Here is a 271031-nt window from a genome sequence, read left to right as displayed (position 1 = left end):
CCTCATTCACAGTAACTCTTTGAGGAGCTGAGAGAGCAGTGGCTGGTTGAGAAGTTGGCTGAGAAATATCAGAAATGTCTAAAGACAAAACGGGCTGGAACATGAAACAGTCACTTGAAGGAGCATCAGCTATAGAACACTCAGTCTCGGATGGTTTGTGCTCCACAGCATGCACTGCTATATCTAGAGCTGATGGTGGTGGTGGTGGTGTGTGGCTGAGCTCAGACTGAGAAACCTCAGAATGTACAGGCTGATTAAAACAGTTCTGCGGGGCTACAATGCTGGTAGCAGTATATAGGTGAGTCTGGTGTAGGATAACAGTCTTTGGTTCAGGTAACTCCACAGGTGAAACATTCATGCTGGCTAACTCAGAGGAAACACTGCGAGCATTGCAAGACTCTGATGGCTCAGGAACACAAAGATCACTGGTTAGGCCAGCCGGTGAATAACTTGGCACGGAGGTGTCACTCGGAATAACGTCTTTAGAGTCCAAACACAGAGTGGCGGAGTTATCCGAATCAGGCAACACAATGGCGGGCAAAACAGAGTTACTCACAGTGGTGGATAAGTCATGAAGTCCGGGATCAGAAAACTTGGGCTGAGTGAGTGACGCACAGTCACTCTCACCCACGGGTGAAGCCAGCTCAGCTGTACTGGGGCGACGGCGGCGTGAACGCGGAGGGATTGTGAGCTGCTGGGTCCATGTTGTGGTCGCGTTCTTCTGTCATGATTCGGCTGTGTGGCAGGCAGGCAGGAAGTGGACCCAAACGCAAGCTCACAGAGGCAGGAATGAACTCAAAACACAGCTTTATTGCTGGAGAGAAACGGTGAAACAAACTGATAAACTACACTGGGAAACAATACACTAGCACACAGAGAAACACACAGCCATGAATGAGGGAGAATGCGACACAGAACTGAGAGAGACGCAGACCTAAATACACAGAGGGTTAACGAGGGAAGTGGGAGCACACGGGGAGCACAGGTGACACATATAATCGTAACGAGACATGGCAGGAGAAACACGACACTGACGGGAGACTGTCAAAGTAACACAGGAAGTACAGAGGTGCAGACAGGAGGAGAGAGAGAGAGAGAGACAGGAGAGCACGGGCATAGCGGGCTGGGGAAACATGGCATAAAACACAAGGAGGGGAGACGAGGGTTCACAGATACAGAGGGGCACACAGAGGGTAACCAAAGGAACATCTTAACAGAATGACCTAGGAACCAATGCATAAAGAAAGACCAAAATACAAAACACACAAAACCTAAGAATACTGGGCCAACATGGCCCAGGACCATGACAGCGCTTTTTCCATCCTCCATGTTCGCTCGGCTGCAAACCATTCCAGTGCGAGCTGGAGGCCATTACCCGATGAAGCCAACAGAACCACATTATCTGCAAAAAGCAGAGGTGAGATTCTGAGACCACCCAAGTGAAAGCCTTGTGCAACTTGGGTGCGCCTAGAAATTCTGTCCATAAAAATTATGAACAGAATCAGTGACAAAGGCCAGCCTTGGCGGAGCCCATCAACCACCAGGAATGAGTCCAACTTTTGCTGGCTATGAGGACCAAGCTCTTGCAACGGTTGTATAGGGATCGAATGGCCCGTAGCAATGGGCCAAACACCCCATACCCCCAGAGCACCTCCCACAGGACACGCCAAGGAACATGGTCGAATGCCTTCTCAAAGTCCACAAAACACATGTAGACTAGTTGTCGAACTCATATACACCCTCAAGTATCCTTGAGAGGTTAAAGAGCTGGTACAGTGTTCCATGACCAGGACGAAAACCACATTGTTTCTCCTGTATCCGAGGTCCGACTAACGGACCAGCACCCTGGCATAGACTTTAGGAGTGTGATCCCCCCTAGTTGGAACCAATGTTCCCTCTAAGCTGCGCACGTGCGCAATTGCGCACTGATGGCACGGTCTCTGCGCACAGAAAATCTGCGTTGCGCACAAAAAAATCTAACCTGAATTGAAATTAAAATTAATACTTTAACAATTCTGTTTTGCAGTGTTAGTCATTAAGTGACTGGCTGCTCCCGTATGGGATTAGAACGATGCCACCTTATCCCATAGTCCAGCCAATAATGCGATTCACATTCGTATACGCAGCCAATCAACGTCGTTGACAGGGTATGACAGCGTCCTTATGTGCCGACACCGGAATTTTAGCTAGCAAAGCGGCGTGGCTGATATTTAGTGAAGCCACGTTAATGACAATGTGTACAACCATTGGAGATGTGAGCAGGACAGACGGAACAATTGACGGAAGAAGTGTGGACTTTATACCAGTTTTTAAATTGTGTTGATAGGCCACGTAAAACCAGAGTTGTGATAAAAAAAATATGGAATATGTTTGGTTTTCTTCCTGAATACTATCGTTGTTTATATTTACTGCGGGAAGAAACGGTAAAAACTGCGTTTTATAAGAAAAAAGGCTCGAAAGCACTCTCCGCCTGTGAGCAAAAACAAACCCCCACCCCCCTCTCTCTTTCCTATTCGTCCAAAAAAGTACCGTGTCGACCAATCAAAAAATGATATGGCAATGTGGCATCTGGTTGTTAAGAAACGGGAGGAAGTTTTAGGAGTGACGGCGGTGTACTGAGATGTGAGAGATTTGAGACATTTAGCACAAATCTTGTGTAGTTAGTGTGTAGTGTAGTCAATAGTTTTGTTGGTGTGTCAGAACAATGAGGCGACTGCTGAATGTTACAGGTGTTACAGGAGTGATACATCTCCTGTTGTCAGGCCTGCAGGTATCAGGCTGTTGTTCTCCTTTATTTCATAGTGGACGGAAATTATTTTTTGGAGTGGCACAAATAATTTGTGTGGCATCAGATTTGATGCAGAACAGCTGATTGTTCTGTAAATAGTTTGAAATGTTTATTTAAAAAAACACCTTGGCTGCATTTTTAGGTAAACAGCTACAAAAACTTTGTTGTTTTTGCAAAACTCAGTAACTTTTTTGAAGAAGTAACTATATAATTAATTGCCCAGCATTGGTCATTATATACTATATTTTGCAAACAGAGAGTTACAGGACTCTCTCGCAGACCACAGACTCATAATACAAGTCAGAGCTTTGTAAAAAAGAAAAAAGAAAAAAAGAAAGTTGTGTTTTCGAAATTGGAGTTCAAGTTATTTTTACTTCCAATAGTGTTAACATACTACACAGGCCAATGGCTAGATTTTTTTTTTACATTTTCATTGTAAATGGGCTGAAAAGTAGTCTAACATAAATGTAAATGCTGTGATTTGATTATTTTAATAAACCATGTAACTTGGATGGATTTGATGCTGGCGTGACCACAGTGCACACGTCTGATGTTGCTCACAGTGGTCCAAGGGACCGCTCAGGGAGTTTGTGTGTTCGCTCAGACACATGAAAAATTAGAGGGAACATTGGTTGGAACACACCCTCCGGTCCCCCTTCTTATAAATGGGAACCACCACCTTGGTCTGGCAATCCAGAGGTATCGCCCATGATCTCCACGCAACATTGTAGCGGCGTGTCAACTAGGACAGCCCTACAACATCCAGAGCCTTCAGGAACTCAGGGCAGACCTCATCCACACCAGGTGCTCTGCCACCAAGGAGTTGTTTAACTGCTTCAGTGACCTCATCCCTGGAGATTGGCGAGTCATTCCCCTCATCCCCAGACTCTGTTTCCTCCACGGAGGCCGTACCAATGGGATTAAGGAGGTCCCTGAAGTATTCCTTCCACCGCCCGACAATTTTGTCAATCGAAGTCAGGAGCACTCCACCCGAACTATACACAGTGCAGGTAGAGAACCACTTTCCCCTCCTGAGTCGCCTGACGGTTTGCCAGAATCTCTTCGAGGCAATCGGAAAGTCTTTTTCCATGGCCTCTCTGAAATCCTCACACACCCGAGTTTTTGCTTCAGCCACTGCCCGAGCCGCATTCCGCTTGGCCTGTCGGTACCTATCAGCTGTCTCCGAAGTCCCATAGGCTAACCAAACTTGATAGGACTCTTTCTTCAGCCTGGTGGCTCCTTTTACTTCTGTTGTCCACCAATTGATAAGGAGGTTACCACCACGACAGGTACCAACCACCTTGCTGCTGCAGCTCAGTGCAGTGGCTTTGGCAATGGAGGTGCTGAACATGGTCCATTCGGACTCAATGTCCCCAGTCTCCTTTGGAATGCTGTTGAAGCTCTGCAGTAGGTGTGAGTTGACGATCTCGCTGACTGGGGCCTCTGCCAGGCATTCCCAGTGCAACCTCACTATATGTTTAAGAGCGCTAGGTCTGTCCAGCGTCCCTGTCAGCCCCTCTTTACCCGAGTGTCCAGAACATATCGCCGCAGGTCTGGTGATAGGATTACAAAATCTATCATCGACCTGCGGCCTAGAGTTCCCTGGTGCCATGTACAGTTATGGACACTCTTATGTTCAAACATGGTGTTTGTTATGGCCAATCTGTGGTTTGCACAGAATTCAAACAACAAAACACCACTCGGGTTCAGATCCGGGAGGCCGTACTTTACACAATTGGAGTAAAGTGTATAAAGTGTGTAGTGAGGGGTTTTACAGCCTTAAAACATCTACAATAATTGTAAAAAAATAAAGCTGGCTACTTCGCGAATTTCACCTATGGCGGGTTATTTTTAAAGTAAAGTAAAATTTTATTTATATAGCACCTTTCAAGATAAAATCACAAAGTGCTTCACAGAAGCTAGACCATAAAATATAACATAAAACAACATCAACCAAAGGCAAGTTTAAAAAGATGGGTTTTTAACTGTTTTACTGACAGAGTCTACAGATCTCAAATTCACGTAACTCCTACGATAAACGAGGAACCATTGTATTTCAAATTCCCTCCTACACAAATGTTTCATTTTAAAGTAAAACTCCCACAAATACATCAGAAAGGCATCTGTAAAAATGAATCATTTCCTAGTCTTGAATCGTATTCATCCCTTTCAGTCCAATTTTGTCACTGTTCTCTTCACTGTTAACAATGCAATATCACTGTGATCTAGAAATATTCTGCCTTCTTGCATCTATCATAGCATAACTACTATTACTGGATGATATGACCTCAAATCAAAATTAATTAATTAATTTAACATTAATTGAACATTTTACCTCAATTTTGATTCATGAAAAAATACACACATGTGTGTAAAAAGAAAGTAATGCTTTAGAACTACAGTAAGTTGTCCATAGCCGAGGCCTTGGGAACTGCCAAGCACAAACTTCCAGCTTAGTCCAACCGCTTGAAGAGGTGTACCAGAAAGATTGAAGCCAGGAGAATAAACTAAATGTTCTCTACTGAACCATCCAAAGTGTACTCTCAGTGGCAGGGGAACAATATGAGACCAGTCACACCAAGGCTGGAGACAGAACGATACTGGAAAAAGGATGCAGCAGTGATCAGTGGCTAGTGGAGCTAAGAACAGACCATAGGAACCCTCCCTGAACAGAACCCACTTACCATTGCAGTGGCAGGCATCCAAGGAAGGGACTCATGCATGAAGAGTTGGAAAGAACCAGGCCCTGATATGACTTACAGCTACTGGCTAAAGAAGCTAACTGCTGTCCACTGCTGTAACAAAACACATTTCCCACGCATGGGACTAATAAAGGTTATCTTATCTTATCTTATCTTATCTTATCTTAACTGCACTTCATGAATGTCTGGCAGCACAAATGAACCAGCTGCTAATGAATGAGACACACCCAGAACGGCTAACTGAAGGCCAAATGGACCTGATCCCCAAGGATTCCACAGAAGGGACCTATCCCATCCAACTATCAACCAATAACCTCCCTCAGTACCACATGGACAATGCTGTCACGTCTGTACATGGATCAATACATGAATGCATGAGTGCCTTTTCCTTATCTACCCATAAGGAAAAGGCACAAACACCAGAGGGGCAAAACACCAGCTACAGGTAAAAAGATCAGTCGCTCGAGACTGTAAGACCAACTGAAAAACCCGTGCCCATGATTCAATGCCTCACACATGGATCCTGGAATGCCTAAAACTATATAAGATCAACAGGGATATGGTGAACAACACTGGGCAACTTCAAGCCTATAGCACAAGTCACCATGCAGGATTTACCAAGGAGATGCTTTGTCACCCCAAGTCCAACACCCTGAGACTGTACGCCAAGCTGGAGGAAGGAGCCTGAGGGGCTAGTGTATCTCAGATTCACTATTCAAGATGAACAACAAACAAAATCAGGAAGATGGCCATAACTAACAGTGTGCTTAATTAATACAGGCAGCAGAAGCCAGAGAAAGATGAGGAGCAAAGAGGGGAACCAGCATTGAAGGGCAGGCCCCTGCACGGCATGTACCACAGGCAGAGAGTCGAAGTGGCTGATACTGAGTAGTTCAGCTTTATGATAGTACTCCTAATAACACAAAACAGTAAATGCTTCTTCTCTTGTGCTGTGTTTGTAGTGTATACCAATTGAGGCTTGCACCTTTCTGTCTGTCCTCCCCTTCTCCCTTCTCTCTTTTTCTTTCTCGCTGATTGTAAAATAATAATGCATATATTCATTGTTATTGCATGCATTTATACTTTAAACTTGTGTTTTAATCCTGCAGCTTATTACACATTTGATTTCCATGTATGAAAACTGCAAGTGTCCAGAGTCAGGACAGACTGAGAAACACAGTGCTGCAGATCATCTGTGATCATCTCTGACGGAGAGCTGATGGGACGGAGGCTGTCCACCCCTGATAATACATCAGGAGAAACTCAGCAGTGTGTAAGGAAGAGGAGGAGTAAGTGCCAGCACTACCTGAGCGATGGAGATAATAGACAGACTGTTTACGTAGACTGAGAAGGCCTTTAAGGATGCATCCCCTGAATTGGGACACACTTATAGTGCCTTGACAGTTTTTTCCCCACAGTATGTCATGATCCGTGGGAGCAATCATGCGGGGAGTGTTTCGGGATCGCTCTTTGGCTACGCCCTCGGCCAGGGCCACCAGCGTCACACCTGAATTCCATCGACAGGCAATCACAGGAGGAATACTTCAGGCAGCATGGTCTGCTGCTCAACGCCAGTCTGTTCAGTCACTCTTAGTGGTAACTAAGACTTGCCTGTGCTCTGTACCCATTTTGGATTTTGGCTCGGGTTTAATTCTGCTCCCTTGTGCCCAGGTCTCCGTCCTGCTCGCTGGAAATGCTACCTGCCTGTTCACCTGCCTGTCCTCCTGCCTGCCCTGCATGCTGGATAACACTCTCTGTCACTTCATCCCTCTAGATTCTCCCACAGACATTTTTCGCCTCCGAGCTCCACGGCCTGGCACCAACAGCAAGCCCACAGGATTATTATGTTTTTTAGTCATCTAACTGCTGCTTCCCCGCAGTTAAGTAAATGTTTCCTCTTCTGTTGCAGTTTTCCACAGTCCCAATCATGGCTTCTCTCGGCACTGACCTCCATATTTGCTCTGTTTCCTCTGGCCTGAATTTAAATTTCACTTTCATAGTTTGCTATTGTTTTCTCATACAAGAAATAAACTTTGTATATAGTTTGCTGCTAAATTTGTTTTGAGTCTGTTTCTGGGTCCAGTAATTGTGAGAACGTCGGCTCATGACACAGTATCAGTCAAATAGGAGCTTCCTCTTTTTGAATAACTATTAATCACTGCACCAAGTCATTCTATTTACAGTCAACTCTAACATGATCAAATGCATCACTTCTGATCATAAGAGAGTAGGGTTGCTAAACAGGAAAAAAAAAAAGTAAAATAGCCATTATCTTGCATTTGTTCTGAGCAGAGGATTTTCTAACAATTTCACAGTGTTTTTACATACAGTAGTTCACCCATTTAAACTTATCGTTATATGGGTGCCTTACAAGGCATAGAAGAAAAAGACCTAATTGAAAATCTAAATCCAGGCAGTTTCACATCCTTACATGACCAACTATTTGCAGATAAAGAGATTCATATATCATATATCTTTTTGTACGTGTGTTTTATTATCATGCTTATTCAAGCCATTTTGATTGGGGTTTTTTTTTTTTTGCATTATGCGCTATCTCATTAGTCTAGACATCACATACAGTTGTGGATATTACAACAGAAAACCAGAGCTGTTTTGAAACTTCCTATGTGTGTCATCCTTTGTTGGCCTCTATACTTCTTAAGCATGTAGATTCAGGGAAACTTAGTAGGACTATATAGAAAAATATAGCTAGCTCAAAGGGTTTTCTATTATCAGACATTTAAAAATGTTGAAACAGTTTTATTGAGCAGGTATTTTGATAACTGCATTAAACATATAAGCCTTAACATCACCGATGCAGAACTTGGTGATCAGAGCTTGTGGCGAATTCACTGAAAAAACTAAGTACGAACACAAATTCTAGATTAAACAAACAAACAAACAAACATAATTTAGAGTGATATTTTTAAAAAAAATAATTTCATAATTTTCCACTGTAACAAATTCTGACCGTCAGGATAATGAAAGCTTAATTTCTGCAATTATTACCCTATGCTTGGAGTTACCAATCATAGCAGCTGTGGATTATGTTTAGTTGTGTTTAAATCACAATTTGAATCCCTGTATCCTTCTAACACAATTGGTAAATCACAGTGCTGAATTAAATCAAAGTGCTAAATCAAGGTCCTGAAGAGTCAGCTCAATGGGGAAAAACGAGGTCTGAGGATAAGCACAACTGGATCATAAGATGCACTTATGAGTGGAAATCCAAATCTTCTTGATTCCTTACTCTAGCATGGCAAAAATTAGCAGAGAAAAAAACAAAAAATACAAAACCAAAGGTTCACAGTCTGAGCAGTGGCTCATTCCTCTGGCACTAAATATGATCCATTTTAATCCACCTATATATGAATACTTTATTTTACTTCCCCCCTTAAAACTCTGTTTGCCAACAACAATTAACTTAATTCAACTTCTTTTTACAGGGATAATGTCTACAATTTCTTTTCTTTGGATAAGTTAGGAAATCAGGATACAAGTCAGTTAGGCAAAATTCACAGTAACCCTCCCCTCCTTTTTCTTGTGAAACATCACCCATCATGACGAGGCAAGACAGGATGATATAAAGAGTCATGGTCGACAATCATTCACACCCTGTGTTTTGGTCCTGTGCAAGTAGCTTATATGAAAATATAAGACACAGGAATGGGAATGCTAACAATGAGGATAACTTCTACAGTCTTTGTGCTTCTCATCCAAACATTTTTCTGTTTGGCTTCAGATGGTATGGAAATCCATCTATTTCTTTTTTTTTTTTTTTCCTTATGCTTTTAGAGAGAATCATGCATAATTAATGTCCTGCCTGTCTGTACTATATGTAAGATTGTTGTGTCCTCCATCGTTTCTTGCTGTATTTATGTATTTTTTTTTTACAATTCTACAATGAGTTATTTGTGATTTTATCATAAAAACTGTTCTTTAAGTAAACTTTCTGCAATTACAAATATAAAAATCAGTTGAAGCAAGTATGATAAATGGATGAAGATTTTCTTTGTTTTATACATCAGCAACAGTACCGTTTTTCAATATTTTTTCTCTACAGATCCCCAATTTCAACTAATTAACAGGGCCACTGGCTTTTGTTTGGTAAAATTAAATAACTTCTGTTTATCCATGCGCTGGACATCTGGGGATCGACTTTTGGTTCAGTATAAGAAGAAGTGCCTGGGTGTTCAGGGGAAAACTGTGGGCAGTGAAGTAAACTTCTATGATTGTGATGAAACCAGTGAGCTCCAAAAGTGGGAATGCAAGAATGAAACTGTGATCGCTCTCAAAGGCCAAGAACTTTACATTAACCTCACTGCTGATAACTCGGCCGTGCTCTCAAATAAAGTCGGACCCAGTAGCCACCTTACAATTTCTGGGACTTCCAGTGGTGCTTGCACAAGAACATATACAGGTAACTGAAATGAATAAAAATACATTGTAAAGTTATTCATGATAACTTTTATGGAAATAATAGTAGTGACGAGATAAATGTGTAGATTTTCATATTTAGTTCCAAAATAGTTGTAATGCAAAGATAGTGTGTCAAATGATTACAAGATGTTGATAAATGATAAAAGTATTGATTTGCTTAAGCTATTCAAGCTATTCTTTGTTCTTTTCTCATACGTTTTCCTTATTTTGGTCCTTCAGAACTTTACACCATTGAAGGAAATGCAGCTGGAAGGCCGTGCATGTTTCCTTTCTTCTACAAAAGCAATTGGTACTCGGCGTGCACTGCATTTGACTCTGCAGGGAACCGTAAATGGTGTGCAGTTGAAACAAAATATGATCATGAACTCTGGGGTTATTGCCCAACTAACTGTAAGTACACAATAAATTCTAATACAGGTTTACAGAATAATAATCTACTGTATAAGCAGACCACCCAAACTTTACATTTGTGTGAAATGTTGAGAAACACCATGTTAACATACAAGTTCAGTGCAATACTATAATACTTTGACTGTTTTTGTGTCACAGCCAAAGAAACCTGGAACAAAGACCCCACAACAGGAGCATCTTATCAGCTCAACACACAGTCAGCGCTGACCTGGGATCAGGCTGACGCCAGCTGCAAACAGCAGGGTGCCTCCCTGCTCAGTATCAGCAATCCTCACGAGCAAGCTTATGTTTCAGGTAAGGTAACAAATCTCCACAGTACACTGAATGTATTGAAAACCAAATGATTCATTTAAGCTGAGAGAGTTTAAAATAGCTAAAACTTGAAACATTCAAGTTGTTGTGGTCTGTAGACTGTAGACACAACTCCAGCTGATGATTATGTTTTGAGTATTACACTTGGTAACTTTTTGTTTTCTCTGTCTCTTTTCTCTGTTAAACTCTACTGACAGCACTATTAGGGGCAAATAGGGGACAGGAGTACAAGCTCTGGGTTGGTTTGATCTTCCAGGATTTAGATTATGTGTGGAAGTGGTCTAATGGGAATCCTTATGCATATCTGAATTGGGACTCAGGTAAGTTTTCTTTCAAGTTTCAGGAGCTTGTGTTACCATTCTGATGATAATTTATATTACTGTTGTTAAAAGATCTCAGCAGTTCATCTTGATCATGTTTGCCATCTGTTTTTATTTATATAAGAAATGTTATCTGTCAGCAAGTAAATAATTTTTTTCCCTATTTCTTATAAATTTCTTCCACATGGGCGTGCCAGCCACACTGCAGATGTAGCAATAATCAGAGAACTTGTTCTTGGTCAGCAATTTCAACAACTGCTAAATTATTGCGGTGGCGTTGTGTGTCACATAACCTTGTCACTCTTGGGTAGAAATCATAGGCTTCTACGTCATTTCCATTAAAACTAAAATGCTTATACATGATACACACTGTGCTTCTAAATAGCTGGAGAATCTTGTGAATGGAAAGTTGCCGAGTCTCATCTCATAAGTGACAAGTATCATTTACCATCACTGTACTTTAGGACATCCAGTTTCTAATCCAGGATATAAGTGTGGAATTATTGATGGCGCTGTTCAGTACTCTTGGCAAAGTTCAAAATGCAACAAGAAACTGGGATACATCTGCTACAGTGAAGGACCTTTGGCTGCACCTACTGAAGGTATAGAAAAAAATCCCTTCTTTTCTCTTCTCTTTAAAAAACTTGATTGACACCATTTCTTTGACCTTCTTCTTTTGTTCTTCTTATGCTTCATAGCTGCCGAGAGCGGATTCTGTACAGCACCCTGGATCCCCTACAATGGCCACTGCTTTTACCTTTATCGTAATGAAACAAAAAAATGGTCTGATGCTCAGAAAACTTGCCGTAAAGAAGGAGGAGACCTAGTAAGCATTCGTAATGTGGAGGACCAAAGCTTCATCATCTCTCAACTTGGATATGGTATGGCAATAAAACTTCTGAGCACCATTTGCATTCCTTTAACATAATCTTCACCCAACACTTTTCATATTTATCTTGTTGGTAATTTCCCGACATATCTGCAATTGCTGGTGAGTAACTCAAAATTTTTTGAGGCACGATCTAATATGATTGTGTTGGTGTGTTCCTGGATCAACAAAAGTAATGTTTGTCCAGGTTCAACATTGCAAGTTATCAATCACATTGCAGTGATGTCATACTGTTGTGATGTGGAAACACCATCACACCACACACCAAACCCTAACCCCACACCCCAAACCTTAACGAAGAGCACATACTAATGCTGAACCTCATATAGACTGTTGATCCTAGACAAACATTATTATGTTGGTCTAAGAAAAACACCAACAATTCAGTTTTATTTAATTTATATACCGCAAATCACAGCAACAGTTACCTCTCTGAACCATAGTCGAGGGGCTTGGAAGCTGAGTGATGTGTTTCCCATTCTAAGTTTAAGTTTACTGTAGGAGCCACAAGTAAACCAGCAGGCTGAGAGCGAAGTGCTCTAATAGGGTGATAAGGTCATTAAGACAAGATGGCGCCAGGTTATTCAAGACCTGGTACGTAATGAGAAGGATTTATAGTTCGATTCTGGATTTAACGTGATTATATCAGATAGTCCATTTCTGAGCACACATCTAACCTCATAAAACTAAAGTCAAGAGAAAAAAACAAGAAGTCAGGTGACTGAATATTGAACAAATTTATGCTCCTTTATACTTCAGCCCTAAATTCACTTCAATCCACTTTACTGAAAGATGTAAATTCCGCATAAATATGAAGTTAACTGTTAAAGTTCCAGGAAGTGTTCAGCTTGTAATTAAGTCATAAGAAGTTGTCTCTCCTTAATTTTTAAAATGTCTAATTTGAACATCACACTGAGAAGTTAAAACACACTCAAACACAGATATTAATGAATATCTTATTTTATAGCTACACACATAATAAAATTGTGAGCAATCTATTCTTGGAAATGTACAGCAGCCCACCACCTTCGGAAAATCCAGGGCTCTCACAGCTAACAGTCATTTCAGACCCACCATGCAGACTTCCTCTTTAGAATAATGACCGTTTATTAGTCAGTCATTCTGGGAATCTTACTATTTTGGACACAAACTACGTTTTTATTTTTGTCGCTTCATAAGCATTCAGTCGCTTTCTGTTGTCTGATCCCTGTATCGCTGCACATCGTCCAGCAATTCTGGCAGACAATTAGCAGCAGTCTAAAACTTAAGTGTAAAAGTAACATCTAAAGAGTAGCAAATGAGCAGAATGTATCAAGAAGATTATATAACAATTAATGTCATTTTCTGTCTGCAGCGTCCACTGATGAACTCTGGATTGGACTAAACGATAGGAACAGAGAGAGGCTGTTTGTCTGGAGTGATCATTCTCCTGTGAGTTACACTAGCTGGGACTCTAGGGAACCAACTGTCACCTCTGAACAAGAAGACTGTGTTCTCATCAGAGGGGAGGTAAGGTGCACAATGTGGGAGTGATTATTGATGATTATGACACGCCAGCTTTTTTCTGTAAAACTATGCGTCCAGTATAGGTCCATTATTATCCAGGAAAATTAGGTCTTTGTTTTATGATATGCACTGTAGCCTGCCTATCTCTTGTTAATTTCAGTTTCCACAGGAATTTTATTCTTTCCATTCTTGCAGAATGGAAACTGGGCTGACCGTGTGTGTGAAGAGAAACATGGCTTTATCTGCATGAAGACAAGTGACTCTGAACCCTCTGGAGATGAAGTGGAGCTGAATGCAGGCTGCAAAACTGTATGTGAACTTTTCAGATATTTTCCAAAGAATGTCTGCATCGGGTTGGCCTGAGTGCACACATTCTGTAATCTGTTTCTGTTTTGTAAAGGCTGTTGTATATTTCAATTGGCACGATGTCTAAATTTAATTTTGTGCCTATGGTCCATGAAATATCTAGGAAAGCAGCATACACATAAGGTATGATGCCTAATGAAACATTTTATTTGGGTGCTGTTTATAGTAAAAACAAACGAAAGCAGGCTGAATGTCCTGATTAAGAGAACATCTTATTTAGTCATTGCATTTTTAGGGAAAAAAAACATTCCAGTAAATTAAACAAGTAGTCACATTGATGCAGAGTGATTCTGCATTCTGGTGTTTTACTCCTTGCTATCACAGAAAGACACAAAGTCAGCATTTAACTTATAGTTAGAATAGTTCTCCAACTGTTGTGTTTCTGCAATGCAGGGTTGGAAAAGACATGGATCCTACTGCTACTTTGTAGGGACTGAGACAAAGACTTTTCATGAAGCCAACGATGACTGCAAGAGCTCAAAGTCTTACTTAGCTGATGTTTCAACTGGGTAAAAAAGTTTTCACAACTCCTGAAATGTTTAACATAAAAAAGCCTCAGGTGTAAAAAAAAATTGTATATGTAATTTGGCATCAGGCAGCCTCTAATCCGAGTTGTGTAAATATTTCCAGGGTGGATAATGCTTTCCTTGTAAGCTTGGTGGGACTGAGGCCAGAGAAACACTTCTGGATAGGTCTCTCAAACCTGAAAAACAGAGAATATTTTATGTGGACCAACAATGCCTATCCAAGATATACTCACTGGAACACTCATATGCCAGGTAATGAAAAATGTGAATCGATATGTAAACTATAGCTGAGAGATGTCTTCACAAATGACAGCTAATAATTTCTTTTATAACACAAGGTCACGTGCAGGGTTGTGTTGCTATGGCAACTGGGCATTCTGCTGGCCTTTGGGATGTGTTACCTTGTACCAATAAGGAAAAATACATCTGCAAACACCTGGCAGAGGGGGAAGCTTTAACCCCTGCTCCACCAACCACTGCCACACCTAACTGCACAGATGGATGGACTAAGATGCAATCCAGAGGCGTCTGTTATAAGGTACTGTGGCTGCTACAGTGGTACATGACTTAAGTATTCTGCAGTCTCTATTTTTCACAAGCCCTTTACAAACAGTAGCGTTACCAAGAGCAGCAGTATAGTAGCACTATAGACAAGTAAGTTTACCCTGAGCTCCTTCTGATTCAAGGCAGTAACAGAGGACCAATATTAACTGGTTTTGTTAAAAGAATAAATGGGTAAAGACATGTCCGATGTTATTTTACTCAGAAAAATTATTGAAACCAGATTGCGTTGTGCTGCTATAAGCCCCAAAAAACCAAAAGAAAAACCTCACAACCTTCTGATAGGTTTTATGTAGGAAAGATTTAATTGCAACCAAACTACACTTGCCATTTGCATCATTTGTGCAATAGAAAGTATGCACTGACACATGACAAGAGGCTTCTACTTGTGATAATGTCCCAGAATGTAAATATAGATGGTTTTCCTCTTAGCTTAGCTGTAATATCACCTTTTGGTTTGCAGAGCTAACTTCAAAACTCCCCCCCCCCCCAAAAAAACACCAAAAAAGTCTTGCTGAATAAGCAGAGGAAAAACATGTTAATTTTGTTTTGAGTGTGTGTCCCATCAGTTTCATAATATCTGTGACAGTTGTGACTTTTTCTAACAACTTGACTTTCCTTTTTATTAGTGATTCCTGATCATTTCTGCACAAGGGTTTCTGTCACTTCCCATCTCATAATCCTTTCTGTTGTAGAAGGATATGATTATTCTGTGATCTTATTCATAATAAGGATGACATAAAAACAGATGACTGCCCAAGTTTAGCATGTAGTTCTAAATGTACAAATATTACCAAAGCTTTAGATCACAATTCAGTTTCTTATCTTTTGTTTAAGATCTTTCCAGAGGCTTCAGAAAAGAGAAAGACCTGGTACGAGGCTAGAGATCACTGCAGAGCCATTGGAGGAGACCTAGTCAGCATTCACAGCAGTGCTGATTTACTACCGAGGCAATTTTCATGGTATGGTGTTATCTGGTCTACAATCAGAGCTACATAAGATAAAAATCTTTCGTAAAGTACACCTCCAGCCTAAGTCACACATTAGTGGCAGTCATAGATTCTTATCATTCTTAAGCAATGAGTTGTGTATAAGCATAATCACTGATAGAAAAAAAGAAACATGCTTTTACAAAATATTTATGCAAAATAACTAAATAAAAGGTCTTTGAGAAAGAAAAAGAAATTACACAAGTATAAAAATTTAGGACATACATTTGTCCATTATAGGCATAATGAATACTGGATTGGACTTAGTGCTCCCGACCCAGACACAGGTTATGTATGGAGTGATGGATCCCCGGTGAGTTTACAGTTTTTAACTCTCTACAATGGTTTATGTAGCCAAAATGATGATAACGATCAAGATGATGATTATTAATATTACTGATGTTACAGCTGCTATTACTGCTGCTACAAATACTACTACTACTATTCATAATTATCTTATCTTTGTATAAAGGTAAACTTTCAAGAGTGGAAAGATGGAGAACCAAACAATGAAAATAACGCTGAATCATGTGCTCAAATGGAACAGAATTATTGGGAGAAAACTTTGTTTTGGAGTGATGTGCACTGTGAGAAGTACAATAACTGGGTTTGTCAGATCCACGCAGGTACAGCATGGTCACAGTTATCAAATTCTTTTGTAACATTTTTTTTGGACCAGAAGATTATTGTTGTCTGGCTCATGTATTTTCACAATGTCAATCAAGGTGGTCACTAGTAACTCAGCACTACTCTGTTTTTATTCCTTCACAGGAGTCACCCCAAAGCCGGCTCCAGACCCTGTCACCCCTGGTAAGTGCACCAGTGCATTGAGGAATTTGACCACATTGCCAGACAGCATCTTTACATGACTGTTGACTTTCTATTGGGATTACCAGGCTGAGACCATTATGTATACCATGCTGACAGGGAAACTGATGTCTCATGGATGCTGGTTTTCTGCGAGGCAAATATTTGAAAATAGTATAATATAATTAATATAATAATAATAGGCTAAATAGTATTATTGTGTTTTGTTTTGTTTTTACCACTAAGCTGTTAAAGGCTGATGGCGTACTGCTGTAACTCCCACTGGGCAGGCAGATGGGATGGATGGGTGTCGTGTTTGTGAATGCGATAACTTAAGAAAACACTTATGTAGGATTTTGAAATTGATACCATAGCTGTGTCTGCTAGGACACATGTACAATGAATATATGAATGTATGAATGTTTATGAACTCATATGAAAGGCTTTTTTCATGTAATCCAACAACAAATCCAAAATATGACACAGAACCCAGACTTGCTCTTCTAAAATCTCAAAAGATAATGGGATAATGGTTTCAACAAAACAAAAACCTGTAAGAATATTAATAGTAAATAGAAAATCAGTTCTATGACTATGTGAAGCCCATTGAAAGGATTTAATGGCTGACCATCCTTTATTTTTCTCTGTATCTGACGGTTGCAGGATCAGTTGAATTAGACTGAACTGTTTTTTCATAGTTGAACTATTTATTTGTTTATCAATTCAATTTTATTTATACAGCACCAAATCACAACAACAGTTGCCTCAAGGTGCTTTATATGGTAAAGTAGACCCTACAATAATACATACAGAGAAGAACCCAACAATCATATGCCCCCCTATGAGCAAGCACTTTGGCGACAGTGGGAATGGAAAAACTCCCTTTTAACAGGAAGAAACCTCCGGCAGCACCAGGCTCAGGGAGGCGGGGCCATCTGCCACAACCGGATGTCATTCGTACAGTATGAGCAGAAAACTCACATTGAAGAAAGGAAGATTGGATTGTGTAGTTTGAGGAAAATATGAAAAACATGCAGTTGTTGTTGATAATTTTAAAGCCTCACTGTGAACAGCTGGAAAAATATGAGCTTTACATGAAAAAAATTATTTTTTTAAGACCTGCTTATCTAACACATTTACAGTGTTTAACGCCAAACACGTTTTTATAACGTTTTCTAAACATAAAAATCTTTGAAAAAGAGGGTAATATTATTTGCACACTTACTGAAATAGATTGCGCATTTCTTATCTATTCTCAGAGTATAACACGACCTCTGATGGGTGGCTAGAATGGAATGGGGCTCAGTATTACATTAACAAAAACTTGATGGCCATGGAGGACGCTCGTACCTTCTGCAGACAGAGGCATGGTGACCTGGTATCTATCAACAGTGAAGCAGAAAGGATATTTTTATGGAAACAGGTGAGTAATGGCATTTTTAAAACATTTACCAAGGCAATGGGTAATTAAGGTATAATTGCACAAAGTGAAAGTTTTACTATGTATCCATGTTTTTGTGCAGATTTCAACAGGTTACCGGAGTTCTTGGATTGGCCTATCTGTAGATCTTGATGGAACATTTCAGTGAGTATGAATTTAGTGACAAAAATGTAAATGCAACACAATTAACTTAAATTTATGTAACAGCAAGTTAAAAATAGAGAGTACTTAGTGCAAGGCAGCATGTCAGATAAGTATACCAGTTTTAATATCAGTCAATCATATCTTGAGTGTTTGATTTAAAATCGACTGTTCTGATACACAAAGGGGGGAATTAAATGTTTCATATTGTCCAAAATACTGCCGACTCTTGAGCCACGATCACCCCGTGTTAAGCTCTAACTGCAAATGCAGATCCATTTGCATTTCTATTTGCGAAGCTTTGTCCGTATTTGTAAAATTTTGGAGTTTCCTGTTTGTAATCTTTCCCATCAACTTAGGGCATGATAGCAATATAGATCATGACAGTAATGTTTTTTTACCAAAATATTAAAGGAACTGTCTGTGTGCCGTTTGTTACACAGTGTGTTGCTAGCTAAAGGTCCAGCTGCCGTGATGGATAAGAGTATCTTTAATGAACCCAGTATGCCACTGTCTTGGTAATATTGTCACAAATCTTTTACAGACATTTAAACAATTTTATTTTCTGTGTTACATTAAGGTGGATGGATGGTTCTCAGTTGTTGTTTCAAAGTTGGCAGGAAAATCAACCTGACTTCAAGAACTTTGATGAGAACTGTGCTTTCATGGCATATCACAATGGTGAGTGTACCGAAATATGATTCAGTTTCACAAGTAAAGACATTCTTTACTTTAGTAGAAGTACAAATACTACTATTAGAAAATACAAGTTGAATTGAAGTTATCGAGAGGAGAAATATTTTACTGCTATTATTTGCTGCTATTTCTATAATCATCATTAACATTTCATTATTGAGAGTGATGTTGCATTCAGATGCATTCAGATGTTCAAATATATTGGTATTATATTAGTCTTTATTACAGGTCCAAGAAGAACCACTTTAAACTGTGGAGTTGAATCTATAATTTAAAGGCTTTTGAATGTTTTTATATGCTTACACTGGAGTCTTCAGTGGGTGAGAAGACTGAGCTGCAGCGACAGTAAGAATATAGTGAGAGAGGTCACGACACGTACGCAGTACACAGCACGCACACGCCCCCGCACGTGCACGCACACACATATTAGATCGACTCATTTAGGTAAGAGTTTATAACTGCAAAGTTTGGGTGCGTACGTGGTAGTCTGTTCCAGGAAGTACACCAGATGTCCCAGAGATGAGCAACAGCGAGGATGGAGACAGGAAGCATCTGCCTTCGAGGCGAAGATGATGTTCTGTTTTAAACTATGTTAAAAGTCATTGTGGTTTTGGGGTGACGTATGCTTTGTTTAAGTCTGCCTGGTAACAGGAAGACTGCCAACCCTATAAAACCTTTGTCTAATTATTGTAAGTTTAGTTCGACGCTGAAATCTGCACAGCGTTCGGACTCACACATGTGTTCATTAAAATGCCGTCTAATTGCACACGCCCGGATCAGTGCTTATTTATGGATTCCTCCTCAACATTTTTGAACCTTAACAAAGTAATCATTCAACTTCTTTACTCAAGTAAAAGTAAAAAAAAGTCAGATGTAGTCACAGTCACACACTGTTTTTACTTTAAATCCATCACAGCAGCTGGACCTTTAGCTAGCAACACAATGTGTAACAAACGGCACACAGACAGTTTGTGTGTTTGCTGATGTTTGCTGAGCTGATAGAAACTTTAAATTTGAAATTACCTGCCACTAAAAAAAAAAAAAAGTCACTCCCATTATGCTCATTCCTCTTTTGTAGCACTAGCTAGATGCTGAAGTACCTAAACCGCAACATACGGACACCTGCAGTTGTTGCGGTGTTGTGACAAAAAAAAGAAAAACACCATCCCACCTTTAACCCCTGGCACATGTCATCTCTCTTTATGAGTCATCCTCTGGTGATAAATACACAAACAGGATTGCCTTCTGCTTAGGCTCGAATTGGTTTGATGTTTGGAGGCTCGCAGTGATGAAATAATAACTTGACCCTAATGCGTTAAAGCAATAGTAATGAGCCTGTTTTGAAAATGTAAGAAGTAGAATACAGATATTTGTTTAAAGATGTAGAGAGTGAAAGTAAAAAGTATGTAGAAAACAACTACTCAAGAGGCAAGTTACAAAAAATAAAATGAGTGAAAGCTAGCGTGTGTGATATCAAAATTGATTGAAGATTTTTTAAATTATTCATTCAAGTTGATCATGTTATTAATTTAATATACTGACCTGGCTTGCAGGATTCTGGCATGACTCCAGCTGTGGGCTTGAGTATGCATCCATTTGTAAGCGCAGCAGCTCAACACCTGCAAACACCACTGCTGCAGTGCCTACAGTGCCTCCCAAAGGTGGATGTCCACACCCCTGGAAAAAATTTAACTCTAAGGTCAGATGTCTTTTCATGTCTTTTAATCTTTCTATTATTTACTATGTTCTTAGTGCTTGAAACACTATATTGATCTTTTTCATCTTTCAATTTTAGTGTTACAGCATCATTGACAATCAGAATTTAACATGGCACGATGCAAGGGAAAAATGCAAACAAAAGGGTGGAAACTTGGTGTCTATTACTTCAAGAGACGTGGAAGGTTTGTTTCATTTTCATTTTACTCAAATAAGTATTTCGATTTTGTTACCTTCTCCTCTTTTGTGGTCCCTTTATGATACTACAGCTACAGCTCACAAAGCCAACAACTGTTTTAAACAAGCTATATTTTGCCATCCTTTGAAGATTCATCTATTCCCAATACCTAAAGTTACCACTGAATTTCTGTTGTTGTGCAGTTTTGGCTTAGCCACAAGTTAGAACTGATACCACGGTGCACTTTTATTTGCAAGAAAATATCTTAACCATAAATCTTTGTCTACATTTTCAGTGTTTTTACTGTCTCAAATGGCTGATGCACCTACTACAGACTTGTGGATTGGTTTATTTCAGTCACAGTGGAGAACTTACTGGACTGATGGACAACCAAAGTCATACATCAATTTGGGTGATGATGTAAGTGGGAAAATAATAATCTCAGTGAGTAAAAAAAAACAAAAACATCATGCTGGAAATCTGCAATGATATAGACTGGGTAATGTGTTAGGAATGAACAGATTTCACCTTGCTTGACGGAAATTAAAATGATCAACCTACAGAGTGGCCGAATTCAAAGATTCCCTGAAAATCAAAGTCAAAAAATGAGACAGCAGGCCAGTCCATTTTGTTGAACTTATACTGCAACAACTCGAAATGGTGCTCAATCAAATTAAATTAAATTTTATTTAAGTAGTGCCAAATCACAACAACAGTTGCCTCCAGTTATTTTATACTGTAAGGTAAAGACCCTACAATAATACAAAGAAAACAGAGAAAAGGATTCTAATGGAGTGATACAATACTATAGGTCATTAAGATAAGATGGGTGCTCATTAGACCTTGTATGTGAAGGGAAAGATTTTAAATTCAATTCTGGATTTAGAAGGGAGCCAGTGAAGAGAAGCACATGTAAAAGAAATATGCTTTCTCTTTGTAGTCCCTGTCAGTATGCATGCTTCAGGATTTTGGACCAACTGAAGGCTTTTCAGGAAGTTTTTAGGACATCCTGACAATAAAAAACTACAGTAGTCCAGACTAGGAATAATAAATGCATGAACTAGTTTTTCAGCATCACTCTGAGACAGGATGTTTCTAATTTTAGAGATATTGGGCAAACACAAGAAAGCAGTCCTACATATCTGTTTAATATCCTGGTCAAAACAACTCTAAGATTCCTCACAGTGTCTCTGGAGTCCAAGGTAATGTTATCCAGAGTAAGCATGTGGTTAGATACCATATTTCTAATATTTTTAGGGCAGAACACAATAATCTCAGTTTTATCTGAATTTAGAATCAGAAAATTAGGGGTCATCCAAGCCTTTGTGTCTTTAAGGCATACAGCATGATAGTTTAACTAGTTGGTGTGTGTGATCTGGCTTCATGGATAGATTACACTTGCCTAAGTGAGAAATGTAACAGAATCAGTAACAGAATCGGTTCTAGCATGGAACCCTGTGGAACACCATAATTAACCATAAGTGTGTAAGGACGACTCGGTGTACATGAACAAATTGGAGTCTTTTAGATAGATATGATTCAAACCACTGCAGTCCAGTATCTTTAATAGCTACAGCATGCTCTAATCACTTAATAAGCTATTATCACCAAGTATCAACCAGTATCACACTAAGATCTAGGAGGACAAGCACAGAGATGACTCAGTAGCTTGTATGGCCCCCGCATGTTTGTATACATGCTTGATGACATTGGGGCATGTTTCTAATGACACGACTGATAGTGTTTCTGGTGTCTCCTCCCAGATTTGGGACATCAGAACATTAAGTGAGTAAAAAACACCCTAAATGCATTTAGAATATATTTAGAACTACAAATTCAATTCTTTAACAATTATTGCTTTTTTTGTCACAATTCCAACCCACCTGCTTTATCCGGGCTTGGAACCGGCAAAAGTGACCCGAAATAGGCACTCTGGTGGAGTTACTTTGTGTGTGTGTATGTGTGTTTTTAAGTAGTGATCAACAAAAAGTAAGAGTAAAAGAACTGACTGCGTTACAGTCTGGGCTGGAGCAGCGGCTTCGCTCATGCGCGATTCATTTGCAATTTGGACGCGTAGGGGTTAACATCTCCTGCTCTGACACCAGCTGGGGGACACTGCTGCGTGAGGACGATCTGCCGCCTCGCACGGGCGAGCACCCGCTGCTTGTTGAGAGTAAAAGCGAAACATGCTTTCACGTCACAAAGTGGTCATAAGTCTTCCTAAAAACACCAGCAAAGATTTGTCGCTAGTTGCTTTTTAGAAAAGGGGGTCTGAAAACTCCCTAAATATATCATCAAAGTCGCCAAGTTGGCAACACTGGTGCCATTGCCAAACCTGTAAAAGTCTTTGCATCCTGCCATGGATATGCCTCCCCAGACTATCACTGAGCCACAACCAAACCAGTCATGCTGAACAATTTAACATTATGGTATTCTATGGCAAATACCAATCAAATTCAATGAAGTTGGACAGTGAGCACAGGCCACCCTACAGGATGTAGTGATCTCAGGCCACTCTTACGAATTCTGCTTCTGATTGTTTGGTCAGAAACATTTACACCAGCGGCCTGCTGGAGGTGACTTGCTGGGCTCTGACAGTGCTCATCCTGCTCCTCCTTGAACAAAGGAGCAGATACTGGTCCTGCTGATGAGTTAAGGACCTTCTACAGGCCTGTCCAGCTCTTTCACAGTAACTTCCTGTCTCCTGGAATCTCTTCTATGCTCTTGAGACTGGGCTGGGAGACACAGCAAACCTTCTGGCAATGGTACATATTGATGTGCCATCCTGGTCCAGGTATGGCCTCATGCTACCAGCAGTGACATTAATTCTAGCCAAAGTCCAAACTAGTGAAAAAACACTTGGAAAAGATGAGCAGGGAAAAATGTCAGTGTCCTCCACCTGTAAAACCATTCCTGTTTTGGAGGTTTTCTCACTGTTGCCCCTCTAGTGCACCTGTTGATAATTTCATTAACTCCAAAGCTGCTGACACTGATTAACAACCTTCTCTGCTAATTAAATGATCAGTATCCCAGAACTTCAGCTGACTCGATGCTATACTTTTGTTAAAAATGTTCCATTAATTTTTTGAGCAGTATACTTGCACCATGTAGATACAGTCTATATTACCTATTGTGAAGGGTCAGATGAATTGAAATAATCTATAATTGTATATTTTTGTATTTACAAATAATTAAAATCTTTGTGTTTACATTGCAGCATTGGTATTGGTATTATAATCAAAAGGTAAGCAGTTTTAAAGGTCCAAGAATGCCCTGTGTTCCCTGACACAGTTCCCTGTGTCATCAAGTATCATTATTCTCTGTTGACCCAACTCTGTTTCCACAGAAAAACTGTTTTGTGATCAATACCAAGCCTTTGGTTGGTATTGGGAAATGGATTCAAAAGTCATGCAATGACACCAATGGATTTATCTGTCATCGAAATCTTGGTGAGTCCATTTCTACCCCCTGGCCTGTTGCCACCCAACTTCAGCTGCAGCTCCATCAGACTCTCTCTAGCTATTCTAAAACAACAAAGAATTTGAGTTTTCATTCCTATAATTAATATCTACATGTATAAATACTATATAATAATAATATATATGATCAAGGCTATGATTCAGAATTGGAAATAGCTATAATAACTTTTTAAGAATGATTCACAGGTTTTTTTATGTAAAAAGAACAAAACTGTTTCTATTCTCATCCTAAACAGACACATCTCAACCAGATCCTCCAGAACCAACAATTTCTACTAACTACATCAAAATACTTCATGACTCCATTAAGGTTGTTCCTCGACAAATGAAATGGGATAAAGCTGCAGAGTACTGTAAAAATGACGATGCCCTCCTAGCTAGCCTGAGGAATGAGTGGACACAAGCTTATGTTGAGCTGCTGACGCTGAATCTCAAGGCTCCTCTTTGGTTTGGATTACACAAAGCGCAGGTAAACTTTTACAAATATATAAAAAGTACATAACTAATAGGGCCAACCAATTTGAAACTTCTGACTCTGGTAAAAATTCAATCCAAAACCGACTTATGGGTAAAATAAGTGCAAAGATTTTTTCTAACGAAATAATCTGTAATTATGAAAATAAAATCGTCGTTGATGGATAAATATACTGGTCGAGTTATTTATCCACTCATTCAGTTACTTATGAAATGAGATTATCATCCATCCATTTCAACTACATCTAGTTATCCCTTTTCATAATAAGTCTGCCAGCATCACACAAACACATTTGAAGGTGCTGTGTATTTACATTCTGTACTCTCAGTCGCTCCAGCAGGGGGATGCTCTGTGTGAGGAAGGCATGTTGAGCAGCAGCACCTCTTATGTAAACTCTTAAGCTGGCAGTAGTTAAACCGTTACTTAAAACTCCATCATTTTACCCAGCTCCGGCCTAATCACATGAGCCAAGCGGTGAAAACAGGTGTGGGTCACAATCAGCCAAGGTTTCAGGTGAACCCACTGTTAGATCTTGCACCACCCTATCATGTGAGTTACTCAGATCAAATGACCCAAGATGTGAGAGGGCGTTAAGGCGTGTGGGAAGGGATCTCAAAACTGGATTACAGATGAGATGGTTCCTATGGTTCTGCTAGTTGTCTTGATTGGTAACTGCTGTCTCATTAATCTTTTCTTTCAGATCAATGGTTCTTTCAGATATGTTGATGGATGGCATTTAACATTCAGTCGATGGGGTAAAAATGAACCAAGCAAGGACCGAAGTTGTGTATACATGGATGTGGATGGAAGATGGAAAACCGCTCACTGTAACGAGACACTAATGAGTGTTTGCATGAAATCTACAGGTACGACCAAACACTGGCTAATAGATAGCCTATAACCCTGTAGTGACTGGCATGTCTGTTTCATTTATACTTGAATCACTGTTGAGAAGCGTAAATTACAGATCACAGGTACTGATATCTGTAAAATTTTTCTCACACACACACACACACACACACGCACACACACACACACACACACACATTTGTTGTCAAAACAATACATTGCAAAGTTTTAAAAGATGTAATTCATTGATCTCATTGACATCATTGTCTCATTCACAGATGTGCTGCCAACAGAGTCGACTCTTTTTCCAGGAGTTTGCCCTCTAGACCCAGAGGCAACAATAGAAAACAAGAACTATATCTGGGTACCATTCAGGGGTTACTGTTATATTTTTATCACAGAGCAAAAACGCTGGCAAGAAGCATCTACCAGCTGTGTAGCACATGGTAGGCGACTTATCTGAAAGATATCTGTATGCAATAAATTGCTGTAGTTTTCATTAACAACTGATTTGTTCTGTTAAGGTGGAATGCTTGCCAGCATTGAAGATTCCTCTGAGCAAGAGTTTCTTGAAAGTAACCTGAGAACTTTTCAAGATAGTTACACATCTTTCTGGATTGGCCTGTTTAAAAATCATTTCAAAGGTGAGTCATTATTTATTATTTATGGCAAATAATAATAATTATAATAATAATAATAATAATAATAATAATAACATATTTTTTAATCATTTGTTTTTAACTAAATTTTCAGTTCAAAATAAATAATTTTTTTAAAATGATGTACACTGTTTTTTCTGTGTATTTGCCTGCAGAGGAATGGCTCTGGGTGGATAGATCAGTCATTAGTTACACTAACTGGGCTGAAGGTCAACCTGTTAATGGCAGCAGATTAATCCGCAGAGGAGAGATTAGTACATCAGATGGGACATGGAAGGATATTGAAATGTGGGGTCAAAGACCTTACATCTGCAAGACACAAAAAGGTTAAATAATCTTTATTTATAACAGTGTTTTCTCCTTTTCTTTTCTGTAATGATATGAATCTCTTGTAAGATGTTCACAACAGACATGACACAGTCATATGAATCCAAAAGGAATAACTCTTGTTAATATGTTACAAATGCAAATACCTGTTTACTCCACAGCAATTTACTTTTATTTTTAAATGAAGTAGAACTACTTTTTGATAAAGCGTCTTATTTGATTGTTCTTCTTTTCCTTTTGTAGTATTGCTACCAAAGCCATCGCCATCATCGAGTAAGTAACACCTCTTTTAACTCTTTATTTTACATATTTTATTTCAAATTGTTACAAATGTTTTTTAGCTGATTACCATCTACTTTTTCACTCTGTACAGAAACTGGATTACCTCATCATCAGCGTGTCTATATAACCACAGCAGTTGTGTTAGTCATTACTGGGATTGCAGTGGTGGCAGTCACTGCTGTCTTCTTCTTCAAGAAATTTGGTCATCAGTTACCCGCCCCTAACACCTTCGATAACCCGCTCTTCTTCAGCAGTAAGGTGTCACAGCCTGAACAAGCTGACACCAGTATTCTGGTAGAGAATGCAGCAGAAGAGAACACTGGAGATTGAATCAGTATGTAATTTAAATATTTTGGGCTCATTTGCATAGCCCATATGATTTCCTAGTATGTTATGAAAATTTGAGCTAAGGTGGCAGTAAATGGCTAAAAGCATATTTGAAACAACAAGGGAGAATCATGTTTAACCAAATATGTATGTTATGACTATGAAAATTGATTAAATTTGCTGTATTTTGTGAATGTAAATATTAAAAACATTTTTGTATATGGACGGTGGCACAGTTTCCTCACAGTATGAAGGTCCTGAGTTCCATCCTTTCTCCCATAGTCTGAAGACATGCAATTAGTGGGGTTAGGTTAATTGGTGAATCTAAATTGCCCATTGGTGTGAATGTGAGTTTGAATGGTTGTCTGTGTCTATAGAACCTGTTCTAATAGTACTTGCTTGGATCAAATTGCTACAACTTGATTCCGATCAACCAGTTTTCCATTACAATCCAGATAAGGTGTTACAATCCAGTACTACCTTATGTGTGTGGTTGTCGTCATAGCAATGCTGCTGAGTGACGTAATTAGTGCAACATGAACGCTACAACAAAGGTGTCAAGGTGACGATATACCTGGGGCTTGGTCCATGGCTTTTTGTCAGATTTGCGGGTCCGCGACATTGTTTTTTTTGCATTTCCCTCGTTGCCAAATTTCAAAAATGGCAGTTTTAATTATTGGGAATGACTCATTGAGTGACACCACTGACCAGGCAATTGTAACCCATATCAACTACTCCCTGTCACATGACCCACGTCAGCTGATTTGAGGTCCCTCTCCTGATTGGCTCCTTCCACGTCGCGGCAACTATGAAAACCGGCTGTGGAGGGATACTTGCGGGTTCGACTCCTGCTGTGGCTGTAAGCTTATTGCGTGTAGAACGGCGTTGGAAAACAAAGCGTTTTCTCCTCTAAATTCGTCTATAAAATTGTATCACCTCAGCGGTCAGGTTTTTTTCCCTCCTTTAAATTGATCTTCTTCATATTGAAGTGTCGAGCCGGTAGGACCATTCTTTGTTTTTTTCCCCTCTTTTCCCCCACTTTGCCGTCTTTGGATTACGGACATATTTTTCCCCATTGTATGAAGCTGGACCCTAAGGAGGAATGCCTTAAAAAAAGAAACTTTAACAAAGGACCAAAAAGGACTCTTAACAAAAGGACTCTTTCACAGAAAATCACAGCAATTGATTTATTATTTAATTGTGGGCATTTATTTATGTTGTGTGTTGTATTGATTATTTTGTTCCATTTCCCCTTTCCCCCATTTATTCAATATATTTTTGGTACAAGGTATTGCAGTCTTTGGTCTCGTCATTCACACCATCTAGGCTCCATAAAGAACTATTTCTTCTGCGCGTCAGTCAGTAAACTTACCCACTGCAATAAAACTAGCCCTTAAATAACTTTGCGTTACACAATCAGTGGCATGCAGTTTGACGACGTCACATTGTAGTACCTGCTCAGATCGCTTGGAACCCCGGCCAAGCAGGTGCTAAAAATGTACCTGGTACCATGTACTATGACGTGATGGTAAACTCTTAAAACCGTGGCGAAAAAACAAGAAAACATAAATCTTTTAGAAATCTGTACATTTGAACATTCATGGATAATAACAATATTAGATTTCATCATTAAAATATTTGAATAAAGAGCTTACACACACTGGTAGATTAAGCAATACATAAACATGAAAAACAATTCTGGTCATTCCAGTAATGTAGCTGTGGCATAAACCTTGCACTGGGTGGTGGTCTAATTTGTTAAACACGATATAAAAAAATGTTGTACCTTGTTTTTTGAGTTAGATTTTGGTACTATTTCATTCATCAGAAAAAAACATTAAAATAATTCTCACTGGTCATGTTTGTCTCTGTAACTGCAATACTGCAATAATACTTCTGTATACTAGTGTAATTAACCAGCAATAGCATTGAAATTGCACAAATGCTGGCTTTTGTTGCTTTAGTTATGGTTAGGATAAAAATCAGATTAAGCTGAAATTGATGCATGTGTGAGTCAGCAATCATATATGCATGCACAGAGCAAATTGGTGAGAGACTCACATCAGGTTATGACTTACCCTCTTTTGTTGTTAGCACTCACACCAAAACGGTCTTATTTCCATCACTGATCTCACCTGGAACTAGTGATAGGAATTGATACGAATTTGGCAATTCCGATTCCATTATCAATACTGCTTATCGATTCAGTTCCTTATCAATTCTCACTGCGTTCTAGTAGAACTCACAAACTACAATTTATGCTCCTGAGTGCAAATATGTAGCTAAAACAAATTCTGATATCACATCATATTATGCAATACTGTACTATAATAATATTATAATATAATAATATAGTATTGTGGCCCTGAGAGGTCAAATGTACTGCAACTGAAGAAAGTAGCAAGTAGAAAAAACAAAAAACAAAACTGGAGTTAAAAGAACTGGTGGTTTCGTCAGTGTTGTGAGGGAGAAAAAGATGTAAGGTAATGTGTGTTCTAAGCACATGACTGTTGCAAGACAAAAGCACTACACCTCTGTTTTGCATTTGTGCTTTAATCTCATTTTGGCTTACAGATACATCTGCACAGACTTTGGTTTTCATTATTTGATTGTTCACTCCTTGTATTTTGCCATGACACACACATTCACCCCTTGCAAATTACCAGTTATAATCACATGAGCGTGTATATTTTTAATTTTAGAAGGAAGTTACTTTGTCATTGATCAGTTACAATTTTCTAACTAATAAAAGTCTCCCAAAACAAAAAAGCTACTCAAACTCAACATTTAAAAACATTTTAAAAATATGACTTATCATCGTTCTTGGATTTATCTTTGGTTCCTACATTGGCCTCTACGTAACTGCATGCAAGGGTGAAATGGAAATCTGGAGAATGTGCAAACAAAATGGGGAAGTTACAAAAGGATAAAGTGTCAGGATAGAAAATTCAAAGCAATATGCTTTGGAAAAAGCATGAAACATGCTGTTATATATTTATGCTTGACAATGTTGTAGTTTTCATTTTGGATTTTATCTTTGCCTAGGTTATGTTTTCATTTTGATCTTGTTCTTGAGTTTTTCCTGTCCTCCTATTTTCCCCATTCCCCATGCCTAGTCTGCATTTTTGTGATATCTCTCTGTTTGATAGTCACTTGTCCTGTGTACATCATGTTCAGTTTTGGTTTCCCTGACTTGTCAGTTAGTCCAGCTATGATTCCCTCTCGTGTATGTATTGTGTTTCCCTCCATCCAGTGCTGTGCCTCCCTCCATCCATCCTCATCCGCTGGTTGTGTGTGCCATCTGGTTAGCGTTTTCCAGTTTTAGGTTTGTAGCCTGCAGATCAGCAATAAAAATGTATTTTGAGTTTGTTTTGGCTGTGAGTCTACATTTCGGGTCCCCAATCCTGCCTGCCTCACACAGTTTCATGACACGTGCTTTCAAGCTAGATGCATTTACATTCCTGGTTCAAAAACTCAACTCTGAAAACACAGAGCTCCTATAAGCAGAAAAAAATAAATATCAAGCAAAAATGAATAAATACAAATAATTTGGGCAATACTATATCAGAATCAGAATCAGAATACTTTATTGAGCCCTAGAGGAAATTATTTTTGGTTACAGTGCTCCAGTCAGGGGCGATTTTAGCCCATTTTGGGGGGTGCTTCAGCACCCCCAAAATGAATCAAAGCACCCCCAAAGATTTCTTACTTTTTTTGGACAATATTTGCTGTTTGTGTGACACACTACTAAAATATAAAAAGCATACAGTACTTGTTTGAGACGTAACATTTTAACAACAAAAGTATAGACAGCCCCCCCTCCTAAAATGGTTTGTTCCAGCTCGCCTCTCCCCTACTCTGGCTCTAGCTCAGTTGCTGCCAGAGCGATGGTGGCTGAGGCTACGTCCACACGTACATGGGTATTTTTGAAAACTGAGATTTTCCGTTTTCGTTTTAAAAAAATAATCCGGTCCACACGTAAACGCAGAAATGAAGGAAAACGCTGCTAGGAACATGCCAAAGCAACAGGTGGCATGTATTCCAACAGGTATTCCTAACCTTGTAGAAATGTTGGCCAATCAGAAGTCTAGAAGCCTCGGTGGGAAATAGTAAACAAAGATGGGGCATAGAAGCAGAACTGAGTCCTATGTGTGGAGGGACAGTAACTGTGTGTGTATATGTAAGCATTTAAACACCGCAGAGAGTACAATTAACGGTAACAGTATTGTAGAAATTAATTTCACCGAAACAATAACGTGGCGCACAGAGTGACGTCAAAAAGGCGCACACCTTTGACGCTGCGTTTTCTCCGTTTTTCTGGTCCACACCTAAATGCAAAAACGGAGTTTTCGAAAATATCCACCCTGGCAGGCGTTTTTAGAAATCGCCGTTTTCAGTGACCGAAAACGCCGTTTACGTGTGGACGAAAGGTGCAAACGCATAGAAAAATCTCCGTTGTCAAAAATACCCGCGGAGCGGAGGTGTAAGTGCCTGGCTTAAAACAGGACATATTAGCTGCATTTAACCTTCAGTTACTCTGTATATAGTTAGGTAGGAGTCAGACCATGTTTCTTTTTAGCTGAAAAACATTACACCAGGTGACCTGCAGTGTTGAAAACGTGTTTTCCGACGATGTTTGCTACCCCGCAATCTGTCCTACTCTGTAGTAAAATCAGCGACATTTGACCGCCCTGTTGCTCCCATTGAAATGTATACAGCCTATTTAAAATCTAAAACTTAAAATTGTCTGTAGCCTACTGTTGTTGCCACTGTCCTGTTTGAAATGGAATGAGAGAAGCTGGTTATTTTGTCATATGTGCCGATATTAAACCCAGGAGCAACATTCAGGTAAAAGTGTAAGAACAAATGATCCGTCAATCAAGAATGATGTTGGATCAGTGTTTCAATATTTATATCTTTTATTAGATGTTCATGTGGTTTGGTTATTTGCATTTGGTTGAAAGTACACTGAGAGAGGACTTTTTTTTATTAGTGATCTTAATAGTATTTGTTTTTTCATATTAATTAAATTTTTTCATCTAATTGAATACAATCTATTTGTGTATGATTGTCAGTCCCAAGAGGGAGAGAGGAAAGAGGGGAACGTGAGGAGAAAGTACAAGGTCAGGAAGAACCAGGTAAGGAAACAGACAGGAGACAGTGACAGGCAAAACAGAAACTGTTAAACTGCTTGAGAGAGTTGATCACCAAAAAGTGACAGACAGATTTGCCAACCTCAAGGTGAGGCACATAGGTTAAAATAAAAGAAAAATCTGCAGAGCCATAGTAGTATCTGCCGTAAAGATCTTTTCATACATTGTATACCATAGGCAAAGTTGCCTCCATTTTTATAATTTTTTTTTATCAATATTTTGTACATCTGTACATTTCAAGGACTTTACTTTTTGGAGTGTACTTTTATGTATCTGTATTGTATTATACATACACATTAAAAGTGAATCTCTGTCCCCAAAAAATGCACTCAGTTTACTTTTTACTCACCATGATCATCATTCATCATTTTCTCCCAGTAATTAAGGTAAGGATATGTTTTTTTTTTTATTCCAATCCATTCTTCATTTGCAGCATTTAAATACCCTTCATCTGATTTGATGGTTTTGTTACAGACTTTTTAAAAAAAGTGGTTTGCTTTTCTTTCACACATGTGGGGATTAAATTGTGTTAAAATGTACAAACCAGTGATGTCATGTTTTGTGTAGAGATGGCACGATACCACTTTTTTATGTCCGATACCGATACCGATATCATAAATTTGGATATCTGCCGATACCGATATGAATCCGATATAGTGTGTTTTTTAATCAATAAAACTGTTTTTTTAATATCTTGCTGCATTTTGTATAAGTTCATACTCAAGTTTAAATAAACAACAACACTAAAGCTATTCTGTTATACCTGTATGTAAAAAATACACTGCACCCAAAATATTTTATAGTTCAGCAACACTGATCAATCTAATAAACTTAAACCTACTCCATCCTCCCTATTCTGGTATTTTAAAGAGTACTTAGCAGAAATATTAAGCAACCTAACTAATAGGGTTGCAAACTCCCAGCAAAAGAAAATAGGGAACCACCCCCCACCCTCCACCTCATGATGCTTAATCGATGTAATCAACTTTAATTTGATGCAGGGTGAAACAAAATGCACAGAATTTAATTATTTTTCAAGAATAATTAAATAGATTCAACATCTTTCTTCAACAGAATTGCAGACTGCACAGATGGTACTTTCCCAAAGGAAAAAGTACTATAGCTTACTAGGGTATATTAGACTTAACAGTTACTATATACATGGACTTCTATACATTTACATCAGATTAAAACTTTGGGTGTAAGATTCAGATAATTATTTATTAAAAGCTAGACATTTTAAATGAGAATAAGAAAGAAAAGTATGTCTTTGTGCCCCCTTTTCCCTGTTCATGCCCTATCGGCCCCCCTGGCTAAACTTTGCTAGATCCGCCCCTGCACAGTTACCAGCCGTCAGCTACGTAGAAAAGGATCCTGGTGTAGAAAGTAATATTAAATAAATTCTGACAACAGCTTATCAAGGTTAAACGTGCTGCTGTTGTTCAGCCGCTGGTTTCCTCTTTCTGGTGCAAAGTGGACCAAAAACAAAGAAGAGAGAGGGACTCACGACAGAAAAGCCGATCAGCTGATCATTAAGCAGTTTCACGATTGAAGTAGCCGCAGGAAGGTGAGGGAGAGAGAGAGGCACTCGCTCCATATATCGGTTGTTAAGCTTAACATGGGAACGCTTTACAAACATTCAGAGATGAACTTACACACTTGCTTTACTTCTCTCTGGGATAACTTCCTCTGACATGAAATGCTGGTTTGGTAGCGAGGCTACAAATACACACAGCCGCTCTATCACATGAGGCATACTGCTGCAACGTGCTACGGTTATGAGCCGAGTTACGCTGTGTCGCAAGTTTTGTGAGGTGTATTTTTTTTTTATATTTAATGGATCGGATTATATTTTTAATTTCTCACCGATATCCGATCCAGTAATTTAGGTCAGTATCGGACCGATACCGATACGTAATATCGGATCGGTCCATCTCTAGTTTTGTGACAAGGACCCAGGCACAGAGAGACTTGATGAATTTAAGAATCTTATGATTTAATAAAGAAATTTGCAGACTTACACAGAGATGGTAAAATTATGATGACTGATAACGGAGACGAAGACAACAGACAACGAGGACAGGGAGGAACAGGGGTTTAAATGCACCAAGGAGACAGTCAGAGGGAACTTGGGACAACTGGAGACATTTAAGGATGCAGGGACTGACAGACACAGGGAAGACGTCTCATCGTGACGAGTAAAGTTTATCTTGCCTGGCTGGGCAGCTCTCTGGGTGCTCAGCACCCCCAAAGCTCTGATCCTAGAATCGCCCCTGACTTCAGTTAACCATTCAGACAGTTCTTTTGCAATGAAAAACATAAACACCCATGCTGCGTAATGTTTACATTATAGCTGCTTAATTACATACTACATTATAGATGCAGTAACCATGGTAACCACGGACTCTGAGTGGCTGGATCGACGGAGGTCAGTATGTATGATCTTAAAACAGGACACAGCCACTATACCTGCTGGCCTCATATCAAATGTGAACGCAGACTGAGTCTGTGTTTGACGTTTGCTTTATATCTAATCTTCCTCTCAAACATTTAAACAGCAGCGAGTCTGCAGCTGAGGGAATACAAACTCAAACTGTTGGAACAGGTTCGATTGTGGATTCATTTGGTGATTTATTAAATGTATAACTGTTATTCTAATCTGCTGCTGAGTCTCTTACACTGATGAAAATGCAGAAAACACAGATCACGAACACCTGTTCAACCAATCACTTTCATTCCACTTTGATCTGCGACAAACTCACGGTTCATCTCTGTTACAGTGTTGCGTTAGACTGCTATATTTTTGTGTTCTTTATGCTGTAGATTTTCACGTCTCTGGAATAGTTGGCAGTAATAAGGATGCTTTTCTGTAAAATCATATTGATATGACCTGTGACATATTCGTAGATGACAGTTAGATAGTCAGCTGGGTTAACTCAGAGAGCTGAAGATATCGTGGATATGCTGACCTCGCTCCGTGGTGTACAGGTCCGCTTACCCTCATGATTAATATTCACAATAAAAATATTAGCCGAACATCATGAAGTCTGTATGTGTTTCATAGTGTCAAACAACCTTTGTACAGTTAAAGCCAGCAGTTACCACATGACGGAAACACCAACTTTACCTCTTTTATGCATTTATACGCTGATTACTGAACAAAAACCCAAAGATCAGCTGTTAATCGAATCTATTTGCTCTCTCTCCTCCTTAAACATGTTTTTAATGTTAGTTATAATTCAGAATTGGCTGAAACACGTAGGACACATACGAACATCAGGAAATAAAACCCCGATAAATATAACCTCAGTAAAATAAGTCAGTCTCAGCGGGGGTTATTGCAGCTGTGTACCGGGGCCTGCGCTTTGTCGGCGGTAATAACAGCTCGATTGCTTGCGAGGCGAGCGGGTCTATCCCACGCTTTGCCATGAGACTGGGCAGACATCTCCGAAATCATCGAAGCACTTTTGCAAAGAGGCTGTATCTTGACAAACCGACCAGACATATGAAGATTAAACCACTACATTCTCGGCTAAAAATATTAAAACGGTATTTGGTGACATACAAACAGGGTTTTTCAAAGTTCAGTTCTGTTAGTTTCCACATGCCGGTAGTTGTGTGCTAAAAACAATGGCCACCAGGCCAAAGCAATGGTTTTGACTCGATCAGCGTTAACCCCGCCCCCTGAGTTTGATGGGTGAGGCTGACAGAAAATTAATTCATGATGAGAGCCATGCGCCAGGACTGCCAAAATGAAATAAATAAATATATCATTAAATAATTAATTAAATGTGTCAATAATTAATTAAAATGTGAAATACATAAATAATTAATTAAATGTGTCAATAATTACTTAATTACATGTGTCATAACTATTTATTTAATTAATTCCAATTTTAATTAATTAATTCCAGTTTTAATTAATTATTGCCACATTTAATTAATTATTTAATGGTGTATTTAATTAATTCATTATGGCAGTCCTGGCGTTCCATATCTGTCGGGTAGTCTTTTGAAATGAAATTTGCCTCCGATCAGTTCTAGCAACGCGCTTTCTTCTGATTCTTTGTAAAAGAAAAGTTCAGCTTTGCTTGGAATGCAAAATGCGATTAAATGCCTTATTTTTTTTTTTAACACGTTATGTTTTTCAAATTAATTAATCGCAATTTACGCGTTAAATTCCCACCAATCGATTATATCGTTTAGATATGAAGAAAGTCATTGTACTACCTTTTGTTTGACAGTAATGTCTAGAAAGTTTTTTTTCCCACAGTATCATTTTAAAATAGGAACTTCCCCTTTTTGAATAAGCATTAATGACTGGGCCAAGTCATTCTATTTACTGGCAACTTTGACATGTCTGAGGGCATAAGTACATCACTTATGATCAGAAGAGGGTAGAGTTGCTAAAGAGGGAAAAAAAGAAAAAAGTAAAATAGACATTATATTGCACATTATATTTGCTAATTTCATTAAAGTTACAAGCATCACTGATACAGCGTTTGCTGGAGTACAAATCACAGCTTGTGGTGATTTCCACTGTTGTTTGAAATCTGAAACTACAAATTCTAAACCCAATAAGGAAGTAATATGCAGATATAAATTGGGAAAGTTTTATACTGTTAACTGAGAATTTTATGTCCTTCCCTTTTCCTGACAATGTTCTGATTCACAACAGGAAGCTTTTCTGCTGGGCTGTGAGTTAGTTGTAGAAGACATTGGCAATTAACGTCATTTAGAGTTATAACTTTCTAAATAATTGCACAAGTTTGCATTGCAACAAAATGTGACGGTCAGCAAAATGAAAGCTTAATTTTTGCCATTATTACCCAAACATGGGTAATAATTCATGTTTGGCTGTGCTTAAATCACAATTTGAGTCCCTGTATCTTAACACAACTCATGAATCACTCCGATGATAAAAACCTATCCTAGATGAGCTGTTGCCTAGATTGATGTTGATATCTACCCTGATGACTACATGACAAACTATTCTGTATTTTTATTGTGTTTTTCAGGGAAAATACTGTACACCAGAACTTTATTTTGAGTTTGTATCTATCATGGTTAGAGAGCTCACTTACATTTATTTATAAATTGAAGTCCATCCATCCATCCATTTGCTTCTGCTTATCCTTTTCAGGGTTGCGGGGGGCGCTGGAGCCTATCCCAGTCTATCATGATTATGGAATAAAGAATTTCCGAATCATTCAAGTGGATGAATCTAATATTTTGAACTGGCAAGGGCTTATTGTTCCTGACTGTGCTCCATATGACAAAGGAGCATTTCGGATTGAGATATAAAGTGAAATTTTAACTTTAATTGATATTTTACTTTTACTATTTCAACCAAAAAGTTTCTACACTGTTTGCTCAGTTGTCCTCAGTTGTGCAAAATTCACAATAACTTTCCCCTCCCTTTTCTTGTGCAACATCACCCATCATGATGAGGCAAGACAGGATGATATAAAGAGTCATGGTCGACAATCATTCGCACCCTATGTTTCAGTCCTGTGTAAGTAGCTTATATGAAAATATAAGACATAGGAATGGGAATGCTAACAATGAGGATAACTTCTACAGCCTTTGTGCTTCTCATCCAAACATTTTTCTGTTTGGCTTCAAATGGTACGGTAATCCAACTATTAATTTTATTTTTTTTACTCTTTTACAGAGCATAATTAATGTCCTGCCTGTCTGTGCTATATGTAAGATTCTTATGCCCTCTATTTCTCTATCATCCTCTATAACCTATGCTTTGTTTTATACATCAGCAACAGTACTGTTTTTCAATATTTTTTCTCTACAGATCCCCAATTTCAACTAATTAACAGGGGCACTGGCTTTTGTTTGGTAAAATTAAATAACTTCTGTTTATCCATGCGCTGGACATCTGGGGATCGACTTTTGGTTCAGTATAAGAAGAAGTGCCTGGGTGTTCAAGGGAAAACTGTGGGCAGTGAAGTAAACCTCTATGATTGTGATGAAACCAGTGAGCTCCAAAAGTGGGAATGCAAGAATGAAACTGTGATCGCTCTCAAAGGCCAAGAACTTTACATTAACCTCACTGCTGATAACTCGGCCGTGCTCTCAAATAAAGTCGGACCCAGTAGCCACCTTACAATTTCTGGGACTTCCAGTGGTGCTTGCACAAGAACATATACAGGTAACTGAAATATTAATACAAAAAAACATTGTAAAGTAAATCATGATTACTTTTGTGGAAATAATAGTAGTGGCATAGTAAATTTGAAGATTTTCATATTTAGTTCCAAAATAGTTGTAATGCAAAGATAGTGTGTCAAATGATTACAAGATGATAAAAGTATCATTTTGCTTAAACTATTCAAGCTATTCTTTGTTCTTTTCTTAAACGTGTTCCTTATTTTGGTCCTTCAGAACTTTACACCATTGAAGGAAATGCAGCTGGAAGGCCGTGCATGTTTCCTTTCTTCTACAAAAGCAATTGGTACTCGGAGTGCACTGCATTTGACTCTGCAGGGAATCGTAAATGGTGTGCGGTTGAAACAAAATATGATCATGAACTCTGGGGTTATTGCCCAACTAACTGTAAGTACACAATAAATTCTAATACAAGTTTTCAGAGTAATAATCTACTGTATAAGCAGACCACCTGAATTTGTGTTTGGATGTGGACACCCAAATTAAAATGTTGAGAAACACCATCTTGCGGTACAAGTTCAGTGCAATGCTATAATACTTTGACTGTTTTTGTGTCACAGCCAAAGAAACCTGGAACAAAGACCCCACAACAGGAGCATCTTATCAGCTCAACACACAGTCAGCGCTGACCTGGGATCAGGCTGACGCCAGCTGCAAACAGCAGGGTGCCTCCCTGCTCAGTATCAGCAATCCTCACGAGCAAGCGTATGTTTCAGGTAAGGTAACAAATCTCCACAGTACACTGAATGTATTGAAAACCAAACGATTCATTTAAGCTGAGAGAGTTTAAAATAGCTAAAACTTGAAACATTCAAGTTGTTGTGGTCTGTAGACTGTAGACACAGCTCCAGCTGATGATTATGTTTTGAGTATTACACTTGGTAACTTTTTGTTTTCTCTGTCTCTTTTCTCTGTTAAACTCTACTGACAGCACTATTAGGGGCAAATAGGGGACAGGAGTACAAGCTCTGGGTTGGTTTGATCTTCCAGGATTTAGATTATGTGTGGAAGTGGTCTAATGGGAATCCTTATGCATATCTGAATTGGGACTCAGGTAAGTTTTCTTTCAAGTTTCAGGAGCTTGTGTTACCATTCTGATGATAATTTATATTACTATTGTTAAATTACCTCAGCAGTTCATCTTGATCATGTTTGCCATCTGTTTTTATTTATATAAGAAATGTTATCTGTAAGCAAGTAAATAATTTTTTTCCCTATTTCTCATAAATTTCTTCCACATGGGCGTGCCAGCCACACTGCAGATGTAGCAATAATCAGAGAACTTGTTATTGGTCAGCAATTTCAACAACTGCTAAATTATTGCGGTGGCGTTGTGTATCACATAACCTTGTCACTCTTGGGTAGAAATCATAGGCTTCTACGTCATTTCCATTAAAACTAAAATGCTTATACATGATACACACTGTGCTTCTAAATAGCTGGAGAATCTTGTGAATGGAAAGTTGCCGAGTCTCATCTCATAAGTGACAAGTATCATTTACCATCACTGTACTTTAGGACATCCAGTTTCTAATCCAGGATATAAGTGTGGAATTATTGATGGCGCTGTTCAGTACTCTTGGCAAAGTTCAAAATGCAACAAGAAACTGGGATACATCTGCTACAGTGAAGGACCTTTGGCTGCACCTACTGAAGGTATAGAAAAAAATCCCTTCTTTTCTCTTCTCTTTAAAAAACTTGATTGACACCATTTCTTTGACCTTCTTCTTTTGTTCTTCTTATGCTTCATAGCTGCTGAGACCGGATTCTGTACAGCACCCTGGATCCCCTACAATGGCCACTGCTTTTACCTTTATCGTAATGAAACTAAAAAATGGTCTGATGCTCAGAAAACTTGCCGTAAAGAAGGAGGAGACCTAGTAAGCATTCGTAATGTGGAGGACCAAAGCTTCATCATCTCTCAACTTGGATATGGTATGGCAATAAAAACTTCTGAGCACCATTTGCATTCCTTTAACATAATCTTCACCCAACACTTTTCATATTTATCTTGTTGGTAATTTCCCGACATATCTGCAATTGCTGGTGAGTAACTCAAAATTTTTTGAGGCACGATCTAATATGATTGTGTTGGTGTGTTCCTGGATCAACAAAAGTAATGTTTGTCCAGGTTCAACATTGCAAGTTATCAATCACATTGCAGTGATGTCATACTGTTGTGATGTGGAAACACCATCACACCACACACCAAACCCTAACCCCACACCCCAAACCTTAACGAAGAGCACATACTAATGCTGAACCTCATATAGACTGTTGATCCTAGACAAACATTATTATGTTGATCTAAGAAAAACACCAACAATTCAATTTTATTTAATTTATATACCGCAAATCACAGCAACAGTTACCTCTCTGAACCATAGTCGAGGGGCTTGGAAGCTGAGTGATGTGTTTCCCATTCTAAGTTTAAGTTTACTGTAGGAGCCACAAGTAAACCAGCAGGCTGAGAGCGAAGTGCTCTAATAGGGTGATAAGGTCATTAAGACAAGATGGCGCCAGGTTATTCAAGACCTGGTACGTAATGAGAAGGATTTATAGTTCGATTCTGGATTTAACGTGATTATATCAGATAGTCCATTTCTGAGCACACATCTAACCTCATAAAACTAAAGTCAAGAGAAAAAAAACAAGAAGTCAGGTGACTGAATATTGAACAAATTTATGCTCCTTTATACTTCAGCCCTAAATTCACTTCAATCCACTTTACTGAAAGATGTAAATTCCACATAAATATGAAGTTAACTGTTAAAGTTCCAGGAAGTGTTCAGCTTGTAATTAAGTCATAAGAAGTTGTCTCTCCTTAATTTTTAAAATGTCTAATTTGAACATCACACTGAGAAGTTAAAACACACTCAAACACAGATATTAATGAATATCTTATTTTATAGCTACACACATAATAAAAATTGTGAGCAATCTATTCTTGGAAATGTACAGCAGCCCACCACCTTCAGAAAATCCAGGGCTCTCACAGCTAACAGTCATTTCAGACCCACCATGCAGACTTTCTCTTTAGAATAATGACCGTTTATTAGTCAGTCATTCTGGGAATCTTGCTATTTTGGACACAAACTACGTTTTTATTTTTGTCGCTTCATAAGCATTCAGTCGCTTTCTGTTGTCTGATCCCTGTATCGCTGCACATCATCCAGCAATTCTGGCAGACAATTAGCAGCAGTCTAAAACTTAAGTGTAAAAGTAACATCTAAAGAGTAGCAAATGAGCAGAATGTATCAAGAAGATTATATAACAATTAATGTCATTTTCTGTCTGCAGCGTCCACTGATGAACTCTGGATTGGACTAAACGATAGGAACAGAGAGAGGCTGTTTGTCTGGAGTGATCATTCTCCTGTGAGTTACACTAGCTGGGACTCTAGGGAACCAACTGTCACCTCTGAACAAGAAGACTGTGTTCTCATCAGAGGGGAGGTAAGGTGCACAATGTGGGAGTGATTATTGATGATTATGACACGCCAGCTTTTTTCTGTAACTATGCGTCCACTATAGGTCCATTATTATCCAGGAAAATTAGGTCTTTGTTTTATGATATGCACTGTAGCCTGCCTATCTCTTGTTAATTTCAGTTTCCACATGAATTTTGTTTTTTCCATTCTTGCAGAATGGAAACTGGGCTGACCGTGTGTGTGAAGAGAAACATGGCTTTATCTGCATGAAGACAAGTGACTCTGAACCCTCTGGAGATGAAGTGGAGCTGAATGCAGGCTGCAAAACTGTATGTGAACTTTTCAGATATTTTCCAAAGAATGTCTTCATCGGGTTGGTCTGAATGATAAGATAAGATAAGATAAGATAAGATAAGATAAGATAATCGTATCTTATCTTATCTTGTTTATAGTAAAAACAAAAGAAAGCAGGCCGAATGTCCTGATTAAGAGAACGTCTTATTTAGTCATTGCAGTTTTAGGAAAAAAAAACAACATTCCAGTAGAGTAAACAATTAGTCACACTGATGCAGAGTGATTCTGCATTCTGGTGTTTTACTCCTTGCTATTACAAAAAGACAGAAAGACAACATTTAACAGGCTTGAATAGTTCTCCAACTGTTGTTTCTCTGCAATGCAGGGTTGGAAAAGACATGGATCCTACTGCTACTTTGTAGGGACTGAGACAAAGACGTTTCATGAAGCCAACGATGACTGCAAGAGCTCAAAGTCTTACTTAGCTGATGTTTCAACTGGGTAAAAAAGTTTTCACAACTCCTGAAATGTTTAACATAAAAAAGCCTCAGGTGTAAAAAAAAAATTGTATATGTAATTTGGCATCAGGCAGCCTCTAATCCGAGTTGTGTAAATATTTCCAGGGTGGATAATGCTTTCCTTGTAAGCTTGGTGGGACTGAGGCCAGAGAAACACTTCTGGATAGGTCTCTCAAACCTGAAAAACAGAGAATATTTTATGTGGACCAACAATGCCTATCCAAGATATACTCACTGGAACACTCATATGCCAGGTAATGAAAAATGTGAATCTATATGTAAACTATAGTTGAGAGATGTCTTCACAAATAACAGCTAACAGTTTCTTTTATAACACAAGGTCACGTGCAGGGCTGTGTTGCTATGGCAACTGGGCATTCTGCTGGCCTTTGGGATGTGTTGCCTTGTACCAATAAGGAAAAATACATCTGCAAACACCTGGCAGAGGGGGAAGCTTTAACCCCTGCTCCACCAACCACTGCCACACCTAACTGCACAGATGGATGGATTAAGATACGATCAAGACAAATCTGTTATAAGGTACTGTGGCTGCAACAGTGATCAGTGATCAGTTTCATGTAAGAATGTTTTCACTCCCACCAAACTACACTTGTCAGTTGGATCATTTGTGCAAAATAAAGTATGTATTGACACATGACAAGAGGCATCTGCTTGTGATAGCTTTCCAGGATGTAAATATAGATGGTATTCCTTTTAGCTGTAATATCACCTTTTGATTTGCAGAGCTAACTTCAAAACTGGCCCACAAAAAAAAAAACACCAAAAATGTCTAAATGGATAAGCAGAGGAAAAATATGTTAATTTTGTTTTCAGGTTGTGTCCCATCAATTTCATAATACAGTGGTCCCCAGTTGATCGCAGGAGTTACATTCCAAAAATAATCTGCAATAGGTGCAATCTGCAAAGTAGCCAACTTTATTTTTTACAATTATTATAGATGGGCAGCACGGTGGCACGGTGGTTAGCACTGTTGCCGCACAGCAAGAAGGTCCTGAGTTCAATTCCACCATCAGGCCGGGGTCTTTCTGTGTGGTGTTTGCGTGGGTACTCCGGCTTCCTCCCACCGTCCAAAGACATGCAGTTTGAGGGGATAGGTTAATTGGATAATCCAAATTGTCACTAGGTGTGAGTGAATGTGAGCGTGAATGGTTGTCTGTCCCTGTGTGTTGGCCCTGCGACAGACTGGCGACCTGTCCAGGGTGTACCCTGCCTTTCGCCCTATGACAGCTGGGATAGGCTCCAGCGCCCCCCGCCACCCTGGAAAGGAGAAGCGAATGGATGGATGGATATTATAGATGTTTTAAGGCTGTAAAACCCCTCACTACACACTTTACACACTTTTTTCAGACAGGCATGAACATTTTCACACTTTTGTCTCTTGTTTAAACTCTCAAAGCTCAAACCATCGTAGAAAAATAAGTGCAGTATTGTGGTCGCAAATTTTGAAGCCATCCTGATAACCTTCTTCCACCAACAATGTGGTGATCCAAATCCAATTAAAATCAAGACACTCAAAAAGATGCTCTGTAAAAGAGTAGAATTCTTGGAACAGAGTTTAATACACTGAATCATATGAACAGCAGGAAAAATACATACAGACATTTAGCAAGAAAATTACACAGCAGAAAACAAGCAAAGCAAAAACCCCGGGGTGTACAGCCTTAAGCACAGACAACAGAGCGACACAGAGACGGACAGGAAGCAGCAGCAGGAGGAAAAAGAGCTCTGGGGGTGTCCTCTGGTCCCCTAATATAGGGACCAGTATCCCCGCCCCCTGCTGCTGGGTAACTTTCCCACACGCCCAACACAGCTGCTGGGGTCAGGTAGCGGCCAAGGTCTTGGCCAAAGGCCAGTCAGGACTCTGAGTACCCCTTGCTCTGGCTTATCACAATAGGTCATGACACGGTCAAAGGTCACACATTAATCCTAATTATTAAATCTTATACAGCAAGTGGCACAATCTTATAACATATAATCTTATAACTACATAGGTTACATGCTTTCTCATATATAAAAACACTTCAGTTTGGGTTCAAAGTGTGTGTGTGTGTGTGTGTGTGTGTGTTTATTTTGTATGGTATTTTATCGTGATGTGTTCAGGATCTCTGTTACAATGTTACTGTTTTGGTTGTGCTGCATTAAAGACGTTAAATTAATTAATTAAGTAAATTATTCAAGAGAACTCTCCCCCTACATTAACTGCCCTGTTACAGTACCAACTTAATAAACCTCGGTGAAGCAAAATGTCTTGTGCTTAAGACTCCACATGAAAGTTAAAATATATATGTTCAGTGCGCATAGATATATAGTGTATATAGTTACATAGTTATACATATCAAACAAAAATCCACCACAGTATTATAGAATGAAACCAAAGGCACCCGCAGGTGCCTTTGATGGTGTAAAATGTTTCATTGACATCGTTGTGTTTGCTGGGGAGACAACTTATAAACATACAGTACAGCACTTCAGAGTCACACTGCTAGCGATCGAAGATTTATGTCAATTTGCTGAAAGCATTCTGTACTGTACAGGAGACACGGCACGAGATTGCTGACAATGGTCTACAGCCAATCAGGACGCAGAACACAATGCGCTGCAAAAAAAAAACCCAACAAAAAAACATGGAAAATTGCACAAAAAAAAATTCTGTGAAACAGTGAGGCCGCAAAAGGTGAACCGTGATATAGCGAGGGACCACTGTATCTGTGACAGTTGTGACTTTTTCTAACAACTTGACTTTCCTTTTTATTAGTGATTCCTGATCATTCTTCTGCACAAGGGTTTCTGTCACTTCCCATCTCATAATCCTTTCTGTTGTAGAAGGATATGATTATTCTGTGATCTTATTCATAATAAGGATGACATAAAAACAGAGATGACTGCCCAAGTTTAGCATGTAGTTCTAAATGTACAAATATTACCAAAGCTTTAGATCACAATTCAGTTTCTTATCTTTTGTTTAAGATCTTTCCAGAGGCTTCAGAAAAGAGAAAGACCTGGTACGAGGCTAGAGATCACTGCAGAGCCATTGGAGGAGACCTAGTCAGCATTCACAGCAGTGCTGATTTACTACCGAGGCAGTTTGAACGGTACAGTGTTATCTGGTCTACAATCAGAGCTACATAAGATAAAAATCTTTCGTAAAGTACACCTCCAGCCTAAGTCACACATTAGTGGCAGTCATAGATTCTTATCATTCTTAAGCAATGAGTTGTGTATAAGCATAATCACAGATAGAAAAAAAGAAACATGCTTTTACAAAATATTTATGCAAAATAACTAAATAAAAGGTCTTTGAGAAAGAAAAAGAAATTACACAAGTATAAAAATTTAGAACATACATTTGTCCATTATAGGCGTAATCAATACTGGATTGGACTTAGTGCTCCCGACCCAGGCACAGGTTATGTATGGAGTGATGGATCCCCGGTGAGTTTACAGTTTTTAACTCTCTACAATGGTTTATGTAGCCAAAATGATGATAACGATCAAGATGATGATTATTAATATTACTGATGTTACAGCTGCTATTACTGCTGCTACAAATACTACTACTACTATTCATAATTATCTTATCTTTGTATAAAGGTAAACTTTCAAGAGTGGGAAGATGGAGAACCAAACAATGAAAATAACGCTGAATCATGTGCTCAAATGAAACGCAATTTACGAGGAACAAATTTCTTTTGGAGTGATGTGCACTGTGAGAAGTACAATAGCTGGGTTTGTCAGATCCATGCAGGTAAAGCATGGTCACAGTTATACAATTGTTTAATAACATTTTTTTTAACTACACATTTATTGTTGTCTGGCTCATGTATTCTCACAATGTCAATCAAGGTGGTCACTAGTAACTCAGCACTACTCTGTTTTTATTCCTTCACAGGAGTCACCCCAAAGCCGGCTCCAGACCCTGTCACCCCTGGTAAGTGCACCAGTGTGTTGAGGAATTTGACCACATTGCCAGACAGCATCTTTACATGACTGTTTACTTTCTATTGGGATTACCAGGCTGAGACCATTATGTATACCATGCTGACAGGGAAACTGATGTCTCATGGATGCTGGTTTTCTGCGAGGCAAATATTTGAAAATAGTATAATATAATTAATATAATAATAATAGGCTAAATAGTATTATTGTGTTTTGTTTTGTTTTGACCACTAAGCTGTTAAAGGCTGATGGCGTACTGCTGTAACTCCCACTGGGCAGGCAGATGGGATGGATGGGTGTCGTGTTTGTGAATGCGATAACTTGAGAAAACACTTATGTGGGATTTATCTGTTTTTCAATTCAATTCAGTTTTATTTATACAGTGCCAAATCACAACAGCATTCGCCTCAAGGTGCTTTACATTTTAAGGTTGACCCTACAATAACACATATAGAGAAAAACCCAACAATCATCAAATCAAATCAAATCACTTTTATTGTCATTTGATTTGATGATTGTTGGGTTGGGTCATATGACCTCCTATAAGCAAGCACTTTGGTGACAGTGGGAAGGAAAAACTCAATTTTACCAGGAAGAAACCTCCGGCAGCACCAGGCTCAGGAGGGTGTCAATCTGATGCGACCGAATCTCATTCATACAGTATGAACATTGTGTAGTTTAAGGAAAAGATGAAAAACATGCAGTTGTTGTTGATAATTTTAAATTCTCACTGTGAACAGCTGGAAAAACATGAGGTTTTTTTTATACAAAAAAAAATACATTTACATTTATACATTTACAGTGATTTTATAAAACTTTTTTTAATGTTTTCTAAACATAAAAATAATTGAGAAAGAGGGTAATATTACTTGAACATTTACTGAAATAAATTGCACATTTCTTATCTTTTCTCAGAGTATAACAAGACCTCTGATGGGTGGCTAGAATGGAATGGGGCTCAGTATTACATTAATGAAAACTTGATGGCCATGGAGGACGCTCGTACCTTCTGCAGACAGAGGCATGGTGACCTGGTATCTATCAACAGTGAAGCAGAAAGGATATTTTTATGGAAACAGGTGAGCAATGGCATTTTTAAAACATTTACCAAGGCAATGGGTAATTAAGGTATAATTGTACAAAGTGAAAGTTTTACTATGTATCCATGTTTTTGTGCAGATTTCAACAGATTATCTGAGTTCTTGGATTGGCCTATCTGTAGATCTTGATGGAACATTTCAGTGAGTATGAATTTAGTGACAAAAATGTAAATGCAACACAATTAACTTAAATTTATGTAACAGCAAGTTAAAAATAGAGAGTACTTAGTGCAAGGCAGCATGTCAGATAAGTATACCAGTTTTAATTTCATTCAATTATATCTTGAGTGTTTGATTTAAAATAGACTGTTCTGATATACAAAGGGGAAATTAAATGTTTCATATTGTCCAAAATACTTTAATGGTAAATGGCCTGTATTTGTATAGCGCTTTACTTAGTCTCTAAGGACCCCAAAGCGCTTTACACTACATTCACACACACATTCACACACTGGTGATGGTAAGCTACATTGTAGCCACAGCTGCCCTGGGGCGCACTGACAGAGGCGAGGCTGCCGGACACTGGCGCCACCGGGCCCTCTGACCACCACCAGTAGGCAACGGGTGAAGTGACTTGCCCAAGGACACAACGACCGAGACTGTCGGAGCCAAGACGAACTGCCAACTCTTGAGCCACGATCACCCCGTGATAAGCTCTAATTGCAAATGAAGATCTATTTGCATTTCTATTTGCAAAGCTTTGTCGGTATTTGTAAAATTTTGGAGTTTCCTGTTTGTAATCTTTCCCATCAACTTTATTCAGTTATTACAGCTAAAAACAACAAAAGTGTGACCAAAAAGAAGACGGATAAGAGTATCTTTAATGAACCCAGTATGCCACTGTCTTGGTAATATTGTTACAAATCTTTTACAGATATATTTAAACAAATTTATTTTCTGTGTTACATTAAGGTGGATGGATGGTTCTCAGTTGTTGTTTCAAAGTTGGCAGGAAAATCAACCTGACTTCAAGAACTTTGATGAGAACTGTGCTTTCATGGCATATCACAATGGTGAGTGTACCGAAATATGATTCAGTTTCACTGAAATACATACACAGAACAAGTGGTATCACCCAGAGATAGCGCTCAGGCGAGCTCGTCACAACTAGCCCTTCAGTTTTAATGGCACCCTAGTTTTATGACAGTAATACATATCCTTCACACCCCATACACACATATAAAACAACAGCAAAAGTACAGACATTCTTTACTGAAGCAGAAGTAGAAATACTACTATTAGAAAATACAAGTTAAATTAATGTCATCATTAAAAAGTCACCGTAAAAAAAGTCAAATGTAGTCACAGTCACACACTGTTTTTACTTTAAATCCATCACAGTACAGCAAACTAACCTTTTTATCCTGCACTTTTAAATAACACACTTAGTTTACCTCAGTTTGATTTGCATTTTTCACATTATGAAAAACAACCTACAGTGTCACATATACAGACCCAATATCTTACTTAAAAACCTACTTAAACGTAAGGTTTAAATGAGCAGTACTAACTTTAAATCTAAGCTCTCTTCTTCCTCTCCTCTCCTGTCTTTGTCATCTTTGTCATCTTCTGAGTGAAGTTAGCTCTCTTTCTTTTCTCTCCCTGATAAATACAGCAGTTGGGCCTTCAGCTAGCAACACACTGTGAGACAAACTGCACACAAACAGTTTGTGTGTTTGCTCATGTTTGCTGAGCTGACAGAAACTTTAAATTTGAAATTGCCACTTAAAAAAAAGTCACTCTCAATATGCTAATTCCTCTTTTGTAGCACTAGCTAGATGCTAAAGTACCTAAACCGCAACGTACGGACCCCTGCAGTTGTTGCGGTGTTGTGACAAAAAAAAAAAGAAAAACACCATCCCACCTATAACCCCTGACTTTGGCATACATCATCTCTTTATAAGTCATCCTCTAGAGCAAACACATGAACAGGATTACCTTTCATGTGTTTCTGTCAGAGGTGGGACCAAGTCATTGTTTTGCAAGTCTCAAGTAAGTCCCAAGTCTTTATCCTCAAGTCACAAGTCAAGTCTCAAGTAAAGTCAAGCAAGTCAGAGTCAAGTCGCAAGTCAAGACAGACAACTTTCAAGTCAAGTCCCAAGTCCGAAACTTTGAATTTCAAGTCCTTTCAAGTCTTTTTTTAACCCTCTGGGGTCCCGGGTATAATTGGCGTTCTTGACTACTTTTGATTTTACTTCTATATTTCACTTTTAAAATATGTTTTTCTTGCCTTGTTTGGTATCATTATTTACAGCACAACCTCAAATATCTGAAATTTGAGTTATTTTTTCATTTTGGTATACTATATTAGCACAGTTGATCTAAATTCAGACAAAAATTCAGAATCCGAGTAGAAAAAAGTTATATTTTTTACATGTTTAACGAATCATTTTCATAACTTGAAATGCAAATAGAAATTGTACATTTCTAAAAATTATGCACAAGTTTTGCAAACAACAAAGTTATATGGTACTATTTACCTAAAAATGCAGCCAAGGCCTCAGGCGTTTTTATATAACCATTTAAATCTATTTACAGAACAATCAGGTGTGCTGCATCAAATAAGAAGGCACACAAATTATTTGTGCCAGTCCAAAAATGTAGTTTGTGTTCAGTATAAGACAGAGGAGAACACCACAGGCCTAAACCCTGCAGGTCTGACAACTGGAGGTGCAACACTCCAGTTTTCTATGTGGAGACAGCGTTTACACTGGGATCTGCCTTTGACAGCTTTTTTTTAGATCAAATATGAAATTCAGCAGTCTAACCGACACACAATACAAAACAATAACTACACAACAAACTAACTATAGCCTCCAAACACGCTAAACGTCTCTAATGTCTCACATATGAAAACTCTCTCTCTTTCTTCTTTCGCTCGCCCGCTTTCCGTTGCGGGTGTCACTCCTAAAACTTCCCTTCTCCTAAACAACCAAATGTCACATGTTGCCTTATCATTTTTTGATTGGCTGACATGGTAAACTCTAACACCAATAGGGAAGGGTGTTTTTTCTTTTTCTTTTTTCACTCGCAAGTGGAGAGCGTATGCTAGGCTGTCTGTAGAAAACGCCGTTTTTGTCTAGCATCCCTGTTGAGAATAACCTTTGCAAATAAACAACAGCTAATAATATAAGATCAAAGTATTTTATTTGATGTATTGACATAAATGACAGAAGAAAAAGGCCATGTATAGCAGGACTACTCAATTACACACTAAGGTGGGCCAGATTTTCTAACCAAAAAAACATTTTCCTGGCTCAGACATGCAAAAGTTAAACATGACCATACACTAATTGCAAATTAAACACAGTGATTTTGAATTGTGATGTGATGGTAAAATAAATATTTGTCAGTCTAAACTGGGTTAAATCTACGGGGTTAATGATGGGGAGAGACGGAGAGAGACTGAGTACAGCTACAGAACCCACTTTCTGAAACGGACCCTGCTCACCATTCACCGACAATTCTGAGCTAACAAGTTGCATGTTATTCTTGGATGCGCTTGCAGGACCGGATTTAAAATAGCATGACAAACATATCATACCTGTTAAAGCCAAACAGTATCATCAACGTAGCCCGAAGAACATTTGCTAATAAGATGAAGTTAGCTAAGTCAGCTACTTCATCGGAGCAAAAAAAAAAAAAGCACCACCTACCGTTCTTTATGCAACTTCAAATGTCGGACAAAGTTGGAAGTTGTTCCATCTCCGTCTGCGATTCTCTTCTTGCATGTTTTGCATATTGCATTTCGTTTTTGTTGACTACTTCAGTAGTTTATGTACCCGAAAGAAATTACTCTTGGAAGCATTTTTGGCTCGAGCGTTTTGTTCTTGTTTTTTCAAATCTGGTTAATTTGATTGGCTGTGCTACAGCCCACGCTCACATACATACGGAGTGTGGTAAGAATGAATGAATGAATAAAGTGAATTAATGGTCCGCACTTTTTGTATAATATGTATGTTAAATTTTAGATTTGGGTAAAATATCAAGTCTTTTCAAGTCCAATTCAAGTCCCAAGTCACTGGTGTAAAAGTCCAAGTCAAGTCACAAGTCTTACAACCTTTTTTCAAGTCAAGTCTAAAGTCATAAAATTAATGACTCGAGTCTGACTCGAGTACAAGTCATGTGACTCGAGTCCACACCTCTGGTTTCTGTTTAGGCTCAAATCAGTTTGATGTCTGGAGGCTCGTAGTGACGAAATAATAACTTGACCCATTTGCATTAAAGCAATAGTAACGAGCCTGTTTTGAAAATGTAAGAAGGAGAATACAGATATTTGTTTAAAAATGTAGAGAGTGAAAGTAAAAAAGTATGTAGAAAACAACTACCGTAGTTTTCGGGTCATAAGCCGCTACTTTTTTCCCACACTGTGAACACTGCGGCTTATACTGACATGCGGCTAATGCATATTTTTTTTCATGCGGCCAAAAACATTTTGCCTGGTAACAGAAGACCAATCAAAATGATCAGTAGTATATATACGGTATATATTTTTACCGGTTGTTAAGAGACGTTGTAATGTTGTTTGTGTACTGTTCTGTAAAAAAAACCATAAGCAACGTAATTTGTATGTTACCGATACGTACGTATACTCAAAGGTAGCCGTTTTACAGGCGCTGTTCGAGGAAAAAAGAGCATTTGCAGTATGTATTTTGGTATGTTACCATGTTTATCTTACCTTACGGATTAAATGAAATGTTAAAAATCCTCACGTGTAATATTTCTGTGTAAATATCTCATATTACAAGTGAAACGCATACGGCTTAAAATCCGGTGCGGCCTGTACAAGTACAAAATTGATTTTCTTTCTACAATTAGAGCATGCGGCTTTTAATCAGGTGCGCTGTGTAGTCCGGGATTTACGGTACTCAAGAGGCAAGTTACAAAAAATAAAATGAGTGAAAGCTAGCGTGTGTGATATCAAAATTGATTGAAGATTTTTTAAATTATTCATTCAAGTTGATCATGTTATTAATTTAATATACTGACCTGGCTTGCAGGATTCTGGCATGACTCCAGCTGTGGGCTTGAGTATGCGTCCATTTGTAAGCGCAGCAGCTCAACACCTGCAAACACCACTGCTGCAGTGCCTACAGTGCCTCCCAAAGGTGGATGTCCACATCCCTGGAAAAAATTTAACTCTAAGGTCAGATGTCTTTTCATGTCTTTTAATCTTTCTATTATTTACTATGTTCTTAGTGCTTGAAACACTATATTGATCTTTTTCATCTTTCAATTTTAGTGTTACAGCATCATTGACAATCAGAATTTAACATGGCACGATGCAAGGGAAAAATGCAAACAAAAGGGTGGAAACTTGGTGTCTATTACTTCAAGAGACGTGGAAGGTTTGTTTCATTTTCATTTTACTCAAATAAGTATTTCGATTTTGTTACCTTCTCCTCTTTTGTGGTCCGTTTATGATACTACAGCTACAGCTCACAAAGCCAACAACTGTTTTAAACAAGCTATATTTTGCCATCCTTTGAAGATTCATCTATTCCCAATACCTAAAGTTACCACTGAATTTCTGTTGTTGTGCAGTTTTGGCTTAGCCACAAGTTAGAACTGATACCACGGTGCACTTTTATTTGCAAGAAAATATCTTAACCATAAATCTTTGTCTACATTTTCAGTGTTTTTACTGTCTCAAATGGCTGATGCACCTACTACAGACTTGTGGATTGGTTTATTTCAGTCACAGTGGAGAACTTACTGGACTGATGGACAACGAAGGTCATACGTCAATTTGGGTAATGATGTAAGTGGGAAAATAGTAATCTGTTCTCAATGAGTAAAAAAAAAATCATGCTGAAAATAGTGATATAGACTGGGTAATGTGTTAGGAATGAACAGATTTCACCTTGCTTGATGGAAATTAAAATGATCAACCTACAGAGTGGCCGAATTCAAAGATTTGCTGAAAAACAAATTTGAAAAATGAGACAGCAGGCCAGTCCATTTTGTTGAACTTTTACTGCAACAACTCGAAATGGTGCTCAATTAAATGTTGTTTAATTGAGTACTGTTCCTCCTTGAACAAAGGAGCAGATACTGGTCCTGCTGTTGAGTTAAAGACCTTCTACAGGCCTGCCCAGCTCTTCCAGAGTAACCTCCTGTCTCCTGGAATCTGTTCTATGCTCTTCAGATTGTGCTGGGAGACACAGCAAACCTTCTGGCAATGGTACATATTGATGTGCCATCCTGGAGGAGCAGTGACATTAATTCTAGCCAAAGGCAAAACTAGTGAAAAACACTTGGAAAAGATGAGTAGGGAAAAATGTCAGTGTCCTCCACCTGTAAAACCATTCCTGTTTTGCAGGTTGTCTCACTGTTGCCCCTCTAGTGCACCTGTTGATAATTTCATTAACCCCAAAGCTGCTGACACTGATTAACAACCTTCTCTGCTAATTAAATGATCAGTATCCCAGAACTTTAACTGACTCAATGCTATACTTTGGTTAAAAATGTTCCATTCATTTTTTGAGCAGTGTACTTGCACCATGTAGATACAGTGTATATTACCTATTGTGAAGGGTCAGATGAATTGAAATAATCTATAATTGTATATTTTTATATTTTCAAATAATTAAATCTTTGTGTTTGTATTGCAGCATTGGTACTGGTATTATAATCAAAAGGTAAGCAGTTTTTAAAGGTCCAAGAATGCCCTGTGTTCCCTGACACAGTTCCCTGTGTCATCAAGTATCATTATTCTCTGTTGACCCAACTCTGTTTCCACAGAAAAACTGTTTTGTGATCAATACCAAGCCTTTGGTTGGTATTGGGAAATGGATTCAAAAGTCATGCAATGACACCAATGGATTTATCTGTCATCGAAATCTTGGTGAGTCCATTTCTACCCCCAGGCCTGTTGCCACCCAACTTCAGCTGCAGCTCCATCAGACTCTCTCTAGCTATTCTAAAACAACAAGGAATTTGACTTTTCATTCCTATAATTAATATCTATATGTATAAATAATATATAACAACAACAATAATAACAATAATAATAATAATATCTATGATCAAGGGTATGATTCAGCATTGGAAATAGCTATAATAACCTTTTAAGAATGATTGAGTAAAAAAATAAAATTGTTTCTGTTCTCATCCTAAACAGACACATCTCAACCAGATCCTCCAGAACCAACAATTTCTACTAACTACATCAAAATACTTAATGACTCCATTAAGGTTGTTCCTCAACAAATGAAATGGGATAAAGCTGCAGAGTACTGTCAAAATGACGATGCCCTCCTAGCTAGCCTAAGGAATGAGTGGACACAAGCTTATGTTGAGCTGCTGGCGCTGAATCTCAAGGCTCCTCTTTGGTTTGGATTACACAAAGCGCAGGTAAACTTTTACAAATATATAAAAAGTACATAACTAATAGGGCCAACCAATTTGAAACTTCTGACTCTGGTAAAAATTCAATCCAAAACCGACTTATGGGTAAAATAAGTGCAAAGATTTTTTCTAACGAAATAATCTGTAATTATGAAAATAAAATCGTCGTTGATGGATAAATATACTGGTCGAGTTATTTATCCACTCATTCAGTTACTTATGAAATGAGATTATCATCCATCCATTTCAACTACATCTAGTTATCCCTTTTCATAATAAGTCTGCCAGCATCACACAAAGCGCAGGTAAACTTTCGAAAACATAAAAAGTTCATAACTCAATAATAGGGCCAACCAATATGAAACTTCTGACTCTGTTAAAAATTAAATCCAAAACCTACGTATGGGTACAAAAAAATATTTCAACAAAGATTTTATCTAACAAAATAATCTGTAATTATGAAAATGAAATCGTCATTGATGGATAAATATACTGGTCGAGTTATTTATCTACTCATTCAGTTGTTTATGAACTGAGATTATCATCCATCCATCCATTTCAGCTAAATCTCGTTATCCCTTTTAAAAATAAGTCTCCCAGCATCACGCAAACACATTTGAAGTTGCTGTGTGTTTACATTCTGTACTCTCAATCATGGCTGACATGACTGACCTTTATAAAGCACTGGCTAACTTGACTACAAATGTACCAATAAATCTGATATAAAGTCAAAGTCAAAGTCAAAGTCAACTTTATTTGTCAATTCTGCCATATGTACAGGACATACAGAGAATAGAAATTTCGTTACTCTCAAACCCTAGATGAACATTTAAATATAAGAGAGTGATTAAAAATGCAAGTAAAATAATTAAAATAATTAAAAAAAAAAGTAAAATTTGAATAAATACAGTACAATTTTACATATACCAAAAAAAGCTATACAATATACCATATACAATATTCAGGTAACGGTAAATGGCATTGAGTGTAGACCAGGCAAGCAGTTGCACATTATGCTGTATTCCAGCAGGGAGATGCTCTGTGTGAGGAAGGCATGTTAAGCAGCAGCACCTCTTATGTAACACAGTGGACAACACATAGGTAGAGCCACAATCAAGACAACGAAGGTGGAGTGAAAACACAGTTTCTCTAAAGCTTCTAAATATTGCATTCTGCAAACACAATTCACTGGCTTTTTACCTACAAGCAATGTATAACTTGTTCAAAAAGATTAATCATCTAGAAAAGCAACTTTCTCACTTACAACCATTCACTGCAGATGTTTTAGAGAACAACAGTGTGTCTGTCATGATGATATGAACAGGCCGACGGCTTTTCCCTCTTTTGTTAGTAAAAACCAGTTACGCTGAACAAAATCACAGGGAACATTATGTTCTTGACAGCTTCTCCAGGTCCCTTCATGTTTGTCACATGTGGTCAGGTTGAACATGCTCTCATCTGTGAAAAGCACAGGGCGTTGGTGGTAGACCTGCCAATTCTGGTATTCTATGAAAAATGGCAATTGGGTTCCACGGTGCCAGGCAGTGAGCACAGAGACCAGACTGCTCAAAGAAGTCCTACCATTATAAATGCTTCAATCTTAATCAGCTATGTACCACAAGCCTTTAAGCTGGGAGTGGTTAAACTGTTACTTAAAAATCTTAAAAAGCTCCAGCTGTCTTAGCTAATTATAGGCTGATCTCAAACCTACCTTTTATCCTAAATCTCTTGAAAGAGTACTTATAAAACAGCTAACTGTTGGCTCGCTGTTAAATCAAGAGTTGAATTTAAAATGCTTCTCATCACATACGAGATCTTAAATAATCAGGCACTGGGGCTGCCACAAACAATTATTTTGATTGTTGACTAGTCAACCGATTATTTTTCTCGACTAATCAGATCATGCATTCATTGGACGTAAAACGTATAGCTTATTGAACCAGCATGCATCTGCTCTTATATAACTATCATTAGCTTACAGCTTGAAGTGTTAAAGGTATGTGCCAACTAAAAATAAGGACAAGCTGACAGTTTATTATTGCTCTTTACTCCCTAAAATATAACAGAACATTGGAGTAAATTCTCGACCATCTCACACTTCTGTTCAGTTAGTTTTCTGTTTGACATTTATTCAGCTGTGTAAAAAAAAAAAACTATAACTTTAATGTCAGTCAAACTGATTTACTGAGGAACAAATAAAACACTGAAAAAGGCCATGCAATAACATTTTTAAGTTATCTAAGTGACTCATTTAACCTGAGTAGCAAAAGATCGCGGGGATCTGAAAACTGTGCCGGGAGTTTGGTGTTCTTGTTGGCTCTAGTGAGCCTTGAACCCCGGCTAGCTATCGAGCTGGTGGGTAACAGACGTCATCTTGCAAATATGTGATGTCTTGATAAACCGAGCAGATATTTAAAGTTTACATAGCTACATTCTCACCTGAAAATATGTTAAAAGTTTATTTTGTGACCCAGGAAGAGTAATAAGAGTAATATTAAAACTAAGTAGCTACCGCAATTGTTGGAAACTCGAAGTGGCTGGGCCGTGCTATGAATCCTAGGATAGGTTGGGCCACGAAGGTTACACTCGACCCATCCTTCAAATCTGGGGAAATGAAGGACGCATTTGATGGCCGCATTTGGACAAGTCTTCAAATTTGGACAGCCTTCGTTGTGTCGTTGTAACGTAATCGGCCTACAAATACGGCCTCCGAAGGATGAGGCCCTTAAATTTGGACACAGCTAGAATACCGGAGACTGCTTCTTCCTCTTCTTTGGCATTTAACGGCAGCTGGCGTCCTTGTACATGCAATGCTGCCATCTTCTGTTTCAGTCAGTTATTACTCTTAAATCCTACTGCTTATTCCTGCGTCTTTCAAGGACTTACAAAGCTTCAAACGACATGTCGACTATTAAATTAGTCGTCGACAATTTTTGTAGTCGACGTAATCGTGACTAGTCGACTAATCTTGGCAGCCCTATCAGGCACCATCTTATCTTAATGATGCCATACCCACATAGCAAAATTGTATGGCCAGGATCTGGCCCACACAATGTGCTTACACATATATACCCCCACCAAAGGGCCGTCATTCCTTGCGGTATGTGGGCCATGTGTAAGTTGTGTGCAGCCACGGGCCAGTTGCAGACACACTGCTGGCCCTGTGCTGGCCCAGAACAATTTCAGCTGTGGCCCCAGATGTCAGTCTAATGTGTACCTTAATCAAGCCATGTAATGACAACATGTGCTGGAACATAATAGTGCAAAAGTAACATGACGAAACTCTGTTCAGACAGTGAATGGATTGACTCTTTCATAGCGCTTTTCTACTCTCCCAGATTTCTCAAAGTGCTCTATATAACATGCCATATTCACCCACTTTCACAAAACTGAGTGCTTCCTAACTACATTCATACACATTCACACCGTGCAGACTGGAGGAGCCAGGGATGGAACCACTGACCTTTGAATCAGTAATGTGACCTGCTCTACCGACTGAGCTACAGCCACCCAGTGGAAAGCCAGAGTAAATTGTCACTAGGTTTTGGATAAAGTGTACACTCACAAACCTGTGAAATCTGCATTTGAAACGTTGGCTACTATAGCAGTATAGTATAGTATGGCATTTGGGTCTTCTAACTAAAATAGGAAAGCAGGCCAGACCTGCTTGCTATGTGGGTATTACTGTAGCACCCCATTAGAACACTTGGCTCTCAGACTGTGTGGGCAAGCAAATAGGTAGGGCTGGATCAGGTGACCCTGAATAAGACCTTTCTTCTCTCATTTGAGAAGCTTCTTCAGCTCTAAGAGCAATTGGTGGAGAGTCACAAATTTTTAAGCCCTATTAGGAGTGTCCCTAATGCACTTTACAGGGAGGCCCAGAGTCGTCTCTATTTTCTGAGGCGGCTGAGGTCCTTCAACATCTGTAGGACAATGCTCAGGATTTTCTGAGTCTGTTGTGGCCAGTGCTATCCTATATGCTGTTGTATGCTGGGACAGCATGTTGAGGGTTGCTGATACCACAGTGGAGGTCCTAGCCTGTTTGGTGTTCTGGGTGAACACCCCCTCTGGCGCCCCCCACCCCCCACCCTCTACCCCACTCCCAATTTGAGCTAAGGATTGTACATACATAATATATTTTACTATAAAAACTGTTGTTGGAACCATTCTGAATTTAACCAGATAAACAAACACGCACACACACACACACACACACGCATACAGACACACACACATATATGTATATATATGTGTATATACATATATATATATATATATATATATATATATATATATGTATATATATATATATATATATATATATATATATATATATATGAAGAGAGAGAGAGCATGCATAGTATGCAAACGGCTTACAAACAGCCATTATAATTCATCAGACAATTAGAATAGGACAAATGAACAACTGACAATGACTAATTAATATTGTGCTGAACACAGTCCAAAAGATTCACTAAGCTACATCAGTGTCTACTGTTTACTATCATAGCCAAATGGCTAACAAACGTAAATGGACCTTTTCACTATCCCTACTAATTAGTGTTATCTTGTTGTATCTCTGTTGTGTTCAGTGCTATCCTCTATGCTGTTGCATGCTGGGGCAGCAAGTTGAGGGTCACAGATGCCAACAGACTAAATTAACTTATCCGCAAGGCCAGTAATTTTGTGGGTATGGAGCTGGACTCCCTTAAGGTGGTGTCAGAGAGGCCAACTTTTGTCCAAGATAAAGACAATGTTGGAAAATACCTCCCACCCACTCCCTGACATACTGGCTAGCCATAGGAGCACGTTCAGTTAGAGACTGACATTACCAAAAAGCACCACTGAATGACACAGGACATCATTCCTGCCTGTGGTCACCGCCCTGTACAACTCCTCCATCTAATACAATGTAAACACTACAATAGTTACATCCTTTTGCACACACTCTTTCATACTCTGTAATGTTTCTGTCAATTTCTTGATATTTATTTATAATCACCTCTGTCAACCCTGAATGTTTATTATTTGGTGACTTGTATATATTGTGCTATTCCTCATATCTTAACATATTGTATTGATAAATAGTCTAGTTTGTTTTTGTTAATGCTACTGTGAGCAACTGTAATCCACATAATTTCTTTAGGGATTAATAAAGTATTCTGAGTCTGATTCTGATTATTGATCCTCTGCCTAATCACATGAGCCAAGCGGTGAAAACAGGTGTGGGTCACAATCAGCCAAGGTTTCGGGTGAACCCATTGTTAGATCTTGCACCACCCTATCATGAGAGGGCGTTAAGACATGTGGGAAGGGATCTCAAAATTGGATTACAGATGAAACAGATGGTTCCTATGGTTCTGCTAGTTGTCTTGATTGGTAACTGCTGTCTCATTAATCTTTTCTTTCAGATCAATGGTTCTTTCAGATATGTTGATAGATGGCATTTAACATTCAGTCGATGGGGTAAAAATGAACCAAGCAAGCACCGAAGTTGTGTATACATGGATGTGGATGGAAGATGGAAAACCACTCACTGTAACGAGACACTAATGAGTGTTTGCATGAAATCTACAGGTACGACCAAACGCTGGCTAATAGATAGCCTATAACCCTGTAGTGACTGGCATGTCTGTTTCATTTATACTTGAATCACTGTTGAGAAGCGTAAATTACAGATCACAGGTACTGATATCCGTAAAATTTTTCTCACACACGCACACACACACACACACACACACACACACACACACACACACACACACACACACACACACACACACACACACACACACACACACACACGTTTGTTGTCAAAACAATACATTGCAAAGTTTTAAAAGATGTAATTCATTGATCTCATTGACATCATTGTCTCATTCACAGATGTGCTGCCAACAGAGTCGACTCTTTTTCCAGGGGTTTGCCCTCTAGACCCAGAGGCAACAATAGAAAACAAGAACTATATCTGGGTACCATTCAGGGGTTACTGTTATATTTTTATCACAGAGCAAAAACGCTGGCAAGAAGCATCTACCAGCTGTGTAGCACATGGTAGGCGACTTATCTGAAAGATATCTGTATGCAATAAATTGCTGTAGTTTTCATTAACAACTGATTTGTTCTGTTAAGGTGGAATGCTTGCCAGCATTGAAGATTCCTCTGAGCAAGAGTTTCTTGAAAGTAACCTGAGAACTTTTCAAGATAGTTACACATCTTTCTGGATTGGCCTGTTTAAAAATCATTTCAAAGGTGAGTCATTATTTATTATTTATGGCAAATAATAATAATTATAATAATAATAATAATAACATATTTTTTAATCATTTGTTTTTAACTAAATTTTCAGTTCAAAATAAATAAGTTTTTTAAAATGATGTACACTGTTTTTCTGTGTATTTGCCTGCAGAGGAATGGCTCTGGGTGGATAAAACAGTCATTAGTTACACTAACTGGGCTGAAGGTCAACCTGTTAATGGCAGCAGATTAATCCGCAGAGGAGAGATTAGTACATCAGATGGGACATGGAAGGATATTGAAATGTGGGGTCAAAGACCTTACATCTGCAAGACACAAAAAGGTTAAATAATCTTTATTTATAACAGTGTTTTCTCCTTTTCTTTTCTGTAATGATATGAATCTCTTGTAAGATGTTCACAACAGACATGACACAGTCATATGAATCCAAAAGGAATAACTCTTGTTAATATGTTACAAATGCAAATACCTGTTTACTCCACAGCAATTTACTTTTATTTTTAAATGAAGTAGAACTACTTTTTGATAAAGCGTCTTATTTGATCGTTCTTCTTTTCTTTTTGTAGTATTGCTACCAAAGCCATCGCCATCATCGAGTAAGTAACACCTCTTTTAACTCTTTATTTTACATATTTTATTTCAAATTGTTACAAATGTTTTTAGCTGATTACCATCTACTTTTTCACTCTGTACAGAAACTGGATTACCTCATCATCAGCGTGTCTATATAACCACAGCAGTTGTGTTAGTCATTACTGGGATTGCAGTGGTGGCAGTCACTGCTGTCTTCTTCTTCAAGAAATTTGGTCATCAGTTACCCGCCCCTAACACCTTCGATAACCCGCTCTTCTTCAGCAGTAAGGTGTCACAGCCTGAACAAGCTGACACCAATATTCTGGTAGAGAATGCAGCAGAAAAGAACACTGGAGATTGAATCAGTATGTAATTTAAATATTTTGGGCTCATTTGCATAGCCCATATGATTTCCTAGTATGTTATGAAAATTTGAGCTAAGGTGGCAGTAAATGGCTAAAAGCATATTTGAAACAACAAGGGAGAATCATGTTTAACCAAATATGTATGTTATGACTATGAAAATTGATTAAATTTGCTGTATTTTGTGAATGTAAATATTAAAAACATTTTTGTATATGGACGGTGGCACAGTTTCCTCACAGTATGAAGGTCCTGAGTTCCATCCTTTCTCCCATAGTCTGAAGACATGCAATTAGTGGGGTTAGGTTAATTGGTGAATCTAAATTGCCCATTGGTGTGAATGTGAGTTTGAATGGTTGTCTGTGTCTATAGAACCTGTTCTAATAGTACTTGCTTGGATCAAATCGCTACAACTTGATTCCGATCAACCAGTTTTCCATTACAATCCAGATAAGGTATTACAATCCAGTACTAACTTATGTGTGTGGTTGTCGTTATAGCAATGCTGCTGAGTGACGTAATTAGTGCGACACGAACGCTACAACAAAGGTGTATGTCGAGGTGACGATATACCTGGGGCTTGGTCTGTGGCTTTTCTTCAAATTCACAGGACCGCAACATTGTTTTTTTTGTATTTCCCTCGTTGCCAAATTTAAAAAATGGCAGTTTTAATTACTGGGAATGAGAGGCTCTAATGACTCATTGAGTGACTCCACTGACCAGGCAATCAGTGGCATGCAGTTTGATGACGACACATTGCATTACCTCACATCGCTTGGAACCCCGGCCAAGCAGGTGCTAAAAATGTACCTGGTACCATGTACTATGACCTGATGGTAAACTCTTAAAACCGTGGCGAACCGTGCAGAGTCGATCCAAGTAATAATAATAATAATAATGGACTGGATTTCATATAGCGCTTTTCAAGGCACCCAAAGCGCTTTACAATGCCACTATTCATTCACTCTCACATTCACACACTGGTGGAGGCAAGCTACTGTTGTAGCCACAGCTACCCTGGGGCAGACTGCCATATCACACCATCGGCCCCTCTGGCCAACACCAGTAGGCGGTAGGGTAAAGTGTCTTGCCCAAGGACACAACGACCAGGACAGAGAGCCCAGGGATCAAACCGGCGACCTTCCGGTTGCACATACGCTTCCCAACCCCCTGAGCCACAGTCGCCCCAGTAGGTAGGTAATGGAACTAATGGAAAAGGGGCTTAGGTGTTTGCCCTACAACAGACTGGGGTCCTGTCCAGGGTGTGCCCTGCCTCTTGCCCTATGGTAGCTGGGATAGGCTCCAGCCTCCCCGTGACCCAGAATTATATAAGCAGAACAGAATCAATGGATGGATGGGATGAATTTTGTATATATTAGTAGTGTTTACGTTTATAGCTGTTACATATTGTCCACAGTTACAGTGTATAGTAGGCTTATGATTGTACTGGGCTTAACAAGTTAATCAGACCACATAAAAACAAGAAAGCATAAATCTTTTAGAAATCTGTACATTTGAACATTCATGGATAATAACAATATTAGATTTCATCATTAAAATATTTGAATAAAGAGCTTGCACATACTGGTAGATTAAGCAATACATAAACATGAAAAACAATTCTGGTCATTCCAGTAATGTAGCTGTGGCATAAACCTTGCACTGGGTGGTGGTCTAATTTGTTAAACACGATATAAAAAAATGTTGTACCTTGTTTTTTGAGTTAGATTTTGGTACTATTTCATTCATCAGAAAAAACATTAAAATAATTCTCACTGGTCATGTTTGTCTCTGTAACTGCAATACTGCAATAATACTTCTGTATACTAGTGTAATTAACCAGCAATAGCATTGAAATTGCACAAATGCTGGCTTTTGTTGCTTTAGTTATGGTTAGGATAAAAGTCAGATTAAGCTGAAATTGATGCATGTGTGAGTCAGCAATCATATATGCATGCACAGAGCAAATTGGTGAGAGACTCACATCAGGTTATGACTTACCCTCTTTTGTTGTTAGCACTCACACCAAAACGATCTTATTTCCATCACTGATCTCACCTGGAACTAGTGATAGGAATTGATACGAATTCGGCAATTCCGATTCCGTTATCAATATTGCTTATCGATTCAATTCCTTATCAATTCTCACTGGGTTCAAGTAGAACTCACAAACTACAATTTATGCTCCTGAGTGCAAATATGTAGCTAAAACAAATTCTGCTACATGACACACACATTCACCCCTTGCAAATTACCAGTTATAATCACATGAGCGTGTATATTTTTAATTTTAGATGGAAGTTACTTTGTCATTGATCAGTTTCAATTTTCTAACTAATAAAAGTCTCCCAAAACAAAAAAGCTACTCAAACTCATTTAAAAATATCACTTATCATCTTTGTCCTTCATCTTTGGTTCCTACATTAGCCTCTACATAACTGCATGCATTGGTAAAATGGAAATCTGGAGAATGTGCAAACAAAATGGTGAAGTTACAAAAGGAAAAAGTAAAGTGTCAGGGCAGGAAATTCAAAGCAATATGCTTTGAAAATAGGAAAAAGCATGAAACATGCTGTTATATATTTGTGCTTGACATTGTAGTTTCAGATTGGATATTACCTTTGCCTAGGTTATGATTTCATTTCGATCTTTTAGTTATTGAGTTTTTCCTGTCCTCCTATTTTCCCCATGCCGAGTCTCGCAATAGTCCGTCTGAGAGATGATAAAGTAATGGATAACAGTTTTTAAGACCTTTAATAATATAAATTGCTTTAATTTAGCAAAGGTTCTCTGTTGGTAAAAACTGACCTTTACAATATTTTGCCATTCTCTTTATTTAAAGTTTTGATGTATGTTCCTAAACAATTAAGTTCTTTGGGGAGGATATTTGTGGAGCTTGGATTCCAAATAATGTGACTTCCGTTATGCTATTTGGATAGTACAGATTATTCGTTTGACAGTAGTGTCTTGAAAGTTTTTTTCCACAGTATCATTTTAAAATAGGAACTTCCCCTTTTTGAATAAGCATTAAAGACCGGGCCAAGTCATTCTATTTAATGGTAACTCTGACATGTCTGAGGGCATAAGTACATCACTTGTGATCAGAAGAGGGTAGTTGCTAAAGAGGGGGAGTAAAATAGCCTTTTCTTGCACACCATAGCATTTCAAACAATTTGGAAGTGTTTTTACATACAGTAGTTCACCCATCTAAACTTACAATGACACAAGTCACAGAAGACAAAGATCTAATTGAAAGTCTAAATCCAGAAAGTTTTCACTTACTTACACGTCAAACGCTATTTGTAGATAAAGAGTTTCATATGTCAAGTATCTATTTGTACATGTTTTATTTCAGTGCTCATTAAAACGAGTTTGAGTGCAAAACTTTTTTGAGTGTATTATCAGCCATCTTAATAGTCTTGACATGTATAGACAATTGTGTTTATTACAACAGAAAACCAGAGATGTTGTTTTGAAACTTGGGAGTAAAAATTACAGCTTGCTAAATATCCTGCTTATGTCACTATTGGAGCTCAATGGGACATGTCAACTTTAACCTCGCCACCTCTGATGCAGAGATTCGAGGAAACGTGGTGGGTCTACATGAGAACATAAAACTAGCTTAAAGTCTTTTTTTTTTATCAGACTGTTAACTGTTGAAACCGTTTTATTGAGCAAGCATTTGCTAAGTTTGTTAAACTTACAAGCATCACTGATACAGAGGTTGTTGGAGTACAAATCACAGCTTGTGGTGATCTGCACTGTTGTTTGAAATCTGAAACTACAAATTCTAAACCCAATAAGGAAGTAATATGCAGATACAAATTGAGAAAGTTTTATACTGTTTACTGAGAATTTTATGTCCTTCCCTTTTCCTGACAATGTTCTGATTCACAACAGGAAGCTTTTCTGCTGGGCTGTGAGTTAGTTGTAGAGGACACTGGCACTTACATTATTTAGAGTTATAACCTTTTAAATAATTGCACAATTTTTCATTGCAACATAATGTGATGGTCAGCAAAATTAAAGTTTAATTTTTTTCAATTATTACCCAATGCTTGCAGTTATCAGTCACTGCTGCAAATTATGTTTGGCTGTGCTTAAATCACAATTTGAGTTCCTGCATCTTTCTAACACAACTGATGAAGCACTCCGGGATTAATAAAGTATTTCTGATTCTGATGACAAAAAAAATCCTAGCTTCATGTTGATATCTACCCCGATGACTACTTGACAAACTATTCTGTATTTTTGTTGTTAGTGTTTTTTTTGGAAAATACTGTACACCACAACTTTATGTTGAGTTAAGATAAGATAACCTTTATTAGTCCCACACGTGGGAAAATTTGTTAGTGAGTTAGTGACTTAGTGAGTGAGTTTGTATCTATCATGGTTAGAGAGCTCACTTACATTTATTTATAAGTTTTAACTTTTTTTTTACTTTTACTATTTCATCCAAAGAGTTTCAAGGTTATTTATCTACACTGTTTGCTCAGTTGTCCTCAGTTGTGCAAAAATCACAATAACTTTCCCCTCCCTTTTCTTGTGCAACATCACCCATCATGATGAGGCAAGACAGGATGATATAAAGAGTCATGGTCGACAATCATTCGCACCCTATGTTTCAGTCCTGTGTAAGTAGCTTATATGAAAATATAAGACATAGGAATGGGAATACTAACAATGAGGATAACTTCTACAGCCTTTGTGCTTCTTATCCAAACATTTTTCTGTTTGGCTTCAAATGGTACGGTAATCCAACTATTAATTTTATTCTTTTACTCTTTTACAGAGCATAATTAACGTCCTGCCTGTCTGTGCTATATGTAAGATTCTTATGCCCTCTATTTCTCTATCACCCTCTATAACCTATGCTTTGTTTTATACATCACCACCAGTACTGTTTTTCAATATTTTTTCTCTACAGATCCCCAATTTCAACTAATTAACAGGGCCACTGGCTTTTGTTTGGTAAAATTAAATAACTTCTGTTTTTCCATGCGCTGGACATCTGGGGATCGACTTTTGGTTCAGTATAAGAAGAAGTGCCTGGGTGTTCAGGGGAAAACTGTGGGCAGTGAAGTAAACTTCTATGATTGTGATGAAACCAGTGAGCTCCAAAAGTGGGAATGCAAGAATGAAACTGTGATCGCTCTCAAAGGCCAAGAACTTTACATTAACCTCACTGCTGATAACTCGGCCGTGCTCTCAAATAAAGTCGGACCCAGTAGCCACCTTACAATTTCTGGGACTTCCAGTGGTGCTTGCACAAGAACATATACAGGTAACTGAAATATTAATACAAAAAAACATTGTAAAGTAAATCATGATTACTTTTGTGGAAATAATAGTAGTGGCATAGTAAATTTGAAGATTTTCATATTTAGTTCCAAAATAGTTGTAATGCAAAGATAGTGTGTCAAATGATTACAAGATGATAAAAGTATAATTTTGCTTAAACTATTCAAGCTATTCTTTGTTCTTTTCTTAAACGTGTTCCTTATTTTGGTCCTTCAGAACTTTACACCATTGAAGGAAATGCAGCTGGAAGGCCGTGCATGTTTCCTTTCTTCTACAAAAGCAATTGGTACTCGGAGTGCACTGCATTTGACTCTCCAGGGAACCGTAAATGGTGTGCGGTTGAAACAAAATATGATCATGAACTCTGGGGTTATTGCCCAACTAACTGTAAGTACACAATAAATTCTAATACAAGTTTTCAGAGTAATAATCTACTGTATAAGCAGACCACCTGAATTTGTGTTTGGATGTGGACACCCAAATAAAAATGTTGAGAAACACCATCTTGCGGTACAAGTTCAGTGCAATACTATAATACTTTGACTGTTTTTGTGTCACAGCCAAAGAAACCTGGAACAAAGACCCCACAACAGGAGCATCTTATCAGCTCAACACACAGTCAGCGCTGACCTGGGATCAGGCTGACGCCAGCTGCAAACAGCAGGGTGCCTCCCTGCTCAGTATCAGCAATCCTCACGAGCAAGCTTATGTTTCAGGTAAGGTAACAAATCTCCACAGTACACTGAATGTATTGAAAACCAAACGATTCATTTAAGCTGAGAGAGTTTAAAATAGCTAAAACTTGAAACATTCAAGTTGTTGTGGTCTGTAGACTGTAGACACAGCTCCAGCTGATGATTATGTTTTGAGTATTACACTTGGTAACTTTTTGTTTTCTCTGTCTCTTTTCTCTGTTAAACTCTACTGACAGCACTATTAGGGGCAAATAGGGGACAGGAGTACAAGCTCTGGGTTGGTTTGATCTTCCAGGATTTAGATTATGTGTGGAAGTGGTCTAATGGGAATCCTTATGCATATCTGAATTGGGACTCAGGTAAGTTTTCTTTCAAGTTTCAGGAGCTTGTGTTACCATTCTGATGATAATTTATATTACTATTGTTAAATTACCTCAGCAGTTCATCTTGATCATGTTTGGCATCTGTTTTCTTAATATAAGAAATGTTATCTGTCAGCAAGTAAAGAATTTTTTTCCCTATTTCTCATAAATTTCTTCCACATGGGCGTGCCAGCCACACTGCAGATGTAGCAATAATCAGAGAACTTGTTATTGGTCAGCAATTTCAACAACTGCTAAATTATTGCGGTGGCGTTGTGTGTCACATAACCTTGTCACTCTTGGGTAGAAATCATAGGCTTCTACATCATTTCCATTAAAACTAAAATGCTTATACACGATACACAGCGTGTTTCTAAATATCTGGAGAATCGTGTGAATGGAAAGTTGCCGAGTCTCATCTCATACGTGACAAGTATCATTTACCATCACTGTACTTTAGGACATCCAGTTTCTAATCCAGGATATAAGTGTGGAATTATTGATGGCGCTGTTCAGTACTCTTGGCAAAGTTCAAAATGCAACAAGAAACTGGGATACATCTGCTACAGTGAAGGACCTTTGGCTGCACCTACTGAAGGTATAGAAAAAATGTCTTCTTTTCTCTTCTCTTTAAAAAACTTGATGATTTTACCGACGCTATTCCTTTGATCTTCTTCTTTTGTTCTTCATATACTTCATAGCTGCTGAGACCGGATTCTGTACAGCACCCTGGATCCCCTACAATGGCGACTGCTTTTACCTTTATCGTAATGAAACTAAAAAATGGTCTGATGCTCAGAAAGCTTGCCGTAAAGAAGGAGGAGACCTAGTAAGCATTCGTAATGTGGAGGACCAAAGCTTCATCATCTCTCAACTTGGATATGGTATGGCAATAAAAACATTTGTATTCCTTTAACATAATCTTTTCTTGTTGGTAGTTTCCCCACATGTCTGCTCTTTCTGGTGACTAAATTAAATATTTTTGAAACATGATCTAATATGATTGTGTTGGTATGATCAAAAAAGAAATGTTTGTCCAGGTTCAACATTCCTTATTATCAATCACATTGCAGTGATGTCATAGTGTTGCGATGTGGAAACATCATCACACCACACACCAAATCCTAACCCTAACACCATAACTCAAACCATGATCACATACTGACCCCCAACTCTAATCCTAACCCCTCCCTTTTCTTTTGCAAGTTGCAAAGCTATGACATCATAACAATGTGATTGGTCAGTTGCAATTTCAGTCCTGGAACAATACTATTATGTTGATCCAGAAACAACACCAACACGAGGATATCAGAAGTTATTGCTAAAGTTCCAGGAAGTTTTCATCTTGTGTTTAAGTCACAAGTAGTTGTCTCTCCTTAATTTTGCAAATGTCTAAGTTGGGTTGAAAATCACACTCAAAAGTTAAAGACACACCAAACCCAGATATTAATGAACATCTTATAGCTACACACTTAATAAGAATGTGAGCCATCTTTTCCTGGAAAAGGGGTCTACTGCTGTAGTTTCAATGTACAACTGTCCTCCAACTTAAGAAAATCCAGTTCTCTGACAACAGGTAATAGTCATTTCTCAGCCAACAGGCAGACTTCCTCTTTATAATAATGACCGTTTGTCAGTTGTTAGTTTTTGGAATCGACTAATTTTGGCAGGTCATTATGTTTATCTCTTCATAAGCATTCAGTAACTTCCTGTTGTTTTCTGATCCCTGTTGCACATCTCACATATGATAATGTTTGTTTAGTCCAGCAATTCTGGCAGACAGCAATTAGCAACAGTCTAAAACTTACATGCAAAAGTAACATGTAAAGAGTAGCAAATGAGCAGAATGTATCAAGAAAATTATACAACAAATTAATGTTATTTTCTGTCTGTAGCATCCACTGATGAACTCTGGATTGGACTAAATGACAGGAAGAGAGAGAGGCTGTTTGTCTGGAGTGATCATTCTCCTGTGAGTTACACTAGCTGGGACTCTAGGGAACCAACTGTCACCTCTGAACAAGAAGACTGTGTTCTCATCAGAGGGAAGGTAAGGTGCACAATGTGGGAGCGATTATTGATGATTATGACACGTCAGTGCTACTGCTCAGCCTACTAGTAGATGAACCTACGGTATGAATTTGTGAGTCCTACGTTACTTCCTGTTTGAATTATCGCATTCACATGATTTTTCAAACAAACAAAACAAATACAGTAAAAAACTAAAAATAAAAACCCAGCCTGGTCATATGAAAGAGTATGAGACTTTTGTTTTATGATATGCACCACAGCCTGCCTATCTGTTGTTAATTTCAGTTTCCACATGAATTTTGTTCTTTCCATTCTTGCAGAATGGAAACTGGGCTGACCGTGTGTGTGAAGAGAAACATGGTTTTATCTGCATGAAGACAAGTGACTCTGAACCCTCTGGAGATGAAGTGGAGCTGAATGCAGGCTGCAAAACTGTATGTGAACAGTTCCTATATTTTCCAAAGAATGTCTGCATCTGGTTGGTCTGAATGCACACATTCTGTAATCTGTTTGTTTTATAAAGGCTGTTGTATATTTCAAATGGTACGTTGTCTAAAGCTACTTTGTGCCTATGGTCCAAGAAATAGCTGGGAAAACAGCATACCCATAAGATATGATGCCTCAAACACTGTATTTAGATGCTGTTTAGAAGAAAAAGAAAATAAAAAAAAAAAAACAGGCAGATTCTCCTGATTAAATTAGCATCTTATTTAGTCATTGCATTTTTAGGAAAAAAAATCTTGTGGAGTAAGCAATCTCATACAATACAAAGTATTATCAAACTGTAAATTGTAAATTTTAAATTGTTATTGATCCTTTTACCTTAGTCTTAAAGTGTACTCTTATATTTATTGTTTGTCTTTTGCACTGAATGTAACTGGAGCCTCGTCGTCTCGTCTCTCTATATACTGTACTGTATATAGCAGAGATGACAATAAAGTTCACTTTGACTTTGAAGTAGTCAAAGTGGGCATATGGGGTTTTTCTTCTTGCTGCCACAGAAAGATATGTACACAAAGACAGCATATAAAGCCAAGCTTAAATAACTTTCCAACTGTTGTTTCTCTGCAATGCAGGGTTGGAAAAGACATGGATCCTACTGCTACTTTGTAGGGACTGAGACAAAGACGTTTCATGAAGCCAATGATGACTGCAAGAGCTCAAAATCTTACTTAGCTGATATTGCAACTGGGTAAAAAGTTTTTATGATTCCTAAAATTTTTACCATTCAAAAAGGTAATATACAGTGGTGTAAAAAGTGTTTGCCCCCTTCTGAATTCTCATGTTACATCACAAATTAACTGTGGTTAACCACATTTTTTGCAAAGTTGTGTTCAGTTTCACTGATATTGATTACTGGCAGATCTGTTGAATCAAGAAATCACTTACATAGAACTTGTCAGACAAAGTGAAGCAGGCTAAAAGATCTCAAAAAGCAACACATCATGCTACAACCTAAAGAAACACCTGAGAAATAAAGTCACTGACATCTGTCAGTCTGGTAAAGCAAAAGGTTATAAAGCCATTTCTAAAGCTGTTGAACTCCACAGAACCACAGTGAGGGCCATTATTCAAAAATGACAAAAACACGGAACAGTGGTGAATCTTCCTAGAAGCCAACCAAATTATTCCAAAAGCACATCAGTGACTCATCCAGGAGGTTAAAAAAGAACCCAGAACAACATTAAAGGACTGCACTCCTCACTTGCCTCAGTTAGGTCAGTATTCATGATTAAACAATAAGTAAGAGGTTGGGCAAAAATGGCACCCATGGGAGAGTTCAAGGAGAAAACCACTACTGACCAAAACGATCCACAATACTTTTGGGAAAATACTAGACTGATGAAACAGAAGCTGAAGTTTTTGGAAGTTTTGATTCCCAGTACATCTGGAAGAAAACTAACAACATTTCAGAAAAGGAACATCATACAAACAGTAACATATGGTGATGGTAATGTAATGATCTGGGGCTGTTTTGTTGCCTCAGGATCTGGAAAACTGCTGGGGCAAATGTAACCATTAATTCTGCTCTCTACTAAAACATCCCGAAGGTGAATGTGACCTTAAGCTGAAGTGCACTTGTATTCTGCAGCAGGACAATGATCCAAAACACATCAGCAACTCCACCTCTGAATGGTTGAAGAAAAACAAAATAAAGACTTTGGAGTCCTGACCTCAATCCAATTCAGATGCTGTGGGATGATGTTAAAAAGGTGGTTCATGCTTGAAAACCCTCCAATGTGGCCGAATTAGACCAATTCTGCACAGAAGCATGAGCTGAGAAACACTCATTGCTAGTTATCGCAAAAGCTTGATTGCAGTTGTTGCTGCTAAAGGTGGCCCAACTAGTTATTAGGGGGCCACCACTTTTTCACACAGGGCCATGTAGGTTTGGACTTTTCCCCTTAATAATAAACACCTTCATTCAGAAACTGTATTTTGTGTTCACTTGTGGTATCTTTGCCAAATATGAAAATTTGTTTGATGATCTGAAACATTTAAGTGTGACAAAAATGTTAAAGAAATCAGGAAGGGGATAATCACTTTTTCACACCACTGTATCAAGTTGCAGGCAGTCTCTAATCTGAGTTGTGTAAACATTTCCAGGGTGGATAATGCTTTCCTTATAAACTTGGTGGGACTGAGGCCAGAGAAACACTTCTGGATAGGTCTTTCAAACCTGAAAAACAGAGAATATTTTATGTGGACCAACAATGCCTATGCAAGATATACTCACTGGAACACTAATATGCCAGGTAATGAAAATCTCAAAATCTATAGTTAAGAGATGCCTTCACAAATGACGGCTAACAGTTTCTTTTATAACACAAGGTCATGTGCAGGGTTGTGTTGCTATGGCAACTGGGCATTTTGCTGGCCTTTGGGATGTGTTACCTTGTACCAATAAGGAAAAATACATCTGCAAACACCTGGCAGAGGGGGAAGCTTTAACCCCTGCTCCACCAACCACTGCCACACCTAACTGCACAGATGGATGGATTAAGATGCCATCAAGACACGTCTGTTATAAGGTACAGTATCTGTCTGTCTCTCTGTCTCTCTCTCTGTCTCTCTCTCTCTCTCTCTATATATATATGTATATATATACCTAACCATAGATAGATAGATAGATAGATAGATAGATATATATATATATATATATCTATGCTAGCTGTGTGGTGATAAACAGCCATATATATATATATATATATATATATATATATATATATATATATATATATATATATATATATATATATACATATATATATATATATATGTATATGGCTGTTTATCACCACACAGCTAGCATAGATATATATATATATATGCTATATATCTATCTGTCTATCTATCTATGGTTAGTATATATATACATACATATATATATATATATATATATATATATATATATATATATATATATATATATATATATATATATATATATATATATATATATATATGTATGTATGTATGTATGTATGTATATATATATATATATATATATGTATGTATGTATGTATGTATATATATATATATATATATATATGTATGTATGTATGTATGTATATATATATATATATATATATATATATATATATATATATATATATATATATATATATATGTGGAATGCCGTTTAGGAAAATATTATATATATATTACAATCAAAGTCTGAATATATAGAACGAAACTTGAATATATAGAACGAAACTTGAATATATAGAACGAAACTTGAATATATAGAATGATCTTCTGATTATACATGCCAGATGCTTTGGTTATTAGCCAGACACTAAAAATTGTGAAATATCACAATATTGAAAAAGTTCCAAGGCTATTATTTAGGTAAAGGTTGATAAGACTGGTTTTATCTTCATATTCCTTTGTGCCATATAAATCATAAAAGTAGTCAAATAAAGTGTTTAAAATATACTTTTCTTTCATGACAAACCATACTTGTCACAGTAAAAAAATGTCACACTATATGTTACATATCATGGTATGATGTACTAATTTATCTGTTAATAAACACAAATTGTGATTCTTTTATTAAATAAAATATCTGTTATACATTTTTAACTATCAAACAGAGAAATGTTTTATTTAAACTCTTACAGGCTGATATTTGGAAAAAAAAATGACACATAAAAGGTAGGAACACAGAACACTTTGTGTATTTCCAGTACCCAGAGGAAGAAAAGAGTATTCTGTAGTAACAGGGCAACACTGACCTTAAAAAAACAAAGAAAAGAAAAGAAAAGAAAGGGAAAGGAAAAAAACAAACAAAATACAATTAGCCTGTCTAATCAAGTAAACAAATTCCTTAAACATTCCCTAAAGAATGTAAACCACGTTATGTTTAACAGTTATTATTATTATTATTATTATTATCATTATTATTATTATGAGTAGTATCATTATTTGATAAGAATGCAATGTCATATAGTGCGATGATGATATAATGTTCATATTTCAGCTATATATTATTATATATTTCATGTCTGTCACATTTATAGACAACTTGCTGGCAGTGTTGGAGATACTCAACAAAAACTATTATTTAAAGCTGTGAGTCAAGCTGGAAATCAAGTGAAAATTAATATGAATTTCAATGTAAAGCATAAATGTTCAAATGGGACACTGAAATAAAGCTTAACTCATCTCATTTGAAAATATAAAGAAAAGTTGCTCTGGGTGGCAGATCTTTCAATGACCACATCTAGCTATAGTATTTAAAAATAAACAAAGGTATCTGAAATCCAAAACATGGCTGATAAACCTGTATGTTATGACATTACCACTGACATTTTGCATTGTGTGGAATAGCTGGACACAGGAAGCATTTGAGAAAATTGAATTCTATGTAACAGTGAGGTTGTGGCATATTCTTTTGCTCCCTGCAGGCGTACTAAATAATCTAATGTTACTATGGGTCATGTCAGAGAACAGAGACAAAACATGCCATATAGGCAGGAAAACAGATAAACTACAATCCAAAAACAAAATATGCCTCATATGTATAAACTGAAACCAAATGCATCCATCCATTCTCTTCTGCTTATTTTTATCTGTGTTGCTAGCCTATTCCAGCTACCACAGGATGAGAGGCAGAGTACACCCTGGACAGGTTGATAATCTGATGTTGGGTTAACAATATTAACAAGAAACAAGAAAATTAAACATGCATATGCAAAATAGAAAGACAAAAACAAAATCCTCATCATTTCTACAATCCTTGAGAATACACATCATGCTCTTCCAAATCCTGGTGAATTCTGTATTGTAAAATCCATGTCTGATTTGAAAGTAGTGTACACTACATGAACTGGGATACGAAGGATATTTTCACAAGTATTGGTCACTGGAAATCTGCAGTTAGTGATGAACTCAAGGCTTGGCTTTGGAGAAAACCCAGGGCTGGAATGCTGTCACATCCAGTGCAGAAAACAAGAATATGTTCCAAAGAGACATCACTTTCAACTATAAGATAGAAAATGCAAAATCAAAATGAGATTCTAACTAGGACTATTGGTATACTGATACATTAAAATACCAAAAGATTAATGCAAAAGTAAAACATGCATATTTTGAAAATTAAGCTGTACTTTGGAAGTCACACATGAAGCTAATTAGCATTTAATCTATACAGTGAAACCATAATGTTGAAAAAAGAAGTTAGTGAAGACCACAACAATTTAAGCTTAGGTGGATGCAGAAATAGTCTATTATTTGTACTCAGTAAACAGGATTGGTAATAATGCATTTATCTACGCTTTTAATACACTGAAGTGAAACTGAAATCACATTTGGGTACAATGTTCCTTGTAAATTCAGCACTTGCATCGGTACTTGGTATTCTATACCTACTGCACAATCCACTTTGTATTGTCTCTGTCCTGTCTTTGTTTATTGTACAGTTAGTATTGTACAGCTATGATTATAGTATTGTATAGTTAGTAATTAGTACCTTTTTATCCCTTAATTTTACCCACATTTAGCATGTTATTTATTTGTAACTTCTAGTATTACATCTCTCTGAGATATATCTTTTATATACTTATAAATGCACCATGGTTTCCAGTTTATTTAGACCTACTTTTAGATAGGAATATTTACCACATTTGTCAGAATTCAACGTTTCTGTGAAATCCTGCCTGCTTGTATGGCTACTCAACAAAATGGCATAGTAAATATTAATATTATGTTTATGTATTATGTATTAAAACATAATACAAGTGACAATGTTTAAGGGAGGTTAAAATCCATCTTTGCCTTTCTCACTCTCATTTTATGAACATACATACATTTGCTGAAATGCTCAGGATTACTTACTGATTCATTGTTTTCACGTAAAAAAAAAAAAACCTTGTCAGGTCTGACATAAATTCACTTCTGATGACACAGTTTTTTCTTACAAGGTCTCCATTCAAAGTCTGTTTGGAAGTGAGTGATGGCTCAACTAGTTTGTTGTGGCATGCCAGCAAAATCTGTAGCCTAGGGGAGGAAGAAAACAGTGTATATGAAAGTTTTGTTAATGATAACAGACTACAATACAATACAGTACATTAAAAGGTTTAATTTTTGTTAACTCTAAAAGACATCAATCCAGTCCAATCTGATCAGTGCTCATAGATCCTTTTTGGAAATACCCAAAGTTGACCTTTAATAGCATAATAATCTAAGTAACAAAAAAAATATTTTTATGAAAAAGGATCTAAAGCTTACCTGCATCCTTCAACAACTTGCTGGAAGGCAGTCCTTATTGCCTGCATTACTTTGTCTGAGTCCCAATCACAGCTAAACTCCAGTGCAGATTTTATATGTCCATTTTCAAAAAGCCAAGATTTTTTGTTACGCCTTGGCACATGTGCAGTTAGATGGTCTGGCAAGAGAATTACTTCTTTGGTGAATGACTGAGCCACAGAATGTGACCTGCTTAGCTGTGCTGGAAAACTAATGGAGGATAAAGGCAAAGTAAACATTTCTGCATGTAATATATTCACACTTCTCTGATCAATGAAGTACATTTAATTTAAAAAAAAAAATACACCATGCTGTACACATGTCCAATTTGCATTAATAAACACCCTCTAGCCCAATGGTAGCTAGGATAGGCTCTTGGAATCCTGAATTGGATAAGTGGAAGAGAACGGATGGATGAATGGATGGATAGATGATGGAAGATAGTGGGATGGGTGGGTGGAGAAACTTAACAATCACATAAAATTTTCTTAAATTCACGAAGTACTTTTTGTTGCTTTAAAAAGTTTCATTAAATTATATACTGCCAAAAACTATGTATTGTAACAACTGAATTATGTGCTTTGCTTTTACACAAGGTTTGCAGATTAAGTTTACGGGCGTGAAATATTGTAGAAATCGCATGTTTCCACAATTAAACAAATTAACTGTTGTGCACAGTTTAGTCTCCACAGTCACACGCTGTGAGTCTATTGCACACTGTTTTATACTGTGATATTTTTGTTTACTTGGCTTAGTCTAGCAATTGAAACCTGCCAATTACTAACCTTACACTAGTAATTTCAGTGCATTTAGTTCCGTTCTTACCTCTTCTGCCTTGGGCCCTTTCGAGTGAAAGGTCTAAGATTGTAGATGGGACCCGTTGTGGGGCACTCCTGTGATGTGGAAGGCACGTTCTCCATAACGTTAGCTGGATAACCAGGGGCTATCTGACCGGGGAGGTTCACTGCATTTGGTCTTCCACGTTGAAACAGTGAATAAATTTCTTCATCAGTAGTACGATGCGGTACACTGGTACTAATATTAGGTTGGCCAGAACATGCATTTACCAGGGTGTTTATTAGCTCCCATTACTTAGAATTTGAGCCACAAGATTCCGTGCAGACTGGCTCATAGTGCCATTCCTCGCAGGTACAAACAAGGAAAACACTAGATGGCGCAAGCGCCTCCGTGACGCCAAGTTTCATTCTATATATTCAGAAGATCATTCTATATATTCAAGTTTCATTTTATATATTCAGAAGATCATTCTATATATTCAAGTTTCATTCTATATATTCAAGTTTCATTTTATATATTCAGAAAATCATTCTATATATATAATAATTTCCTAAACAGCATTCCATAATATATATCTATATATATATCTATATATATATATATCTATATATATATATATATATATATATATATATATATATATATATATATATATATATATATATATATATATATATATATATGACAGTGAAGTTACCAAGAACAACAGTCTAGTAACACTACGAACAAACAAACTAGGTTTACCCTGAGCTCCTCCTGGTGGCAGGGGACCTATATAAACTGGTTTAGGACATGTCCAATGTTATTTTACTCAGAAAGATCATCACAACCCAAATGTTTTGTGCTGCTCAAAGAACAAAAAACCCAAACGGACAAAGAAAAAACTCACAACCTTGTGAGCCGTTTAATGTAGGACTGACTGCCCAAGTTTAGCATGTAGTTCTAAATGTGCAAATATTACCAAAGCTTTAGATCACAATTCAATTTCTTGTGTTTTATTTATAGATCTTTCCAGAGGATTCAGAAGAGAGAAAGACCTGGTACGAGGCTAGAGATTACTGCAGAGCCATTGGAGGAGACCTAGTCAGCATTCACAGCAGTGCTGATTTACTACACACACAAAGTTACAGCTACTATCATTGGTATAGTATTTTGTGGTCTACAATCAGAGCTACATAAGATGAAAGTATTTTGTAAAGATTTTTATCATTACAAAAGATTGTAAATATAAAAATACTGTATTTTTAATGTAATTGAATTACTGATGTAGAAGCCATCCCCTTTTCTTACTTGATGGCAACGAGACATAGAAGAGACCAGCCTAAGTCATACATTATTGGAAGTCATAGATCCTTGTCATGCTTAAGCAGTGAGTTTTGTATAAGTATTAAAATTTAGAACATACATTTGTCCATTATAGGATTAATCAATACTGGATTGGACTTAGTGCTCCTGACCCAGACACAGGTTATGTATGGAGTGATGGATCCCCGGTGAGTTTACAGTATTTAACTCTCTACAATGTGTAGATATTATGTAACCTAAATGATGATAACGATCAAGATGATGATTATTAACATTAATAATGTTACAGCTACTATTAATACTGCTACAAATACTACTACTACTATTCATAATTATCTTATTTTTGTATAAAGGTAAACTTCCAAAAGTGGGAAGATGGAGAACCAAACAATAAGAATGACGCTGAATTTTGTGTTGAAATGGGACGCGAGCATTGGGGTGGAACTTTGTTTTGGAGTGATGTGCACTGTGAGAAGTACAATGGCTGGATTTGTCAGATCCATGCAGGTAAAGCACAGTCACAGTTATAAAATCCTTTTGTAACATTTTTTTGAACTAACATTGTTGTCTGGCTCATGTATTCTCACAATGTCAAGCTGGAACTGGTCACTAGTAACTCAGCACTTTTTATTTTTATTCCTTTACAGGAGACACCCCAAAGCCGGCTCCAGACCCTGTCACCCCTGGTATGTTGAGGAATATGACCACATTGGCAGTCAGCATCTTTACATGAATTTTGACTTTCTATTATGATTACCAGGCCATGAGGCATACTATGCTGACACGAAACTAATGGATGCTGATATACTGCATGGGGATTATCTGTGGCCAAACAGTATTATTGATTTTGTTTTTCTTATATAATTCTACATGGCAGTAATATGATAACTCATACAATAAATTTTTTAATGTAACCCAAAAACAAATCCAAAATAAAAAAAGAAACCTAAACTTGCTCTTCTGAAGTATCTTAAGATAAAGGGATATTGGTTAAAAAAACAAAAAAAAACAACAAACATCTGTTTACCTGATTGATACAGTATGAGCATAAAACTTACAGTGAAGAAAGTGAACTATATGGGTGTGAGCACAAGATCAAAAACCTGCAGATTTTTTTATTTCAAAAATTGTTCATATTAAAATCTGCTCATCAACTATATTTACAGTGGGGTTTTTTTCTTACATAGTACTAGTTTCCTAAATTCAACCAGAGAACCACACACATGCACATTTCTTATCTATTCTCAGCGTATAACACGACCTCTGATGGGTGGCTAGAATGGAATGGGGCTCAGTATTACATTAACAAAAACGAGATGGCCATGGAGGACGCTCGTACCTTCTGCAGACAGAGGCATGGTGACCTGGTATTTATCAACAGTGAAGCAGAAAGGATATTTTTATGGAAACAGGTGAGCAATGGCATTTTTAAAATATTTTTCAAGGTAATGGGTAATTAAGATATAATTGCACAAACTGAAACATCCATACAAACAGTTTTCCTATGTATCCATGTTTTTGTGCAGATTTCAACAGGTTACTGGAATTCTTGGATTGGCCTATCTGTAGATCTTGATGGAACATTTCAGTGAGTATGAATTTAGTTAAAAAATGTAAATGCAACACAATTAACTTAAATTTATGTGACACCATGTATAAAATAGTGCAAGGCAGCATGCCGGATATATGAGAATACCAGTTTTAATGTTATTAATCATATCTTGATTGTTTGATTTAAAATCTGATGGGTAGTGTACAGAGACAAAATTACCTATTAACTACCAAAATGCATATTAACCGTAAATCGTGATTCATTTGCATTTATATTTGTGATCTTTAACTTACTTTAAATTAATATTTGTAAAATTTATGAGTTACTATTCCAGTTTGCTATCTTTCTTACCAACTTAATTCAGGTGCTATAGCTAAAACCAAAAAACTGTGACCAAAAGAAAGAAGGCCAAGAGTATTTTTACTTAAACCAGTATGTGACTGTGTTGGTAATATAAGTTTTTACAGACATATTTAAACCCTGTGTCTTTTTACATTAAGGTGGATGGATGGTTCTCAAGTGTTGTTTCAAAGGTGGGATGAAAATCAACCTAAATTCAAGAACTTTGATGAAAACTGTGCTGTCATGACACATCATAACGGTAAGTGTTCCGAAATAATAGGTATACCCATTCATGCAGCTTTGTTTGCTGGCCTGCAGACTAACAAGAATAGCCCATAGAGATTTTTTAGTGCACAACCATGTATTCTGATCATGATTCTGCTTATTACATAAACTACAAGAACTGAAAGCTGGCTTATGTGATATCAAAACTGATTAAAGATAGATTTTTTTTTTTAAATCACTCATTCAAGTTGATTATATGATTAATTTACTATACTCAAATGGCTTGCAGGATTCTGGCATGACTCCAACTGTGGGCTAGAGTATATCTCCTTCTGTAAGCGCAGCAGCTCACCACCCACAAACACCACTGCTGCAGTGCCTACAGTGTCCCCAAAAGGTGGATGTCCACCCCCCTGGAAAAAATTTAACTCTAAGGTCAGATGTCTTTTCATGTCTTTTAACTTTTCTATTATTTACTGTTGAAGGGATATGTTATTAGTGGTTAGGACACTATATTGATCTTTTTCATGTTTCCATTTTAGTGTTACAGCGTCATTTACAATCAGAATTTAACATGGCACGATGCAAGGGAAAAATGCAGACAAAAAGGCGGACAATTGGCATCTATTACTTCAAGACAAGTGGAAGGTTTGTTTCATTTTCATTTTACTCAAATATGTATTTAGATCTTGTGAACTTCTTCTCTTGTGTGGTCCATAGATATCTGTTCTTAGTAGCTAAAATTACCACTGAATTTCTGTTGTTGTGCAGTTCTGGCATACCTACAAGTTAGAACTGATACCACGGTGCACTTTTGCAAGAAAATATCTCAACCATTTGTCTTTGTCTACCTTTGTCTACATCTTCAGTGTTTCTACTGTCTCAAATGGTTGGTGCACCTACTACAGACTTGTGGATTGGTTTATTTCAGTCAGAGTGGAAAACTTACTGGAGTGATGGACAACCAAAGTCATATACCAATTTGGGTGATAATGTAAGTGGGATAATCTAAATATATACATTAATTAATGATAATTTAATGAATGAATTATAATAATAAATTATTGTGTTTCTCTTTCTGAGAAAACATTATACTCTTTAAAAGTGAACAACCACAACTATATGGTTGCACAGAACTACCTGTGCAACCACTGTAGGGTCCAGGCCTCATGCTACCAGCAATGACACGAACTCTAGCCAATGACAAAACTAGTGAAAAAACATACAGAAAGATGAGCAGGGAAAAAATGTGAGGGTAAACCATTCCTGGTTTGGAGGGTGTTTCTCACTGTTGCCTCACTAGTGCACCTGTTGATAATGTTATTAACAGCAAATCAGCTGAAACCAATTAAGAGCCTTCTCTGCTTATTAAATAATCAGTATCCCAGAACTTTAACTGCCTTGATGCTATACTTTGGTTAAAAAGTGTTTCTTTAATTTTTTGAGCAGTGTACTTGCACCATGTAGATACAGTCTATATTACCTATTGTGAAGGGTCAGATACTTAGAAATAATCTATAACTGTATATTCTTGTATAAATATTTAAAATCTTTGTGTTTACATTGCAGTACATGTATTGGTACGATCAACCGGTAAGTAGTTTTTAAAAGTTATATGTAAAGTGCAGTGCCACCTTATGGCATGACAGTTTACAATTTTTGTTGTATTTTACATGTTCTACAGTGACAGAACTACTATTTAATTATTTATCTGTTATCTATATAGCTATATATTATGCAAGGGCACTCAAATGTTTGCATGTTTCAATAAAATAAGAAAGAAAGCTTTCCTAGTATAATCTGCTCCGATGATTAGACAGTAACCAATAATAAAGTATATTGTATGTGGAAGTATATGTAAATTCCCTGTGTCACCACATAGCATCATTCTGTTGACCCAACTGTGTTTCCACAGAAAAACTGTTTTGTGATCAATACCAAGCCTGTGGCTGGTATTGGGAAATGGATTCTAAAGTCATGCAATGACACCAATGGATTTATCTGTCATCGAAATCTTGGTGAGTCCATTTCTACCCCCAGGCCTGTTGCCACCCAACTTCAGCTGCAGCTCCATCAGACTCTCTAAAACAACTAAAAATATGTTTTGACTTTTTTAGTCCTACAATTAATATCTATATCTATAAGTGATATATAAAATCTATGATCAAGAATATGATTCTGCATTGACAATAGCTGTAATAGGTTTAAGAGTACCGTAGAGGGTTTGTAATGTAAAAAAAAAATGAAATTGTGTCTATTCTCATCCTAAACAGACACATCTCGACCAGATCCTCCAGAACCAACAATTTCTACTAACTACATCAAAATACTTAATGACTCCATTAAGGTTGTTCCTCAACAAATGAATTGGGATAAGGCTGCAGAATACTGTAAAAATGACGATGCCCTCCTAGCTAGCCTGAGGAATGAGTGGACACAAGCTTATGTTGAGCTGCTGGCGCTGAATCTCAAGGCTCCTCTATGGTTTGGATTATACAAAGTACAGGTAAACTTATAAAAACATATAAAAAGTACACGGCTCAATAATAGGTCAACCAGTTTGAAACTGACTCTGCTAAAAATTCTAAAACTTACTTATGGGTACAATAAATTGTTCCAACAAAGATTTTATCTAACTAAATAATCTGTAATTATGAAAATGAAATTGTCATTGATGGATAAATATACTGGTCCAGTTATTTATCCACTGATTCAGTTATTTATCCAGCACAATTTTTGCATGATAAATTTTGAACTGTGATTGTCATCCATCCTCTTCTGATCATCCAATATAAGGTTGTTGGAGGATGGAGCCAGCCTCAGCTGCCATTTCTTATTAAAAGTCTAGAGCTAGCTGATGTTGTGATTCCCTTCTAGCTAGAAATACAGCGCACCAATGGGATGATTTTCAGTTTATTGGCCGCAATAATAGTCCGTTATGGTAATAGTGACCAGTATTAACCTGTTAACTAATGTCAGCTAAATCTAGCTGTCCCTTTTGACAATAAATCTTCCAGCATTAGGCAAACACATTTGAAGTCGCTGTGTGTTTACATTCTGTACTCTCAATCGTGGTTGAAATGACTTACTGTTATAAAGCACTGGCTAACTTGACTACATTTAAGGAAGGTACTGTAACAGTCACAATGGTGTGGTGTCCCTTTAAGACACCCAAGTCGAGGGTTGATGGTGTCATCAGGTTGTGCCACTGCCCTCTCTGTGTGATTCTATGGACATGTGCTTGCATGCTAGTGCATGAGGAGAGACCCCCTTTTTTTTGTTTGCAACGCTTGGGTTGTATGAACGCTGGGCATTATGTTGTTGAGCCACAGCCGTTCAGCCGGGCTTTTATATGGTTGTTGAAGATGGCGTATTAAAGAACCACCGTGGATTACCGATACCAGCGTGGGTGTGTGTTCTTCTGACTAGCCTGCTAGGTGTTTTGCCGCCTCCTCTCAACCGCAACACAACCCAACGTTACAAAATGGCGCCCGAACATCTTCTCTTGGACCTCAGTGTGCAGTATCTTCGAGCAGCTGATGATTGATACATGAAAAAGGTACATCGCGGCAAAGTAGATGTCTGCCATACTTCGCGGAAACAGACCAGGCTGGCCTCGACGCGGACGTCGGGAAGATCACCGATTCACCGGATCACGGAGGTGTGTTTCCATGGCAACGAGTGAAGCCGCCGCAGCGCTGTTTTCAGGATATAATTTCGTTATCTGCTGAACGCCTTTACCGCGACGTTTTTGGATTGACGTGGATTCACACTACCTGGACGCGAGACGGATGCCGCTTCTTCATAGTTTCTGAAGTGCATGTATGCGAGGTGAAGCGCACCGGATCTCTTTTCTCCCTCACCAGCCGAGCTCTCGCTGCAGACTTTGCTTCATCCGTACGGTCTCTGCAAGTGGGAACTTTCCCACGGGACAAACCTCTATGCCGTGTCAGGGCTGGACAAGTTTGGAGTCGACTGGAAAATCACCGGACTGATGTTGTGAGTGTATATATTTGAGAAAAAAAAAACGCTGTCTATATTTCAAACTGATTTACTATTGATTCTCACTGACTTAACTGTTCTTATTGAGATGCTGTTTTATGTGCATTTGACTTGAAAAGATGTTACTCATACACAGTTACTCATAAGTTTGGATCTATTTTGCAGCAAAACGCTTTTGATTCAGGGTGTTTACTTCTTCTGCCTCCACGTTTCAAAGTCAGATAATACATTTGCTGCTTAAATTAAGAATTCACATGGTTTGGATATTTTTGTGTGATCAGAACTAAAGTTGATTTTGATAAGTGTGTATTATGACTACTCATCCTGACTTGACTGACATGTGTGATGATATAGACTTTATGTTACACCCCAACTGACTTACTGCCAGACATAGTACTGCTGACCTTGGGCATAAAGTGCAAAGTCTACAAGCAGAGGTTGATATGCTTCAGCAGTGCCTTCATGACTCTTTGGACCTCCAGAGGAATATTTTGGAGCAGTGGACTCAACAAAAAAGACCAGTGCAAAAAGTACCAGCTGCCCAGATTACTCACACTTTTCCTCAGGCCTCCTCTACTCCATATGTGCCAGGCCTACCAACCAGGGAAACGGAGCAATCTATCTCAGCACCTGGCCCTGCGCAGCCCGCCAGGGCCTTGTCCCAATCCCAGTCAGATTCGCTGGAGGTAATTAACACAACCAGAGTCCTTGCTGCAGCATTGCACCAAGCTAAATTAGAGCCCACTGTGTTCGCTAATGATGGCAGTCTTCACCCAGAAGAATGGCTACAATCTGTTAATGCTTATAAAACCTCCTTAGACTTAACAGACACCCAAATCCTCAGAGAGCTACCACACTTCCTAGCTAAGGAGCCAAGAAAGTGGTTTAATGTGCTCATTCCTCATGTAGCTACATGGGCTAAGTTTTGTGAACTTTTCAGAACTGTCTTCTTGCCTGCTGACAACCAGGAGCAGATTTTGAGAGGCATCCTGGACTGTTACCAGCACCCCGAAGAGCCTCTACCAACGTTTGTTGCCCATATGCTCAGTGAATTTAGGAGACTGAGGAACCCACCATCTGAACAGGAGCAAATTGAGCTCATCTGTAAACACGCAGTGGAGAAGTACAGAGTAGCACTGTATGGAACACCTGTAAGGTCAGTAATTGATCTAGTGCTGCGTGCCCATGAGCTGCATTCTGTTCTTGGCACCAGCCTTTCACTGCCTTCCCGAGTTCAGCTGAAAAACAGAGCTGAGGGAGGACCCCGCTGTTTTACATGTGCCATGCCTGGTGTTACATCTCGTACGTGCCCTAACTGTTCCACTGATTTTCAGGGAGCTCGCCACTCTCCCAGGACGGCTCCGGAGCCTCCTCAATCGCTGCCTCCTGACCACCATCCAGTAACTCAGCCTGCAGATCCAGATGAAACTGGCATTGTCAGAGAGACGAGACCAGCTGGCAGGAGGCAGGGAAACTTCAGGGGGGGGAGAGTGTTTCACAGGGGCAACCCTCCCCCCAGCCAATAACTCAGCCCTCATCGCCTATGTCAGATCCATGTGTGCCACCTGTGCTCAATCACGTTGAAGATGGAACTTCGCAATCACCATGGAACACCCCTCTCAGAGTTAAAGTGAACTTTAATGGGGCAGCTCTGGATGCCACACTAGATACAGGGGCATCTCTTTCAGCAGTAAATGCAGACCTGTTACCTGAGAAAAACCAAAATCAGTCATTAAAGAATCCGTGGGATTCTCCACCCATAAGACTGGCCAATGGCACTAACTGCAGTCCATTGGGAGTAACCTGGTTAACCATTGGATTTATGGGCAAGCGAGTATATCAGCGGTTCGTGATAGTGCAGGACCTGTCATCCCCCTTTGTTCTTGGGATGGACTTTATGACTCGCACTTCACTAACAATACATGTCCCAACAAGAACTGTGATTATGGATGATAACCCCCCATGTCTTGATGAACTCTTTGAAAATGGCTTTGTGGAAGCTGATCTTGAGTGTGGAACTATGACTCTGCAGAACACCCCGCAGCTCTCCCTCCATGATAAGGCTGGAGAAGCTAACTTGGATTCTGAGGAGAGAGAAGGACTGTTAGAGTTGTTAAATAGTTTCGGTGACCTGTTTGATGGCCACCTTGGTCGCACTTCTCTGGCAGAACATGTCATTGTAACTGGGGATGCAAAGCCTGTTAACTTGCCACCATACCGCACCTCACCAGCTAAAAAGCAAATCATAGAAGAGCAAGTGCAAAAAATGCTACAGGATAACATCATCGAACCTGCATCAGGACCATGGGCGGCCCCCGTGGTCATTGTGAACAAACCCCCCCGCGAACCACGGTTCTGTGTTGACTTCCGTGGTCTGAATCAGCTGACCGTGAAGGATTCTTACCCACTCCCGCGAGTGGATGAATCACTGGACTTTCTGTCGAGAGGGAAGTTTCTCACAACACTAGACCTTGCTAGAGGTTACTGGCAGGTCCCCATTGCTGAAGAAGCTAAACCAAAGACTGCTTTTATCACGCACTGTGGCCTGTTTCAGTTCAGAGTCCTTCCTTTCGGCCTGTGTAACGCCCCTGCGACTTTTCAGCGGCTTATGAACAATGTTCTAGCTGGCCTGATTTATAAGTCCTGCGCGGTGTATCTAGATGACATTGTTGTCGCATCACCGACCTTTGAGCAACACCTGCTTGACTTAAAAGAGGTCCTTGGTAGGCTTCAGTCCGCTGGCCTCTCCTTAAAGCTGAGCAAATGCCAATTCTGCCTTTCGGAACTCACCTTCCTTGGTTATCGTGTTACGCCGGCTGGCATTCATCCTGACCCTGACAAGGTGAGAGCCGTGACTGAGTTCAAAGTGCCGACGACAACAAAGCAGGTGCGACAGTTCCTTGGCCTAACTGGCTACTATCGCCGCTTTGTACAGGACTATGCCCGCCATGCAGAGCCACTCTTTGCCCTCACTAAAAAGGACGTGCAGTTTCACTGGGATGACAAGTGCCAGGCAGCTGTGGACTTTCTGAGACATTCTATAACCTCAGCACCAGTCCTCAGGTTCCCAGATTTTTTGCGTCCATTCTTCATCCACACTGATGCATGCGATGCTGGTCTTGGAGCAGCATTAATGCAGAAAGATGAGGATGGCAAAGACGTTGCTGTAGCATTTGCTAGCCGTGCTATGCACAACTCGGAAAAGCCCTACTCAACTCCAGAGAAGGAGTGTCTGGCTGTGATCTGGGCCTTGGAACATTTCCGACCCTATGTCGAAGGCTTGCACATAACCATTTACACTGACCACAGCAGCCTCAAGTGGTTGACCAAATCCCTCTGGCAGGCTTGCTCGGTGGTCTCTTCGCCTTCAAGACTTTGACTTCAGCATTATCCACAAACCTGGAGAACGTAATAAGGTGCCCGATGCCCTTTCACGTAATCCTCTACCAGATGTGGATGCCCCTATTGATCTTCTCCCTCCCTATGCCGTGATTGGGAGCATGGACCTTCGTGCTCTGCCTTCTGTAATTGTTTCGGACCGCCCACATGTTCGTCAATTGCAGCTTGAGGACCCAGTCACAGGCTCATTGCTCAATCAGCTGGAAAGTGACCAACGACCTGGGGAGGATAATCAAGATCTGGAAAAGTACGTTGTACATGATGGTCTCCTCTATTTCCTCGACCCCAAAATGAAATGTGGTCTCCACCCTCTCAAGCAGCTTAAACTGTTTGCTCCTACTACACTCCGTGGTTATCTGCTCAAGTATTACCACGATCATCCCACAGCCGGACATCTGGGCATTGCAAAAACGCTGGCACGCTTATGCCTCAGATTCTTCTGGCCACACATGAACTCTGACGTGAAAAAGTATGTGGTCTCATGTTGTTCATGTCAAGCCACTAAGCCAAGTCAAAGAAAAACAGCAGGCCTTATGGTCCCTATCCAGCCACAAAGACCATGGGAGTACGCTGGGGTGGACTATGTTGGCCCACTGCCCCGCACACAAAGAGGGAATGCTTATATCCTTGTTTTTGTGGACTATTTCTCAAAATGGATCGAGGTGAGTGCTGTGAGAGAAGCCACGGCTCAAGTTGCTGCGAACAAGTTCATTACTGACATTTTTGCCCGACATGGGTCTCCCTCCTACCTTATTTCTGATAGGGGAACACCTTTCGTCAGTGAACTCTTTGAGCATGTTTTGTCGACTCTTGGGACTGAACACAGACTGACGACTGCATACCATCCTCAAACTAATGCAACTGAGCGTGTCAATCGCACTTTGAAAACAGCTATTTGAGCATATGTTGGGGATAAGCACACTTCCTGGGACAAATATCTTCCCCAGATCTGTTTTGCACTGCGCACTGCGCCTCACGAGAGCACAGGCCTGAGCCCGTCCATGATGCTGTATGGGCGACAGTTGGACACGCCCTTGGACCTTGTCACTCGACCCTCCTGGGAAGGACTGAGCGACCCTGAAACGCCTTACTCAGATGACCTGAGAGCTTCACTTCGGGATGCTCATGAACATGCTCGCTTGGTGCTCGAAGAGAGTCATAAAAGGCAAAAGCACTACTATGATCTGAGACGTCGCACAGTCTCTCATGAAGTTGGAGACCTTGTCAGAGTAAAGTCGCAACCAAGATCAGATGCATCGTCCAACTTTTCTGCAAAGTTGGCCCCCCTTTACACTGGTCCCTACCGCATCTCCAAGAGGATGTCTGATGTGAATTACTGTCTCACCACAGTGGACACTGGGGAGAAAGTTGGAGTTTTTCATGTTGCAAACCTGCAACCATTCTACACCTGGGCCTCAGCTTTATCTGGCAAGCATGCAAAACTAAAGGCTGCAGCGGCTTTGGATCTCGGTGTCCCGGACAGCAGCTTGCCTCCAGCTCTTTCAACCCCAGGCCGCATTGACTGTGACGCTGTTGACACAACTCCCACGGTCTTTAGCAACGCCCCTGCTGAGACTGACTTTGACTGTACTGACACTGTCCCGCTTTTCGTGGACCAGAACTCTTTCCAAGAGACTGCTGACAATGCTCTGGAGACAGAGGTTAACGGTTCACCTCCTGCTGACAATGGGTGTGCTGTTAGAGGTTCTTATAACCTCAGACCAAGACGAGTTCCTAGAGTCACCACTGACTGGTGAGTCAATAGGTGGACCAACCCTTTTCATACTGACAGATTTGACCTAAAGTGACCTTATTTGCTTTTTGATGTGTTTTATGTGGTCTACTGTTGTAACAGGACTGTTGTTTCAGTTTTCTGCAATACATGTTGATAATGTTTTCATGTTTTGGTACGGTGTTCCTGCTGACTGTTGCAGTTTTTGAAAAAGAAGAAACGCAATGTAAGAAAAAAAGGGAATTTCATTCTGTAATTATCCTGGCTGTCCTGAGTTTATTTTCTTTCTTTCGCATTTATTTAAATGGACATTCACCATGTGGGACACTGTCATGTATGCCAGTTGTCAATATTGCACTGTACATTTCCCTGTTTTGGTTTCATCTTCTTATCCTGCTGACCATGTATGGAGGCTGGTTAAGTTTGGACTGTACCTTTGCTGTGTTCGGCTGGGGACAGCCTTTGTTTAACCCGGGGGGAATATGTAACAGTCACAATGGTGTGGTGTCCCTTTAAGACACCCAAGTCGAGGGTTGATGGTGTCATCAGGTTGTGCCACTGCCCTCTCTGTGTGATTCTATGGACATGTGCTTGCATGCTAGTGCATGAGGAGAGACCCCCTTTTTTTTGTTTGCAACGCTTGGGTTATATGAACGCTGGGCATTATGTTGTTGAGCCACAGCCGTTCAGCCGGCTTTTATATGGTTGTTGAAGATGGCGTGACAAAGAACCACCGTGGATTACCGATACCAGCGTGGGTGTGTGTTCTTCTGACTAGCCTGCTAGGTGTTTTGCCGCCTCCTCTCAACCGCAACACAACCCAACGTTACAGTACCAATAAATGAGATGTAAAGAAGCAGTTGCACATAACACCAACAAACTCAAGAACACTCTTAAATACGGCATTCATTAAATAAGCAGTGGCAGTGCAGCATCCCTGCTCCAGCAGGGAGATGCTCTGTGAGAGGAAGGCATGTTGAGCAACAGCACCTCTAATGTAACACAGTGGACAACAGATAGGTAGAGAATCAAGACAACCAAGGTGAAGAGAAAAAAACGTTTTTCTAAAGTGTCCAAACACTGCACTTTCTGAAAAAACTTGTTTAAAAAAAATGTAGAGCTGTCAAGCTCTCTTAGAGTAACTGCATGTCTCTTTGGACTCTCCTCCGTGCTCTTGAGACTGAGCTGGAAGACACAGCAAACCTTCTGGAAATGGCACATATTCATGTGCCATCCTGAAGGAGCTGGACTACCTATGCAACCTCTGTAGGATTTTTTAAACAGTAAAGATTATCATGTTAGTTTAATTTAACTGTATTAACAGAAAGAAAACTCTTTTTATTGACTGTTATACCCTCCATGCAGTTATGCTTACTAAGGCAGATATTCCTGAAAACCAGAAAATATCGGTAACTTCTGTCTCATTAATCTTTGCTTCAGATCAATGGTTCTTTCAGATATGTTGATGGATGGCATTTAATATTCAGTCGATGGGGTACAAATGAACCAAGAAAGGACAGAAGTTGTGTATACATGGATGTGGATGGAAAATGGAAAACTGCTCACTGTAATGAGACACTAATGAGTGTTTGCATGAAGTCTACAGGTACGACCAAACACACACACACACAGTTTGTTGCCACAACAGTATCTTTCAAAGTTTTAAAAGATGTAATTAACTAATCCCATTGACATGTTCTCATTCACAGATGTGCTGCCAACAGAGTCGACTATTTTTCCAGGAGTTTGCCCTCAAGACCCAGAGGCAACAATAGAAAGCAACAACTATATCTGGGTACCATTCAGGGGTTATTGTTATATTTTTATTACAGAGCAAAAACACTGGCAAGAAGCATCTACCAGCTGTGTAGCACATGGTAGGCAATCTATGTGAAAGATACTTTTATGCAATAAATTGCTATAGTTTTCATTAACAACTGATTTGTTTTGTTAAGGTGGAATGCTTCCCAGCATTGAAGATTCCTCTGAGCAAAAATTTCTAGAAATTAACCTGAGAACTTTTCAAGATAGTTACACATCTTTCTGGATTGGCCTGTTTAAAAAACAATACAAAGGTGATTTATTATTTTTGCTATGTTCTTTAAAAGTATTATTTTGGAAAAGAAAATTACATTTTTACATCTCTTTTTTTGTCTATTTGCCTGCAGAGGAATGGCTCTGGTTGGATAGAACCGTCATGGGTTACACTAACTGGGCTGAAGGTCAACCTGATAATATGAGCTTTGGATCGCGCACAGGAGAGATTAGTACATCAGATGGGACATGGAAGGATATGGAAATGTGGGTTCGAAGACCTTACATCTGCAAGACACAAAAAGGTAAAGTAATCTTTATTTATTGCAGTGTTTTTCCTTTTTTCCTTTTTATAATGCTGATTCGAATCAGTTGTAAGACTTTGACTGCATACATAACACAGTCACATGAATCCAAAAGCTGAAAGGAATAACTCTTGTGGGTCAGAATCTTGAGTGCACAGTCAAAATCAGATTTATAAATGCAAATGCCTGTTTGCTCCACAAGAATCCTGAACAATTTATTTTTACTTTGAAATGAAGTAGAGCTACTTTTTTTTATAAAGTATCTTATTTGTTCTTCTTTTTCTTTTGCAGTATTACTACCAACGCCATCACCACCAGCCCGTAAGTAACACCTCTTTTACCTATTTATTTTATGTAAAATTGTTACAAATGTTTTTTAGCTGATTACATCTACTTTTTCACTCTGTACAGAAACTGGATTACCTCATCAACAGCGTGTCTATGTAACCATGGCAGTTGTGCTAGTCATTACTGGAATTGCAGTGGTGGCAGTCACTGCTGTCTTCATCTTTAAGAAATTTCGTCATCAGTTACCCGCCCCTAACACCTTTGATAACCCGCTCTTCTTCAACAGTAGGGTGCCCCAGCCTGAGCAAGCTGACACCAGTATATTAGTAGAGAATGCAGTAGAAGAGAACCCTGGGAATTTAATCAGTATGTAATTGAAATATTTTGGGCTCATTTGCATGGCCCATATGATTTCCTAGTATGTTGTGAAAATTTGAGCTGAGGTGGCAGCAAGTAGCTAATATGGCTTATTGGAAAATAAAAGGTGAGAATCATCTCATATTATCATATTCTGTGAATGTAGGTTACATAAATGCTGGCTTTTGTCACTTCAGTTATGGTTAGGATAAAAGGTAGGGTAAGTTCAGTTTAATGCATGTTCTAGTCAACAATCATATATGCATGCAGCAACCTGAAATATCAAGACAAATCAGGAAGGATCCATGGTTTCATGTTGCTGAGATCAGATTCTAACCATACCATCCAAATTTCACAGCAAGAGCTCAGACTCACCAGACCAGGCAACATTTTTCTTCTATCTGCTTCAAGGCTTTACATGTTATGCATTCAGAAATTATTTGAGTTACTCTTGCCTTCCTGTCAGCTTGTAGTAGTATCATCATTCTCCACTGACCTCTTACATCAATGAGGCATCGTCACCCACAGAACTGCAGCTCACTGGATATTTTCTCTTTTTCAGACCATTCTCTTTAAATCCTAGAGATGGTTTTGTGGAAAATTCCAGTAGATCACCAGTTCTTAAATATTCAGACTATATACACTACTGGTCAAAAATCTTAGAACACCCCAATTTTCAAGTTATTTATTGCAATTAAATTCGTTCAAGTCCAATATATAGCTTGAAATGGTACAAAGGCAAGTAATGAACTGCCAGAGGTTAGAAAAAAAGGTAAGGTTAACCAAAACTGAAAAATAATGAACATTTCAGAATTATACAGCCTTGAAAGCTAGTGCTACTAATTCCTACAGGTGTTCCAACTTTTCTGGATTACTTACAACCCTTTCTGTCTCCATGAAAGCAGTGTTGGAACACAACTGATGCTACCAACTGAGCAACAGTTGAACAGTATTGTACTGCAGAAAGTAGTGTGTTGCTACAAAAATGGCAAGAAAAAGGCAATTAACAATGGAAGAGAGACAGACCATCATAACACATAAAAATGTAAATTTTCCTACAGAAAAATTGCAAAAAATGTCAAAAGTGTCAGTGAGTACAGTTTCCTTCACCATCAAAAGACACTCAGAAACTCTGACAGGAAGACGTCTGGCAGACCCAAAGCCATAACTGAATCAGAGGACAAGCTTCTGAGAGTTAACAGCTCGCGTGATAGGTGGCTCACAGGACAACAACTTCGAGCACAGCTTAATAGTGGTTATAGTAAGCAAGTCTCAGTTTCAACTGTGAAGAGCTGCAGGTTTGACAGGACGAGTTGCAGCAAGAAAGCCATTGCTAAGACGTCAGAATAAGAGAAAGAGTCTTTCCTGGGCCATGAAACACCTCTGTGTTTCTGGGTCTAGCTGGAAACTGAGTTAATGGCTTATTCCAAGAGTAACTCAGATCTATTAACGACTTTAAATTTTCAAAGCTTTAAACACTTTAAAGTGTGAGTTACATTTATACTCTGTCAACTATGTCAACAAAAAGCAAAAGACCAAAAAAATGCCAGCCATGTGCCTCTCATGCCTAGGACAAGACAGTAAGATCTCAAAAGCTGCATTTATTGACTGCATGGAGGCATCACTACATGCTAACTTATTGCAATAATTACCAATTAGTATTATCTAGCACACAAATATAAAAGATTTACTTACCCTAACTGGAGCACAGAAATCTTGGATGTGCTGTTTGTACAATTAAACAATTTTTTTTGATAAGTGCATTAAAAATTCTCCAAAACACCAAAAACAATTAAGTGATTTGAATTACCCTATTCAACAGGTAGTGGCTATCCATCCAACCATTCCCACTTGCTTATCCAGTTTAGGGTTGGGGGTGGTCTAGAGGCAAGGTACAACCTGGGCAGATTAACAGTCTGTCCCACAGTAGTGGCTATAGCTGTCAAAAATGGTATTGAGCATTTTTCTGAGTTTCTGCATCAACTTGGAAATTCTAACATTGTAACATTTGGGATTTTGTATGCTTTTGCAGCTTTGTTGTTTGCTGTGGACCTGCTCAACCTGCTGAATTAAAGTTTTGTTCTGTTTAACCTGTCTACCTTCTCTGTCTGTGATTCATGACAATAAGTTGACACAAGTTGTATTCATATCATCATAATTCATGCTTAATAAAACAAGCAAGTAAGACATATTCAGTTTGAAAAAACAGGCAATAATATTCACATAAAGGCACAATTACAGTTTTTTTCATTCGCTAACAAGCGCCTACCCATACTTCAGATACTTTTTCTAAACTCTTAACACAGACTCACACCTACAAAACACAATTGGCCAAATGGATAATTTTCTTCTCAAAAATACATTTTGTTAAATATATACTAACTCTTCATTTCAAAATAGAACACATCTTTCTCTGCACACACTAACTGTACAAAAACACTATAAATCTGACTCAAAATGAAATTAGTCTGTCAAAGAATAACACTTGTTTTCACTTCACAAGGTACATGCAGTCAATCAAAGTACACCAGGTTTCAAAATACTGGCTATTATTGACATTACAAAAACTGCATAGACTTTTATGTTTCAGTTTTACAGGTATTTGCATGCGAAACATGCAATCCACCATTTTGACACCAGAAATGTCTTGGTTGGTAACTGTATGTCCACATGTACAGTAATGTTCACATTCAAAAGCATTCCAGTAAAAAGCAAACAAGTTTTTGTTTCTTTACTGTTTACTACAGGAGGTACAGTAGAAACACGGTATGATAGGACAGAGAAAGTTTTACAGTATTGCTTACAGTGAACAAAATATCCATGAAACACACAAGAGCATTCTGAACAAAAAACAACAGCAAAAAGCCAAGATAAAAAGGGGGAGGGGAGGGGGCTAAAAAAGGCAAACAATTTGCATCTAATCTCTGCGATCTTCAGGGTTAGGCCACATGTTTTCATCAACATCACATCTGATGTTATCCAAGTCGATGCACCTGGGATAAAACCGCCTGGTATGTCGGATCCACCCTTGGCAATCGTCAACTGTGATGTCCCTGGAGCCAGCATCCATGGCTTCAAGGAGGGACATCTGGTCATGTGGCTGATGGTCATAAACCTTCCACCTCCATGCAGAAAAGAACTCCTCTATGGGGTTGAGGAAAGGTGAATAGGGTGGAAGGAAGAGACTTACCAGTCTTGGGTGGACTTCAAACCATGTTGTTATTGCTTGCAGTGATGGAAAGCCACATTGTCCCAGGTAATTACAAAGGTCCTCATGTTTTCACCCTCCTGACCCTGCTCTGGAACCAGGCGCTGGTGGAGATCATTGAGAAAGGCAAGCAAGCGCTCTGTATTATAGGGTCCAACCTGACATCTGTGAAGGAGTAATCCTGCATTTGCAATTGCTGCACACATGGTAATGTTTGCCCTCTCTGTCCTGGCACATCAACTGTGGCCCTTTTTCCAATTACATTTCGTCCACGCCGACGCCTTTTGGCCAGATTGAATCCTGCCTCATCGATGTATATGAATTCATGAGGGGCCTGGTTGGCCTCCAATTCCATAACTCTCTGAAACAAAGTTTATGTAAGTCATGTTATTACTGTATACCATACTGTACTGTAACCTAGTATTGTGTAGGTTACCTACTTGCAAAGTGCAAAGCTTATAGAACTGGACATTGGATTGAATATACACTATACCTGGACATATTGTCGTCGTAGCTCCTTGACCCTCTCACTGTTCCTCTCAAAGGGAACAGTGTAGAGCTGCTTCATCCGCACTCTGTGTTTGGACAATGTCCGCGTAATGGTTGTGAGGCTGATTCTATCGATATTGTCAAATATCTCATGGTCCGCCACAATTCTAGTTTGAATTTCACGCAGTTTTATTGCATTATTTGCAGCAACCATTTCTACAATGGCAAGCTCCTGATCATTACTGAGGAGCTTTCCTCTTCCCCAGAGGGTGGAAGACGTTGCATTCTTTAGAAAGACAAAAATTCAACATATGCATTACTGTATGACCATATTGACATGTCAAGTGAGAATAGAAACAATCCATGTAAATGCAATACTTACCTGTTGGTTTGTTGAAAGATGCGTATAATGGAGGCAACCGTTGACCGCCTCAAATTGGGCTGCACTCTTTCACCAGCCTCTCTTAGTGAAAGACCATGGTTGATTACATGGTCAATGATAGTGGCACGAATTTCATCACTGACTACTGTTCTTGCAGCCCTTGGAATGCCACCACCACGCATTCTTACACCTCTACTTTGCCCTCTCCTTGGGCCTGCTCTTCTCCCTGGGCCCCTTGCTCTTACTCTTCCTCGACCAGACATTACAGTGTTTGTCTTTTTTTTGTTTCCAAAAACATCACTCCTCAAGGTCTTGCCTTATAAACCCCACTGAGTCTAAGCCAGAATGGAATAAGCTGTGGTTGGCCCAATTTACCCAACATAAATCAGCTGTGTGTCAATTATTCAATTGTTTGTTTATTATCAGCTGAGATATATTTTTGATATTGATATTGTTTTTGTACTGATATCATTGCAGAAGCAGAGGTTTTTATACTGTATCTAAGGTTTGGAATATTGTTTTTGCTATTGTGGGATGTTGTGTGTTAACATTCATAAATACTACAAAAACAGTCCATAATTTTGTTGGGAGGTATAGCTTGTCTGTTAAGAAAATGTAAGCATTGTGGAAATGTGTTCACTGACTGCATATTGGGTGAACACGACATGAAATGTGTGAATGGTATGGCCACAACAGACCGATGCTGTGCTAATTGTGTTTAGAGTTTTGCAAATGTGACAACTGTTTGGACAAACGCTTGTTAGCGACTGAAAAAAACTGTAATGTTTTGATGCTGAAACCTGCAAATTTCTCTTACTCTCATTCTTACACAGCTACTTTGTCTACTAAGCAGTTTATAATTTGATCTCTCAGCTGCTGAATTTTTGGATATCTTCCTCTTTGTTAGGGTTCATTTCTCAGAGTTCCACTACCCACTTCCTCTTAACTAGGGCCTCTAAACAGTGTTTCAATTTTTAATTTGCCACTATACTGTAGAAGATAAATAACTATAATTGGCTGTCATCAGATATGTGTGCTTAAATTACCATTTCAAAAGAAACAATATTCTATTACCTAATAAAACCACTCTTCAGCCATGCAGACAATTCCTCTACTCTCTTTGCAAGCCAAGGCTTACATTGTGTGTTTTCTGCTCAAGGCAACACTGATTCATCAGCTATACTCATTGTTGAGTTTTAATAATAATAAAGCTTTAATTGTATAGCACGTATCAAAACTGTTAATGGAAAGTGTATAAGAAAAACACATGTACATCCATCATATAGGTAGGGGGCAAAGACTAAACAGGATAAATGATAAAAACTGGTACATCAGTTTAACAGAACCAGTGCATCCATGGAAAGTCCACTGAGTTCTTTCAGGCATTCACAGAAGGATATCATAACTTCCTCAGTGTGGTTGTTGCAACATAATTGTAACTGTAATTCTACCACTTCCTGTTTCACGCACTGATTTGTTTATTACTCAATTTCTATCACATAGTAATTTGTGTAATACTGGAATTCGGAATTTGTGTAATACTGGAATTCAGCAAGGCCCTCCTTGTTCCTCTGAGACAGAACAAATAATACTCTTAGGACTGGTGGTCAAGAGTCATTCACACAAGCCGAAAACTCTTTGCAAGAAATGCATGTATAAAGTTTCCTGCTACGAAATGCAAGAATACTAACAATGAGGATAACTTGTAAAGTCTTTGTGATCCTCATCCAAACATTTTACGGTTTGGCTTCAGATGGTACAGTAATACAACTTTTAATTTTAATTTTTTGTCAGATTTTATTGATTTCATCTGCTCTGTGTTTTTAAAACAAGCGTGTTTATCCTGTTAATTTATGTCAGCATATCATTTGGCTCTTCTTGTCAGCAAGAAGAGTCAAATGATTCAGAGTCAATGAGGCACCAAAAGCAATCCCAGTCTTGGAAATGAAGTGAATTTATATCAGTTATTCTTCAACAGACTCACCATTTCAGCTAACTAACAGTGCCACTGGTTTTTGTTTGATAAAAACAAATAACCACTGCAATGACATTCGCTGGACAACTGGTGATCGACTACTGGTTCTGGAGAGGAACAAGTGCCTGGGTGTCCAGGGAAAAAGTGTGGGCAGTGAAGTAAACCTCTACGATTGCGATGAAGCCAGTGAGCTCCAAAAGTGGGAATGCAAGAATGAAACAGTGCTCGCTCTCAAAGGCCAGGAGCTTTATATTGAGCTCACTGCAGATAGCACAGCCATTCTCTCCAGGACAACAGGACCAAATAACCACCTCACAATTTCAGGAACATCCAGTGGTGCCTGCACAAGAACTTATAGAGGTATTGTACCAAGTGAAAAAGAGATAAGAGGGTTGTATTAAATGGGTTCACAGGTTTCTACCTAGCTTCATGTCTTAAAGCTGTTTGTCATAAAATCTTTAAAAAGTACATCAAAATAGATAAATGTGTTTTACAGTCACTCTTTGTTTTGTTCGTTTGTTTATTTGACCTTTTAGAGCTTTTTACCATCGGTGGAAATGCAGCAGGAAGGCCGTGTATGTTTCCCTTTCTATACAAAACTCAGTGGTATTCAGACTGTACTAAATTTGACTCCTCGGAAAAGCGTCTTTGGTGTGCAGTTGAAACAAACTATCAAAGCGAACGCTGGGGGTACTGCCCAACTATATGTGAGTAATGAAACCAATTTAAGTAAATAATTGAACCATTAGGTCCTACAATTATTTTTCACAGCTCTTACAAGAATGATCCGGTTTATTATATACTTTTAGCTTAAGTTAAGTCAACTCCCATAGCTGGACAGAGGCAAAAATCAACATTAAGTTGGAGAAGTAAAGTATTACCTTAACTATTGCACCAGGGGCGTCGAACATAGATAAAGACCAGGGCCAGGATTGGCCTGGCAAAGACTCCAATCCAGCCCACTGGAAGACTCTGGAAAATATGAAGAAGTGCATAGACTTTAAACTTTAAACTGTATTTTCACAAGTTGTGCTGCTTTTCTTATATTGCCAATTTTCCTTGATAATGACTCAATCACTATTTCCATTCATACTACAACAAAGTTTTATCTTTTAAAAAGATAAAGGACAGTGTGAGCAATGAGCTACCAGAATCTTTTCTGTCATTTCATACATTTCTCATGTGGAGAACCTGAGCTATGCATTTGAATTGCATTGAAGGAAAGTTGAGTTTCACTGGTTGGGCCCACTTAGGATTAAAGTTACCCATGATCTAAAATGAGTTTGACATAACTTATAAACATATATGCATTTTGTATATACAGCCAAGGAAGACTGGAATATGCACCCAACAACAGGAGCGTATTACCAGCTTAACATACAGTCAGCTTTGACTTGGCACCAGGCACAAGTCAGCTGCAAACAGCAGGGAGCTTCCCTTCTCAGCATCGATGATCCTCACGAGCAGGCTTATATCACAGGTAATGTGCCTCAGACACACTGAAAAAGCGATCATGTATTTATGTGCATACTTTAACTCCTGCAAAGTATGTGTATCCAAACATTGTATTTTATTGTATTTTATATAGTATGTTATTCTTTTTATCTTATTCTATTCCATTGTTTTTCTTGACTGTTGCTGCTTGTAACTTTGCACTGTCCACTTTCTGCCGTGACTCAACAAATTTTGCACAGGTGTGACTAATCAGAGTTTATCCTATCTTTTCTTATCTCTTATCTTTGTGTTATGGATTACATGATTTTTTCCCCATCATTAAAAAAAAAAGAACAATAACACTATTTTTGATTACTGTTAGAGGTTACAATTAGAGATTTATTTAACACAAAGGAAAAGACAATTTTTCTTTTTCATTTCTGTACTCAATGGCTCCAACAGCACTGCTATGGAAAGGGGGAAACACACTTTGGATTGGACTGATCCTAGATCCAGAACATGGCTGGAAATGGATAAATGGCAGGCCTTACCGTTACATGAAATGGGACTCAGGTGATATAATATATTCTAACAGATTACTGGCAAAACAGTTGTTTAAGTTAGCATAAAGACGTGAAAGAGGCAGAACAGCCTGACTCTCTATGACGGCAACAATAAAACATACTAATAGAAAATATAAAATTTGTTTAACTGAAAAAACTGAAATGCATCTGCAAAAAGAAAGATAGAAATTGGAGCCCTGATATAAGACTGTTGTAAAGTTAACATGTAAAGTATATCTATCATCATGTTTAGGACATCCACTTCCTAATCCGGGATACAACTGTGCAGTTGTTGATCCTAGTGTACGGTACCTTTGGCAAAGTTTACCTTGTAGCAATAAACTGGGCTACATCTGCTACAGTAAAGGGGCTGAAGAAGCTCCTACACAAGGTAAATAAAAATATCTTTTTTTTTTTCTTCAGATTTTGGTTACAGTATAACTGAAGTATTCCTCAACACTTACTTTACTTTGTTATTTATGATCAGCTGGGACAGGTTTTTGTTCAAACCCCTGGATACACTACAATGGCCACTGCTTCCACAGGAATCGGGCTCAGAAAACATGGTCTGAGGCTCAGGTAGCTTGCCACCAGGATGGAGGAGACTTGGTGAGCATCCACAGTGTGGAGGACCAAAGCTTCATCATCTCTCAGCTTGGATATAGTATGTATGGATATTTATTTTAAAAAGGATCATTGTTAAGGAACAAATAATTAAAACAAAAAATCCCTGTAAATCCTCAGGTGCTGGTCTCTATTCCTTATGTTAATGAATCAATACTTTGACATCAGGAAAATATAAAGACCGTTGAGGCTAAAGATTTACAACCATGAATAAAAACAAGCAAACTGTATGGAACATGTTTTCTAACATGCATGTAATCCATGTGTACATTTGGAAAAATACAAAAATTTCCTTTTGTTTTTAACCAATGTCTGCAGCATCCACTGATCAGCTTTGGATTGGAATGAATGACAGGAAAACAGAGGGGTTATTTGACTGGTCTGACCACTCGACTGTCACCTTCACCAGCTGGGAGTTTGGGAAACCAGCTGTGTCTTCTGAAATAAAAGACTGTGTTCTCATGCACGGAGAGGTAAGCAGCATCATTGAGTGCATATGGTGCACATATTACTTCAATCTACACTCACTGGCCACTTTATTAGGCAGTTTGGCAGCAACTCAGTGCATTGATAGGGAGCCGTTGAAGTTTAAACAGAGCATCAGAATGAAAAACAAAAATGATGATGACTGCTTTCAGCTTTGACTACTTTGAGAAGACAACAGTAACTCAAATATTCAATAACCAATATAATACAACGTGAGGCTGTAGAGCATTTCTGAACACTATGGATGGAAATAGATAATGATTTTGTGATTCAGATTCCATTATCAATATTACTCATTGATTTGATTACTTATCGATTCTCTTATCAGTTCTTTTCGGGTTCTCATTGGCTCTGCTTTGAGAGTCACCACCATCGCTGAGCAGCATATCAAAAACGTTATAGTCATGCAAATTAATTGCACACTGTGTGGTCAAATGTGTGTGCATGTTGGAGTTATTTCCCTTCTTTGTTCTGATCAGTGTAATCATCTTGTCATTGCTTTTGTTACCTGTTGAAGTTCAGAGTCTGCCTGCCGGTGTTGTGCCAAAAAGTGATTGCCTGCCAAAAACTGATTTCCAATGTTTCCGTGTGTTTTTTATGTGTAATATCTTTACGTGTGTTCCTAAATATACTTTGGTGAACAGGTATTACAAAGGGGTTATATATAAAATTTAAAAATTACCTGTTTCTCAAGTATCTTTATAACTGTGTTATTGTACTTGCAATATAGTCAATCTGGTCCCTTTTGTCCACTTAAAATATGTTTACAGAACTATTATTGCATTTGTTGCAATTTCAGCTGTCCTCTTGGCCAGATTACTCTTAAAAGAGACATTTTTAAAGTCAACAAGAATGTTTTTAACTGCATAAATAAAGCATACATAAAAGTCACTGCCAAAAACTGATTGCGGCTTCTACCTTGTTACAGGAATGTTGTTTGCTGCTCAAGATGACTTGATATCATTCATGAGTGATACATTTGACATATGTTTCACATATTATAGACCAATAAGTTATTTATAGCAGTTTAAATACAAGCAATCAGTTTTTGGCAAATACCGGAAATCAGTTTTTGGCAGACGATCACTTTTTGGCACAACACCGGATTGGGGTCAAAATTCACTCAGCTTTATCGTCACTCTGGGTTTTCGGCTAGCTTAGTGTTAGCATGCTTTCTGCGCAGGTGTTTGCTAAGAGCCATGAGCTGTGTCAGTAGCATAATACATTTGTTTCTGTCCTGGATGCAGTTTGCACTTTATCATCGCGCTCTCTTTTGTGCAATAAAAGTAAAAGTCCATATGCACACTGTAGACTGCACCACTGTCTTCGTCCTCCAACATACTATACTGAACACACAATGCACAGCATATACAATAAATATTTACATTAACATATGACATTAAATTTGTAAAGATTAAAACAATACCAATACCAGTACTTCCAGATCTACTTATGGTACTTTGTTGCAGAATGGAAACTGGGCAGATCGTGGATGCGAGGAGCAACATGGCTTTATTTGTAAGAAGATGAGTGCCTTAAGACCATCTGGAGAGGAAGTGGAGCAGAACACAGGCTGCAAAAATGTGGGTACAATTATGAATTTGTTTAAAAAATAAACCACAAGAATGGTGAAGTGATTAGGTTGGGGTTGAGGTTGCATGAAATAATGATTATTTTATTAAATTAATACTGTTTTCTGCTAAATTTAAAGCTAAAGAATCATTTCGTACAATGAGACAATTAGGTGAAAGTTAGTGGACTGGGTTGCTTGAGTGTGTTGACAGTCATTTTTAACATGACCAATGTTTGACAAATACTGTTGAACCTGTTCACTCATTTCAAGCTCCATATTATTACTCATGGGAGGCCCACACAGCTGCTGGGTCATAATAAGAACTGACCAGAACTGAGCTTTAAAAAAAAAAAAAAAAAAAAAAAAATCCCTTTTCTTTGTCATTGTTAAAAATCTGAATCATTTACAGTGTTTCTTCATGATCTTCTTTTCCATCAAACCAGGGGTGGAGGAGACACGGCTCATACTGCTACTTTATAGGAATACAGACTAAAACATTTGATGAAGCTAAAGATGACTGTAAAGGTTCCCTTTCTTACTTAGCTGATGTTTCAAATGGGTAAGATTTGTTTTGCATGTCTTTATTCCATATGTTTTGAGCGCACAAAACAAAATGTGAACGAAAAACAAACATAAATAATCACATCAGCTTTTGAAGCTTTTTAAATGGCTGAACTCTTGAAATTATTTTCAGGGTGGATAATGCATTTCTTGTAAGCTTGGTGGGGATGCGACCAGAGAAATACTTCTGGCTGGGGCTTTCAAACCAGAAAAATACTGAAGAATTTGTATGGACCAACACAGACTCAGTGAGATTCACACACTGGAATGCTGGAATGCCAGGTATGGTGACACATTTAACTCCATCAGTAAGACATTGCAGAACGTAGCCTCACAACCAAATTTCTTATTATTTCCCTGACAATGAAAGGGAACAGACAGGGTTGTGTTGCGATGAAAACTGGGATTTTTGCTGGCCTCTGGGATGTGGTGCCCTGCACAAATAAGGAGAAATACATCTGTAAGCACCTGGCCGAGGGGGCAGTTTTAACCCCTCCACCACCCACTCTTTTCCCTCCTGAGTGTGCATCTGGCTGGACTCGCCTGGGGTTTAGTAACCGGTGTTTTAAGGTACAATCTCAAGGAAAAACTTAATTTGATCAGGTTTTCCTAACTCATACTAAAGACAAAATCATATATATAAAGGGTCATCAAAAAGTTCCCAGTATAGATCAATAAAAGTGATTTAAATGTGCTAAATCTCCCTTATAAAACAGCTTCTGTTTTCACATCACTTCATTGCAGTCCTGTGATCTTCCTTTGTGCTTAATTTTACATTTCGGGAAGTGGACAATGTTTCAGCGAGGCAATAATGCTGAATGTTCCAAGTTGGCAAGCAAAGATTATGCTGGTACGGCCAAAGTGCCACTGTGTTTTTCAGTGCTCGCTATAGTAGTGCATGCTAGCATGCTAGCATACACCATGTTTCAGGCTAAAGTTCAGGCAATTCTGGTCTCGCTCTTCACACGGCAGTCTGCCTTTGTGGTTGGAAACTGTTCAGCTAAAACCTCCAGAAAACTGCTCAGTCATAGCAGCAGAACCAGCTCCCGTCAGCTGTGTTGGTCCTTTTGTAAGACTTTTGGACCAATTTAAAACAGAAGTTGTTTTTTGCTGTTTGTGCAAGTTTAAGGTCTATGTTGAAACTGCAGAGTGCACAGTGTGTATGATCAGAACAGGGCTTACAGAAAACAATTTAAAAACAGCAGCCTGACAAAAATTTTATTGGATAATCTTTTTGATGTTTAAGTCCAGTAACCTTTTGATCACCCCACGTGAATACAACATCTTAGCCTTTGTACAGTATATCAAAGTTCTGTGACCGTGACATTACCAAATCACACTGAACTTCTTTATGCCGGTTGGTGTTAAGTTGTTTGATAGGTATTCTAGACAAAAGAGGACCTGGTATGAAGCCAAAGATTACTGCAGGGCTATCGGAGGAGACTTGCTCAGCATCCACAGTTCTGCTGAACTTCAATCCATACAACTTCGGTACAGTATAAAAAAAAATAGAACTAGCTGTTACAAATAATAATTGCTAGCAAGTTCTTCCACAGATAACTAATGAGTTGGGAAATATCTCACAATTATTTTTTAAGTTTATATCATTAATGTAAATTTCTATTACAGATTTAAAGCAGTCTGGATTGGACTTAGTGCCCCAGATCCTGACACAGGTTATGTATGGAGCGACGGAACTCCAGTAAGTTGTTCATTTTTATGCATTATTCAGGAGATGCAATTAAATAAACAATGGCTTTGAGTCACTGTATTTTTCGTTGTTTCCTTCTTTTTAAAGCTAAATTTCCAACAATGGAAGATTGGAGAGCCAAACAATAAAAATAATGTTGAGTCTTGTGTGGAAATGAAATCAGAGCGCACATTCAGAAGACATACACTGTGGAGCGACATACACTGTGAGAAATACAGCGACTGGCTGTGCCAGATCCGTGCAGGTGAAATTGCTAACTAAACACATTTCTCTCTCTAAGATGCATTTGTTGAAGGTGAACTCAGTGAGAGCAACTTTCCCACAATGTCTTCCTAAGATTTATTGTCCTCAGATTTTGGAGTAAACATCAAACTATTGATAAAATCTTTATTTGGGAGCTGATTTTGTGTACAGATTGGTTTGTTCCTATATGCACGATTTCTTGGTTTAGTACCCATGTTCTTGAAGACTAGGATGTACATAGGCTTTGATTTAGTCATATTTCTTAACACATTCTCTGCTTAGAGCTGCAGAACCTCGAATTCTCTGTCCAGTGTACTGTATTTAAATTATTTTATAACAATACAGGAGTGACCCCAAATCCACCTCCAGACCCCGTCACTCCAAGTAAGTCTGGCATTTTTTTCATCAAACTTGAAGAAAATCACCTTTATCTCCATTTTTTTTGTTCTTCTAAGCCCAATAAAGCTTACAACTGTGGGTTAACTTTTTAAAACCTATAGCTGATCTGTTGTTTAGTTCACTAAATTTTCAACTACACAACCACTATGTCTTCCTAAAAAAACAGAAAATCAAAAAAAACAACAACAGTTATAGTGAATATAATCCATATTGCATGTTTTGATTTATTTCCAGGCTATAATAAAACATCAGATGGGTGGTTTGAATGGAACAGGAATCATTATTATATTAACAGAAATCAGATGGGCATGGAAGATGCTCGTCGGTACTGCCAGCAGAGGCATAGTGACTTGGTAACTATCAGCAGTGAAGCTGAAAGGGTCTTTCTATGGAAGCTGGTGAGCAGCAACATACTGTACTATACTACTAGCATCCATTTCCACAGAATTTAAGTTCAGGTCATGCTACAAGTTGAAGATTTCTGACTCAGGTTCCTTTCTACTTGTGACTAGATACAAGACACAGGTTATCGTCCTTACTGGATTGGCCTCATTGTAGATCTTGATGGAACATTTGCGTGAGTATAAAATAAATAATGTTTCTAAGTAAATTCCAAAAAGTTGATTCTGTTCATCTGTAGGGAGCCTTTTCAGTGGGAGAAATGCTTCGTCACTCATCCAAGTGACTTCTTCAGTCTCCCCAACCTTATAAACAGTACATTTGCATAAGACTGAAACTAGCACCACTTAATGAACAATGGGCTGGGAGGTCAGTTCCTTGAACATTAATATGCAAATTCTCGTTCTAAGTAAATTACATAAAAATGTAAGACGAGAAAGAAACTTAACAAAAATAGTTGACATATAGCCGATATTACCTGTTGAACACTGTGTTATGTTATTTGAAAGAAACTAGGTCAGTTTATGTGAATAACTTAACATGGGCCACTTTGTCAGGTACACCTTGCTTGTACCAGTTTGGACCCCCTTTTACTGCCAGAAGTGCCTTAATTCTTAATGGCTTAGATTCAACGAGGTGCTGGAAACTAGGGGTGGGTTCGATTTAATTTTTCAATTAAAATCGATTTTAGCTTGAATAAAGCAATATCGATTCATTACATCCTGAATCGATTTTTAAATATAAATGTGTTTTGCCAGAAACAGCAGAATCTCAGGTTAAAGCTCACAAAACTATGAATTGTTCCTAACACACACAATGAGTTTAAAAGGTAGAAAAAGAAATGCACATTTGTGTCTTTGAAAATCTGTGTTTCAAAAAGCTGGATGGATGATTCTCCAGTCATCTTTCAAGCATGGAGTGAAAATCAGCCCGACTTCCAGAACAATGACGAGAACTGCGTGGCTATTACTCCCTCTACGGGTGAGTAAGCTGATACATTTTCACTAGCTTTCATCCAAATATTAACATGAGTATAAAACACTAATGAAGTCCATTATCTGCATATTTTATATTTGGAATCGGCTCACAGGGTTCTGGCATGATTATAACTGTGGATTTCAGCTTTCCTTCATTTGTAAACGCAATAGCTCAGTGCCCGAGCACATTTCAGTGGTACCAACTGTTCTTCCAAAGGGTGGCTGCCCACAGGACTGGAAAAAATTTCATTCAAAGGTCAGAGTCACACCTTAATATTGTCTCCTAAAGAAATGTGATGTAACTCAACAGTGTGTTATAACAATGCATTTTAAAAATTTATGGTTTTGCATAAGAATGAGCAAATCTGAAGTATCACAAGCTGTTCATTTTTCAACTACAGTGTTACAGCATCATTAGCAGGGAGTTAGAGACGTGGGAAGGAGCAAGAACCCAATGCAAAAACAAAGGAGGAAATCTGGCCTCAATTCTCTCAAAGCATGTGCAAGGTTTGCCCTTTTTATATTATACATTCTCTTTTATAACAAAGACGTTAAAAGGTCTGAACCCATTCATTATTTGGGTTTTTATGCTCAGTTATACTAATAGAAAGATCTGTTTTATGTTACCAGGAAAAATATGTGGTGGACACATGAAAGTGTGTCCATAAAGTGTGGCATCTTTTCCTCTGATCCCCTCAGTTTTTTGGTTGTTTTTCTTTATCGCATACATTGACCTATTTTCCCTGCAGACATGCTGATGGGTTTCCCAATCATGCTTCAATAAGAAACATAGTTATGCTTTTGTGTGATGTAAACTGTCTAGATGTGTGTATGACAAGAGACTATTTTATTGCATAAAATAGCGCTGATCACATCAGCTTATTGCGCTGGTGGGTACACTTGGCCAGACAAGGAAAAATAATTTACTGACTCCAGTGTGTTGGTCTGGTGAGCCACCTGTCACCTGACTCACAGAGACTTTCCTCCACCCTGTCCTCATTCATAAAGTGCTTTATAAACCTGAACATTACGGCTAAGAGGTGGATTTTCCTGTTTCAGTGCAGCTAGCCAAACAGCATACAGCCTTTTACTGCTAACGAAATAGAGAGTAAAAGTGAACAGTATATCCTTTGTTTCTTAACATAAAACTCCTTGTTGCAGCCAGGGACAGCACAAAAGTGATCCCCTTAAACTGATTTTTAGCTTTATTTTCTCTTGAATTACTGGTTCTGTTACTAGTTAGCTAACATAAACTAATTTAAGTCTATTGACCACAACCAACCAACCAAACCAGTGATGTAACGTTCCGTACTTTCAGAAGATGGCAGTAAACTTGTTTTTAAAGTTTAACTTTAAGCACTTATTTCTTAAATCCAGCTACACAGGCAGTGTTACATCTATGTCAGTTTTTGAGAGCAGGGCTCCATGATGTAAAACTATAAATGTAAATGATGACACAGTGCTAAACAATGCCCTGTCGTACCATTTTCTTAATTTAAACTGCTAACATGAAATTCAAAATAAGCATATATTTGTGACAAACACAAAACAATGTCTGTTTTTTATATTATTTCTAGTGTTTTTGACTTCTAAAATGTTGGACGCGCCTACTACAGACCTCTGGATCGGTTTACATTATTTGCTTGGTTATTCATTTTACTGGACCGATGGACAACCAGTGCGGTACACCAACTGGCATTCTGTGAGTGGTCATGAGTGTACTTGAAGTTTAACCTTGTCAGTTTTGTTATTCCTCTTACTTTACAACAACAAAAAATTATTAGCATTATAGTCATTTGTATACATCTGAATTGTATACACTGTATTTTTGTGCATTGTTAAACATGTTTAACGTACCATTCTTCAGCTGCAGATGACTGGGCACTGGATGCATTTTACGGATGATGAGGATGAGGTACTTGATTATTTAACTGGAAGGTGCAATAACACTTAATTTGTTACAACTCAGAGAAAGGTCGGGTGTAGCTAATGATTCTAGCACATGATACATTGTGCTTTTTATTTAATTGTCATTATATGTAATATACTTTCTCCTTATATTCAAATATCGCTCTAGTTCATATCCTAATTTTCATTGCAGAGAGATCATCGCGGTTATTTCTCAAGAGATGCCAGGGTAACTACTCTCCTTATGCCACATTAAAAAAAAAAAAACAGTTAATATTATATACCCTTACATACTATTTGTATTCTATATCTTGATCCAGACCAAGAATTCCATCATAGTATTGATACAATAATAATTTTGAACAAAGCTCAATTTAGCATGATAAATAGTGTATCTGGAATGGATGAGCAATCCATCACATAACAGCTGGGTGCAAGTGGGACTTCCAGATACAGACAGGCAAACTGGTGATAGCTAACCAACCAGCCATAGTATTGTGGACAAGCAGTGGAAGACACCCGTAGTGAAGGCAACAGTGGTCCTAGTGGTAACAAGGGCACCCAGGGCAGTGACCCGCGTCAGATCCCAGGAACAACATACGAGATCTCAGGTTAGAACAACGCAGTCGTAGGAACAGCAAAGATACTGTGCAGCCTAATCCTTTATAGACCAGAAGGTCCCTTTCTCTCATGTTTAACCTGAGTAGCGAAAGACCGTGGGGGGTTTGAAAACGATGTGCCGGGAGTTCGCTGTTCTCACCCCGGCTAGCTATCGAGCTGGTGCGTAACAGACGTCTCCGAAAATGTCGTAGCACTTTTGCAAATATGTGATGTATTGATAAACCAAGCAGATATTTGAAGTTTACACAGCTACATTCAAGCCTGAAATATGTTAAAAATTTATTTTGTGACCCAGAAAGAGTAAAAAGAGTAATATTAAAACTAAGTAGCTGCCGCCATTGTTGGAAACTGGAATTGGCTGGGCTGCGCTATGAATTCTGGGATATGGTAGGCCACGAAGGATACATCCAACCCATCCTTCAAATCAAATTTGGACAGCCTTTGTCACATCGCTGTGATGTAATCGGCCTAAAAATGCGGCCTCAGGAGGTTGCAGCCTATGAATTTTGACACCCCCATTGACCTGGAACAGTGCTACGAATTCCTGTACAACATTCAAAACATAATAAATAACCCCACCACCCCAAAAAGAAAAAAAAATTACAGTACTATTATTTTCGTTTAGTCATCAAATGTCATAATAAAATAATGACATTTAGGACATTTCTTCTGTCAAATGTCAAACCACATCAAATTTGACCTGAAAAGTATGTAAGGGTTAATAATGAATTAAAGAAATTGTTCACAGTAGTATATTGGCAATAAACACAAACCATAAAAAAGTAAGTAGGAAAGTAAGGCCAGCAAAACAGATCCAGATATAACCTTAGTTTCTTTATTTCTATTCTTTCTGTCTGTCTCACCAGAAAGGGTGTGCTGTGATGACAACTAATCGAACCACTGGTATTGGAAAATGGGACCAAAGGTCCTGCAGTGACAAAAATGGATATATCTGTCTTCGTAATCTTGGTGAGCCAAGATTTTCAAATGCTTGTTATATATATTTATTTATTTGTATTTTTATAATGTAGTGTATCAGAAAAATGCTGTAGCCCCATACGGTAAAAAAATATATTTTAAAATACATTTTGAAATATATTTCAAAATATACAAAAATGGCCAAAAAATATATGTGCTAAAATATATTTTAAAATATATTTTAGCACATATATTTTAAAATATATTTTAGCACATATATTTTTGGCCATTTTTTTGTATATTTTGAAATATATTTCAAAATGTATTTTAAAATATATTTAAAAATATATTTATAATATATTTTGAAATGTGTTTTAACACATATATTTTTTTTGCTGTTTTTTATATTTTGAAATATATTTATAAAATATATTTCAAAATACAATTTAAACTTATTTAAAATCATTCAAAATATATAAAATTAACCCTTCATATATTTCTAAGAAACCACATTCACATGTAATAGCTGAAAGAAATCTTTATTTGATGTTTAAAACATGCATATAAATCAAGCAAGGAATATTCATTTTATAATTTTATTCTCATTACATACTTAAACATTCTAAAGAAACACACACACACATACACATATGTGTGTGTGTATATATACACACATATGTGTGTGTGTATATGTGTGTGTGATTGTATGAACATAAGTCAACATACTTAAAATGTAATTTCTTTTCCTTTTCCAGCAGTCTCAGTTCCCCAGCTTTCACTGCAATCCTCAAAGCCCTTCTGCACAAATTGGGAAACCTCTTCCTTACCGCCACTGTAACAAACAAAAGTCACAGTTCTATTACTTTTATCAGAGTTAAAATAAAAATATGATTTATGTTAGCTAGCTTCATTTAGCAAACAGATATTTTTCTGTTTATATAGATACAGATATTAATAGAGATATATTTTACACATAATTTTACCTCTTTTTTTTTTCCTAGATGGAAAGTCTATCCAGTTCACATTACAGTAATGCTAACACCCCTTTTGGTCGTCTCTCCTTACCCTCCAGCATTCATAAATCTGTTGACCTTCTTTGTCTGAGACCAACCACTACAATGCATCATCACCTATTTGTATTGGTAACTTACTTTTGCAACCTATTGTAATGGTTGCAAAGTAAGTTACTTGTGCTGTATGCAATTTTAGATACACAGAAAGTCTTCACTTACTATATATGGCTGTCATAGTGTCCTTATGAAGGGCAGTTCTTCACTCTCTTGCGATGTCCGTTTTGCTCTGTCCTATAAAAAGCATGAACATTTGAGTGTTTGACTAGTTTTAGATTTCCAAAATCTGATATTTGTACAACTAAACATTTGAGCTACAATGATATGCTATTGAGAGATACTTTTATGGGTACTTTTGGTAAAGAAACTGGTGACAGAGTTGTAGGCTTTTTAGAATACTATTAGCTAACCATTTGAACTGACTTTCAAAGCTGTTTACCTTTTAAATTGCTGTGGATCAAAACCTCCAGTGGGAAGGCGGCCATTAGAAGAACACGCACCATTGAACCTGAAAATAACAAAACAAACAAAAACAGAACAATATATAAGAGTCAGGTAATAAATCTCTTCTGAAACAATATAGTTCATTTTGGGTGAAAAACAAAACATTCCTCTAAAACATATATACTGACATCAGCAATCAACATCATGATTGTAATTATTTCCTTTTAGTACATCTACTGCTGTGTGCATGTGTCAAGCACTACGACTGTATCTATGCATATAAGTTCACCATATATATCCTGCAAAAATGTTTTGTTATAGTCAAAAAAGGCAAACAAACAAAGGCATTCAATCAGAGGTGAGAAATTAATTGGGAATATCAATTATAGGTGAACTATTCTTTACCTACTAGCAATCATATTTGAATGTAAAATAAAATAAATAAATAAATAATAATAAAAATAACATGATGTAATTAAAATGCACAACCTACATTAAGGAAATCTGCATTTGTATCCACAGGCTAAAAGTAAAACAGTAAATGTGTTAGTAATAGTACAGGTATTTGTAAAAAAAAAAAAAAAAAAAGAGCAGTTACTGTGACTCTTCTAGTGGGATGCTAAATGCAGAGATTTATATTTACAGTATAATACAGCATGTACAGGTATCTGTGTTGTGAACTGTAACTGAATATTAGAGAATCTCGGAGAAATTACATGTATCTATTTTTTGAATTTATCAATCATAAAACCGTCTGTTTTGAAGGCATGTTACGATAACAACTTTTTGTTGGTTTGTATATTGCCCCATAAACAATTGCGACAAGTTATGTCATTGTCATTTTAAGACCATTTTATGTCTTTGAATGTATAATCATAATATAACACCATAATAATGCAAGATCTACACACTTTCAATTGACAAACCAACATCTAATTCTAAAATATTTAGATCATGGAAATTAGGTATCAAAATATTAGATACCATAAAAACTTGAATAAATAGTAATTTTTCTAACAAATAGAAAACAATGTTATTTAATGTTATTGTGTTGTTATTATTATATTTTATTTTGTAAATATAATGACAGATAATTTGCATCATCAACAATTATTGAGGTCATGTACATTTATTGTGTGTTAAGTCGATATATTGGTTATTGTGATAGGCGTACTGTTTTGGTATCATAACAAGCTTGTCAAACATGCATGACCACTAAGCAATGTCTAAGCAGTAGTATTAGTCTGAATGACAACAAACATAACTAGTGTTTTGGAAAATCTGTTAGAAAACAGTTATTTCAGTAATTATGATTAGCATGTGACACAGACACTGCATAAAAACTACAACAACAAATACTTACTTTAGGAGGATGGGGAGGGCAGCATGAGGTTGAGACTTTGACATCTGTAAGAAACAAATTCATGTATTACAAACAAGTCACTTAAAAATACATTAATGTGGCAGACTGTTCCCTGTTCAGATGCAGTGTATAAGTACAATCAGGGCTGTCACAACAATGGGTGGGGCCAAGTGGCTGCAACCCTAGGTACAATGTGCAGGTATATATAATTACATATAATATATGTGAATAAAGCAAGAATCTGTTTAGGTTAGTCACTGTGCTGACTGATGCTTGCTAGGTTTATATGATTGCAAACTGCACAAAAACAACAACAACAACAACATTAATGACAATGACAAACAAAATTACTTACATTTATGTAAATCTCACATCAGGAAGATCTGCGTTCGATTTCATGGGCTGAAATAAATAGGCAGAAACATTACTACTAAAAACAAAAACTCTAAAAAGCTAAAAATGACTTAAAAAGCAAGGAAATGTGGAACATTGTAATTAGCGAACATTAATAAAGCATAACTGTGCTTTGTTTCTAACTTTGGTAAGTACTCTGTAGCCAGAAGGACAGGTGGGATTTCTGTGAAAGCCAAATTAGATGTGAATAGGTTTTGATAGTTATTGTATATAACAAGTGTAAACAGTTTTATTTGTAATTTTTCCCTTTCTGGGAAGGTAGAATAATAAGAAAAGGCAAAAGTACATCACAATAAAATTAATTAAGTTACATATTTTGATTACCAAATTATGGAAGCGTGGAGCTGCCACCCAGGCAAAAGAAAAATAGAGCTATATCACGTTATAACTTGAATGTTTATTGTTATAACATTATGCTTTTCATGTTTGTATAATATAATATCACGTTATTACAATATACATAATTGTCACGTTCGCACAATATTGTACGGACGTGATAATTATGTACATTGTTCGTACAATGTTGTTCAAACATGTTGTTCAAACATGAAAAGTATATTGTACTAACATGATAGTATATTGTTAGAACGATAAACCTTTTCACGTTATAACGTGATATACTTATATTTCTCTTTTGCCTGGGTGGCAGCTCTACGCTTCCGTGCCAAATAAGCGAGAATAAAGTAATATTATATGAGAAAAGGCACCTGCTAGCTTGATGATGGAGGCTTCATAGACCGGCCACCCGCCTTTTGGCTCCTTGTCGCCACTCCACCAAATAAAGGTCCGTTTCCTCCATGCCGGCTAATTATTCATCCTCATTAAAATCTCGTATATGTTCAGTTGGCAGAATTGAGAATTTTACATCTTCCAACCTCCTAATTAACGCGAACATAATCGGCTTGTTTCTTCCCGTCTCCTGTATCCGGCCGTTCCTCTCACTGTCGGAATTCGCGCCTCAGAGACGTCGTTATTTTTCAAAAAAAAAAAAAGAAAGAAAGAAAGAAAGAAACAGCAACAACTAATAAAGAGAGTTTTTGCACGTTCATTGCACATTTGTGGGAATGTTTAAATATTTAATTTTTATTAATTACTTTTCATTATATCTTTATTTTTTAAACCACCATGGCAATGCGCATGCGCATACTCTCCTGCACGCAAAGGGCTTTGGCGTTGACGTAATGTCGCAATGCATTGTGGGAGCGCAGCACCATCTTGGCTGGTCACGAATCAAAACAAAATTGCTACGAACCATTCTGAAACGTAGCTGAAAAGAAAAAGGACAGTATAGAGACAGATTGTGTCCAGATGCAAAGAGACGGTACTTGATTGGTGAAATGTGGACCTGTATGGAATATAGCCGTGGAGTAGAAACCCTGAAGACCAAACCGCTATTGACTTAGCATGATCTACTCTCATACCTTGTCTGTGGAGTCATCGCATACACGGCGCACCAGTTTTGCAATTATAAATCTCTGGAGGCGCACATCTAATTCACCAAGGACTGGGTACAAGATTTGGCTATTTTTAAGCCTCCACGTTGTGAGTACGCCGTCATTCAAGCAAAGGTAAGTCAGCTTGAGTACTGCGAGTAAAATGTGTTTGATTCCCCCTGAACATTCAGATTAGTGCTAGCATAAATTCATTCATGAGTGGGAAATTACAGTGAGAACATGTAGAGGCTCTGTTAGAGCGATAACATAGTGAGTTCAGTGCATTGATGTGACATTGTCCTGAAGGATTTAGTTATTCTTTATGGTTAAAGAAATTGCCCTAATTAATTCATATTTATTATAAATAATCCTAATTACACATCTTGCTTCCTTGTTTGTGTCCTGTGTCACTAAAAATACATTCTGTTTTAGTTTTATACATTGATTAATGACCTGCAGAATCTCCTTATCATATTAGGTGTCCATAATTGTCATTTAAAGTCGAACATTATGTTTTCTCCCTCTTGAAAGTGATTACATCCTTGCATTACATACTTTAGGTTCATTTTTTGCTGATAGGTTTCTAAAAAGAAACAGGCAGATTTAGAATATAACATGCAGCGTTCTATAGATGGATACATAAAAACACTTTATTTGTTACATTTATGATGAATGGATTTGAAAGTAGATAAAGCACATTTGTGTCGGCCTTGGCTTATTAAAGCTCTTGTCTTTAAATGAACTTTGTCTGTGTGTGTTTCAGGTACTGCACTCTTAAAGACTGAATTGCAGCATTGCAGCCACAGGTCATTGTGAGCATCACAGGGAAGGTTGAAGCCGCCCACTGCACCTGTATGGCGGTCGTCGTGGAGACCTGCAGCCATGTCGCTGCTCTTCTGTTTAATGTAGAAGCAACAGTGTTGATCTGTGGCACAAGGACTTTTACAGATGAACCTGCATACTGGGTTTTGCCTGGTAATATGACCAAGATACAGCCAGAGGTTGGCCATAAGATAGACTTCTCCTCTTCAGCTGCCCAAAAAAAGGTTCTTGATCAAAACATAAACAGACCATTCGTTGTGACAGGTAAAAAGCCCTCCTCAAAAAAGAAAAGTTCATCCTGCTACTGTGGAGGAGTTGGATCAACTGATGGGACAATATTTTTCCAAGCATAGTTCTGTTCTGAATAACCCATAATGTTTAATTTAGGGGGCCATGTAAATACTTTGCATTTACTGAATATGTACTTACTAAGTACCACTGTTCAAAAGTTGAATAAAGAAACAAAGAAATGTTTGCCTATTTTTAATTAAAAGCACTTTGTAGAACATCAAATCAGTTAAAATGTAGAATCAATGTTATGTATAGTTTACAAATGACAAAATGTTCACATAAAAAAATGACAGCATGTAAATAATATCACCCACTACTAGCATTCTGTAATTTACTGTCTCTTTTGAAAACATATCAATACATAAACAGCACAAGACTTAAAAGTATTTAACAAGAGCATTTTTCCCTGGTTTCACTACCACACTGGGGCACATGTTCACCAAAACACAGCAAACCTTTGCCATCTTATCCAGGAGGTTCACCTTTTCACCCTCACATGGAAAAAGTAATCTCATTGGCATGGTGGTATGTAGCATGTAGTTTGAAGCAGGGATTTCGTAGTGCCCCATGTGTAGTGTTGGAACCCAGTCAGGATGTGTTTCATTCATTTCATAGGCTGGTTTGCTGCAATAATGCCAAATAATTAGCAACTCTATAAATAAAAGGTAGTTCTGCATGTTTGTTCTAAGTTTGTGCTATGATCTCAGAGCGCATTGAAAATGAAACTAACAGGATATAAAGAATAATATGAACTTATTTAGAACTTACCTGAATGAAAATACTGGAGCACACCAACAGATATCTGGGGATGGTAGAGAACTGAATATCAGCTCGTCTCACAGCTGCTATCCAGGCTAGACGCCTTCTTTTGGTAACATCCAACACATAAGCTCCCTCATGATGCTTCCAGGTGAGGAAACAATGAAAAGAGAGCCTGTTTTCAAGCTTATTCCTTTGTCGGTAGTGCAATCTAACATTACAACCGCCACACAGCAAGCATTTGTTTGGCCTGCTAATATGGCGCCTCGACCAAAAATCCTGGCTACGCCCATCCCATAAGATCACGCTCCAGAGTCCTATTAACGTGCTGCATTTTTTAAGTCTGACGGAGATGGAGAATGAGCCTATTTCCAAAAAAAAGTAGTGTGTTCCTTTAAGTACTATATTGTAAATATTGTCAACAACTAAAGTGTACATAGCAGTTGTTGTATCTTGTTTACTGTATCACTGACAGATAATTTCAAAGTCAATGAACGCTACATTATAGTGAGATATTGTGTAATGTGAAATACTGTAAGCAAATGAATAAACAACCTAATTCGTGATAGACCTTTGACTCTGTTTTGTTTGAATCCAACTGTTTTTGCAGCTGTGCATAAAACATGTTACTTTTAGTATTATTATCATTATCATCATTATTGCACTAAATACATTTTAAATAAAGGTTGGAAATGTATTTTATTCACCCTAAAATATGTTTTGAAATGTATTTTGGTTTGAAAGAAATATATTTTCAATTTCAAAAATATATTTTTTTGGAGCATCACAAATACAAAATATATTTACCATATATTTTAAATATATTTTGGCCAGGAAAAATGTATTTTTTTACCGTATGGGGCTCTATGTAAGTAGCTCCTCCTGTTCCAACATATCCCTAAGGTGCTCTTTTGGGTTGAAATCTGGTGACTGTGGAGGCCAACTGAGTACAATCAGCTAATTTCACATGTTCAAGAATGTATTGTACTGCTGCCATGAGAGTGTATATAGCATTAGAACACAGAAATTAGTAGATTGTTTGGAAAAAAATGTCTAAAAATGTTTGACTAACTATCAGTGCATTTTGTGTCATGGTCCTGGGTCTTCAAATCAGCGTTTTGAGTTTTTATTTTGAATTTAAGAGATGATTTAAATTCATGCTCTGTATTATTTGTCTTGAATGTAGTATTTCCTAGTGCTCCTAGCAGAACAATATTCTAGCTTTCAAACATAGATGAAGCAAATTAAAATTTAAGTTTTTTAATTATTTTACTTATTTTTACTATACACAGATCCATCTCTCCCAGACTCCCCTGAACCAACAGCTAACAATGGTTATGTGAAAATACTTAATGATTCAATCAAAGTTGTTACTCAGAAAATGAACTGGGATTCAGCCAAAAAGTACTGTGAGCTTGATGGCGCTAACCTGGCTAGCCTGCGAAATGAGTGGTTACAGGTCTATGTCGAGCTGATGGCTTTGGAAATGAAAGGTCCTTTGTGGATTGGACTGAACAAAAAGCAGGTACAGCACACAAATGGTTTCACCTAATCTACTTGTAACTTTACTAATGTAAATGTTTGCGTAAAACCATGGGTATGGTAATTATTTAGTTTTGCTAATGTACCTGATGTTAATAAATCCCCTGTAGGGAAATTACACTCTGCATTTAACCCATTCACCCAGTGAATCAGTGAAGCATGAAGCATGTTACATATCATCTTCATCTTTTTCCTTCAGACTGGATATTTCAGATTTATTGAAGGCTGGGAAATGACCTTTTCCAACTGGGATCGACTTGAACCAGAAATGCATCAATCTTGTGTGTATGTGAATAATGAAAATGGAAAATGGAAGACTGCTGATTGCGCTCACAACATGGCCAGTGTTTGTATGAAGTCTACAGGTAGGGCTCATGTAAAATCTGATAAAGTGATCCTACATTTCTGGTTTAGCATTATGAACTATGTTTTTTTATTTCCTCATTTTAGATCTGACATAGTTTGTTTATTGTATATTAGAGCTGGGCGATATAAGATTTTTTCATATCACGATATGTTTTTTTCATTTCAGGCGATAACGATATATATCACGATATAAGTCAGGTAACTATATTTGTAAGATTTAAATGTGCCGTTGCTCACAAGTAAAATGTGAAATAATTAGCAGCTTGTTTTAATTAAAATATTTATTTCCCATAATAAGTTCAACAGGGTAGATGCACTTAAGGAACATGAGACTTCAGTTTCAGATAAATAAAGGCAAATATTGCAAACTACACAAAAGGCAGCCGCTAAAGCGTTTAAGTTTCAAAATAGAACAAACAAAACAGACTACTAAATTGTCAATTCCACTTAGAAAGAAAATATTAATTCTAAAAATAAATCTTAGTTTGTTTTACAGAAGAACAGACAAAATTGACTAACTTTTGTCAATATCAAATAAACTGAGAACTAAAAGGAAATTCTCAATCTCTCCTTGTTGTATAGCTTAGCTTTTCAAACAGTTTTAACAGTTACTTTAGTCTGACAAAAGCCGAATGACGAATTAGCGAATTAGCGCTTTCAGTCAGAGATTGAGCATGCACCGCTTTATTGTATTTCCAGACTTGCTTTCGGCACAATTTACAGTGCGCGCTACTCTGTTTTTTGTCAGACTTGAAATAGCCGAAATACCTTCACACTACGGAACTTCTGTGGCCCTTCTGTTCGACAAGCTCTGCGGCATTGGAACCATCATCTGTTTTTTCTTCGGTAACCTTCGCTCACGCTCTCGGTTGATTTTTCTCTAGTCGGCAAACTCATTTCCTTCATTACCCAGGCGGCACGGCTGCAAAAACAAATACACATGTGCGCCTTGGCGCTTGTGCTGTACGTAACAAGTCACGTGACGTGACGCTGCGGCTGTGATTGGTTCGGCTCTGCGCTACTTAATTTGGATTGGCTGTTCTTTTTTTTTTTTTTAAGAGGACAAGAGAGATGAGGCCTATCGCAATAGTTTAATTTTTCTATCGAGAAAAAGTTATTTCACAATACATATCGTTATCGTTTTATCGCCCAGCTCTATTGTATATCAGTACCAATTAAAGATACGTGAATGCTCATTGGATTTAAACTATATATCTGGTTACTTTTGAATTCACAGATGTGCCACCAACAGAGTCAACAGAATCAGTCAGTTTTCCAGGAAATTGCCCTGAAGACCCAGCGTCAAGAGCTGGCTATACCTGGGTACCCTTCAAGGGTTATTGTTACCTCTTTGTCAAAGGCAGTTATGACTGGGGAGATGCATCTGCACAATGTATAAGATATGGTAAGGATATGGGAATGGTATAATGCAAATTCCCAGTCCATCAGCTGTGTTTGGATTTAAGGGTTTGTTTATCTTTTGTTGGTCAAGGTGGAACTCTAACCAGCATTGAAAATCCTGCTGAGCAAAGATTCATTTTTAACAACGTGCTAGTATTTAAAGACAGCCAACGCTTTTTCTGGATTGGCATGTATCAGACTCACAAAGGTACAGTCACGTTTTCCACTCTTTCATGGAAAAATATTAATGTATACTTGAAGATAAATAAAAACAGAACACATAAACTGAAAAAGCTCTGCAATTGTAACCGTGACATAAAATAGCTGGTTAGTCTGTCTGGTCTGTGTATTTCTTATCTCATTCTTATTGCCTGTTTATGCCCTGTCCTTATCTTCAACGTCATGCTGCTCTGTCGTATCTTAATTGCCCCTTGTGTTTTCAGTCACTTCTACTGCTCTGAAGTGGCTAATTAATGTAACTTTTCAAGTTATTCCCCTTCATACATATTTCCTATTGCAAAGTGTAAAAATAAAGTACTGATTTAAAATTATAAGTTTTCTTGCTAATGAACTAGAGCATGCTCTCAGTCATTTCTGACCTTAAAATTCTCACTCGGCATTTGTCAGTTTTAGGATTTCTGAAGAGAAATTCTATTTGTTTCTAGGCTTGTGGAAATGGTTGGATAAAACAGCCATTGACTACGTTAGCTGGGGTCCAAATGAGCCTGACGGCATGGGAACCTATGGAGCAATTGCATCTTTAGATGGGAATTGGACAACAAGCAGGATGTATAATACCAAGGGATTTATTTGTAAAGCACCTAAAGGTAAGTCCAGAAATTTAAAAAAATGGTTTTGTAATAGCAGAAATGTGCAATACATACACTTAACAACACGTTTCCGCGTTAACTCGCTAACGGAGATTTGCCGCGTTAATGCAGTTATGGCATTAACGTCATTTTAACGAGATTAATGCTGCCAGCACTAGTTTCAATTGATTTACCATTACAGTACCAGTCCCTGCAGTGACACAAAAAGTTTACCTTTTTTTAAATCTTCTTTTTAGTATTACAAGCACCAACAACAATTGGTAAGTTGTGTCTTTTTTTATATTTGTCTTACGTTTATAATTTAGTTGGACTAATCTATGTGCTCAATCTATACAGCAAGTTCTTCTATAGAGGATCCTAAAGCCAATGGTCACATGGTTTTGGAGGTTATGCTGGGCATTACTGTGACTGCCATTGGGATAATCATCGTCATCTTCCTGTTGAAAAAGTCTGGTATCTGCCAGTCCATCTCCGAAAACTTAACTACCTTTGATAACCCGATGTTCTTTAACAATGAACAGGTCCAGGCTGGTGTGGTGGGTGAAAATTAATTGGTATCAAATGCATGTGATGAGAACTCACAACTAACTGTTTAATGTGTATACCTGCATAATCTAATAGAGCTCTGATTTAGAAAATGTAGTTTTATTTAGTCAATTAGCAGTAAGTGGCATATTTTCAGATAATCTTATTTGATATTTAATTGTGGTTTTTTTTTATAATAAAAACTGTCAATTAAAAGATAACTGGTCAGTAATTTTAATCCATACATTTTTTTTATTTTTTATTTTTTACAAATATAAATGTTAGATTAGTTCTACATGGATAGGTGTAGATTGATTTTTGTGTGATAACCAAAGTTGGGATGTGCAGTTGATTGTAAATAATGCAAACACTGTAACATACGTGTCCTACTGATCCATTTTGTCTTTGAAATCTTGATCACATCTATGACAGACCTCTATCACAGGAAATGAAACAATTTGATTAAAGTTATTTACAAGAATAAAATATCTGCTTCACTTTAGCCAAAAGATTCGTCGGATTTATTCTATTACTTCCTTTGCTTAGTTTACAATAAGAAAGAAACTGTGCAAAATAGCATCCATGTGAAAACCGCTGCTGACCAAAAGGAATACAAAAGTTTGTCTCTTATTTGCCTGAAAAACATTTTGATTATGTGGACTGACAGACATAAGCTGAGATTTTTGGAAGGTTTGACTTCGATTATATCTCTGTAAAACTAAGACACCATAGGAAATGTCAAACATGGTGCTGGCAGTGGGAGGTCTAGAGCTGCTTTGATTTTGCTGTAATTGATGGAACCATGAATTCTGCTCTCGACCAGAAAATCTTGATTGAGAAGGTCGAGTGGCCTTGGGTCAAGCACCAGGACAGTAATTCAAAATACACCAGCAAGTCCACTTCTGAATGGCTAGAACAAAAAAAAGAAAAGAAAAGAAAATGAAGGTTTTGGAGTCACCTATTCAAAGTCAGGGCTGAATTAAAGCAATTAAAGCAAGAAGAATGGACAAAATTGCTCTACAGTGATGTTGAAGACTCACTGGCAGTTATCACAAACACTTAATTGCAATTCTTGCTTCCAAGGGTGGGCCATCAAATTAAATCATCATTTATAAACAGCATTTTTTATTTACTCAGAATATCGTATAATGCCTACCCTGGCATAGACTTTCCCAGGGAGGCTGAGGAGCGTGATTCCCCTATAGTTGGAACACACCCTCCGATCCCCTTTCTTAAAGATGGGAACCACCACCCCGGTCTGCCAATTCAGGGGTACTGCCCCTGATCTCCACGCAACATTGGAGGTGTCCAAATTCATGGGCTGCATCCTCCTGAGGACGCATTTGTAGACCGATTACGTCACAGCAATGCGACGAAGGCTGTCCAAATCCGTAGACTCCTCTGAATGCAGCCGACAAATGCGTCCTCCTTTTCCCCGAATTTGAAGGAAGGGTCGTGTGTGTCCTTCGTGACCCACCATATCCCAGAATTCATAGCGCGGCCCAGCCAAACTCCAGTTTCCGGCAATGGCGGCCGCTACTAAGTTTTAAAATTACTCTTATTAATCTTTCTGGGTCATAAAATAAACTTTTAATATATTTTCAGGCGAGAATGTGGGTGCGTAAACTTCAAATATCTGCTCGGTTTATCAAGATATCACATATTTGCAAAAGTGCTTCGACGTTTTCGGAGACGTCTGTTACCCACCAGCTCGATAGCTAGCCGGGAGCTCGAGGGTCACTAGAGCCGCCGATAACGGCACAACTCCCGGCACATAATTTTCAGATCACAGCGGACTTTCGCTGGCTCAGGTTAAATGTAATATATAAGTCACTTAGAGAACCTAAAAATGTTATTGTTTGGCTTTTTTCAGTGTTTTATTTATTCGTGAGTAAATCGGTTTGGCTGAGATTAAAGTTATTAGATTAGATTAGATAAAATAAAATAAAACTTTATTAATCCCCCGGGTGGGTTCCTCCTTGGTTTTCACACAGCTGAATAAACGTCAAACAGAAAAGTGATTAAACAGAAGTGTGAGATGGTTGAGAATTTACCCCAGTGTCCTGTTATATTTTAGATAGGAAGAAGCAGACGGCCGAGTTTATTAAACTGCACCAAGACAGCGGTGACGCAAATCAGAGGGCTAGACCGTCCAATTTCACAGCCGTTTACTTCCGGCCTACCCGACCTTCTGAGGACCCGGCCCACGTAGACTTTGAATTTGGACACGACTTTTGTCAAGGCGCGTCAACCAAGACAGCCCTACAACATCCAGAGCCTTCAGGAACTTGGGGCGGACATCAGCCACCCCAGGGGCTCTGCCACCTAGGAGTTGTTTAACTGCCTCAGTGACTTCGCCCCCAGAGATTGGCAGCATGTCCCCAGTCTCCCTCGGAATGCTGTTGAAGCTCTGCCGGAGAAGTGAGTTGAAGTAAATTAGTCCATTGGGCCTGGCCAGGCACAGCCCAAAAAAGGGACATGGGCCCATTTCCTGCAGGCCAACCACCCACAGGAGGCACCGTAGGGGTCGGGTGCGTTGTGAGCTGGGCGGCGGCCAGGAGCGGAGGTCCTGGCTACCAAGAGACTGGCAATTGGGACATGGAATGTCACTTCTCTGGTGGGGAAGGAGCCTGAGTTAGTGCGTGAGGTTGAGACGTACCAGCTAGATATAGTCGGGCTCACCTCGGGCTTTGGAACCAGCCTCCTAGAGAGGGGCTGGACTCTGCCTCAGTCTGGAGTTGCCCCTGGTGAGAGGCGGCGTCCCGGGTGGGTATCTAGGTATCCCCTCGGCTTGCTGCTGGTATGCTGGGGTTTCTCCCAGTGGACGAGAGGGTTCATTCCCTTCGCCTCCGGGTTGGGGAACGGGACCTGACCGTCGTCTGTGCTTATGCGCCGAGTGGCTCTTCAGAGTACTCAGCCTTCTTGGAGTCCCTGGGTAAATACTGTGCATTAAACCATTCAACTATCTTGAGAGAAAATTCTCCAAATACTGTAATGGAAAAATAATTTGCTGACAATTTTGCTCAGGATTTTATCAGCAGAACACAAATTAGAAGTCGTGCTTTTCTCTTTCTTGGCACTTAGTCTAGTGGTTGTCCAAATGACCCAGGAAAAGTGTAGCGATAGGAATTTATGTTTAGCTTTCTGTTGGTTTATTTGATGTTTTAAATGAAATGAAAAGTACATATGAGCTTGCTTAAATGTTTGTCCACCTTGGTTCCTGTGACCTTAAGTGTTCGGGCAAGTTACCTTGTTTCTCTCTTGCAAAACTGCTGGATGATCATCATGATCATGATGAGTTTATCTTGAAAAAAAAGGAAAACTTTCGCTGATAGATTCAGCCGACAGTAATTAGTGAGTGAGGTGTCACTTAACACATTTTACAGTTTAATTTTCAATAATAGAATGCATATTTGTCAAAATTAACTTCTGAATGCTGTACAAAACCAACCAAGAAACAAACAAAAATAGCCAAAAAAAAGTCTTAAAAGGAACAGAGTCAATCCCGTCTTGTTAAATCTGTGGTTCTACCAAAGTCTTACCAAACAGTGCAAGAGGCTCTCTGGTTCTCCTTACATTTACTTAACAAGGCAGTTATGAAGTATGTACAAATGCATAGAGATTGTATTCAAGCAATATATTTTATCACAAGAAGATGCATAGAGTATCCAGCATATAGCACAGGTCAGTGTCACCAAAAGATTATTCATGCTTCCAGACACAGCAAACACAAGTCAGTAAATATGCTTGTACACCAGTGTAAAAAGTAGGAAGTAAAGTAGTGACTTCCCTCTCAAATCATGTAGAAAAATAGTTTGACTTTTCATAACAATGTTTAAAATAACTTGTCGTCTTTGGACACATCAATTTAAATGAAGATGTGACACCGAAATGCACTAGTCAGTTGTTTGCCACAGTTATATGAACATTTGATCAGACAAAAAAAATCTCACTGTGCAGATATGTAGAAAATAATATCCTAAAATACAACATTCATTGCTGTAACTTTTCTTTCACATTTTGTGCATTTTACAAGTTAGTTAAGTGTCAGATAAGGGAGATAAACATTAATGGACTGCAACTAATGATTTCGTTTAATTGATTAACCTGCCACTTTATACATTAGTAAATTTACTCTTTAGTCAAATATTAGAGATTCAAATTGCAATTCCCCAGAGCTTAAAGTGACATTTCCAAACTCATTGTTTTGTTTGGTTCAAGAACCAAGTTGTCAGTTTGACTCAAAATAATGTTCCACAATATCGCAACAAAGTCACAGTAAAACATTTTAGTCTGATGTCACAGCTACTGTATAATGAATCAAAACATAATAAATGTTTTTTGTTGTTGCTGCTATTCTGAATTACTGTAAACTGAGCATCTTTAGATATTGGACTGATGGTCAGAAAAATCCATTGGCTGCAGTGATCATGACAAATAAAAAAGTAACCTTAGTGGATACTGAAATTATATATGAAATTATTATAGTGAATACTAGACTAGAGCGAGTCGTGAGTGTTCTGATGCAGTTTAACCTTGACCACTGTTTGTGCCAAATCACGTATGGAGCCGTAAGACTTAGGATAAAACATACAAAAAAATGTATCTTACAAGAGCTAAAATAAGAAAGAACCAGATGTGTGCATGTGGCACAGGGTAAATCTTAAAAAATGAAATATGAGGAGAAACATTGACTACAAAGAAGACATAACCTGCCCTGCCCATTAGTGCATTATAAGATGAGCAGCATAAATCCATGCATCAACCTGGAGTAGAAACAACAGTCACTAGTGTATATAGGAATCTCTGTGCCACTGTCGTGCATCTCTGTCTCTGTCTCTATCTCTACCTCGATCCCTATCCCTGTCCCTTTCCCTGTCCTTATGTCTTTCTCTATCCCTATCCCTGTCTCTATCTCTGTCTCTCTCTCTTTCCCTGTCTCTGTCCCTGTCTCTCTCCCGGTCTCTGCCTTGGTAGTGGTGGTAGCTGTGATGGTTGTGTGCAGTATAGTGATCCGTTGTGTGGTGTGTCCGTTGTGGAATATGCTGGTGATGTCTGTGCTGCCGGTTGCGCTCATTGTGCTCCTGTTCGTAGTCCTCCCCAACATATGGCTGGCTGTTTCCACGATGATGTTGGTGGTGGTGGTGGTGATGGTGTTGGTGGTTACTGTTGTGATGATGGTGGTTATGAACCCGGAAGTTACAGTAAATCTCCTCCTCGTCCTCCTTTAGGACATCGTCCACCTCGCCATCCCTCTCCTCGGGCACGTACCTTCGAGGAGGCCTTGAGGCGTAATCCCTGCTCGACTGTATTTCCATGCCACCCGAAGTATGGCTGTGCTGGACGTGGCTGTGGTGCTCCATCCGCCGGTGGTGGTGGTGATGGTGATGGTGGTGGGTGTGCTGTGGTCTTTTTGGTTCAGTCCTCAGGAGCTGCTCTTCCTCCTCTCTCTGGCCCTCCTCAGCGGTCTGCTCCTGAGCCGGGACTGAAGGGGGCTCATGGTCTAGGTGGTTCTCCCGTGAGCCTTTCCTCTTAGGGGCAGCTGACTTCTTGCTTTTCTGCTCATCCTAGGAAAAAAAGAAAGAAAAAACATAGTGGTTTCTGACTAAATATAACCATTATATCACAGATTATACATCTTACAAATTTAGGCCAGGAAAAGCTTATGGACAGATCTTCTTTTTGCATTTTAAATTATAGAACTTGAAATTGTAATTGGGGCAAAAAAGTTAAAAATATGACTTTTAGACAAAATATTCTCAAGAATTAAAAGATATTTGTTATTATATTAGTATATCTGGATCACTGGTTTAAAATGGTCATTCATGATGGAAACCATCATTTCATAATGTAATAATATTTATCTTCTTATGTCTAATGATCTGGTCAAAACTGTCGGGGTAATTGACAGATATCTTATTTTTATATGTAGTGGAATGTGGAGAGCTTAAATCCACAATTACATTACAGGTCATGACTGTTTAATAAATATTGCAAAGGTCTGTGAGACATTTACTTTGACCTTTGACTTTTATTTTCTTTGTCAGTATTTTGTCCTCAAAAAACCATTTTCAGTTTGGTGAATAGAGACAAAGTTTCCACATTTACTGTAAAAACTAAAACTTTGTCTATGCACAAAGGTAGAAATGGTGCTGTTATATAAAGCTCAATTGTTGAAATTGTATAGATGTGTGCAAGCATGAGCCTGATTTCCATAGCCAACACTCCTTTTTGAAATCATTTACATATTAAACTGTTTGCACCACAAATATTTATTTAAATCAATTAGGACAATGGCAAAAAAGAAATGCAACTTCACCAATTGTTAAGCTAAGAGATTCATCAAAGAAGTGAAGAAAAGTACATGTGTTTTAATTGATAGCCTTAGCTTGGGATAATTAACTTAATTAAATAAAAGTAGGTCAGCCTATCAATCCAACTATTGCCTTTTGTTTGTATCTACTACAGTATTAGTCTATCTATATATAGTCGGTGTTATTTCTGTTGTTTTCTGTCATTTTCCCAGGAAGTTTCACAGCACTGTTAAGTTGTTTCAGTTTTTGCCTCCTGGAATCTTTGTAGAGGCAAAAGCTATATATTTCTATTTTCTACATAGATTACACTATAGTCATGATAAACATGGTACTAACTACTGTAACTCATCTCCACTGCTACACGGACTGAGAATAGAATCTGAATATATTTCACTCACCAGAGGTAGGCCTATCTCATTTCTTCAACTTTTCAGTGAAGTACGATGAGAGGAAATGAAATGAAAATGTTAGATGAATTCTGATGAGATTATTCACAGTTCAAACATTTATTTTCCACACTCAGCTGTCTTTCTAATACATGAGATGAATGGGATGAGATTACGTGAAAGGAATAATTTACATCTGTTTTTTCTTTGTAGTTTTTCTCTGTACTTGTTTGTGTTTTAAGTACCGGTATTACTGTAGGACTGGCAGGCAATGTATTCTCAGCCAGCTGGGCCACCACTGCGTTGGCAGGCTCCATCTCTGGCGGATGAGTGGCTCTCCAATAGGACTCCAGGTAGTCAGCAATGTGCTCACAGGCATCCGATAGCTGGTTTTCATCTAAGATGACATCAAACATTTCCTACAGGAAATGGAAAAATTCAATTGAAATGTGTGTAACAGTCAGGAGACAAGTTAAAATCTGTGGTTATTTTTGAGAATCACAAATAAGGTCTAAATGGTTTTTCAAAGGCACACCAAAATCGTAAAAAGTCACTTATACTTCTGGAACCACAAATTTGAAAAAAAAAAAAACAGCAAACAACAACAAAAAAAAAAACTGGAAAAAAGAAAAAGAAGAATTTTGTTGGGCCCTCAGCAGTCTCACTGGAAATAACACATGTAGTATATATTCATACACTAAAGTAGTCACAATTCTGCCAACTTTTCTCATCTGCCACTAGATGGCACTCACTGGTGGACATTGGGCAAGCTTGTCTGCTGCCACAAGCTGAACATTGAGATGTTTGGTCTGAGACTTCCCTCTGGTCTTGATCAGTCTTGTCAACACCTGTTTGACAGGAATCAAGAGAAGGAAGAGAATAAAAGAAGAAGTGAAAAAAGGGACTAGTTTATAGTTATAGTTTCTCTTTAGTATTCTCTTTAGTATTAGTTCAAAACATTAATGCCCCGGTACTGTGGAATAACCTCCCTCTCACTATCCGCGCTTCTGATTCTATTGCACTGTTTAAATCACGACTAAAGACCCACTTATTCAATCTTGCCTTTCTCTCTAGTTAACATTTCACTTATGTTTTTACATTATGCAGTCTTATGCTCATTTAATTCCTTGTTTGTTCTGTATCTGCTGCTTCTCCTATGTATCAGTGACAGTTTTCTGCTTGCATACTTGCTTTGGTCCTATTTCTATTATCTTCCTTTTATCCTCTATGTTACTTGTTAAGCACCTTGGAATACCCTTGGTTTTTAAGTGTGCTTTATAAATGAAGTTTATTATTATTATTATTATTATTAATAAAAGAACTGAAACAGTCCAGAGTTCACGTTTAGAAAAATCATGTCTTATCTGATTCCACAGTCTTTTCCGGTGAAGCTTACTTTTGGTGAGGAGATCTTTACATAGACAAGAATTGGAGCCAGGGAGGTCTTGGACACCTGCATAGGGTGGTTGACGGTGTCTGCGTCTAAAACAACCAACTGCAGGCTGCGGGCGAGCTCAAAGATACGCTCCACCTCCCCTTGGATCTGAGCTGCAACACCAGAAAGCAAAAGCAAGACTTTAACATCTAAAATCCAGGAAAGTTACTGTGTGCATGATTAAACTTTTTAACATGTACAACAATAACACATCTTGAATATAACTTATGAAAATGTTTTTAGGCTACGGATGTGTATCAAGACAGACCAGTCTGTATCAAGACAGTACTTTTATATATTTTATGGGGGGCGTTCAGTCTTGATAATGTACAAAAAATAAATGTCAATATTAGTTTTAAGCACATCTCACTGTCACGTGCAAAACCACGGACACTCTAGGATATGTGCTTATTTGTCATTATTGTCATCTTTTCTCTGCTATACCATTTCTAAAATAGAAAATAAATGACTACCAAACAAAAAAGGTACACACACTCACTTCACAAAACACATCAGCAGATTAAAAACTGTGTTAATGAAAATGTCATGCTTAATAAAACTATTTTTAAAGGTTATTTGTTTTCATTTTCTTGGTGAGCTAATCCACGAGGTGAGTCAGACTCGTTACACTCATGGGAGTGTATTTAAAGACTGGCCACGAGAGGGAGCGTAAAGCAGGGCATACAGAAAATGTGGCTGCTTCTGTCCTTAATGAGTTATAGTATTCACAAATAACAGTGAAGCACATGCATATCTCTCAACCCAGCAAACTGGAAAAAACTTAATAACAGTCGATTTCAATTTTAATGACAGTGAAGTCCACAAGTCAATGGCTGTATACATACAGAGTGTTAAAAAAGTTGTTTGAGACAGATGTGATGAGGTAATGATAGGAGAAGGAAAGTGGAGCATTCAAAAACACAAGGACTACCAGTGCTTTCAGTCATACATACCGGCAGCATCTGGGATGAGAGAGCAATGAGAAAGACAAGAGTAGAGAAAACCAAACAAATTTTTATCACGCTTCTGTCTGATACCAAATATTTACTCTTCTAGGAAAAGGCGAGATTTGTACTATCCTAGTGCACAGTGTCACTGGGACAAAGACATCAAATCCACAGTAAGTTTCCAGTCAATATATAACCGTAACTGACACAATACTCCAAGTAAGTGTAGGGGGGAATACACTTATTTTCTTTTTTTATCTAAGATTTGAATATGAAGATTAGCGCTATTGTTAATATGTTAACTCTAAATGCGAAGCTAATCTAGTCCATAATTGACTGAGCTTGAAGCTACATCCACACTGGAAGTGAGTCGCAGCATCATAGCTACCAGAGACCACAGAACGTTAAGGACATTCAGCGATTACAGACTAAGCAACCACTGACAACGCAAAGTGTTTTGGACCTGAGATAAATGTTTTTGAAATCCCAAGTGATTGAGATGATTACCAATCAGAACATGTCTGTCTGCAATTTCATGTGTTTATGGGCTTTGTGCTGATCAAGACTAACAGACTGCTTTATGCAGATTTGATGTCAGTGTTCTCATCTGAGTCTCTATCATATTTAACTATTCATTTCAAACTTTTTGTCTTCCTGGCATTGGATAAATTATTTTCTGACATTATGAATTTGGAATAATCTTTGGACCACATATAAAAGCAAACTCTGTGAGCATGAGCCACACTGTGTTAATGGGATAAAGCAAGCATCATATCAAACCTGGGTCAGACAGTATTGGTTTCCTATTTTATCCTAATTAGGTTTCCAAAAGTTTTTTGCCACCAGAGACCAAAAAAGTGAGTCCCAGAACACTTAAACAATTAAAGAAGTGTAGTCAGACCACTGTTGTTTGAAATGATTGATTTATTACAGCAGCAGACAGTTAGAGCTTGATGTCCATGCTCTGAGCTCATAGGGATGCTTATTTATCACTATGTGTTTCACATTAGAGTGATAAGTTAACATGCCTTGGAGCCTGAAGGTGGATGCTGGGGTGGTGGAGGGGTTGAACTTGGGTGCAGGGAAGCCATGGCACTGACATGTCAGAGGAAGAGACGCTAAATTGGGACAGTGTGTTTTCATATATGATGCATTTTGAGTGGCTTTCATGATTTTCTCCATTTGTTTTTGTAATTGATTTATTTTCTTATTGCTACTACTGCTTCAGTTGTCTTTATGCTGTGAATGTTAACCACTGCTGTCCAGGGAAGCTGTTCTGGTGATGACAGACGGCATACCTAAATTGGAGCGGGTGTTGGAGCGATCCATTAAGGCCTTTTTGCCAGGGTTGTTGAGGATGGATCGTTTTGCCAGTGAGATATCTGCTGTTACCCGCGTAATAGTAATTCTGGAGGAGAGACAAAATAACAATCATGATTACACAGTTATGATTTTTGTTGTTTTATTTTGTTTTGGTTTTTTTTTTTAAAATAAATTATGTGATAGATTATGTGAAGAATTAAATCAGAACTTACCTGCCTTCAAATCGATGTTTTAAAAAGTCAAATAGTGCTTTTTGCATCATATCTGTAACCTACAAGAGGGAAACAAATAAAGTTACTCCAAATTTAACAAATAACACTAGAGTTTTATATTTCTTCAAAAGTCAAATTAAGCTCACCTCTAAGCCCTTCAGTGATGGTCCCATTAGAACCACAGGACGCATTGTAGGCACTACATCATACATAGCCACCTGCTCCCCCTGTAGCAAAAAAAATTAACAAAAATCCCCCAAAGTTAGATTTTTGCTTATGAAACAAGAGCTACATAAAAAACCACTACACCCATCATTTAAAGGCTAAAATTATCTTATTTTCTATACACAACCTCAAATTTTGGTGATGCATGATGATCACAAGCTCAATTTTGACTGTACTCAAATGCTTACACATATAAAGAAGAATAACTTAGTAACGTGTTATTAATACCACTTTGAGTTTTAAGCAATCGTTTCAGTTACTTTTAAAATCAGATTTTGTTCTCACTTTTTAGCTTGTCATATGAGATAGCAACTTAGAAATTCATGAACTAGTTTTTTAGCCCGTAATATACCAAGGTGGTCTAAATGCAAGTCAAAAGTTCAGTTGGCCAGTTTTCCTGACACTGTCAGTCCAATGGACAACACACATGTCCTTGCTTTAGTGTGAAAGACATGGGAGCTATTCAAAGGGCTTCAAAGTTCGGAAACCCTGTGAGCTAAGATTTCTCAGATGTTTTTCAACAAACGGCTGAAACAGATGTAAACAGAGTGTAAACACTTTCATCACTTACCGGCTTCTTTTTCACCTGCTGATTGGCTGCTTGTGCAGAATGACAAAATAGCAAACGTTCCACAGTTATTATGAACAAAAAAGCAAACATATTTATTGTTACTCGCTTGTATGCACATACTGACCTTGTGATGGAGGAGTATATTTCTTCGAGTTCATATCTTGAGCTACCTGAGATGCAGCTTTGCTAAAATGAGAGGAAATCTCTGATTTAGTTTAAGTCTGCAACATCCAAACGTTGATTTTGCCACACTCTGAATTTCAGTGCTTTAGTAATGATAAAAATAGACCACCATGTTTCTATGCAATAAAGGATTTTGATGCTTAGAGACTGTGTGTCTATTTATAGCATAAGACACAAATATATGAAGCTTAGAGGGCAAATCCCTCAAAGTGGTTCAGCACAGTTTCCACCAAAGCAACATTTTTAAGATTCTTTAGATGTGTTACAGTCTAACTGTGTCGAGTTCAAATCAATGAGTTTTTGCCTTCTGGTGAGGGGGGTGGGGGTGGGGTTCAACCTATTGAAGTAACAAAAGGAAAATATAGTCATCGCCGTTTTAATTTACTACCACACACGATGAAATAAAACAAACTTAAGTTAAACAACATAAAATACATAAAATAACTAATGTCATTGCTGGACTTTTTTGTGTTCCAAATACATGAACACACAGAGGACTTGCAACACACTAAATTACTAAAAAGTAAGCTGGGATTGTGTATGACACAAGTTTTAAGTCAAAATGTTATTTCCATATCACTACAGCAAACTTGTTTACCAATCTGGTTGATTATTTTTTTAAATTAAAAACTTAATACTCCACCAGTAAAAAGACTTTAGAATTGGCTTTTTGTTTTTTTAAAAAAGGTCCCCTACCGAGCCACCACCCACAGACAGGCTGATATCACAACTTTTCCTTTTTTTTCGTCTTTGTGCCAAAAGTATCAGTGTATACGCATTCAAACCAAAACTGTTTCCTCAAAGTCTCTCTGCTCCAGCAATTTTATTTATTTGTGGTCAATTTAAAACACAACTTTTGCATTGAAATTCCTGCATAAAAACCCTCATGAAGGAAATGAAAGAGCATCATGATGTACATACTTGGCTAATGCCTTGGCAGCTTTCCTCGCTTGGACTTCTCTTCGGATAAGAATGGTTTCCAGATTGACCGGACTGGGGACGAAGCCCACCACACCATCCTCCTTCACCGGCCGTCCGATCCACCAGTCATTGTTAAACTTCTGCTCATTCAGAAGAAAAAAAAAATAGAGTGGACATTTAAGGATTGATGATCTAATGTGGCTCACATTTTTATCTGATGATGTTAATGGTCCAATTTAGCAACTGTAGCTTTGCATTTTATGTTATGTGTATCTAAAAATTAACCCAAATCTTAATTAACAGGTGTCAAGCTTTATCAGCTAAACCACAGCACATTTAAAAATGTGTGAAAGGAGGAAGAATGCACCAAAAGTCAATTTGGGATGTTGTGTTGCTTCTCCTCTTTGGATTTCTTTTCCGTCACTTGGGTTACATTCCATCAGTTTGTTGTCATTTTGCTTCTCATTTTAAAATCCTTCTGGTTCTGCCCTGTCAGTTAGGTCCTTCTAACAACCCCCATTTGTACTGTTTGTAATTTTGCACGATGTGTGTATTTGTGTGTTTGTTTCAAACCTCTTTGATATGTAGGAAGTCCCTGGCCTCAAAAGTGACAGCCTGGCCTGGTACAGGGACGTTGTCATCGTCTGCTGGCGTGTAAGAGAAGTTGCATCGTACAGCAAATGCCACAGGCTTGTACTGGGAATACAAGGCAGGAGTTATGATTACTAATAAATCTTATTATATACAAAACAATCTACGTAAGGGTAACAGAGTAACCCTGTGTAATCCATTTTACAAAAGCTAAAAGCTAAGCTTTTATAAATATGACATTTAATAAATTAGGTGAGTAATTATAGGTAAGTAAAAAAACATTTTAAAGTTAAAAAAAACAACCATTAGTCAGTCAAGAAAAGAGAGTTACTGTGATAATACCACAAGCTGTAACGTACTACCAAACAAGTCACTGACTTTAGGTTATCCTTGTATTAATATTCAATCCTATTTTACTGTATGTGAAGTTGCACATAATTGCGATTCCTCAGTTCAGTAAGGAATAACTAACTATTAGAGAATTTCAGAATGTTGACTTCGTTACAGTGTTTTAACATCATTAGATCATAAAATGTATCAATTTTTTTTCTCCCCTTTCTACAGTTTTCTTTTTTTAAATTAAGGGGTGTAGCTAAACTGCGTAATTGTGTCAAGTACAATTGGCTGTGTTGCCAGCATTTTGTGCACATACACAAATATGTGGCCTGATGCATGTATAAATTAACATTTTGACAGATGTTAGGAAAACAAGTATAAGTTTAAAGTGAAGTGCTTTATATTTTAGAAATGTAGCTTGGACACAAATTCTGGCAAATTCTGCATTTCAGCTGTTTAAGGTAAAGTTACTGATGATTAAATTCCTTTTGTCTGACTGTCATGGCACATGATAATGGTCTGTTTGATTCTTCTTCCACCAAAGGGATATGTTTAATTTATGTCTAGGAAAAATAACCTATTGCAGCTTCTTCTTTGTTGCACTGTAACTACTGTATGCTTCCTCCTGACCGAATGCCGGTTGGTGTTGTAATCCTATCAGAATCAAATGTCAGTGGCTTGTCAATCAAGCTGCTAATTACTCCACTTTGGAAAGATGAGGCTGTGGGAGAGGCTGCAGGGTCAGCAGGGGACAGGCCGAGTGTCTTTGCCGCCTTAATTACAAAGCAACAGTGGGAGCACATTAAATCTGTGGGGGAGGATTTAATTTAATATACAACACATCAGCAGGGTCTGCTTAAAGGGCAAAAAGAGAGGAAGTCTGCTATCAACTGGGGCTTATAAGAATCACATCTCTAATGACCTTAATTGTGATTATGCCCCAAAAAGAAAACCTATATCGCACCTGTTGTATGTATGTAAGCCAGACTTTAAAATGATAACCATATGATATTACAGTCATAGTATAATACCAACAGGTTTAATCATTTTACCTCAGCTTGACTATCTACATATTGTGTTTAATATTAACTGTAAAATCTTACATGCATGTATGCAGTTTTTTTTACAGACACACCACATTACTTGATGACTAAGAGAAAACACAAAGAGAAAACATAGCAAAACATACACAAACAATTTATATATACTGTTTTAACAGTATTTGCTTTTATTTTCTTCATTAGCAGAACTTATTGCGTCTTAATGCCAATGCCAATGAATTAATAAAATTACTCTTAAGACTGTAATACTCTTTTATTACATTATCTTTTTCATACTTATATTGTGACATCTGGATCACATCAAACCCTGATGGGTTTGAAAGACAGTGATGACTAGAAAAAGGAATGTGTGTGTGAAACCCAGTAAATGTAAATTATACGTTCATTGAAGTTCATCTGGTACTTTCTTAAATTTTGCTGTGAAAAACATTTTCAGGACATCATAACCATAAAATGAGGAACCAGAAAAAAGACCATCACTTTTTTTTCATAGATTATAGAAAAACAAACTGTATAAAAGGGTAATCTTTTATCAGAAAAATGTCCCACTGTTGTTACATCGGCAAAGTAATTAATCACATATCAAATTTTGTACAATTTCAATGTTGTTGCATTACAGTATAGTTTGTGTCAGTTAAATTGGTTATTTTGCTATCTTGTAAGAAAGTATAGCAAAGATGAAAGTATTGTAATTTATTTGAAGCAATAATCAATATCCTTGGTCATCATCCTTCTCCTGGCACTGAGCACATAAAGGAATGACAAGGATGAAGACTGTGATGACTCATTTCAGTAGAAGAATATTGCTTCGCTAATCCAATGTCCTGATGTGTGTGTTTCATGTCTGTGATGTAATCATGTCCTTGAGAGCAGCCTCTCTCAAAAATGAGTCTGTAAGAGCCACAGTGGGTCAGGTCAGGTGATACATGATGCAACAGAGCAAAAGTACCTTGGCTTTCTCCAGCTGCACCTGGGCGTTTCTTTCCTCAACGACATCTGTGTCCTTATGCTCTCCCTGCAGGAGATACAAAGGAAGAGCAAATAGTTTGATCAATTCACTGTAAATAAGACAAGAGAGGAATGCTGCAGAAAATGTTGTGATTTGAATATCACAAGTGCACCGAGCCACTCAGTGCGCTCTCAGACATCAGAAGGAGGACAAGAAATTACATATTTTCTGCTGCAGTCATTTCAAGGGTGGTTACATAGTGGGGGACATATGAGACATTTAAAATTTATTCAAATCAATGCAGCAGCAGCAGGGTTACAGTCCAAGCATGGTTCAAACTCCAAAAACATTGGATTCAAAATAAAGACCTTAGAATAATAGAGAGGAAACCCCACCAATCAGATATGAGCAAACATGTTGCAGCAGTGGAAAGGAAAAAATTCATATTTTAAAATGCTATCCAATAATGCAACTCAGCAGCATCATTAGTGAGCCGTACTCTTCTGATGAACAAACAGCATAATTTACATATCGCACACCCTCAGGTAGACTTTATTTTTTAAAGTTTCTCTGTCCTAGTCAAAGCCGAATCTATTCACGTCATGTAGGGTGTCCCAAAAAACGAGAGCTGCAGTTGTTCAGCAAACGAGAGCCAAAAAGAATCATTAAACAGCAGAGTTTTAGCAAGAGATAAAACTAAAAATGGCATTTTTTCAAAACAACAAGTCATAATGAAACTAAAGGGAAAACCCTTAGAGAATTTAACCAAACAAAAGAAAACTAAAGAAAATATTGCCTCACAATAAGCTGTCCCCTCCTATACATATGCCTTTTCAACTGCATGGACTCTATCAGTTACACGGGTAAACGAGGGGTGATCAGTTTACACATAACATGTTATATATTATTTTTACAGAATTTCAGCAACAGAAAAACATTCTCTTATTCGACCTTACTTGTCCTGTGTCCCAGTTGCTCTTGGGTCAGTCCTATCAATGCAAATATGTATTTATTACTAACGACTAACAGCTGATTCCCAGGAAACACAGATGCAAAAGAGAAACTCATCATGTGATCAATAATTACAATAATTAAACAACTTATCAATTAGCTTTCAAGAAACTTTGCATGTAATTCTGCAAAAATGTAGCAGCAAACTCCCCCAGGGACACCCAGGTTTATGCATCATGTGTCCCTAAGATTAGATTGTCCTCTCAAAGACATGGTAATTAATGCTCTTGGTGTCATAGCCAGGAGGTGGCACAGCCCATCGCGTCAATCTGGCACTCATGATACGCACTCGCATCCCAGAGTCGCAAATCAGGTCTGTTGTTGAAGACAGTCTGCTCTGTCTGATGCGCCCTTGGTGAGTCAAAGTCAATATTCTCAAATCTAATCTGAAATTGTTGGTGCACAAAGTGATTTTTGTATTAGGTCCCTACCAACGATATAAAACATTAAAATTAGTTTCCAAATGTTTGCTCTGCTTCATTTGAATGCTCTTTAATTTGTTAGCACATTGAAAATCATACACGGCTAAATGGCGAAGTAACAAATAAGCTCAATTATGGTAATCCACACCCCAGTCCTAGCTAAAGTGTTTTTTCTGCAAAAAACTGGAATTGCAACTCCTGGTCTTCCGAAGTGGAATGGAGAGTTGCTTTTGTTTGCCCGCTGCCCACCCTGAGCAATGCTCCCCACAGTGTTTCCACTTTATCACAGTAGAGGGAACAATTACATTCTCCAGCAAACATTGCAGTCAGCCGCAGTACCTGCCTCCTCGAAAATCTAACAATATGTTGACATATTTTAAACATTTAACATGAAGACTTCTACAATCCACGAGTTTATGGCTGTTCATATGATTAAGACTTTTTTTTAAGTAATTGAGAATATATTGAGTGAATATCAGTCCAGGCTGCTCACTGTGCAAACCCAAAGAACCTTTTTTTTCTGGCTCACCTTTACTCTACCACCTGCTCCCCCTCTCCATGTTATTCCAAATGAGTGCACACTGACACTACTGAGACACTTATGATGATGGATTATGCACCATGTCATTACCATAGGCCAATTTTTACTTCTCACCTATCTTCAACTCCAAAACGGCTTAGCTTTAAAATGAAATTAAAAGAGAATAAGCAGGGACTGCATGAGGCGTGAGGGAAGCGACTGAGGGCGCTACAGCGCTACATGGTGAAAGAAGAAAACAATGTAAAAGAAAAATATCTTCAGAGAGAACAAAACAAAAGCACATTCAGTGGTGGCACAAATTTGCACAAAGACACTTATGCACAAAAAAAAAATCATTTCTATTTTGAGGGAAATTAGGAAAAACTAACAGGTGTCTAATGAGTTTGTGAGTCCACTCACTTACTAATACCTGAGAAACAACAAAACTATTGATCAAAGAATCACAAGGATATAACATATCAAAGTGCATATCAAAGTGCAATGTGCTGGTAATTACACATTACAGTTATGAAAAGCTGGCGGATGCAGTAGACACAATGTCAAAACAGAAAATTCAACATGATGAGGAGAAAATCAAAGAGAAGGAGGAAGTAAATCTCCCTGGGGCACAATTATGCCCAGGCAAGGATTTTTGTTTACCCATGCCTGGCAAAGACATCTGTTCGCACAGCACCCAGCTCTCCTGTGAGCCAATGTCACCCAGCCAATAGTACAAAACGCCCCCGCTGAATTATTAAGCAATACTGAACTACTGCTGGTGACTTCACGAGAATGAGTTGAGCTCTCCAAGAGAAAGGAAACAAAAAGCAAGAATATATATATATATTTAATTTTGAAAGAGGTTGTAATTAATACCCCAAGTTAAGTAAGCTTTTACTTTACGGTTCTGATTCACATCTTTATTTTAAAGTTTTACATAAGTGGGGGAGATCTTAATGGGCATGTCTGTGGTCTGTAATAGTTACAGTGTGTGATTCTAGACTCTACTGTAGATGAAGACTGTGCCTGGTTTACTTTATTCACTGTGTTGCTGCATTGAAGCCATCTATATAACTGTACCTGCTTGAACTGAGACATTTTCTCATTGTCTCTCATAATTATTGGATTATTCTCTCAGATTTTCCAACCTGTGCATAATCTGGCCCCAGCTTCTGAAATGTGAAGATCTGAGCTTTTTCTTTGAGATAAATTACATTTAACTAAATGTTTAAAAAATGTTTTGTTTCATTGTGTTATTGTGATTTTAAAGATGTGATCAATTCAGAAAATAAATCTTCACATTAATAGATGATCATTAGTTCATTAGTTGTTACAGTCCTTTCTCTTTTAATATTAAATTGAATCAGCTGAGTTAGAAGAAACTACATCTTTGTTGACCAATAATACCCAGACTCTTCCCTGTACAGTATTTTCTCTCTATCACTAAACCTTTCTCTTATATAGGTACTCCAAGTTGATTTTTCATTCCACTCTTTCAAAGTCTTTACCCTTAACTGATCCCCTCATCATTTCATTAAACCCCCTTCTTTCTTCTCCTTAGTCCTTCTCTCTCTCCCTGTTGGAGAATCTTTTTAGACCATTACTGTGATTACGTGGCTTAGAGGGTGGGCAAAGGAAGGTAGAGGGCAAGGATGACGTGAAAAAAAAAGGAGTGAAGGCACGCTCTCTCATGTGCTACCTGAAGGTGACTCCTATTCTGCTGAAAAGTGTTTACACAGCTCTTTCAAAACGCGCCAGGAGAGTGCATTAGGAAAGGAGCATCTGATTGGGGAGATGGACTCCATCCCCAAACTGAAATAATCAGAACCATCGAGTCACCAGGAGCCAGCTGGCTGCACTGGAGGACTGTGATTCCCCAGAGGTCGAACAAAACTCTGAACCAGTTTTCAAAGGGATCCTGTTATACATGCAGCTTGCACCAACATCAGATATTTAGCAGGTATTTTAAGCCTTGCATGACAAAATGTGCAAAATTATTAGCTCATTAACAACCAAAGAAAAGAGAAAAGTGTGGCTCTGTACCAAGTTTGGTAAACTAAACTAATATCTTGATGCATGCTCAATCATCTAGGCAAGGAAATCCCATAAAGTTTATTATGGACGTAAAATTTTAAGGGGGGGGAGTTTCATCAAACATTCATCAAACATTTCGTCACTCATCCAAGTGGATAAATGTCTTCCTCAGATGACTCAATCATCCAAGTGGCGTTCCTCTCAGTAAAACACTACGTCCAGATGAACAAAATCAACTTTTGAACTTTGAGTGTTTCTTGATTGGTTCATGATTGAGTGACTACTAAAGCAGTAACTACAATCTCCCAAATGCAAAGTTCATTGCCCTCTCTCACTGTAAGTCAGGTGAGGAGGGACCAGGTCATTGCCTGGTCATCCAACCATATAGTGAAGTACTTAGATGCATGTGGTGGAGCTCAAATGATTATTTCCTTTTTGAATGTTGGAGACTTCTTTATGGCCTTTCCCTCCTCCTTTTCCTTTCTCTTTCATTTTGTTGTCTTGCACTTAACACTATTTGGAAAGCTTTTATTGCACTTACAGTAACATAAGTTGATGACAGCTGGACAAACTTTTTCTTTGCTACACCTGTCTTTTATCTGCTCCATGTCGGTAAAACAGAAACACAAGTGGTGAAAAAGACAGTAGGTAATGGCTAAAATGACTTTGACACTCTGCTGAAAGTCAAGTCTTGAACTGACAAGTGTGCCAAATTTCAAACCACACAGACCTTTGGCCCACCAGAGGACATAACTGTAAAAGACAAAGAGTACATGAAACATTAACTATCAAGGATGAAATCCTAAGTAGGTTGGGAGAATGTATAGAGTCTTCATGTCTACACATACTAGCTGGACACTGGGAGGCACGCTTGACTCTTTGCTGTAGGAAACTGTACCAAACAGTACAAGAACCTTTTCCTCTTGAGTTGAGAGGATGAGTTCACATACAAGATATACAGTGGGAAAACTGACAATTTGAGATAATGGATGATCCTTCGATTTGCTTTGATTGTCAAGGGAAATAAAAACGATTACTACATTAAATAATTAAAACACAGTCATGTGCAATCCAAATTTCCTTCAAGGTGCAGCATGATAGGTGGTGACACAAAGATGAAAATGCTCATGCATCATGATGTGTAAGTTCAGAATATTTCTGAATATAATCAGAGGGAAAATCCAGACTGCTATGTGCACAACCAGTCATGTAGGTCTCTGCACATTAACTGTGGGAAGACTCACATGAGGAGAGTTTACTTTAAATGACTGCTCTATGATCTTTGGCCATACCACCCACCATTATTCGAGAATAAAAATGAAAAAGGAAATACTACTATGAATGCTGAATCACAAAATACCTCCTCACAGGGGTAAAAACTAGAAAGGAAAATCCATCCATTATCTTAAGTTTTTTTCAGTGTTTCCTCTTGAATATATTATTCACTGTACTGTGTAGAGTGTATTCGCCAAAGATACTCATACAGTAATTCCCACTTCATATTTACTTAACATACAGAAAGACATTTCCATGGCAACCATATGCAACGTGAGCATAAATGACTTCCCCTGATGAAAATACGTCTGCTGTTAGATTCTGTATACCACAATCCTCAGACAAATATACATAAGAACCTCAACAACCCATACCTGACACCTTAACTCTCCTTCACATTCATCACATCCTTATAGACTGACTAAAGACATTAAGAGAGCATTACATAAAACTCAATGGGAGATCCATCAAGGAGCTAGTTAAACCATCATAAAATTTTCATTATATTTATGTCAGCTTTGAAGTGCTGATGGAACATCATTACTGTACTTCCATCCTCAGATGACACAGCAGAAAACTATTACACCTGTACACTCATCTATAAATAGTATTTTAAATATGTCATAAAAATCAATCTTTTTATCTTTTCACGAAGTTCAGACCCTAATCCAACATCAGTGTAAAACATCAGCATGAAAGACAGGAAGCAGAAGTGAGTTGAACTAAAGATGCTTTTTAGATGAAAACAACTTTTTTATAGTTATTTTAACTGCTGAAAGGATGACAGAAGTATCACCTTTTTAATATCTTCGCAGAGCAGGAACAGATTTCAATTCTACCATTTAGAGCTCAGTTTTTAGGGTATCTTTTGGCTTCTTTTAGCGTAAATATATAGTATTTGGGCAAGACATTCATATGTTAATTGGACAAACATGAGTGCACTAACACTAGTAAAATTCTAGCTCCCTAAACAACAGAAAAGGACACATCTTAAATGGATTTATGTGATGGAGTACCCATTGTCAGGTCTTATACCACTTCAGAAGACAAGCAATTCACAGGACAAAACCCAGAGAAGTAAAACATAGGTAGTTATTTAGGAAGGTAACAATATAGTTAATCCCATAGTGATTCGTTCAAAGCACTCATATCCATATGGGGAAACTTAATTGTACTACCTCCTGTACCCTCCCATGCCTGCTTGGATACTCCACAGGTACTGCTGTTATCTCATTCATCACAAAAAAGACATCTAAGGCTAGGAGTTTCCACTTCAATGAACAAGACCAAGGTGAACAAATCTGTGGTGCCTTCATCCCTGTGGCAGTTAACTACTGTAATAAGAGCCTTAAGTTTGACAAGAGAGCTCAAACGCTTGGCAGTTTATTATAGGACTGTGACTCCAGCATCATTCACTGACATACCACACAATGCAAATGACAATTATGACAGCAGTTCTGAAAAAATGACAGTATGGTAATGATAACAGAGTTTTAAAACCACCCTGTGTATCTCATATGTGATGGTGAATTGGTTGTTGCTCTGTCCACAGCCAAATAATCACAGGAGAAAGGCATCAGTGCAAACCCTGCATATAAGCCCCCAAGGACAATACTGAGGAGAGATTCAGCATGCCCACAACTCCCAGTTCCCTGAAACTGCATACAGCAAAAACCATCAGAACTTTTATAAACTCAGCCAGCGCCACAGTAATTCTCTTCACTCACAGCTCACTTAGACAGCAGGCTTTGATACATTACTTTAATCCAGCTTTTAAGAAAGTAATGATACAATTCTACTGTTGACATGAATCCAAATTTGAATTTAAGTCAGAACCACAAAAGGCCATCTTGAGCTGGGCAAAAACCAGTTGTGATAACAATGAGTCTTCAGACCACACTTTCTGTAATATTTGGGTACTTGTAAAGCTTCAAGCATTTTTTTTGCAAAATTGTGATGCTGTTGTGTCGGTAAAATCATACAGAAAACAATATATAGATGAGTCACAGATAAAAACAAAAACTAAACAAAAGCAATGTGTTGGACCTTTTAACTCGCCTTTGAGCCATTGCTTTTAGTTAAATGATGGCTTTGCCCATTTTTCAGGTTTCCAGAGATACTGACCAAAGTGTAACTATTCATAGAAACCACAGACAGTTTTTCTTTCATACTACACTATAGTGTAGACTTACATTAAGAAATAAGCTGTCACTACATATGCAGCCACAAGAACTTCAGTGCGATTTAGGATTTTTCTCTTCAAGTCTCTGGAATTCTGGGAGAAACACAATTCTTCTTAAAGCTATTTCCTCAGGAAATTTAATGTTTTAATGTTTGTGGTGCAGACATGTCAGTCCAAACTCTTGCACGGGTTTTTAACTGGGTTGAGATTTGATGACTGTGATGGCATTAATACAATTTATTGTATTCCTACTCAACAAACTGTTCCGCAGCTCCGCAGTGCAGTGGTTTACACATTTTTACACGAGGGAAGATCCCCAGGAAGAGATTGAATCCCTTGCGAGTTGCTTTAGGAAAGTAAAAATCTGCCCAATCATAAATGTGGGAGCTTCCTGCTATGGTGACACCTTGTAAATAAGAGAGAGGCTTAAAGTCGCTTCTCCTTTATGCAAACCACTCAGTGTGCTATGGATGACATCGTCCAGGAAGAGACTATTGCAGATCATACAGGATGAGGCTGATCTTACTTCAGTTCAGGATTTCAGTATTTATATATTACCAATTCACAATAACAGTCATCTCAAGGTACTTGCAGCGATCCTTACATCTACAGAGACAAATGGATTAGAAGAAGGAATTGCTTCTACAGGCAGCACCATCAAATACCCCAAAGAGGGCAACGGTTTTTTATTTTGATTTGTCACCTGCCCGCTAAAGCACCTGCCAAATACATTAAACCATTATAGTGAAAGTTGCCACTACAAAAGATGTTGCACATACCCAACTGCTGACACACACAGATAAACATATGGCCATCCCACTTCTAGTACCCTTTACTCATTACTCAACGGAGGGACCTGCACTCATCTTCACATTTGCCCTTCATTTTGGCCTCAACTATAAAAGTGCCACGGCTCTATGGCTGCAGTGTGGTTAATTTGACAAAATCTGTCAGAGAGGCATATAAATACCTGACTGACATGCTCTAAACTGCCTATGTAGACACTGTTGCTGCAGAAGGTATCTCAAGGACCACATTTTTCCATGACAATAGCGGCCTTACTGTTGCAGCACTTGGATATATCTTTCTACTGCAGCTGTTTAAAGTAGGTGTGCCGGTTTTGGCTGAGAAAGCATGAGTGTAGAGTCTGTTGGTGAGTTTGTCGTTTTTATCTTGTATGAGTCAATGATTTTTTTTTTCATGAACAAGATCAAAGATGTAATATCTTTACTCATATCACACTTTTGATCTGTGCATACATGCTGGGATGGTTATTAAAAGCGTGCTGCTGAATAGAGAGTCATGCATCAAAAAGGACGCAAACACATGCCGCTTCCCCTTCATTACAGTTTATTGTTATCTGCAGAGCAGGTCAGTGATCTAATTGTGACTAATTTCCTGTCGGCCCACCAATGAGGCGCTGGCAGCAAGCCCAGGTGTGGTGAACATTTGTCAATTTTTGCCAATAAATATTTCCTCATATTTTGTTCTGTAGGTGAGGAATAATGAAACTCAGCTCTCTTACACCCGTCTTCTTCTGCTGTTCATTTTTTACTTTGACATGCTATTCTGTATATTGTGATGATTTCTTTGCTACTGTATCTCTTGGTCATTAACAGCCTGTTCATTTGCATGCAGTGAGTGTCCTGATCCTGTTTTCTCCAAGCCCTGTCTAATCAGCTGCTTTGCATCATCCGTCTGAAGGAGACTGGCTCCATGCCCTCTCCCTGATGCTACCATAAAGCAGATACGGCCGGGCTGGCACAGCTATCTTTACTTTGGCACGAATCTCCGTCTGTGGAGTTTAAGGCTGCATCACATCTCTTTAGATCTCAAATTATAGATCAAAAGAGGCAGTAAATCAGTACCACGGTAAATGTATTTTAATTCATATATAGTTTGTTAATGTGGGCTTTATCATTATTATGGCTGCTGATATTGCCAGTAAAAATAAAAGGTAAAAAAAAGGTTGCTGATGCTGCAGTGAAAAATGTAGAAACTGCAGAAATTAGATTATTAGTAACTTAATGGCTCCTCCAATTCAGACAGATGTAGATAAAAGCTGATGGCTGATACATGATCACATCTTTAAGGGCCCATACTGTCAGCTTTTGTTTCTTTAAAGCAAAGAGAAATAACAACCAGCAAAATTCCAGCTTGTCAGGAGCTGAAATGTCCTAACCACCTGGCCAGTGGGTCATCCATAGTTTGAATACTAATGCTATATTAGTTGTATCTCAGTTAAGTGGGTTTTGAGAGAGTATGCTTAATTTACATGTTACAAGAGAAATTATTTTTACATACTGTAGCAGACCAGTCCCCATCCTTAGCACACAAAAGGATACAGCATATTTGTTAGAATGAGAGGGTGGTGCAGTGGTGGGGTGGGCATCCTCTGCCTGTCTCCCACTTTTCAAAGGAAATTTGAAACTGGCTGCAGACGTGGATGTGAGAGTGAATGGTTGATTGTCTCTTTATTTGAGACCTCTGACAGACTAGCAACCTGTCCAGGGTGTGCCCTGCCTATTGCCCTATGAGAGCTGTGGCCCTGAATTGGATAAATGGAGGGAAATGGATGGACGTCTGTTAGATAAAGCCCTTCACCACCGTCATTAAAATTTCAGAAATGTTTAAAGGCACACTAAAGTTTCTGGCAACACATGGTGGCAACAGCTTTTTTAATGCAAGCCCACAACTTAACCATTACTTCTATAAATTCTGTTAGGACATCATTTCTAGAAACCAGAAGAATATGAGCATATTTTTTTAATTTCCTGGAGAATCTGTTAAAAGACAGGGTAGAAAAAGGATTCACACACAAAAAATATATAAATTAGGGTCCAACTGTCATTGGATTTTTAAAGATATCTGATGTGTGGAGATTTAAAAATCCAATATAGAATAGAAATATTCTTTATTTTCCCTCACTGGAGGAAATTCAAGTGTTGCAGCAGCAAAGTGACAGGCAGATGGAGCAGGCGGATTCACACAAAAGTAAAGAATATAATAATAAAAATCAGAAATAACAGACTGTACAGTAAGTTTGGGATATGTCATGCTTCTAATAATTTTTTTGCGTAGTTATTCTTTGGTTCTGCCCAGTTCTGCTAAGATCAGCTGGTTGGTGCGTTTGTGGAGAGTCAAACACATTTCGTGAACAACAAAGTTGCAGAACGCCCTCTGGTGGACAATCTATGTAATGCCAACACTCACTGTTGAAGGGTGTTTCAAGTTCATTTATCAGTCATTATCAGTGATGACACCAATAGATCGATATGACCAATAGTATGAGCCCACTAACAAATTGTTCAGGCTCTAGTATAAAGTGCTGAAAGAGTCTTGAATCACTGGACAACAAATAAACATAGGGAACTTATTGTAGTAGTCACTGCCATCAACATGTCAGGCTGGGAAAAAGAAAAAGGCCAACAAAGAAGAAATATCACTGCACAGTTTAAGATGGGCTTGCTGTTTCGTATGGAGGATTTTGGGATTACCCCAAACTCCCTGCTTTATTGGCAGTGTTCAAAAATACATTTAATGGCAGGATTTCATTTCATTCATGTATTCTTTTTTTCTGATTTCATCACCCTGCAGTGCCTAGTTAGAGTTTGTAATTGCAACTAAAGAAATTAACAAACAGTATTTGATTAATTTCTTTAAATGTGTGAAGAAGAACAGGTCGCTGCTCTGCTATGCCTGGGCATGAAATTAGAAGTCATCCTGCAAGAAACACACTGTAGCTGCTTAAATCTGTGGGAAACATTAAAATATACTGCAGAAAAAGACTCTTGGAGTGATTTAGAAAAGGTGGCATTACAACAGTTCTGATTCCACTGCTTGCAATACTCTTAACTCTGTCAGCACTGTGTGCAGCACATGTAGCAGCGTCACAGCTGAACCCCAGTTGTGTCTTAATATTAAGCTGCTAACTGGTTTGTGAAGATTCCCTACCAACACATCAATATCAAATTTCTTTTCCCCAAAAATCTGCATCTGTATCATCCTCATAAATCCCATATTGGTCAATCTCTAAAGAGTAACATTAATTTTTCAGCATCATATTAGAATCTCATCACTTTGCAGTTAATGATTACTCATTCATCAAGAAATACAAAAAAAGATATTTGCTCATAGTGATTTGGAAAATTACAGCGCCAGACTAAATGGGGAGGGGGGATCTTTATAAGCATAAGAAGCAATGTGTATTTGGATCCTTTTCTATCTCTGTCTCTCTCTCTCTTTGGGTCATGATTGTCTCTGAGTAAGGAGATTAAGATAGCATGCGTCAATCCAGGATTTAGAGACAGAGAGACAAATGCAAACTCCTCACAGACAGCCAACACTGCAGCTTCGACTGAATGTGCTCAAGTTCGCTGACAGTCATCAGATATACATAAAATAGATGCATTTGTTGTATCTATAGCACTTAATTCCTGGCTTGCCGGGCCCCTGTAATAGATACATTTCATCTATAGTTCACAGAAATCTCTTCTGCTCTGCACAACGCTGTGATGCAACGTGATTAGAACTGGTGTGCAGAGGGGTGTGCGCCTGTGTGGGGATTATAAAATATCATTTTGCCAGCCATTGGTGTTCTAATCATTTCTCACTTAGTTATTGCACAAGTACTGAGCAACCACTATCACTGGAACTGTCACTCTATGAGCACACAAACCTGACATCAAGTTAAACGCAAAATAAAATAAATATAGAGTCGTTTTTGTTTTGTTTTTAAACTGCAAACAATTTTGATGCAAACAATAAAATTTTAAATTTGGAAACTGCCCTAATTTCACAGGAAACAGGTTTACTGATATTTCTGGAACTTTCCACACAGCATCACATCTTATTACTCCACTTCCTGCCTGGAAGGAGAGCAGGTATCAGCATGTAATGCCCCAGTAACAACTACTAAGAGGCTTTTCCTATTCTAAGTAACATGCAGTGGGCCAGCACTAACTAGCACTGCAATCCAAGAGAGTAGGCCAGCCAAAATCTTCCTGCATGTGTTAGTATTACATCTCCAAAACAGAAGAAAAATATCAGTGTAGCTTTGTTAAACCAAGAAGCGCATGTCCAAACACTTCCTCCGGTTCTTCCTCCTGTTTATCAAACTATACTTCATTTTACATATTCTGCAGCTACAGGGGAACTTTAGTATTTGAAGTAATATTTCTAGCCACCATGCAAATGGTATTTACTTTCCTATAGCCATTTTTGTTTTCCAGCAAATACTGTCTCTTACACTCCCTGCCCAATCCGTTTCTCTAACTTTGTGTTTTGTTGGGTAGTAGCACAGTTTGAAAAAAAGGAAAAGCTGTATGTCACAAAAACAGTGAACCTAAAGACCAAAATATAGAAGAATTTCTTATAGTCGCTTCTGGAAATGTAAAATAAATCCACACCAAAATAGTCCTAAAATGTTTTTCACTGACAGAGAATACTGGCAATGTATTTTGTAACATGAGATGTGAGAAAATAAATAAACAGAGACCAATATGACTGATGATCAAACGTATAAATATTGTCCATTCTGCATAAATTCAGTAAGGCCACTAGATTTTTCCAGCTAAGATGTTTGCTTGCATAAGGAAATAAGATTTGATGCTTTGATGCTGATTGTTAGAGGAGTCTTTAAATAGATTTTGGGAATACCCCTTAACAGCGGTAAGTACTGTTACATCACCCTCAAGCTGTTTAAAAGACTGAGAAGTGGGTGCCTCACTCTGTGAAGTTTACCTGAATACTGCAAACTGGAGCTTGGTTTCATAACTAAAACAAAACTGCTCTCTGGGTTTTACCGCCTGTGGATTTCATTTTGTTTTTCCACTTTACTGTTAAACAAAACACTCTTTCAGAGTAGGTGATGAGACGTTCAGTGTCAATGCATGGGCTGCACAGCATGTGCAAGAGACACAAAACCATGCTGCTGATGGCGTGCTCAACAGCTACAACACGTGAAGTGAAAAGAAAGCCAAATAGGTGGAGCACATAGTTTGGGGTTTAATACCACATGCCACAAAGTTCACCGCGAGTGCAATAGTCATAAATGAGAGGAAAAAGCTCGAGAAGAGATTTAATCCATCCGATTTTCACAGACTATTGGTTATGCAACCCTATCTGAAGTCTGTTTTTCAGCTGGACATATGACATGATACAAGCATGCGGATATGCATCTCTATCTGCCCTGCGCGCTGTTACATAGCGAGTGCAATGATGTGGAAAGGCCTCACACAAGGATTAACGCCCAGTGCAACAGATGGCGTATTCTCCAACCCTTCCTGTTCAGCACACGCGCACAAATATGCACGAAAAAGAAATATCTGAAATGTTACCTTCTTTTTGGGCGGCATGGCAGTTAAAGGTGTCCTGTAGCGCTATTCCAAGGCTGTAACGACCACTTCAAATCACCATTCACCTGGCTCCAGTAAATGAGAAATGGGCAAGCATGCCATGAGATTGGTTCTCCCTCCACTCAGGTGGATAACTCCGAGGATGCTCTAAAGTGCAACCGATACGCGTGTTCCCTGAGCGCCAGTTTGTGCGTGAGGATGCAATTTCTGCCCAGGACCGCGACGCCCAGGACACCACCGGAGACTGCGAGAGTTGCGTGAAGGGTTTCACTTAAGTCGCTGATGTGAGTTGAGTGTAGTTGCCCCTTCCCGAGTCCTGTGGGTATTAAAGGCTTATTTCTCCGTGCGGCATCTGTTACGCCGCACACCGTTCACTCTGACCTCAGGCACCAAACACACCAGGAAAGTCTCCAACCCACCCGAGCTTTCTATGAGTTCTAAATAACGGAAAGTGAGGAAAGTGTCACTTTTTAAAAAATTAAAGAACAGAATCCATCCTCTGTGCGTGCTGTCCCTGATTGTGCGCGCATGTTCCTAGGGTTTGTGTGGAAAAAAAAAAAAAGAATTGGAGTGTTATAATGGCCTGGCTCCAAAATAGAAAGATGGAAATTAAAAAAACAAGCAGACCATAATTCCATTGTGCGCCCGATTTACAGCACGGAATTACAGACAAACAGAATTCATCATCCAGAGAGCGCATTCATGAGACTCTTTCATCACATTGGTTCGGTGTCATTATGTCACCACTAAAACTCGATGCCAAGTATGAGCCAGACATAGACGCTGCTTCTTTTGAAGCTAAATCGACAGATGGTTTGCAAACCAGTTATTAACTATCTTGTATCCATATTATTTCGTCATTTTAAATAGTGTAATAGTTGTTTATTAAAGATCAGTTAACTACCAGTTTACCATTTATTGGCAATAGCTTCGATGAAGTGCTTGAGTGATTTGTACTTTTTTGATTAACACTCTGAACCAAGACGTTGAACACAATGCCAATTTTACTTTTAGTGCTTAACTAATTTGCTGATAATACCTCTGATTTGAAAATGTTTATAAAGGTTTATAATTTAATTTGATCATGCTGTCTTTATGCATTGCGTAGGACCTAAAAACAAAAAAATTGTATACTTCCTCTTCCACTGTTTAAAGGTAAGTAACAGTGTTTGGCCCATTTGTCACCGTGGCTTGCAACCTGGACAGCTGGACAGGGGACATGAGGAGATGGGCGTGTGGTACCAAAATCTCCAGGGAGAGCTTATAAGGAGAAGAGGGACAAAGATGGGAGTGTTAAATAAAACTGAGAATAGAAAAGAAAATGCAGACCTGTAGTCAGCTGAGCCAGGCTGTGACTCTGTGGAGAGATGATAATGACTCCTGGGTCAGATGTACATCTGCGCTCTACACACATAAACACACACACGGCTCTTGTCCTTGTCAATATCTATGCTGCTGATCAGAGGTCAGACAGCTGCAGTCACCTGAGCTCTAACAGAGTTTGGCCTTTACTAAACTCTGATCTATGACACCTCAAATCTCCTCAAGCAATAGCAGGTTCCCCTGCAGAGGCAGTGAAGCACCCCAACAAAGTGAAAATTTTGGCATCATCAGTACAGAGGAGGTCAGGAAAGCGATATGACAGTGAGTCTCTACAGACATCTGTAAAACACGATGGAGGCTCTGTCCTGGTTTGGTGGTGCATTTAAGCCAGTAGTTTTGGGGATCTTGCCAAAATTGATGGAATTTTTCATTCAGAAAACAACAGATGGATTTTGCGCCACCATGCAATAACATCTCAAAAGCATCCGAATTGCAACAGTTTCATTTTTCAGCATCGCAATGATTCAAACCCACAGTCAATGCAAAAACCTGGACAGAAAAAGACACTGAGCAGCACTTTTAGACATGGATTTGCCTCCCCAAAGTCCAGATTGTACACTAGTAAAGCAGTGCGGGAACAAAAGGCAGCCAACATCCAAAAAAAGAGTTTTGAATGTCCTTCAAGAAACATGGAGAACTATTCCTGCAGACTACAAAATGACAAGAAAGCTGCCTAAGAGACTTCAAGCTGTGATGAAGAATAAAGCTAGTCACACCAAACATTGCCTTTCAGTCTGCACCGATTTCCTCTTTTCCTAGTAAAATATAAAGAAATGAGCTCAAGACTTTTGTACCGTGCTGTAGCTCTACATAAACACTACTTTCTTTCTGCACATTAATCGGAACCATAATTTACAAAATGAAAATCATGTTGTATTAAGTAAGAACTGAAAATAGAAACTGAACCCATAAACTTTACAGCGGTCAAAGATCAAGTGACACAAGAGCTATTTTTCCCAGAACTTTTTATACAACCACATTTCTTCAAAAGAATTGGCTACTTTTGGCCATTAGACGGATAACAGTCTCTACAGCATACACTGGCTTCACTTATCAGACACAAAAGCTATGTGCAACATGTCTATACTTTCTATAATACCGCAACATTTTTTGGACTTACAGAGAAGGGTAACTTTAACTTTTTCTTGTTTTTTCCCCCTGAACTATCAAAGCCGTTAGAGTAATGTTTGGCAGATTAAAAGAGATAAAAACTAGTTTACGTCTGCTGCTGCCATATAGCCAGTAAAAACATATGAAAAACATATATTCAAACAAATGGCTTATCAAAATCTTCACTATAGAAAAAGTAGTTGACAGAACTCACTACACTAACTTAATCTGACAGAAACAATTTCGTAGACTTCTTCACTCAGTTATCGCTCTCTCCATATATATATATATATATATATATATATATAGTCACAGATTTTTTTACTGTTAAAATGCAGAAATATAAAGCACAGAGCTTTCATCTCACTTGTCATCCAACATGAGTTCATGTGCACATGTGCTTTTACACATACATAAACAAAGATCTGTCCTTAAGCTTCTTATAACCTTTGTGTATGTGTGTTCTGTCAATCTGGAGCCGGTAGTGCAGGACTGCTGAGCCAGAGATGGACAGCATGCATAATTTTCAGGCAAGACTGGACACTCCACCCTCCCCAATGTCCATAAACCCACATACCTCCCCTGAACTAAATTAATAAATAAATAAATAAATAAACAATAAAAGACTGAAAATTTTATTTTTAGTAGCAAGTGAACACAACCAAAATATTAAATCATTAACACTGGAAGCCTGGTGAGCACAAGTTAGCCCCGAGTGAACTTTACAGTTATTTCCATTCATCGATTTCAGCCCTATCAGTTTCTTTTCATACGTTTTCATCAGTCGATGCTCGGATGGTGTACGACTGACACAACAGGATGGTGCAAAGCAAGCTGAAGAAGAGCTGAGCTTTTTATCACCACACAGCTGTTGGACAAACCAAAGCAGATGTGCAGAAGAGGCATCACCGACAGTGAGTTTATGTCTTTTGAATATACAAACCAAACTCCGGTATACTGAAACTTCTACATGCATCATTCCTTAGAAAATGCAACCGTAGACAACAAATTTCAAAGCAGATAAGCCTGACAGAATTGAGAAGCATTAAAAATTGAGCTGAAATAATCTGCTTCCCCCCATCAACCTACCAGACAGGCAGTACTCACCCAGGACACATTTCTGTTCTTGAGCAATTTTGACATGACTTGCAGGTGAAAAGGTCAAGCACTCGGCTCGTGATAAGCTTAGCATCCACAAAGACACAGATTTCAGTCCACCTTTAAGCGCGATAGCCCGCTTGGAGATGGAGACAGGTTTTTCATTTGACGTCCTCTGTTTTCCCCTGTGCCAACAGCCCTCACCAGATTTACATCTGCCTGGAGCGTTGCCCTCCAATCACACCCCGCTGAATATGCTCCAAAACTCAGTCAAGAAGGAGGAGGAGGCCAGGGAGTGAGACGGAAACAAAGATAGGACGACTCCAAAAGTGCTCATCAGAGGCAGAAATAGCACATGGAGAACGTTCTTTCACTCGTCCACCTGAGTCTCACTGCTCCTCCTCTCTATCAGTGGCTTCATCTTCATGAAACCTGTATGAATAACTTAGGAGGGGCTGATGTCCCCTTCCCTGCGATGCTGGCGGTTGGATGCTGGTGCCAATCCCACCCTTCTTACAACTGGGAAAGAAGAGACTGACAATGGAATATGAGGGATAGGGCAGTGAGTGTTTTAAGATGGAGGGAGAGTGAGTTAGGAAGGAGAAGGTTATGAAGTGGAGGAAGCAGTACAAAGAACTGCAAAGACACAGATGTGAGAGTCGGTTACTGATCCCTCGTGTGAGATTAAAGAGGAAACATTAAATTGGCTGCTGTGAAATATCTCATTTTTCTTCATAACATGCTCAAGCAGGCTGCAGTGAGGGTCTTATAAGCAAGTAAAGTTCATGGGGAGTCTTGAAATGTTGAGATGAAAATTCCACTGCTCACACTGCACTGAACACCTAATGCAGAGAGAGGACTACAGGCAGCGCGCACCGATGCTCCCTGTCAGACCATTAACCTGCTGACTGCTGCTTATTTTGAGACTCTGCAGTTCATTTGCACTGCTGTACTGAATCATGCATTGTGTGAATAATCTGGCTACATTTACTGGATACACACTGCACAATATGATCCACTGCACAGGCTGAACTCAGTCAACTGCAGTAAAAATACATGTAACACATGTGCAGGTAAGCACTCAACTGTAGTCTAAGTAAGAGTCAGCAAAGCCATATGTTTAATGCAAGCAGTTTGGATTTTAAACATTTGTTTTTCTGTTCCCAGGAATTACGACAATTTAAGAATGTCGAATGTTTAAACATTCGACATTCTTAAATTGTCGTAGTCCGGGATACTACGGGGATAGTAGTGGATACTACTAAACATTCACAGGATTTTTAGTAGTATCCACAATTATTAGTGATATCAGTGATATGCAGCCTCCCCTTGTGTTTGCTTCTTCTTTCCTTCTTTCTTCTCTTCTGTTTTCCTCGCTCCTCCCTCGCTCATCTCCTGTCTTTCTTAGGGTGTTGGTGTAACCCCACATTTAAAGGAGGCTATCTCCAGATCCCTGCTCTTTCCCTTTTGGAATGCTGATCCTGGTGTCTTTCTTGCTTTATTTGTTAGTTCAGCTTTGCCAGACCTCCAGACCTTTTATTTATTTTACTTTATATTTTAAAAAGAACTCTTTCTGGTAAACTGAAACTCAGTTTAAACTCTTCTTTGTATGATGGGGAATCTGTGATAAGTCGAAAACATCGTTTTTCTGACTGTGGCTGAAAAGATCATTTAAAAATCCCCCATGCAAGGATACCGCGACAGTGTCATCAAAAACATTCCCACATGCTCCGTTACAACTTCATCCATGTAGTACTGTAACTGCAGCAACCCAGTGACCCTCAGAGTACAGCTCAGAAAATGGGCATGAAGAGGTTAAACGGGTAGCATCACTGAAAGCAACACAGCTGCTGCAGACAAAGCAGCAGTGTGAGTATGCATGTGAAAGGAAAAGCACTGCACAGTAGTTTAGTATTAAAAGTGGGCACTTTAAGTGCTTTAGTCAGTAGAGCTGGAAAAGAGTTACTATATTAGTAAAGTTTATCCTATTTCAAGCCAGGGAAGAAAGAGGACAACTATGCTGACTGTGTAAGTTAACAGATTTATCAATATCACAGCTCTGTCAATTAAGATACAGGAGAATCTGATGGATAATATTTGAGTATTTCATTAAGTTAATGTGTAAAAAACAGTAGTTTGTATGCCTTCAGCTGCAGACTTGCTTGAGAGAAAATAAAGAAGGAATATAAAAGCTGAGGTCAAACGTCGGCCTAAACTACAGTATGTGCAAATCTGAAACGAGATCAGCAAGTACAAATAAGGTGCCCAGAATTTGGGTCAAATATTAATAGCTGAAAATACAATTGTGGTCAAATTTAAAAAGAATTTAAAAAGAATTATATTTCTCATTGATAGTCCAACATTTGATGGTATTGAAAAGCTTCAGAACCTGCTACTGTAACCTGCTCTGGAGCAGGTCATGTTCACAGTATGTGTCCCTGTGTGACGCACCATAATGTTTGGTCACATTATGTGATTTAATTTTGTATATTGTGTAAGTTTCATACGTAATTTTGTTAAAGAAGGGCCGTAATGTGATTGATTTTTGTTGAAGATCCAACATATAGCGCGATCCTAAATTACGCCACAAGGGGGCACTTCCACCCAAACGAGACAGCGAAGTGCGTCGCCCATCTTTTTTCAGGTTAGTAAGTAATAAAATCACACATTTGATCCATATAATTAACATACCAAATAAAGGTAAGGTCTGACCAGTAGTTTGTATTTGTTTGTTTTGCTTTTTGGAATGTAATGTGTTGCTGCTAGGACAGTAGGAGCTAGCTTAGCTCACCACACGCTGGAGTTATGTGTAGCCTTGGTGGTGGTTTCTTTCTAAACTTAAGGCTGTTTTGTAACAACAGTAAAACATGGCTCCTGTATGTATGAGTTAGTGAGTTCAGAGAGGCAGTTTTTGTGTGCCGCCACTGTAAGTGTCAAAAGTTAATGTAATAATAATTCTGTTAGCTTTGCCATGTGGTGTGAAGATTTCTACAGAAATGCCTCTCAGTATGGTGCAATGCAGGAATGGTTGTCCTGTCAAACCCTGTGTGAAGAACAGCTATGATTGTTTGGGTTTTGATTATATTATTTCATTCTGAGTTCATTCTGATTTTGAGACAAAGAGATTAAGAAGTGTTTGTAACACATTTTGAACGCATGCATGTGTATAAATGAAGATCTGGCAGAAGTGAGAGAGGAAAACACACTACCTGTTGTCCATCTCATCATTTAACTGGTCTGTTCAGATCCAAATATAATCTGTCAGTGGACCTGCCACTAGGGGCGTGTTACATAAGTTACTGTGGCGATATTCCCTGTAACAACTGAACTAACTTCATACTGCAGACAACTTCAGCGTTAAATCTGAACTTATCCAGGTAACAGAAAGTCATAGTGGTATCCAAGAGCCTCTACTGAAGACACCACCTAACAACATTAAATAGCATTTTTAGCATTTTAGCCTGTGTACATCAGAGATGCGTGTTTTGGGACCAGCTGCTTCTTTCTGTCTTTAGTAATTTATGGTCCACTAAGCTATTAGACTCTTGTGTAAGACTCTGTGTGTAACCCCCACTCTTAAAAAAACAAACAATCATCAAAAATAATTTCTTTCTTTTTAAAAAAATATATTACATTGATTTGATCATATGACCTCGAATAATTTATTCAGTATAACTCTCCTTCAGTGAACAGTACATCTATGTTTAAATAAATAAATAAAGAACTATATTTGAGCAGTGCTGAAGGGTTTTTTTGGCCTGAAGAGATACTTGAGTATGAATCACAATGCCATCGCCTCCAGTGAAGGAGGATATAGCAGCATGAGTGAAGAAACAAGTCAATACCAACCACGGCTTGCAGCGTGTTCACCAAATCCAAAAGGTTTTGATTGAACGTTATAATCAATGCCCACCCTAGCACAGTATAGATCTGTGGTCGGTGTAGAGTCACTTCTGCAATATGAAAAAGAGTCAAGAGTTCATGTTTAATGTTGGATTCTGTGCAGGTAAAAATATAATTTGAAATGTTCAGAAATGCTTTTGGACTAAAAAAAAGGGAAACATCCTGTACCAAAACCATATCTTGGCATGTGTGAGAGCCGGTAAACATGCACTGTTATTGTGATCTGTTTTGATTATATTAGCATGAGAAAGAGTCCCACGTTAAGAACTTGTGAATAAGTAGAAATAATAACAGAAACTTCTGTGTCACAGATAGAACATGACTTTATCTGTTTGCTCAAACAGATCACGTAAAGTGAAAAAAGCGAGCCCTAAACATGTGAGTGTTCAAGTTTACAGCAGGAGAATCCAGGCAAAAAGGCACAGCTGCTACATCTATCATTTAAAGCTTTGATTCTCTGCCAGAGCTGGTTTTAAATTCCCCTTGTTTTGAATATCAAAACCCACACGAGTCAGCTCAAATGATCCCAAAGTAAAAATGACTTTAACATGCATTCGTTTTGCCTGTTCCACAACCCTCAGTTTAAAATTTCACCAATGTAATAATGAATGCATGATGATGTGTCCTTGCATGAAACAAGCCCCAGTGGAATTATTATTTAAATGTGTTTTTATTTACATTTACTTTCAAGGTTTCATTTCTTAATGTTTTTTGGGGGGATAAATGACATTTGGTTTGTTAGAGCAGCCAAACAACCAAAGAATATGCTCACGTCGTGCTAACATTCAGATAATGTACACTAATGAAAAAAGTAATGTCAATGTAAGTGAATGGGCTGTGAGCACAGGTCCCATTAAAGGACATCGGGAGTTGGTTTCTAACAGTTTGGGCAGGAACATGCATGAGTACCCTCCTGGAAGTAATTCTCTAGGTCTAGCGGTGCTCCTCCTGTGTAACAGCCAATTTCCTGGTATCTCCCCCACAGTTATAAGACTCTTCTGGGAGACACAGAAATCCTTGGAAATGGACGTGTGGCTCTGCCAACCTGGAGTAGCTACCATATCTGTGCAACCTGAATGGGATACAACTCATGCAACCAGTGTTGACAAGGACCCGAGCAAAACACAAAACTAGAGAGAAATCAGTCAGGAGGGATGAGGAAATAAGGGAAAAAACAGAAACCATTCCTTTGTGGGGGATTGTCTCATTGTTGCCTCTGCTGTGCACCTGTTGTCACTTCCATTTGCACCACAGCAGCTGTGGATTCAAGTGGTTCCTAGACAGACATACCTGAACTGACGTTATGTTGCACTGCTGATCAAATGTTCCCTTCATTTTTTGTATGTATCTATTATAAAAAGATGTTTTGGCTATATATAGTTTTAAATTAATGCTTTTTTTTCTAACAAACAACTTTAAGTGGAGAGGGAAGTATAGGGAATTTTAGATAACATACAAACTGATTCCTGAAATTTCGTTTGTGTTTTTAAGGTTTTATCACATTCGTGTAATGGGGATAAGCGTGCCTTGCCCTTCACCTGTTGGCTAAGCTGTTCTGACTCTCAGTGTGAAAATGGCAGCCACTACAGAGAGAATTGTTTGATATCTAAAGATGTCCATAACCTCCTTCTTAGAGCCAGATGAGCACTTAAAATAATCCAGCTTTATTATACGCCAGCAAAAGCTCCACCTGGAGGAACATTGTAAAAATAAGAATTTAAATTGACTTATGCTTCAGTTTTTTGTTATATATATTTATTTAAAACAGTGACAGCAAAGACAAAATATAAAAAATCGACCACTTATTATTTCCAAAGCCTTGTCAGTAGAATTCGGATGTTTCATCTTAACTTAGCTTTTAGGGCACGGATTAAATCATGTTGGTTGTAGTAAAGTAATTGTGCTAGTCAACTTATACAATTCTGGGGGGATTTACAGGAGTTCAAATTTCTTAAAAATATTGCATAATAATGCAAGATATTGCATTATCTTGCTAAAAAAAGGAAGGCCTTCCCTGAAACATGCATTTGGGGATGGCAACATATGCTGCTCGAAATCCTTTGGGTCAGAATGTATATTGTGTGTTAAATCAGAAATCTATGCTACTGTATGTATACTATGACATATTTATTAACAAAGAACATACGATTATGGAAATTGTGTATTAGAACATGTTTATTTGGTTATTTATCGATCTGATTATTAAGGTGGTGACTTCTTTGATTTATTCTCCAACCTTTATTGGCCCAGCAGCCTCCGGGCTGGTTTTTATTATAAAAGCATTTATATCTCACTCAAGTGTAATTAGCACCCTGACACATAATGTATCATAGCAACATGAGTAAAAATAATGCATGAGTAATGTAGTTTCTGCACAAAATTAGAAAGAGTGATTGCATCTACAGAAGAGATTTTGTAGAATTGTGTCTTAGTTCTTTATATTTGCACACACTTATTTAACAGTAGGTGCTAAACTAAGCCTGCAAACACACACACATTTTGATGAAACTACGCTGAATGTCGGTAGGATGTGTCACTGCTTTTACCCAGCCGTGCCTTTTGAGTCTGTAAGCTCCTTTCCTGGCTCGTTGCTGAGGTGGGCACACATTACATGCAGCAGTACAGTACGTGGTAATCTGCGCGGCTCTGCGCTGACAGCCTATTGAGTGCTGAGGGCTGACAGTAAGCCTGTTTCATGTAGGAATGTGGTTAGGGTGCTCTGCAGTCAGCGCCATTGCACAATGCACAACTCTCACTCTATCGACTACAACACAACTAAACAGAGGATACACAGACACTGGACGGAAGGAGAGAGGAGGGCAAGTGAAGAGAGAGTTAGAGGACAGGCAAAAGCACAAGAAAGAAAAACAGGTGGATGAGAGCGCTGTAGAGGCAGGAAACTGTCCTCCCTTCTCATCTCTGTCATTGAGAGGACAGTAAACTTGACTTGTAATTAGATAACAGCACCTGTCTGTCCTCCTCCGCTTCTTTTCACCTTCAGAAACCTCAGCCAGGACATACGATGTGAGGAAGACGGGAACTGTAATGCTGAAAATCATCTTAATTTTGAAGACAATTTTCACACATTGTTTACTTTACTTGCTCGGTGACCAAACTGCTGCCTGGGTGGGAAAAAAAGGAAACTATCCATTACCTGACATTCCATCTTTTGGTACGGTGCTATTAAGTCCTGTACTGGAGTCAATACGCTGAGCTGTTTGACATTTTCACCATCTGTTAAAATGCAGCCCAGGTGAAAACTCACTGTCACTGAGAAATGAACAGCTTAGCAGCAAATAACAGGTTGCAAGAGTCACGCTCACAGCTGCTTGCAGGCAGTAATTCTGTCATGCTTATACATATGAATGACAACCCTGGATATAAATATGAATGCATCATCAGCATTTTTTTTGCAAAAGTATACGATAAATCCACACACCACCAAACAACTCCACTGTTGCTATGAGATCAAAAAGATGGGATGGATGCTGTAATGGTCACTTACATAGGTGGACTGCACTCTCCGCCAGTGTCCCAGCCCACAGCAATACATCAAGACATCTAGTTGGGGGGAGAAAAGGGCACAGGCTGATGAAGCCTCCGGGATGGGTCGTTTCAGGACAGGATCTTCATCACACAGGTGATCCACCTGATTGCAAGCTCATCAGGGAGTTTTTAGTTTTGCTTTTTTTTTTTTAGGGGGAGGGATCCTGCAAAAGAAAAAAATCCGAGCTTCTGTGTCCACAGGTTGTCGCAGGAGAGAGTCACCTGGGAGTTTAGTGGCTGGTTCTATTCACAAGTTCAGTCCTCAGATGAATCCAGGGGATCCCGACGGCAGACGTCTCAAAGCATTTTCAAAGTCACGCACTTTGAGGGGAGCGAGGATCCAATCTATCATGAATCCTGTGAAACTGTCCTGAAGACTCAGTGTGATGTGCAGAGTGTGTGCGAGGTTTCTGTGTGTGCTTCTGTTAATGTGCGCTCACCTCATCTTAAGAAGGACAGGTGGTTCTTTTCCCATCCTGTGTGTGTTTACCTTCCCCATACCAAACCTCACCCATTTCTTTGTCCCAGCTCACCCTGTCCAAAAAATTAAAAAACCTCCCATTCAGCCTCCCCCCGGTTTAAGCCCTCCGAATGGTCTTGCTATAAAAACTAAATATCATTTTCTTCTGTGCCCCTTAGTGCTTTGCAGCCTCACAAAATTGTCCAATAAGAGCACTTGCATCGCTCCACATCCATCTTTCTTTTTTCCCTGTCTATCCTTCAATGTAAGCCCACCCTGGGAGTCCAGATTCAGAGATTTTTAGCTTCAGCGTGATTTCTCTTTTCTCCCTCCTCCAAAAAATGCCAGCTCTATAGCTCCTCCTTCAGTATCTCTCCCTCTCACTGCACACGCTGCTTCGCTCTCTCGAGGGTCGTCTTCCATCAGGGGCGTTCCTGCTTACCTGTGTCACTCTTCGCACTCCTGTTGTTGCTGTGCATGCACGTGTGTGTGTGTGTTTGTGTGTGTGCGTGTGTGTGTGGAGGCTGCAGCTGAAGCTCACCACTCTCCCTCTCTCTGTTGCCATGCTAGAGCAGGTAACATTCGGCTAGCGCAGGAGACACACAGCCTGAATTCAAATGTGCTTCCAGCCTCTCAGATTTACAAAGCCTCACCCCTCCTTAAACACCACCCCTCAACTTTCCTCCTCCCCCCATCTCTCTCTGTTATCTGTTTTTTTTCCTGTCACTCTATCGCATTATCCTCTTCTCTTTCCACAATATCTTTTCTCTCTCTCTCTTTCTTTGCCATTGCTTCCTTTTGTGTCATTTTCCCTCTGATGTCAGGGTTTTTCCATGTTATCTTGAGACTGGGCTTAGAAGGTACAGGAAATTACTCTGTTTCCGTTTGTGACAAAATATGAAGACTGTTTCCTTTACAATTAAGTTAAAATCAAGAGAGGAAAATCTGTGTATTCATCCGTACTATTTCCATTCATTTCCACTTTAGACAAGATTTTAGCGAGAGTCAAGTGCTCAAGTGACATCAGCATGCAAAAACAGGTGTGAAAGATCCTTGATGGGAACTGCATATGTCTGTGGCAACATTTGCACAACTCATAAATAAAACTTACTGCTGGTGGTACAGTCCAAATATAGACAAAAAAACCCAAACTTAAAAGGTTTAAATCTTTTATTGTATGATTTACTAATGAGTTAATGTGAGTTAAGCCAGTAAAAATGCAGCACAGTGTACCATGCTAATATAAATACATCTTTATACAGGTATTTATCCATGTTTTCTAACAACCCATTGCATTGTGGGAGCAAAACACCCCAAAAGGCAGAAAAAAACCACTGCGCACTGACATGTTTCATTTTGATCTTGGACTCTACCTGAAGAAATATCAAGACTTATATTTTTAATTAAAATCATTTACCTCAAAAAAACAAAACAGAATAATCATATTTAGAACATTTTGTTTTGAAAGAGTTGGTTTAGTCAGAAGTATTTTTGAGTCCGAGCTTTATATTTAACATGTGAATAGTCAGGCACAGTTTGATCAGTTTGTTCCTGCCAGTTTTTAACCTCAGGCAGTCTAATAGTGGGTGATATGACTAAATACTAAGGTCAGCTGCTTGCTTCTCTCAAGACTTACAAAGCTCTGATGCCTTGTATGATGGACAGCCAGCAAGCCCTGATCACATGACCTCAGGGACCTGTTGGGGATTAATGGATGTAAAAGATCTCTGATGTATGTTGATGCTTTACCATGCAGAGCACTGAATGTCAAAGTCATGATCTTAAAGTGGACTTTAATAGGGAGCCAGTGCAGCTTGATCAGACTTGGTCAGAAGCCCTGCACCAGCATTCTGAACAACCTGCAGACATTCCAAGGAGGCCTTACATAAACAAGAAAACAAAGAATTACAATAGTCCAAATGAGATGAAACAAATGCATGTAATAATTTCCAATTCAAAGCGTGATACAATGGGACTCAGCAATATTTCTCAAGGAGTAAACCAGAGATGAGTGTCCAAAGTCAAAAGTGAGACATCTTATTGGACATTTACCAGGCTTCATGTGAAAGTCAGGCTAAAGTCCAAAGTTTTCATTCATTCTTTGAGATCAAAATGCAAAAAGTAGATTTATCGGTCTTAGTTTACAGTCTTAATTTTTCACTTGAAAATGACAAACTGTGTTGATCCATTCTTTGAACTATTTTGGTTTTGCAGCAGTGGAAACCGATAAATACTCACTCATAGCACATTTAACAATGGTAAAATTAATGAAGTTTAACACAAGCTAAAGATGGAAAAGTTGTCAGCATCAGAAAGGGAGGAAATATTACTGGCTATGCACTGGGTAAGAGGCAGGGTACAAACTGGACACGTCACCAGTCTATCACACCCTCACATTAACACCTTTTGATATTTTAGGCTCACCAGTTAACCCAATATGCATGGTTCTGGACACTGGATTAAGAATCCACAGGCACAGAGAAACTGTGGAGTCAAAGTAACTGTGATTCATCATCTAAATTTATCTATAAAATTAAATTAAACATCATAAATGAATACGTCTTTACACCGTACAACCGAGAAATCACCTTCTTAGAGGCAGTATGAAAAAAAAAAACTTTCCATGTATACTATCTTGACCACATATTTCTTCGAGCAGAAGATTATTTCCTCCTGTTATAAGGAAATTGGACTTTCAAGCCAGACAAAACTACTTAACAAAAACTATTTTCACTGTGCTGAATATGAATTTTAAAATTCCAGAATTAATGCAAAGCCTCTCTCTCAGCAGGCTTGATGGGTTAATTTGATGGCAGATAAATAAATAAATAAATGAAAGCCTGCCTCAGAGAACTCTCCATCCATGAATGTGGATCTTAGTCTCTCATTGTACGGCTGTTGTGTTTTTCCTTTGATCATTTGGAGCATTTAACCAGTGTCACAAGGGAAAGAAAAAGTGCTCTCCATCCTGCCAACATGACGTATTGCAACATGGTCATAATAACTCGAGCTGCACTAATGCCTTCTTGCAGATTATAATATGAATCATTAAAGAGTAGGCTGATGGTGGCTATGGGGAAATTAAGGGAAGATAATTTTAGTTTCCATACCGGTAAATGAAAGCAGGCCAGCTCTGGTCCCTCACTGTGAATCATAGCTGCTTGTCTATTGCCCTTTCACTTGTATATCATTAATAACACCTTCAACAAATCTTCTCTCTTAGTGTGGCAACAGATTTACAGCTCAGATTTATCAGCAGCAATCCAACTGAATGCTTTGTTTCTAAAATCCATTCATTTCTTCCTTTTTTGATCGAGAATAGTTGCTGGATTGAAAATTCCCTTAAACAATTAGTCCTGCAGCCCCGGCTCATGCATCAGAGGGACAAAGACCAAATGCACCATGGGTATAATTCTGTCAGGTTTGTCCTGGTGGAAGACTGCCGATTACAGTAAACACCAACAACAGCTCTCCGTTGTGTCACAACAACAGACACACACAGAAACATGCACATATGCATATCAAGGTTCCAGTCCATTGAGTTATACAGCCATAGAGCCACATAAACTACCGCTATGCCTTCATGCTATAAACAAAAGAAGAGGGGAAATGCTAATTTGTGACATCCAAGGACAGAAGAGGCAGCACATAAAAATCCTAGACTTTCGACTTCTTCGTTTTTTTGCATATTTTTCACACTTAATTGTTTCAGATCATCAAATACATTTTAATGTTATACAAAGATAACTTGAGTAAATACGAAATGCATCTTTTAAAATCATAATTTCATCAATTAATGGAAAAAGCTATCCCCATCTCCACTGTTAAATGTACTAACCACACCCAGGCCTGATAGCTGCCAGACCACTTAAATAGACCCAGAAGGACGGCCTTACCTGCCTTGCCTCAGTTAAGGTCAGAGTTCATGATTCAATATATAAGAAAGAGGCTGAACAAAAATGGCATCCATAGACAGAGGTGGGAAGTAACAAAGTGCAAATACTTCCTTACCGTACTTGAGCACAATTTCCAGGTATCTGTACTCTACTTGAGTACTTTTTACTTTTACTTCCTACTTTTTTAAACAAATATCTGTATTTTCTACTCCTTACATTTTTAAAACAGGCTCGTTACTTTTGCTTTAACGCATTTAGGTGGCGTTATTATTCCGTCACTGCGAGCCTCCAAACATCAAACCAAGCCTAAACAGAAACACATGAAAGGCAATCCTGTTCATTTCTTTATCACCAGAGGATGGTGCATAAAAAGAGATGGCGTGTGTCACAGTCGGAGGCTAAAAGTGGAATGGTGGTGGTGGGGGGTTTTGTTTTTGTTTTTGCCACAACACCAGAATTATTGCAGGTGTCTGTACGTTGCGGTAATTCAGCATCTAGCTAGTCCTGCTGAAGAGGAGCAAACATAAAGGGAGTGAATTTTTTAAGCGGCAGGTAATTTCAAATGCAACGTTTCTATCAGCTCAACAAACATCAGCAAACTCACAAACTGTTTGTGTGCAGTTTGTTACACAGTGTGTTGCTAGCTAAAGGTCCAGCTGCTGTATTTCATAGGGAGAGAAAGGAAAGAGCTTCACTCAGAGATGGAGAAAGATAAGAAAGAGGACAGAAGAGGAAGAAGAAAGGTTAGATTTAAAGGTAAGGATGCTCAGTGGTATTTGATAAACTGGAAATTTAAAGCTTACGTGTAAGTCCTCATGCTTTTAAATGTTTAAATGTTTTTTTTCATATTGTAAAACATGCTGCAACTCAAACTGAAGTAGACTAACTGCCACTTAAAGGTTGCATTAAAATCCTTTGTAGGTCAGTGCAGGATAAACATGTTAGTTTGCTCCACTGTGATGAATTTAAAGTAAAGAATAGTGTGACTGGTGCATGGTGGCTGTGGTTTCATGGTCAGAGTTACATGAAGTGTAGCAGAGATTCATTTGAATATTAGCTCATGATGCTGAGATCCACTCCAATATAATTAGTGTGGATGCTGATTAAGCATCCTGCTTGTATTTTTCCTCATTTTTAACTTTTATATTTTTTAAATTATTCAACTTTATTCAACAAAAAATTACAATGTATTTCAATGGGAGAATCTTCAAATTCTCATTCAACTTACTCCTCTTTCAACTCTACTTCCACATACATTGACCGACAGACACCATTCAAACTGTAAAATGAAGACACGACATTGAACTATTCAGCTTGTGTTTATCTTTTTAATATCTTTTATACTTATTCTTCAGTCTTAGTTTAAGTTTCATGCTTTTTTTCACCCGTTTCAGAGTTTATAATGGGTGTGTATGGGACGGAATGTTGGAGGTTAGAGTGAGACAGCTCAACTGCTCGAGTGGGAGCAGGGGAAAAATTGATCTTAAAATCTTCTCTTTAAACTGCTGCTGTGTCCACAGCATTTGGTCTGCAGCCATCATTTTACTCTCAAAACATAGCCATCTTTGTCCTCTTTCATCCAATGTTATTGTTATTGTAATGGATGTTATGGTTCTTTCATAAATGCCACCAATGCACAGCATCCTCCATGAAACTCTTCCATAGAGTCCAGTGATATTATTTTCTCATTATGCTAATATAGCACTAGGTTTAGTTAGCTTTGCACAAAAATAGAAACATCCTCGAAAGAGCTCATTTTTACTTTCTTACTCTGAGTACATTTTAGAGCTGGTACTTTTTTACTTTTACTTGAGTAAATAAGTTGAATCCGTACTTTAACTTTTACTGGAGTGTTTTTAACAGCAGTATTTATACTTCTATTTAAGTACAGAAGTACTTTGCCAACTCTGTCCATAGGAGAGTTCCAAGGAGAAAACCGTTGCTGACTAAAAAGAACACAAAGGCTTGTGTAACATTTGCCAAGAACCATATTGATGATTCCCAAAAGTTATGGGAAAATATTCTTTGGTCCTTTTTGAATTTAAAGCTGTTTAAGATAATGCTTCAAATAAGTGTGCAAATAATTACCCACAGGCATATCGAAATGGCTGCCAAGTGGCAAGACGTTCTTCAGGAAGGAGTCTTCAGGAAGTTAATCTGTGTGGTCTGGGTGGATATTTCTGGCAGGTGAGGATAATAGCTGTAGCCTAGTAGGACTCATCAAAGATTTTGTGGACCATGAAAATGATAATCACATGCTGCGATCTCCACAATCATTAGATCCCAACCCAATCAAACGCTCAAACAATGTTTAGAAGCACAGCGTATCTTTTGGAAGAATGGTGTTTATCTTTTTGGAAGCTTGTGATAGCCCAGATACTTGTTGAGATGCTTTACTTTTTGCCTTTAACAAACTAACCATCTGTTTATGAGAATGCTTGATCAGATGGCCTGTGGCACTAATTATATGACCATTACTGCCACACAATTTCTTGAGAAAAATTCCCAAAGACTGAGTAGTAAGGCAAAGACTGAGCAGTAAGCCAAAGACTGAGCAGTAAGCCACTCCATTTGAACAAACAAGATATTTTATAAAGGATGTCCAGGTGATTATGCTGTATAATAAAACTGTACTTATTGAGCAAAGACAAAGCATCAGCTCTTTAATCACAAGTTAATTAACTTGTCTGAAATCATCACGCTTATCACCTTATCACCTACTCGACACACCCAGAAAGTTTACCCAACAGTTATTTCTTTCTAAGTTAACTTACCTTCATCTGTTTATTTGTTGCATTTTTGAGTGGGTTGTCCATTCATTTTCATGCACTAATCTAATTCTGGGTTGTGAGGGGAGCTGGGGAATATCTCAGTTGCAGCAGGGCCAAGTACACCCTGGACAAGTCACCAATCTGTCGCAGGGCTAACACCATACAGACAATCATTCATGCCCATGTTCACACCGGTAGTCACTTTAGGATCACCAATTAACCTGCTATAAAACCAGCTCCTAGTTTAAAATCTCTCATGCTTATGCTTAAAAATGTCATTATAGTTAGAGCTGGACTCTGAACTAATAGGCTTGGGTTGGTTGGGGGCTTCCCATGATGAACTTCTTGTCTATTTTCACTTTTATACACCACTATTGTATTTAATGATTAGCAGTTATTAAACTCTGGTGCTCTCTCTATAGTTTGCTTTTTGTCCTGTTTCACTTTGCTCTCTTCTGCCCCACCCTGAGCCTGGTTCTGCTGGAGTTTTACCTTCCCACTGTCGCCAAGTCCTTGTTCATAAGGGGTCATATATTTGTTGGGGTTTTTTCTATAATATTGTAGGGTCTTTACTTTACAATATAAAGTACCTTGGGGTGACTGTTTTGGGAATTGGGACTATATAAGTAAAACTGAATTGAATTGAATCTCTTTGGGCCTCACAAAGAAAATTACACTTTGAATTCACTTCAGATTCATGTGTACTTTATCTGATATGGCGCATCAAACCATTGTCAATCCACCTAACTTTGTCTCCTTTAACAAATAAGTAAAACCAGATTAGCTTTGAAGTACACCAGTGTCAACATAAATGATTGTTTTTCAAGGTTTTATTCAAAAGAAATGTAAACAAATTTAGAGTTAAAATACAAAACTAAGCAGATAAACATTTGCATCAATAAATATATTTTAATCAAGATAAGAGTTGGCTTACTTTATACTTCCATCTGTACACCTGTTTTTTCAACAAAATTCGGAATGATTTTTGCACTTTGGTTTGAATGTCCTTTTAATGCATTAGAAGCCAGTAAAATTCAAACATGCTGCTCGCCATCATCAGCACCAGCATCTTGTTGATTTGGTGCTGCTCTCCACACATGAACACCAACTGTCGAAATACTCACAGTCCAAATGGCTTTTTCATCAACAACAGAATGTGCCACTCCTCCTCAAAACAGGCTGCGATGTCTAAAAATTTTCAGCCTGGTCAGAAATGTGAAATAGATAAAAGCTAGGCTTACCAGGACATTTTTCAGTGGGTATAAGACAGGTGTTACAAAGCCGAACACAGCAATCAGAGCAACCCGAAAAACAAAGAAAGGGAAGTCCTGCAGAGCAAATCCAGCAGAAGACAACAAGGGGTTGTGAGGCGTGATGATCATACGAAGAGTAGACAGGAAGGCGAGGATGTAGACTGGGAACACCCAGCCTGAGTAGAACACTGAGGGCAGTCCTGCCACTCTCACCATCTCCACAGTGTCAAACCAGAAAAGGAAACTATCCACAAATATTTCTGACCTTCCGTCCCTTTTCCACAGGATGCTCGGGCGACCCGAGTACGACAGAGGGCGTGAGGTTGAGGAGTACAAGTAGGCAGTGCTGGTGAATCGTGTTCTTGGTGGTGAGTTGGCAACATCGTGGAATCTGCTAGAGGCACTGCCATTTTTGGCCTCTGGTTGGCCTTGGGTCACACCGTTCTGGCCTTCTTCAGGATTCATCTGGCTTGATACGGTGGTCACTGGTTCCATGTGGGTGAGGACGGGGCCTGATATGTCAAAGTCTGAGTCTAAGCTGTCTGCTATAAATGACAAACCAAATGTTTCTGTGTAAGTTAGGTTTTCCGAAAGACTAGCTAATAACAAGAGAACGGGTCTTTTTTTAAATCATTTTTTAAAAATAAGAGAAGAAAAATCATCTTTAACATAGGTAACGACAATCATGTGTGGGGTAAGGTGGTTAGTGTTAGGGTTTATTGTAGACTGTAAGGTCCAGCTTCTGTGAATCAGCCTTCTTACTGTACATTTGGCAGATACATGATTTGAATTTGGGGAATTTGTCATCTTGGTCAATGTTTTGTGCTCTTGTGTTCTCCAGCTGTTTAGGTGGGTTGTATTCAACTGGTTTCAAAAGGCACAGGAAGTCTATGACCAAACTCTGTTCATCTGGATGTAGAATTTTCAGTGGGAGAAACATTTTCAAGTGTCACTCATTCAAGTGTTTCTTCTGTCTCAGCTGACTGCAGGTTTCCCCAACCTTATAAATTGAGTCAATTCACTTGGTAACGAAACATTTATCCCACTGAAAACGCTACGTCTAGATAAACAGAATCAGGCACTGACGCAATGTAGCAGTGGTACTGGGATGGGAGAGCTGGAAAATTCTGCAGCTTACTAAACAGCTAAATTGGGAAGGGTGTGTTTGAAATCTGATCTGAACTAGCTTGCAGTCTATGCTACATTAATGAAATAACAGGCCAATAAAATAAAGTGTTACAAATAAGCGCAAAGAGTCTATGGCTTCAGTTAAATAACCACTCCCACAGAAGATGAAATGTGACGCAAAAATATTCAATAATAATAAAAGATTTTGAAGAATTCAAGCCTTACATTTTCCCATGAGTTTGCAGGGTCGGATCCTCTCAATGATATCCACCCAGATGAGGAAGAAAAGCACCAGGGAAACTGGCAACTCAGAGAAACTGTCCAGTCTCTGTCCTCTGTCCACCTGCACCTGCGGTTTCACAATAATAGAAAAACTACTCATAAGTGGAACAATAAATTAATAAGAAATGGTAAAGCGAGTGAGAAAAAATGAAACTGACAGTCTTTGTAACATTTGTCTCCACTGAGAAAGAAGCGCCTACATTCCAAGTTTTATGAACCCATTAGGATTTACTTTCCTATCATTGCAGATTTACATCTTTACACCCGTAAAATAAGAAACACTGGGTGAATAAATATGAGAAACATCTTTGTGCTTATTTATGTTCTTGTTGGAACAGCAATAAAATACCAAATGATAAAAATTCTTTTCTTTTTAGGGTCAGGGATAGCATCAAACCTTAAGTTAATGGACAACCTGTTGTTTTCACTATAGGTTAATGAATAGCTCAGAGGAATGGCAGTCTTGTGACTGGGGACCTATTTTCCTGCCAAAGTCCTTCTCAGAAATTCTTTGACAACATGGCAAAAACAATAGGTGTACAAAACATGTTGTATTTACTTCATTACTATATTATTACCTAATAATGAATACAATACAATTGCACAAGAGTACAACTTCCTGCTACCTGTAGATTGACAGTGAATAAGTAAACCTCAAGAGATCACGGTGAGTCCGTGAGAAGGGATGCTTTTCTTTGTGTGTGGTGCAGCGTAGCATGTCGCTGTTCACTCAGTGAATAATTATAGTGTCTTAATACTGTGGCCTCTAATGGACTGTTTACAACAAATTCTGCATGCCTCTTCAAGGACCCTGTCAGAGCATGACTGAACAAAACATCAACAAGTGCTCCTCAGTGACAAGATCAATCAGTCTTGGTGACATTACCTTGGAGCTGGCTATTAGGATAGCAAAGCACGGTAATGTGCACAGGATGAGATATGCCAATGCTGTTGGTCTCCTGAAAAACACACAGCTTACATTTACATAATGATCATCCCATAATGATGAGTAACTGTTCCTTTTTTTAACAAGTGCGCGAGTTTATATTCAGATTTTTAATTTGTGTTTGAAAAGACTTTGAAGTAGTCTTTCAGTTTTATGCTGCTTAATAATTCTACTCCATAACACAGCAGCTACACTCAATTACAGTTGTTATCTATGCTCACTTACCTTTTGAGAGTAAGGGAAGACTTCATTTATAAGACATAAATACTACTCACATGAGCTAAAAGGTAGTATTATTAGGGGTAGTACTTAGTAGAGAAGAGTCATTAAATTAATAATTAATAGTTAAAATAGTTGATCCGTAATTTCAGTTGTAATAAATACTACCAAATGATGAGCTGTAATACCAGGCAATTTAAGACTGTAGCAGCAAATCACAGAACTGAACTTTACTCAGTAAACTCGACTTTTCACATTTAAGATGTGATTATTCTTTTTTTAAAGGTTACACAGACTCTGTTTATGTTTATACACACAAAACAATAAGCTTGTCACTTATCATTTTCCAAAAGCCTCAACTCACCACTGCTTGACCTCTCTGATGAATCCCCGCTGCTTAATAGTCATATATCTGACAGGAGCCCACACCAGCAAGGTCACAGAGGTCACATAGGCGATAGAAGCTGCCACAACGAGCCAGTATGCTGTCTGATCCCGTCCTTTCACGTTGTATATGAGGCTGGCAAATCTCTCCATGATTACAAAGATGGGTACAATCAGTGCTGCAAACTGCAGCACCTCATACAGGATGAGCTTGACTTTCTTCCCCGAGGGCATGGTGCTGGATTACCAGTTGCTGATCTGAACTCAGAGCTTAAGACTTTAACAATCATCTCCTAAAAACGAGCCAGTGGAGACGTTGGACTCTGCACACTGACATTGCTTACACTGCACTGGAGGCTGTATTATTTTATTGCTGAGGTAATGAGGTGGTCATGCTTGTCTTTTTTTATGGGGGGGTGACAAAGAAGAGTTCTCCCATCCCATAATATCACTGGGGTAGATTACACTGAACTATAACTGTGCACACTTTCTAAAAAGGAATAGTGACATTTGTTTTTAAATGCCCATCACAGGTGAATATGGAGGATTTTTAGGTCATCCTGGATGCTTGTGTAGTTTTGGAGAACCTCACTGCATTCCCTTATGCAAAGAGGAGATGTAGGGAGTCTAAAAAGTGTTATCTTAAGATATTTGGTTGTTTGACCAATGTGGGTTTTTTTTGTTTTTTGTTTTTTTTTACAGTAATACGCACATTGTTTGCAGATATAATTTTGCATTGAGTTGATGTTAAAATTTCAACCAGATAAAACTTTATAGTGAGCATAAACTATCCTTAATAATTTCCTACTGCCGTTACAATCACAGTGACATGCTGACTGGCTACATGCAGCTTTGCACAGACACGCTCAGATCACCACCTGGTGGCAAGAAGAAGAAGGATTTTCTAGGTTCTTGCTCTTCTTTAAAGAAAAATTATTTAAAGTTATGAAATACATTCTTGATAAGTAAAGGATCAACATTTGGAAAACCATGGATGGATTTTTTGAATATCTTTGCCCCCTCCCCCCCAGTTTTGACATTCAACCAAAAATTATGTTATTCTGATGTGAGAACAGGACATAACTTTCTCAGTTATAGTAAGGGTTGCTTGCGGGGGTTGAGTAAAAAAGAAAAAAAGAAGCCAGTTGTTGTGATTTGGCGCTGTATAAATAAAACTGAATTGAATTTAAAATCACAGTGACATGCTTACAGCTTTGCTCAGACACACACAGAACTCCATCTATTGGCAAGGAAGAGGACAATTTTCTAGTTTCTTACTGAAATGAAATAAAACTTTATAATCATTTAGTTTTTCCAAGTTTCTCAATCATGTAGGGCTGATTGTAGGAGGGAGCGGGGGGAGCTTGAGGAGTTTAAAAGTTTGGCCGGCCTGTCTTTCACTGGTGAGTATGATATAAATATAATGTCCTGGGTGCTTGTGTAATTTTGGGATTACTTCACTGCATTGCCTTATTTAAAAGGCAGAGGGCATGTAGGACAGAGACTGAAAAATATTGTCTTACCTGTTGTAACGGATGTGTCCATTATGTCCAATTTATATCAACCAAATAAGTTTTCCTCATGCAAAAATACCCAAGTCTCCCAAACAGTAAATGATTAAACAAAATTGCTCAAAAACCTAATAATTAATGAGAGCATCAATCATCACAGTATAAAAGGAAATCAGTTAAACTTCAGTGATATCTTCTGTCCAGTTAGAAAGCATAACATGTTGTTTCTTTTTCAGATCTGGCACATCTGCTTAGCATGAACCTGCTCTCATCTGTGAAGAGAACATGGTGCCAGTGGTAAACACCAGTCAAGCTGCATGATGCTGAGCTGTGAGCATTGACCTATATGACACCCTCATGGAGTCTCTTTCAGAAACATGCCTGAGTAACCTGTTTGAGGTCATTTTCTGGAACTCTGGCAGCGCTCTTCTTCACACAAACAAATACCGGTCCTGCTGCTGGGTTTACACGTCCTCTCCTTCCCTGTCAAGCTCTCTTTGCAGTAGCAGGCCCATTTCCTGGTATCGCCTCCACACTCTGGAAACTGCGCTGGGAGACACAGCAAACCTTGCAATGGCAGGTTTGGATGTGTCATTCTGGAGAAGGTGGACTACCTGTGCAACCTAAACCAGCTGCAGCAAAACCAGAGAAAAATCATTCAGGAGGGAGAGAGCAACAGTCTGCATCGACCATCTGCACAGTCTTTGCTGTTTTGGAGGGGTTGTTTGGTCGTTGCCTAATCACTGCACCTGTTGTCACACTGAGTCACACCAAAGCAAGTGAAACTGATTCATGGTGGTTTATACTTCCTAACATAAATAACTCAGACTGTGTGTGTCATTCTGTGATAATCAGGACTACCCTTGTATAAATATATGAACACAATATCAAGCCAAGTGAAGTCGTCAATATTCTGTACATTTGGCCTGGTTTTATTGTGAATACCAATTAATAAGTATGGTTAAAAGAATACATACAAACAGCAGGGTACACCTTTAGACGGAACATTTTACAATAATGTTGCTTTAAAACTTAAAAAAAAAAAAAAAAAAAAAATGGCAGCATCTCAGTCCTGTACAAAATAAAAAAAAAATTACATCAGGTCACAGTCCAACTCTGGGGGTGCAACAAGATGTGACATTTGGATGATACGTGATAATAAACTGGCTCCTATGGTCCCAGAACAGCTGCTACTTTGATATTTTTAACCCTCTTTGAACAAACAGATTAATTTTCCATTTTGCTCCTGGTTTTAGTTGAAGGCAACACAACAAAGAAACAAAAAAAATATTCCTCATCTTTCTAGCGCTCAATTAAGGAACTGGAGGTACAGAGCTTAAAACACGAGTCAGTTTGTAATCTCACAGTAGTGTCAAGAAGTTTGAAACATAGTACCTCCTTAAACGACACCAATTTGTTAGATCAACACACTAATTTGACCAGAAATTGAACAATTCTTAATAATTCCTTCATGTAACATCATTCAATGTCAAATACAACAGATAAATTAGTTTCTTATTTTATAGTCCAGTCAGTTTTTGTAAACATGAACTCTTTCCCAAAGGCTTTGTCTGAGTAGAAGCAATATAAATTAGATAAATATGAAGAATAAGGTGAATACGGTAGGATATGAGGAGCAGACCTGTACATTTGATCTTGAATGACTTACATGGCGCTAACTGTTTAGCTTAGGGAGACTTTGGTAAAGAGCCGTTTACAAATCCTGACTCTGAATATTCAGAATCAGAGACACCTTCAGGTAGAATCTGTATTAGTGTTAACGGACAGGTTTGAAAAGCATGGAGGGGTTCAGTCAGCTTTTACGTTATCATTTGAGCCTACAGTACATCAAGCATGTATCAAACACAGAGAGAAATGTCCATGTTCTTGTGTCAGCAATTAAATATACAACTAAGTTAGACAGAATATTACATATCCTGATCTATTCTCTGAATACATACATCCTTCACTGCTTCTCCATTTAAAATATCTTAACAATAATCAAAACATAAATTAAAACGTACTACAAAAAGAAAAAAGAAAAAGCATTTTTCCAACACTGACTAAAGAGATGCTTTAAAGACACTGGGGAGGCACTGGGGCTCTCCCACTTAGTAGCCAAGTCTGTGGTGCGGGTTTGCTAACACAGCCCCTGATGGGTACAAAGAAAAGCCATCAAGAAAGATGCGTAACCGCCCGATTTTAAAAGGAAAACTCTGCAGCATGAATTAAGCAGTCAGTCTTTTTTTTGAGGGGAAAAAAAAGAATGCAAAAAGAATAGAAATAAAGAAAAATACCATTTTGTTTTCAGACACTTTTTTCTGCAACCACTTTGTTCTCTTTGGCTCGACACCTTTCAACACATCTGGAAAATCCCGACTGCAGAGTTCGCCTTTAAGGCTGAGAGAAACAGCCGGAGCTGTGCTAGCATACGGCCCCACCCATGAGGTCATCATGTGGCTTCACTACTAGTTCAGTACAGTATATACAAGAGTTATGTGCATGCTTCAGTTCCTCTACGGTCTTTTCTCTCCAAAAACAAAGTGGCTTCAGTTTTCAGTACTTCTAAAACTTGACAACATATACAGAATGTAAGAGTATCCTGATGTTTTCAGCAGACCTAAAAGTCCTTTAATTAAAAAAAAGAAGAAGAAGGAGAAGAAGAAAAAAGTTGACACCCCTTTCTGAGACATGATTAGAACTACAGTTTGTTTAAGTGGGTGAGAAAGCTGTGGGACATTGTCATTTTATTTCTATGTTAGTGTGTGAATGAAGGAAAATGATCACGCACTACTACAGGATACGTGAACCAAGTAGTGCAGCTGTGTCTGTATGTGCATTCACTGCTGTATGCCAGCCTGTAGTGTGCATCGTGTGTGTGCAGCCTCAGTGTGTGTACTGAGGGTAGTGTGAAGCTGTGTGTGTCTGTATATATTTCACACTTGATCAAATAGTAATTGCATTTTTTTAAATTGCTAAGTAGAAGTGGGAAAATGACATTTCTTATTATTATTTTTAAGTTGTTGTGTAAGAACTATTAAATTTAGTAATAATTCAAATATTTGTATGATGCAGAAAAAACCCAAAAATGTAATGGCATATGCTGAAGTCGAGCTTCAGCATTAAATATTGGAGGAGAGAATCTAATATTTAATGGCTAAAGAGTATTTGCTTTGCTGAAAAACAACCCTTTTCTGCATGCAAATTTAACTCCGTGTGAACTAAAAACAACTTTTTAGCACCAAATTTTCAGCTTTTCTTCTAGGAAATAATTGGAAAAAAATTTGTTTTGTAACTCAGTGTGGCCACAATTGATCAATAGTCTTAAATACAAAGCAATCAATCCCATAATGGTTTTGCACGTGACAAGAAAAAATTAGAATGTATGTATTGCTATCAAATCTAGATTTGAAGTGAGATGGAAACTGAAAGCCGCTCCATCCTTTTATATCTGCATCGGCTAAAGACAGGACATCTGTGAAAATGTGGGAAAAAATAATAATAATAATAATGATAATAATAATACAAAAAAAACAACAAAAAAAAAAAAACAGTGCCCACTTTGTGACTCAGTGTAGTGTGAGCTCTTTAAATAAATCCCCATGATCACTTCTTCACTGGTAACAGAAGCAGAACTGTGTATTTAAAGCTGGAGTGTGGGACTTTTGCATAAAAATGAATGTCTGCTATAGTCGAGGCTATTAGCACCTGATAAAACTCTCTAAACTTTGCAGTTTATTGAAGTTTGAAATGTGAGACGTGTGGCGAAATAGCCAGAGCTAAACTTTACGAGCCGTGGAGTCGGAGTTGGGCTAGACGTATGGCAGATAGAAACTGAATCTTTACTAGATTTACATTTCTAATTTTTTGAATACTCTGCATTAAAAAAAGAAAAGAGTTCACCAGTCAGATGAGAGACTAAGATCTAAAAAAGAAAGATGTGATCTTTCTGGCTGTCTGAATAGTTGTTTAAAAAGAAAAGAAAGTTTATCCAACTATTTTTTTTCCCTAAAATACATTGTTCCCTTATTTTACTAGCACCTGGTAGGATGTAGTGTACTACCACCAGAAGATGATGGGACTGCACCTAGAAACTGTTTGCAAGCCAAAAATTACATAACCAACAAAATCAAACAAAAATAGAAGAATAAAGACTCGTATCTAGTTGGCATCGGGCTTGTAGAGCATGTGGCATTGTGAGATTTTATGCTACTGTATAAACAAGGGAAACATGGAAAGCCAACAATAATGAACACTCTCCAACTCCTTCAAAAAATAAATGGAAGTCCAGTGTAAACTCCGCCATATAAAAGTAGTATGTCAAACGTCTGCTAGACCTAAGCACAGTCATTTGACAGCAGCATGAATCTTCAAATATCCGGTTAACGCTTTCCAGTGAAAATCAAATAATATTTTTGTTTAATTACTCTGACTGCCAGAGGGAGGAAATTAAAGTTCTGCACAGCAGCTTTGACTGTAAATCAGCTGAATACAACAGAAAATGTGCCAATGTTAGTTTACTCAGTTTAAATTATGTTTTAATTGATCTGGTGTCAACTTATGCAATAAAAACACATTTTCAACTATAACTATTTGATCAGGTCTGGTGTTTTTGTGAGTGTGTGTGTGTCTGTATGTGAGAGTGTATGTGTGCCTGTGAGGATATCAGTGAGCTCCTGGGGCCCTATAACAATGCTTTCTCTGAGAAGGGGACCTGTGGGACATCTGTGGAGGGTGCTATGCTCGCGGCAGAGGCAGCGCTGTAGTTTGCTGTCTGTGTCATGCCTGCGGGAGTCGTGCATGGTGCTGGGCCAGGGTTGCTGGCTGGATTCTGGTAGGACTGAACATCTGCTGGAGCCATGCCGCCTGGAGCTGCAGTGTACACTGGCGGCTGGCCCATGTACATATGAATGTCACTGTGAAAAGAATGATGGGAAAAAAGTGAATATTATACTACAGCAAGAGGGAGATATTAACACTAGTAAGACCTCTGTCTGTTTAAGAACAGAACTGTTGTGGCGTGTAAGGAATTGCTCAATGGTGAGAAATTACTGATTTCAATTCCAAGTACAACAAATAGTTGGATTTTAAAAAGTGGAAACCAAGATTCAATTTCAATGAGGAAAAACCAGAAGTTGTTCGGGTATTTAAGAAGGCTTTGTCTATAATGCTGGAACAAGTGAAAGCCTGGTTCTGCAGCTGAGTAACAGCCTCTGATACTAGTGGGAAATTTACCATATGTAAAAATAACTTAAAAAATAAGTGAAACGTGAATGTAATTAAGCATTTACATTTATTTGACATGAGAACAACAGTGGACACTGAAACTGATAATATTAGTATTTGCAAAGTGTGCTGCACCAGGACTGTGGGTAACCTCAAACTCACCTGGGAGCTGGTTGACCAGGAATGGGAGTTCCAGGAGGAAGTTGCTCCATAGGAACGGTATAGCCTTGCACCCCAGCGCTGCTCATGGCATATGAACCTGATGCAGGCTGACCAGGGTAGACCTGTGGTGACAAATATAAAAATAAAGTAAATATTAATATTCAATCAGCTTTAAAGTTCTTGAAAGAATGACAACACCTCCTAATGTTGTCTGTATAGATTCTCAATCATTCAGGTTCATAGTAATCTCTCTCTTTTCTTTCCAAGCTTCTTAGACTTCCCAGTGTTGGTACTTTCCTTTCCACTTTCAGAATGTAGCTGCTTGACAAATTTAAGAAAAAAAAAGTTTGTATTGACTTTACCTGCTGTGCCGCGCTGGCAGGCTGCTGCATGTAATACTGTTGGCTCTGCAGCTTGGCATACATGGCATAGACGGGATCTTCATTCATCAGCTTGGCATATAAAGACAGCGCTTCCATCACCTTCACGTTCAGCTCTGACAGCTCCGAGTGCTTCCTGGTGATACAAACAATCAGCAATCCATATCTTGTCAAACACCTTCTGCATCTTCAAGTTCTTCGCTTCTGTTCTGAATTTTTATGAATAAAGCACGCCACATCAGCACAATGTACCTGTCAATATCCTCCAACTTCTGATCAATGAGGGGCCCCATTTGATTGCAGGCACCTGATGAAAAAATTGTTTAAATCTCTTTCTTTAGCTGACAGAAATCCACCTTTTTCAAAAATGCAGTATGTGTACGATGTTATTAAATATTTTTCTTTCACTTTCATATATTCATATTTTGCATAAGAAATTAATAAATAAATGAATGAAAATGACCTTCAAGCTGTAATAATTCAACGCTGTCAGACTGGTTGTCTGTTGGATCCGCACTTTGAATCATTTGCAGTAGCTGGTCCATTTTATCCTGAGAAGATGTGGTAAGTATCAGGTAAATGTGAGATAATTTCACAACTTAATCCAGAAGTAATAAAGTTTTATATGTCATACTGGAAGAGATTTTTTTATTTACTGTAGCAACTTGTGACCTTAATAAATCTGAATGATCTGAGTAAGCAAGCACATACAGCACAGCACTCACCTCGTCTATGTACACTGGCTCGTGTTCGGGCTCTATGGTCTCTACCTGAATGTCCTCACTGAACTGTACTGTCTTTTTCTCCGTCTTCACTGTGGGTTTTCAAGCAGCCGTAGATGCAGCAGGAGAAAAACAACACAACAGTGGCAGTGGTCAGCAGCGCAAACGTAAGAGATAAGGACAAACTAACTTGATCACCTGTAATGCTCTGATAGAAGCAAGCAGCACAGGAACGGATATGAGATAAAAATAGAAGTTACGAGCTGATAAAAGTTTTTCTTTAACTTGAATTACAAGAAACGGTGGCACACAGCATGAAGGCAGTAGAAGTGCAACAGCAGGATGTACATACCCAGTATGCAAACCAACAGAATCAACAATATGACAAAGCCATACAATTAGCGTGCAATAACAACAAAGGTTATCTTAAGCAACAAAAAGTGGATGTGATGAAAAAGCCAGAAAACTCCCAACAATACATTTTTAAGACTACACATTTCTGTGGAAACAATGAATTAGATAGAACAGAGCATCAAGATACCAAGATATGAATATGAATGTTGCATTTCAGAGGGCTCTGTAATTATACCAGAAAAAGATTTGGTACATAAGAAAAGAGTATCAGCAGGAGAAAGTGCTGATCACACACTGCTTGAACTTCTTCCCAGAAATTTAGGCAGTGTTATTTTTTCAGTACCTATTTTGTGTCTCTTACTGCACTCTGCTCTCTGGATATCACACTCCCAGATCTATAAAGCAATGCTGCTAATGGACTAAATGGGCTACCAAAGAAACAGCAATGATTCAAGTGTGTGTACTCACTCATCTCAGGCTCTGCAGTGAGATCAGCAGTGACAAAGTTGGAGGGAAACAGCCCCACCCCCTGATATGTTTCCCCTTTCCACCAGTTTGGGTCACTGGGAGAAAGAAAACACAAAGCCCATTCAATTATGAGAAAAATGCTGCCTTTAGTAACTGAATTTAATCCTTAATAATTTCATTGGCATTTTACAAAGTCATTTCCAGACCTCTTTAAAGCCTGAATACATAGATGTGATGTTTAAAACGTATTGTTCTTTTGAGTTCATGGATTCTGTGCTCTTCTAAAGAGCATTTCAAAAAGGCTTCAAAGAGAACAGCCATCCAAATAAGAACGCAACATAGGCCCAGGAAATCTGCTCACTATTATATAATGAAAGTACTGGTTCTTGGTGTGCGCTTGATTATATTTGTGTAAAAGTTCACCTATCGTCCAGGATAGTGATGATTTCTCCCGACTTAAAGGTGAGCTCATTGTCCTCTGCAGCCTCAAAATCGTAGATGGCACGGACTTTTCTGCCGTCAGACTTGTGTGAGGAGAGCAGGGTGGAGGTGTTTGGGTAAAGACTCGACATTGAGGTCTGCGGTTGCTGACGCTGCTCCTTCAGAGACAACTCGATAGCTGCACACAAGAGAGATAATAAGATAATCACAAGAGAGTGTGATTGTGTGTTTGCCCTTGAAAACCTTGTGAAACATCTGCGATTCATTAATCCACAATAACAGGGGGAGTTTTGCAAAGCCAATAAACAACAGTTAAAATGTGTTTAATGAACATGCTTCTAATGCATTTCTATGTGTGTCTGAATACTAAAAAGAGTCTTTATACAAGAGTCCTTTGCAAAAACAAAATAAAAAAATGGCCCAGTGCTCTGATTATCTGATAGTCCTCTTTACCTTTGGCCAAATCCTCCTCTTCTTTTTTGTTTGTTGATGTGGAGGGATCCTTTGCCACTAAAGCTGGGCTTGCTTTTGCTTGCTCAGCAGCCTGTGAAGACAATAATCACGTGCTTCACATAAATAATGACTCACACTCATGACTCAAAAGAATAAAAGAACGTGGATGGATTTTGAGCAAACCAAAGGAAATATTAGCATTAGAAATAGAATGAGCCAGAACTTGAATTCTGATCTTAACCATTAGAGCTGCACTGATCCGTCAGCATAATTGATGACATAGACTATAAAAACATGTCGACGTGGAATTTTAAAGGATTTCAAAGAAAACAAAGTTGAATGCAGACAGTCAAAGCGGAGCTTTTCCCTCCACAGCAGCACGACTGCAGTGCACCAGCATGTAAAACGTCAGCAACCTGGAGCTGTGACGTCAACTCTGAGTGGGTCAGTTTTAGAGAGTTAAGTTAGTGTGTCGCTTTGATACCTTGTTTATATTAATGTTTTTACAGTAATGTTTATGTTAGCTTACCTGTCATAAGGTAACAATGATTCTTACTGAGAGAACATCATTTCAGTTTTGTTAGAGTGAAATGCGATAGTAAACCATTAAACAGGAGTCGCTACACTGTCTCCTAGTTTGTTTGTTTGTTTGTTTGCGGTGGATATGCTATATACACATATATATATATATATGTGTGTGTGTGTGTGTGTGTGTGTGTGTGTGTGTGTGTGTGTGTGTGTATATATACACACACACACACACACACACACACACACACACACACACATATATATACACACACACACACACACACACACATACACACATATATGTATGAGAAGTTAAAGAGTTTAACTGCCATTGAACGCTACACAGATGAGTTTGTCCTTAAAGAGGCTAATGCACCTCTCAAATAGATTGAAGTCATGACAGAGAGCATTTTTAACGTGGTTATCAGCAGCTGGGAATATCATCTTAAAGATAAGAGGGGGCCTCACTCCAGAGCATATCCACTGCAACTGTGAATTGTTCACTAATCAACTAATCAAAGAAAAATTGGCACATTAGTCTTCTCCCAAAATAATCTTTAGTTGCAGCCCTATTAACCACTATAACCTCCTTAATCATACTCCTATACCAACCTGGGAGCCCACAGCGGGGAACGTGACACCCTGTTCCCGTAAATTCTTGATCATTGCTGAGATCAGACTGAGCTGCGGATCATTGCGGAAGTCTTCCGCCCACTCCACCATCAGGGCCTTCAGCTTCTCGCAGACTTTGGGGTGGCCCTGGAGAACACACATTAAAGCATTTTATGCCAACACGGATCAAACGTGAACCTTTTTGAAGAAATCCCACATAGTTAATGTGGCTTATTTGGACAACAAACAAGAAAGTGAAATTTACCACACACCTTGTTTAAGACATTACTGACTTCACTGGCAAACTCTCTGGAGCACACCTCCAAGTGGAAAATTTTCCCACAGTTTGAGACACAGGCACCGAGAAGCTGCGAAGACAAAGTGTACATCCTATTCATGAACCTCATGAAGTAAGTAAACAGCTGAAATACTTTTGACATATGTAATTTATCACTTATAAAAGACTAAATGTGGTTACTTTACAAGCTGATAACTTATTTCCTAAATGACACTAAGCTATCAAACTTAAAACATGGCTGTTTGTTAAGAGTCTGCTTACAGTCAGTGCCTGCATGGCTACGTGAGGGTCCTTATGATTCACTCTTCTCATTATAGAGCGGAGGCATTCTTTGGGCCTGGAACAGAACAGCACAACTCAAAGGTTTGAGAAGGTTAAGCTTTATTAAGCTCTTCTTTTTAACTTCTTTATACTTCCCTGAATATATATTATAATGATTCAAAACTCAAAAAAGAAAAGAAATGTGTTGGTACGCCTCAGAATGAGGAAAGTTAACTGACCCAGTGCGTGACTGCCCTATCTTGTCACATATGTCCAGAATGAGGCCCCAGTCCTCAGCAGTGTTCATCTCACTGGTTGCTTTCTCTGCAGGAAAGAAGAACACCAACCGGTGTGAGAAGAAGTCTTTACAGAAAAGCATGTTTTTTCTGCATGACTGTATTTAGAGATGGGAAAGAAGAGACGTGGGAATTCTGTAGAGGAGTAATAAAGCTACTGTAATCCTGAAAAAAAAGAATCACTGTTGTAAAGGGTCTGTGAGAATCCTCTTTTCATGATCATGTTTGGTACTGAGAAATCAAAACAACAAGATTACTATGTTCCGCTACAAATAAGCATAAACATGATGAGGTACAAAGGGCTGACAATATATGAGAAGCGCCCCATCAACACTACCGCACTACAGTGAACACAATCTAACAGCTCATAATCTGCGAAGACTTCACCTGAAGTTTATCTAAGGATCAGTCAATCAGCAGTGGGTTCTATTTGCCACTTACGAATTGAGTTTTTTAGGTTTTTCCTCCAAACGAAATGGTTAGTCTTGCATCTACTCTATGTGTACTGTATTTGACTCCTCTCATCTTGGAAGCAGCTTCATGTTTTACCAAGTACCACTTGTGCAGTTTTGAGCAGATAAGGTGTTTAACAAGAACATTTTAGATTTAGATTAAACAGATGTTAAAATGTGTTGTTCAACAGCATTTTAACATCTTCTTGAATGTTGTGCCAATAATATTTAGCCAATAATAAACATCAGCCAGTGCCATCACATACCATCCCTTTATTTGCCCACAGCAATCAACAGCGCTGATATTTCAGGGTTGCAGTTGGGCTGGAGTCTGTCCCAGCTGTCATAGAGCAAGAGTCTAAGTTAGCCCTGGACAGGTTCCCAGTCTATTACAGAGCTATTTAAGTGTATTCCAAGTATAAACATAGGAATGGAAATAAGATGTGTAAATAGCTGACATTGCTTTCTAACATGAGTCATCATTTGCTGTTTTTGGGAAGTAGAAGTAATAATTAGGAAGTAATAATTACATTAAAGAGTTATTTTTGCTTCTTTTGTCAAGAGCAAAAAGAAGCAATAGAAAAAATATTTCTATATACCCTAAACAAGATTGGAAGTATTAGAGATGGACAGAAAGCCAAAATTATTTATCCTTGTTATGTGGCACCCAGTTTTATCTACCTGCCACGCCTGACTGTGTTCAAACCATAAAGAACCTCTTTGAATGTTTGGAAGATCTGAAATCACAGATGTAAAAAAAACAAAAGCAAACCCTTAAACTAAAGAAAGAAACTAAGAAAAACTGAAGTTATTTTATTCAGACCCCCCTGAGCTACACAACCATCCTCACCGAGGCAGTTAGTCCCTTAACCAGACAATCTTTGTGTTTTTATGAGACATTCCGTGAATTTTAGCAATCAAAGGAATGTTGTGAAGGACATCTTTTACCAAGTGAAAACCACTGCTAAATTAAAGGCAGTTTTGTTATCCAAGCCTTTATCAAATCTCACCTGGTCTAATGCAATTCTCTGTATATAGGATTGCCCAATTCCACACTTTCCAGTTTGCAGATGATTCAAAATGCAGCTGATTGACTCTTGTACAAAGAAAAGATAGCTCATCGCTCCTGTTTTAGTTGGACTGCACTGGCTATCTGTGAAGTTTCAAATAAATGAGTTCCGCAAGAGAAATTTTTTTTGTCTGCGGGTCACCAACTCATCATCCCAACAACTTCTCTCAGTGCCCCTTACTCGGAAAAAGCTAAAGGCAACCAGGCAAATGTGGTTACTGCCCCCTGGCTCTGGAATAATCTGCCTCCCCAAATAAGAACCTGATCAACAGCTGATGATTTTAAATCAGCTCTAAAGATCTATTTTCACTTGCTTTCATTAAGTCTGAGGTCCCTCTTGGTTTGATCACACTCACTGCAAGTGTCTTTTTTCCACCTGTTTTAGTTGACTAGTAACGTTTTTTATTCTTATTTTCTGACGTTATTTTCACTTATTATTTTTCATTATGTTGACTGACTATGTGAGTTTCAAGCCTGCAAAGCACTTTAAGTAAGCGTCTGCTGTCATGTCATACACAACAGTATAGTGAAGTAATAGATGCTCACAACAGTAGTAAAAGCCAGGAACAGAAGAGCACGGTCACTTAAAGGCTGGTTTGTTTTACCAAATCAGCATTTACTGCTGGGTTTGGGCTTGAGGCTGTCTATGGGGCTGTGCAAGTGAACGGTGTTGTGTACTTTTCATCTACATGAAAACTACACACTCTGCATGAAAATTAGGTGGCTAACCACTCGACAAAGATCAAAGAGACGACAGGAAATATAGCGATACTCTGTGGTTTCACATAGCTCCGCATCCTCTTTCACTTCCACTCACTGTGAGAGGTCAAGCACATTATTGTGGTTAGCTAACAGAAGATGGGATGCATAAAGGTAGCTAGTGATATGGCTTGCGAACTCAATTCAGTGATCCGATGACAAGCCTGTGTCTCAGTCTTCATTAAGAGTTGGCCTGACTTAAATAATACACGTTATACATCTCGAGAATAACATCACCAGTTTAGGATGCTATCGCCAAACGGTCACTTGCTGTTTGCTAGCTAAATATATACATAGGATAGGGGAGCAAGCTAGCCATCTATGTTCCTCAAACACAAGCAAAACAGACATCAAAATTAATATCATGGGCTTCAGGTTGTCAGTTTACACAACCTACGGTATGTACCAAACGGTACCTATATAACAATAATATAAATCCAGTGGCTAAGTGAAATGTTGCCCACAGCTGGAGAACACAAACAAAGCTGTTTGGTCACAGCTACTTAGCTAGCCTGCTAATAACAGCCTCCAGTTGTGATTACTCACCAACATCTTGGTCAAAGGGGTTGGTCGTGAAGAGAGGCATCGCTTGGTGTATAGACGACAACAGATTTCGCCTTTCCCAGATATTTTCTTTCCCTCTTTTTTCTTATTTCATACAAGACAAATGCATAGTAACGACAACCTAATGGGTGTCAAAAGTAGCTAACTGATTCTTTTCTACACAGTCACTCCTTCGCCAGACGGCAACAAGCAGGGCATTCTGGGTAATCGAAGGAGCCCGAACTGTGTTTAATAAACGGTTACAAGCATCTACAGTTTAACACTCCCTGTCAGACGACTGCTCATCCCTGTGTGCTGTCTGCAAACTAGAGAGAATGAATCATAAGTCACAAATTGTCCTTGGCATAAAAAAAATAACATGTCATCGTCAGGTGACGTCGATCACGTGACAAAATGTGACTGTGAGGCTGCAGCGCGTGAAAATGAGTAACACATGAAGACTTTAATCTTGTAGTTAAGAGGATTTGTGTGGCGTAAGTGAAGCAATAAATGAGTCATTTTAAGTAGTTAACAGTGGTCTAAACTAAAATACATGAACCAATATGTAATTCTAGCACAGATTACATTAACTGCTGGATGTCTACAAAGACAATAAATAAATATTTGTGATATTTATCCAGTAATATTACTGGATATAATACCAGTTTAAAGCATCGGCATCCAGAATCCCTACACAGAAACAGAAACTTTATCAAATTACCCAGTATTGAAGTCTTCACTGGGTCCTGGTTCCACCCAGGATTACTTTTAAAATCTCTGTTAGTTCATACAGCTCTAAGTAGTTTGCTCTTCAAGTACATCTCTGACTTGCTCAGGAAGACCAACTGGACCTCTCTAGAGAGGTGCAAATCTTTGAACTATTCCCCGAGTGGACCTAAATTAGCTGAGGGTGCTCTGCGTTACTGTTGTCCTTTTGACCAAGCTGCCTGAAGTCAAGACACAACTGTGTCTATGTTAAAGTTCTGTTTAATTGTTTTAATTGCTTTAGGACATTACAGAGATACAGTTTAAAAAAAAATGTTTTTATAATGTATGGAAAGCACACTGAGTTTAATTAAAAGTGCTATATAAATAAAATTGGCATCAATATTAGCATATATATAATTCAAGTATAATTTTGAGAAAATTATAAATTTTAAGAATTTTGTTAGTGATTAGAACAAGTATATCATCTTTAAAAAGGTATTATTATCAGCATTTATTATTTTATGCATTTTTCACTTTTTAGACAAAGCATACAAATCTAAAAAAAAACAAACAAACCCCAAAACATACAAATCTACTTTAATAAATCTGAAATTATCTGTCTTTCGAAAGACTGAATATTACATTACATAAATCCATCATTTAGTCACGGTGTTGGGCACAGTCAGTCTACATGCTTCTTTTGTAATTGTCAATTTATAATATTAGCATTTTATTCTTATGATATTAATACAATGGTATGTAGGTTTAGGCAGCATCAGTGATGTACACTGTCTGGAGTGTGTGAAGTATGTAAGTTTAGATTTTTTTCTAATGTTTTGCTACTTTTCCTGAAAGTACTGATGCTACACTGTTATACACTAGTTTTATTGAAGACAAAATAAAAATGTAATTAATACATAAATAGCAGATGGGCAGTGATATTTGAAATTTAAAGTTTCTATTTTCCTTTAGTTTTTCTATGTAAACACTTGGCATTTCATGCTAACCAATCTGCACACATTTACTGAAATATTTTATGGACAACAGTCAGTGATTCCACACAATTTTCCCAATTTTATTGTGTTAAGCATTCTGATCTGATCCATCGGAATGTGGTGATTGAATGAACTCACAGATGAACCTTAAACTGGATTAAAAATTGCTATTCAGTCCATAAGATCAACAAAAACAATTGATTATACAAATTATAATGTTTCACATATTGCATTTGGCATAATGAAGAAATCATCTGATAATGGATACATTACAAACCATGTGCATACTGATCATGTATATATCAGATTAAGATAATACTGGCAGGTCAAAGTCCAAGAAATACTGTCCTTTGTAAGACAGCAACACCGCTCACATCAGTAATCAATTCTCCCCCACCCTCCAAAAAAAGCACTGAGAAAACTTACTCTACTTTTCTTTCTTTTTGTTAGGTTACAGGTATTTATTGGGTAATGATGACAAGTGTTTGCTCACCATGTTTGTGGGAACTTGCTTGTAAACACATCTATGATTCTGTGGAGTATTTTATCGGATCCAAAGATTTCTACTTGAAGAATACTCTGACAGTTTTAATGTGTAAAGACTGAGTAACTGAAAAAATGAAGAAAACAATATCAAATTCAGTTCCAACCAACTAATTGTCATTTGTAAAATATTATTTACAGATACACATGTACAACTGTGGCTGTATCAGCCTAAATAAGTGAAGATACTCATGGTTTTTCAGTACAAAATCTAAATTAATACAACAGTGGAATGGCTCTGTGTTTGCTCTGCCTTTTGCACGGTACTATGTTGTAAGGTGCCATTAAAGACAAATAACAGTCCAAGTGTCAGTGATGTTCCACTGGGCTGGCTTTATCAGAGTCCTCTAGTCACGTAGCGCTCCTCCGCATGGCCCTCGTTATAGTGACGGCTTCAACCTCTTCACCTTTCTCCTAGAGACTGATCACTACTTCTTAGATGGATGCTATAAAACTGGAACTTTCACTGTGAAGAGAACAAAAAAATACAACACATTTTGTATCTGTATCTCTGTGTGTGCGCCCAAGATGTTGCATTTACAGTTATAGCTCTCACAGTGACATTTTGAGGTGTTATTGTATGAAAAAACAGCTATTAATGATGACTAAGCTCCACTTAGCAGGGGATATTCACTGTTACAGTGTATCCGGAAAGTATTCACAGTGCTTTACTTGTTCCACATTTTGTTACAGCCGTATTACAAAATTCCAAAATAGATTCAATTCTTTCTTTGTGTGTGTATATGTCTGTGTGTATATCTATATAACTATAAAATAAACTAGACTGTTTATTTTTCTTTCGAAAAACTTAATAAAATATATCTAGGTGGTCTTGAATCAGTCCAATTTGAACAGGGGATCATAATTACTGGATCTGTTTAGATAAACAAAACTGCATCAGTCTACAAAAGAACAGCCACAAATAAATGTAGTATGTATGCCTGTTTGAGTAATACTTTTGCCCTGCTGTTTTAAGACATTACACATTTGTGGCACATTTTAAAAATGTACATTTGGAGTTGAATAAACAAACTTATATGTTATATGGGCTTTGTTACCAAAAATACAAATATGCAACTATGCAAATACACCACAAATAGGAAATTTAAAAGTTCAATATGAAGAAGGTACTAACTGTCAAAGGCATGTTCACAGATGAAACCAATGCGGTCAGTGCAGTAAAAGTCATTCCAGTTGGCCTCATGGATAAGGCCAGCACAGTCCTCGCCATCTTCGTGACCATGCTTCCAGTTATCAGGTTGGCCAGGCTTCCACTTCCTAAAAACAACCACAAAGACACTTGGTTACACTTTGTTAAAATTGTCCTGTACAGTTAAAATACATACACAAATTTGCAACTCACGTGAAAACTGGTATGGTTCCATCTACCCACTTCCAGACATTTTCCTCCTCTCTGTCACTCAGTCCAAGCCAGAAATATCCTTTTCCTGTGATGGCTTTTTTTACAAATTGCTAGAGGTAGAACAGAAAAGAAGACGTAACAAGAAAAACTGTTTATAATAATGTTTTATGTTAGTTTGTGAAATTGTTTAAAATTAGCAATAGCATTATATGGAATATCGTGATCTAATTTAATTTACCTGTTCTTCATTGTTATTGATAATGAGCATATGAGCTGAACGATTAGTACAAAACCGGTTGGCCTCATCAAAGTTGAGCCTCTGTGAACCAGAAGAAAAGTAATAGCAGCTGTCTCCAAAGTTTCTGAATTCACGTGGACAACCTGGAAGAATGAATCACCATATACGTGTTATCCAAGAAAACAAAACCACTGGAAATGCTGTTAAGATGGTACAAGGTATCGACATTTACAAAAATGCCCTGGTCTAATTTATCTAATCACTCGATTCAATTTTATTTTATTTATTTAGCACCAAATCACAACAACAGTCACCTTAAGACACTTTATATTGTAAGATAAAGGCCCTACAAATACCCTAATACAGAGAAAACCACAACAACTAGGCAACCTCCATCAATAAGCACTTGGCGACAGTGGGAAGGAAAAACACCCTTTTAACAGGAAGAAACCTCGAGCAGAAGCAGGCTCAGAGAGGGGCCGCCATCTGCTGTGAGCGGTTGGGTTTGATGGGAGTGAGACAGGATAAAACTCACCAGGCTTTGGACTTGTGGCAACAGGGGGCTGGACAGACACAGAGTCCTGTGGTTCCTGTACTTGTTTAGAAGGTTGAGATGGTTTGGGAGGTTGAGGGACCGGACGGGGCTGAGTGGGCTGAGGTGGCTTTACAATTATGGGAGTTCCAGGAAGTCCTGGGAGACCGGGAGGACCTGGGGGGCCCATGGGTCCAACAGACCCACGGGGTCCTTCCATACCTGAAGGTCCCGCTACTCCTCTGGGCCCTTGTGGCCCAGGTGGTCCTGGCATTCCGGAAGGTCCATCCCTCCCGGGAGGCCCTGGAACCCCAGGGTCACCTTTCTCACCAGGGTTTCCAGGTCGACCACTAGACCCTCTTGATCCTTTAGGTCCTACAACACCTCGAGCCCCGACTGATCCTTTTGGACCTGCTGCGCCTGGTGGTCCGGCTGCACCTTGCTCTCCTTTAGTTCCGACCAATCCTGGCATTCCTTTGTCTCCTTTATCACCCTTTTGTCCCGTTTGGCCCATTGGCCCCTGAGGACCCCTATCACCTCTGGGCCCTCTTGGACCTGGTGGGCCTGAAATACGAGCAGATAAGTGAACTATAACTGATAGAACAAGGTGTAACAATTAATGTTTGCATGCACTGTCACACAAAACATCACACAAATGATTTATTTTCATCTTGTATTTCTTTTCATCTTGCTGGTGGAAATGCATACTACAAACCAGAAGAGGTACAATCCTAGTCACTGTCAGAAGTCACAAATAATTCATAAATATGATTCTTCTTAAGACCAGAAGGTGGTAGATGATGTAACTTACCCCAAGAAACTGAAAACTGTTGTACTTATTTATTAAAGAAAATTGAAGTGGAAGAAATCTATCTATATATTCTTATACTTTTCTATATTAATTAAAAATGTACTAGTTCCATATTTAGAATAATTAAATATACTTGTCATAACTTTCACTAATAATTGGAAAAGGTGCTTTATTTATATAGATTAAACACATATGATGATGAAAAGCTCTAAATCAGGCACACCAGGTATTCCTCACCTTGTAGGATGGTAAAGTTGGTGATAAGCTGTGTGTGCTTGCTGTCCACTAGCTTCATCTCCTCCATCACCATGGACAAGTTGTTGACTTCTCTGTCCAACCTGGCTGTTAGTTCATCCTGCTGGGCGCGCAGCTCTCTGTTGTCTGCATTGGCCTGTGTCACACTTTCATTCAGTCCCACTAACAGGTCAGAGTGTCGCATTACTGTCTCAGCACAGGACCTCAGGCCATTCAGCTCGGAACTGATGACACCAAGAATCTGTGCGGCAAAGCTAATGTTTCCAGTCACGCGGTTCATGTCATTCTCGTGTCTGTCTAATCGTGCCTCCATTTTGTCAAACTTAAACGAGGTGGCATTATCATGGTCTCTCTGGTGGTCCATCATCTCTCGCAAGCTCTGGTCATGTTCCTCTGTGAGAGCTGAGGTATTCTGGATTTGGCTGGCTAAAGTGCTGAGCTGAGCTCCCAAGTCATTTAGAGCTTCTTCATTGGACCTGGCCAAGGCGGAGTTGTTGGCTGCCAAAACCTGAAGGTTCTGAACTTTTTCCTTCAGCCACTCTGTGTCGGCCCATGTTTGTCTGGCTGTTTGCTGCAGAATCTGATAGTCATTTTTCAGTTTCTGAACTTCCTGTCCTGCATTTTCAATTGTCTTCTGTAGTGTGCTGAGGAGATTGCGCTGCTGGGCCTGCGTGATGTTCAGCGCACTGACATCAACCTGCGTCTGGCTCTGTACTTTGACCTGGCTCTGTATCTCAGACTGGAGCCGTGCAGTGTCCGCCTCAAGGCTGTCAATCATTCCACTGTAAGAGGTCAAGGTCTGCTTGATGCCACGCAGTGAAGCATCATTGTTTTCCATAAAACTCTGCAGTGAGACATGTCCACTTTCCGTATCACCTCCTGTTATCCTAAGTTCATCCAGCCTGTCGCTGTTACTCGTTGCCCTGTCTGCAATGCGCTGTAGTTGATTATGTAACGCTTCCAGATCTGACTTGAAAGTCTTCATTTCACTGATGGCATTAACTGACATCACTCCAGCCTGATCATCTGAAAAACAGTCACACACAAATATCTGTTAATAGGACATACAAATATAGTACAGTGTCAAAGCCAAAACCTACTTTCTTGTACACGTCACTGAAATCTCTGCAGCTTTCTGTATCTATGATATAATCTTGTGTTACTGAGTCTTACCTAGTTTCTTTAAGTCTGTCTCCACAGCATTGATCTTGCCTCCATAATTCTGCATGCCCTCTGTCATGTTGTCCATTTTCTCAACCACTAAGAAAAAATGAAAGAGATTGTCTTAAAGCTGAAGATAAATATAGTATATTCTGCAGAAGGGCTGCTTAACAGCAGAGGGCGTTGTTACACTCATACTGCTGCAATGAAAAACTGGAAAAGTCAAACACCACTGATGGGAACATGGGATTGAATGGAGTGAAAAACTTTCCTAACATTTTTGTAACCGGGCAACTGTGTATCCGTTGATCGCTACAAATCTCCATCGTCAGTGAACACTCACAAATTCCACTTCATCAGTGTAAATAATGTCAAACACATAATCAATACCACACCAGCGCTTTACGACTCTGGTTCCATTTTCTCTCTCCTTACAACTGTAGGAAGAGTCTCCTCTCTTCCATGCTTTGTTTTTCTCTCAGTATGTGGGCGTCTAAAAACTGAACTGGAAAACATCCTAAGCGTTCACTGTTATCATTCCAGGAGTGACAAAAACATGAAACAATAACATGCATTTGGGACAAACAAAAAAGAGCTTCAAAGAGCTGTTGGGTAACTGCTGAGAACTGAAGTTTGAAGGTAATCTCCTTTAAATCTGTCTCAGTTTCTCTGAAATGGTCACATGCTTTTCTTTTGGGTGAATCAGAAACACTCTATAAATTTATTCCATTGATAACAGTGACAAAAATGTAGAATAAACAAGAAACACCTGCAAAACTCCCCACTAATCTTGAACATACCTTCTCACTCACCCCTGTTAATCTTTCCATCCTTTTCACATCCTTATATTGGAAAGGCACTGTGAGTTATATAAGGCTGCTAATTTAAGTAAGTCTTTTAGTAAGTCTGGCTGCCTATTGGGACGAGTTATGAGCAAAAGCTAGGCAGTTACCCAAACTGAGATTAACACCGATGAAAGCTGCTGGAGCAGACATTTAAATAAACAATTCTTTAACAGGAATTAAAGCATTTACTTGAAGAATAGCAGCATATCTATAATAAAGTGCATAAAGAAAAAAAAATCATAGATTGCAGAGCTCAGATTCATTTCTTCCACACTCAAAGTATTTTGGACACTCGCAGCAATTTGTGAGTTAGCCTGTAGTTCACGAGATAACAAATTGCAACCAAGCCATAAATTCTGCTTTGGGCTGTTAAGCCTGGGTAGTTGCTGCACAGTCATCTGGTAGACATTAGAGCCAAGCCATCAAAGTCACTTGGGCTCGACGCTAACACAGATGCAAAGCTGGAAGCCTAAAACAAACCTGACAGCACCTAATTCTGATTTAAATCTAAACTTCTGGAGTAGTTTGGATTAAGTCTTTCCCCATTAGGCAAATATGCCATCCGTTGCCTGTGGAGTAGGTAGGACTGTAGCACTGTTTCACTCGAGGATACTTTCGGCATATTTTTCTGTGACTGCTTTGGACCACAAATGTGTAAGGCATAGAAAGCATTCCCCAATGATAATGCCTGAATATGTGGAATTCCTGTCTGTTTCTATTTAATATTATTTCCATTGTTCAAACAGGGAGTAACAGCAGCATGCGTGCAGTAAGGACAGCGCCACACAATCTGTTTCCCATTTAGAGCTGTGGCTAAAGATGTCAAATATGGTGGACAGTAAACAACGGTTTCTGTCAACAGAGTGGTTAATCTTAGCCCAAAGCCTCTGGCTTGACTGTTAGTGATACAACCATTTAATTTTTTATCAAACATCTACAAAAAGAAAAAGACAAAGGCAGAGCGAAGCTGTGGGACCATGGGAGTCAGAGGGCAGGGCAGGAGTAAACAAAGGGAAAAAAAACTATAATTGTGCCGTAGTCAGACATCTTACTTCTCTGTCTGTTCAAAGTCTTTCCTGAAGTTGGCCTTATCATCCTTTCTGGACTTTCTAGCAAGATTTTGTGTACTGTATTTTTTGTTTGTTATCGTTCTATCTATTAGACAAAAAAAAAGGAAAAAAATAACCAAGTTTGTGTGAAGAGAAAGAACTTCATAATAAAATTATACAGAATTTCATTCATACTGATCCCCTCTTACTTTCTGTGAATCATGTCATACTAAACCAGCAAACACACCTAAAGAAGTACAACACAGGATTATACATCCAAGGGCAACAGGGCCAGTTGCTGTGCCTTCTGACAGTCCAGGGGCTTGTACAAGTAATATCACCATGGCGCACAAAGGACAGGAACTTAATTCACATGTAGATATAAGGAAATGGCAAGAATATGTTTTTTACATTTACTTAATTGGGTGATCTATTATGCCAGTCCGTGGAGGGGTAGTGAAGAACACAATTTCCCAATTAAATAAGTGTTCATGTCACGGTGCTGGGTCGTTGACCCAGCGTTTTGTGTTGTATGATTATTTTCCTCTGTTCTAGTTATTCTGATTTTGGTATTCTGTGTCCTCCCCTTGTGCCCTGTTCGTGTTCTGGATTTCCTGTTTTATTCTGAAGGTCTGTGTCTGTTGTCATCGTGTTCAGCTTGTATCCTCAGGTCGTCTTGTGTATTAGAATCAGCTGTGCTCCCACCTGTATGTCATTACCTGGTCTCCTTGTTTGTGTGTGTATATATAGTGGGTGTCAGTCTGTGCCTGTTGTCGGCTCGTCTGCGTTAGTCTGCGTTCTTCTGTGTATCTCTGCCTTCCATGGTGCTTCGTTCCTGTCTGTGTCTCTCTGCCCCGCAGCCCTTTTGTATGCTCTCAGGTTTGTTATTTAGTTTATCCCAGTTTAGGTCTCCTTCAGTTATTTGTCATGCCTCACTGCCGGTTTGCCACCCTGCCACTTCTGTAAATAAACTCTCACTCATATCATCAGTCGGCTGCCTGCATTTTGGGTCCTCCTTTCATTCCACAACACGACTGCTGCCCCAGCCATGACAGTTCAATCATCTGCAGTTAAATGAAAGTCTATGTATTTGGCTTAGAGCATCAATATTTCTTGGCTTGTAAGAAAGGGTCTAACTGAGCCACTCTGGAAAAACTGAGGTCACAATCTGCCATTCCACTTCAACCCATTTTGCACACATTGTGGGTTCAATGTTGTCAGGTAAGTTGTTGTGGATGTCAAAAGTTGCAGTCCAGCTGAAAACTAGAGTATTTGTTTAAGCAGGCATTTTAACTTCAGTTACAGCTTACCTTTGTATCCGAGGACAGCCACCGCTATGGTGAGCAGGGCACAGAGCACATAGAGGAGTGCGATGGCTGCCCTTAATGCCCAGTCATTTTTGCACTTGGTGCACTCTGTACCCTCCTGAATTCCTGTAACAGACAACAGGGTCTGTGTCACAAACCAGTGAACAGTATGCAGCACTGTCTATTTATAGTTTATATATTTTATTCCGGGACAGTTGACGTGGGACACCCATAATGTCGCTGTACATGTACAATGATAATAAAGTGCTATTCTATTCTATTCTATTCTATTCTATTCTAGGTTGGCTGTAAGCAAGAAGAATAAAATTGCAGTAGTAACCCATACACGCTCCAGCTGAAGAACGGAGTTCATAAAAACACCCCAAATGTTTTCATATAAAAAGCGAAACCACATGGATTCTTTCTTTTTTACGTCATCACTAAGTTTAGACCTGCGTGTCTGTGGTGGCACACGCTGTGCTTTTCTCCAGTTGAGTATCAATTGAAAACATTTGGCCCCATTAACTGGCAAGAAAACTCACTATGAAACTTTGAAAACACTGCACATGTGTTATCCATATGACTGAGGAACCAATACAAAACACTACTACTCCCCTTCTGTGTCATTGGCAACTAACCTAGAACACTGGGACAGTGAGATTTTTGGTCATTCATGTCACAGAAGTTTACTTCTGCTTCCTAAAAACCACCAACACTAAGTGATTTAATGCTAAACATTGTAGGCAGGTTGGTTGCTTTACTTTATTCGAATTGACAAAGTCGCATTTAGTAAGCAGAGATACAAGACAGCTGCTGTGAATTCACAACAGGCCAAAAAGCTCTTAATGTAAGAGGTAAGAACTTAAATCAGATTATTTAGGAAAGCAGAATTTATGGAAAATTGTCACACATTCCCGATTTGGATGTTTGCAAACAAAATGTGAAAATCGCGCAATATCACCATCTGCCGTTACAAACAAATCACAGCAGCAGTGTGGATACAGGGCTTACAGTTCAAACTTTAGTTCTAACTAACATCAGGGTTTGTGTAAAACTTTGCTTCTTGGCCTGGACGCTCATGTTTCTCTATTACAATATCACATCATTATCATAACTCATCAATACAACTTAAGCTGTAACAAACCATTATTTAAAAGATGTTGTTAAAAGGTGTCCTGTATATAAGATCCATAAAATAATTGTCATATTGCTGTAGATAATGATAAAACAAAGTGGGTCTTCCATTTGCTTTCACCATTGGTTCTATTATTTATAAAAACAGTGTACTCACTTAAGCAACTGCAGTGATCCCTGAACACAATGACACTGCTGAAAGATAAGACTGACTGGGGAAGAAAGTGCAGCTATCATACAGACTGTAAGCAAGCCAAATGTTTGGAGAGACTGGCTATCGCTTCATTTGAGGGACAAAGAAGGCAGCAGTATGGATAAAGGTCTTAGAGTTCAAACTTCAGGTAGCTAACATCAGGGTTTGCTTACAACCACTCTAATGTCCTGGCTGCTCATTTTTCTTTAGTTATCATTATCGGAGCTCCATACTAAAACCTAAGCTGTAATAAAAAATGTAATTATGTAAATCTGAAATACATTGAAATGGGTCAAAGAACAGAACAGAGCACAACAGCAGTCTTCAAGGCTGTTGACCAGGAATAATATCAATTAGGAGAGAATTGTTTATAGAAACATGTTATCTACCCACCATGGTCACAGAATACAGTCAGAAAATTTCATCCAAAAGATAACTTGTACAGTTGAGTATATCTTGTATTAAAAGATTAAAATGGAGACAAAACATGATACTAAGGATCCTTCCATTCAGCCATGTAATCATAACACAGAGAATGGCAGAATCTTAAAGATTTCCACAGTAGCAGTGTTGATAAAAGGCTCCCTTCAAACTTCAGGTATAACTAAATAGCTCTTTTGGCCTTGCTGCTCATGTTAATTTAGTACAATATCATTATGATAACTCATTAATAAAACTCATTAGATGATCAGAGAGGTCATGTTGTATTTTTTATTTTTTTTTGCTATGTATGCAGGGACCTAGCCAAAACCTATGGCTTTATATGTTATTTATAAAATTTATTAATACTATTTTAACCCTTTCACGCATAGTGGTGACTACAGTGGACAGCTATTCAAAGGCTGTTTTCTTGTATTTGTATCAGTGTTGATGGTATACTTGCACATAAACCACTACATTGGACACTGAGACTGATAAAGTCATACAGGAAATGGTTACCTTAAGTTATTGCTACTATTTTACAGGCTACTGAAACATGGGTTTCACTCACATAGAAACTGGTGAAAACTTTCTTTTTTACAGGACTATGAGTAAACAAGTGCATTACATAGGTAATGCTTCAGTCCTCTGGTGCCCCTTGGCATTATGGGTATGTAGACTTATTCCACTGGGGCAAAAACTGCACAGCTGGGCTGACTTTTTCACATGACTTCCTCCTTCAAACAGCATCAGAGTCCTAGATGTGTCCCTTTAAGCCACGTCACCCATGATGGGATAGAATCTGTAGCCAAAGGAGGCTCTATGCTTTAAAGTCAGGGGTAGGCCGGGACCACCAAAGGGACAGTGAGGGTTTGTCCTTTCTGCTTTGGACCCAGACATCTGTACAAACATCATGTCTGACAAACTAAGGGGGGCCCCACCGTGGAGCTAGACATGGATATGCCGGCCACTGTTGTCCTTATGTGTACTGACAGCCTCATGATGTGAGTGAATGTGGAGAGCTCCATCAGAGAATCCCCCACTGGCCCTGAACACACGCTGTTTAAAGTACAGCATCACACCATGTAAACATGCAGCTGAACAGCTGCAGGTTCTGGGTTGAAAGCAAGGTAAGTGTAAGGTGATGAATTTCACATACGTTTTTGCATCAATAACTTTTCTCCTGGCCGAGTTTCTCCCACAGAAATAGAAAAAAAATGTGTTTGTGACTTTAAAATCTTAACCAAAGACAAAAAAGAGTGTTTTAATTGTTGTGGCAGAAAAATAAATGTGGGTGGTTTTTTTTGCAGACTTTTTAGTATCTACACTTAGCACAACAAGAATTTAGCACATACTGTGTATAACCTGGGTTAAAAACCATAACTGCCATGTTCTCCCCCACAGTGACGCTGAGACTGAACTAACATGGAAATTCATTCTGGGCAGAGCAGCTGATGACTTGTTCCAGGGCTGTAACATTTTCCCACTGCTTGTCACTGCAGTTTTTTTTTTCTAACCTCCAAGTGATTTTTGCATAAACAACAATTTTGTGTGATGTGGTCCACACTAACACTTCCAAGGTAGCTAAAAGATTCTTTTACAGAGAATCAAGAAGTAAAATAAACCTACGTTGTTTCTATAACCATTCATCAGACATTTTTGATTGTTTTGTCACAGTTTTGTTTTGACGTTAAAATGTTCTAAGGTGAACAAGTGAAAGGTAGTCAGAATCTCTGACACTACACTTATACTGTCCATTTTAATGATGACAATCAAAGTACATTACAACATAGTTTGATAATTAAATATACCATATGGAGTATTTTAACTGGAAAAAGAAAATCCAAAGGAAAGCAGAGATGAGTTCCTGAGACTGCTGGACACTGATACAAGGAACATGAAAGTCTGAGTGCTCAAGTCTGATTAAGAAAATCAAAAAAACTCACAAAGTCCTCTCTTTATGTACATGCAGACAGCAAATCTACTTCTGTACCTCATTAGTCAGCACATGCATTTTGTTTTATATTCATAAGACCACTGTGACTGAAACATAAATATGATGACATATGTCATGAGCTGACTTAAAAGGGACTGTTACACCAAAGGCCTGGTGCAGAATGCCGAGAACCGTTGAGGCATGGTGAGAGCTGAGAAGCAGGAGAGCAGCCAGATTCCTCATCAGCAACCTGGACGTGAGCCAAATAATCCCCACGAGGCAAATAAATGTCATAAAATGCTACAAAGAGCAGAGGTATAGTGGAGGATACTGCAACTTACATTTTATTGATGTCAAATGAAAACCTTGTACTTCCAGTCTGTTTTTTTATGGTTTGTCCTTTTGAATGAAGACAAAAAGAAATATATTTCTAGAAAAATGCAAGACTATTTGTGTTATCTGTGTCTTATCTGGAGAACAACAGCTAGCAGTGTTGCTCTACAGTGACGGCACTGCTTTGTGTCTCTAGCTCAGGAAGCATGGATTAGCAGGGAACGTGCTGCAGATATTCACAAATTCAGCATTTTAGAATTGTAGCTGCTGGTATAAACATTGCTAACATAAAGATTAAGCTCTACACTTCCCCACAGAGTATTTCTCTGCAGGATTGACTGCAGTTTTTTACATTGAATACTAAAATGAATGCTAACCCATCAGATTATTTAGGCAGATCCCGTGGGTCCTGTAGTATGCACGATGGCGTCTCTATGTATCGAGCTTTTTCTAGTGTATTTTGTTCCCTTTTGGAGATCTGGGATATGGAGAGTATGGAGCCTGGGTCATTGTTCCGAACTGTTGTCTCCCCTGCTGGGGGATACTGCTGCCATTTCAGAGTCCTATCGCTGTCAGGGTGGATGGGAGGCTTGGTCAAAGTAGCATCTGCGTGAATTCCAGAATCCAAGGTTTCCCAGCATATTGTGTCATTGTAATGACAAGATCAATGATATTAAATTGACCTGTGAGTGCTTTTAAAGTTGTCGGTGATACTTAGGAGACGTTATGCTCTGCTGTGAGTCAGTTTTATCTTTGGCAAATAATTTATTGTTGCCGTGAAAGTAGAAGAAAGACAGAGGAAGAGGATTAGGAGACAGAGGGAAAAGCAGGCAGTGAAAGATGAAGCATTCCACTGTGGTGTCTCTAAAACAGCTGTACTTCATCTGGACTCTGAGCCAGTCAAAGAAAAAAATTCCCCAGTTCCTTATACCTGACATTAGACTTGCTTGCAAGCCCTGTCTCCCTCCTGCGTAGCAGTGGAAATTTCCATAGCAACACAAAGAAAGCCTGTGCAGGTCAGAGCCTTTCTGTGTAAAGAGTTGGTGCACAGTGTTAATACAATGTCATATACAGTAGCTGTGGATGGCTACCACATTAATTCTTTGATTTTGCCTTCTGTTTTGTATATAAGTGGAAAATGATGAGAAGCCAAAACCCAGATTAGTCACACAGAACTTTTCTTCCCCACCTGAATGGAGTCTGACACATTCTAATTCTGTCAATACAGCATTTATTCACATTTCCTAAGGAAACGCAAATATTTTTCTTTTAAATGGTAACCCCCTGTGTTATCTGTCTGTCTACAGCTGTAAACTGTAGATCTATAAACCGTCATAACTTTACTTAGATATATTTGTGGATCGAGTTCAAGTTTGTGATTTCCATAATCATTCTTGGACTTGGTCTTTTTACAATCTGGTTTGGAAATGGCTTCAACAAACTGAGTAGATACACAAAAAACACGCAGTTTATCAAACAAACATGTACCACAGTGGGCCAAGGAGGATGCAGCAATCCATTTAATAACTGCCGAGTTATTTCAGCACAGCGAGAAGTGGTGGATTGAATACATCAAAGCAAACGACACTTTTATCTTGCCGGTGGAGTTTGGGTTTAAAGAACTGGATTATGTTTCTCCTGATGCCATTTTTAGGACCATGTTAAACAGTTAAACCTTGAGCAGGTTTTGCAAGGTGAACCGATGTCCTTACGTCTCACTCTGGCTCCTGCAGCTAACAGTCGCCAACAGGAATGTTAATAAGTAAGCACTATGCCACAGGGGAAGCTACCACTGAGACAAATTACCTAGACATTAGGCACCTTGAACTGATGAGCTAGCTTAGCCAGCCTGCTGGACTCTCACATCTATCTATCTATATATATATATATATATATATATATATATATATATATATATATATATATATATATATATATATATATATAGATAGATATATATATAGATAGATATATATATTTATATATGGATATAGATATAGATATATAGATATATAGATATGGATATAACCCGCTGACAGGTTTATGACACTTGAAATTGAGGTTCTCTCTAGCACATCTGGACCTTGTTACAGTGGAGCCAAATCAAAGGATGCATGCAAACATTTGATACATCATTCCTTCGTGCCAAGCAAGTGGCTAAGTTCTAAACTTTGCTTTCAGTGGACTATCTTGAGTGTTTTTATAAGAAACCTTCCCACTGGTATTCACTTCCTTTTCATGATGAGTAAGGAGTTTCGAGTGTTATAGTTAGGAGAGATCTGTATGTTGGTCAATAACATATAGAGAACTGCATGTCTGAACAAGATGACATGCCCATGTTTTACTTTAAGGCTTTGGCCAAAGAGCATAATACAAACACTCCACTGGGATATACAATGTGGACGGGTGTCTCAAACACATGCTCTCTTCAGAATGCCATCAACCTTTGTCTTACACAACAGAGGCCTCCTCTTTCCAGTTTCAGTTTTAGCTAGTGAGATTTAACGGTGAAAATATAAAAAATCCAAGTATCACTTACAGAAAGACATGCCAGTTGATGTAATTCATGTTTTCATATTTTTAATGTGTAATCGAGGACATTTCATTTGACAAAAAAGAATAAACAAAACAATAATGATCATTACTACCATCAATCAATATTATGACTAATTTTTCAGACTGTCTTGCTTGACTTATGCAGCAACAACAAAAGAACAACACAATTTCATGCGAAATTATCTCCTTAATGAGTCTTTCCTAATGCCACCAGCTGCTTTATAAAAACAAATATTAAATTCTGCCTGCAACATTTGTTTACCTGAAAGCCCTTTGAGTACTTAGTTCCAGTAAGATTTCATAACAACACAGAGAGAGTAAAACAAAAAAATGGAGCTACTGAAGGAATTGTGCAAACTGTGAAAAGGAATAGAACTGAGCTTGTTTTTTAGGGGAAACTTTATGATGCATTTCTCATTTTAAGCACTCCTGTGTTTTTATTTCCAACTGGTACAGGGAAAAAAAGAAAAACAAAAACAGTTAGCTGGCCTATCAAAGACAATCGCAGATCCAAGATGGAGTTGATTAACCCCAGTTTTGTCATTCCATCTGTGCTTGGTTAAAGAAAGACAGACTATGACAAATGGGTCATATATTGTAATCCTAAGACATACATTTAAGTGTGCATGTGTGCCTCGTAAACATAGCTGGGCCACTGTATTGTTCATACTTTGTGTGGCTGTGACCAAAAAGCCTTTCTGTTCTAGTCAGCAGTTTCCATTTAAATCCAGGCCAATAGTGTATGATGGGATGAGGAGATATGTAGTTAGAGTCACATCTGCTGCCACAATATACAGTGGAAGAAATGCCAACTGCTGGCTGTGTTATAAAATACAGCGTGTGAGGTAGGGCCACTACGAGCTGGCAAGCAGAGGCTCACAGGCAGGGCTTTTTAACATAACTGGGACTTAATATTACCGGGGACGGCTGTAAAGTGCAACTCAAACAGCACCTGCAACCACAGGCGCATGCAAGTATGTATTTTTATACACATTAAGTGCTTGTAAACGTTTGATATCCCAGTTCTCCAGAACTGGCATAAAACCATTAATTACAATGAGAAAGATTTGCTGTTTTCTTGTGCAGAGGGGCACTAAACATAAATGTGAAAAGCTGTATATTTAGTACAGCCAGATAAAGTATTATTGCACAAATAAACACAGACATTTTTGAAACTACATCACGAGTAAAGATCTGAAGAGAGACACGTTAAATTCCGGGCAGTAGTCTATTAATATATAAAATGCAAACTTTTCATCCTTTTTAGTTCTGGAACAGAATATTTTAAACTTCTTCTTATTTTAAAACAGATATCCATCCATCCATTTTCTTATGTTTCTCCAATTCAGGGCTACAGTTGGGCTGTCATAAGGAAAGAAAAGGCAGGGTATACCATATCACAGGGATAACATAGGGAGAAAGACAACCATTCACACTCACATTCACACCTACAGCCACATTAGTGTCACCAATTCACCTAATGTGCATATTTTTGGACTGTGGGAGGAAGCTGAAGTACCTAGAGAGAACATGACACATGAAACATGAAAATCCCACAAAGAAAGGCCCCAGCCAGCCGGTAAAACAGGCATGCATGAATTTGAAAAACAAAACAAAAACAAAAAACAACCCCCCCCCCAAAAAGCAAAAAATAGAGAACCCATAAACAATTTTTATAGGCCTGTGAGCAGTACAAGAGACCCCCTGGCCTCTCCTGATTATGTTCCAGTGTTGGCATGTTGGAATGAGCTAATGTCAAGTTAAACAGTACCCTGGAAAAGTTAGACCACTTAGTATCAGTTCTTGATGAAAGTCAATGGAATTCAACCAATTATAATGGTCTGTAATTTCATTATAGTTATTACATCATTTCACCTGCAGCGAGAGTAAAACTCTTCTCCAGAACCAAACGTGCCATAAACCCATCACAGCTTCTCATGATGGCGCCGGTGTACTTGGCTTGCCGTCCGTCTCGCCGCTTTTTACCCTCCCTTTTTCCCTTCCCTTCCCTTATGGACCTCGGCACTGTGTTTTTTATCTTTATTTTTCTAGTCTTATGTTTATCTAGTGGCAGGCAAACACTTTTAAATCTTCGTACTTTCCATTCGTTTCGGGCCGACCCCTGCTGGAGTGTGGGCAGAGCTAAGTTACCACAACTGGATTCGTCCTGCGGCTTCTCCTACCTACCGCTTCCTAGTCTCCACAAGAAACGCTACAGGAAGCGGGGAAGACGGAGTGGCCGTCGCGTCTGTCTCAGGGCCTTTCTCAGAGCCAGAATTACGGACCATGTACATGTTAATCTGGATACGCCATCATTTTTCCCCTCCTACCTGGATTGCCCGGACGCTAAACTGCTTACTTGTCGCTGGATTTACCCGGCTGATCACCAAGCATCTGCCCGCTCTGCGACACGCTTTCCTACTCGGATTTGGATAACATCGCGCCAACGGGGAGTTTGTCGAAGCAATCTATGCACTCTGCGTCGTGCTTCTAGAGGTGACTTAGTACCCTGGCCACGGATGGCACTGCTTAATGTCAGGTCGCTGGTAAATAAGACCTTTGTTTTAAATGACTTATTCTCTACTAGTGGCCTTGATGTTTTATTCCTTACAGAAACCTGGATTCGCCCTGGTGAGCTCATTCCTTTCTCTGAACTTCTTCCTTTGGACTGTGCCTTTTTTAGTTCACCGAGGCTTTCTGGTAGGGGAGGTGGTTTAGCCTTGGTTTTTAAAAACGTATATAATGTTCGGCAACTTTCCTCACCTAACTTTGCTAGTTTTGAAGTTCAGTTATTGGAGATGACTGCTTCCACGACCACTTTATGTGTGTTGGTCTATCGACCGCCCAAATATAACAACTGTTTTATCTCGGACTTTGCCGACTTCTTGGGTTCCGTTCTTTTTAAATATGATTCTGTTCTTATTCTTGGTGATTTCAACATACACATCTGTTGTAAGGATGACCTGCTTGCTAAAGACTTTCTTGCTTTAATGGAATCTTTTAACCTCCTTCAATGGGTAAATGAACCAACTCACGTTAAAGGCCATACTTTGGACTTGGTTTTTACGTATGGCCTGGATATTTGTATTAAGGATATAAATGACGCTGGGATTTCAGATCATTTTCTAATTTCCTTTGATATTGGCTTATCTGCCGCTGGACTGCACCCTGGAGCTCTTTCTCGTCCGCTACGTGTACTCAGCTCTGAAGCTGTGTCAAAGTTTGCTGTGTCTTTTTTAGATTTGGCGCCTATAATTCCTGACTGTTGCTCAGTTCGCTCATCTGATGGTTATGCTGATACTTTGCTATCATTATTTTCATCTACCTCTGATTTGGCTGTACCTGACGACTGTTCTCTCTGTTTGGTTGATGGTTGTGCTAATATCTCTGTGAAGGTTCTCAGTCATCCAGGTCATCGTAGTCAAAGGAGTTTGCAAAGAAAAAGCGTCTGGACTTCTTTAAGTTGCTTGAAGACGTTTCACCTCTCATCCGAGAAGCTTCTTCAGTTCTAAGGTCAAATGGCCGAGAGTCCCAGATTTAAACTCAGTGGGAGTATCCCCAAGGAGGGACAAAGGACCCCTGGTGATCCTCTAATCACATGCGCCCAGGTGTGAAAGCGGGTGTGGGACCTAATCAGCCAGGGTTTCGGGTGAGCCCATTGTGAAACCTGGCCCCACCTTGTCATGTGAATTCCTGAGGTCAGATGGCCCAGGATGTGAGTGGGCGTTAAGGCGTCTGGGAGGAACTCAAAACTGGATTATAGATGGCAGACAGTTGGTGTCGTAAACCACCGCCTCTGTTCAAAGATGGTCTCTCACAGTGGACATAGATGGCTTCTTTCACTCCTCTTTCAAACCATCTGTCCTCTCTGTCCAAAATGTGAACATTGGCATCCTCGAAAGAGTGACCTTTATCCTTAAGATGCAGATGGACTGCTGAGTCTTGTCCTGTGGAGGTGGCTCTTCTATGTTGTGCCATGCGCTTGTGAAGTGGCTGTTTGGTCTCGCCAATGTAGAGGTCTGGGCATTCCTCGCTGCACTGTACAGCATACACCACGTTGTTAAGTCTGTGTTTTGGAGTTTTGTCTTTCGGGTGAACCAGTTTGTGTCTGAGTGTGTTGCTGGGTCTGAAGTACACTGGGATGTCGTGCTTGGAGAAAACTCTCCTGAGTTTCTCTGATACACCGGCTACATAGGGGATGACAACGTTGTTGCGTCTGTCTTTCTTATCCTCCCTCGCTGGTGTCTGATCTTCTTTTCTGTGCCTCTTTGCTGACTTTATGAACGCCCAGTTCGGATAACCGCATGTTTTCAATGCTTCCTTTACATGTGTGTGTTCCTTCTTTTTCCCTTCAGGCTTAGAGGGAACATGTTCTGCCCGGTGGTGTAGGGTCCTAATTAGGAGAGTTTTCTCCAAGCACGACATCCCAGTGTACTTCAGACCCAGCAACACACTCAGACACAAACTGGTTCACCCGAAAGACAAAACTCCAAAACACAGACTTAACAACGTGGTGTATGCTGTACAGTGTAGCGAGGAATGCCCAGACCTCTACATTGGCGAGACCAAACAGCCACTTCACAAGCGCATGGCACAACATAGAAGAGCCACCTCCACAGGACAAGACTCGGCAGTCCATCTGCATCTTAAGTATAAAGGTCACTCTTTCGAGGATGCCAATGTTCACATTTTGGACAGAGAGGACAGATGGTTTGAAAGAGGAGTGAAAGAAGCCATCTATGTCCACTGTGAGAGACCATCTTTGAACAGAGGCGGTGGTTTACGACACCAACTGTCTGCCATCTATAATCCAGTTTTGAGTTCCCTCCCCAGACACCTTAACGCCCACTCACATCCTGGGCCATCTGACCTCAGGAATTCACATGACAAGGTGGGGCCAGGTTTCACAATGGGCTCACCCGAAACCCTGGCTGATTAGGTCCCACACCCGCTTTCACACCTGGGCGCATGTGATTAGAGGATCACCAGGGGGTCCTTTGTCCCTCCTTGGGGGGATACTCCCACTGAGTTTAAATCTGGGACTCTCGGCCATTTGACCTTAGAACTGAAGAAGCTTCTCGGATGAGAGGTGAAACGTCTTCAAGCAACTTAAAGAAGTCCAGACGCTTTTTCTTTGCAAACTCCTTTGACCCGTTGTGCTAATATCCTGTTATCTGTTTGTTCTTTTATTCTTGATTCTGTTGCTCCCATCAAAATGAAGCACCCTAGAACCTACTCTCATTGCTGGCTAAATGATACTACACGTGCCTTACGACGTGTCTGTCGCCGTGATGAGAGGAGGTGGAAAAAAGATAAACTTCAGGTTTCTTATGATATGTTACGGACCAGCCGTTCACAGTTTCAAACTGCTGCTAGAATAGCTAAGGCATCTTTTCTTTCCAAAGTCATTTTGGCTAATGGTCACAACCCCCGTATGCTATTTAAAATTTTTAATTCTGTTGTTAATCCCTGTCCTGATATGCCTTTACTGTATTCACAAGCTCTTTGTGAGTGTTTTCAAATTCTTTTTTTAGATAAGGTTTCATCCCTTAAGCTTTCCTCTTCGTCTGCCTCTTATCCCGTCTTTTCCTCTGAGTGTAATTCAACTTTTCATCAATTTGAGCCCGTGTCGCTTTAGACTCTGAAGCAGCTGGTTGATCAACTGAAAAACACCAATGCTGTGTTTGATATTCTCCCATCACGCATTGTTAAGGGCTGCTTTGATGTAATTGGACCGAGCATTTTATTCCTAATGAATTTTTCTCTACTCTCTGGATCTGTCCCATTGGCCTTTAAGCATGCTGTAGTCCAGCCTATTCTGAAAAAAAAGAATCTTGATTGTTATGATCTTTTGAACTATCGACCGATCTCTAAGCTTCCGTTTCTGTCCAAGATCCTGGAGCGACTAGTTCTCTCTCAGCTTCAGGCGTACCTAGATGCGAACAACATTGCAGAGAAATTTCAGTCTGCCTTTAAGCCACGGCACAGCACTGAAACGGCCTTGCTTAGAGTTCTCAATGACCTATTTGTAAGCACTGACTCTGGACGCTCTGTGGTTCTGGTTTTATTGGACCTTTCCTCTGCTTTTGATATGGTTGATCATAACATTCTTCTACTAAGACTTGAGCATACTGTGGGTATAAGAGGCACTGCCCTCAACTGGTTTAAATCTTATCTCGCTGACAGGTCTTTTTCGGTTAATTTGGGCAACTTCTCATCTTCCTCGGTACCTGTACGCTGTGGTGTGCCTCAAGGATCTGTATTAGGCCCTATTCTCTTTTCGCTATATTTGCTCCCTCTTGGAGCAATTTTTGAGAAGTATAATATTGCCTTTCATTGCTATGCTGATGATATACAGATTTATTTTGAGATTACTGATGATCTTGCTATGTCTTTTCACTATTTTCGTGAATGCATGTGTGAGGTTAAAGATTGGTTCAAGAGTAATTCTCTTGTCCTGAACGAAAAGAAAACGGAGATCGTGGTGTTTGATAGTAAAATCCCCCGCGACCAACTGTGTGCTGCTCTGATGCCTTTTGCTAGCTCTCCTTCTGATTATGCCAGTAATTTGGGCATACTACTGGATAGCTCGCTTAAATTTGACAAGCAAGTGTCTGCTGTTGTGAGGTCTAGTTTTAATCAGCTGCGCCTCATTTCTAAGGCTAAGCGCTACATTCCGCACAATGACCTGGAAAAACTCATTCACGCATTCGTGACTTCCAGGTTGGACTACTGCAACTCTCTTTACATTGGCCTTTCCTCCACCCTTCTCGTTAGATTGCAGACTGTCCAGAATGCAGCGGCACGCCTTTTGACAGGTAGCAGGAAGTTTTCTTCCATCACTCCTGTTCTTGCTGGCTTGCACTGGCTTCCAATTAAATACCGTATTCAATTTAAAATATTACTTTTCACCTACAAAACTATTAATAATTTGGTGCCAAGCTACCTCAATGAGCTTCTCAGGTTACACACGCCTGTCAGAGCACTTAGATCTGCTACCCAAATTCTTCTGGAGCAACTTCGTTCTCGGCTGAAGTCTCGCGGTGACCGCGCATTTGCTGTAGCTGCCCCGGTCTTATGGAACAACCATCCTGTGTCTATCCGGGCGTCTGACTCTCTGCCTCTGTTTAAATCAAGGTTTTATAATTCATACGTGCCAGGTCCTTTCTCTTTTCCCTCCCATCTCCCTTTTCCTATTTTATTTTTGTCAAGCACCTTGGTATACCCTTGGTTTTTTAGTGTGCTTTATAAATAAAATTTACTATTATTATTATTTTAAATGTGAACAGCAAGTGATAGTGTATTAAAAACAGTAGTGGTGCATAAAGTCAAACCAACCTTTTAGCAGGTATAATTATCTCCAACAAATGAAGTTAAGTAGTGTGAAACACTTGTGGAAACATTTAGCTAAAATAGGCTACGACAAAAGCTTTGCATTTAACCTGACATATAGCTAATTAAACCAAACAGCAACTTCTAGTGAATGATTTGAATCATCACACTCCATGTTTTTTCTGCAGCTTAATAATATACTAAAAATCTGAATAGTTTCAGGCAGGAACACAAAACTGAGCTAGGAAGCGATGTGTGAATTGGCAGGTTACCCATCTGCATCGTGTCGCCAGAACATTCTGTCTTTAGGAGTCCCTTGTTGGTTGTTTTTCAGCAAATCAGTCAGAGTGAAATCGAAACACAAGGCTTTCATGTGTTTTTATAGAGCAGAGGCTTGCGCCTTAGCTTCTGCTTTTGCAACAGAGTCAAAACATATTTGAGCAGCAGATAAAAGCAAAGCACCATTAAGACATGTAGCTGCTTGTATATAAAGAGTCAAATTTTGTCTCTCTAAGAAGTATTTCTGCTTCTGACGGATTCCTTTGGCACTCTTGAGATAAAACAATGGTTTTTAGGTTGAAAAACTATTTCTCCAATAAGCATAATAAAAGGACCAATATTAGCTAATCACATCATACGTGGGGTTAATGCTATTTTCAAGTTTTTGCCAATTATATTACTCTATCTGCCAGAAAAGAAATAACATAAACAGCCACTCACTTTCAGCATCCCTGATGCAAACAATAAATTATGAAGGAACATTGAAGACTGGTTTTAATCACTGTGTCCCACAATGAAAATCCCTGCAAAAGCAAGAACAGCTTGTATGCATGAACATAAAGTAATGTAAGATTCAAGTGGATACATTTGGCCTTTACTCAATGGTTTTGGTATAATTGAGCCCTCTAGCCCACAGAAATCAGTTAGGGTTGAGTTGTTCTGTGTACTTTAAGGTGGCAGTACTTCATATATTATGCCAATACATGAAAAAAAACAACAAGAATAAAAGGATTGACCATATCAGTGAGCCCCTCAACCTTTAATGTTCAAAGTGCTTCACTCACTAGATGCTAGTAAAGCAAGCACCTTTTTTTAAATGTTGGAAACCTCCATGTACGAATGCGCCATATCTATAATCTCATTATGCCTCAAGAACCACGCAATTTTCCTATTACCAGGAAAGCATGCTGTGCTCGTTGGTAAAATGTGGATTGCATAAGTGTGATCAATATCAAACATTTCTTTAATTGTAACCATGCTATTCAGAGAAAATTGTTTTTATAATGGCTCCCATAGTGGAGCCTCATGGAGAACTATCTGTGTCTTGGATGACATTCACCAAGTTCACACACAAAGCCCTACAAATCTCAAATTCACCACAAGAACACGACCTCAATTAAACTGAGACATATTTTGTCACGAAGGTTACGAATCTTTCATTGCGTTCTCGTTTCAGTCCAAACCTGCTACTCGGATTTTGACTTGAGCGCTGGTGTTAACTCCACACACCATCTGAGCAGCTGGATTTTTGTGTGGTCATGCCGGCTGGGTGGCCCAGCGTGGAAGCACTTACTGAATCCGCTACAATCATCACCCAGCCTGATGTTCATAACCCTAAATCTGTCTGAGGTGGTGCTACACTCTATCCCATCGCCACAAAGCACTTTCTTTCAAGCTTCATCGCCAAGTAGAGCCAATAAAACCACACAGCGTGGACTGAGCAGGCTGTCCAGCCAAGTCTGGCTTTACTTGTGGGGAAAGATGCTGACCACAGAGACGATGGTATCTAACTATCTGTTAAGCAGCTGCAGTTTTACTGTGATCCATATCAAAGTAGTTATTTAATGCAATACACCTTTTAATCCGAGGATGCCAATAATTTTCACTTCTCACTAGTCTGATCATTCAGACAGCTTTTACTGTATCTAATGAGATGTGGTATGTCGCCACAAAGACACAGAATAAAGAGCTCTCAATCATTCACATATGTCGCGGGCTCTTTGATGGCTGATTAGGCAGTTTGAAAGTACAACAACTAAACATCAGATTTTTTGATGTTTTTGTCACTGATGCAAAATAGTGCCATGAATTAATGAAGAAAATTTACGATCTGATTTCACTGCATTCCTTCCCAGAAACAGTGTACCTATTACTCTGGTCCACATTTCTCAGAAGTAAATTAGCAGCTGCTATTTGTTTTATGTCAAATGCATCAAATAAAAAAATGCACGCAGTGTGTCACAGGGCCACAAAATTATTTCAATTTTAATCACAAACATGATTTTGGCTTCCCACAATTAAATAAACATGATCTACTGATTTTAAAAATACTGCTCGAATGCAAAGCTAATCTAACGCTATTGCTCCCTAAGTCACTGCCTGACCACATGCCTGCATCTGCCAATCTAAGCTGTTCCCTGTGCTGCAAAGTTTCTTGGATAAAGTTTGAATCAGTATCATTATCAAGACAACAGATAACAATGTCAAAACAAAAATCAAATGTCTGGCACAGTTGAAGGGAAAGAGCTTGTTTCTAAAAGTTCCTTGTCTATTGTTTGGAAATACTTCAAATTTAGGGAAAGTGATGTTAACCAAGAACAAATCATATGCAAAGATTGTTGCAGAGTGGCGTCTGCGTTGCAAAGCAGCACAATTAACTTATTCAAACGCCTGCAAAACCACCATTAGCTGCAGCAGAATATACTGTAGGCCAAGAAATGGTTGCTAATGTGAATCACCCAACATTAAGTCAGTCTTAAAGGTGAGCCTGTACTGCACATTGGATACACATCTATCCATTTTACAAAGGCACAGTGAAAAAGCCAATGCAATCACATTCTATTTGGCCAAAAATATGTGTCCAATAAACATGGTGAGTAATGAAAGCTTTATTTTTCCACAGTGCCAACACCTGCACTGTGTGCGAAACACACTGCAGTGGAGACAGAGAGGGATCTCACAGCTGTGAGGACCTGTTTTGTTTACATCAATCATGGAGGCAGAATAAATGGTCTGAAATATATTTTGTTTCTTGGCGCTTTGGTAATGTGAATAAACACCTTGTTTTTACTTATAGTACTTACAATATTACTTAACATCTTACTACTGTTTCTTAAAGATGCACTGAATTTCGGTGTAAAGGGAGGACCAGTATTTTTTTTTTGATGCAAAGATGTGCACATTAGGGGAAATACAGCACAGGCCAGATGTAAAAATTATGTTGAGTTGATGTGACAAAGCAATAAAAACATCTTTGTCACTGATATCAGTGAATAATCGTGATAAAAAAATCCTGATCTCAATCTTTTAAATCTTTCAAGCATTTGCATGCTTTGAAAGTTTCTTTTACACTTTAAGCCCCAGAAAGGAAATTAATTCAGTGAGTCAGTGTCTCCAAACTCCAAACATGACTAAATCTAAACTATTCACTGACTCTGACTATTTGTAAGAAAATCTGATTTACAGGAATGTGGGTGAAAAACATTGAACTATTGTACTGAACTATGTGTATTCAGTCCTGCATAGTAATGCTCAGGGTGACTGGGCGGTTCTGATTTTCCTTTGCAGCAGATGCACAGATGTGAATACACAAATGCATACTTGACACAGTCATTTAAAAGACATGAGAGCTGAGTAACTGGAAAAATTACATAACCTACTTTTCTGGATAAAATGTAGACATTTTAAGCCATCAAAATGAAAGTATTAAGGCATAAACAAGAAAAACACTTAGCTCTGTGCTGGACTGGGGCCAATGTAAGCATAGCCAGAGCAACAAGAGTTCCTGAGCCAGGTCTGCGAGTCAGACAGCGAGCAGCGAGGTGGTTCACGGCAACGCAATGACAAACGCACAGTTTCAGTGAAGCTTTCTGCTGTTTTTCAAAGAGAGGAAGCAGATAAGTTTATGTTGGCCATCACTGGGGCCAGAAGACTTTCATTAAGTGTAACGCTGATGCTGAGACATATACACAAGTTCTTCACCCAGCCCGTCTGAGACTGTAGAGAGAAAATAGAGTCAGATGCTTCCAATATTGTCCATGTTATTCTTGAGCCAGAACCTGCCATGAATGCAGAGCTTGACAAACATCCATTATGTGAGAGAAGATGACAGTCAGTTCCAGGGATCTCGTTAAAATTGACCAACATATCCCTTGGGGACGAAGGATGAGGCGGTTAGGCCAATTTCAGTCAAAAACAACTGTGGCTATATATAAAACTACTTACTGACAGAAACTCTGCTGCAACTCTAGAAATATCATGTTTTAAATTGGAGATCCTTTTTCACTGACATTTTGAGTTATTGTGTTATTGAGTTTATATCTATGTGGCAATGTCTGTGCTAAAGGAAGTCTGATATACTGTGAATAAGATGTAATTGGAGGCAGCTGGAACATACCGTGATCTCCAAATTGCCTTAGTGGAGTTCAGACAGAATCACAAGTCAATACAAATTCATATACACCATAAAACATCCAGCTGTGCATGACTAAGACCTATTTTGGATACAAAGCAGTTTATATTAAGTTTGCACTCCTACTATCTGCATACAAATGCTGGTTCTGGAAAATTCTATTCACTCTCAATTTCTCTACCTCCTATATTTATGTACAAGTGTATTCACAATCGTGCTCTGCATGAGGGTTCAACTGGGGACAGAAACAAAAGAATGGTTGAGATATGCTTAAGGTTTGGTTAGGCTAGTGGTTCAGGCTAGACAACTAAAATTATGGCAGGGCTGAAAAAATTATCTGTTGGTCTGTAAGAAATGACTAACTCTGCTACTGCAAGAAAGTCAGATGCACTGCAGTTCCACCCCACCTGGCTTTCACATCTGAACACCCTTTTCCACAAATTTGCAGTCAAACAGTGAAGATGAAACAATTTATGGTAAGCTGAAGCTACTACTACTACTTAAACACTCAAGAGGCCCTCAGTTGGAAGCAGGGTGAAGTCAAGAAAGGTTTATCTTTATGCAGAATGGGGAAAAAACAACATGGCAAGAACTTACGTGTACTATTCCTTAATGGATACAACATGCATGGGAGCAGTGGCCTCTGACGCACATAATGACACACTAAACTCACTCACAACCCAGAAAAAAGAATAAATAGATAAAAGTTCTTTTAGAGGAACCCTGTAGATTGAGACAAATGATGTGTGAATAACTGCTGCACTGTTATTAGTGATAATGTGAGCATCAAAGGCCAACATTAGCGGATGTACCACAAACAAATCTGCATTTAATGTCTGGTTTACAGTAAATGAAAACACAAATATCTAATCAGCCAATCACATGGCAGCCACTCAATGCATTTAGCCATGCAGACATGGTCAAGACGACCTGCTGAAGTTCAAACTGAGCATGGGGAACAAAGGTGAATTTACGTGACTCTGAACATGTCATGGCTGTTGGTGCCAGACGGGCTGTTTTGAGTATTTCAGAAACTGTTAATCTACTGGGAATTTTCCTCACAACAATCTCGAGGGTTTAGAAGTTCTCTAAGGAAATCAGCGTATCGAAATCTTACCGAAGTCAGTTATTTCCTGTTTTTGCTTTTAAATTGTGTTACTACTCCAGCATGTACCGACCCCTTTAAAACACAAAACTCAAACAACGAGTTGACTGTGAAACTTGAGTAGCTTTTGCTAAATAAAAATGCCGTGTCCGTTATTTGGGAACACTTTTGGTACAACATCAAACGAAAAGAAGAAAACAATCGATCACATAGTGGTGATTTTGAATTGAGTTCATATTTCTCAGCCCCAAACCAAGGAAGGCAGAAGAGCATCCCCGAACACACAACATGTTGAAACTTAAGCAGATATGCTACTCCAGAAGAAGACCACACCGGATGCCACTCCTGAGAGAACAGGAAACTGAGACTACAGTTCCCATTCCCAATTTGTGCTCAACAAAATTGCATAATTAACTGGTCTAAAGAGCCTAAATTTTTCTTGCAACATTCAGATGGTAGGGTCAAGATTTTAAATAAAGAACATGAGAGCATGGATCCATCCTTCCTTGTATTTATGGTTTAACCCCCTGGAGATGGTATAATCCTGGAGATGGTGTAATACTGTCACAGATTTTTTTTGGCACACTTTGGGGTAATGCTTACATGCAACACTCTAACTCTATCCCTTTATGACCACAGTGTACCCATCCTCTCTTGGCTGCTTCAAGCAGAATTACATGCTATGTCAAAAAGCTCAAATCATCTCAAATTGGCTTCTTGAACATGTCAATGAGTTCATTGTACTCAAATGGCCTCCCTAGTCACCACATCTGAATCCAATAGAGCATCTTTGAGATGTGGTGGAATGTGAGATTTGCCTTATGTGAATCTGCAACAACTGTGTGATGCTATCATATCATTACGGATCAAAATGTCTGAGGAATGTTTCCAGCACCTTGTTAAATCTAATCTCCTTGGGTCTGTTCAGCTGCCCTGCGACTGTCCCCCTTTGATGCTCTGAGCAGAAGCCCTTGTGGCATGCTTTACCCTGGCCCCCACAGACAAGTCCATTCCTGCCAGACTATCACTGGTCAATCCAGGATTAATTTATCTTCTCTTGACTCTGACTCTGGTCAAACAGGGCAAACCAGCAGAGCTGTGTGTGTGTGTGAGAGAGAGAGAGAGAGTTTTTTGGGGGGTTTTGTCCTTCATTGTTTCTATTTTAGTTACCTAGTTTCTTAAGTTTGTTTTTTTCTGTTTGCAGTCATATTCATATTTTCACTCTGTTTCCTCCCAAGACTCCTGCTCTTTATTGAAAACACCAGAAAGTGTTTTTTCATTATGACAACGGAACATAAAGTGCATGCATGCGTGTTCTGGAAGGGGGGTGTAAGTAACAAGGAGGCATTTAGAAAGCATTCTTTTCTTGTAATAAAGTCTCCATAAATTAAAACCACTTGTTCCCAAAAATAAGTCAAGCAAAGAACGTGACTCATCAGCTCCAAAAAAAAAAAAGAAACAAAAAACAAAAAAACAACAACCCAAAAACAAAACAATGGAAAAATGTTTCCCTGTGGAATTAGTAAAAAATAAAAGCAGATTACAAACTGCAAAAACAACCACTGGGCACTGAGTGATGCTAAGATAAAGGAAACATTTTAAAATAAAATAAAAAATTGACTTTTCCACTTCCCTCTTCCCTCTCTCCTTTGGCATTTTGCTGACACAGCACAGGCCAGACCTGAAACCCACACTCCACCTCTGTCTCATTTTCTTTTTTGGAGTACGGGCCGGCAATGAATAAACCTCCAGTATGGACACAGGAAGCAGCTCAGCAACTTCTCAGGTTTGGACGTACTCTCAGTGGGAAAACAGACCACTTGTGAAAAGTAAATGTCAGAATGAGTCAACACCGTCTTTCCTGTCATTAAAAGAAGACATAGGAGACGCAGGGCAACATACCTTTTTTTTGCTAATGTATAAGTGTAGGAGACAAGTTAAAGGTACAGTTTAACATTTTGTGTTGGAGAAAATCCCTGAAATGCAGGGTGGACGTATAAACTATGCAGGCTACATGTTTTTCTCAGCTTCCTGTCTTCATGGCTTCTAGCTCCCTGTTTTATGCAGAGACGTGAGCGCAATATCAATCTGCTCTCAGTATGCGACTGTTTATATCGAAACATCAAACTACGTCTTGAGTGGACGAACAAGAAATGCTGATGCTTCCCTATAAGACTGAGGAGTTAATGACTAGCTTTAGTATGAAAAATATAGAAATGACATGCCGAGTGAATATGTTTTGAAGGTCTGAGAGCAACATGGAACAAAGTTCTCCCTGCCAATCAAAAACTAATATTTCTGTGGAGGGAGGGATTCTGTTTCTTGTACAGAATCTATGCCAAAGAGCAGATTTCAAGTCCAGCAGCTACTTCATAATGAAAAAATACAATTTTGGTATACAACTTCCCTTATCGCTTATGTGATCCCACGCAGCTGTTTAGAAACCAGAGGTCAAACAGCTCAGTAAAAAGTACAGATGGTCTGAATAAATAATGGGCTACATAAATATTGTCTGAATATTGTCTGAAAAAAAAAAAAAAAAATATTGTCTGAATGACACAAAAACACATTTATTGCAACAACGATGTTTGGTTTGGAAGCAAAGAAATGCAAACGGCCCTATTCTTGTAAGAAGAGTTGGATCAGCACATGCATTCATGTGTAACGCACGTACAGTAATAGACAGCCTAGAAAATAAACAAAAGCTACTTGTAAAAATAAACAACATTTGGAACGTCTTGTACATAAGATACATTGTTGATCCAAAATGCTGCAACGAGAGTACAAACAGGAACCAGGAAGAGAGAACATATTTCTCCTACATTAGTTTCTCTTCTAAAACCAGAACTAAATTTAAAATGATTCTTTCCATATAAAAAGTCCTGAATAATCAAGCTTCATCGTATCTTAGAGACCTCATATCCTCCCAATAGATCGCTTCATTCTCAGACTGCAGGCCTACTTGTGGTTCTTAGAACTTCCAAGAGTAGAACAGGAGGCAGAGCCTTCAGCTTTAAGGGCCCTTCCCCCATCGAATAAGCTCTCAGTTTGGATTCAGGACAAAGACACCCTCTCTAGTTTTAAGACTAGACTTAAGCCTTTCCTTTTTGATAAAACTTATAGTCGAGGCTGGATCAGGTTATCCTGAACCATCACCTAACTATGCTGTTATAGGCTCAGGCTGCTGGGGGACTTCTTATAATTAACTGAGCTCTTCCTCTTCACTCACCTATTTTCACTGATAATGCAATTACAAGCTAATATTGTGTGTCACTGACTTGTCTTCTTTCTCCCATAGTTCTCCCTATGCTGTCCTTTTTCTCTTCTCCTCCAAACTGTCATGTCAATATAGCCATACATCTAGGATGTTAACAACATCTGTTTTGAGGTATATATATATTACCTGATGAGTGGGTAAGGCAACAAACCTGTCTGTGAAAGACCCAAATACATACCAAGAACAGATCCAGTGGGAGGCAGTTTTTATGTTTTATATAGCTCTGGGTTTAACAGAAGTACACATGTGCTGATAAAACTGCAAAGTTATCAGCTAGTCAGGAACACCCAGGATAATGGTTTCTCTTTCCACTGTGATCTTTTTCTTTTATAACAAAGAAATAAAAATGAAAACTACAGCCAAAAATAAGTACCTTTCTCGGAAATGAGTTGCAGTCTGCATTTAACCTCAAGGATTATTGCAGATGGGCTACAGCCAAGACACACACAGAGACACACACGCACAAAAAAGTATATTCTTTGTGCAAAATCACTGATGTGTCATAAGAAATATGAACCAGTTAAGGTGGTCACAGCAGATGGTTCCAGAAGTCACTTTATACTTACTAGAGATGGCACGATACCACTTTTTTATGTCCGATACCGATACCGATATCATAAATTTGGATATCTGCCGATACCGATATGAATTCGATATAGTGTGTTTTTTAATCAATAAAACTGTTTTTTAATATCTTGCTGCATTTTGTATAAGTTCATACTCAAGTTTAAATAAACAATAACACTAAAGCTATTCTGTTATACCTGTATGTAAAAAATACACTGCACCCAAAATATTTTATATTTCAGCAAAACTGATCAATCTAATCAACTTAAACCTGCTCCATCCTTCCTCTTCTGGTATTTTAAAGAGTACTTAGCAGAAATATTAAGCAACCTAACTAATAGGGTTGCAAACTCCCAGCAAAAAAAAAAAATAGGAACCACCCCCACCCTCCACCTCATGATGCTTAATCGATGTAATCAACTTTAATTTGATGCAGGGTGAAAAAAAATGCACAGAATTAAATTATTTTTCAAGAATAATTAAATAGATTCAACATCTTTCTTCAACAGAATTGCAGACTGCACAGATGGTATGTTCCCAAAGGAAAAAGTACTATAGCTTACTAGGGTATATTAGACTTAACAGTTACTATATACAGTAATGGACTTCTATACATTTTACATCAGATTAAAACTTTGGGTGTAAGATTCAGATAATTATTTATTAAAAGCGAGACATTTTAAATGAGAATAAGAAAGAAAAGTATGTCTTTGTGCCCCCTTTTCCCTGTTAATGCCCTATCGGCCCCCCTGGCTAAACTTTGCTAGATCCGCCCCTGCACAGTTACCAGCCGTCAGCTACGTAGAAAAGGATCCTGGTGTAGAAAGTAATATTAAATAAAAATTCTAACAGCAGCTTATCAAGCTTAAACGTGCTGCTGTTGTTCCGCCGCTGGTTTCCTCTTTCTGGTGCAAAGTGGGCCAAAAATAAAGAAGAGAGACAGACTCGCGACAGAAAAGCCGATCAGCTGATCATTAAGCAGTTTCACGATTGAAGTAGCCGCAGGAAGGTGAGGGAGAGAGAGAGGCAGTCGCTCCATATATCGGTTGTTAAGCTTAACATGGGAACGCTTTACAAACATTCAGAGATGAACTTACACACTTGCTTTACTTCTCTCTGGGATAACTTCCTCGGAGATGAAATGCTGGTTTGGTAGCGAGGCTACAAATACACACAGCCGCTCTATCATGTGAGGCATACTGCTCCGACGTGCTACGGTTATGAGCCGAGTTACGCTGTGTCGCAAGTTTTGTGAGGTGTTTTTTTTTATATTTAATGTATCGGATTACATTTTTAATTTCTCACCGATATCCGATCCAATAATTTACGTCAGTATCGGACCGATACCGATACGTAATATCGGATCGGTCCATCTCTAATACTTACCAAACCTCTTATAACCAAAGGACTGCACCTCCTCCTCATCAGCAAAGTCGTCTGAAAGGAGAACAGCAAAAGGAATAAAATTTAATGGAAAGTAAACAAAAGAAACCAAAAAGCAATACAATGTTAAATTAAGTCAGACAGAAATAAAGAGATGTGAGCTTGAATATACAGTAAACTGTGCCTGTTGGTGAAGAGATTGAAACATTACTGAAACCCTAAGCAAACAAGTAAGATTAGCATTTGTTTTCTATACAAATTAAAGTTTAATAAAGAACAGACTTCTCCAATCAATTTTAATCAAAATATATGTAGAGGATATTTAAAACCACGTCTCTCTCAAAGATTACTGTAAGAAAATCATATAGGAAATGTATATTTGTTGCCCACTGAATCTGCCCTTAACATTTTTAAAACATGTCCAAAATTTGTCCAACTGAGATTGTCTAAGTCAGACTATCAACATGTCCGACCTCTCTGAGTAGGACAGGATTGAACCCCAAAAACTACTGTGTGGGATTATTCTCCCATGTCTGTGGGAACAGCTCTAACCCATGAAAATAAAGAAACAGAACATGTCCCAATAATCTTATGACAAAAAAACCCTTTTTCATCTATATAATCTTAAAAGGGGCAATAGATGTCTGAAGACTAGAGCACAATGACTCTTTTCTATCAGTGCTTCTTCAGCTGGAAGGAACAGGAGAAGTAAGAAATATGTGATGGGAAGCTGCCTCTCTCCAAGGTCTAGTACTGAAATAAATGACTCTGACCTTTTAGCAGACCCCATGGACAGAGAGCAGATGGAGTTAAGAGGTGACCAGAACAATCTTAAGTGTTGTAAAACATACGAAACCAATCTTACAAGGGGAATTTGTGCTTCTCTATCCCTATACCCCCAACAACCTCTTTCCTGTTTATGTTTCCAAGTAACATGAAAACATCCCATTACAATAGTTATATCAGTGTAAGTCCGGAGCTACTGAAAAGTCATTTTGGGGAAATGGAATTTTACCCGAAGGGCTGACCTGAAAAAAGCGCAAGTCAAAGTGAGTGTTATTTGGATTTGGCGATGTGTACTGCTGCATGGGGCCAGGATACTTAAGAAAGATTGTTTAACATTCCAGAAGTGGATACTAGTGAGCCTAATAGTTACATAATACTGAGAGGACACAATTTGTCCATTTTGGAAGGTTAGGCCATCTTTCTCTCTGATATAAACAAAGTCCTGCATGGAAAAGAAAGTTTAAAATATATAACAATAATAAAAATACTATAACTAATATAAAAATCTAATATATATTGGCTGATATTTTTTTCTATCAGACACATGAAACATTACCAGATTTCAATAACATTTGTTATATATAATACAAAGAAAAACAATGTGTTTTATTGTCGCAGCAAGTGGTGGATTACTTGTTTCTGCGCTGCCTGACTTTGCTTGGATCAGCAAGTGTTCCAAACACGTGTTGGCAACAGAGAAGTTGCAGAGTGCCCTCTGGTGGACAAACTATTCAACATTAACAGTCATAACATAATTGAAGGGTGTTTCTTCAGTCTCTTCTTTAAATGCTGATACCAGTATATTGAAAAACAGCTAATATCGCCCAATATATTGGCCCCATCAACATCAGTATTTTAACACTTGAATCCTACAGCAGTCCAGTGCCTCTTTGTGTTTGCTTTCTGTAAGTATCTATTTGCCTTTAATTATCTTCTGTATCAAGACATCCCTTCACATTTATATTCAAATTTTAAATGAAAGCAGTAACAATACATGCAGATAAACAGTGTAAATATATACTGATATTTATTCTGTTAAAATCTCTGCTTGTATTAACAAACTGTGCAGTTTCTGTAAAGCACAACCACTTTAAAGAAATAATTAAACTTCTTTTTTTTCTTTTTTTCTTTTTCATTCAAGATTAGATTTAAAAATGTTTATTACACTTCCATGTCTGTATATCTATATGAAAATAAGCAGCAGGATTCAGTAGAGTGGAGTTCCTCAAGGCTCTGTGCTGGGGCCTATTCTGTTTTTGATATACATTCTTCCTTTAGGCCAGATAATACGGCAGTTTCTTGATGTTTCTTGTCATCTTTAGCTGATAATATTCTGCTATACTGCTCGTTTAAGCCTTCTGAAGGTCACAAACTCTCCCAGGTCTCCAAATTTAGGTTTTATTTTTGGTCAAGCTTTTTCCCTCAGAGTGACACTTAAAACGGATAGTAAGAACCTGGTTTTGTGATTTGAGAAACATCTCAAAACTTAGATCAATTGAGTCAAAAAGTGAACTTGAGATGATAATTCATGCTTTTGTCTCTACAAGACTGGACTACTGTAATCGTCTGTTTACTTGTCTAAACAAGAAAGGGCTGGCTCGTCCAAAACTCTACAGCAAGACTGCTGACTCGCTCAAGGGTCAGAAGTCATTGAATCAAAACCTTCTAGTGGTCCCCCACACCCGCTTCAGAACTCGAGGGGAGCCTTCCAAGCTGTTGCGCCCAGATTGTGGAATGCACTTCCTTTTTTTCTACAGAGTATGAACTCTGTGGAGACCTTCAAAAAGAAGCCTGTAGTTTTTGAAAGGTCATTTGTGATGTAGCTGATTTATCATTTTTTTAAATTTTATTTTAAGTAGCTGATCCTAGCAAGTATTTACCTACCTTAACAATGGATTTTATATGATTTTTTGCATTGAGGTTATGCAGTGCCATAATTTTTGAATTCTTTAATTTGTTGGTCAAGTCATAAATCATTCCCCTTTCATTATTATTATTATTATATTTGTTTTTCTAAAATCAGGAATATCAGAAATTGAAAGCATAAGGGCAATGTCTGTCATTCTGTTGGGTGAAAATAATGTGAAATCCTTTTGGCAAAGATGATCAAAATTGTGGTCAAAATGTGAAGCTCTCTAAGAGAGACCACAAGATGGCAGTAACCATGCAGTATTTGTTATTTGTAAGAGGGAAACAGCTTACTGACCTATAAAGACTGGACCCCAGAGCCTGGAGGAGCTTAATTTAGTCCAAAACACCAGGGCAACACATGAGAATCACATCTGGGAAATCTTTATCTAAACCTTGGTTTAAAACAACACGTTCTCACTCCCGAGGCTGTCACACACTGACCACCATGATTCGCACTCTTTCTTCTTGTATACCGAAACATTGAAAGGCAACACGTGATTGATTTAAAGTCTAGGAGAGTGTGGGAGCATGTGCGCACGTGTGACTCAGTACTTCCTTTTGATTTCTTTAAGTCAAAATAAGTGAATCACATAAATGCAAAGATCAGTTGAAATCAATCAAGAACCCAACAAAAAGAAGGTCAGTGTGACTAATAAACTAAGTCAGGTTCTGAATAAATCGATTCATTTTTTTCCTCTGTTTTGAAAAGTTCTCCTAACACGGGTTAGTGTTTGATGTGCAGCAGTGGACAGATGCAAAACAATCCCAAACAGAGCGCCTTAATTGATTCCAGATGTTAGACGCCAGTTGTAGCCTACGCATTCCTCATGCCCCAGACTGAGAGAGAGAGAGAGAGCGCAGAAAAAGTGTGACAAAAAAGCGCGAGAGGAATGTGGGGTAAACAGAAAGTAGACCAAAGTGTGCCATTTAGATATTTTCCATCATTTTAAAACTTTTTTGTCCCCAGACTGAGCCTACCTTTCATTGTGGTTTACAGGACTCTAACGTTGTGAAGCTGCTGTTTGAAGTCACATCCACAGCATCGCAGTGGCATTTGCCCGAAACCTCCCGTTATGCACCAAGGCACCTTGAATCTGTGGGCTTTCCCGGTTTCCTTAGCGTGTTGATGGGTTATTAAAAAGAATAAAAATAATAATAATAAGATTTCAAAGCTCCATCCACAGCTATTTAAGCTAGACCTCCTTCAGCGCAGGTAACTTTAGAGGTGCATAAAAAAGGACGCACTTTGCTAAAAATAAGGAATGGAAGAAGAAGTTCTAAAAACGCAGGGAGGAAAAATGTAAAATAGTTATGTGGTAGTTTGAAGGGATGCTGAGTTTGAGGGTGTATCCGAGTCCAGCTGAGCGCTCCAGTCACACCCGCAAGAGTAACAGGAGAAACTCCAAAGTGAAGGAATCCATACGTGAGAGGAAGTGGCTGCTTGGAGAAACCACGTGTTCCTCACATCTGTGCGCACCGTCTGCAGAGGGTGTGTATTCTGTGTTTGCACATACACACACAGCGCACAGCTGCCGTTGTGCGGTTCATTTTGATTTCCCCAGTCTTTGTATGGGAGAATGATTCTGAATTATAGTGATTCCAAATGTTGTGTTCTCCGTTATTGGTTTAGTTTTTATGTCCGAAAACACAAAAGGGACCGAAGAAGAACTCAGTGTGGACTGAAATGTTTGTCTCATGGCAAACTAAATAAATAAATTCATAAATAAATAAATAAAATAAACGGTAGAAGACTTCTATTTTAATTTCAGATTTTCCATATTATAGTTTTATTTTTACGTCATCAATTTTATTATTACTTTTTAAAGAGGAGCTCCAGCTGTTTAAATATGTGCAGTTAAAAATGTGAAATTGCAGAAGATTTTTTTTTCTCTTTTGGTCACTGTTGTTAATCATCACGAGGTGTTAGCGCGTCCAGATTGCATGAGGAGCACTGGGATCTGAGTACAATAGCTCTCTGCGCTTCTTTTTATTCTCTTTTGGTCTGTATAAATAACTGCTGAATAAAATGGAAAAAGATGCAAATATTGAATAAAGGGGTTATCAAATGAAGAAATACAGTCACACACAGTTTATTAGGTGCACGGTGCTAATGCAGGTATCATGCCAAAAAGTCACTTCCAATGTTTGTATCTGTTCTCATGTCTAATATAACTGTTCCTCTTTGTAAACAGGCTGTAATCAAGAGAATTTATCAATGGGCTTTACCTGTTTTGCAAGGATCCTAATGAGTTCCTAGTGTGAATTGTAGCCTCAGTTTTCTGCTCTTAGCTGACAGGAGTGGCACAGTTTTGACCAGTTTTTAACGGTTTCATTCATTATAATTCAGTTCTCTGTAAAGCTGCTTATGTCTTCAACCCAGGACTTCAGACTTTGATCAGTGCCACAATATTAAACATAACACACACACCCAGCACTATTTGTGTAATTCTTTATTATCAGGATGTCCTAAAAACTCCCAGAGAAGCCTTCAGCTGATCCAAAATGCTGCAGCAAGAGTACTGACAGGGACTAGAAAGAGAGAGCATATTTCTCCTATATTGGCTTCCCTTCATTGGCTTCCTGTTAAATCCAGAATTGAATTCAAAATCCTGCTCCTCACATACAAGGTCTTAAATAATCAGGCCCCATCTTATCTTAATGACCTTGTAGTACCATATCAACCCATTAGAGCACTTCGCTCTCACACTGCAGGCTTACTTGTTGTTCCTAGAGTATTTAAAAGTAGAATGGGAGGCAGAGCCTTCAGTTTTCAGGCCCCTCTTCTTCTGTGGAACCAGCTTCCAGTTTGGATTCGGGAGACAGACACGATCTCTACTTTTAAGATTAGGCTTAAAACTTTCCTTTTTGCTAAAGCATATAGTTAGGGCTGGACCAGGTGACCCTGAATCCTCCCTTAGTTATGCTGCAATAGGTGTAGATTGCTGGGGAGTTCCCATGATGCATTGAGTATTTCCTTCCCAGTCACCTTTCTCACTCACTATGTGTTAATAGACCTCTCTGCTGAATCATACTTGTTATTAATCTCTGTCTCTCTTCCACAGCATGTCTTTTATCCTGTCTTCCTTCCCTCACCCCAACCAGTCGCAGCAGATGGCCCCGCCCCTCCCTGAGCCTGGTTCTGCTGGAGGTTTCTTCCTGTTAAAAAGGGAGTTTTTCCTTCCTACTGTTGCCAAAGTGCTTGCTCATAGGGGGTCATATGATTGTTGGGTTTGTATTATTGTAGTATCTACCTTACAATATAAAGAGCCTTGAGGCAACTGTTGTTGTGATTTGGCGCTGTATAAATAAAATTGAATTGAAAATTGAACTGAATTTCTCGATGAGTAATTGTGTGCTTGAAATCTTACACAACCAAGTGCCATTTTATACATTCAACTGTTTTATGTTGAGCTGAGCCATGGAAGGACATGGGAAGAACAGTTTTTCCCTGCAGTGTTACAGGAACCAGGTGCAGAAGGTGTCAGTGAGGCTGAAGCATTGGCTGTTTTTGATTATTATCTGTAAGGACTCTATTATCTGGGTCACACCATGCAAAGAGGGCACATTTTTGAGAGCGATGGTGGCAGCAGTGAGAGAGTCCCTCACATTTTACCAAGAATGAAAACTTTTAATGGAAACAGCTTTCTGCTGAGAGGAATGTTTCCCTTTACTAAAAAATAGGCTGGATTGGCTTCTTTTCATATAATATATAACAGAGTGTACTATTACTTCAAAGTAAGGATTTGTGTGTATTTTTTTTAACTTGTGCCAGTATAGGTTATGAGATCAATCTGGCTCAGGTCCCAAAAAAACAAAACAAGCTTAACAACAGAAAGAATAACATGTAAAGCTCAGCTCACTGTGCTTACATCACTCATATGTGTGTGTGTGAACAGGACTGACACAACCATGTGTGTTTGGTTGCTTGGTTGACTGGTTAATGGTTAATTTAACATTAATATTTGTGTGTGCGGCAAACATTTCCAAAAGCCTTTACACAGATGTACAGCTGCTGCCAGATGTAATCAGAATTTGCAGTTGATAGGTATTCTGAGACATATTTTGACTCTTTTGTGATTATTTAACTTGAATCCCTTCAGGGGACTTCTCTGCACCTCATATAAAAGGCAGCCAGAGAGTAAACCTCAAACATTTCAGCCTCTTATGTGCACGTACAAGACTTCTGGCCTCTGATGGTTAGTCTTGTCTGATATGTGCCGATACCCCATTACAACATTTGAAATAAATAAATTTTCCTGGTTGTAAACAGTACGTTTGATGTGACTAAGCAGTCTCTTGTCCAAAACAAACCACTCAGTCAGCGTGACGACTGCCGGATTAACAGGCATCAACCTCAAGCAAAGACAGTAATAGGATAAAGCTGAAGTGGAAAGATTACGAACAGATCTCGTCAGGTCAAGATATCCTGACGAGTTCTGTCCACACCGACCACTTTGTTTATTTCGGTCGACGGAGAAGCACCTTCAGTCTGCTGCTGGTGAGTTGTGCCTCATGTAATCGCTCTGTTGTTGTTATGTTTGTCTTTTAGTTAATCAACACTTCTTCAGCTAATTTTTATCATTTATACCTTTTCAAAGTGAAGTCATAAATTTTCCATGAGCCGTGATAGCGCAGTAACAGTTCTAGATAGATAGATACTTTCATTATTGCCATAAATAAAATTCAGATATTCAACAGCTGTATTTAAAAATTAACATCCCTAAAGTCATAACCATAGATAATTAAATTATGTTAAAAAAGATTACACCATTCTTCCACCTGTTTTTTAACCACTCATCCCGGATGTCAGCTGCCAAAGGGCAAGAAGTGAGATACACCAAGGAAAAGACAGCAGTCTGTTATTGGGTTATAGGTGAATCAGTTTAAACATATTTTAATAAAAACTGGAGACAGTAAAATAGAATAGAGAAGCTGTTTTTAGTACATCCTTAAAAAGTTCATCCCTGTTTACTGTAAATCCCTGCTGAATGCCAAATTGTGTAACTCATGAGGCTTCAAATTGGGACACAGGCTCTAGAAAAGTCAGAGAGATGATTTAACTGTTACCAAACTGGCAACCCAACCCAAAACAATTCAAAAAATGTATTTTTAAAGTTTCCTCTTTTGTGTATCCTTTTGATTTTATGGAGCTCGACCTCCTGACACAGCAGATGTCCCAGTCAGAAACACAGCTTGCAAGATTTTTGAGCTGAATTTGACCCTACGGTGCTTTTTGCTTGGTGATCACCGCCTGCTGCTGACCTCACACTGGTGCTGCTTAAAGTAAAAACTAAACTCAGTCAGCCAAATGAATAAAAAGATACAAAAGAAAAAGGGCAAAGCCTCCTCATAGAGTCATAACAGGCTACACCATTACTCTAAACAATATAAGTTAAATTGGTTTAAATGCAGTATAGTATAGTGATCACTATTCTGTGCAGGAAACTATTGGTGAAACGTAAACAAATATGGTATCTGACAACTAAGGATGAGAGAGGTGGGATTTTTCAGCGCCTAGTGGATGTGTAGCACCACCAAGTGGCAGACTTCCACATGACCACGTTAAATCAGGCTCATGCTCACCCTTAAATCCTGTTGCCTTGTTGTTTTCTTGAAAATGGATAAAGATGGATTTGTGTATGCAAGCACAAATAAGTCAAATTATTAGATTTGAAAGCAAAGGAAAGAAAGCAAGAAAAACTCCAGAGAGCACAAACCTCAGCCGCGGGAGCTCACTCTCTGGGGAGTAGTTACATTTAAAGGAAAAGAAGTGTATTCTTTACATATTCATGTTGTTTTCATTGTTCTTTTAAGAAGTTTGTAGTGCAGTAAAGACAAGTGCAACGTGCAGGTGTTTACTATCTTAATATACTTGACATAATTTTGAGTATAATTGTTATTTTGAGTATTTTTTATTTTTGTGCATATAGTTCACATGTGGCACTCATTTCATTGTTTCTTAAAACAATGAAATGTTTAAATGTTTAGGGATAAATATAAAGTTTAAAAGGTTTTAAAAATGAGTAGTTGTAATCAATTTAAAGTATTATAATTGTAATGTACATAAAAATAATATCCAGCTCTACTCAAAAAGTTCTTGTTAGTCTCAAAACTGACATTTGAAGTAACTATGTGCAGCATTATTAGCAGATTAATCTACTGACCTTAAAAGAGAGGTCAGAGGTCGGATTTGACATGATAATTTAAATCTTTATATGGCGCTTTCCCTATCTTGGCAATACACACCACCCTTGGACGGATCATTCTTTCGAAGTTAAAAAGCTTTTTGCCATTTTTTTTTTTTTTTTAACCAACAAATCATGAAATTAAAGACCTGGGTGGATGTAGGAAAAATGTTCATGCATTGTTAACATGACCTCACTCTACACCCCTACAAAGTTTTAGCACAGTTCATTCAAAACTTTCGAGCTGTTATGTTCACAAAAAAAATGACATGCAAATACCACCAAAACCATAACGGCAGAGGCAATTAGATACATCACCTTCATGTTCAGTCAAAGGACTCTCCTGACTTTGTTGAATTGTTAAATACTTGTTGAATACTTGTGTATTTTATTTGACTAATCAAATGCTGAATTTTGAAAAAAGGTGTTTATAAGGAACAAAAATTCTTAATTATTTCAAGCAGTGCATAACTGCATTTAGCTAGACACCGACAGAAACAGTGGGCGCTTCTTTGACATCTTCAGTTCATCTATGGAGAGACTGGCAGCTCTTTGAAGTGCCATGGCATCAATGTTATTACAGTTAACTAGAACAAAACCAAAAACTGAACTAGATGTCAAATGTTTAAGTTATCTAAAATTAAAGTTAATAAAAAACTGAGGCAATTTTGTGAACCTGGAAAACTAAACAAAATAAATTAAAAATCTAGAGGGAAAAAACCCTTCGTTTTAATATTTGTTAATTTAGTAAAACTCGCATTGGCATGTTTATTGAGCCTTTGGATGTCTACAAGACAGAGTCAAGTATAAAAACAACAACAACAACTGAAAGTCAAAACAAAATAAAAATAAAATCAATTAGAAACACAAACTTTGGACCTAAAGTCTATCCATGCCTTATATTTACCTATATTAACTGAATATTTGCAGGTTATTGGACTCAGTATTCATAAATGTAATATTTTCTAAAGTATTTGCTTACTCATCTTTGCAAAACAATCTCTTTGATAACAATCTTAAAGTTTATGCACAGATAGGCTCTACTTGTGTTTAAATCTCAGTGTCTAAATGTGAGTCGGTTTCATACATAACCCCTAAACCACACTTGGTATATCCTGTCAGACTCTTTATTAGTCGCTGTGACAGAGCTCCAGAATGAACTTCTTGCTGGGTTTAACACTTTTATTGGTGACGCTGGGTCTCCTCGATTCTGTACCTGCGGATCAAGGCGAAGGCATCTCAGAGGACACTTTAAAACGTGAGTTAGCAGAACAGACTCTTCCAAGTAGTTTTGTTTCATCTAATTATTCCTTTGTTCAGAAATATTTGTAACTGACTTTGAAGGAAGTGTGTTTCTTGCTCTTAATATTAAACTTTTAGGGTTTAACAGTGTGTTTATGTGTAGACTAAAATGTACTCAGATTCCTTTTGTTTTCTCAGAGTTGTCACTGGGTGGTGAGAAGCTTGTGGATGAGGAGGTGAGGAGAGCTTTGTATGGGGTGAAGCAGATGAAGGAGGTGATGTGGCGGAATGAGCGGAAGCATGAACACCTGATGAGGTCTTTGAGAAACAGCAGCGAAAAGAAGAAGGTTGGATCGACGTTCACTTTCCTGCAAAAGAAAATAAAAGATTCAAGTCAATGATGATAATATGTTAAAGAATCCTATTTTGACCACCAGGGGGCAGCAGAACTAGCCAAGGAGGTGACTGAGAAGCTAAAAGAGGCAGAGGAGCAGTGCAAAGACTCCTTGCAGTCTGAGTGGGAGGACTGCAGACCCTGTCTGGAGGATGCATGTAAAAACTTCTATACCTCCACCTGCCGCAGGGGCTTTGTTTCTTTCCATACTAAGGTATGCAGACTTTCATGCCCTGCCCTTCAAATAATGCTGCTAGAAATACAGTTACATGTTCTCAGTTGAAAAATGACAGTTGTACAGTTGGCGCAATCTTCTCCCACTGCCTGATTGTTGGATTTTCATAACAATACAGTGAATCACATTGCCTGAAGTCGCTTGATGGGAGTCATAAAAATTGAGTGCAAATCCATTTTTAAAAATAGATACATACTGAGACAAAAACTGAAATATTATTTTATTAATTTATTATCATTAATTAATTCTTTTCATTATGTATTTCTTATTTTAGCAATTTTGGTTTTCTATATATTAACAATAAAACAATACCTCAAAATAAATCCTGATGTTTCAGTAGCAGATGCTAAATTCAGCTAAAACGGGATGTTTTTGAATTATCCTGTGACTCCCAATCCTGAAAATTACAGTTGTTCTATTCTATTCTGCGGGCAACTGTGAAATGCATCGATTTCCATCACTTCTGTTTTGTAGGTAGAAAACTTTTTTAAAAGAGTTTCCCGGCGCTTTGGTCCCCGTGAGCCCAACTTGGAGGCAGGGGACATTCTGGTAAACCAGGATAACACCACAGACACAGAGATCATCCAGACTGAAGACTCCTTCAACCGACTGGTCAGTAAAGTGGGAATGCTGGTGAACCGTAGCGTCACGCTGGTCTCTAAGCTGAGCAGCAGGCTTGACAAAGCACTTCAGAGAGCCTTCCTGAACGACACCGATATCCTGATGGAAGAAACCACCTCTGATCCCTACGACCCTGCCCGGGACTCGGGCTTCCTGCAGGGTGTGGGACTAGAGGAAGTACTGGAATCCTTCTTTGACTTTGGCAAAAGTGTGGTGGATGAGTTTGGAGCTGTGGTGACCCAGGTGTTTGATGATATCCACAAGACAGTGGAGGAGGAGAAGAAGAAAGGTAATGATTAAGCTGAGCAGTTTGCCACACATATGCCAGTTTGGTTTAAAATATACAAAAAATGGTTAACAGCTGCAGATTTCTCTGGTTCCACCTGTGAATTTATAACAGAGGTGCTGCCGGGATTGGTTGAAATGAAAATATGCAGATTCCTTGGTCCCAGTGTCACATGGTTTGGAACTACTGAGTTGAAATAATTTTAAACGTAATTGAACATATTTCAGTGCATTTTCATATTTGTAAGTTAAGTGTAAAGACTCCGTTTTATTATTCTTAGGTGTTCCATACAGTGTCAGTAAACTAAAAAAAAACCCCAAACATGATCAGATATGTTTCTGTTGTAGAGAGGGAAAGTCTTCCTCGCTTCCTGCAGAACAGGAAGCTGTGCAGAGCCCTCCGCAGACAGACATCAGAGTGCTGGCAGCTACAGAACGAGTGTGAGGCCTGCCAGGGAGCTCTGCTCACAGGTGAGCAACCACCGGCCTCAACTGTGACGTTTATTCGAGCTGACATTTTAAAACTTCAAACCTCATCTTCTTCTTGGCTCCAGAGTGTCCCAGTGTTCGGGAACTGCACGTGGAGTTGGATGAAGTTTCCCAGCTGCTGGACATCTCCAAAGAGCAGTATGATGAGATCTTGTCTATTGTCCAGCACCACACTGATGAAACAGTCAGTTGGCTCAGCAACATGGCGGCTGTATACAGCTGGGTGGCTCAGGCTGTGAGCAACAGCAGCGCTCCACAAAATATCTTCCGCATCACCAAGGTGAGGAGGGACGGTGGAAGAGGTGGTAAAGCTATGATGAAATATGAAATAAAAACAGCAGATATATACGTTTTCTTAAAGATACATTTAAATGGAGGTATATCCACAGAGCTTTTGTCATGGAACTCTTAAATCTTCAATAAACAGAATTTAAATCGCAATAGTAAAATAGTACCCCCAACAATCACACAACCTGCTATGAGCAAATACTTGGTCACAATGGGAAGGAAAAACTCCCTTTCAACAGGAAGAAACCTTTGGCACAACCAGACTCAGGGAGGAGCGGTCATCTGCTATGTCTGGTTGGGTGAGGGGAGGAATATAGGACAAAAGATAAAATATAGAAGAGAGCCAGAGTTTAATTGCTAATGATTAAACACAGCAGTGGAGAATAAACGCACAGAGTGAAAAGAGATGAGTGAAGAAGCAATGCTTGGTGCATCATAGGAAGCCCCTCCCCAGCAGCACTCACCTATAGCAGTGTAACACAGGAATGGTTCAGTCATCTGATCCAGCCCGAACTTTAAGCTTTAGGAACACTTTAAATCTAATCGTAAAATTGGAATATTTATTGTATATGCCACTGCACAGGAGTGCTTGATGTAAAATGCCTTCTTCCACTCTCCAGGTGGCACCAGAGAGCCAAGGTGAACAGAATGAGGCTGTTCGTGAGACCAAGGTGGAGGTAAACATCCTAAGCTCTCCTCCGCTTACCCTCACCGTTCCCAGTGAGCTGGAGCTGCAGGACCCAGCCTTCATTCAGTATGTGGCTCGGGAGGCTCTGGAGAAGTACAAGGAGATGGTCAGGTGAGAGCCAGAATGACTGAACCCTTTGAGCCACGCTTTTGTCAGTATCATTTTTTAAAAAAATGAAAAGGCAGAAATGTCATTAGATAGCAAGGCTGAATCTTTCTGAAATACTGATGCAATATTCATCAGTTTTACTAGGACGGTGGAAATCATTTAGGTATTGCTTTCTCTCCTTCTTTACAGGTTCGAAGATGAGTAATACTGCAGTGTGCAACAGCGAATACAACTCGAGCATGTTTGTATTGTAGCCATCATCTTGTTGAAATCTACAAATGTCAAATCAAAGTCAGTAATCATCGGTATTCAGTGAAGTAAAAAGAAGCATAAATTTAAATGAATTTTTAAAAATGGGCATGTTCAAGAAAACACCTGGACGTCTTGGGTCCGACTCTTCAAGAGGATCACTGCAACTCGTCAAGAACACAAGTAGTAAAAGTAACCTTTGAGTAAACCTTTTATTTTTTTCCTGTACAAAAATCATTATTAGTAACCTTTCTCATTAATTTCATTATTCATGTCCCTACAAGTTCAAGTCCCCATGTTTTTATGTTTAAGAACAATCACATATGTTCTTTGAGTGATGAACAGAAAGAATTACAACAACAACAACAAAAAGTTCACATCTTTGTAGCTTTCATACTCCCAAATTTCCCCATCACACACAACTGGACAGAGAATGGAAGCATTTCTAAGAATTTATTATTAGATTTTGATCTGTAAAAGCACTAAAGCCCTGTCTGGAACACAGCGTGTGCAAGGTGTTTGTTTTGTCTGTCTGGTTCTAGTTAACTCGCACACGAAGTGATATATCATCTGTACCGCCGGGAACTGAACTACGAAAATCATAGGGGAGGGGAGCTGCTCACATGCAAATACCACTGGAGATGCTTCATTAAACATCACCACACGGCTTTGCATAGTTGCATTTCAAACCTATGAGAATACTTGATTGAGGTTGTAGCTTTGGATAAAGCTTTTCCCTCTTGCAAAATCTGAAATGAGGACAGTGTCGATCCGCACACAGTCCCACGTATGGCGACTCCTGCACCGACAGTCACGGCGCTGCAAAATTCGACTGTGTAGATGTGTGCAATAATGAAGAGAAATCTACAAGAATCTTCTGTAGCAATCAGAGCTGTGCAACAGGGAAAGAAAGACAAGAAGCAAATCTTATAGAAAGATGAAGACAATCTTAATTAAATTTCACAGCTGAAATGTCTAATCTTTTGTTTTCTTATACAAAATGTTAATCAGGAAAAACTGTTTGCACTTGTAAATTAGCAAAATACCTCTTTATGATTTCAAGTCCCAGATTAAATGACAAAAAAAAAAGGAAATTTCATTTGAGATTCAAGCAACCCCGTTAAAAAAAAAAGAATCATATAAAACACTTGTTATTCCTGCTTCTTCCACCTCATCACACCTGCTCAAATACACTTTTTATACATACTGTATGTACATCTGCGCTCATCTCTTAGTACATTCTTGCATCCGCGCGATACCACCGTTTTTCTTCCTCCATTTATTCCACCTCATAATGCTCCAAAACTTTACAGTCAGAGCACATACGTAACATCTCACACAGTAATTGGGCACCTACTACATACATATGGCTGACAAATTAAAGGAAATACCCGAATCCTTGGCCCCTTTTGTGCCCACTGAGTCGCCACAAATCGACTCAAATCCATGCCGTTTGTTTTTTCTTTGATTTATCAGCAGTCTGTTCTTATCAACCTACATATTCATACCAAACTCATATACATATAAAAGCTCTCACTCGAATATCAAAGACTTTTTGTTGTTAAATTTAATTTAAAAAAAGGTGGTGGATTGGAGGAAGGGTAGGGGAACTTCTCATTAAAAAAAGTTCATTAAAAAAATGCATCCGCGAGTAACCATTCATTTGAAAATTTGGATCACAGTGTTGTGGCCAGCCTATATGGATTATTGTGATATGCAGAGTTCTCAGAGCTCAACCCGCCAGCGCCGATCTGCACGCTTGGACATTTCCCCGCATATTTGGCCCCCCAGGTACACAAGGGACAAACCTCTACTTCCTCTACATCAGGTATGTCAGTTTGGAAAAGTTTGTAAAAAAAAAAAAAAGTATTTTCTGTAGCTTCAGCAGAAACGTGTTGGTTTTCCTGGATTTTGATCTCTGCCGATGTACCCCGGTTTGCCAGAGTTTGTCCCAGATCCTCCCGACTAGAGGTTGTCCCCTGGCTGATACTGTGGCTCTGTGGCTGTGAAGTAGTCTTCTAAAAAGGACTGGATGTACTCGAAGGTCGGCCTTTCATCGGGCTCCTTCTTCCAGCACTGCTTCATCATCTCGTGCAGTGAATCGGGGCAGCCCTGTGGGCAGGGCATGCGGTAACCTCGCTCTACCTGCTCGAGTACCTCTCGATTCACCATGCCTTGAAGGGAAAAAAAAGGACAAGAAATACAATATAAATGGACAACCATTATATAGTCAGGTTATCCAAACATGCATTACAAAGGTACTTCATACATCTATTTATTTATTCGATCTAAGTAAGGCAATGGGATTGTAGTAGTGGAAATTTACACTACAGGCAGACAAAAAGGGAGATTATCGCACCATCTAACCTATGTGCCGAGTGAAGCTGTGCACTCTGATGGATGGGAATAAAATTTCATAAATTGGTGGTTTAATATAACTCCAGAGGTTTTTTATATAATTTATTTTATTTTATTATGGTCATGAGTAATAGATCTCCAGAATTTCTGAAGAGCTCTCAAAGTTTTTCTTTGGACATTGGTGGCTTTTTCACTAATTTTCACTCCAGTCCTTGTAAGGATGTATTCATTTATTTTGGCCTATGAAGCATTCAAGCACAAAAAGGCACCGAGCTCAAGGGATGAACCCAAGTTGAGGCTACACATACTGGACAATTGATTGCAGTTACATTTAAATTGTATTTTAAGGCGCTTTGTTACAAACAGACTGGCAGAAAATAAATTAATCTTCTCAATCTCTTTAGTTGAATCGCCCAAAACAGATTCAGATTCAGTAAAAGGACTAGATGTTACAATCCCTGACATTGCATTGCTTTAAATGGAGAAAATCTTGAGGGATGGCTGTTATTGGGAAAGGCAGCCCAGAAACTTTACCAGCGGCACACATCGTTGTGTGTCTCAACTTTTGGTCTTGTACCCAAGCTAATCTGCCATTTTTTTCCTTGGTTAGGTTTAGGGTTTAGAGATTTTATCATATTAAAATTTGGGACACATTGTCAGTAGTGGACTTTGGATTCATCGGGTGTTTCGGCCATTATCACTAGACACCCTCATCCAAGGAGGCCCTGCCAGGGTTGATCAGGCCCCGGAGTGTGTCACTGGTTTATGTTAAAATTGTTATTTTTCTTCTTCTTTCTTCTGTTTAGTTTTCTACAGTTTATTTTCTTCTATTCTATTCACTGCAACTGAGAAGTAATACTTACCTCTTTAACATTTATGACATTTGACTGCAGTTGCTTTTAAATTGTATGTTTAAGGCACTTTGTTACAAACAGACTGGCAGAAAATAAATTAATCTTCTCAATCTCTTTAGTTGAATCGCCAGGCATTAAATAGTAAGAGCGCTATTAGCTACTAAATAAATAAATAAATAAAAATACTACAGTATCTGAAAGTCCTGTCTTTTGGAAAATATCCAGCCAAGACTGGACACACGCACGCACACACACAATCAACTAATATAGTTTGACTTCCACATCAATCTGACTTCTCCTCTCCGTGGCTGAGCATTGATTATTTGAAAAACCATATAACAGAAGGAGCCTTCCAAAGTTTTCTGGTCAAGAATACTAGTACAACTTTTGATTAGGAAATAGCTCAGTGTGCAGCCTGACTGTAGAAAGCGCTGCCATCGTGCAGCTGACAGCAGGATTAAATGCCCACGCAGACCACTGTGGTAAGGGGGGAAAAAAAACCTCAGTGACCCAGTTGGAAGTTCACTCATTATTTCCTGTTAAGACTTTTAGTCAATTTTAAAACACATACAGGCAGATAAGACTGTTAGCAGAAATAAACCGATCGATACAGGTGCTCCAGCGCTCTCACAGAGAAGTCTGCGTAGCTTCCTCCAGTTTACTGGTTTACTCGTAAAACTGAACAACAAGAAAACAAACAGAACTGCTCCAGTTTCGGGTCCCAGTGTCACAGATTTCTTCCCAAGACAGGAAGACAGTGATCATGAACTCCGTGACACAGCACAGAAACAGCTCCATGGGAGCTCAACTGCAGCTAAAAGAGGTTATGACACAGAGTCAGCGGCATGGTCACAGCATAGCCGCATCCTCCCCCCTCCATCTCTCTGTGGGAGAGTGGGGATCAGATTATCTCACAGTCGGAGAGGAGAGGAAAAGCCCCGAGCAGCTGCTGAGACCAGGATGTGGTGGCAGCAATATGTCGGCTGCTGAGGTGGTAGCATGATTTACATCTCGCATGTTAAAACCTCAGCTCTAACATCATGTCTGCCTATTCGAGTAACAGTAGATACCTACACACACACACACTCAAGATAAAATGGAAAAGAAATGACACATCATAGTCCAGACACTTGGTCTAACTGCATCCAAATACATCTGCACTGTCTAGCATGGAATTCAAATAAGAAGAGCAGACCTGTAGACCATGTAGAGTTAGACACATTATGGTTTAAAAAAATGCAAATAAGTGGGTTCAACCCCCTGAATCTGCAGCTCTGGGGTGAAATAATTAGAGGAATGATTTGCACTGAAACCAAGAAGGCCACAGGAGCCAGATGGACCTCTACAAGACATGGTTAAGTCGTCCATATGGCATGCTCTGTAATCAGTGTCAGTTTAACACAGTTAAAGGCACACACTGTAGTACTGATCCCATACAGCAGGGGGCAGAAACGAGGTGGGAGAAAGGGATAAGAAGGGGGATCATACATGCAAGGGTACTTTGCCCGTGACTGACAAGTCACTAAACACCTGAGGTGACTCATATCAGATCACATGCATGGATTTCTATTCTAATTCACAGGGTGAAAAAGCCCCAGATGACTGAGGATGACAATAGCGTGCTGGAAAATAATGGTGACGCAAAACTGTCTCCTGGGGCAAACCATCAAGAGAACTCCATTCAGCTGAACAAAGGAGGAGGGGCCAAAAGCATCTACAGCAAAATTAAAAGTGCATTACATGTATCTGCGTGTGCTGTCCTTACCTGGATATGGTACTCTGCCCTTGGTCACAAGTTCAGTCAGCAGGATACCGAACGACCAGACGTCTGATTTAATGGTAAAGCGTCCATACAAGGCAGCTTCAGGTGCCGTCCACTTGATGGGGAATTTAGCACCTGGCAAAAAGGAAAAGGAAAGAGCGAGGCGAGTCAAGCATGGGCAAAGAAAACATCAATAAGACTGCTGAATATTTCCTCAGTTGGTGGATCAATAGTTTAAACTTTTCAAATGTTAGAAACTGTGAAAAAGCAGCACATCCTCACATCAGGATGCCAAATCGGTCAACTGATTAGAAAAGTTAACTGATTTTTTGAACCACCCTTCAGCTTAAATAATGTGTGCATGTGTAGCCTAAATGAACAGAATCATGGTTCATGTAGCGGGCCTGCAAATAGCATTATTATTTATAGCTAATATCAAAATCTGCTGTGACATTTTCAGTTTCCTTTCTATCTAAACACCAACACAATTCCAGAAGAAACTCTGATAAACAAGTAAGAACCTATAAAAACTCAATTTTTTAAGCTCCAAGTGTAAGCAGCAGTCATAACTAAATAGATCAGAGCAAGCACTGAGAGGCCCAGTATAAACATGTTCTCTATTTATAGTCCGTGCAGACAAACATGTGTCCAACTGCATCCGCTCCCTGTCACACACCTTGTCTGGCGGTGTACTCGTTGTCCTCGATGAGCCGAGCCAGGCCGAAGTCAGCGATCTTACACACCAGGTTATCAGCGACCAGAATGTTGGCAGCTCTCAGGTCCCTGTGGATGTAGTTCATCCTCTCAATGAAGGCCATGCCATCTGCAATCTGGGATTAAGTTGGATTGGACAGGATGTAATAACGTTATTCTAACAGCTTCAGAAAGGAAAAGTGCAAGCATGAAAAAAGGAAGTTTTATTTTCAATTATAGATCAAATAAACACAGCTGTATTTAGGTGTCAAGAAGACTACATGAAGGAAAAACTCAAACAAAGCACTCTACACCTGTGACAATGACAGCAACAGCATCTGGACAAACATCCTAAACACAGCCATTTGACACCATTCTCACACTTGTTGTAAACTCCCTCTGAGGCATCTCTGGGTTTCAGCCTGTTTCAGTTTTAATTCTCCCCCCCAAAAAAAACCCCCAAAAAAAGAAAAATTACTACTCCGCAGAGTGGAGAGGGAGCCTGTGAGCGTGAAGAGGCAAATTAAGAGCAGATCACAGTAGGTGACTGAACCAGCGAGCTTAAATGGCCTCTGGTGAGCAGCGTTTAAGTGCTACAGGCAGTTAAGTGGGGGAGAACGAGGGGAGGCACACGCAGCGGTATGAGCTGTCGGAGGGGGAGAGGAGGCACACATTGTTGCACAGGAAGCGGCAGAGAAGGGAAGGGTAGATATTAAATAAATTATGCCAGCCAGATGGAGAACAAACCGAAACCCGTATTCACAGGGCGTGAATATTTGACTCATGCACACCTACACACACAGCTGGAAAGAAGCCCGCGTGGAGCTTTCTCCGCTGCATTGCTGATGTATGATAATCTTTCCCCTCAGTCAGAGTTAAAAGAGCAGCCGGGCAGGGAAGAGACACGGGGAGCTGCTGCACCTGTGTTAGCATTTAAACACTGAGTTTTCATCTTACCTGTGAAGCCATGTCCACCAGCTGGGGAAGCTTCAGATACTTTCCATCTCCCTCCTTCAGAAAGTCCAGTAAACTACCTGCCAGAGTTTAGAAGACTACTGTCAAGAGAATGAATACATCCGTCTGCAACGTGTATAAAGACAACACAAAAATAAACAGAAACAGAAATAACCTGGAGGCACCGCGACTGTTAAAAAGTGCATACAACCCTTCAAATGAACTGTGATGTGTTTTTAAAGGCTGCTGGACTGCTGTGGATCCAGTGGTGCAGGGGTGAGCAAGCTGTTGACTGGAAGGTTTGTGTGTGTTTAATGGGGTCAGATTAAGAATGAAATACTTATTAAATGTTGATGTAACTATCTGGCTGTGGTAATCACAGTTCTGTACCAGTTAGTAAGTTCAAATTTGACCTTTTTGCTGCTCTTGTTTAACATCTGCTCAAAAAAAAAAAAAAAAAAAAAAATCAATCAATCAATCAGAGTGAAAGGAGTGGCTATGGACTAGCTGACTATTGATCGCTTGGCTTAAGTATAATCGGTGTGACAGCTCTAAAAAGAGCTCTGAGGCAAGGGATAACATTATATAAGCTCTGAAATAATTTGCATTTACTTTTCTGAGGTTAAAAGATAAACAGAAGATCTTTCATAGAAACACTCTAATGGAAAAAATGACAGACACAAATTATTATTCCAAGAGGACGTCAATTTTTATTTTTTTTTTTACTCTTTGAAAAGTCTGTCGATATTTTCACTTCTAAGGTTTACACAAGATATGTCAGACTTCCTGCCTCACTCTTGGAGTGGAAAAAAATGTATTTATCTCAAAGCTGCACTCAAACAAGCTTTGCATAAACATACATTTTCTTGCAGCTCTGACTCTCTATGCGCCCACAGCGGATTTAAAACCAAACAAACAAATCAATTTGTGCTTGAAGGCAAGATTTTTCAGCTTTAATTCAGAGGTTTTACAAAAATGAATGCATGAAGTGTTTGGGTATTATAGCCATTTTTTAAATACACAGTCTCCATTTTCAGACAACTGACTGACGAGCAGTTTCGTGGCCAGGTGAGGCGAACTCTCCTAGTGTTAGTGTTACTTTAACTACAAGCCCCAAAGAGACATCACTGCAAACGGTATGGGCATTTTTAGCTGGTTGTTCCTAAACAGTTTATGGATGAAAAAAAATGAAAAGAAAGATGAAAAATGAAGCTGAAAATCTGCTTTTCAGTCATAGCATGAATGTTTTAGATCATATTATGTTATCACTAACAGAAATTATCATCTATGGAGATCAACCACTCATGACTTCTATGGCGTTCCACAGGGCAGTTGTCTTGATCCGTTATTTTTCTCCTTATACATGCTGCTACTTGGAAACGTCACCAAACAGCAAAACATTTGTTAGCGTAGTTATGCAGTTGATACACAGCTATCTGTAGAGCCAGGCGACAATGATTTAATGAACTTTTCAGCACTGTGTTTAACACATGAATGACTGCAAACTCTTTAAAACTACATTTTAATTTCTTCATTTATTGGCTCTAAAACCAAACATGATTTGTGTGTTTGTGTTTATTTCTGATGGACTGTTTGTTTATTTAAATGTCTGTTTTCATATGGGTTCATATGCTTTTGTTCCTGTGAATCTCTTTGGAACCTCCATGTTATACTGGGCTATACAAATAAATTTAAGATATACATTCTTTGTGTACATCGTCATAACTTCTGATTTGGAAACTGAACAGTTCTTACCTTTGCCCATAAACTCGGTAACAATGTATATGGGCTCCTCGGACACCACAGCATAGAGAGGTACCAGTTTGTCATGTCTCAGTTTCTTCATGATCTGAGCTTCCTGCAGGAAAGCTTCTGGAGACATGGTGCCCGGCTTCAGGGTCTTGATCGCCACCTTAGTCGTACCGTTCCATGTGCCTGAATATATATGAAACAAAAGGTGAATGATCACTTATTTACTTTGCAAAAGGGACTTTTTTGCAATAGAGGAATACAATAGAGGAAATACAATTTAAGACACTTCCAATTCATTAAAAGACTAAAAGGTCCATTTTTAACCCTTTTTTATGTGATTAAAAAGTCAATTCTAAAATCACTTGGACCTCTGGCAGTGCTCCCATGTATGGAGAGAACATGGCAGCTGAAATAATCAGCCACTTCCTGATTGAGAGCCACTTACTCACGCCCTGCTTACATACAATGAGCCGAGGCAGGAGATCTACTGCTTTCGTCAGAGGGCTGAGCTTCATGAATGAATCATAGCGAACAAACTCTGCGTGCATGCACACAAGCTGAAGGACAAAGTAGGACAATGATAATATCTATAAGTAATAACGTGAGGTGGGGAGCGCAAAGAGAAAATCATCTAAAAAAACAAAACGCACGAGCAGCACGAACTGCAGCTGAGCAGAAAACCATCACGAAACCACGAAGCAGTGAGCGACAGAGAGGGATTCCTGGGATTGCTCAGTGGAGGCTTGCAGGTCGAGGCTTGCTGCAGGGCAGGCTTAATTAAAGACTCAGCGATGAAAGAAGAGAGTCGTGTTCACTCAGAGGCCCCTGTCTCACAAGCAGGCCAGTGAAAAGAAGCGTAGGAAGTGACCTGTGATTACTGGACCTGTGTGTGTGTGTGTGTGTGTGTGTGTGTGTGTGTGTGTGTGTGTGTGTGTGTGTGTGTGTGTGTGTGTGTGTGTGTGTGTGTGTGTGTGTGTGTCTATGAAAACCTACAGGAATCCGTAATCAGCTCTGACATCAATACATGTGCCGGTGAGGCAGCAAGACAAGCCCACTCCTGACATTAGTGCCACTCAACTTAAAACACTAATATAAACCACTGTCATTTGTTTTTCACATTAACTTTACATAAGTTACATATTCATGCGCATATAAATCATGCACAGTGGGCATGTTTGTAGGCCCTAATGACTGTGTGTGTTTATGTCCACAAAGTTGTTCCTGTTCTTCACTAATTCATAAGTGTTTGTGTCAAACACCAGCGCTGCAGAGGGGATTTATGTCTGCAAGTTGTTAACATCGGAAGTACTGCTCAAACGCAAGGAGGCCATTGGTTTATCGCAATGTATCCCTTAACATCGCCATCTACAACCCTGTTAATAATCTCATTAATATTAAAGTGCAGAAAACAGAATGCAATGACCCACAAATCAATCAAACCCCATATTTAATTGAAAAGGACACAAAGACAACATATCAAATTTTTAAGACGTTTTCGAAACACCACGGCTCATCGCGGTCATGTTTACAGCTGTGCTTCATCACCGCGTTCTGAAACAGCAAATTCTTTGGAAACATGTCTCTGAGTAAAGTTCCTGTTTCTGGCAGTATTTCTGACATATTTCACGCAATAACTATTCCGCTACTAACCCATTTATGTAGGCATTTAATGTGTCGGGAGTGCTTTTGCAGGGAAACATCCTCTTTTTCTGTCTCTGTGTGGTTTGAATAAACTGAGTAAATTTGAATCGACAAAAAGGGGGGGGGGGGGCAGCATCTGTTTTATATTTTCACGTTATCTTGCTCTGTTAGAGCAGAAATGGATCCAGACAGATGCAAGACAGCATCTTGTTTATTCAATTTGTACATGCACAAAAACAAAACAAAAAAACCCCAAACAAACAAAAAAAAGTTGCTCCTCCTTGGCAAGAATCCCCCCTCACAGTCGGGATGCTTCTATACTACTACTTCCGGTATACTGTTTACTATAGTCCTTCTAGAAGCAAGCACTGCCACCCAGCAGCCATCTTGAAATGCCTTCAGGCACTTATTCAAGCAGTTGTGCATCAATAAGGATTATAATAAGGGTTTATACTCCTACCAACAGCTTCCATTCACGATTCTTTCAGTGACATGTCTCTTTATTATGAAGTCTCTGCTGTTTTCAATCCCCAGCTCCATATTTAACAAAGACATAAAAGTAGCGTCCTTGCTGCCAACCAATTGTGCAGGAAACAAAAACTACTGCCATCATTGTCACATAACGTCCAGAGGGCATGTAGATGAATTTTGCTTTGTCACTCTTTAGTGTGAGTGAGCACAATGAAAGATAGAAGCATTGGTTTCTGTGCCTGCGGGGTTGATTTCAATAAATAATATCATTCATACTGTGTGCTGGAGTACAGCTCTAGTGGTCTCTTACCCATCCAAACTTCTCCAAAGCAGCCCTGTCCCAGTTTGACCTCCAGTCGGAGTGACTCTCGTGGGATTTCCCAGGCGTCCTTAGCTAGTCCCTGAGTTTGCGGCTTTACTGTGGGACACACAGTCGTCAGCCTGTAGCACAGACCATCCGCATGTTCTACACAGGAAGAAGTACATAAAAAAAAAGAAGGGGAATGAGTGAGTGAATGAGCTTTGATCTGGAGTGCTTTATCCACATGCAGTCCTGGCCATCAGCAGGTAGCAAACTACAATCAAATCACAACAGATTTGATTCCCCGTCCCCACACCTCACAGAATAACTATTTATTTCCAACATGCCCTCCAAAAATAATCAGATTTTCAGGTACTTTCACCATAATAGTATCCCGTGTTTTATTTTGATTTCAACTTCACTAAAAGGCAAGAAGATCAAGGTTCTGGGTTTTTGTTTTTTGTTTGGCAGCAGCAGCACTCGCTACATTATGTCCTGCTGGAATTCTGCACACAAAATAGGGGAAAACAGAGGAATGAGTGGAAATCCAGCCTGTATTCAAACACTGAGCAGTTAAGATCCAGTGAAGATTTTCTCACTTGTTCCTGACTTTCTGTCTGCAGATCAAAGTCTACACTGCTGCAGAGCTTTGAGCCGTAACAGTTCTTTAAAAAAAAAAAAACACAAAACAAAAAAACCCACACACACAGCAGCGAGTGATTTCTATCAGTTATGTGGAAAAATGCGGTAAACACAACCAGAAATGCAGTATCTTATAACAAACACTCTTTTTAAAATAGATTTTCTTACAAGTTTAACAGGATTTGAGCAGTTCTCAAAAACAGTTTGTACTCAATGTGTTTACACATCATGCGCTGCAGTCGCTTTCTTTTAAGATACCACAGGAGACCTTTAGAATGACTGTTTATCAATACTGTGCCGATTTCAGCTACTTGAGACAGTTTTTTTATAAGTGAAACATTTTTTGTATTCATGGCCTCCTCTGGCTTAAGTCCCAGTGGGTTAAACTTTTTTTTTTTAGAACCTCGTTACTGAGTTACTGAGCTGTGACCGTGTCGGTGAAAGCGCTGCTTGCGACTGGTTCAGAATCACCATAGCAAAAAAGCCTCTGTAACACGCATACATATTCAACACATAGATCTGCAGTTGAATAATACATTTCCCACTGTGAGCACTGAATCTGCTGGTCTACACACTGTATGGAGCCAGAGTAGGAGGCAGGGGACTACTTGCAATGCTAAAACCCTTCAAAAGAATAAGTCTCTATGGTTTCAGTGACTTTTACATCACATCTGTCCAAATTACACCACTAGGCTTCATAAAACATGCATCTGAAAGAAGGAAAGAACAAAAAAAAATTACTCATCCCAGCCAGAAGATCTGTCCAGTTATAAACAACAATTTGTTTAAATGCGTTCCACATGTAAATAAGACGCCCAGTGTGCAGAAGATGGGCTGCATACCTGTGTAGTGTTTCACCAGCTTCTGTAATGACTCAAACTGGGCTCGTGTCGTGATGTAATAGCCACCGTTGTCCAGCTTGCGGATCTTGTAGTGTTTGACGTTGTCTCCTTTTACATCGTCCCAGTCACGGATGGACAGAGAGTACGCACCTTAAAAATCCACAGAAATGAACTTAGATGTGTTGCTCAGGAAAATAAACACTCTAAAATAACTAAACTGATAAGAAATAAAGTTTTAAGCCACATTCTCAGATGAGCCCACAAATCTCATGATGGCACTAAAGAGAAAGTCGGGAGGTCAACAAAGACAGACAGATATATCTATGGTTCTATTTTACAGTGAACTACACAGTAAAGTGATAATGGTGGGTCAAGTGACAAAGCATTACAGCCACTCGTATAGCTACGCTGCTAGTGTGTCCAGTTAGAAAAGTGCCAAAAATTTCAATTCACCTAATGAGAACTTCAGGCACCGGATCTCAATATCATCCAGTATTTAAAAATGCTACACTCATTCCAGTCTTTAAACATGAGACCTTTAAACTTTGTTTTTGGTGCCTTTTGGCTGGCCAAGATGTCTGTGCTCCATTATGCTATTGTTCACGTGTTATCGTAAGGTGACCTTGAGGGTCTGAAAGGCGCCTATAAATAAAATGTATTATTATTATTATTGTTGTTGTTATTATCACAAATTTTATTTGTATGTTACTTAGCATCAATCAGCAGGTATCTGTGCTCCTGTGATGCCCCCAGCACTCTATAGAAACATCTTTCTAAATAAGTTGTCAGCAAATGTGAGGTGGCAAGCTAACACTTCGCTCGTGTCCAAATAGAGTCATTTATTGCTCCAAAAGAAGAGAATCGTCATGATGATTTAAAGTCCAAGTTTAAAGGGAAGAGGTGACGTCTCTATGGCTACGCCCATCTTTATGTCTGTTATAAATCATCCTACCTTTAGTCGTCTCACTCTCTCGTACCAAGAAAGTTCCCCGCTGGTTTCCTGGAACCAATAAATGGCGTTCTGCATCTTTGCGGCCCATTTTACCAAAGTACCATCTGCCAAAAGAAATGAAGTCAAACAGTCAGTCACAGGAGGAGGGCCCACTGTGATACACTGCACACAATTTAGATTTTCTCCTTCATATAGTAGGGATATGTTTTTTAGTGATGTGACAGCGGGAAGTTAAATCTCTCGGAAATTAAATATATTTGACATCAACCAGTTGACAGGAATTTATATGTGGAGCTAATATTATTGCATTGAAAATAAGACAGGGGGAAAAAATATAAAATATAATTTAAGGTAAAATAATAATCACCTGTTTAAAACTTTGCTTCAGCAAGCGTTTTGCATGTTTCAATTATAGTCATGCGAAAATAAAGTTATCACAAGATTTTGGAAACCTTTTAAAAACATATACTATACTTTAATAGGTCAAAAGGCACAACGACCCTTAGCAGCAATAACTCGAAGGACTTGTTTTCTGTACGACTTTCTCAGCCTCTCACATCATCGTGGAGGAATTTTGCCCCACTCTTCTTTACAGCGTTCCTTCAGGTTTGCATCTCAATCAGCTTGAAGTCTGGACTTTGACTGGGCCATTACAAACCTGATTCTTTTCTTTTTCAGAGATTCAGTTGGTCGACTTGGTGACCGAAAGATGAACTGAGGGGTCTACTACAGAGGAGGTTCAAGTAAGCGAAGCTTTTTTTGAATTAGCTGGCTCGGCAAAACAAAAGGCTCCAGTCAGAGGACATGCACAGTGTGGTTAATCTTGTGTTATAATAAAACCCTTCAGGTCCTGTGATTGCAAAAAAAGCTGAAATCATCACCCCTCCACCACCGTGCTTGCAGCTGGTATGATGTGTGTTTGTTCTGATATGGTGTGTTTGGTTTTCACCAAACGTGACGCTTTAGCCAAACATCTCTACTTTAGCTCACCGATCTAAAGAACATTGGTACAGAAGTCATGTGGTTTGTTCAGATGCAACTTTGCAAATCTAAACAGTGCCGCCATTTTTTTCTTCACCTGGCAACCCTTCTAAACAAGCCATACTTGTTCTGTCTGTGTATACAGTGCCTGGGCTTTGTTTGCAATTTCTCTGAACATCACATGGTCTGACCCTGGGATGAATTTGCTGGAACATCCACTCCATGGTATATTTTCCATTTTCCACTTGTCTCCCAGATGTAAATGATAAAAAAAAATCTAAATTTTCTTATTTGTAAGGCTTACTTTGGGAAGTTCAATCACAGAAATTAGTTGAATTTTTTTGCTTCATATACTAAAATCCCGCACACTCAGTCACAGTAAGTTATTTTTCATGCTAAAGGCAAAGTTGGGCAGGTTTACCCAGTTTTTTTTATTTATTTAAATGAGCAGTTTAAACCTCAAACATAAGTGAAAATGTGAAAATGGCCAACAGCTAAAAGAGAAACTAGGCCACAACTGTGTAAAAGCAGCACAATGTTTCTGTCACACAAGAAGAACAGAAAAGAGAACGCCATCGGCTCCTGTGACAATACATGGCTTCATTGTTTAGACTCTCTGCCATGTGTACATGATGGGTTTGTCACATTGTGTGTCCACCCAGCAGCAGCATTTTGTCTTAATCAGAGGAAAACCGAGTTGGGTGAGGAACAGGAAAATAACAAGAAAATAACAAGAAGAAAAAAAAAAAAGATAGACGTGGAAATAAAAGTTGTTGGATGACGGAGAGAGGCAAAGATACTATGTTTGGAAAGGTGATTGTGTGAGTTCTTACTCTTCAGCCTGTATGGAGTCTGCTGGAGCCACGTAGTTACTGGGGATATAACCTTTCTGCCCAGTGTTGATGGAGCGGGCCTCCCACCAGTCGCCTTCCCTGAAGAGAGAAGTAAATTAGAAATCAGAACCACATAATACAAACACAAAAGTATGACTTAAAAAAACACTATCCAATTCCAAAAGAAAGGGAGCTGGTATGAAAGTATACAAAGGGTGAAAAAAGAGGGTTAGGATTATACATCATCCAAAGACGTCAGCAGTCTGAGTCATCACAATGTGGGTGGAGTTCAGATACTGAATGTTGTTGGTTTTTTTAAATCAACTGAAACTAAACAACTGATATATTATATATAGTATTACATGAACAGATCAGGAATACAAAATTATTTAATATACAATGACTGATATTAGCTTTTTTGTAAAAAAACAAAATATATATCACTTGTACAGATGATAAAAACATGTTTAAAATAAATTTGAAGGGTTTGAGTTTCTTTATTTTAATTGCAAACAACTGACAAAGACTTGTGATGTGACACAAGGACCACAAATTAAACATTTAGTCAAAACAGGAAGTCAAGCTCAGCTTGCGATCAGCTGATAACAGCTAACCTCAGCAGGAAGCACTATTATAACTCAAGATCGCCTACAGTTACTGCTGTTGATGCAAACCCATTTGGAACCCACCCTTAACCCAGCTCCTCCTTTGCATGCATTGCTTAATTAAAGCCACAGTTACACAGACCAGATTGGTTGGCGACCAACTGCTAACCATAAGCTGCAAATGTATTCCTGACCGGTTGGTGGCGGCTGCTAGTGTGAAAATGTTCGCAAACAGATAATGTGGTGCTGCACCAAAAACTTTCTTGCAATTGCTTTGGTCGCTAGTAGTTTTCATGGAAGACGGCGACTTGTCTGCAAACACTCAAACTACTCGGCAAGTGATAGTGAAACTGAAACGTGTGGCATAAAGCAGGAACAGAGGCCGTTTGACTTCAAAGTTTCCTGCATTTGAAATGTTTCGGTTGCAGAGGGAAGGCACAGCTTTTACTTTGATGGTGAGAGTTCATCTTTTCCAGTTTGCATTGTTCTTTTTGAAATCACCACAAGTTTCCTTAGCGACCGGAGTCCTAACGAAAGTGGTCCTGGCTGAACTAGTTTTTGAGGGAAGTCACTGGCAGAAAATGGGAAAGTAATTTGTAAGTTAAATTACGCCTCAATAACATTATATAATGTTATATATGCTGTTTTCATTATTTAAAAAAAACAAAGAAACACTAAAACTGATTGGAGAAGAATTAAAATTTTCTAGAAGGCTAAAATAAGCGAGTAGCCACAATTACTAGTGTGTTTAACAGCAGATGTGGAGCTTAAATTAAAAGTGAAGGAAGAGAGAAACTGTCTGAAAACCTTTAGCCAATCTGTACTCGTCCCACCTCTTCTCTAGAAGCAGATGGCATTTTCATCACCGCAAAAGCAATGTGAACACACACAGTGGTAGGATGGGACGTGGAACGTGACAAACAAGAAGAGCAGAGCACTTGGCACGCCGCCTATTTTCACACCTGAGCGGCAGGTAGCGAGTGACATATTTCTCCTTCTAAATCATGATATCCTTACACAGCACTATGAGAACTAACAGGACTAATATTGAATTATCGAATTCAAGACTTGAGTAATCCACAAAATAACATTAAAAGAAGTAAACGAGCATTGGTTTACAAAGCTAACTGGTTTGTTAATGAGCTTGACCTTCAGTTATCATCAAAGCGCCCATAATAAGCATCCTTTTTTGGTATAATGTCATAAATTTAACTGCATGTTTTTCTTTGGCAAGAGAAAAGCAATGGACACTAAACAGATGGCCCATTAAAGGAACCCATTAACCCAGACAGATCTCAGCCTTAATATCAGACCTGAATACACTGAAGGATTAAACACACACACACACACACACACACACACACACACACACACACACACACACACACACACACACACACACACACACACACACACACACACACACACACACACACACACACACACACACACACACACACACACACAAATCCGCCTAGCAGTTTGTCAGTGTAAAAATCAAATATACTCACGTGTTGTTGATAATCTGAAAGCGATCCCCTTTTTTGAAAGACAGATCATCTGCCGTCCTCGCTTCATAGTCGTACAACGCTACAAAAAATGTTACGCCACCTGAAAGTGAGAGAAATTGAAATGCCTGATTCCACACACTCATTTTGATCGCTCTTTGTTACAGCCTTAAATTACAGATTAATACAAAGATTGAGATAGATTAAGATTAAGATTGAAATATGGCAGAATACAGCGAAATATTGTTATTTATTTTCCTTGCTATACCACCAGAGGCTGGTCTGCATATACACCTGGCTCTCTCAGCTCTGATTTATTTTTAAGAATTCATCAGGGGAGCAGAATATTCCTTCTAGCGTTCTCAAACTGAGTGGCATCACCTCAAATCAAACGGAGGTCATTTAATTTTTTATTCACAATAAAAAGAACTGACAGGTGATGGAGTGCAGAGAGACAACGGGACTCCGATATGTTTATCTTGGGGAGAAAATTAAAAGGGCTGTATTAGATCCACAGGAGCCCCTCAGGCCACGGCATCCTTCCTGAAAGAGCCATGAAGGGAATGAGGGATGTGTGCGTGCTTTAGGAGGCAACATTATGTTTTGTTGCATACATTTCCTGCATAATTTAAACATAAATCCACGCAGAGTCATTCTATGACTGACACACCCTTAATTCTAAAGTCATTCTAAGTCTAACTAGTGTAGGAAATAAAAACTTTCAATATGCAATTTGCATTTACTAAAGCCACTCAATCCAGTCCATGTTATTGTTTTTCTTGGCTCAGGAGAGGCCATGCCACTGCATTGCTTCCCATAATACAGACCTATTTTGGGTTTCTGTTCAGCAATGATGTTTTGGCTGACTCGTTTCAAATGTCTCATTTGCATAACATCTGCTGCTTATAACGTCCTCTGCATAACAAATGATCAAGTGAGTTTATTCTAAAGTTCTACAACAGTTTGTGCATCACACAATAGAAAGGAAAGCTGTTCAAGTAATTCATTTATAGCTTCTCTAATACATAAATCTATGAATACAGAATATGTTGATTCATCACAAACTGACCTGAGATGACACTGGGAAAGGGACTGTTCACAGCCACTGAAGTAAAGGAGGTGGAGGCACCGCCAAAGGGCGTCATTACTGAAGACGTCCCGCCAAAGGGTGTGAGGCCAGCAGCATGACTGTTGTAGCTGTTGTTGTGAGCATTCATAGCAGGTGAATGACCCAGTATTGTAGGTTCGGGGCCATAGTGGCCCAGGAGCGAGCTGGCGGGAGTGGCATTTGAGTTGTCTGGTCGGTACTTCAGAGCCGGGCCCTTGTCCTCTTTACTCCTGACACAACCCATCGTCAAGCCTGCGAGGAAGAGGAAGATTTGACGATCAAATACCAGGATTATGGAGCCAGTAGCCCAAGAAAGATGCTTTGGGTTAAAGATGCTTTTGTCACCATTGTAGTGTAAATGCAATGCTGTTTAACTGTAAAATATGAAATGCAAATGATATAATTTCCAAAAAAATGTTTCCAAATAAGGCAAATTAAAAAAAAAACAAAAACAAAGTACAAATCTGTGAAAAATATCTGGGACATGAGCCACCATCATGTCTCACTGGATAAAAGAAATTTATGCTAAACACCATAAACGTTGACTTGATAATAAGCTTTGTCATAAGGGCTGAACGTGAATGACACAAATGAACAGAAACTACTATATTGTTCATCATTAGCCTAAAGCATTTTGGAGGGTTTCAGCCTGACTCTAGCATACAGAAAACAACAAGTGACCTCACGTGACTTTACAAGTCCCGACAAAACCTTTCAAGGCTGCACAGCAAGAAACGATTCCAGCCTACGGGCAACTCTCCCCTGTGTTCACACTACACTGACACAGATCTGAAAGGGAGAAAAAGCCCTTTGGCATTCAGAGCTGGTGTTCTTCCCTCCCAGGCTTACTGACACACATGACTCAGTGAGTTAGTAGTGTGTATGTGTGTGTGTGTGTGGTCCAGGGATTACTCACATTGTGAGGACCTGTATCTGTTTATACAGTCACATTATGGGATATTTGAAAAAAGTAATATTTTGGCTCATATCTTCAGAATAAGTTCCCAATAAGCCCCAAAAAGGAACTTTTCAATGACTGTACTCAGTGCAAGCATACCAACCACACCTGCCCTGGAGCAGTAAACTGGATGCTTGCATTGTGCATGAAGTGCATGCTGGGATAAAGATATATAAAAGCATGTACATGGCAGTTTAGCAGTCTAGTCTGCAAAGCGTATGATCTGGGCTCAAATTAGGAGAGTGTGTGATCGCAAAGAAATGTATTTGGTTTCTGAGTGTGAGAGCTCGTGTGTGTTGTCAAGGGTTGACAGCATCCTCTACAGTGCCTGCTCTGTTTACTCATTTTTCTCACCTTTGACCTCTATGTCAGTACTTGTGTGTATGCAGGCCGAGTGCATGTGCGCGCGCACATGCGCGTGGCAGCAGAGTGAAACAAGCTGCCACCACACAGCAGATGGATGCTCAACTCCAAGATTGCTCCAGTTTCAGTGACTCATATCCTGGCATTTGTAAAATGTTACAACATAGTTTCAAGTGCCCGTAAGTGAAGGGTCACATTGGTATTTGTAACAGAATAGCTGAAGAGTGCATTCATCCCTTATGATACCGTTAATGCTGAAAGGATTTGGATACAACTGTTAAGGGTTTAATCAATCTACCAATAAAATTAAAGTCAGCACTTGGTGGAGATAAAATTACTTGTGAAAAACTACATTTTCAATCAGTCAAATCTTCAATTCACACATAAATAATATGTGATAACACACAAAAAAACATAAAGCCATCATATTGACAAAAACATAATCTAATCACTACCCTCTCCAAAAGGAGTAAGAGGAAGCAAATGCCCATTAATTCCAAACCCTATCCATCTCATTTTATATAACTCTTTTGATTATGCAATCTATAATATATTTATACGGTATAAATAAATATGCCAATCTAATACACAGATTCAGCTTCATAAAAAGATGTTATATTTATTTATACATCATTATAAGTTGTTCTATAATTATTTAACTACACATATCTAAAAGTACTGCTTTTTATAATATGTCATTATAAATGGATAATTGTTTATAGAATCTACAGTGTACAATGTTACTGTATAATCGCATATACTTTCTGATAATACTAACAATACTTCTGTTAGGGATCAATGGTAAACAGCAGAGCCAAAGTGAGTTGGCATTAATGAAGAAATCAGATGATGGTTGTTTTCCCATCACACTTTGCTCTCACTAGCTTTAGTCACTGATTTTACTTTTAACTTGTCATTCAAATGTCAAAGAAAAAAAAGATAATGTGTGTTCGAATGCTGGATTACGGTTTAGTTTTTTGCCTTGTTGCCCGTTTTCGGTTTTGGTTGGCTTAAATCACATGGGTAAACTTTTTCATTGGTGTGTGACCTACGGCTGGACGGGCTGTAAATATTTTAATAGTGTGTTTATCAGATCTGTAACATTAACATAATGGATTCATTGTTTATACTGTATCTGAAGCCAAAAAAATTCACAAAAGTTTTCAGTGTCTCAGATATGAGGATTTCCAGTTGTTCTCTACCGCAACGCTATCTTTGTATTCCAGACCACATGACGCGGTTTGAAGACACTTGAAATCTGATAACTATGTGCAAATTGCTGTTCTTTCACTCAACTTCACAAAGTGTTCTTCAGTCATTAAAATGGAACAAAAGTGGTACTTCTGACTAAAGAAACTTTCGCAAGCTTGCAGGGTTTCAGTTAATTAGCTACAGTTGACTACATTTGCGAGGAACACGACCGGTTGACTAAACTTTAAGTGAACTTTTTTTTCTCCTCCAGCTTGTTAAGACATTAGCTGTGCAAGTTATCATTAAAAGTGTGAATCTTGTAATTTGGAAATTGCAGCCTTTCAAAAGCCTGAATAAACTTCAGTATCTCTGTAAGCAAAAAAAAATTATAACCCTAAACATATCACAATTTAAGCCTAATTAACGGTTATATAAGTACATCAAATCCTCTTTTAATGTTCCAATTTGAATTAGTATCTTTGTTCTGAAGCTAGTTAAGGATTATAGCACTTAATATGTGAGCGGCTGAGTCAGGTGAAGTTATTCTTCTGTGCTAAGAGGTTAGGCTGTAGCTTTGGTGGCTCTGAGCTTTGGCTCCAAGGTTAAGTGGCCTTGAAGCTAAAGAAACACTGTTCAGCAGTCACCTCCCATTAAGTAACAAAACACCCGACAAAGAAACTGCACCACAAATCCCCTGCTCGGCCCGTTTGTTGTTCTCTATGAATAAATGAGCCCTAACACAACGACTGCACATTTCTCTTTGTGTGTAGCTCAGTGCAGCTCTGCACCACAGAGTAAATAAAAGATTGAAAACATGCCGACTGTTGGGAATAGCGCCAAAGGAGCCCAACACAGCCTGATCGCAATCGCAATGTGCAAGCAGCAAGGCAGCGATTATATCAGCAACAAAATCAAAAGCTACACTGCACCGAGACCTACAGCGTTACTGCTGTTAACCCTTTGAGCCTTTCCACTTAAAATCCAGCTAAAGGTCGACAGCAACAATAAACAACAAAGCAAGCAAAAGACATCAGACGCCCAATTTGTTTCATCAAACTGGAACCAACAAAATCACTTCTCGGATAGTGAATTGCTGTGTTACAAGCACAGCAACACAGCAATTCAAACCTCCTGTTTGTCAACCATCACATCGATCCATTTATATGAATGGATGGTGCACTGACTTTCTCGGAACAAATAAACAGGACTCACGGAAAGCTAATGCTGAGCCAGAAGAATCAGACCTGAAACAATCAATATTTATATTTATACTTTACTGTACAGTTAAATTCTATTTGTGTGTCTAGAGCAACAATGTTAGAAGAAATCAAATGCAAATATGACAATTATAATGAAATATATTACTAGAAATCGTGAGGATGAGTCAGCTGCTTTTCAGAATCCAGACATCCTCCGCAGAAGGAGGTCTAGCTAACAGAAGTTTTAGCACAGACGAGATAACCAGCTGGTGACAGCAGCATGTGAGCTGTGTGGGCACGGCAGCACTACGACTGGCAATTAGTTAAAGTCGGTTATTATAAAATGCAACAAAAAAAAAAAAAAAAAAAACTAGATTAGAAAACTGTTTTGGAAAACCAAATATGCTGGGATAGAAAATGATATTCCCCAGATTCATTTTTTTTTTTTTATTTGTCTACTAAACTACTAGTATAACAGAATACTTACACAGGTGTTTCAATGCAGAAACTCTATACTGCTAGCAAGCTGACCAAAAAAAAGGTCCAAGTGGATTTTATGGGGACAATGATTTTTATTTTGATTTCACCATTTGCAGTTTAGGCCTCCCCTTTGATGCTCTAAATGTTTCTAATGTGTGATGGATCTGAGCTGTGTCCAGGTCAGTTCAGCACTCAGCCTGCTCCGCTATGGAGTTGTGTTTTTGTAATGAATGACATCATCTTCTAAGGCCTTTCCTGAAAAAGAAACCACAAAATTGGCAGAATAAGCTGCTCGGAAAACCTATATCGTCGGAGTCCTTCAAAAGCAAGCCTCTCAGTTTGGCAAATATCTCGAACCAGCTCTGGGCACTTCATTGGTCACCAAGACATATTCACCCAAAATAGATTATAAAAAACAAAACAATACAAAAAAAAAAAAACCCCAAGCACTTACTGACTTTCTACCAACAAAAACATAACTCACATTTAAAGTACCATGCCTCTCTTTTATGATGTCCATGATTTTGTTTAGCAATAATGAAGCCTCCACAGATAGGATGCCATGTGCACTAATGCACCTCTATAACTTATCAATACTGGCTGTTGAACATTGATGATGCGCTTGCATATACTCCCCACTTCTGTGGTTTTTCTCTGGAAGCTCTGGGTTCCTTCTCAATCATAAAACACAACACATACATATATAACACAACATCAAACTGTTGCACAACTCTTAATCACAAGAGTAAGTAAAGAAGTAAAAGTCAGATTTTTACCAGTCAGATTTGCTAAATACTAGGAATCTTATTTTCATTGGTATTTTGTCACATTTTCATGAGAAACGGGAAGCGTGGGCGTTAGCTGAACACCCCCATCCCACCGTGTTAGCTGGGGAGGGGGGGCGGATCACATGTCCACATCTAACCTTACTGCGCAAGGAGGTTACTTCTGATTGGATCCATTCCAAACTCGTCCCGCCTTTCTACAACACTTAATTAGTTCTGTTTGGATCTCATCTCTCCAGAACATGTTGGCCTTGACAAGTCTTGATACATTACATTATATTTTTTGTCCTTGTGCATTAGTTTTTATTTAGTTATCCTCTTGTTTGAGTTAGGGAAAAAAAGGGCTGTTGACAGAAACTATGACTAACGTATCATTATCTAATTTGTTATAATATTTTTCCCATTGCACAACCTTTTTGGTCTATTGTTTCACTTTCCCACCTTTTTTCAAAATGTGCTGCTTCATCTGTCTGATACACAAAGTGCAGGAACAAATCTGTGAAAACATTTCTGAAAAAACATCCAAAATTCTGTTTGTTTTGGAAGCAGCACTCTAGCCTGCCGCTAATAGCATAAAAACTGATGAAGATGAATTTAAGTGGCATATCTGCTTTAAGATGAAGGGTCAATAACTGGAAAGATGAAGACCAAATCAAGTTGACTCAGTATGGATCACTGTATCAACATAAAAATGTTTTACAGATTTAAAAAATCTAGACAAAAGCATGGCCTTTCTCTTGTGAAGACTCCCGTTTTGTTCCCAAAGTCACAGATATGTTTAAACAACCTTTGCTTTTACACCATTATGATTTCTTGTTATTTGCTCTCTAAGACAGTAATGGACGGATAACAAGTCTGAGCAAGCCTGCATGTCAAACTGGCTCAACAGCCACAAGTTTCACTTTAGATCTCAAGAATTGGCCTGAAGCAGAATCTAGACATAACACAGCAGCAACTTATCAAATACAAATCTTCAACGATGCCTTAAAAACACGTGGAATGTGATTCCTTTAGAACTGGCACTGGCTTTTCTACTGTCCATATCAAAATATGCCCCAACATCATTGGAGTTTTTTTTAACCATGTCAGTCCATCATATTCTGGTTCAGTTTTTTTATTTTTCTGTAACAATGTAACAAATGAACCACCCAGTTTTTCTTTAAGACTTAAAACTGGGAAATGTGCTCTAAGAAAGGCAGAAACTTCACCTCTCCCTCTGGCTTTCTCTTTTGTCTGCCCCCACCTTTTGTTATGGACAAAGTGGAAAGGATTTTGTGGTGCTCCCCCACAGAGCACATCACACTCGCAATCCCCCGAACTATACGATCCCATGCATATTCCTACAACACAGGCAGCACAAAAGCTTATAGGGGCCCAGAACTGTTCTTACAGTGGCACCCAACTATCAATCAAATGCTCCAATTAAATATTCAAAACAACCAGATGGCCTCATAGACAAACATTTACAAGTACAGCTGGCATGAATAGAAAATGGTATCATTACAGCAGCCTAAACCAAATCATTGTACTATACATCAATTGCAGTTTTGTAAAAGGAAAAAAAGCCCGATAATGCATGTCACAAAGATAAATATTACTACCAGTGTTTTCTCTAGTGTGACAAATCTGCCAACAGCAATGACAGCTTAAATCGCCTTCACAGCAAATCAAATTACAGGCAGATTACTGTATCTTCTCTCAGATGGCTTCCTAAATGAGGCTGTTATACACACAATGAGATTAGCTGAAAGAAATGTGCCATTTTTCTGGTGGTTCCAAGGGGCCACGGTAAATGGTGCCTCAAGCCCATACAGTGATTTGGGTCATGATCTGATTTAAGATGGATAATGTATAGTGCATGTTACCATTGTGTTATTGCCCTGTGCAAACTATACATTCTTAAAAACTCAAATTTTTGTGAAGCTGAGCTATAATTTTTTTCTTATTTAAGAAATGGGAGTATTTTGTCAGCTCACAAAGGAACTCTTAGTCCCATAGTTTCTCAAAAACATAACATAACAATGATTTTGACAAAACTGGCCATGCTGATCTGGCATCGGTCTGATCCTGTCTCAAAAAGTTTTACTAGATAATCAGCAACACTGCACTGCTTTACAGGCAGAAGTATTCCTTCTACAGTTCAACAACAGGAGCAGCTAGCAAGAGTGCTATGCTCAAGTTTTGCTACAGCGTGAAACCTACGTTGTGACCTATGACATAACCACAAAACCCTCTGAACCCTATGCCGTAACCTGACGCGCTCCTATAGAGAAACGTAATTACACGTCAGGTCAGTGCAGCCCTCAACTATTGTGATCAGCCTGTTCAGCACCATCGATTCTTCCTATTCAATTCTGGCTAGTTTTTTGCCAGTTTTTTTAATTATCAGTAAGAGAATAACAATCATCACCTCAGTATAAAGAAGACTAATCATAGTATCAATATAAGGGCTTATAAACGTTAGCAGATTCCTGCGGGCAGATTACTAAAACTATTGGAATAGAAGTGATTGTTAAAAAATAAGTACAACAGGAATAGACAAATACAAATAGACACAAGAATGAAAAAACATAATAATCTTGGCATTAAAAAAAAAAAAGTCTATCAACTGGCACCACTTGGCACAACCACAGTAATTAAACAAGTTGTGCACCACACATCAGCATAGGTGTGGGCAACATCATATCATGTAACGAGCCTATGATCTATGGCATTGCAAGTTAGAATATTCAACTGGAACAATCCCCAAAAACTTCCAACATGAAAATTCAAAGAAACCCTACCAACACGGACATCACCATCCAAAGTGGAAGCAGTGCTTGCAAACAGCAGTAATGCTGCAAAACCTGTAATCTGAACTATATTTTTATTGTGTACTCGTTAGTCATTAAAGAGAATGCAATCATAGTACAATTAGAATTAGCCATGTCCTATTGAGAAATGTTACAATTACATTTGATTATTTTCAAATTTTCAAATTCAAATGTTTCGTGAGTCATTATTTTAATTTGCTGTGGGACGAGATAACAGGGTGACATTCACAGGTGAGCACACTTGAGGAGGTGAGGTACTGGAGATTGGAGCAGGAGGTTTGCCCACAGGAAGTGGAGATAAAAGTTATTGAAACAATCGTTGACTAATCAACTAATCAAAGAAAAATTGGCACATTAGTCGACTACCAAAATAATCGTTAGTTGCAGTCCTAGTTTGCATTAGCAAAAGCTGTTGTGGTTACTTGCCAAACTTCCTGTAGATTTGTAACCTGTAAATTTGTTTTAGGTAAGAACTGGAAATTATTCCAGTTGGACCAGGAAGGGCATCAAGCGTAAAGAAAAAAAAAAATCTCCCAAATCAAACATACAGAGTTGCCTGCTGTGGTGATCCTTTGTGAATAAACAAGCAGTTAAAAGTAGCTTCTTTTATAGACTGTATCCAGACAGTTATTTTGACAAGTGTCACTTGTTGGCAGATGATAGCTGTGGTGGTCTCGCCTATCATTAAATGTTGTCTGAAATAAACTACCCACTGATGTTGCCCCCGCAAACAGCGCCACAAAGGGTGGCCCCACATCCGCTGGTGCGTGCCACGCTTTGTTGTTGCTCCAGCTGGTCATGTTGTTTTTAACCACCACCTCAGCGATAGCACAGAACCTCTGATTTCCAGGGAAGATCAGACTTTCCTGAGAATACTTTAAAGGAAAATAAACAAAACAAACTCTGATTTTCTTTGCTTGTCTTTTTTGACATTTTCTACTCCTAGACCAGCACTTATGCTGTATAGATGGCGACACCCATCATTCAGAAGAACACTACAGTGAGTATGGCACACCCTCAGCGGCTGTATACGTGGTGACTGAGCTGTGGTGACATCACAGCTTGCTTCAAACATGATCAATAAAGTGACCTTAATAATGCTGATGCATTATAAATCATGTTCGAGGATTTTTTTGTGTGTTATTTTGTGGTCTCTTTGATTTCTTTAGTAAAGTACATGTATTAAAAAAGCCCAAAACTGAAGCACTGATTTGGACATTGATTACCATGGCAGTGCTTGAAGCTTTGATGCATTTAGGTCAACAACAATAATTGAATGGTATTTTTTTATATTTACATAAACCTTCACGTTCATTAAATTTTATTGATCTTCCTTCAGATCAAACGGACCATTTACAGAAATGAAAAATATGTTAATTTAGAAAACAAATGGTGGAATAATAAAGAATGACAATACTGATTAGTTGCATTGCACTTCAAACAACCACCACCACTGTGTGGAATAACAGAAGAAAAGGAAATATAGTTATCCAGATACTCCCACGCATATTTATGAATAACTTTACTCCCAGCGACTGGTATGTGTTCAAACAAATGCTGGCAATAGACTCTATCCAGGGACATGTGACATGCAAGGCTATGTGCCAGACTACCAGTGATGCTGATGCAGATTAAGGAGACGCAGGCTGCTGCTTCCCAGAGGGGAAAATACAACAATGAAGCTGCACTGCAGGCGGGAAGCTATTTGCTGTGGCTGGCATGCATCAACATTCAAATGACGAAAAATTCCAGCATTACAAACTGTTAGCCTTATACTTGTTATAATGGCATGTGTCAGCGAGCTACCGCACACGAGATAACCAGCTATATAGTCAGTATAGCAATTTCAAAGAACTGAAAGAAGAACCAGCATGCCTCCCAGTAGGAAATGAGGGGAAACTGGTGTAGATATCAAACAGAAATTGTAAGCAGACTAACTAAGCAAAAACAGAGAAAAGAAAATGTCATGTTAAATCTCAGATCAGTCAAATGAAAAGAAAACAAACCCAATCCTAATGGACAAACTGGTCTTAATTATTTGAGGTTATTTTGAAAAAGAAAAAAAAACAAGCTCCAGTGTGTCTGCTCTCTGAAGAACGGTTGAGTACGGCTGTGAGATGAAGCTCCTTACTCTGGCTACTGAGGTGACAGATCACAAATGACGCAACTTTGGAGAAGACTTTGACCCTTACACAACTGCCTTCTGCAAACTTTGCAGTTACTTGGGACATTTCTATGACGCAGACTGGATTTGTAGGGTGTATTCCAGAGACCGGAGCTCAACAGAGGATGTGTTTTTTCAGAGTGTAGGACTTTATTTTGAAGAGCTTTCAAACAGCAAGGAGTATCGTCGTGTTTTAGCAAAATGTGCTTGTTGGCCAGAATAATAAAAATGCTCAAGTACAGAAAGCTATCAGCAAAGGTTTTCATCATTCAGGCTCTGTTTCTGACAGCTTTATTAAGCCAAAGTATTCAGGTAGCTTACAGGCTTATCGACATTGAATAAACCAGGTTTCCTCTACGGGTTCCAGTCTGGTTGGATCAAAACAGTTTGCATTGGTAGTGACTGAGACTGCTATGATGGATAACTATGAAACGACTGTAATGTAATCCCACTGGACAACTGTCCATGTCAGACTAAAAGTGCTGTGTTTGTCACTGAAAGGCTCAGATGGTAGCTGTAAATGCCTGAATAATAGGGCTGCACGATTTTGCAAAAAATGAGAATCACGATTTTTTTGCTTAGAATTGAGATCACGATTCTCTCACGATTTTCTTTTCCAGTATAAATATTTATTGCACTTATTAACTGCACATCAACTTCGTAACAGTTGAGACTGAACATAAAAACAATAAATGAACATAAAAACAATAAATGTCTCACATTTTGTCGTTGCCGCAAAATGTTGTACTGCTTGTAATTCCGTCTCCACCGTTGCTCGACACTGCGTGTATAGAGCAGGTAGTGCAACATTTGAAAAATAGTTGCGGGACGGCACTGTGTAGCGTTTGTCTAGGGTGTTGATCATTTTCCTAAATCCCTCGTTTTGCACAGTGTTGATGGGAGCCATATCTTTAGCCAGGTGATAAGTGATAGCCTCCGTAATTTCTTTGTGCCTGCGGGAGTTCGACGGATATGGGGAAGCGCTGTATAAGGTTCCCGTTATTGATGTTTGGGTGGTTGACCGGGACGGATTTTCTCCTGTCACTTTCTTGGCGTTTAGCAGCGTCATCTCTCACGTGCTCTCCGTTGTTTTACCCTGCGGCTCCGCCCTTGTCATTTGTTGAGCAGGAAGAGTGAGCGCTTGTTTTCATGCAGATTATGTCCCGGATCACAATGCGGTATAATCGTCATCTTTTTTTCTTTTTTTTTAAAATCGTTGTCATTTGGAAATGAGATCGCACATAAGTATGAATTGAGATCGCGATTTTCTAACGATTAATTGTGCAGCCCTACTGAATAATACCTGATATTATCTTGCAGTGGTAACACATGTACTGCTCCCAGGTCAGCAAACTAATTTCAGCTATAACATAACTTCCGTCTGTGAAATTGCAGGCAGACTATTTATTTTAATGGTAGTTTGTCAAAGACAAGACATGTAACGTGTGGAGTAACCAAGGTAGCTGTTTGGGACCATTATTATTTTGTCTTTTTATTAATGACGATCTTCCAGTTGTATTAAAATAGGCTCAGATTGCTCTATATGCTGATGACTCAAGAGTACGTGTATTTATAGCCTCAACTGATAAGTTAAAGGAAACACGTAATGAGGAGTTGAAGGCTGTAGAAGATTGTGTGACAGATAATAAACTGGAGTTAAATGTTACCAACTGAGTGTTAAGAATGTTCCTATCGAATAAATGCAGGAGACAAAACTATTTGATATAATGGTGGATTGCAAATTAGCATGGTCTGATAATAATGTAAGTAAAACAGTAAAATGCATTAGCTGTGACACAGTGTGATCTGTTCCAGTGCTTCAACAAAAGGAATAAATAAGCAACAAACTGCTCAAAATGAGTCTGCATGATCTGCACGGCAATGTTCTCACAAGTTAAATCAGTATATACAAAGAACCTGCTTGTTTTGTTTGTATGTTGCGATTGTTGGATTCTGTGTAGGGACCCCAGGATAAATAGCTAAGCTAAAAATAGCTAAGGCTGAGGCTGAACTAATGGATCTAATGCTGCTAATGGAGATCCTGGTTAAACAAACTGGTCATAACTCAGGAAGGACACCCGTTATTCCTTTTAAATAAAAAAGGCATTAATTTTTATTAACTGCAAATGTCATCTGACAACAATAACATGGAAGTGACCAGAGAGTAAAACTTGGCACAGAGCAGTTGCATAAAAAAACCCTTTGTATTAAAATACTCAAATACCTGGAGGGCCAGGTTATTAGAGCAGGTACAATTACAGAGAGAAGCATGTTTATACTGTATATCCAAGAATAGATGAAAATGTACACCAATTTCCTAATGGTTATGTTATCCGGGTAGTGGATTAACCCTATCAGCTGGAAATCCTTAAACATGACTCGTTTTTGAACTTTTTGGACACTGAAAACAAAAATCAAAAAAATTGAGCCATAGTGGTGTAAATGAGACAAATACAGAAAAAACTCACATTTAAACCAGCAAATGTTCAGTATTTTTGCTTTATAGATTCCTGAGATTAGTTCATCAATCACTGCAGCCTTGCTAATTTGTTTTCCATTGATCTTTTCAGCACTATAAAAAAGCCCATTGGGTTAATGCTGAGCATGTGCAATATGCATAAGTAAACATTATTTCTACAGTCAAACTGCTCATTCTAATAAAGATAAAGCCATTGCATAATATTAAAGTTAATCGCCTTGGTTTTTAATGCCAGCCACAAGCACTGAGCAATGAAAATATACAGGGGCCTGAAAACCCATTACTAAAGCATAACGCAGTAATTGCCCTGGCACACTCTCTGAGGCCCAGCTCGGTCTTATCTTCAGGGCAGCCTGCCATCTCTGCCAATCAGAGCGAGAGGAGGGGACTGTCGGGGAGCTGGGAGATGAACTTCCTTCCGAATCCATTCATGCCGTCGAGGCCACCTGCTGTGCCCGTCAAAGGCTAGAGTGAGGCTGGGAAAGAGAAAGAGCCATCTTCAAGCTATTAAAAAGAAGAGCTCTTCTTGTTCCCTCTGCCCACGGTGAATTCTCCTCTTTTATTTTTTTATTTTTCACCAAAAATCCAAACATTTGTTCAGATTGCCAACATGTGTGGAGCTGCCTTACGACTTCAGCCTTTCCACTTGTGGCACAAAAGACTGGAGGCTTCTAATCAGCAAACTTTAATGACAGTGTAGAGTCTCATTCGTGCCATGAGGACACTCAAAGAGTATGCAAGGATCCTTCAACCCAGTTAAAATTCAAGCTCCTGGACCCCAGCCAACACCACCTGTTAGCGCTCCTCACTCCTCTACCAACTGCCCTCTCCATTCCAGCTGTGTGTGTATATGTGTGTGTTTGTGTCTGTGTGAGAAGGAGACAACTGTCCAGCCAACTGGGGCTGTACTAACAGAGGGATTACCGTGGCACCAGAGTATATAAGCACACCGACAGACACATGCAGAGTCAGGGGCAGTAAATGTTAGGATACATACACAATCCAACACAGCAGCATGCCTGGAAATCTTACACACGTGTGTATAAGTCTGAGGAAAAGAGATGCACTATCACAATAAAAGCACGCAAGAGCAAAGTTGGGGGGGGAAATTAAATGTTGCCATTTAGAAAAATCTGATGAGTGCCTTGCATTAAAAGGCCTATCACAGCTGAGGCCTAAAGCAGCTGATGCGTGTGTGGAGAGGGAGACTGGGTGAGGCACAGAGATAGGGACAGGGTGGTAAACTTTTATTGTATGAAAAGAACCAAAATATATAGTTGAAATAAAGATTTACAAGATGTAAATGAATAAATAATACTTCTTATCACAGCTACAACACCGCTCTCGCCTTGTCCCAGGACGGTTTTGGAGCCTTTCCAAACAGCTGTCCTCTCCAACACAGGACCGACCCCCCCCAAACTGGGGTCTTAATCGCGGATTAATAATGAAACGTGCTTTTACTACAATGTAACACAGCGAGGAAACTCCTCCCAACTTTCTCCAAGTGTCACAAACACAACGAGGCCCTGCTGAATCTACTTCCAGCATAAAATGTGAGTTGTTGGCGAGCGTTTCTTACCTCAAAAGCGACCGTAGCAGTGTGGTGGGTCGGCTACATGCGTCCTGTGAGCCTTTTCTCCCCCAGCGTTTTCAATTTCACGTCGACAACCTTAAGTGGAAACGGGCGACACAAGCAGACTCTACTAACGTGGAATCTCAGTCTTCCGTCTGTCCCATACCGATTAACTACTTCACGAGCACTGAGCCCTTCACTGGGATCCTTTTTTTTTTTTTTTTAAATATTATTCCTTCAAAGCGAGGACACGCCGCCAGCTGACAAAGACTACTTAATATGGCGGTGGAGCCGCTGAGCAAAACAGTTTAAAATATCAGAAATCACCGCTTGCTGATAGGTCAGGGTTGCCCCGAAAGACACACAACAATAGCCGGACTAGGACCGAGGAACAGACGAGGCCAAAGAAGGAATCATGCTGCCTTCACTTGCTCAGATTAGACTCGAACATCGGCAAATCCCAACTTCAAACGCCAATCAGACCTCCAGTTTGAGAGGCAGCATAATATAAATATCCATCCTTATCCAGTGTTACTATATATATAATAGCAAGGTTTGTTTGTGTGTGTATACTATACTGTAAATGAGGATTAATTAATAATAATAATAACAATAATTATTATTATTATTATTATTATTAATCTGACCATCATTTTTCTGAATGTTTGGCCTTTGTTTCTTTAAAAATGTGATATCACCAAATTGCTTCTTCTAATTGTCAGACTGTACGAAACCCAAAGATTTTTAGCTTGCTCACAGAAGTACAGCAAATAACCACACCGAGGATAACTGGAAAGTAATTAATTTTGTCTAGATCGATCTGTCAGTAAACTACTCATCTGTAACGAATACCTTATTCCGTGGGATATTTTGTACTGCAACAGGATAAAGAGTCTTTTTATCTGAATAATTCAATTCTTTGGTCATTAAAAAAGACAAATCAAACTTTAATCTAGCCCACGCCGGCTCATGCCGACGTATTATTATTTCCGATAGAACTTGAAGGTATCATTGTGTCCTATTGAACGGTTTTCCCGTGTGCCCAATATGGCCGACATCCCTGTAAAGGAGAAAGCCCACCATCTGC

General features: G+C 38.7%; 10 protein-coding genes and 2 long non-coding RNA genes across 12 annotated transcripts; 5 read left to right on the top strand and 7 right to left on the bottom strand.

Moving 5' to 3' along the window:
• Nucleotides 1–9171: 9171 nt before the first annotated feature.
• LOC116320803 (macrophage mannose receptor 1-like) lies at nucleotides 9172–27413 on the top strand. Its single transcript, XM_039601760.1, has 31 exons — nucleotides 9172–9235; nucleotides 9554–9910; nucleotides 10150–10320; nucleotides 10480–10635; nucleotides 10851–10973; nucleotides 11438–11575; nucleotides 11672–11854; nucleotides 13217–13371; nucleotides 13564–13677; nucleotides 14128–14243; nucleotides 14365–14513; nucleotides 14600–14799; nucleotides 15660–15784; nucleotides 16052–16124; nucleotides 16284–16437; nucleotides 16583–16621; nucleotides 17878–18041; nucleotides 18142–18203; nucleotides 18781–18881; nucleotides 20450–20595; nucleotides 20692–20797; nucleotides 21086–21210; nucleotides 24008–24034; nucleotides 24137–24239; nucleotides 24506–24738; nucleotides 25445–25610; nucleotides 25872–26039; nucleotides 26118–26237; nucleotides 26408–26578; nucleotides 26823–26852; nucleotides 26953–27413. Exons 1-31 carry the CDS (start codon nucleotides 9172–9174, stop codon nucleotides 27189–27191), a joined length of 4278 nt encoding a protein of 1425 aa, XP_039457694.1. The 3' UTR covers nucleotides 27192–27413.
• Nucleotides 27414–37845: 10432 nt separating this feature from the next.
• On the top strand, nucleotides 37846–62587 carry LOC116327673 (macrophage mannose receptor 1-like). Its single transcript, XM_039601947.1, has 31 exons — nucleotides 37846–37969; nucleotides 38151–38507; nucleotides 38741–38911; nucleotides 39085–39240; nucleotides 39456–39578; nucleotides 40043–40180; nucleotides 40277–40459; nucleotides 41825–41979; nucleotides 42170–42283; nucleotides 42634–42749; nucleotides 42872–43020; nucleotides 43107–43306; nucleotides 45755–45879; nucleotides 46147–46219; nucleotides 46379–46532; nucleotides 46677–46715; nucleotides 47639–47802; nucleotides 47903–47964; nucleotides 48736–48836; nucleotides 52824–52969; nucleotides 53066–53171; nucleotides 53460–53584; nucleotides 54438–54464; nucleotides 54568–54670; nucleotides 54947–55179; nucleotides 60585–60750; nucleotides 61060–61227; nucleotides 61306–61425; nucleotides 61583–61753; nucleotides 61998–62027; nucleotides 62127–62587. Exons 1-31 carry the CDS (start codon nucleotides 37891–37893, stop codon nucleotides 62363–62365), a joined length of 4293 nt encoding a protein of 1430 aa, XP_039457881.1. The 5' UTR covers nucleotides 37846–37890; the 3' UTR covers nucleotides 62366–62587.
• A 4385-nt stretch (nucleotides 62588–66972) lies between these two features.
• Nucleotides 66973–95935, top strand: LOC116327970 (macrophage mannose receptor 1-like). Its single transcript, XM_039601945.1, has 31 exons — nucleotides 66973–67114; nucleotides 67295–67651; nucleotides 67885–68055; nucleotides 68229–68384; nucleotides 68600–68722; nucleotides 69186–69323; nucleotides 69427–69609; nucleotides 70621–70775; nucleotides 71077–71190; nucleotides 71833–71948; nucleotides 73364–73512; nucleotides 73589–73788; nucleotides 79310–79446; nucleotides 79725–79797; nucleotides 79963–80116; nucleotides 80257–80295; nucleotides 80858–81021; nucleotides 81136–81197; nucleotides 81662–81762; nucleotides 82018–82163; nucleotides 82271–82376; nucleotides 82598–82722; nucleotides 83298–83321; nucleotides 83644–83746; nucleotides 84002–84234; nucleotides 92302–92467; nucleotides 92571–92738; nucleotides 92817–92936; nucleotides 93030–93200; nucleotides 93492–93521; nucleotides 93612–95935. Exons 1-31 carry the CDS (start codon nucleotides 67036–67038, stop codon nucleotides 93860–93862), a joined length of 4314 nt encoding a protein of 1437 aa, XP_039457879.1. The 5' UTR covers nucleotides 66973–67035; the 3' UTR covers nucleotides 93863–95935.
• A 3603-nt stretch (nucleotides 95936–99538) lies between these two features.
• On the top strand, nucleotides 99539–124078 carry LOC116334552 (macrophage mannose receptor 1-like). Its single transcript, XM_039602603.1, has 32 exons — nucleotides 99539–99680; nucleotides 99903–100259; nucleotides 100436–100606; nucleotides 101224–101379; nucleotides 101796–101906; nucleotides 102150–102287; nucleotides 102384–102560; nucleotides 102839–102993; nucleotides 104476–104589; nucleotides 105023–105138; nucleotides 105274–105422; nucleotides 105511–105710; nucleotides 106510–106631; nucleotides 106770–106842; nucleotides 106939–107095; nucleotides 107440–107478; nucleotides 107728–107891; nucleotides 108006–108070; nucleotides 108773–108873; nucleotides 108983–109125; nucleotides 109271–109376; nucleotides 110447–110571; nucleotides 110737–110784; nucleotides 110971–111006; nucleotides 112265–112367; nucleotides 120205–120437; nucleotides 120654–120819; nucleotides 122058–122225; nucleotides 122313–122429; nucleotides 122887–123048; nucleotides 123288–123311; nucleotides 123388–124078. The coding sequence occupies exons 1-32, from the start codon at nucleotides 99617–99619 to the stop codon at nucleotides 123600–123602; spliced, it is 4275 nt and encodes a 1424-aa protein (XP_039458537.1). The 5' UTR covers nucleotides 99539–99616; the 3' UTR covers nucleotides 123603–124078.
• LOC120434464 lies at nucleotides 113753–115208 on the bottom strand. The gene is made up of 3 exons (XR_005609105.1): nucleotides 115194–115208; nucleotides 114324–114353; nucleotides 113753–113894 (listed from the first exon to the last, which is right to left on the bottom strand). It is a non-coding gene; the product is annotated as an uncharacterized LOC120434464 (long non-coding RNA).
• Nucleotides 115204–116449, bottom strand: LOC120434463. The gene is made up of 3 exons (XR_005609104.1): nucleotides 116315–116449; nucleotides 115549–115595; nucleotides 115204–115237 (listed from the first exon to the last, which is right to left on the bottom strand). It is a non-coding gene; the product is annotated as an uncharacterized LOC120434463 (long non-coding RNA).
• A 6481-nt stretch (nucleotides 124079–130559) lies between the features above and the next one.
• cacnb2b (calcium channel, voltage-dependent, beta 2b) lies at nucleotides 130560–153193 on the bottom strand. The gene is made up of 12 exons (XM_039601870.1): nucleotides 152813–153193; nucleotides 139031–139096; nucleotides 136667–136789; nucleotides 136094–136233; nucleotides 135114–135175; nucleotides 134990–135015; nucleotides 134340–134420; nucleotides 134194–134252; nucleotides 133957–134066; nucleotides 132665–132673; nucleotides 131673–131824; nucleotides 130560–131124 (listed from the first exon to the last, which is right to left on the bottom strand). Exons 1-12 carry the CDS (start codon nucleotides 152828–152830, stop codon nucleotides 131014–131016), a joined length of 957 nt encoding a protein of 318 aa, XP_039457804.1. The 5' UTR covers nucleotides 152831–153193; the 3' UTR covers nucleotides 130560–131013.
• An 18625-nt stretch (nucleotides 153194–171818) lies between these two features.
• Nucleotides 171819–175548, bottom strand: si:dkey-32m20.1 (transmembrane protein 236). Its single transcript, XM_031735569.2, has 4 exons — nucleotides 175190–175548; nucleotides 174547–174619; nucleotides 173604–173727; nucleotides 171819–172795 (listed from the first exon to the last, which is right to left on the bottom strand). The coding sequence occupies exons 1-4, from the start codon at nucleotides 175441–175443 to the stop codon at nucleotides 172167–172169; spliced, it is 1080 nt and encodes a 359-aa protein (XP_031591429.2). The 5' UTR covers nucleotides 175444–175548; the 3' UTR covers nucleotides 171819–172166.
• Nucleotides 175549–177631: 2083 nt separating this feature from the next.
• Nucleotides 177632–190078, bottom strand: stam (signal transducing adaptor molecule (SH3 domain and ITAM motif) 1). The gene is made up of 14 exons (XM_031735574.2): nucleotides 189751–190078; nucleotides 186868–186952; nucleotides 186629–186704; nucleotides 186342–186437; nucleotides 186070–186216; nucleotides 184927–185017; nucleotides 184456–184651; nucleotides 184033–184127; nucleotides 183214–183302; nucleotides 182952–183039; nucleotides 182741–182795; nucleotides 182471–182624; nucleotides 182109–182230; nucleotides 177632–181636 (listed from the first exon to the last, which is right to left on the bottom strand). The coding sequence occupies exons 1-14, from the start codon at nucleotides 189788–189790 to the stop codon at nucleotides 181405–181407; spliced, it is 1566 nt and encodes a 521-aa protein (XP_031591434.2). The 5' UTR covers nucleotides 189791–190078; the 3' UTR covers nucleotides 177632–181404.
• Nucleotides 190079–191036: 958 nt separating this feature from the next.
• Nucleotides 191037–228337, bottom strand: colec12 (collectin sub-family member 12). Its single transcript, XM_031735573.2, has 10 exons — nucleotides 227877–228337; nucleotides 224205–224255; nucleotides 199558–199680; nucleotides 196366–196452; nucleotides 195175–196218; nucleotides 194130–194690; nucleotides 193595–193737; nucleotides 193357–193466; nucleotides 193129–193271; nucleotides 191037–192459 (listed from the first exon to the last, which is right to left on the bottom strand). The coding sequence occupies exons 1-10, from the start codon at nucleotides 227881–227883 to the stop codon at nucleotides 192440–192442; spliced, it is 2289 nt and encodes a 762-aa protein (XP_031591433.2). The 5' UTR covers nucleotides 227884–228337; the 3' UTR covers nucleotides 191037–192439.
• Nucleotides 228338–234238: 5901 nt separating this feature from the next.
• Nucleotides 234239–238857, top strand: clul1 (clusterin-like 1 (retinal)). The gene is made up of 8 exons (XM_039602311.1): nucleotides 234239–234341; nucleotides 234524–234672; nucleotides 234763–234933; nucleotides 235429–235864; nucleotides 236209–236331; nucleotides 236415–236629; nucleotides 237258–237436; nucleotides 237623–238857. The coding sequence occupies exons 1-8, from the start codon at nucleotides 234239–234241 to the stop codon at nucleotides 237636–237638; spliced, it is 1392 nt and encodes a 463-aa protein (XP_039458245.1). The 3' UTR covers nucleotides 237639–238857.
• yes1 (YES proto-oncogene 1, Src family tyrosine kinase) lies at nucleotides 237881–270363 on the bottom strand. Its single transcript, XM_031735572.2, has 12 exons — nucleotides 269951–270363; nucleotides 255901–256191; nucleotides 254835–254934; nucleotides 252719–252817; nucleotides 250905–251008; nucleotides 249953–250102; nucleotides 248478–248633; nucleotides 246059–246238; nucleotides 244307–244383; nucleotides 243333–243486; nucleotides 242660–242791; nucleotides 237881–239856 (listed from the first exon to the last, which is right to left on the bottom strand). The coding sequence occupies exons 2-12, from the start codon at nucleotides 256181–256183 to the stop codon at nucleotides 239648–239650; spliced, it is 1644 nt and encodes a 547-aa protein (XP_031591432.1). The 5' UTR covers nucleotides 256184–256191; nucleotides 269951–270363; the 3' UTR covers nucleotides 237881–239647.
• Between the last annotated feature and the right edge of the window lie 668 nt (nucleotides 270364–271031).

Source organism: Oreochromis aureus, linkage group 18 (assembly GCF_013358895.1).
Source record: "Oreochromis aureus strain Israel breed Guangdong linkage group 18, ZZ_aureus, whole genome shotgun sequence".
Taxonomy (NCBI): Eukaryota; Metazoa; Chordata; class Actinopteri; order Cichliformes; family Cichlidae; genus Oreochromis; species Oreochromis aureus.
Note: the sequence above shows the minus strand (reverse complement) of the source record. Positions and strands in the feature narration are given on the sequence as shown.

Bases quoted from the DNA above. Each gene is read 5' to 3' on its own strand.
- LOC116320803 (XM_039601760.1), top strand. From the start codon at position 9,172: ATGAGGATAACTTCTACAGTCTTTGTGCTTCTCATCCAAACATTTTTC. The intron at 10,636-10,850 runs GTAAGGTAACAA...CTCTACTGACAG, and splicing joins CGAGCAAGCTTATGTTTCAG to CACTATTAGGGGCAAATAGG. The intron at 26,853-26,952 runs GTAAGTAACACC...CACTCTGTACAG, and splicing joins AAAGCCATCGCCATCATCGA to AAACTGGATTACCTCATCAT.
- LOC116327673 (XM_039601947.1), top strand. From the start codon at position 37,891: ATGGGAATGCTAACAATGAGGATAACTTCTACAGCCTTTGTGCTTCTC. The intron at 43,307-45,754 runs GTACTGTGGCTG...CTTTTGTTTAAG, and splicing joins CAAGACAAATCTGTTATAAG to ATCTTTCCAGAGGCTTCAGA. The intron at 54,465-54,567 runs GTAAGCAGTTTT...CTGTTTCCACAG, and splicing joins ACTGGTATTATAATCAAAAG to AAAAACTGTTTTGTGATCAA.
- LOC116327970 (XM_039601945.1), top strand. From the start codon at position 67,036: ATGGGAATACTAACAATGAGGATAACTTCTACAGCCTTTGTGCTTCTT. The intron at 82,723-83,297 runs GTAAGTGGGATA...TTTACATTGCAG, and splicing joins ATACCAATTTGGGTGATAAT to TACATGTATTGGTACGATCA. The intron at 84,235-92,301 runs GTAAACTTATAA...TCTTTGCTTCAG, and splicing joins TTGGATTATACAAAGTACAG to ATCAATGGTTCTTTCAGATA.
- LOC116334552 (XM_039602603.1), top strand. From the start codon at position 99,617: ATGAGGATAACTTGTAAAGTCTTTGTGATCCTCATCCAAACATTTTAC. The intron at 101,380-101,795 runs GTAATGTGCCTC...TGGCTCCAACAG, and splicing joins CGAGCAGGCTTATATCACAG to CACTGCTATGGAAAGGGGGA. The intron at 123,312-123,387 runs GTAAGTTGTGTC...CAATCTATACAG, and splicing joins ACAAGCACCAACAACAATTG to CAAGTTCTTCTATAGAGGAT.
- cacnb2b (XM_039601870.1), bottom strand. The intron at 135,016-135,113 runs GTCAGTATGTGC...CTGCACAAGCAG, and splicing joins ATATACTCCTCCATCACAAG to CCAATCAGCAGGTGAAAAAG. The intron at 134,253-134,339 runs GTGAGCTTAATT...TCCCTCTTGTAG, and splicing joins CATCACTGAAGGGCTTAGAG to GTTACAGATATGATGCAAAA.
- si:dkey-32m20.1 (XM_031735569.2), bottom strand. From the start codon at position 175,443: ATGCCCTCGGGGAAGAAAGTCAAGCTCATCCTGTATGAGGTGCTGCAG. The intron at 173,728-174,546 runs GTAATGTCACCA...GTGAAACCGCAG, and splicing joins TCCTAATAGCCAGCTCCAAG to GTGCAGGTGGACAGAGGACA. The intron at 172,796-173,603 runs GTAAGGCTTGAA...TGTCATTTATAG, and splicing joins CTGCAAACTCATGGGAAAAT to CAGACAGCTTAGACTCAGAC.
- stam (XM_031735574.2), bottom strand. From the start codon at position 189,790: ATGCCTCTCTTCACGACCAACCCCTTTGACCAAGATGTTG. The intron at 182,796-182,951 runs GTCATTTTCATT...TTTTTTCATCAG, and splicing joins TGAATTATTACAGCTTGAAG to GTGCCTGCAATCAAATGGGG. The intron at 182,625-182,740 runs GTACATTGTGCT...TTGTATCACCAG, and splicing joins AAGTTGGAGGATATTGACAG to GAAGCACTCGGAGCTGTCAG.
- colec12 (XM_031735573.2), bottom strand. The intron at 194,691-195,174 runs GTGAGGAATACC...CTCGTATTTCAG, and splicing joins CAACTTTACCATCCTACAAG to GCCCACCAGGTCCAAGAGGG. The intron at 193,467-193,594 runs GTAAATTAAATT...TTCTACCTCTAG, and splicing joins TCAATAACAATGAAGAACAG to CAATTTGTAAAAAAAGCCAT.
- clul1 (XM_039602311.1), top strand. From the start codon at position 234,239: ATGAACTTCTTGCTGGGTTTAACACTTTTATTGGTGACGCTGGGTCTC. The intron at 235,865-236,208 runs GTAATGATTAAG...TTTCTGTTGTAG, and splicing joins GGAGGAGGAGAAGAAGAAAG to AGAGGGAAAGTCTTCCTCGC. The intron at 236,332-236,414 runs GTGAGCAACCAC...TCTTGGCTCCAG, and splicing joins CCAGGGAGCTCTGCTCACAG to AGTGTCCCAGTGTTCGGGAA.
- yes1 (XM_031735572.2), bottom strand. From the start codon at position 256,183: ATGGGTTGTGTCAGGAGTAAAGAGGACAAGGGCCCGGCTCTGAAGTAC. The intron at 244,384-246,058 runs GTAAGAACTGTT...AAACTCTGGCAG, and splicing joins TACCGAGTTTATGGGCAAAG to GTAGTTTACTGGACTTTCTG. The intron at 239,857-242,659 runs GTAAGGACAGCA...TTTCCCTTCAAG, and splicing joins GGGCAGAGTACCATATCCAG to GCATGGTGAATCGAGAGGTA.